This window comes from Schistocerca americana, chromosome 3, assembly GCF_021461395.2.
Source record: "Schistocerca americana isolate TAMUIC-IGC-003095 chromosome 3, iqSchAmer2.1, whole genome shotgun sequence".
Classification (NCBI taxonomy): Eukaryota; Metazoa; Arthropoda; class Insecta; order Orthoptera; family Acrididae; genus Schistocerca; species Schistocerca americana.
In genome coordinates, this window is record NC_060121.1 from 211,158,864 (window position 1) to 211,447,221 (window position 288,358).

Consider the following 288,358-nt stretch of genomic DNA (forward strand, 5'->3'; position numbering starts at 1 on the left):
AAATTTTTGTTATATGAAAAAATCTTTAAAGGTAAATTTGTGACAAAAGGTATTTGATGACCCGGTTAGATATAAAGAAATATGTGTTAGTGGATGAAAGATTGTATGGAAATGTCACCACAAAACTCAAAATGCGTGATTAAAAAATAAGCCTTGGCCTCCGGCTATCAGAATCGCTTTTTGGTCAAAGTACATTCGGAAAAGATCATGAAATCAATTAGCGTGAAACATTTATAAAGTGTTGCAGTTTTCGAAGACGTAAAAATTATATCAAACGAAAACAAAAAATCTGTGCAGACCGTACAGTCTGCAGGAGCAAAGCCACCTGTCACTAAGCTAGCCTTTGTATGTTCTTGCAGAATCTTACACCACGTTCTGAGCTGTATGAGGTGTCTCCAACAGAATGACCGTCTCGATGTCAACCAACGTGGACTCAGAAAACAATCGGTCATGCGAAATTCTCATACTGAAGTCGGCAGCATTTCTGGACTTCCGAAAAGCATTTGACTCAGTACTACCAGAACAATTGTTGACGAAAGTATGACCATACGGTCCAGCAGACGAAGTTTGTGAATGGATTGAGGATTTATAACTAGGAAGGACGTACCATGTATATTGGGTGAAGGAAGTTCAGGTGTGTACCAAGGAAATGTGTTGTACATAATTGTAAACAGTATTTATATTAACAGTAGATGATGAAGGTATCTATGAAGGAGCGCTATCTGGAAAATACGCATTAATATCCAGTGACGTATTGCTAAGATGTGAATCTAGTACCTTGCCTTAGATGTACAGGAATGTAAAATTTGTATACTTCATAAATATCAAAACGTTGTACCATTCTGTCACAATTTCAATGAATCGCAATTGGAATCAGTCAGCTCATGCAAGTACTGGAGTGAAACAATTTGTACAGCCATGAAACACAACGACCACATAGGCTCGTTGTAGCTAAAGCAGGTGTCAGAGTTCGGCTCATTGACAGGATACTGGGAAAATGCAGTCATTCTATAAAGGAGATTGCTAACAAAACAATCGTGAGACACATCCTACATCAGATGTGTGGCACACCTAAGAAACAGGAGTAGTGGGGGATGTTGAACGTACAAAGAATGGCCACAGTCTTATTTGAATCATGTCATGGAGATTCTGAAAAACTGATGAACTGGCACACGCTTGCAGATAGACGCAAATTTCACAGCCCACTTGCAAAGTTTAGAGAACCAGATGTAAGTGACAAATGTAGGATTACATAAGTCCCTACGTATCACTCCTGTAGGGACCACGAAGACAAAGTACACAGCGGCGTTTAAGTAGGCATGTAGATGTACATGTAGATAAAATATTTATCCATTTTGGATGTGGATCATTGCGATATCATCGGATGGTAGATATTTATTGCCTGTTTGCAGCCTTGTGGGCGTCGTGTTGCTGTGGTAAGATGTAAAAACGAAACGTGTAAGCACTAAATATGGCAATAATTATTCACATTTTGACATGGATTTAGTGGCATTACTTACAGTTATTAGTGTCTGCTGTTCCTGGTTCATACTTTATTCTGGAAAACGTAACGTCCGTTTTCGGTAGTGTTAATTATACTTCACAAATTTAGCCACTAGCGTTACAAAATGTAAATAAACGAAGGAGCTTGACTAACGTTGTGTTCAAAGAGTTTATGTTGGGGCAGAGAGCTTCTTTGTTCAGAACTTGTACTACACGTTGGCGACAGCAACTATATGTCTACTTATATTATATTCAAAGTTGCGAAATTAATATGTGTTTACATAGAAGAATTGACATGTACTATTCACAAAATCTGTTAAGCAATGAGTTTGGATCATATTCCATCTACAATTTAGTACTGAAATTACGTTTTATTTATATTATGTTTAATAGAGTTTTTTGATTGCTTATCTTACTTATCTTAGAGCTCCCGATGAAGGTTTTTTTTTTTAAAGTTATGTTGGCGCACACACAATTGCCCCCACCCCTCCCAGCTCGGCCACTCAACTTTAATAATAATAATTAAAAAATACTTTGCACTGTAAGTGTTAAACAAAAAAACTATCTGCACCAACACAAACTCTTTGAACATAACTTTAGTCATACTCTTTAGTTTATTTCCGTTTTGCAAATCACATGCAAGTTTCTACCTGTGGCTAAGTATGTGAAGTGCTATAAAATTAATGTCACTGGAAAACAAACGTTATGTTTTCCAGAGTAATATGTGCACCAGGAACAAACCAAAAAATGCTAATAACACAAATAATGCCGCATTCGGGAGGACGACGGTTCAATCCCGTCTCCAGCCATCCTGATTTAGGTTTTCCGTGATTTCCCTAAATCGTTTCAGGCAAATGCCGGGATGGTTCCTTTGAAAGGGCACGGCCGATTTCCTTCCCAGTCCTTCCCTAACCCGAGCTTGCGCTCCGTCTCTAATGACCTCGTTGTCGACGGGACGTTAAACACTAACCACCACCACCACACACAAATAATGCCAGTAAATCGATCTCATAGTGTGAATAATTGGTGCTACATTCAGCGCTTACAAGTTTCGTTTTTGCTTCTTGATACTGAGATGCAACCCTCGAAACGCTGCAAACATGCAATAAATATGTACCATCTGATGATGAATCGCCAGGCTATTCGAAACTACTAATGGCAAATAAAAAGTGAAGAATAAAAATAGCGACTGGTTGCAGTAATTTTTGGATACCTGTGTGTGTAGAGTCTTCCCACGCTTCGTATGCGACTGGAACAGGAGAATCCATATACATCGTGCAATAAGAAGTACCCTCTACCATGCATTTAACAGTGGTTTGTAGAGTGTGGATGTAGATGTAGATATAAACTGCAGACAGTCCTATGACAGGGATGACTGCCTACTGTAGTCGAGATCGAAATGATAGCGCCAAAATCTAGATATTCGGAATTTCAACCTACGTGTATAAAGATAATTACTCCTTTATGGAAAGTAGTTAACAGGAAGTGTATCTAGGGAAGCGTCCACCGCAAGGAACCATTCTTAGCTCCTTGTAGATAATCCTATTGCGCACATGCAATCCTAAAGACATCCTTTAGTTTAATTAGCCTGTAGCATTCTTCAGTATGATGGCGTTGTGGCATTGCTTACTCGTATGTGCTTCATCTCAGAGTTGAATTTAATGTAACGCGTAATCCAAACTAAAACGGAATGTGCAAAGGTTCCGATACTACATTTATTTTATTGGGAGCTAAGTTATAAGTTAAAATAAATAGACCTTGCCTGCAGATTTTCTGTGCGTGCCAAAGCTGAGAGTGAATGGAAATTTCTTAACATTGTTGCCTGTGTACAGGAGTGGTTTTGGGTCACTTTTGACGGTTAGAGAAGCTTAGCGGTCCTCACTTCATGTTCTTTACTTTGACTGATTCCGATTTCCCACTGACAGTTTTAAGAATAACTGAACTGTCACTCAGCTACGTGTTCTATAATTGTTTCCACAGTATCCTACAAATATACAAGCTGATGATGCTTCCCCCCTCGTGATTTAGTTTGTAAGACCTGATAGCTCCTAACTGCAAATAACACATAAGGATTCAGTGGTAAAATGTTCAGCAAATGTCCATTTAATCCAGTCCTAAGGAGACTGTTTGTATCCTGGACTAATACGTCACAGATATTTTCTACTAGACAGCATCTACCTCTAACGAAAACTGAGACCACTGATAGGACTCACAAGCACACTTGTGACACATAAAAAATAAATACATATAAGTGAGACACAGAAACAGATAAAATATTCACAAGTATTATTTGCGTAAGTGTTACTATTACAATAAATAACTCTAGGTGACCGTTTGCTAATAAAGGTGCCAATGAATGTGGGAAAGCAGTACAACTTTGTTACATCAAAACGTCTTTCATCAAGCTAGTAAACTTGATGGGTATTGGCTTATTAATGTTAACAACTTAGGGTATGTTAGTATTCAGAATGTCCTTGGTGAGAAATTTTAATTACTAAACAGTGCAACCAACCAACAAATAAATGATTCCTGATTCTAATGAAGTTAACGTTAGCACTAAGGAGTGAGTGATGACCTAGCTTGAAATGATGCAGTTGTTAACAGTATCGGTTTCACGTCGTTGTTAACTGATTAGAAATACCTCTACGACTTCAAGAGCTCTCTCTGTAATAACGTGCGCTCACAGTATCAATATGGCAAAATTGTTCAACATTTATCCCCAAAGTGTTCAAAAAAATATCGTTAGTTCATTTATAGCTTTGATATTACCACAAATTAACAAAGTAATAACAACTAGTGTCCTCAGCATAGCTGTTATATCAGCACACTTTGTTACGGTTCAATTTCGTAAATTTCTGACCTCGAAAAAGCGGAATTTTCATATGAGGTGTTATTGAAGAAGAATTAGTTAAATGTAAATCGTATATTGACTTCAACCTATGTATCACTCTTAAATAGTATTTGTCCATAGGAGTTTGTTTGTATTGATGCCCAGCATCAATGAAATATCGGTCGCCGTCGTGATTGCAGATATGTTCATTCTGCAGCTTCAAAGTAATTAGTGGGCAAATAAATCTGTCACTCTTGAATTTAAATCTTCAATTTTCATACGAATAACTTTTCACAGCATAGCATCCATGAGGCACTCAGTCGATCTTCTTTCATGGTGTTTCGTAGGAATACTATAATTCTCCAGAGCACTGAAAAGCACCGCTCAGCTTCTGCTGTCGAGATTTGCAGCGTAATTAGCAGTTTAAAAACTTTAATCGTCTCTTCGAATGTGTCACAAAGCTCATCTTCTAGAATCAGCGAAAGAAATGGTACTATGGTCTAAAACGAAAGTACATGAAATGTCACAACGACACATGAATTATGTGCTTTGTCTTTCATTTCTATGAAAAACCAACACTCACCAGAAATTAGATTCACAACGTAGACAAACATTCTTGAGGAACATAAAAAGAGAGACGCTTTGGAAGTGTGCGATGCCATATATATCACAAATTTTCCATACAAATATCTTGAAGTTACAGACAATATACATTTATGGAAAGAAGAACGTTGAAGAGTGAGCTTCAAGCCTTCTATGCTATGCCTGAGTTGAGAGCAGTTTCTGGCCCAGTACCGTTTCTTTCGCTGATTCTAGAAGATGAGCTTTGTGACACATTCGAAGAGACGGCTAAAGTTTTTAAACTGCTAATTATGATGCAAATCTCGACAGCAGATGCTGAGCGGTGCTTTTTAGTGCTCTGGAGAATTATAATATTCCTACAAAACACCACGAAAGAAGATCGACTGAGTGCCTCATGGATGTTATGCTGTGAAAAGTCATTCGTATGTAAAACTGAAGATTTCAATTCAAGAGTAATAGATTTATTTGCGAACAAGAAGGAGCTACGAATGTATTGCCAATACCGTTCCCACTATTTACTTTGAAGCTGTCTTGCCAAAGTCAAGGAGTTGCTGCTTTTGCTGAGTACAACGCTTTTAGTTTAAATATTGGTGATTTGATTAAATTTGCTCCGCAAAATCCAGATTACAAGTTCGAATAGTTCATACATGCTCTGTTGTTTGCCGTACTGGCACTCATGTTGTAGCCGACACTTTTCTGCCAGTCGGCAGCGAACGTAAAACAAACGAGGAGTTTTCACTGTCGAGGGTAGAAGAACGGAGTGGGGGACAAGCCACGCCTCCTCCCTGTCACAGGACTGGCAGCCTACGTCAGTATTCTGCGCTACTGAGAAGGCAGAGCTGACGTAATAATAGACACAGGGATCGCTGATTCCATCTCGTGTTGTGGGAGTCGTATTCGTACCCCGTGACAGAGCAAGATCGCTCTCTGCACTCCTTTCAAAATAAGAATAGGAAACAACCAGCAAGCGCAACTCAGAACAAAGTGGAGCATACACATCATTCGGTAACTGCTAGAACGCAATTGCTAGCTGAGGTTGGCAGTGTCGTTAACGTGGTAGGTCAGGCTCGATGTCCACCGGTATCTTTACGCAACCATATATCAAAACACTCCCTACTTACGACTGTCACATAAAAGTGTCCGCACATACGCTGTGAGCAGTGAAGAATTGTGCTGTTGATATGTGTGCGCGATTATTCATTTGTATGTGTGCGAGAGAGATTTTCGGAGTTAGTGTTACATTTTATATCTCGTGCAGACATGCGAAAAAGGTAGCTAAAGCTCCGCCCCCCCCCCTCTTCCCCTCTCCCTCTCTCGTATTTCACGTTCTCCGGAATACATCAAACTCTTACTGTGCATAAGAAGGGCGCTGTTGTAATAGCAGTTTATTTCTATTTCCCTATACGTTTTGTTTGAAATTATGAACATATGAATTATTGACAAAATTCTGTAATACGTTCGATGCTACCAAATTAAGTTTTTTTGGCACCGCCAATGGAATGCCTCAGCGGCCGCCACTGGTCTAATGACAGTTTCCACATGCATATTACCCAGTGTCTCAATATTGCTTTGACTAACAACACTCTGAAATAAACTACATTATCACATAAATTTCAAGATCGAAATTCGTTTCGTAATTTCCTTCGAATAAAAGAGGAGATCTTTTGGAACCTATTCACCATCACTGGAAAGGTATTTATTTACCAGGCAGATACAAACTTCAGCCAGTCCATAAACCCAGAGACAGGTAAATACATATCTTATGGGAAGTTTAATAACAATGAAACCTTTCACTGTGTAACTTGTTTTTCCTTTCGGAGATATACTGGCAGTCCCGTTAAGATTTCTAGCCACTGGGGAAACATTCAAATTGTTGCCCTTTGCAACAAGAATTGCAGAAAATTTATTATTTATAATATAGAACATCGAACTTTGAGGTAATACTAATACTAAATCAATAAGGAAGACCTAGAATCTTTCAGAAATCAAAAGGTAAAGAAAATATTAAGATGTAGCTGCGGACCTGTTACCTATCTCATCACTACTGCACGACTGTCGACGCCATCAACGGCGCTACTACTTCAAAAGATGAACAATGCCTCGGCATATGACGCACGCTTCCTAAGTACTGTATCTACAAATGTCATTATTTGATATTCAGTAAGCAAACTGTACCAAAAAGACGCCTATTTGATAGATCATCATTGTTCCGTAACATTGGAAAAATATATGTTCGTAGCACAGAAGTTATAAAACTAAAAACATCAACTACAGGAAGCCTTTACGTACTGATATGTAGTCTGGGCTGTCATTCTATTATAACAAATCGTAGGTAAAATGACGCGTTTTCGAGAGATCCTCAATTTGCTGATGCTTTGAAACAGCTTACATCTATTTCACATTCTCTATGAGAAACGAAACCCAACAAATACGATGTTTAACGCCATAAAATATGGCGGGTCCTATGTAACTTGTGACGTAAGACGATGTCGCATTTAATTTTCCATGTTTCTCTGAAGGTGGCAAACATGTGACATTCAGATTTTTTATTTCAGTTTCCTCAGTGTGGTGGAATGTAGAATTCCACGCTGTGACGTCACCAGCTCCTCATCCACACCCGTTTTCACGTCCCATGAGAGGACGTCTTTACCGGAAGCGCCATGCATGTAGGGCGTAACCCACAAGTTCAGGGCATGTGATTTCATTCCTGTGTTAACTGAACTCCAGCAGGCCGAAGTGGCCGAGCGGTTCTAGGCGCTTCAGTCTGGAACCGCGCGACCGCTACGGTCGCAGGTTCGAATCCTGCCTCGGGCATGGATGTGTGTGATGTCCTTGGGTTAGTTAGGTTTAAGTAGTTCTAAGTTCTAGGGGACTAATGACCTCAGAAGTTAAGTCCCATAGTGCTCAGAGCGCAGTTCCTTACAAAATAGCAAGCTACATAGCTCATGAACACATCAGCGTCCATTGGTGACACATTAGGAGGGTAGCAAGTTACATATCTAGGATTCTGTCTGCCTTTATAGTTTACTTCTTCAGTTAGTCTTGCTCGGATGGTTAGAATGTGTGCATGCTGTGTGTGGTCACAGGAGGAGATGGCCGCAATTCGCAAACACCTGAATGCGCTTTCAGTTACGGTCGGTCAGATTCACGCTGCTGCCTCGGGGTATAGTAGTGGCAGAGAATCTGGCGCGTCGCATGGGGCACCACAGTTGTCGCTTGTTTTGCGCATGGGCTCTCCTTCCGAGGCACCTCCTAGTATATCCAACGCAGTAGATCCGCCCTCACTGCAGCGTGAGTGGTTGGTGGTGATGCGTACATGTTGCTTGAGGCTGAGGGCCAATGTGGAGATTGGCCACCTCAGCTCACCAATTTACCCTATGAGTGGATAAGTGGCCGCTCCTTCAGCAGGGTCCGAGCAGGCACACAAGGGGAGGGGCTTACAAGTCACCAGGAACTCCAATGTTACGCATGTTATGGAGCTCCTTAAACAGGCAGCATTCATGGCTGGGAAGAAAGCCAATATGCACTTGGTATATCTGCTGGGGGGCGTGGTCGCTGAGGGGGAGGGGGGGGGGAGGGGGAAATTGGAGATGGCCTTGCCAGCGGCTGTAGAGCGAGCAGGGCGCAGGGTACAGTCATCTCCAAGTTGTCGCTCATGTCGCTGATGTCGGCACCGACGACTCCTGTTGCATGGCTTCTGAGGCCATCCTCAAATCATATGGGCACTGGCGGGGGTGGTGGAGACTGCTAGCCTTGTGAGTGGGTTGTAGGCAGAGATCGCAATTTGCAGCATTGTTTCCAGAGTTGATCGGCCTTCTTTGGTTTGAAGCCGAGTGGAGGGTCTCAACCAATAGCTTCGTCGACTCTGTGACAGTTTTGGCTGCAGATTTCTAGATCTGCGTTATCATGAGGGGGTTTGTAGGACTCCTCTTGATAGGCTAGTGGTGCACTACACAAAGGAAGCAGTTACTCGGGTAGCAGAGTCTTGTAGTGAGCCCGTGAGGGTTTTTGAGGCTAGACAGTAGTGTGAAGGGTTCTGATGAACACTCACCAATCGATCGCCAGTAAGGGAAGTTAGACAGCATTCGGAATAAAGACACTTCAACTGTCAAAATTTCATCAGTAATCTGTCTTAATAAAGCTCCTGAATTTATTGCCCTTCAGGGAAGTTCTCGCACTCAGATTATTCCTGGGATCAAGAGCTGGCTGAAACCTAAGGTGGAAAGCTCTAAGATATTTAGCGAATCACGTAACGAATATCGTAAAGACAGATTAGAGTCCATATGAGGGAGAGTGTTCAGTGCAGTTGACGAAAATATTGTCTCTATTGAGGTCGATGTTGAGTGCGAGAGTGAAGTTATCTGGTGACGTATAACACATGCAGGTGAAACCAAGTTAATCGTTGGATGTGTTTACCGGCCACCTGATTCCACTGTGGCAGTTCTAGAGCCATTCAATAAAAGTATTCAGATCATGCAACAATTGGAGACAACTTCAACCTATTGAGTATAGACTGGTGGGATGTCTCTGGATCCATTGCGAGAGATACAAACAATTATGCGAAATACTTTTGAACACGTTTTCTGAAAACTGTCTTGAGCAGCTAGCTCGGCAGTTCACACACAATGGAAATATCTCAGACGTTGTAGCGACAAATAGGCCGGACGTTATCGACAATGTCAGAAACGGGGAATAGCGATTATGATGTCATTATAGCAATTATTATTACGAATGTTAATAAATCAGTCAAGAAGGCTAGGAAAGTATTTCTGCTAGACGGAGCAGATAAGCAGCTGTTAGTATGTTACTTAGACAGTGAACTGACATCTCTTTGTACCAGAAAAGATGGCTGTAGAGGAATTATGAGCAAAATTTAAGCAGGTTGTACGTCGTAAGTGTATAAAGGATGGAAAAGATCTACCGTGTTTTAATAACGAAATTCGAAAGATGCTGAGGAAGCAGAGCCTGTTTGCACCCTCAGTTCAAAAGAGAAAGCACAAATGACGACAAGCGAAGATTAGTAGAGATTCGTGCATGCAGTTGATATGAAGCAAATACAAACTAGCCGAAATAAGTATAAGAAATTAACTTGTTGTCAGAATATCCTAAGCTATGAGTACACAATGTGTGATACCAGAATTTGACAAGTGACTGCAGAAAAATTAGAAGAGTGATAAGTTAGTCAAAGCTAACTTAGTGTTTTAGCGTTGTGACCAGATAAATTTACTTTCATCCCTCCACAAATGTGAGTTCTTTGATTGTTCTCAGGGAAGGCTCTTCAAACTAGAGCACATGAAATATGTTCACTTTACTACATAAATGAATAAAATATTTAGGTAACTTTGACACACTTCTTTGCCGTAGGAGTACTGGATAAATTACGATTATTAACTAGCAATGCATCACTTGATGCACTAATTAACAAACTGTTCTCTTGAGTACAACATTCAACATTAAAAACACGATAAGTTCTTAGCTACTCGTTGGTCGTATACGAAGATGCTGACTGCTGAAGCTGAGGTCTGGAACTGGGCAGAGCTCTTGCGTCCTCGACACTACATTGGCATCAGGGTGAGAACGCTGCTGTTGCTGAAAGGGAGGCGTAGTCTGCTGGAGCGCCTCCTGTACATCGTTGTGTTCTGCAGTTTGCCTTCGCTAATGTCTGTGGTATCGATTCACATGGCTAACATTGACGTGACACCGCGATCTTTAGACGATACCACAGTAAGATGAAAAAGTTGCTAAAAAGCGATAGTATAAAAACAGAGAGGCTAAGAAGTCAGGTTTGCCCCATTTGACGATTTCCAGTGTTGGTCAGTGCTTTCTGATGTCAAGGTCGGAATGGAGAGGAAAGTGGAACTGTCGTATTATAACGCCTGTATTGAGGTGACTTCATGCAGTTGCGCACGTTTGTGTTTCAGATGGAGGAGGCTGGGACGGGCGCCGGCTGGTGGTGGTGAGGGGGGCGCGATGGCCGCGGCGGGCTGCCGGACGAGGTGTTGCCCACTGCTGACGCAGCTGTTGCTGCAGCTGCTGCTGCTCGCCGCGCTCTGGGCCCCCACCCCAAAAGGTGTGTGCCAGCCTGCACGTTTACCTGCCCAGCCTGTTCTTTCATCCTAAAATAAAGACTTGAGCTCATTATTTATCAATTAGGCAATTTCGACCCCATGGGCGTCTCTGCATTGCTTGGGCATAAAGCCATTATAGAGGGTTGGACAACAATATAGAAACACCGCCCAAATGTCGCGCTTGAACATAAATGCAGATGTTACGCAATCCTGCAGGTTGCCCTGTTGTATCTGAGCATGAATGTCATGTGTACAATTTCGTCAATACATTGCAAGCATCAGTCGTGGTAAATGGAAATGAGCGTTTGGCGTCATTGGCCGGGAGGCCCCTTGCGGGGCAGGTCAGGCCGCCTTGGTGCAGGTCTCATTACATTCGATGCCACATTGGGCGACCTGCGCGCCTAATGGGAATGAAATGATGAAGAAGACAACACCCAGTCACTGAGCGTAGAAAATCTCCGACCCAGCCGGAAATCGAACCCGGGCCCGTAGGTCGGCTATCTGTCACGCTGACCACTCACAAGGGAACCTTCCCATCGCACCCCCCTCAGATTTAGTTATAAGTTGGCACAGTGGATACGCCTTGGATACGCCTTGAAAAATTGAACACAGATCAATCGAGAAAACAGGAAGAAGTCGTGTGGAACCATGAAAAAAATAAGCAAAATATACAAACTGAGCAGTGCATCCCAACATAGGCAACATCAAGGAAACTACGAGTTCAGGTGTGCCGTGGTCGCGTGGTTAGCGTGAGCAGCTGCGGAACGACAGGTCCTAGGTTCATGTCTTCCCTCGAGTGAAAATTTTCCTTTTTCGCAAAGTTGTGATCTGTCCGTTCGTTCATTGACGTCTCGGTCCACTGTAACAGGTTTAGTGTCTGTGTTTTGCGACCGCACCGCAAAACCGTGCGATTAGTAGACGAAAGGACGTGTGCCTCTCCAATGGGAACCGAAAACATTTGGCCGCAAGGTCATAGATAAACCGATTCCTCCACGGGAAAACACGTCTGACATATTCTATACGACACTGGTGACTGCATGTGCGTCACATGACAGGAATATGTTGTCGACCCACCTAACTTGTACACTTGGCCAATGGGCAAAAAGATTCTTCTACCTTGCCCGATTTAGGTTTTCTTGTGGATGTGATAATCACTCCCAAAAAAGTGATGAAAACATAAGAGTTTGTCACATAAAGTGCAACAAATGAATGCAACAGTTTCACAGTCGCACAGTTTTCCCTGTGCTCTGTCAAAACATATCTTTTTAACGTTTTCAAATTTTTCCGTGTGTAGACCGTCAAATCCTGCATATGTCCAAGCAAATCTGAACATGTCCTGGAATTTTGGAGAGCGAAATTGATTATGAGTGAGTGCTTGAAATTTGATAATTGACACACGATCACGTAAAAAATACTGTTCTGTGTACCTGTGAAGCTTCGCAAAATCATAGAATCTTTTCACAAAATATTTCATTTGCCGAAAACCTCTCATCGGACAGACAGAGAGTAATTGTCTGAAAATAAAAAATTAAACTTTTCACTCCAGGGAAGTCTTGAACCAAGGACCTCTCACACCGCAGCTGCTCACGCTAACCACGGGACCACGGCGCTACTGAGCGCACAGTTTCCCTGACGTTGCCTATGCTGAGCATAGACTGTTCAGTTTGTATATTTTGCTTATTTTTTGCATAGTTCCACACAACTTCTTCCTGTTTTCTCGATTGATCTGTGTTCAGTTTTTCAAGGCCTATCCACCGTGCCAACTTATAACTAAATCTGAGGGGGGTGCGATGGGGAGGTTCCCTTGTCAGCTATAGGGGCGGAGGTCGTGGTGAGAACAGTGTTCTGTGTGGTTGTGAGTGCATCATGTCGGAGCTAAGTGAATTCGACTCTGGGGGAATTGTTGAATCTCGTATGGTGCGTGCTTACGTAAACAAGTAGCCGTGATATTTGATGTTTTAAAACACAACCTAACGAAGAGTTATGCCGCATACAGGGAAAGAAGAAAAACATCATCCGCTAAGTCACAACGCGTAAGAATGTGTGTGTGGGTGATAGTGACAGACGGTCATTGAAGACGATTATGACGATAAATAAGGGAACGACAGGCAGAAAAGTCGCTCCAGAACTGAATGTCGCACTCTCCCACCCTGGCAGCAGCAAAACAACACGAAGTCAGCTCCAGAAGCAGGAAAATGCAGGACGAGCTGGAATTCCAAAACCAGTCACCGAGAAGCAAATTCCCGTACCAGGGAAGAGCAGCGCCAAAGCAATAAACCTGGAATGCGGAGCAATGGAAGAAACTCATTTGCTCGGGTGTGTCTTGTTTAACGTGGCATCCAAATGGGTAAATTTACGTCCCAAGAGTAAAACACGGCGGGGGTGATCTGGGCAACCATATCGTGCTATTCCATGGGCCTCATGGTTACTCGGCAACGTCGCGTTATTGCCAGTGACTATATGACCATTGTGACTGACCAGATCCATTCCATTGTACAATATTTGTTCAGTAATGCTGATGTTGTGTTCCGAGACGGCAGGGCATCTGATCACCGCCCCCTTTGTCAAGCACCAGTTTTAAGAGCACGAGTATGAATTGTCGCATTTCTCCTGGCCACCACAGTATCTAGATCTTAATATTATTAAGCCTTTGGAGGGAAGAGTACATGTTCGCTATCCACCTGCACCACAGTAGCCTGAATTTGGCACTGTTTTGCAGGAACAATGGTACAAGGTTCCCTTGAGAACCATAGAGATGACTACGAGGTGTTTTGAATACCAACGGTTTTCCTACACCGGCAATCGTTTGCGTTTCTGGTGTTTCCATATTTTTATCCAATCCCTGTACGATTGATAGTCAAGTACACTCCTGGAAACTGAAATAAGAACACCGTGAATTCATTGTCCCAGGAAGGGGAAACTTTATTGACACATTCCTGGGGTCAGATACATCACATGATCACACTGACAGAACCACAGGCACATAGACACAGGCAACAGAGCATGCACAATGTCGGCACTAGTACAGTGTATATCCACCTTTCGCAGCAATGCAGGCTGCTATTCTCCCATGGAGACGATCGTAGAGATGCTGGATGTAGTCCTGTGGAACGGCTTGCCATGCCATTTCCACCTGGCGCCTCAGTTGGACCAGCGTTCGTGCTGGACGTGCAGACCGCGTGAGACGACGCTTCATCCAGTCCCAAACATGCTCAATGGGGGACAGATCCGGAGACCTTGCTGGCCAGGGTAGTTGACTTACACCTTCTAGAGCACGTTGGGTGGCACGGGATACATGCGGACGTGCATTGTCCTGTTGGAACAGCAAGTTCCCTTGCCGGTCTAGGAATGGTAGAACGATGGGTTCGATGACGGTTTGGATGTACCGTGCACTATTCAGTGTCCCCTCGACGATCACCAGTGGTGTACGGCCAGTGTAGGAGATCGCTCCCCACACCATGATGCCGGGTGTTGGCCCTGTGTGCCTCGGTCGTATGCAGTCCTGATTGTGGCGCTCACCTGCACGGCGCCAAACACGCATACGACCATCATTGGCACCAAGGCAGAAGCGACTCTCATCTCTGAAGACGACACGTCTCCATTCGTCCCTCCATTCACGCCTGTCACGACACGACTGGAGGCGGGCTGTACGATGTTGGGGCGTGAGCGGAAGACGGCCTAACGGTGTGCGGGACCGTAGCCCAGCTTCATGGAGACGGTTGCGAATGGTCCTCGCCGATACCCCAGGAGCAACAGTGTCCCTAATTTGCTGGGAAGTGGCGGTGCGGTCCCCTACGGCACTGTGTAGGATCCTACGGTCTTGGCGTGCATCCGTGCGTCGCTGCGGCCCGGTCCCAGGTCGACGGGCACGTGCACCTTCCGCCGACCACTGGCGACAACATCGATGTACTGTGGAGACCTCACGCTCCACGTGTTGAGCAATTCGGCGGTACGTCCACCCGGCCTCCCGCATGCCCACTATACGCCCTCGCTCAAAGTCCGTCAACTGCACATACGGTTCACGTCCACGCTGTCGCGGCATGCTACCAGTGTTAAAGACAGCGATGGAGCTCCGTATGCCACGGCAAACTGGCTGACACTGACGGCGGCGGTGCACAAATGCTGCGCAGCTAGCGCCATTCGACGGCCAACACCGCGGTTCCTGGTGTGTCCGCTGTGCCGTGCGTGTGATCATTGCTTGTACAGCCCTCTTGCAGTGTCCGGAGCAAGTATGGTGGGTCTGACACACCGGTGTCAATGTGTTCTTTTTTCCATTTCCAGGAGTGTATTAACCTCTGACCGGCTTTTAAATATAAACAAATTGCTTGTAACTTCGTGGCGCCTTCGTAGTAAGAAGACTTTGAAGGTTATACAGCATTAGCCGACTCTCTGTTTCGATCGTCGGTGTCTAAGCAGCAAGGGATTGAATCTCCCGCCAGTTATATCGGAATAAGTCGCGCCTTCATATAGTAAACTCTGTGAACAATGTTTCAAACCAGGTTACTGTTGTGCCTGATGGATACATAGTGTTATATGTTATTTCACGCCGGTGACGAGGTACAGATAAGTAGAAAACCAAATGAACAGAGGTAACCCGCTTTCATAATGGCCGCCGTTCAACCAGGTTATCGTGTGAGGGATATTCAGACGGGATGAAATGAGTTCCCTGATACAATCGTCGCTAAACGAGACATCATATGCATTCGAATGCTGGTGTATAGAATCCTGCAGGAGACCTTGTCTTCAACAAAACAGTTCATCTCTCTGTGGTACACTGACTGCATCAGAATCGTTTAAGAGAACACTCCCCGGGGATGGTGATGCTCGTATTTTTCCTTCCTCTCTCTAGATCCCTTGAAATTACTCCCTTTGAGCCCATTTAGGACTTCAGAAAGCGAGATGTTCGTAAAATAGGTACTACTCAGATGAACGTCCATGAGTTGTGATCGACAGAGTACCGATATGGCACAGAATTAGGGGTGGTCAACATTTCTGAAAACTATTAAAGTAAGTTACTGAGACGCACCTAACAAGAAAATACGACACTGCACGTGAGATCGCGCAAAGGAAAGCGGGTTATCACTATTACAGAAATTCTGGATAGCAGTGAGAACTATTCGGTTTTCATTACAGTGCTACATACACTGAAGCGCCAAAGAAACTGATATAGGCATGCGTATTCAAATGGTTCAAATGGCTCTGAGCACTATGGGACTCAACTGCTGAGGTCATTAGTCCCCTAGAACTTAGAACTAGTTAAACCTAACTAACCTAAGGACATCACAAACATCCATGCCCTAGGCAGGATTCGAACCTGCGACCGTAGCGGTCTTGCGGTTCCAGACTGCAGCGCCTTTAACCGCACGGCCACTTCGGCCGGCCCATGCGTATTCAAATACAGAGATATGCCAACAGGCAGAATACGGCGCTATGGTTGGAAATGCCTATATATGACTAGTGTCTCGCGCAGATGTTAGACCGGCATCTGCTGCAGTGGGAGGTTATCAAGATTTAAGTGGGTTTGAAAGTGGTCTTATAGTCGGCGCACGAGCGATTGGATACAGTTTATCTTAGGCAGCAATGAAGTGGGGATTTTCCCGTACGACCATTTCACGAATGAACCGTGAATATCAGGAATTCGGTAAAACATCAAATCTCCGACATTGCTGCGGCCGGAAAAAAAGATCCTGCAAGAGCGGGACCAACGACGACTGAAGAGATTCGTTCAACGACACAGAAGCGCAACCTTTCCGCAAATTGCTGCAGATTTCAATGCGGGCCATCAGCAAGTGTCAGCGTGCGAACCATTCAACGGAACATAATCGATATGGGCTTTTGGAGCCGAAGGCCCGCTCGTGTATGCTTGATGACTGCACGATACTAAGCTTTACACCTCACCTGGGTCCGTCAAGGCCAAAATTGGGCTGTTGATGACTGGAAACATGTTGCCTGGTCGGACAAGTCTTGTTTCAAATTGTATCGAGTGGATGGACGTGTAGGGTACTGAGAGAACCTCATGAAACCATGGATACTGCATGTCAGCAGGAGACTTGGGATGGTGGAGGCTCTGTAATGATTTGGAGCGTATGCAGTTGGAGTGATACGGGAACCCTGATATGTCTACATACGACGCTGATAGATGACACATACGTAAACATCTTGTCTAATCACTTGCATCCAGTCATGTCCATTATGCATTCCGACGGACTTGACAAATTCCAGCAGGACAATGCAACACCCCATACATTCAGAATTGCTACAGAGTGGCTCCAGAAACACTCTTTTGAGTTTAAACACTTCCCCTGGCCAACAAACTCTCCAGACATTAACGTTATTGAGCGTATCTGGGATGCCTTCCAACGTGCTGTTCAGAAGAGATCTCCACCCCCTCGTACTCTCACGGATTTATGGGTAGCCCTGCAGGATTCATGGTTGCCTCCAGCACTACATCAGACATTAGTCGAGTCCATGCGATGCCGTGTTGCGGTACTTCTGCGTGCTCGCGGGGGGCCTACACGATATTAGGCAGGTGTACCTGTTTCTTTGGCTGTTCAGTGTTTTCGTTTCTAAAATTTCAATAATTTTAAACAACTCAGTGCCTTTTGTGCCTTGTCACTTGTAAGAGGTGTGTCAGAACTCTCCGTTACATTGAAAACAATATTGAAATCTGGTTTCGCAGAACAGAGTGGGTCAGGTTATAGTTGTGAAAAGGGGCCAAAATCAGCTACTGTCAGTTGCACAAAACATAAAAACTTTATTTTCCTAAAACACTTAATCACACATGCGTTAAAAAACAATACGGCTGAAGGCCTGAACACAACTTATTAAGATTACCTTTGAGGAATACACACGGCTGAAAGCCTTAGTTACAAAATGTTACATAAAAACTCGGCTGACCGTAAAAGCATTCAAAAACAATACGGATGAAAGCCTGAAGTTATTAAGATTGCCTTTGAGGAATAAACACGGCTGAAAGCCTTAGTTACTAAATTTTACATAAAAACTCGGCTTAAGGCCACAAACTGGAGATAGAAGAACTGAGGGCTTAAGGCCAAGAATTTCAGATAGAGAAGAAAATTTTAAAGGGTTTTAAAACAAGTGACTTTTCAAATTTTAATTTAAGATGGCTGAAGGCCTTTTTAAAAATATTTCACGTAAAGGCTGCAGGCCACATACTGGACATAGAACAACTCAAGTCTTAAGGCCTGGATAATAATAAGGATTTCCAATGGGCAAAATCCCACTTTTTTAAAAAAAATTAGTTTAAGCAAGAATCTTCAAAGTTTTAATTTAAGACGGCTGAGTGCCTTATCTTAACATTAAAACAAACTAAATTAATTGACGGCTTAATGTCTCGCACAGTACCTGAGGCTACAAGAAAATCACAATCTAAAACAACTGAACAGTGGTGCTCAGAAGTGCTCAGAAGTGCTCCGAAGTGCTCCAAGTATCGGCCTGACGAGGTAACTAACGTAAGTTTAGGTGAGACAGGCAGCCAAGCGTAATACTAAGAAATCGGATGGCAACCCGACCAAGGGACGGCTGAAGGACCGACCAACAACCTAATCAATTCCTTTCCGACAGCACTAAAATGGAAAAATCAGCAAGGACGAAGATACGAGCGGCACTACGTTTTGAAAATTGGCGTCTAAATACAGTCAAGGCACAATAACCACTCCAAAATATGAGCAACACCAAAGGCTGTTTAACTACACGCCTTGCCTGACAGCATCGACACAGCGAGGAAAAACACACTGCCAGAAAACTACGCCAACAACCAGGGCGGCTAACTGGAAGTTAATGGCCACAAGGCAGCAGATACCGCTGGTGCACTTCACTAATAAGTATCAACCAATTGAATAGTTAAACACCATACAGGAAGACGGCTACAAAATTTCGCCGGCTCCAACACACCATATGTTGCTGCTTGCGAGAACAGATCAGAAAGCAACAAACGGCAATGAACGAAGCGAAGAGATGTGGATGAGATTTCATAACAGGTTATCTGATCACCCACCTTCAGTGTCCAGGTTCGGTGGGCGACGAGCTTAGTAGCTCTCGCAGCTGGCGGCCTTACCCGCGCCGCGGAGACTTCCTCGCTGCTCTGTCCCAACTGACCGACTGCCACACACAGCACACACGGAAATATAAAGATGATACAACAGTACTAGTATCTATAAGCGCTGCTGCTGCCACAGACGGAGGCAAGTCAGCAACTCGTTATGGCAGTAACTCAGGGAGAAATAAGACGCCCAGCGTCCTTTTAGACTTGTCAGAGTACCGGAGGAGCTGCACTCCTGCGTTTGTTTTTACCTCTTTATTTTACGATATTTTAAACCAGCATCCCGACCATGTACCAGTATTTACGGATGGCTCTAAACAGGGGGATTCTGTTGGTTGTGCTGTTGTTTTCCCTGATCGAGTCGTCAAGTTACGGCTTCCTGCGGCGTTTACCATCTTTGATGCCGAATTGTTTGCGATCTTGCGGGCATTGGAGCAGATGAGATGTATTCCCAGTCTTAAGTTTCTCATCTGTTCTGACTCCCTGAGTGCCCTTCATACCATGCAACACTTGTACCCAGGGGATACGGTCGTCCAGAACATCCACGATGCCCTACTCCACCTGCAACGGCAGGGGAAGGAGGTTTCTTTCTGCTGGGTGTCGAGGCACGTGGGTATTAGGGGAAACGAACTGGCGGATGTGGCAGCCAAAGATGCATGTTCCCTCCCTCACGTTGTTGAATGTGCCGTCCCTCTCCATGCTGTTACCTCCCTTTTGCGTTTTCGTGTTATGCGTTAATGGGAAGAGGAGTGGCTGGCAGTCGGTGAAAATAAGCTGCGTCTGGTCAAGGCCACCACGCGGCCATGGCGTACGTCCTACCAGTCATGCAGGCGGGATGAGGTTCCCCTCACTCGCCTCCGCATCAGGCACAGTCCCTTAACGCATGGTTTTTTTACTCCGGCGGGAGGACACCCCAATCTGCAGTGCTTGTGGCGTCCAAATTACTGTCCGCCACATTTTACTTGACTGTCCTTTATTCTCTGACCAGAGGGCGGTCGTTTCCTTGCCACCGGATTTGTCCTCTATTTTGCAAGACGACGCTACGACTTTGGTTAAGGTCTTACGGTTTTGTGTCCTGTCCAATTTGTTGCCTCGGATTTTAGGGAGAGGATTTTAACGTGCTGCTGGGTGACTGGCTCATCCAGGTTTTAGGTAAGAGGTCCGCCAGTCACGATTACCTACTTGTTTCACTTCTATTTCTGTTCTCTTTTCCTTGTGTTTCCTTTCCTTTTTTAGAGCGTTTCTTCTCTTGTTTTGCCTCTGTATGTGAGGATTTGGAACTACGTCCGGTCTGTGTCCTTTAGCCGTTCTCCTTGTTCGCTGTCCGTCTTCGTCCCTTCACCGCATGTGTTCCTGTTTCTATGGGTTTGGGCGCTGATGACCACGCTGTTTAGCGCCCGAAAACCTCAAACCACACACACACACACACTCGATTGTGACTAATGCCAAAGAACAAGGCATCAAAGCGAGTCGGCCACGGCCCGAATATAGTCAGCTTAAAAGCAGTTGCAGGGTTAGGCCCACGATTGTTAGTCCGAGTTTGCAATAAACTCATGTTTTGCTTTTTCGCTACGCTTACGAATTTTACCTTGAATTCCATCTTCAAACGTAGTTAAGCCATGTAGATCTCTCGTGGCTATATAACTGAAATCAGGCCTTGCGTGTAGTAAGATTTGACATCACTGACGTTTCTTTTAAGATGAAATTAAAGTTTCCGATGCAAGATTATCACTTTCACTTACATGAAAATAACTAGCCTATTTGATGACGACTGATACGTGTTCACATCACCGAGGCTGACTGATGACTCGTCCAAGCCTAATACTAGATTCTGACTGTGTAAGCTTTCTATAAAAAAAACTGTCTGTATGTGAGAAGATTGAATCTATTGAGTTCATAAACTTTCTCCCCCTGTAACGTGTACCTTAGGTATCGTATTCGATTGCTGTGGAAATTTGACTCCTGGTTGGCCCTATGTGGCGCATGTGAACAGTGTGTTGAGATAAAACTTTAAACTTCATGATATTAAAAATTTGAAATAATGAAAATGAATTTAATTAAAAGCAAGAGACAGTAATTGTGTGCTCGATGAAAACAATAGAACTCAGTATCAAAATACAATATGAAGTGCAACGTTTGACTTGGAGTATCAACAAATATAAATTACTGCTCTGCTCAGAACAAAATAACTGTTTTAAATTACCAATACTGTTCACTGAAATTTAATCTACATGCTAGCACGACACGTGACAAACCTGACTACGTGAGATCTGCTCTGAAATAAGTGACTTACCTCTTGCTCTACATGATGTTTTTGTGTCTAGGGTACAGACGTTCTCGAAAGCAAATACAGGTCAGCAGGTGCAGCAGCTACTGAAAAATATACTACTCGCTGCTAATATCTTTCTTTTTGCTTGTCAGAAACAAACTGTGACCTTGTGTAGCGTAAGGTGCAATACACGCACGACAAAATTATTCAAAACTTTACTAACAATCATGGACGGGAGTTTTACTTTAAAGAAAATCGTTATTGGGAAATCAGACTGTGATTACTGACAAAAAGTTTACTCAACATCGCAAATCCCTAACAATTACAAAATTTTCTCATTCGAAAATAACAGACATTTCAATTTCGTTATTTGTGATATAAAGAAAAACACAGACATCAGAGTACCACTAATCATGAAAGTTATTAGTTATATGAGGGACAATGGTTTCCTTCAGATTTTCGCGTATGGCTTTGTTACCTTTAAAAGTTTTCCAAAACCTTCTGCATGAAAATAAAGAACGAGAAAGCATTATAAACTAGTTTTCATATCCATAATAAAGTATTCCAGATAACTTCTCACAGATTCACAAAAGACAGATATTATTCTCTGAAAAAATTCAACTGCTCGCTACTAAGCCTCAAGTAAGACTGCCCCAGCGCTTGACAACTAACTAACTAGCAAGTCAACCGCAGCAACACATGAGAACGTTTCCCGTGCAGGGCACACTTTCGTGACAGCTCAGCCATTCTCGCGGCTCTGTTTTGAGAGAATTTTATTCAACGTTCTTTCTTTAGATTGTTTGTTACCATCGTTACAACTAGCTGCCCTACCAACCGGTGATACATAATGCTGCGATAGCCTTTCAAAACCTGAAGAATCCTTAACCATTCGAAACACGTTATTTATAATAAAAATAACTTTGCAACCAAAACTGTCTTTCTATATTACATATATAGGATTAGAAAATCATTTAATTGGTTTAATGCCAAGTCAGTCCGCAGCTCGTGGTCTCGCGGTAGCGTTCTCGCTTCCCGAGCACGGGGCTCTGGGTTCGATTCCCGGCGGGGTCAGGGATTTTCATCTGCCTCGAGATGACTAGACGTTGTTGTGTCGTCATCATCATCATTCATCCACATTACGGTCGGAGGAAGGCAATGGCAAATCACCTCCGCTAGGACCTTGCCTAGTACGGCTGTGCGGGTCTCCCGCATCGTCCCTTACGCTCTGTCAAGTAGTATGGGACTTCTTCATCATCATTGGCAAGTCAAACTTTAAATATTATTGCAGGGTATTATGCTTCTTAGTGCCAATTCTGATACGTGAGTCTCTCAGTGTGCTGTCACAGTTTTCCCAAAGTCCGGGCCAGATGTCATAACCATCTGCCTTTACTTTCATTAGTGGGTAAAGGGCCTTCCATCAGCTTGCAACATTAGTGCAGCAGCGAATACAGTTCTATACTTGCAGTGTGGCATACGCGCCACAGCTGCCTCAGAATTGTCTCACAACGTATTACGCACACATAGAAACGTGTGGTCAGGAGGTTGTTCGTGTGCCTGGAAACGTTACATTCCAGCCAATCATTGAGGCAGTTGTCTTTCAATAACAGGTCCGTCTGTACTGTGTGTTCTTGTGCATCTGCAACGGCTTCACTACCTCGTAATTTTCGTAGGTCTTATGTGCGGCAGCTATGTCTCGTTAACAGCTTTACTCGGCCAAAGCTGCACTCGTCGCTGGAACACGCTCAGGTTATCTCCTAATATGGTGTCGGACAACATTTTGTCCGGCGTAGAGCAGCAAATTCGACGTGCCACATACTCAGCAACTCGTTGAAAGAACGCTGCATAAATAATGAGCCATGTTGTCGCCACGATAGCAGCCCACATTTGCGGTAGTGTTGCCTGTGCAGGATTTTGTCCACGAAATGGTCTCTTGATTATGTTACATAAATGGTCCATGGGATTCATGTCGGGCGATCTGGATGGCCAAATCATTCGCTGGAACTATCCAGAATGTTCTTCAAACCAATCACGACCAATTGTGGCCTGGTGTCATGGCGCATTGTCATCCATAAAAATTCCACCCTTGTTTGGGAACATGAAGTCCACGAATCGCTGCAACTGGTCTGGAAGTAACCGAACGCAACCATTTATAGTCAATGAAGGGGTTCAATTGTGAACCGTGGATTTAATTTCAAACAATATTGTTAAAATTTATTTTATTTACTAGCGATTCATCAAGAACATTAACACATTTAATCACACTATGTGAGCGTGGAAGTAGTTGCCAGGGAGTAACTGATGAAATCAAAATCAAATTGCTTTTAACAAATCGGAATTTTATTCCTAAAAGCCTTTTTTTTAAAGAAACGGATTTAAAATTATAAGCAGAAAGCACCCTCTAAATATCAAGTTACAATTTATTCAGAGGCAGAAAGAAACAAATTTTTGAGTATATGACCTTCCGGGCTGAGAACCTTGCCGCTCCCTTTTGACACGGCCGTAGTCACGACCGCTCACAACAACGTCTGAGAGACTGGTGCAAATCTGCAACACACCAGACTACCTTAAGGTAAAATTTTTAACAATTCACACAAGCACACAAACTATGGACCCCGTAGGAGGGATGGAAATGGTAAAAAACACTAAAATTAAAAGATTAACTTGCCACTGAAGGTGCAACTTGAATTTAACTTCTAAGAAAAGTCTTACGGTGAAAGGGTAGCAACTTGATATACTAAAATGGTCATTTAAATAAAAGCGTTTAAAATGCAATCTTATATAAAATTCTACAAGGTTGGCCAAACAAATTAAGGTGCTCTACAGTACACAGATACCGCCTCTCAAGATGATAGGCAAGATCAAAACATATTTCAGGTTTTAGGCCGTTACACTCCAAGCAATAAATCCGTTAACACACCAAATCCGACAAACATGACAGAGGCAGCTCCGAACGACAGACAGACACTAACTGCCTAAAAAATTCGGACGAGAGACAGACGAGCAAGCTGGGGACGAGAGACTGACCAAGAAAACAAGCAGACTTTAACAAGAGTAAATCACACAACATATCACCAATCACTTATAATAACCTGCGATTTCTCGAGATGACCAGGCGCAGCACCCCCAAATCGCTCTCCCGAACCGTCCGCTGCCAGCCGCTTCAACAGACGTAGGGAGGCTCACCGATCTCCCGTCTTTCCTGGCGCGCACCAACCAACCGACTGCCCGCTGCTCCGTCGCGACTGCCCTGCTGGTGCGTCTCCCACTCACTTCCAGACACACGACGGCGGAAATACTGGCTCGGACCCAACCATGCAGAGGAAACACGCCCACTGGCAAAACGACATCCCTGCACCAGGAAAGGACCTAGCCAAGCTCCACAAGATGGTAACTGAAGGGGCCCAGAAGCGCTCGGAGAACCAGTTACACCACGGCGTCGCAACTCGCACCGTCCAGACTGATGTCGTGGGTTGACTCCTGTTGCTCTCCTGCCGACCGCGAAGCCATTCCCTTCGCTATACGCCGCGGCCCACTGGACTCACGTGGCGACCTCACATGCGGCGACGCTCAAGACGGACAAGTCATCTTATGTCTCAGTGCACAACCGACCAACCGATCGATCCAACTGCCGGCTTTAAAGATTGATCCGAACGAAAGACATACTGGTACTCCGGACGACAGACAGACACTAACTGCCTCACAAATGCGGACGAGAGACAGACTAGCAAGCTGGGGACGAGAGACTGACCCGGACTGCCTCAGACTGACCGACTGACTGCCTCCGACTGACTAACTGGCGAGCTCATAGCGCCCCTTAAATGCACGCGAACAGGCAACCTTCCCCCTTTCCCACCAGAGGGAGACACCAAAGCTGCGATTGCCACAGCGGCGCCACCGCCAGAAACGGAGGGCGACTGCTTGACACTACGCGCTGCGGCGCGCTCTTCAAAACAGCAAATTTTACCACGGCTCACATTGGACCAGAGGACCCCGTCCATTCCATATAAACTCAGCCCAATCCATTACGGAGTCACCACTAGATTGCGCAGTGCATCGTTGACAACTTGGGTCCATGGCTTCGTGGCGTGAGTGTCACACTCGAATCCTGCCATCAGCCCTTACCAACTGAAATCGGGACTCATTTGACCAGGCTGCTGTTTTCCAGTCACCTAGGGTCTAGCCAATACGGTTAGGAGACCATGTGACGCTCTTCAGGCGATGTCGTGCTGATAGCAAAGGCACTCTCGCGTCGCTCGTCAGCTGCCATATCCCATTAACTCCAAATTCCATCACGCTGTCGTAATGGATACGTTCGTCGCACGTACCACTTTTATTTCTGCGGTTATTTCACGTAGTGCTACTTGTCTGTTAGCACTGACAACTCTATGCATCTACATCAAATTAATTCGCAATTGGGAATAAGGACTACCATCAGCTGTAGAACGGAATGGTGACAATGTAAATTTGTGCCCGACCGGGACTCGAACCCGAATTTCCCCCTTATCTCGTGCGGTCGCCTTACCATTTGGCTATCCGTGCACGTCCTACGGTCCAACCCAAACTCTGATATGTCGTCAACCATGCCTTTACGACCTGTACTCGTACATCCATTATGTATATTCCCGCACAGGTCAGGCGTCGTACTTGAAAGTCGGTTGCCCGGTATCGGCAAATATATTCGATGTTGCAGTGCCTGTGATATTCTGACTACGATGCAAAGTTTCTTTTGGCATGCATGCTTGTCCAACGGAACTTTGCACCGTACTCGTGCAAACGCTGCTGCTCTTAGTCGTTGCCGCGCGGGATTAGCCGAACGGTCTGAGGCGCTGCAGTCATGGACTGTGCGGCTGGCCCCGGCGGAGGTTCGAGTCCTCCCTCGGCTATGGGTGTGTGTGTTTGTCCTTAGGATAATTTAGGTTAAGTAGTGTGTAAGCTTAGGGACTGATGACCTTAGCAGTTAAGTCCCATAAGAATCCACACACATTTGAACATTTTTTTCTTAGTCGTTAAGTGATGGCCGTCGGCCAGTTTGTCGTTCGTGGTGACAGGTGATGTCTGAAAGTTGGGTCCGCAGCTCGTGGTCTAGTAGCTAGCGTTGCTACTCGTACCTCTAGATCACGGGATCCTGGGCTCGATTTCCGGCTGGGTTGGGAATTTTCTCTGCCTGGGGACTGGGTGTTTGTGTTGTCCTCATCATTTCATCATAATCCTCGTCATACGTGACAGTGGATAGATTGGACTGCGAACAAAATTTGCCTGTGAAAAAATTGGGACTTTGTACGGGCGCTGATGACCGTGTAGTTAAGCGCTCAACGAACCAAACATCATCATCATCATCCTGAAATTTGGTATTCTAGGGACACTCTTGATACTATTGATCTCTGAGTATTGAAATCCCTAACGATTTCCGAAATGGAATGTCCCAGCGTCCAACTACCATTCCGCGTTCGAAGTCCGTTAATTTTCGTCGTGCGGCTATAACCTCCTCGTATACCTTTCCATATTAATCACCTGAGTACAAATGACAGCCGCGCCAATGTACTTCCTTTTCATAGCTGTGCACGCGATACTACCACCACCTGTGTATACACATATCGCCATCCCACGACTTTAGTCACCTCAGTGCAATCGTCACTTCCGCAACAGTACCACCGTTCAGCGTGTCAATCATGACACGTTTACGCCGTGAAGTATGTTGTACGTTCTTGATTGCACTCCTGTACTCTTTCGTTCGTATAGAATGGGAAAATGAAGCACAGGAAAAAAATTATTGTACAGTGCGATATTTGTGATGAAACATTACGTTTCAAAACAACAGTGAGAACCAGCTGAGAAGTATGTTGTCACAGCTACTTTGCATTCATTCTTTTTAGACGTCCATGTACCTGCAATCAAGCACACATTTCCATCTACAATAAAGAGTCTTCTTTCAACGTACTTTTTGTCTTGTAGTGCATATACCTATTGCTGTGGGTGTTGTTGAATGGTCTATGAATGTATTATTAACGTAATTTAATTTATATTTTCTTTTTATTTTTAGTTTGATTTTGGTTTCACTGTAAACACTTGCGATGACACGGATCGTTCTTAGATTTTGCTGACACAAAAATGTAGCGTCGGATCATGTAGTTACTTAGACGAATCCGTGCTCAAAAACAGTTTATCATTATATGCTATATACTCACACAAAAAAGTATTTCACCATTTTCAATACGCAAGGACCTGCGTGTGATTTAATTACATCTAGTGCAGGCCAAGTCTGAGCCCTATTGCACGTAACATAAATCACCTGAATAAATCGTTAAGTATTTTGAAAATGTCAGTTTCCTATAGGTTATGAATGAAAGAAATAAAATCGCCAATATCCAGCTTCGCGGAAAGCACGGGATAATAATTACGATAATCTGAAATTGCCGCTTAATGGCGGCCAATTGTCGCCGTCCAGCGACGTTCAGCTTGTTTCCGGCTCGGCGTCTGAAATTCTTTTAAAAATGACGGGACAAGCAAACGGGATATGTGGTGCAGGTTACAGTTAAAATTAACAAAAGAAGTACTTTAGGCATATATATATCAAATAATAAAACATGTACATACATTATTATGTAGATTGCGCACAATGGCGTCCTATCCGAACAAGACCAAGCAAATGAGTCTGGCGCTTTTGGTTTCACGCCGATACCAAAAAGAACAAAGATAATAATAATACTTGTGTTACAGATAATAGTTTTACTTTATAATCGCATTAACCCTTGACTTTCAGTAGAATTTCTTTTACATATGACAAATATAGTTCCTTAATATCGTGGAAACTATTTAGGAATTTATAGATCACCTAATCCGGGCCGTGGGACGTCATAGTCTTTTGCTTTCGTGTTTCGCTGCTTTCAGAGTGGTTCACAGTCTATGCGTAACCTGTTAAATCATTGTAGGCTTCTGCAACCTCGTTGGAATTGGAACACTGGAACCTATTACTTGTAATTAATAGTTTAATTTAGTACATCCATAGTCAGAACACTTCCCCGCACTTTTGCCGCCTTGTAGAGTGCGCGACACCCCAGTCGTCAGGGGTGCTGCACGAAGCTGAAAAGGCTACTCCAGTTCATTGCCCAGGGTAAAGATAGGTAGTTTCGATGTTGTAAATCAGACTTGAGGTGGAGGAAAATATCTTTCTTCATGACAGTATTCGCCATCTGTACGGTTGAGTCAGCGCCTGCATTGCCGCCTGTGGAGGCTACACCACGTACTGTTATGGGTGTTTCAGTATACTTGGTACCTCAGAACCGTATGTGCTATTGATGTGTAAGTGTAATTATTTGATCAGCTCCATATGCACTGTTGCAACAATAAATCCTGAGTGAAAGGTACACTAGTTTTTTTAAGGTGCAGTAGTTGCGACATGAAATCTCGTAGAGGCAGGCGATCATTATAATATAGTAATGTACAGGAGCTGAATAGGTCGCTCCAGGAAAGTAATACATCCAGTAAAAAATGTATTTATTACTCAAATTGCTCACTCGTCACATTCCCGATTTACACTACTGGCCATTAAAATTGCTACACCAAGAAGAAACGCAGATGATAAACGGGTATTCATTGGACAAATATATTATACTAGAACTGACATGTGATTACTTTTTCACGCAGTTTGGGTGCATAGATCCCGAGAAATCAGTACCGTTGACCACCACCTCTGCAGTAGTAACGGCATTGATACGTCTGGACATTGAGTCAAACAGAGCTTGGATGGCGTGTACAGGTACATCTGCCCATGCAGCTTCAACACGATACCACAGTTAATCAAGAGTACTGACTGAAGTATTGTGACAAGCCAGTTGCTCCGCCACCATTGACCAGACGTTTTCAGTTGGTGACAGATCTGGAGAATGTGCTGGCCAGGACAGCAGTCGAATATTTTCTGTATCCAGAAGAGCCCGTACAGGACCTGCAACATGCAGTCGTGCATTATCCTGCTGAAATGTAGGGTTCCGAAGGGATCGAATGAAGGGTAGAACCACGGGTCGTAACACATCCGAAATGTAACGTCCACTGTTCAAAGTGCCGTCAATGCGAACAAGAGGTGATCGAGACGTGTAACCAATGGCACACCATACCATCACGCCGGGTGACACGCCAGCATGGAGATGACGAATACACGCTTCCAATGTGCGTTCACGGCGATGTCGCCAAACACGGATGCGACCATCATGAGGCTGTAAACAGAAGCTGGATGCACCCGAAAGAATGACGTTTTGCCATTCGTCCACCCAGATTCGTCGTTGAGTACACCATCGCAGGCGCTCCTGTCTGTGATGCAGCGTCAAGGGTAACCGCAGCCACGGACTCCGAGCTGATAGTCCATGCTGCTGCAAACGTCGTCGAACTATTCGTGCAGATGGTTGTTGTCTTGCAAACAAAAAAAAAATGGTTATAATGTCTCTGAGCACTATGCGACTTAACTTCTGAGGTCATCAGTCGCCTAGAACTTAGAACTAATTAAACCTAACTAACCTAAGGACATCACACACATCCATGCCCGAGGCAGGATTCGAACCTGCGACCGTAGCGGTCGCTCGGTTCCAGACTGTAGCGCCCAGAACCACACGGCCACTCCGGCCGGCGTCTTGCAAACGTCCCCACCTGTCGACTCAGGGATCGAGACGTGGCTGCACGATCCGTTACAGCCATGTGGATAAGATGCCTGTCATCTCGACTGCTAGTGATACGAGGCGTCTGTAGCACGTCGTCTTCGTGGTGTAGCAATTTTAATGGCCAGTAGTGTATTTCTATAGTCAGATATCTGTTACTTAAGCGTTATGCTTGGATTATATGCTAAGCGAGTCTCACTTATAAGTATAAATCTACAAGCTTAACCTTAACTCTGTTTGCAGTCGAAGATAAAGTAACAAATTGATGATGGAAATAAATCTGAAACGCGTCAAGTGAGCAATTTGAGTAAGAAACTACTTTTTCACGTACTGTATGACTTTCTTGAATCGACCTATTCAGCTCCGGTACACTACTACATTGTAAGACGTAAGTTAGATATCACCACTGGAGGGGAAAAAATATTTAGCAACTGGCATCATAGCAGCTGTGTTGGTTCAGCCGGAATGTAAGCACCACATTCGTACATCTTGTCGTTAATGGAATACACACATCATCGTTGAAGACAAGTTCTGTTGATAATGAACTTGTGGACCTCCAAATCAGGATTCGATTTTGGGAAGATGGTGGTTCAGCTCCCATTCCAGCCATTCAGAGGTAGTCCGATACAAGGATGGTTTCTCTGAAGTAGATGGTTCCATTGGGCATGGTATGGCCCATGTGCTTGTCAGTTCTTCCCTGCTGTCTCTGGGACTTCGACGTCAACGGGAAGTAAAATATTAGTTTTCTTCCTATTTCTTGCAAGCCTCAACTACGCAAATAAATATAAGTATTTTCTGCAATTATGCAGTTGTGATTTCGGACACTTGTCCTTTATCAGATTTATGTTTATACAGGTTGTTTGAAATCTCTGCATCAAATGCGTACGTGTGATAGATTACACAAGGGGAAAGAACTTTTGTTGGAGACAAAATGTTCACTGACAACAGAGTGTTGGTTGACGAGTCGCACGAGTCACTTTTCGTTTCGTCGTATCCCAAATGTGCTCCATTGGAGACAAGTCTGGAGATCGTGCAGGCCAGGGAAATTGCTGAACGTCTTGCCGAGTGCGCTGAAGTTTGTGGGCAGTGTGTGGCCCAGCACAATTCTGTTGGAACAACACATCACCTTCTGTAGCAAGAACGGCAAAAGAACGGATCTAACAACATTCTACACGACCGAGCTCTGATGACAAACACAGAAGTAAACATTGCTGGAACACCAAACATGAGGGAGAACTGTAGCTTACAGCTCCGCACACAACAAGACCTGAGGTGAAGCCAGTGTGTTGTAGTCAAATACACTCAACGAGAGAGCGCTCACCAGCTGTACATCGCACGCGCAAACGACCATTGTATTGTCAATAAAATTCTTCTGTGTTTGAGGCCGCATTGTCATCTGTATAATTCCGACGTTTCGGGGACTGTTGTAAGGCGCCTTCCTCAAGGTGTATTGCTTACTGCTGAGTGAGCACTAGTTTGAATACTTATATACTATGGAGGAGTTCTATCATTGGATGTGAGGGTAAAGAGGAAGGGTATTAGGAGTTCATTTTATTGGTCTTTGCTATCCGTGTAGTCATTGGCGGAAATGGGCGTTTTCCGTTCCTTTACTGCTTTGAAAGTGAGTATCAAAGATTACATGCAGAAATACGAAAAGAAATACGGCGAGCAAAAGAAGAATGGTACAAGGAACAATGCTCTGAAATTGAGAGTTACGAAACAAGACATGATAGTTTCAACTTACACAAAAAAGTTAAAGATTTAGCTGGACTTAATAAAAAGAAAAGTACAAGTTTATTGTTAGATAAAAATGACAAAATAATTCCTGATGTTAAAGGTAAACTGGACAGGTGGACAGAATATGTCAAAGAACTATTTGAAGATACAAGAAAAGATCAAAAATTTTATGATAACATGATCGGAGAACGAGGACCAAGCATATCGAAAGAAGAAATATTACATGTTATCAACAAATCAAAGACAGGAAAAGCCCCTGGACCGGATAAGATACCAAATGACATCCTGAAACTCATAGGAATAGACCATATAGATATATTTGTACAATTGTTTAATGATATTTATAATTCGGGAATTATTCCTAGGGATTGGTTGACATCTACCTTTGTTACATTACCCAAAAAGGCTACTGCCAAAACTTGTAATGATCACCGTACAATAAGCTTAATGAGTCACACCTTAAAGATATTTCTAAAAGTTATACACCAACGAATATACAAAAAAGTAGAAGAAGGTATAAGTGAAACACAATTCGGTTTTAGAAGTTCCCTCGGTACAAGAGAAGCATTGTTTGCTTTTAACATATTAGCGCAACGATGTATGGAGGTTAACCAGCCACTATATGTGTGCTTCCTGGATTATAATAAAGCATTTGACAAAGTTCGTCATGATCATCTCATAGAATTGTTAGAAAAGAAAACACTTGATAAGAAAGACATCCGCATTATATATAACCTCTACTACAATCAAACCGCAACCGTGAAGGTAGAAAATGAGTTATCGAATGATATAGAAATAAAGAGGGGTGTGAGACAAGGTTGCGTTCTCTCACCCTTATTGTTTAATATGTATTCAGAAGACATAATCCAGGCAGCTCTATCAGATGAAATAGCTGGCATTAAAGTGAATGGGCTAAACATTAACAATGTTAGGTTTGCTGATGACACTGCACTACTAGCTGGAAACCTCAAAGATCTACAATTACTTCTTGACAAAGTCGCAGAAAAAAGTGAAGAATTTGGCTTGACTTTTAACGTAAGCAAGACTAAGTTCATGGTGATATCTAAAACACACCAACAAGAAAATCTTACAATCAATAGGGAAAGAGTCGATCAAGTACGTAAATTTAAATATCTCGGAACAATTGTAAATGAGGAGATTGAAAGCTCAGAAGAAATTAAATCGAGAATAGGACAGGCCAGAAGTATCTTTAATAAGATGAAAAATGCATTCTGTTCGAGAGACATTTGTTTAAACACAAAAATGAGGTTGCTAAGATGCTATGTATTCTCAAAATTATTATACGGAATGGAAGCGTGGACATTGAAAAAGAAGGACATGAACAGTTTAGAAGCTTTTGAAATGTGGGCATATAGAAGAATACTTAGAATTAGTTGGGTGTCGAGGATTACTAATCAAGATGTCCTAAGAAGAATGGGAAAGGAAAAAGAATTAATTAAAATTATTAAAGTAAGGAAGCTACAATATTTAGGCCATGTTATTAGGGGCGTAAATTACAAAATATTGCAAATAATACTAGAAGGGAAAATTTGTGGGAAGAGAACGAGGGGTAGAAGACGGACATCCTGGATTGACAATTTAAAAAATTGGTACAACTGTTCAACGTCAGAACTCCTTAGATCAGCCAAATCAAGATCAGAAATTGCCATGATGACAGCCAACCTTCTTAGAGGAGACGGCACATGAAGAAGAAGACTGCTTGCCATTGGTGGATATAATTGACAAGTTTCATGCCACCGGAGTTTATGAAATCGGGTGCGAATGTAGACTGGTGTATGTAGGTGAGACTGGGCGTCCAATAAGCACAAGGTTAACTGAACACGAGAGATATATCCTCTCAAACAATACAACAAATCAGCGGTGGCAGAACACCAGAAACAGTGCAGGATGAAGATCGAATTTCGAGAGGCTCGTGTACTGGCTGTTTAGTTTGATGAGGCAGATTGGAGAGGCCGTAGAAATAGCCAAGCGACCCGACAATATGAATAGAGAAGACTTGTACCAACTTCCAGCGTCTTGGTTGCCAGCTGTGACAGCTTTGCGGAAGGACAGCTCTCGTAGAGCAACAGGCGCGCGGTAGGCCACAGGGGTGGAGGGTACACAGAGCGCTGACGCGGCCTAGTCGTTACCAGGCAGTTAGTAAACAACTCTATCCTGTAGTCGCCGCTCAGTCTCCTATTCGCCGATTTCCACCAATGGCAAGCAGTAAAGGAAACTCCAATGGAAAACGCCCATTTCCGCCAATGACAACACGGATTGCAAAGACCAATAAGATGAACTCCTGATACCCTTCCTCTTCACCCTCACATCCAATGATAGCACTCCTCCATAGTATATAAGTATACAAACTAATGCTCATTAGCAGTAAGCAACACCCCTTGAGGAAGGCGACTTGCAACAGTCGCCGAAACGTCGGAATTTTACAGATGACAATGCGGCCTCAAACCCAGAAGAATTTTACTGACTGCGACAAGGGCTGCGGAATCCTACGATTACATCGACCATTGTATTGTAGGTAACTAGGGACCTAGAAACGACGGAGGGGCTTCGTCCCTGCCGTAGCCCTCAGTGGTTCACAACCCCACAACAGGCTACAGCAGTCAACTCACCCCACCGTCGCCCCACACAGAACCCAGCGTTATTGTGCGGTTCGGCCTCCATTGGAACCCCCCACCCCCCTGGAACGTCTCACACCAGACGAGTGTAACCCCAAATGATCGCATGGAAGAGTAATCATGGTGTACGCGTACGTGGAGAAAGTGTTTGCGCAGCAAACGCCGACATAGTGTAACTGAGGAGGAATAGGGGGAGCCAGCCCTCATTCGCCGAGGCAGATGGGAAACCGCCTTAGAAAGCATCCACAGACTGGCCGGCACACCGGACCTCGACACTAATCCTCTGGGCGGATTCCTATCGGGGACCGGCACGCCTTCCCGCCCGGAAAGCAGTGCGTTAGACCGCACGGCTAGCCGGGCGGGCTCAAACGCCAATGGCTTGCGTTCAGGTAGAATCTGCTTACATAGCTGAAGATCACAGACCGCCATTCCATCTTCCAAGTGGTCCTCTGACGGCACGAGTCGAGTCGTGCACTTCAATGCTGTGGCATGAGTGGAAGATGGGCTAGAGATGCACGTGCCTGTAGTCCCGATGCTAATGACCAGTTGGCAACAGTCTAACACGTCTGGACTCGCAAGCCCCCACATCTGTGCTGTGGTAGCTGTACAGTCTGCCACACCTTGCAGTACTACGATGCTGGTGGGCGTCTGGGCTGTGAGAACGTCCAGAACCTCGCCTAGGAGTGTGGCACTGTTCACGCGACCACTGAAACCAGCGTGGTTGTACAACTGACGTTCACGTCCAGTCTGTGTGGAAATTCTCCAAAATGACTATCCAGCCACTTGGAAAGCCATAATTTGACCCATTTCAAACTCGCTCAGTCATAGGAAGCTTGAGTGCTCCTCTGTGGCTTGGTTGTCTGCTCGCTTCACACTGCTGCGTCGGACTAAGCCTTCAAACTGTGAACACGACCTATTAAAGGGTATACACAGAGGATGCTCTGGTAGCTATACCACTACGCTATCTGTTGACGGACGATGCTGAAACCATTATCAGTATATCTACTACCATCCAGCAACTGCCTTGACGCAGTGGATACACCGGTTCCAGTGAGATCAACGAAGTTAAGCGTAATCGGGCGTGCCCGGCACTCGGATGGGTGACCATCCAGGCCGCCAGTTTTCGGGGTGCACTCAGTCTCGTGATTGAGGAGCTAGTCAACCGAATAGTAGCGGCTCTGGTCACAGAAAACCATCTTAACGACCGGGAGAGCGGTGTGCTGACCACACGCCCCTCCTATTCTCCCAACTGGGGATGACAGCCGCGCGGAATTAGCCGAGCGGTCTGAGGCGCTGCAGTTCTGGACTGTGAGGCTGGTTCCAGCGGAGGTTCGAGTCCTCCCTCGGGCATGGGTGTGTGTGTTTGTCCTTAGGATAGTTTAGGTTAAGTAGTGTGTACGCTTAGGGACTGATGACCTTAGCAGTTAAGTTCCATAAGATTTCACACACATTTGAACATTTGAGGATGACACGGCGGTCGGATGGTCCCGATGGGCTACTTGTGGCCTGCAGACGGAGTGCTCCTACCATCCAGGTGGCATTTACCACCGTCGGATCGAATCGACGTCGTCTTTCCAGATGTACTAATTTTTTTCCGGCTGTGTAAATTGCTTTATGTCAAGCTGGGCTATTAGGGAGTCTAAAGTACTGTATGTCTTTCGAAGAAAAGTGCTAGCAAGTCAAACTGGAATTATGTTTAATAAGAGGTGTTTAGTAAATCGTGTGGTTTCTGATTACGCCAAGTATGAGCTTAAATCTTTAGCATCGAGTGCAAACAGTGATACGGTCAAGTGTGAACGCTTATAAGCTGCGTAAAAAGTGAAATTCGGTTGGTATGTAAATCCAAGCATTACGCTGACGTAACAGATATCTGATGATGGAAATAAATTTGAAACGTGTAAAATGAGTAATCTGAGTAGTAAAGTCATTTTGAACCGTTGTACGACTTTTGGAAGCGACCTACTCAGTTCTAAGACAGGGCTACATTATAATATAATCACCGGTCTGCTATGAGCGTTTATTTCTCAGTTATACTAACTTACGTCTGTTTGGAGGGATCTCACCCTCAATTCAGTGTGTCTAAACCCTTTTTGTTTAAAATAACTAATAACTACATCATAATACACAACTGAATAGATACTTCAAGTTATTTCCTTGTTGGTTGACGGCCAGACTCAGACATTCATAAACACGTTACAAATTTAAATGGAGTTCCTTGCTAAATAGCAGTTCTTTCGATTCACTATTTCTAATTATTTAACCGAAATGAGTTTTATGCAGGTAAATACCGCTTGTGACGCGGAAATTTTCGTGTGATAATTTTTCATGATAGAATTAATAATTTAATATAGCTATATTAATTTGTTTCGGAATAATTAAAACACAGATCTTTTAATTGCATCCGGATGCACGTAACGAGGTTCTTTGATTCCATGCAACCTCCGCAATAGCCAACCTCTGTGATAAATGGTACAACGAAAGTGATTCGATTAAAAGTATGGAAATCACCGAATACGGGATATGATGTTGTAGCTTAATAAAGTAGTCTCCTAACAAGACTATTATGTCGTCAAGAAAAACGTGTATCCCTCTCCCTCTTTTCGCAAATACCAGCATAATTGGATACGAACACAAAACAGAGAATGAAAAGTGTATACTGGGTTTACTTAAAATATCCACAAGTATAAATGGTCCAAACGGCTCTGAGCACTATGGGCCTTAACATCTGAGGTCATCAGTCCCCTAGAACTTAGAACTACTTAAACCTAACTAACCTAAGGACAGCACACATATCCATGCCCGAGGCAGAATTCGAACCTGCGACAATAGCGGTCGCGCGGTTCAAGACTGAAGCGCCTAGAAACGCTCGGCCATACCAGCCGGCCTCCACAAGTATAAATGAGTTTAGTGATTTCAAAAAAGTCAGCAAAATATGGGAAAAATTATGGTTTCGTCAGAACTACATGTTGTGTACAATCTAAATTCGGTCTAAATTCAAATGGAGGTTGTGACCCAAAAGCAGTTCAATCTGTTGCAGTCTGTAAGTTACAGTCCTCAGAACTGCAGTCGATCTTTTGTAAGCGAAATTCAACAGGTAACTGGAATTGTGTCACTGTCTAAACACAAAAACTGAAGGAGTGATAGCTAGTAAAATTTCTACGAAGATTAACAGAGAGACAGTTAACTGACAGCCATATAACGAAGCCAGTAGAGCGCGTAACTAAAACACGGGAATGTTCGCCACAGACCTTCAAGTAGGAGTGAGAGTTATGGCTTCCCAATGAAACACAAGGTAACTAAAGGTAATGAATGAGGAACTCACTGGCACATTAAAGCCGCGTGTCTGACAGGGATTCGAACCTTGGACTTCTACCTTTAATGGGAAAAGTCCCTAATTTCGAATACCAGACCGCCAGCCGCTGTGACCGAGCGGTTCTAGGCGCTTCAGTCCGGAACCGTGCTGCTGCTACGGTTGCAGGTTCGAATCCTGCCTCTGGCATGAATGTGTGTGATGTCCTTGGGTTAGTTAGGTTTAAGTAGTTCTAAGTCTAAGGGACTGATGACGTCAGATGTTAAGTCCCATAGTGCTTAGAGCCATTTGAACCATTTTTTGAATACCAGACTGACCCACAAGTTTAATCTGCCAGGACGTTTCAGATCAGCGTACACACTGGTGTAGAGTGAGAGCTCAGCATGGAATCGATTGGGGAGTTTCTGGACTGTGGATATCCTGTACGAAGATGAGTAGACGACAAATCGTTGCGGATAAGTAGGCTGGCAACAGGAAGCGTTTCCATCTAACTGGCTTTAAACGGCATATCAGAATGCAACATTCAGTTCCTATAAGAAGATGGGTCCATCACATCTCTGGGTATGAGACCTATATTTGAATTCTAAATAAAATTCATAGAATGAGAGCTGTTGTATATGATGATGATGATGATGATGAGAGGGTGGAGGAGGAGGATGATGATAATATGTTGGTGTGGGTGCACAACAGCAAGGTCTATAACTCCTGTACTAAAATTCTATGAAATGAGTGTGGAGAAAAATAGCAGAATAATAAATTTCAGCGATAGTTAAAATGTATAAATATTTTAAACACACACCCACACACACACGCAAACAGAAAAATTATGCATACCTAAAGTCTAGGCCATATTTCGGATACTACACAAAATTTAGAAATCTGTTCCACAACCATCTCACCACTGGCTATAACAGAGATCAGATGCCACCTAATTTGCTTCTGCTCCCCCATCGCTGGATAGAGTAGAGTAAATTAAAATTGTGTGTATAGTGGCTTGTAGACTACAGTTATCACAGACTGTGGAAGTGGGGTGGGGGGGGGGGGGGTGCGCTCACTGAAGAGGAAGTCATGAGTTAAGCGACAGCAACATGTTAGAAAGACGAGTAGGAGCTATTTTATCCTGTCGAAGTGAACATTATGACGAATGCCTTGTCGGGAATCTGTCTCACTGACTGCAGCTTATTGCCACCGACGACCAGTCACTCTCCCATGCAAAGCTGTGTGAGTCTCTGCCTCTACAGTAAATGGAGAGCATGCAGGAGAATTGCACATTGCATCATGTTATGTAGCGTGCACACCACCCCGTCTGTCTGGTTTGTTTGTTTGTTTCCTTGTTTCTCCAGATTAGTAAGTGCATAGTACCCAGCAGAATGATTCCTCCTTCCCCCGCAGTCGAAGAAAGAGCAGTTTGTGTTGTATTAAGTGGATCATTTTCTACGTTGGATACCTTTTTTGAAGTGCTAATTGGCCATTAAGGGTCTCAGAGGAGATAAATTTTCTGCTCTGAAGACAAATCATCCGGTGCATTGCCATTAGGATCCCGTGGAGCTCTACAGTAAATGCAGTGTGTTCGCTGCCTGAAGGCAAATCCTGAAGATACTGAGGAACGCGACTGAACAGATATGGGGACAACCTTATTTTAAAATAGTGCTCATAAAACACAGACTGAAAGGTAAAATATAGACTGTGGTCTTCCTTAATATATGTTAAATCTTTAGGAACGTGTTGAAGATCTGCTGTAATCTTACTTTAAAACTTTAAAATCGGCTACAATCATTCCTAAACAGTAGTCCATTGTGCAGATCCCATAGGCCCTCGTTGCTCCCTGTCAATTATTAAAAAAGTTTTTCCACTGGGGCGTCGATCAGCCATCTGACATGCTAGTTCCTGTGGCGTGGATGATGTCTTTTAGGCCTGCTGCACAACGAGGAGTCGCCGCTTTATGTGAGGTTCCGACTCACCAGCGTCAACACAAAAACTCTCAATGAGGCCTGTTCGAAAGGCACTGGCGGCTAGCGTTATTCACGCGTGGTGTACCACGCGCAACATTTTTAAACAGGAAGGTATGAAGGGCCATACACCGCGTACCTATAGTCAAGCCGACATCGCGTGAAGACTCAGTAAAAAAGGAGCAGGTCCACATGAACGATCGCTAACACATTCAAATATATTTTGTGCTTCTAGGGACTGGGCTTCCAGATCCCTAAGATGTAACCACGTAAGCTTAAAATCAAATGTGGAGTGCAGAACCTACATAGTTTCTTTAAAATTCAGAGCGATGTCTCACATCCTCAGGAAATTTTAAAACAGGTGAACGAATATACACTGACTTCTTGATTGAGAAACTAAACCTCTCCTCTCTGACCATTCCTTAAACCTTCTGATAGCCAGCCGAAACTGAAGAGTTGTCGGTACAAGACTAAAGGCGGGAAAAAAGAGGGAGCAGTAGTCCAGAACAAAGAACATGGAAAGCAACTTTTAACTGTCGATAGCTTTGGCAGAGACAGTCACACTTAAAACGCTACCTTGAGGGATATCATTCTCTAGTTCTAAGTGGTGAGAGAGAACGTCACTGACTCGACAATTAAAACAATGTGGCTAGGAGAAAGACAGTATGAAGATGGGAAAATATCTTCAAAAGCCCTTCTCAGGGAGCTGTCTAGGGATTTGTGGCTCCAAGCAGTATCATGGGCCTTCTCGATGTGAAAAAATATACCTATTAAAAACAATTTGCTGCGTTTGAACTCTGTGACAGTGTACAGAAATGGGTGGATCATATTACAAAAATGACCCGTCACGCTGCTGAAGCATCCATCCTTAGTCCTCAAGTCAGCTAAAAAGGAAGCCAGCCTGCTCCTTAGTGGAGCGACGGATTTGCAGTCAGGCCAGGCCAGGCGGTTGGCTGCGTAGGTTCAAGAGTCGGACAAATGCAGAGAACTTCGCTTGGGTTGGTCATTTTTGTAATATGATTCACCCATTTCTGTATACTGACACAGAGTTCAAACGCAGCAAACTGGGTGTAATAGGTCCAGTCTACCCTACTGAGCACCCATCATGGAAGTATTGCTTTCCAGCACCTCTTTCTAATACGTAATGGGATCACGTGAAAGCAAGTCATCGACAACTTCTGAATGAGCAGTGTGTGCGAAGGTACATCGAGACAATGACAGCAGTGAAGGATCCTGTAGAAGTGCTGAGTGCATGGTCTGTCCCACGTTCGCCAGACTGGTGTACGATTTCATTAGGATGCTCCCAACAGCCTACTTCTGGCGTAGGTGCTTGAGGAGCCCCAAAATAAACTGTGTTCATTGAAATCTAGACGTACCAGGAAGGTTTGGTGAGCTACATTATGAGTTAAGTGAGAGCTTTTTCATTTAGACTTGATATGGAGCAGGTAGATGGAATACATTGTCAACCTACTAATCACTTGCGCTGATACAGCGACTGCCTGTAAGCTGGTTGTGAGGGAAAGAGACAAGGAATTGTAGGCGCTGTTTATGAAAGGGGTCACACCTTATTCAGCTGTTTTCCCATCCATGTCGTTTTCCTGTGGGGGATGTATCCGTATAGCTGTCGGGTGTCAGAACGCTCTGAACGTCGATAGTGGAGATGTACACACAATTGTCTTCCCTGACCTAATAGTCACAGTTCCTCTACACATGTCCTGAACTCATTGGTGTTCCACTGTAGGAATGCAGCCATCTTAACGGTGAAGTTTTTCTGTGTAGTGCTCCTCTTGTTTTCCTCCATGGCGGGGAGTCCGCTCCAGAGAGAGAGAGAGAGAGAGAGAGAGAAGGAGGGACGGGGGAGGGAGAGGGGTTACTCGAGGAGCTTGCTGGTTACCTCAGACAGAAATTGACGTCCATACCGTCCTTGCTGTGCTCAACGTCTGATCATCTGACAGTATCAGGGCCACATTGTGTGATGGTTATGGACCGAATTGTTGTAGCCTGTTCTTTTCCGTCCCAAGCTTGGATTCTGGGGGCGGAGGTTAGGCTGTTTTTAACAGAAACTATTTTTGGTTCTTTTATTTCCAGTCTTCCGGACAGCAAGCTCGGCTTTTCGTTCGGTATTGTTTCATCAATGTCGCAGATTTGCAGGTACATTTACAACTGCAGGCCGTCAAGCTCTGTGCAGCTGTCAACGTCTGGATGCCAACACTAGGCATACGTATGGGCTGATTTAATGATTTCGCAGATGGCAATGTGACCTAAACGCCTTCTTCACTTGAAAGTATGACGCACATGTGGTAATTTTTATCTCCTGGATTTTTTCTCTCTTCTCAGAATACAGGACATTCTGTGCTCGAAACTGTTTGGTTTTTGACGAAATTGACACACATGGTGGAGCAGTACATTGATCACCTGGTTCGTGTGCTGGTGAACCATATCTTCCGCACGTAACCTGACCTTAGCAAATCATGGTTGTACGAAAGAAGCATTGACAGTTAAAGCAGTGCGTACAGTTACGCACGTAGGGCCTAAAACCAAACTCAACAAAGTCAGCTGCAATGTGATCTGGTAACTTCGGTAAGTCGAAAGTCGGAATAAACGCTTACATACTTTCAAGCTCTTTTTATGAAATTCCTTACTTAGATGATGCTGTGGCCTTCTCCCCCCCAGACATCACAGCGCCTGGTGTATCAGCAACCAAACTGACAGCCTGCAGCCGCGGGTTGCCCGCTCGCAGGCACACCGAAACACTACACAACCGACAGGCAATATTAATGAACGGCCACAACAGCAACAACAACAACAACAACAACACTGCAAAGACACCAGCGGCCACCAGGGGCCACTACCGGCCCACATAAATATAAGGAAAAGGTCGCTGCAGATCCCGGAACTATTTTCACACGTCAAACCACGTGATGGAAAATAGTTCCGAGGTACTCATCCGCCGAAGCGCTATAAAGGCCGGCGCTCGGCCACACATCGGCAGTTCATCGACCGCCAGCAGACGGGGATAGATGCCGCTACGGCAGCCCGGCTTGGATCTTCTCGCTGATCTCGGGATTAGGCTTGGTATATCGGACAAGTTTCTGGCGGAGACTAGTAAGAAATTATTTCTGTTGTTTTGTATATTGTTTTTGTATGTAGTTGTGATTCGAAGACGGATCACTATTTTGTGTTGGTGTTATACTTGGAGAATTTGTTTTGGTTAATTGAACAGTCCAATAAATTGTTTTCGGACTTTGATCGTTAGTTTCTTCTGCTTACGCAGGCATGTCAGATAATACATTCACTTTCCCGTTCATTTTGCAGTATTTGATATCGACAACCATGATACTCTGACAGGTTAGCACTCCCATGAGCAAATTAGCGCAGTGTGCAGCAATTGTCGACAGCATACTCTGCAAGTGATTCCGTATTTGAAAGTTTGTTTACTTGAGTGTCCATCAGCGTCTCGACCAGTAATGTACTGTTACGTAGCCTCCTACAGAAGTTGATTTTTGCCTTCAACTTCCTCTAAAGTTTCATTTGTACAGAAACATTTTTTAAGTATACATTCCACGTTATCAACTACAGTGAAAAAGTTATCTACCACGGTATGCAGTCTGTTACTATTATTTTATTTTATTTTATTTTTTTTTTTCTTCGTAACCAGAAATCTTGATGTGGCACTTGTGGACCGTAGCTCGTGGTGTACGTTAGGTTGGAAGCTGAAAATTCGGTTATGAGTGGTCGAAGGCAAACAACGTGAATACGACACGAATGTTGTACTAACATACTGGTCTGTAACGTAGCTCAAAGCGAAGCTACGTCGGTGACAACATTTGCTCCATATTTTTGTCTCCCCTATTGCGATGGCATGTGAATGCTGTTTGATAGGTTCAGCCTTATGTTATTCCGGTATGAAGTTTTTGTGTCAATTCACTCCAAACCTGAAGCAATTTTCTTTATACGTATTTAATCATCTATGGTATATTCAGAAATACTGTTTCCGCAATAAACACATCTCCAGTAACGTACGCGTTTGCAGCTACGCACCTTCCCCAAGTTTTATCCTCCCGACATCTTCCAATTAAAAAAATAAAATGGTTCTTATCGACACAGTCTGTTTATTTGTCAACGTCACAATGAAGTAAAAGGGACATCTTTCAGTAATTCTTTTTTGAACTTAGTACACGATATTAAGTGTTCATGGGTGGGAGACGTACGTCTACGGTTGGCTTACTATAGATGCTCGAATGTCAGCCGTGGTAAAGAATGGTGTTTAACTCCTATTGTACATGTGAACCGATGCGTTTGTTTATCCCCTGATTGTCCCATGCGTTTCACTGGCGTGAATTGAAACTGTTCCCTGTTATGGGCACTAAAGTGATCTATTATTTAAATTAAAATTGTTTCAAGTCATGGACACTTACGTAATGTACGAGGCCTGTTCAGAAAGTAAGCTCCGATTGATTGCCAAATTGAAACCACAGTGAACATCAGAAATGTTTAACTTGTAACAATTAGCTACACCTTTCAGCTACTTCTCTACGTAGTCGCCGTTCTGACTTAGACTTTTGTCATAGCGTTGTACCAACTTTTCAATAGCCTCATCATAGAAGGCAGCCGCCAGTGCTTTCCGCCAATTCTCCACGCTGGCCTACACCTCGTTGTCTGTGTCAAAATGTTGTCTCCAAAGACAGCGGTTCATGTGACCAGAGATGAAACTCAGGGGGAGACAATTGCGGACTGTATTGTGGGTAATCTAACATTTCCATTTGAAAACGGTGCAGGAGCATCTTCATTGCCCCTGCAGAATGCGGCTGAGAATTGTCGTGAAGACGAAACAGCACGACAGTTATGTAATGTTAGCTGCATAGCTTCAGGCGAAATTTCTCACCAGGCCTTCGTACTTGGCGGCAGACACTATTTTCTAGACATCTTTACGCACTCACTGCGAGCTCAGAAATGAGAAGAGCGACGTGATGCTAACTGGGGTTATACTAGAGACACTACCCAACACATCTGTGCAAAGCTTTATCGGATTTTCATAGTCGTTTCCATTTCGCGACCGATCGGAGCTTACTTTCTGAACGCCCCTCGTATTAATAAAATTAGAATTTTAGAGCGGCCGTAAGTCGCATGTAATGTTCCTTTACTGACATGTTTCTGTCAACAGATACGAAGATCCCCCCTGCGGGTCCGGGGATTAGAATAGGCCCGCGGTATTCCTGCCTGTCGTAAGAGGCGACTAAAAGGAGTCCATCCCCCTCACGGGGGTAGTTAGCGCCTGCGTCCGGAAACGGACGGTTCCACGACCTATAATCGTGGTCTTTTTAGTTTTTCACTTCTCGTTTCTTCCTTCCTTTTGTTGGTTCCTTTCTTTGCTCTTCTCCACCTCACTGTCTTCCTTACTCTTTCCCTTGACTTCTCCTTGCCTTCTCATTGCCTTCTTCTCCTTGCTTTCTCATTGCCTTCTTCTCCTTGCTTTCTCATTGCCTTCTTCTCCTTGCCTTCTCTGGTCTCCGCCTCGGCGTTTGAGACAGTCTGTCCTCTTTCTCCCTCTCTCTCTTCTTTTTCCTCTTCTTCCTTCCTCCCTGTGCGTGCCTGAAGGCCGATCCACGCGTTCGCACGCGTAGCCGGTGACGGGGTAACGCGTAAGTCCCCGCCCTGGGTAGACATGTAAGGCACGCGCGTACCCCCTGGTAAAGGCCAGGCCCGGGGAGGGGTGATTGCCTGAGCTGATACCTTCTGACCATGCCGATTGGTCCCTCCGTCTGTTTCTCGGGAGGTGTGACCTGAGGTGTAAACATTCACCTAAGGCGGGAGTGCCCTCTGAGAGGGTCCCCACAAGGAAGGAGCGCGCCATCGGAGACGCTGGCAATCATGGGGGATTCCTCCGCAATGGATTCTACTCCATCTCTTTCGACTTCGACCCAAAAACGGAAACGTGACCAGCCAACAGTGACAAAAGTACTACCGCCTGCCCCACAGTTCCTCGTAGTTTCTCGATCTGAGGACAGAAAGGATTTTTCCTCTGTCAACCCTTTCGTTATTCAGAAGGGCGTAGATGCCATAGCCGGATCTGTCAAATCTTGTACCAGGTTGCGTAACGGCACCTTATTACTAGAAACTGAGAGTGCCTTTCAGGCACAAAAACTGCTTCGGGCCACCCTCCTGTACACGTTCCCTGTCCGGGTGGAGGCCCACCGAACTTTGAATTCGTCTCGTGGTGTAGTCTATACTAGCTCCCTCGACGGATTGACTGACGAGGAGCTTCAATCTTTCCTCGCTGAGCAGGGCGTGACGGCTGTCCATAGGGTCATGAAAAAGGTCAACAATGACCTTGTACCGACCCGGACACTTTTCTTGACCTTCGATAGTGTTAAGCTGCCATCGCGCATCAAGGCGGGCTACGAGGTTATTTCTGTTCGCCCCTATGTCCCGACACCTACGCGCTGCTACCAGTGTCAGCGTTTCAATCACACTCGACAGTCTTGTTCCAATGCGGCTAAATGTGTCACTTGTGGCAGGGATGCCCATGAGGGTGACTGTCCACCTCCGTCTCCTCGTTGTGTGAACTGTCAGGGTGACCATGCCGCATCCTCCCGCGACTGTCCTGTCTATAAGGAAGAACGCTGTATCCAAGAAATTCGGGTCAAAGAGAAAGTGTCCACCTCGGCTGCTCGCAAGCTATTGGCTAGTAGGAAGCCCACGCTGCTCCCAGCGGGGAAATACAGTACTGTCCTCGCCTCTCCTCGGACTACCCGGGAGGTAGCAACCCAGACATGCGATCTGACCTTCAGCACCACGGTCGTCCGTTCGGCCAGTGCTAAGATCGCGCGGTCGACGTCTCCTCTTCCTCCCATCACCCCACAGACACCAGCCCTTTCCTCAGCTTCTGCTAAGACGAAGACATCGAAGTCAGATGCACGGGCCTTCAAGAAGGAACCATCCCGTGCAGACTTCCTCCGTACCTCGACCTCCCAGCCTTCGACCGGTACTTCCACTAAACGTCCTTCCAAAAAAGGCGCATAGGAAGCACAGTTCTCCTTCTCCGCCACGGCGCATTTCTTCTCCTGCGCCACCCAGCGGTTGCCGCCCCAGGCCGTCATCCGTTTCGCCTGGCCGCACCGCTGGTAGCCGTACATCTGGCCGTTCACCGGCGGAGGAAGCTCGCCCTCCCGGCCATCCTCCCGAGATGGCCGATGACCCTATAGACCCAATGGACGATGACTGTCCGCCTACTGATAGCGGCGGCAGTGCTCGCTCGAAGCCAGGCCCTAAGCGGCCTTCGAGGTGACCACTTCCCTCATCTTCCTTTTCTTACGATGGCACTTATTCACTGGAATATTCGCAGCATTCGCTCCAACCGAGAGGACTTGAAGTTGCTGCTTCGCTTGCACCGTCCGCTCGTCGTAGCCCTCCAGGAAACGAAGCTACGCCCATGCGATCAAATTGCCTTGGCACATTACACCTCTGTGCGTTTTGACCTACCCCCTGTGGTTGGTATCCCAGCTCATGGAGGGGTTATGTTGCTGGTCCGGGATGATATTTACTACGATCCCATCACGTTGCACACCGGCCTGCAGGCAGTTGCCATCCGCACTACTCTCCCCACTTTTACGTTTTCCTTTTGTACCGTTTACACTCCATCGTCATCTGCCGTTACCAGGGCAGACGTGATGCAACTTATTGCTCAGCTACCTGCACCATTTTTGTTAACTGGAGACTTCAATGCCCACCATCCCCTTTGGGGCTCTCCAGCATCCTGCCCGAGGGGCTCCTTGTTAGCAGACCTTTTCAACCAGCTCGATCTTGTCTGCCTCAATACTGGCGCCCCTACTTTTCTTTCGGACACATCTCACACCTATTCCCATTTAGACCTCTCTATATGTACTCCCCAACTTGCACGCCGGTTTGAGTGGTATGCACTTTCTGATACATATTCGAGCGACCACTTCCCGTGTGTTATCCATCTCCTGCAGCATACCCCCTCTCCGTGCTTCTCTAATTGGACCATCTCCAAGGCAGACTGGGGGCTCTTCTCTTCCAGGGCGACCTTTCACGATCAAACCTTTACAAGCTGCGATCGTCAGGTCGCACACCTCACGGAAGTCATTCTCGCTGCTGCTGAATATTCCATCCCTCACCCTCCTTCTCCACGTCGCGTACCGGTCCCCTGGTGGACCGCAGCATGTAGAGACGCTTTACGTGCTCGTCGACGTGCTTTACGCACATTTAAACGCCACCCTACAGTGGCGAATTGTATCAATTATAAACGATTACGTGCTCAGTGTCGTCGTATTATCAAAGAAAGCAAGAAAGCCAGCTGGGCTGCTTTCACAAGCACCTTCAACAGTTTTACTCCTTCTGTTGTCTGGGGTAGCCTGCGCCGGCTATCTGGCACTAAGGTCCACTCACCAGTTTCTGGCTTGAAGGTCGCGAATGACGTCCTTGTGGCCCCTGAGGCTGTCTCCAATGCCTTCGGCCGCTTTTTCGCAGAGGTTTCGAGCTCCGCTCATTACCACCCTGCCTTCCTCCCCCGCAAACAGGCAGAGGAGGCTAGGCCACCTAACTTCCGCTCCTCGAATTGTGAAAGTTATAATGCCCCATTCACCATGCGGGAACTCGAAAACGCACTTGGCCGATCACGGTCCTCCGCTCCAGGGCCAGATTCTATTCATATTCAGATGCTGAAGAACCTTTCTCCTGCGGGTAAAGGTTTTCTTCTTCGTACATACAATCGCATCTGGATTGAGGGACATGTTCCCGCATGCTGGCGCGAGTCTATTGTTGTCCCGATTCCTAAGCCGGGGAAGGACAAGCACTTGCCTTCCAGTTATCGACCTATCTCGCTTACCAGCTGTGTCTGTAAAGTGATGGAGCGAATGGTTAACTCTCGATTGGTTTGGCTGCTAGAGTCTCGACGCCTACTTACCAATGTACAATGTGGATTTCGTAGGCGCCGCTCTGCTGTTGACCATCTGGTTACCTTGTCGACCTTCATTATGAATAACTTCTTGCGGAAGCGCCCGACCGCGGCTGTGTTCTTTGATTTGGAGAAGGCTTACGACACCTGTTGGAGGGCGGGCATTCTCCGCACCATGCATACATGGGGCCTTCGCGGTCGCCTCCCTCTTTTTATTCGTTCCTTTTTAATGGATCGACAGTTCAGGGTACGTGTGGGTTCTGTCCTGTCCGACACCTTTCGCCAGGAGAATGGGGTGCCACAGGGCTCAGTTTTGAGCGTCGCTCTGTTCGCCATCGCGATCAATCCAATAATGGATTGCCTCCCAGCTGATGTATCAGGCTCCCTTTTCGTGGACGATTTTACCATCTATTGCAGCGCGCAGTGTACACGTGTCCTGGAGCGCTGTCTTCAGCGTTCTCTTGACCGTCTTTACTCCTGGAGTGTCGCCAATGGCTTCCGTTTTTCTGCCGACTAGACGGTCTGTATTAACTTCTGGCGATACAAAGAGTTTCTCCCACCGTCCTTAAGACTCGGTCCCGTTGCTCTCCCAATCGTGGAGACAACCAAATTTTTAGGCCTTACATTTGACAGGAAACTTAGCTGGTCTCCACATGTGTCATATTTGGCCGCCCGTTGTACCCGTTCTTTAAATGTCCTCCGTGTTCTCAGTGGTCTGTCGTGGGGAGCGGATCGAACCGTCCTACTTCGTCTATATCGGTCGATCGTCAGCTCCAAGCTGGATTATGGGAGCTTCGTATACTCCTCTGCACGGCCATCCATCTTACGCCGCCTCAACTCCATACAACATCGGGGTTTACGACTTGCGATCGGAGCATTTTATACCAGTCCCGTAGAGAGTCTTCATGCTGACGCTGGCGAATTGCCACTCACCTACCGGCGCGATATACTGCTTTGTCGGTATGCCTGTCGGCTACTGTCAATGCCCGACCATCCGTCTTATCGTTCCTTTTTTGACGACTCTCTTGACCGTCAATACGGGTTGTATGTCTCTGCCCTGCTACCCCCTGGCGTTCGCTTTCGTCGCCTCCTTCAACACCTTACTTTTTCCCTCCCTGCAACCTTTCGAGTGGGCGAGAGCCGCACGCCACCTTGGCTCCAGGCTCAGGTCCGCGTTCACCTTGACCTCAGCTCGCTCCCAAAAGAGGTCACCCCCGGTTCGGTCTACCACTCCCGTTTTTTGGAACTTCGTTCGAAGTTCATCGACATGACTTTCATTTATACAGATGGCTCTAAGACCAATGACGGGGTCGGGTGTTCCTTTATTGTCGAGGCACAAAGTTTCAAATACCGGCTCCATGGCCATTGTTCGGTCTTCACAGCTGAGCTATTTGCCCTCTACCAGGCTGTTCTTTACATCTGCCGCCACCGACATTCTGCTTATGTCATCTGCTCAGATTCCCTGAGCGCCATCCAGAGCCTCAGTGATCCGTACCCGGTTCACCCTTTCGTACACCGGATCCAACGCTCTCTTCAGCAGCTGGTGGACGTCGGTTCTCCAGTTAGCTTTATGTGGGTTCCGGGCCATGTCGGTATCCCTGGGAACGAAGCTGCAGATGCCGCGGCCAAGGCTGCGGTCCTCCAGCCTCGAACAGCTTCTTGTTCCGTCCCTTCGTCCGATTTTAGCAGGGTGATTTGTCGGCGCATCTTATCTCTGTGGCATGCCGATTGGGCTGCACTTACCGGCGGGAGGAGGTCGTTTTAGCCCGGTTAAGAATTGGACACTGCCGGTTCAGCCATCGCCATCTGCTGACGGCTGCGCCGGCGCCGTTCTGCCCATGTGGGCACTTGCTGACGGTTAGACACATTTTAATGTCCTGTCCAGATCTTAACACACTGCGCCTCGATCTTAACCTGCCAAATACTTTCGATGCCATTTTAGCGGATGACCCAAGAGCAGCTGCTCGTGTTCTTCGTTTTATCAATTTGACAAACCTCGCTAAGGACATTTGATGATGCTGTTTTTTAATCCTATGCCTGTCAGTCTGTCTTTTATCGTGTTTTCCCTTTTAGTTGTTGTGGTCAACTTGTGCCTCGCGGTGCATTCTTAGAGTAGTCAGGGCGCTAATGACCATTGAAGTTGTGCGCCCTAAAACCACAAAAAAAAAAAAAAAAAAAAAAAAAATACGAAGATCTTCATAAATTATGTAGCCAGTCGCTACGCGTCAAATACAATGACGAAAAAAAATCGCAACAAAAAAAAAATGTAGAATAACGAAATTTTGGGAATACGTTTGACTGGGTCACATATTTTAGTGAGTAACTTAACAAGATCACACGTTATTGTAAGCGCAAGATAAGCCATGCAAATGTGAAATGCTGGTACATTGATAACCGGTGTAACCTCCTATGTGTTGAATGCATTGTGTATTACAGGGACAGTTAATGCTGTTTGTAGATCACGCTGGAATTGTTGTCCGATGATCTCCAAATTTTCTCGACTGGAGACAGATCTGGTCATCGAGCAGGCTAAGGTTTCATGTCGACACTCTGTACAGCATATTAGGTTACAACAACATTATTTGGGCGAGCGTTATCCTGTTGGAAAGCACCCCCTGGAAATTGCTGATGAATGACAGCACAGCAGGTCGAATCGCCAGACTGAGTACAAATTTCCAATCAGAGTGCGTGGGACGACCACAAGAGCATTCCTGCTCTCATAAGAAATCGCATCGCTGACAATAACTCCAGGTGTATGTCCAGTGTGTCCAGCATGCAGACCGGTTGTTTGCAGCCCCTCACTTGGCCTCCTCCTAAACAAAACATGGCCATCACTGGCACCGAAACATGAGGAAACTCAACAGCACCCCACCCTGCCCTCCAATGAGCTCTCGCTTGACACTAAAGGAAAGGTGGTTTGGGGACAGTGGAATGCATGCTACAGGACGCCTGATTCGTAGCTGTCCTTGAAGTAACTGTTAAACAATAGTTCGTTGTGTATCTGTGGTACCACCTGTTGCTCGAATAGCTGCTGCAGACGCAGTGCGTTGCACCGGAGCCTTAACGCCGAACACGATTGTCTTCCCACTTGGTAGTGGCACGTGGCCCTACGGAGTCCGGTCTTCTTGCGAACGTACAGGGTGTTTCAAAAATGACCGGTATATTTGAAACGGCAATAAAAACTAAACGAGCAGCGATAGAAATACACCGTTTGTTGCAATATGCTTGGGACAACAGTACATTTTCAGGCGGACAAACTTTCGAAATTACAGTAGTTACAATTTTCAACAGATGGCGCTGCAAGTGATGTGAAAGATATAGAAGACAACGCAGTCTGTGTGTGCGCCATTCTGTACGTCGTCTTTCTGCTGTAAGCGTGTGCTGTTCACAATGTGCAACTGTGCTGTAGACAACATGGTTTATTCCTTAGAACAGAGGATTTTTCTGGTGTTGGAATTCCACCGCCTAGAACACATTGTTGTTGCAACAAGACGAAGTTTTCAACGGAGGTTTAATGTAACCAAAGGACCGAAAAGCGATGCAATAAAGGATCTGTTTGAAAAATTTCAACGGACTGGGAACGTGACGGATGAACGTGCTGGAAAGGTAGGGCGACCGCGTACGGCAACCACAGAGGGCAACGCGCAGCTAGTGCAGCAGGTGATCCAGCAGCGGCCTCGGGTTTCCATTCGCCGTGTTGCAGCTGCGGTCCAATTGACGCCAACGTCCACGTATCGTCTCATGCGCCAGAGTTTACACCTCTATCCATACAAAATTCAAACGCGGCAACCCCTCAGCGCCGCTACCATTGCTGCACGAGAGACATTCGCTAACGATATAGTGCACAGGATTGATGACGGCGATATGCATGTGGGCAGCATTTGGTTTACTGACAAAGCTTATTTTTACCTGGACGGCTTCGTCAATAAACAGAACTGGCGCATATGGGGAACCGAAATGCCCTATGTTGCAGTCCCATCGTCCCTGCATCCTCAAAGTACTGGTCTGGGCCGCCATTTCTTCCAAAGGAATCATTGGCCCATTTTTCAGATCCGAAACGATTACTGCATCACGCTATCTGGACATTCTTCGTGAATTTGTGGCGGTACAAACTGCCTTAGACGACACTGCGAACATCTCGTGGTTTATGCAAGATGGTGCCCGGCCACATCGCACGGCCGACGTCTTTAATTTCCTGAATGAATATTTCGATGATCGTGTGATTGCTTTGGGCTATCCGAAACATACAGGAGGCGGCGTGGATTGGCCTCCCTATTCGCCAGACATGAACCCCTGTGACTTCTTTCTGTGGGGACACTTGAAAGACCAGGTGTACCGCCAGAATCCAGAAACAATTGAACAGCTGAAGCAGTACGTCTCATCTGCATGTGAAGCCATTCCGCCAGACACGTTGTCAAAGGTTTCGGGTAATTTCATTCAGAGGCTACGCCATATTATTGCTACGCATGGTGGATATGTGGAAAATATCGTACTATAGAGTTTCCCAGACCGCAGCGCCATCTGTTGTTGAAAATTGTAACTACTGTAATTTCGAAAGTTTGTCTGCCTGAAAATGTACTGTTGTCCCAAGCATATTGCAACAAACGGTGTATTTCTATCGCTGCTCGTTTAGTTTTTATTGCCGTTTCAAATATACCGGTCATTTTTGAAACACCCTGTACATTCTCGTGGCCAACGTTGCTAGCAATTACGTCCACTGGCTAAGTCCTGCCAAGTCTTTCTCACAATATTGCAGAAGGATCATCCAGCTTCCTGTAGTCATATTACAAGACCCAATTCAAACTCAACGAGGTGCTGATAATGGCGTCTTTGTCACCTCGTCCAATCTCAAAGGTAAATAACGCTCACGACAGTTACAGCGCGTATTTAAAGCAAATCTGATTCGCATCCTCATAGTGGCGCTTCTAGCGCCATTCTTATGCAACTTGGGCGAAATTTAAATAGACATCAGCCTTGAGATGTTAAACTTGCGTGTCAGCTTTCGTCCATTTGCGCAGCTGCTTTTTGGTGCTGAGTTTTCTTTTCGTCAGTGTGTATCTGGCCGTGTATAGCGTCGACGTCATGCATACACAGCCAGACATAGTTAACGTGTATCCCTTGACTATGTAAGTTCTCAAGATGTTCGCTTTGGTCGAGTAAAGCATGTCAGTGCCGCGCGGGATTAGCCGAGCGGTCTTTGGCGCTGCAGTCATGGACTGTGCGGCTGGTCCCGGCGGAGGTTAGTCCTCCCTCGGGTGTGTGTGTGTGTGTGTGTGTGTGTGTGTGTGTGTGTGTGTGTGTGTGTGTGTGTGTGTGTGTGTGTGTGTGTGTCCTTACGATAATTTAGGTTAAGTAGTGTGTACGTTTAGGGACTGATGACCTTAGCAGTTAAGTCCCATAAGATTTCACACACATTCAAACTTTTTGTTTTGGTTGAAAACATGTCAGCAAAGGAATGTTACAGTCATTGTTCACCTACAGGCGATGTCTGCGATGTTTTCAGTACCATATCCCTGGTCAAAGGAAGTCCTGCACTTCAATCATGTGCTACTGCCAACAATGCGACTCATCATTCTTGTTCAGTCCCAGTGCTGTCCGTTATGAAAACTTGTAGCAGAAACGTGTTGCAGGCCTACGCAAGGTGATTTAGTTGTATACAAAAACATGATCGTAGCAAAATTTCATTCGGGACAACAAACACTGAAGGTTAACAGGAAATAATAAATGGTAACACTCAACCATTACAAGCGCCTTTAATCAAACAAGGCAGATACGAGAACGAGAAATCAGCAGTTCACTTTCATCTAGTGACAAATGACAGGGTTTTTCGGAGCCAGCAGCATACGTTCAACGTACGATTTTCCACTCACGTCGGTAGAAACTCTGAGACCATCATTTTTTTTAATCTTCAATCATGTGACTGGTTTGATAGGATCCGCCACGAATTCCTTACCTGTGCCAACCTCTTCGTCCCTGAGCAGCACTTGCAACCAACATTCTCAATTATTTGTGGGATGTATTCAAGTCTGTCTTCCTCTAGTTTTTACCCTCTGCAGCTCCCTCTGGTTAAAATGGCTCTGAGCACTATGGGACTTAACTGCTGTGGTCATCAGTTCCCTAGAACTTAGAACTACGTAAACCTAACTAACCTGAGGACATCACACACATCCATGCCCTAGGCAGGATTCGAACCTGCGACCGTAGCGAGCTCCTCAAGTACCATGGAAGTTATTCCCTGGTGTCTTATCAGATGCCCACCATCCTGTCCCTTTTTCTTGTCAGGGTTCCCATATATTCCTTTCCCTGTTGATCGTGCGGAGAACCTCCTCATTCGTTACTTTATCAGTCCACCAAATGTTAAACATTTTTTTTCTGTAGCATCAAATCTCGAATACTTCTCTTCTGCTCCAGTTTTCCCACAGTCCGTGTTTTACTACAATACACAGATGTATCGAAAAGTATATTCTCAGAAATTTCTTCCTCAAATTAAAGCTTATGTTTGATGTTAGTAGACTTTTCCGTACCAGGAGTGCCCTTTTTGTCAGCGGTAGTCCGCTTTTTATGTCCTTGCTCCGTCCGTCATGCGTTGTTTCACCGCTTAGGTAGCAGAATTCCTAAACTTCATCTCCTTTCTTATCACGAATCCTGATGGTAAGTTTCTCTCTGTTCTCATTACTGCTACTTCTCACTACTTTCTTCGATTCACACTCAGTCCATACTCTGTCGACTCTTCATTCATTTCAGCAGATCCTGTAATTCTTCTTCACTTTCAATCAGGGTAGCAATGTCATCACCGAATCTTTTCTTTGATATCCTTTCGTCATGAGCTTCAATTCGACTCTTGAAACTTCCTTTTATTTTGTCATTGCTTCTTCGATGAACAGATTGAACAGTAAGGGCGAAAGACGATATCCCTGTCCTACAGCTTTTGTAATCCAAGAACTTCGTTCTTGGTCTTCCGCTCCTATTATTCTTTTGTATGTCCATCCTTTTAGCAGGTAGTCTATGGCACGACGGCCGTTTTCTAACGTGACAAAAAATAAAAACACCTACAGCCGTCCTTATGATTTTATTTTGTCGCTACCAGTTTCAACGCGTCATCTTTAGGTGTTGAAACTGGTAGCGACATAATAAAATAAAATCATAAGGAAGGCTGTAGATGTTTTTATTTTTGTGACTCTTATTATTCCTTCTTGGTTCTTGTACATATATTACCCGTTCTTCTCTACAACGTCGCCATATTTTCATCAGGATTTCGAATATTTGCAGCAGTTTACATTGTCGAACGCATTTTCCAGGCCAACGAAACCCACGAGCGTGTCTTGATTTTTTTTTTTTTTTTTTTTCCTGTAATCTTGCTTCTATTATCAACCGCAACGTTACAATTGCTCTCTGGTGCCTATACCTTACCTAAAGCCTAACTGATCGTCATCTAACACATCGTTAGCTTTCTTTTTAATTATTCTGTATATTATTCTTGTCAGCAACTTGGACATTTGAGCTGTTAAGCTGATTGTGCGTTAATTCTCGAACTGATCAGCTCACGCAGTCTCCGGAGTTGTGTGAAAGATATTTTTCCGAAAGTCGGATGGTATGTCGCCAGACTCGTATGTTCTATACATCAACGTGAATAGTCGTTTTGCTGCCACTTCGCCCAATTATTTTAGAAATTCTTATGGAATGTTACATACCCCTTCTGCTTTACTTGATCTTAAGTCCTCCAAAGCTCTTTTAAATTCTGATTCTAATACTGTTTCCTATCTCTTCTAAATCGAGTCCTCTTTCTTCTTCTATCACAAATCTTCCCCCTTAGAGAGGCCTTCAGTGTAGTGTTTGAGCTTATCCGCTACTCGTCTGTGTTAACAGTGGAATCCCATTACATTCTTAATGTTACAACCTTTGCTTTTAATTTCACCGAAGATTGTTTTGATTGTCCTATATGCTGAGTCCTTCCGCCTTCCAAAACTCATTTCTTTTTAGATTTCTTCACATTTTTCATGCAGCCATTTCGTCCTAGCTTCCCTGCACACCCTATTTATTTCATACCTCACATGTATTTCTGTTTTCCTAAATTTTCCTGAACACTTTTGTACTTCCTTCTTTTAACAATCAGCTCAAGTATTTTTTTTCTATGACCTATGGTTTCTTCAGTTACCTTCTTTGTAAGGCGGCCGCTGTGGCCCAGCGGTTCTAGGCGCTTCAGTCCGGAACCGCGCTGCTGCTACGGTCGCAGGTTCGAATCCTATCTCGGGCATGGATGTGTGTGATGTACTTAGGGTAGTTAGGTTTAAGTAGTTCTAATTCTGGGGGATGATCATCTCAGGTGTTAAGTCCCATAGTGCTTAGAGCCATCTTTGTGCCTATGTTTTTGTTTCCAACTTATGTAATTGCCCTTTTTTAGAGATGTCTATTCCTCCTCAACCTTAATGCCTAGGGAGCTATTCCTTATTGTTTTATCTCTAGCTTTAGACAACTTCAAGCTATCTCGCCATTCCTTAGTACTGCCGTACCCCACTTTCCTGCGTATAGATACGTCCTGACTAATCTGTTAAACTTCAGCCTACTCTTGATCACTACTATATTATACTCTGAATCTTAGCTGTTCCGGGGTACGCCTTGCAGTCCAGCATCTGATTTCAAATCTGTCTGGCCATGATGCTAGCTTACTGATATCTTCATATACCACCCGGCCTGTTCAAGGACACCTCCTCCTTTTGTGATTCTTGAACGTAGTATTCGCTATTACTAGCTGAAATTTATTACATAACTCAATTAGTCTTTCTGCTCTCTCATTCCTTGTCCCAAGCCCATATGCTCCGGTAACTGTTTCTTCTACTTCTTCCCCTACAATGTGTTCCAGTCTCCCATGACTATTAGATTTTTTTATCAACATTACGTACTGTATTACACTTTCCATATTCTCATATACTTTCTCTATCTCTTCATCTTCAGCTTGCGACGTCGGCATGTATACCTAAACTATCGTTGTCGGTGTTGGTTTGCTGTCGATTCTGATAAGCACAACCCTATCACTAATGTGTTCACAGTAACACATTATCTGCCCTACCATCCCGTTCATAACGATTCTTCCTCCTGTTATACCATTTTCTGCTGCTGTAGATATTCCTCTATACTCATCTGACTATTAATCGTTGTCTTCTTTCCATTTCACTTTACTTACCCCTACCATATATATATATTGGGTATTTGCATTTCTAGCTTCCCTACCACGTTCGGGCTTCTGACATTCCATGCGAACAATTTTTGTCCTCCTGAAAGTGTAAGACCAACTTAGTAAGACGTAAGTGCCAATTCGATACCGTACTAGGGAAACGTTATTCCGAGAAAATTTAACCTCCGACCCACTGCGCGCCATCTGCCTACTAGAGAACTGTTGATCACTATATACCATGCGCCGATAAAAATAAGAATGGGAATAGGTAAGCAAGGTATGCGCAGTCAGTCAACGTAGAGCAGAATGCGAAATACAACTCGACATTGCGATGTATCCAGATTGATATTTGTTCCCACCAGCTAAATATAGAACTTATAACAGGTTATCAGCACACCGTGTACAGTACGCTGTGACAAGTACTGCACCGGAGGTACATGATTTCTGGTAACATTTAGTGAGATAGCATACCAGCCTAAAAAAAAAAAAAAAAAAAAAAGCGGCAAAAAGGACCATCTATTTGAGAAATATCTTCATGTTTCTTAATCTAAAATAACACACCTATAAGCCTTAGGAACCAATTAATCTCGGAAACATTAATTTAGCAAGCCAGTAGGACTAGCGTCAGTAGTTTGTTGAAGCCGAGAGATCACGAGCGTTATATCTTATGCAGTGTTACTATAGTTTTATACTAACGTGAAAGTAATAGGACATCCAGTAGCATGCCCATTAATGTGTTTCTCGTCCATTCAAAAACCATCCTTTTAGTTCACGTTGCATGTAGAAAATCTTTTGTTTTAGGTGGTATTACATCTTGCCGTCGCTTTCTTTGTAGTTATTTTGCTTCTAAAATTTTGAGTTTGTTTTTTTTAATTACTTTTCTTTTGCAACAAAGGAGAGGGCCATGAAAGTTTTTATTTTCTTTTTTGAAAACGGTTATCTCCTTTCCTACCTATAATTGTCGATACAGTCTTATGGAGGGTTTTTAATTTATTACTTCCCAAAATTCATGTCCAAGAGCTGAATTCTGTTATAGAAGACCCGCTTTTACCATTTCTGCGCTTTTCTATGAGAAATTTCTTGAGGAACTCTCAACACAAATAAAATTATCTTGGTCTGATTAAGCCTAAAATAGCGAGAAGGAAGGGCAGTCAGGAAAGAAAGGAGACCCTGTAGAGATATCACCAAAACGAAAAATAGAAATGGCTTAATGGTTAAGGTGCCTGGTTGCGGTAAGCAAGAAAACTGATTCGACCCCCGGTTTGGCATAATTTTGAATTTTTCGCGACATATCGTTATAAGTTCGGTGGTATAATAAATTCCATCTCGAATATGTTGATTTTTCATCGTAGATACACTTCGTTTTCAGAGAATGTAAATCAGATGGTATCGAAAACACATTTAAAATTAACAGTTCTTCTCTTCGTCTATTACTTATCAGTAGCCAAATCTATGAAAACAAACTGGCACGATACTGAAACACGGCGGCCTGGGTCACGAGATGAGTCGTCCCCTGCATGAGCGTTCGGTTACCTCCCGCCACTCGGCAGTAGCTCAGACCACTTCACGCCCTCTCTCAACAAGTCGCTCCAGTAGATGGATGAAAAAAACGGAGACGGAGGAAGTGGAAATGTTTCCCGCGGCGCAGCCGGTGCTAACGGCTGCAGACCGCGCGCTGTCGCGGGGGTGTCGGGCATGAAAGCAGCGCGGCCGCTCGCGGGTCGAGTCGGCGGCCATCTGTGACAGAGTGCGGCGCAGAATCGCCCCCTAATGACACATTTCTTGCTGCAGACTGTCGATCGAACGGCCGGCGGCAGTACAATAGGGCCGTGCCGGCCGTAAAGCCCTCTCCAGGCGACCATCTCTCCCGCCACAGCCGCTGCGACGGCCGGCAGAGTTACCGGGGCCACGCGTCACAAGCCAGCCAGCCAGCTAGCTGCCCGCCGCCCACATCTGGCAGCTGTCTCCTACCGGTCAACGGCGTAGTTCACCCGTAGTATTGTGCCATTAATGTGGACGAAATGATTGTCGGAAGGACTGAGAGAAAAGTCAAGACGAACTTTGATGAAACAAAAAGCAAAGATGGTAACATTAAAAGAGCAAGGGGAGTTCCATTGTCAAATGCAGAGGAGGGAGCAGTTAGGTTGAAAGATTACGTTGAAGGCGTCTATGAAATGGAAGACTTGTCTGTCCTGATAGAAAACAGGAGTCGGTACAGAAGAGATAGGGGCTCCAGTGTTAGAATCAGAATTTAAAAGAGCTTTGCAAGACTTAAGATCGAATAAGGCAGAAGGAATACACAACATTCCATTAGGGTTTCTAAAATCATTGGAGGAATGGGCAACAAAACTACTATTTAAATTGGTGTGTAGAATGTATGAGACTGGCGACATATCAGATTTTCGAAAAAAAAGAAAGCATATCCACACAATTCCGAAGACTGCAAGAGTTGACAAGTGCTACAATTATCGTACAGCTCATGCATCAAAGTTGCCGACAAGAATAACATATTAAAGAATGGAAAAGAAAATTGACCATATGTTACATGACGATCAGCTTGGCTTTGGGAAAGGACTTTTGCATTTCCTGGTGTCTTTTTCTGTTTAATCTTCAATATAGTTCAGTTGCACATTTCCAATACTCTCAGTTCCATCCTCCATCACTTAAATTTCTTTCTTAACATTTCCCCTTTCTTTGACCTATCCATAATAATGTAATAAGGAGGCTGTCAATATCTCTAACAGAACGTAAAATTTCACTTTCAGTCAATTGGACTACCTCATTTGAGAATTTTAACACTGGTACCTTTTGTGTTTCATATTTCGTGTCTATTCTGAAGTTCTCTTTCGTGTAGTTATTCGACAGTTAAGTTACGGTAAAATAACTCCCTTTACTTGCGTTATGAAAACTACTCCTATGTCTGAGTGCTGATTAGTTACTTTCAGACAGGAAAGGATGTAGCTGACAAAACATTAACTTTTGAGGTGTACAGAGTAGTCCAGATAATACCATGTCATTTGAGCAAATTTTTAAATAAAGAAATCGTAGCTGAACTAGTTTGACATTTTTATGTTTTTAATGTGCCATTCATAGTACAAAACTAATATATATCTTGAAAAGAGATACACTGTTCCTTCAGCGAAGCTTAGAAATACAATTTAAGTGCTTGATAAGCAACGTCCTCAGTACAAAACGAGAACTTTTATCCGTTGCTCTGTACGGACTTGAAATGCACTAAACAGTAATACGATCAAAAAATTTGAATTTAATCAGATATAAGAAAAATTAAGCCCCATAAAAACTTTCAGGTAATAGTGTTGGCTGTAAAAGTCAGCTGTTCTAGATACATCAATTTCTTGCTCATAAATTGAAAGAAAATAGTCATTAACGCGTAATGGAAACATGAAAGGCTATGAAATATCTGTTCACTATATACTGTTACTTAACGCTACTGGTTGTCATTGAACACAAGGTTAACAAACCACCGAGCGAGGTGGTGCAGTGGTTAACAGACTGGGCTCGCATTCGGGAGGATGACGATTCAAACCCGCGTCCGGCCATCCTGATTTAAGTTTTCCGTGGTTCCACTAAATCGCTTTAGGCAAATTCCGGGATGATTCTTTTGAAAGGGCACGGCCGAATTCCTTCTCAATCCTTTCCTCATCCGATGGGACCGATGACCTCGCTGTTTGGTCCCCTCCCCAAATCAACCAGGCAATCAACTGTTAACAAACCAACAGTGTGTTGAGGCGCAAAATCTATCCTGACAAGCAATCGAGTATGATACATACATCCTCATACAGTATAAACTCCGTAGCAGATAAATTCAGATGCTTCGGTTGACTGCCGCTGCCACTACAAATTGTTTCCTTCAGGCGATGAAAACGAAAGAAGCAGTATGTGGGTTCTTTCAGGTGCAGCAGATTTACTCATTCAGAATGTGAACTTTCAACCTTCATGGAGTTATGTCGGCAGTTACTTGCATACGTTCTGCTGTAAAATTTACACGAACGATGATGCAACTTTTCTAACGAAACTGAGTTATCCGTGTGGTTTGTGGTATGCTGAATCCTTATATTCTAACAAAGTACGTATCGCTTACCAGTTTTTACAATTAATGCTCAATACTTGAAAAATGTATTTTAGCAATTTTAATGATGTAACTCGGACAATAATTTCAATCAGTAATAGTATAAACCGGAAATCTTGGTGATAGTGTTTGGCTGGTATCCATGTATTGTAACTACTACTCTTATTTTTGCTCAATATCATCATGTATCCGAGAAAAGAATCCATCTGCTTATTAAGTCTGTCCCAGTGAAACAGTTTGTGGAAGCCTCAATCAAAGACAGAGAACTTTTGAAATATCTGTGTAAGCACGGGTGAAACTGAAAGAAGGCATGTTTTCTGGACACGACCATCGACACGATCCCAGCTTTGAATAATAAATGGCTGTGAGTGATAGAGAGGCTTTAACTATAAGTCAAGGAGTTTCTTCTTAAGTCCGCAGGCAACACAAAGGGCTCGCCTTATATTTCTGTTGTAACTAAAATGCTGGAAAGTTAGCAAATTAATGTTGTTTGATAAACCACAAGATTGACTTTTCAAAAAAAGTCAGCTTGATGTTTTATCTCTGGAAAGTTGGATTACATAATTGAAAACGAGAGAAGCGCTTTCGTTAAGATATCAAAGAGATTGAAAGATTGTGTAAGGGTCGCTGGAATTCCAACATGTTGGGAGACCGTTGTTGGTGATTTCAACGCGGTGTATAACAGGTAGTTCGTCGAAGGCAAGGTTATTTAAGCGGTTAAGAAGGGAGTATATAAATAGATAACGCAACTGACACGTCGCTCTTAGGTTTTCTTATTGGTATCGCCACTTAGCGCTCTGTATGAAAATCACTGGCTGTGCTGTTTGTCTCTGATTTTGTTCCATCGTGTCTAACTTTTGAAGATTTTGTCCCATTTGTTGTATTAATTGTAACAACAATGCACTGGTGTCTGAAACATGTTCCTCAGTGCTTTTCGGCAGCGAATTTGCACCGGCAACATTCACATTTTGACAAGCAGAAAATGTGTCTTGACTTATTTGAGAAAACGGTGAGGACGCAAAACCTGAATCTACAGTATTTGCGAGATTGTGTTCTGTCATTTCGGATTCCTGAGGCGAGCTGTTGCCGACCGATCGATCGATAATGCTTCCCTGTTCACTAATTGTTTTACTGTCCACGCCATTATCTGCCGCCAGCTCCATTTCCCTACGCACAATTACCAAATTACTACTTTGAATGTCTGTTAATTCATTACTCTGCGGCGCTGATAAGCTACACTCGTCGTCACTATTATATCTCAGTGCACTTTGGAGCCTAGTGTTACGTTTTTCACACGCCATTGTCACAATATTTCACACGATAACACACAAAAGCACAATTTGAAGAGCAAAAATAAGAGAACACATTAACATAGCACTGAAAATAATATCTAGTTAATTGCAAGCGCAGCTGCGAAATACTTGGTGCAAATCTACATGCATGCCACAACTGTTTTACTGTACAACAATGAAAGACTGCAACTACAAAGGAGATTCTCTCAACAATTCGCGCTAGCAATAAACAAAAGCTACACTAATTACACAAACAACAAGAAAAAATCAGATGATTCCAGTGAGGTATCCTCGGCTAAGGGTCGACATGTGAAATGTCCCATTAGAAAAATTATACATGACTGTGCTTAAACGGACACACAATATTTTTTAGCGCAACGCGATCTGACTTTCAATAATCCCTACAAAAGAATGGCCCTGACTAACATTAACCTATACCTTACCCAAATCACTTACCTCACAAAAATCTTCGTTACTCGAACTACTGCAATACAGCGCCACAACGGCCAGCTATATGAAAGATTCAAACTACTGAAGGCACTAACTACTGATAGGCATAATTAGCAAATGAAAGACTTTGATAGAGAACAAACAATGTATTTACCTTAATAGTGTTCAAAATCATATATATATATATATATATATATATATATATAAAAAATCAGTTCATGATATCCAGTCTTACAAATTTACTGCCTCTATCCAGATCATCCGCTATCAAAACTCTGCCATCTCACTCCCCACATCCACCACTGCTGGCGGCTCACTTCCATCTGCGCAACGCTACGCGCTGTTAACAGCCAACTCCCAACACTACAATGGCAGAGAACACCGCAAACTAGCCACAGACTGCACACAGCACAGCCAGTGATTTTCATACAGAGCGCTACGTGGCGTTAACAATAAGAAAACCTAAACAGCCTACTTACACGGGCTAGAGCTACACGCAAACAAATCCTTACAACGAAGCAACTCGACATTTTATGTTGTTGGATAAATACGAGACCTATAGAGACACTCATCAAAATGTGATACTCACCATTTTATGAGCAGCGCTGAGGAGCATGGTGTATGCTCGCCAGTGAAAGGGCACACCTTCAGTGATCAGCCACTACATTATGACCACCTACCTAATAGCCGGTGTGTCCACCTTTGGCACTGATAACAGCGGTGACGCATCATGCCATGAAAGGAATTGGCCTTGGTGTGTTGCTAAAAGGAGTTGGCATCACCTAATTCATGGCGATTCCGGGGAGAGGGCGATGAGTCTGACGCCACGTTCAGTCACATCACAGATGTGTTCGATTGGGTTCAGATCTGGCGGGTTGGGGGGGGGGGGGGGGGGCAGCACGTCAGCTGGAGCTCTACTGTGTTCCTTGCGCCACTCAACCACTTCACAACACAACTGACCTTGTGACGCGGCGCATTATGGAGATGAAAATTGCCACTGCCACCAGGGAACATGATAGTCGTGACGAGGTGTACGTGGTCTGCAACCAGTGTACGATACTCAGTTCCGCTGCACCCATGGATACCCACGCGAATGCTCCAGAGCATAATGGAGCCGCCGCCAGCTGACTCCGTCCCGCGGTACAGGTGTAAGAAGCTGTATCCCTGAAAGACGAGATTCGCGCCCTCCCATTGGCATGAGGAAAAAGGTAGCGAGGTATCATCAGACCTTGCAACGGTCTGCCACTGCACCAGCGTTGAGTGCCAATGGTCACGTGTCCATTTCAGTCACAGCTGCCGACGTCATGGTGGTGGTGGTGTGGCGGGAGGGCCGGGAGCCGGGGGCCGGGGGGGGGGGGGGGGGGGGGTGTCCGGGGTGTCCACTGCCTGATTGTCTGGTTCTCACGGTCTCCCGATGTGACTGAGTTTCAGTGCACGGTGGTTTATGTTTACAGAACAACGGTTCGAGATCTGGTAGATTTGAGACAACGCATCTATGCTACAGTAGACGCCATACCACCTATCATGCTTATGGACATGTGGCGAGAAGTGAAGCATTGTTTCAGTGTATGTCGAGCTATAAACGGACCCTAGTTGAACTGTACGAAGGTGCATAAAAATGTTTCAGCTCCTGTGTACAATAATGGGCAAGTAGAGTTATGAAACTTCATATGTAGCGAAATATAAATTTTTTTGTATACTTCTAGTCTGGACACCCTGTATAATGAAATACCCATGCCACAGTACCGCAGCATTCCACTAGGGGAATCAAAATAAAATAGTGGAGCTCATTTATCAGGTGAGCAAGTAAATAAATTCGATATGCTAATAATACAGTGAAATTGGCAGATTCTGAAAAGTACTTGAATTATACACTAAAATTTATTTTCTGACGTCTTGGGTAGCGACAAAATGAAAATAAACAGAAAGAAGACTAAAATAATAGTAATATATATAAGTTGGACAGGCAATAAGGGCAAACATAAATATGGGAAAGAAAATTGTTAATGTTAATGAATTTTGGTGCTTGGAACATACAATAAAAGATGACAACAGAAGTAAGCACACCGGACAAAAATTTAGTCACCCAAAGTGGACATCACGCTAATGCTGGGTAACACCATCTTTCGCCTCGATAACCGACTCAGTTTAACTAGAAAGAGGGACACAAGTTTTTTCATGTCGGCCGAATCCAAATGAAGCGACTTATTGAGACTGGATTCCACAGAGGTACCTGAGTGCTGGGATTTTGAATGCTGTATTTCACTCTGTTCCAAATAGTCGCAGACAGTTTTTATGGGATTAATATGGCATCATATCGTACTGGCCTACTAGGTGATGTAGTAGGCCAGTGACGCTACGATATTGTGCCTGAGACTTCAACACAGGAAGATGTACGTGCAGTGCTGTGAAAATATGGCTGTTGTCATCTTGGAAGATGGGTGAATGTGCACTCTTCGTGAAGCTGTAGAAGAAAGACACTCAGTCATGTCCTGGTTCTTGTTAGTAATAAACTGATTGAGTAGGCCCATGCTAGTAACGAAAAACACGCTATAAACATCAACGAACCGCCTACGGTATGAATCATACTATCCATGCACTGTCGGTTAACACTTTAAGCACTACGTCAGTACGTCTCATAGGCACGCATGTATCGGCTGTGTGAACGTCGTCCGTATCGCATATGGATACATATTTTCCATTCGCTGAAATATGTTTTACCGCATGTTGCATGGCAGTCGGCTGTAGGATAACCACAGTAGTTCATATCTTGTCTGATAGATGCAGCAGAAAACGATTTACAAGCGTGCCTTTACTGAACATTTAGTAGGCACATCAGATACTAGCTGTGGGAACTGTCATGTAGACCAGAAAGGGCCTGCCAAAGGATTTCAAAACCTTTTTTTTGAGGGTCTTGTTGTAGCACTCGAATGGAAAAATAAAAAAGTGATGTATCGTGTCTGTTCGCAAAACGTTAGGGAACCACCAAAGAGGTTTCTATACGTTCAGTAGGAGGTTTTACAAGAACAAATGTCCGCCTCCGCAGCAGAGTGTCAGTGTGACAGTGCGACGGAATGCCATGCGAAGGGCACGGGTTTGATTCCCTGCCAGGTTGGGACATTTTCTCCACTCAGGGACAGGTTGGTGTGCTGTCTTCATCATTACTTCATTCTCCTCGGCACGTAAGTCGCTGAAGTGACGTCAACTAAAAAGATTTGCACCAGATTTGCAGGTGGGGCTGACGGCCTGACCACACGCCCTATTGTTAAAGATGAGTTACGCCAAAGATTATCATAATCTAACATGAACAAGACAGGTTTAAACCACGTCTGTCAGATTTACAGCTGCTACCCAGTCGCAAGTGGAACGAAGTGGTGGAAAAATGCTATTCTTTGGCGTTTTCTAATGTCTGCTGTGAATGGTTTTTTTATACAAGAGTGTAGCCAAGGAAAAAAATATCACTAGTGGAAGTTATAAAAAAAAAAAAAGGTAACATGGACCTGGTTTGGAGGAGGTGGTGTTCGATCAGTGTAACCAACAAAAACCATGAGCCTAGATAGAAATTTTGGCTGCCATTTCCGAGAAAAGGTACAACTTACTGCCAAGAATGTAAATGGCACGTGCTACTGTAAGGTTTGCTCTAACAAAGTAAAGATAGTGACTGGCAAGTGGATGACGAAATAAAGCAGATGGGGGTACAAAAATTGAAGTTTTTGGACTTTGTGTACCATTATATTTTCAAGAGTATTGTTTGGAAGCAAATTATACATAAACTGTTTGTAATCTACTTTTGCCATAAATATGAAATACATTTTGACCTTGTGAAATTAGTTTTTGTTTCCATTTGCGAGAAAATGCAAAATTTTTGCGGGCAGGCAGGCAGGCAAGAGTTTTCATATTCGTGGTAGAGTTAATAGACCAGTGCTGATTTGAACACAAGCATCTGTCTCAATCTACAATGTATAGGGTTGAGAATGAGGCTAGATGTGTTGCTCTAAGCTGCTTTACTATTGTGTAAATATTTATCAAATTTCCTAGGAAATCGTCAGTTCACCTACACATTCGAAGAGGAGAGATGGCAGTGTTGATTATGTTAAAATGCTTCATTGGGTTGTCATTGAACTCGACTCCTACCATCATTTAAAAATCGAACGAAATTATGACTCAAACGCACCATAGTACACTCTTGTTCAGATAAAAAACAGAACACCTTGAACGACGGGAGATAGGACGTTCATATTCAGAGTACATGTACATTAGTATGCTCTGCAGAGAAGATTAGCATCTCGGTGAGCTCAGTTCAGCATGTGTCCTGTTACCTAGTGGGCCCTAATAACTTGTTCTATATGTGATGGCATCGACGCATATAAGGCACGAATGGCGCCCTGTGGTATAACTATCCTTGCTGCATTCACCTGGTTCCAAAGTTCATCTTCAGTGGTTCGCATTGGGTCACAACGCCGCAACTGTCATTTCACCATATCCCACACATTTTCGTTTGGCGGCAAGTCTGGTAACCTGGCGGACCAAGGCAAAAGGCTGACATCCCGTGACACCAAGAAGGCACGTGTTCGTGGGCAAAATGTGGTCATGCATTGTCTTGCTGAAAAATGGCGTCTGGGGTATTGTGAAGTAGCGGTGTGGTTAAGGGTTTCAGGATCTCATTTACCGTTGGTCAAACTGGTGGAAATGCCTTGGACACGCACCTTCTGTGATTTGTGGTATTACCAAGTAACACTCCACAACATAAGGTCTTGCGTTGGCGCTGTATATAATATATTGTGTGAATGCAGTCACCGTGATACCGCTCCCCTGTCTGCGGCGAACCATAATGCAGCTATAATTTTCAAACAAACAGAACCTGGATTCGTCCGAAAACAATGTTTCATGCCTTTCCGATTGCCAGTGACGTCGTTTCAGACATAATTGCTGTCTAGCATGTTTATGCACATTCATCAAAGCTAGGTGGAAAAGTGGACGACACACGCGTAACTCATGACCCATGGCGTAATAAATTGCGACGGACTATCTTCCTGGATTGTGAACGATGTACGAGGTGTTCAAAAAGTCTCTCCGCAGTGCCGTATGATTGTTCGCCTGCCTCGGTTACTTCCCCTCAAGTGGAATCTCCCAACATTCCACTGTTTCGTTTATCTCAACCAGCGTCAGTAGTATCGTTGGTGTGTGTCGTTACGTGTTGACGTGAACGTTTAAGTTTAGTTCCTTTGTCCGATTGTTTCATTTTTGTCACTGTTAAAACGCTAACCATTGAAGAACGTGTGTTTTTAGTCGAACAAGTGTTCAAAGCTGGCGGTAGATATATAGTTCAGTTCGTCAAACATTTAATTCAGTTTTCCCGGAGACAACACTCCTACAACGGGATACTGTGCGAGATTTGACTAACAAATTTCGAAGTACGGGATCAGTGACAGATGCATCGAGAAGTGGTCGTCCTAGCGTTGTGTTGGAGGATAAACTACTCGAAATTTCCGATAAAATGTACGTGCGTCCGGCCAAGTCGGTAAGAAAACTCGCCCAGGAAATCGATGTTAGTGTCGGAACGGCCCACACAGCTGTAAGGAAAAAAATTGGAACTTTTCCTATACAAAGTGACAATCGTGCAAGAAGTGGAAAAATACTGATCATGGCAAGAAACTGCATTATTGCCAATGGTTCAAAAATTTCGTTCAACAAAATGGCAGGGATATTCTTAATGAAGCGTTTTCACTGATGAGTCGTGGTTTCATTTATCCGGGTACATGGACTCGCAAAATTCCCGTATGTGGATTACTGCAACTCCATTGTGTATTCATGAGGAACCACTTCATTCTGTGAAAATAGGAGTTTGGATTGCAAATTCTAGGCGTCGAATTGTGGGTCCCATATTTTTCAAATAATCAATAAACGCACAACGTAAACGCACAACGATACTGCAGTGAAATTCTGTACCCATTCATAGGAGGACTTGTGTTAAGTGAAATACTGAACCGTTATTTTCAACAAGATGGTGCAACAGCTCATACAGCTCGCGTTTCTATGTCACGGCCTGCTGATGGTTTTGGTGATCACGTTAATTTCACAGGGACTGGCCTCCATGATCGCCTGACCTAACACCACCTGACTTTTTCTTCTGGGATGCAGCGAAAGCAACTGTCTATAAAAACCGTTCAAAATCCATCGATGAATTGAAAACTGCAATATCCACTTTCACTGCTTCTCTTACAGAAGAAATGTTACAGCTTGTGTTTGGAAACCTGATTAGACGAATTGAATTGTGTATTCAACAACAGTAGGGACACTTTCAACATTTATTGTAAAAATTTGTAAGTAAAAATGAATATTCAATAAATTAATAACTGTATTTCACTGAGTTTCGTTTCGGTGTATTTACTGCTGCATACGGCACGCGCGGCCAACAATACGGCACTGCGGAGAGACTTTTTGAACGCCCTGTATTACACTGTTCCACTGCTGCGCCAGAGCCGAGGAGAACGCAGGTCTGTCCTCCAACGCCATTCGGATGAGGTATCGATTTTCTCGAAGGATGGGCTAGATGGCGCGAACTGATCCATCTCGTCGTGTTCTGCGGCCTTCCGTGAACCATTCTGCACACAACCTTTGAACTGCCGAAACACTTCGTCCCACACGAGCGACAGTTTTCCAGATCGGTGCATCATATTCTCTCACGCCAATAATGCGCCTTCTTTCAAACTCTCTGATTCGACGGCATGGTTGACGCATACGTCTGGGAGTCATCCTGCACGTCTGCTCAAGTCACTCTGGTCCATTACCTAGCGACAACGAGGTCCGCAGTTACATTCTACCGGTAGATGGTATTGCGCTGCGATGTCGATGAACGTGTCCTGTCTCTAGTGGTTCGAGGTGTTCTGTTTTTTTTTTTTTTTTTTTTTTCCTGAACATGAGTGTACATGACTCATGTTAGCCAAAGTTCCGTTTCTGTGTTATTTGTCTCACTGGGGCCTTCCTCAAGGTACCTGCCCAAATGCCCACTTCCTGCAATTCGCTTCGCAATGGGAACTGATTGAGAAGGATCTGCATTCACAGGCAGCACTAATTACTGTTGGGTTTGAAACCAGTTGTCGTCACTGACAAGCAGTAAAACTTGTCTCCGGCTGCAGTCGGTTAGGATCCTTTTATGACCACTCATTTTAAGCGATTGCGCATGGCCGCGAGTAACTAATCATTCCTTGTAGATTTGTTGACCAGTCTACTTTGAAACTCCAAAAAATTGATGATCTTTACACACGGTGTGACAATGGGCACATAAAAAAACCTTACAGCTCTTCTCTGCCATTCTGTCACGATTGCATTCATGCCCTCACTCCATACCTTATTCAGTGCCATGACTTTTAAATGATATTGTAAAAAACTTCTAAACTTGTGTTTGCGTCTGTCTGGTATCTGATAACTGTTTAAAACTTTATTCTGATATCGAAATCTGTAAATTGCGGTGCAGGGCAACAAAACGGCGTTAAAATTAAATTTTGAACGGAAATATGCGGAGGTCACGGAATAGGATGCGAGATCCATGCTAGCTTTACATAAAACAATTCGCCTGCGAGAGAGCAGTCAGTTTTCAATGTAATATACATATGCTATTTGGCTGTGAAACAAATGTTGGCCCCGAATATTATTAATATTTATCTTTAGCCTTACAGACAATGGCTACCAGAAGTGTTAATTTAAGTACACGGCAAAGGAACCAAAAATTTAATGCATCTGACTTCCTGATAAAATTACTTGAAAACTTAAAAGATAGCACTTTTCTGAAATCTTTTACCTATTTGAAACCACTGAAATGGTATGATGTTTTTACAAACACGATCTGACAGTCACTGCGCCTTACAGGGAACATGAATTTTGATGATAATTGAAGCTGCTGGACTACGTGTGCATACGGAACGCTCGTCTGTCCCGCAACCTGTTGCTATGAGGAATATTGATCTGCCTAACCAAAACCAAATTTCGTTTACCGTACTTGCGATGTGCAATGCAAGACGGTATCTCATAAATTTTCACAAAAATGCTTCTGCAGCACACAATGATAGTATACAAAACACATTCATAAGGGTAGAGAATGAAAAATGAGGGACTAAACTTTACGACGGATAAGTGACAACAAAGATTCGAAGTATAAATAGGCTTCATTAAACCATAAAAACAGTACACTCTTTCATATAAGTTCTCGCAACTAGACAAATCGGCAAAACATTTCTTAATAATTTTCATGTGCACAATTACTTCCCTTAACACTTGTTTCAATTATAAGACAATACCATATACTGCAGTATAAAATTTCTGCACCGAACTTCAATCATACGCAGTGTTCTAACAATAAGAGTCTACCCCCACCCCCACTATATATATATATATATATGAGGGTAAATCAATTATTATCCGCAAAGTATTTATAATATTTTATTGTAATCAAATAGGAAACAAGAACATTTTTTCGTTTTTCAACACAGTCTCCTTGGGTTTCAACGTACTTGATCCATCGCTGTACAAGCTTCCTGATGCCATCATAAAGGGTTCCCAGTTGGGGAGCGATCCAGGAATGCACCGCCTCTTTCACTGCTTCGGCCGAGGCAAATCGACGGCCCCTTAATGCCTGTTTGAGTGGACCAAACAAGGGATAGTCAGAAGGGGCAAGATCAGGACTTCATGGAGGATGATCCAGTACTTCAGATTTGAATTTATGGAGCGTTTCAGCAGTGTGGGCAGCAGTATGCGGACGGGCATTGTCGTGCAACAACACAACACCTTTTAACAGCAATCCTCGGGGTTTATGTCAAAAATGGCTCTGAGCACTATGGGACTTAACATCTCAGGTCATCAGTCCCCTAGAACTTAGAACTTCTTAAACCTAACTAACCTAAGGACATCACACACATCCATGCCCGAGGCCGGATTCGAACCTGCGACCGCAGCGGTTTCAGACTGAAGCGCCTAGAACCGCTCGGCCACCAGCGGCCGGGGGTTTATTTCAAATTGCAGGCTTTAGCCTGGAAGTAAGTTTCTCACTGAACCGTACACAGTTTATTGTTGTGCCCCTTTCCACATAATGCCCCAGTACTGGACCTTGCGCGTCTCAAAAAAATCAGTTTTCCTGCGGACGGTTGGATCTTGAACTTTTTCTTGAACGGCGAATTTGGATCTTTCCATTCCGTACTCTGCCCTTTACTCTCCGGCTCCTAATGATGGCATGTTTCGTCACCAGTAATGATCCTGTCTAAGAGGTTGTCCCCTTCGTTACCATAGCGATCGAAAAGTTTTTTTTGCAGATGTCCAAGCGCGTTTGTTTATGCAACTGTGCGAGTTGTTTTGAGACTCATCTTGAACAAAGTTTATGAAACCCAAGTCTGTTGTGGATGATTTCGTAGGCAGAACCGTGACTAATTTGCAGACGATGTGCCACTTCGTCAATAGTTAATCGTCCGTCTAAGAGAATCATTTCACGTGAACGCTGACTGGTTTCTCCATTTGTATCGGAAAACGGTCGTCCGGCTCCTTCATCGTGCGTAACACCTGTGCAACCACTTCCGAATTTTTCAATCCATTCACAGAGACTCCGTTGTGGCAAAACACTGTTCCCGTACTGTACCGAAGGTCTTCGATGAATTACGGCTCATGATACGCCTTCCGACCACAAAAAACGGATCACTGAACGTTTCTCTTCTTTGGTGCAAAAAGTGGAGCAACCATGATTAACAGCACGACAGCAATAACGAAACTAACGTAGCAGCTTGAAAATTGCAAAGATATAACAACAAATAAACACAGCATGCGTCATCTACGTATGACGACAATACTATAACACTAAACAAAAATATAACTAAATTGTTGATAATGATTGACAGGGTGATTCACGAATACAAGGTGGTCCATTGACCGTGACCAGGCCAAATCTCACTAAATAAGCAGCAAACGAAAAAACTACAAAGAACGAAACTCGTCTAGCTTGAAGGAGGAAACCAGATGGCAGTAAGGTTGTCCCGCTAGATGGCGCTGCAGGGATCGAATGAAGGGTAGAGCCACGGGTCGTAACACATCAGAAATGTAACGTCCACCGTTCAAGGTGCCGTCAATGCGAACAAGAGGTGGCTGAGACGTGTAACCAATGGCACCCCATACCATCACGCCCGGTGATACGCCAGTATGGTGATGACGAATACACGCTTCAAATGTGCGTTCACCGCACGATGTCGCCAAACACGGATGCGACCATTCTGTTGCTGTCAACAGAACTTGGATTCATCTGATAAAAATGACGTTTTGCCATTCGTGCACCCAGGTTCGTCGTTGAGTACACCATCGCAGGCGCTCCTGTCTGTGATGCAGCGTCAAGGGTAACCGCAGCCATGGTCTACGAGCTGATAGTCCATGCTGCTGCAAACATCGTCGAACTGCAGGTGGTTGTTGCCTTGCAAACGTCCACATCTGTTGACTCAGGGATCAAGACATGGCTGCACGATCCGTTACAGCCATGCGGACAAGATGCCTGTCATCTCGACTGCTAGTGATACGAGGCCGCTGGGATCCAGCACGGCGTTCAGTATTAACCTCCTGAACCCACCGATTCCATATTCTGCTAACAGTCATTGGATCTCGACCAACGTGAGCAACAATGTCGCGATACGATAAACCGCAATTGCGATAGGCTACAGTCCGACCTTTATCAAAGTCGGAAACGTGATGGTACGCATTTCTCCTCCTGTAAGTAGGCTGTTTAGGTTTTTATGTTGGTAACACCACGTAGCGCTCTATATGAAAATCACTGGCTGTGCTGGGTGCAGTCTGTGGCTGGTTGGCATTGCTGGAATTTGCTATTGTAGTGTTGGGCAGTTGGCTGTTAACAGCGCGTAGGATTGCGCAGTTGGAGGTGAGCCACCAGCTGTGGTGGATATGGGGAGAGAGATGGCGGAGTTTTGAGAGCGGATGATCTATACGTGTGTCCATCAGAGACAGTAAATTTGTAAGACTGGATGACATGACCAGCTATATAATTATGACTTTTGAACACTATTAAGGTAAATACATTGTTTGTTCTCTATCAAAATCTTTCATTTGCTAATTATGCCTGTCAGTAGTTAGCGCCTTCAGTAGTTAGAATCTTTTATTCATCTGGCAGTATTGTCGCACGGTGTATTGCAGTAGTTTGAGTAACGAAGATTTTTGTCAGGTAAGTGATCCATGAAAGGTATAGGTTATTGTTAGTCAGGGCCATTCTTTTGTAGGGATTTTTGAAAGTCAGATTGCGTTGCGCTAAAAAATATTGTGTCAGTTTAAGCACAGTCATTTATAATTCTTCTAAGGGGACGTTTCACTTCTTACACGAGGCATCACAACAACGTTCCACCAGTCAACGCCGGTCAACTGCTGTTTGTGTGTGAGAAGACCGCTACGGTTGCAGGTTCGAATCCTGCCTCGGGCATGGATGTGTGTGATGTCCTTAGGTTAGTTAGGTTTGAGTAGTTCTAAGTTCTAGGGGACTGCTGACCTCAGAAGTTAAGTCCCTTAGTGCTTAGAGCCATTTGAAACATTTTGTGGATGAGAAATCTGTTGGAAACTTTCCTCATGTCAGCTCGTTGTAGGTGTCGCCACCGACGCCAGCCTTACGTGAATGCTCTGAAAAGCTAATCATTTGCATATCACAGCATCTTCTTTCTGTCGGTTAAATTTCGCGTGTGTCGCACGTCATCTTCGTCGTGTAGAAATTTTAATGGCCAGTAGTGTAAGTTATATTTTTTTTTTCTTTCGAATAACCCATTTGAAGGGTACGATGAATCAACTTTGGCTACTCTTCATTGTATTACATTTCTTCAGTTTCCAAATTTCCTTCATCCTTTTAGAGTGTTGTTCCCTTTCTTCTTGAGTCCACTTTCGTCTAGTTATTTTCTTTCCCTCCTGAAATTCTGCCTTTTGAACCGCCTTTCTGAAATGTGTTTTGTTTTCTATTGTGTCTATTGTCACTCCAGCATTTTCAATGTCCTTTTCAGTCTCTATGAACCATGCTGGCTTGGATTTGTAGCTATCGAGTAATGTGAATATCCGCTTGGTTAGCCTGTTGTTGTCCATTCTGAATATATGTCCAAAAAACTGTAGTCTCCTCTTCCTCATTACATCAGTTAGTTTCTCCGTTTTCAGATATAGCTCTCTGTTTCAAATGGCTCTGAGCACTATGGGACTCAACTGCTGAGGTCATTAGTCCCCTAGAACGTAGAACTAGTTAAACCTAACTAACCTAAGGACATCACACACATCCATGCCCGAGGCAGGATTCGAACCTGCGACCGTAGCGGTCTCGCGGTTCCAGACTGCAGCGCCAGAACCGCGCGGCCACTTCGGCCGGCAGCTCTCTGTTTGGTCTTAACTTATTTTATAAGTGAAACTAAAGAAAGTTCATGTACACATAGGCCCTTAAATGTTTAGTTACGGAGTTACGACTAATAAAAGGTTTTCCTGAAATTTAGCAACTTTGCTAATCTGAAACCATCGTAAAACTGTAAGAGGTTATAATAAGCACGATTTTCATTTATTTTGTTGTTATTGGTTTGGTGAATCTAATAAAAAAAATGTCTCAGACGTGTATCTGCAGTAGTTTTCCAGAACATGCAGAGAAGCAAAGATTTTTATAAAAGTCAATTTGTTTACTTTCATTAGCAATTTGGAAACGTTTCTGTCGTTATTGGCAAACGTCAGGGAATTTTTGCAGTCCTTTCCTAACCTTGAAACAAGTTACTTTTCTGTATCGTTCAGTGAAAGAACATAATAACAGTGTATTTAAGTGAAACAACATAGTAACTCTTGTAGCATTAACAAAAGCAGGTTATTTGACACACCCATACAGTTCCAGTTAACTTTATACCATCACTTTTCCAAAATTAAACTCTCACAACTTCTGTTGAAAACTTTGTGCAACTGCCTGCAATTTAAAAAACAAATTGGGTCAAGCTGTTGATAATTTAAAATTTTTTACCATATTGCGTACACACACACACACACACACACACACACACACAATATATATATATATATATATATAGGGTGTTTCAAAAATGACCGGTATATTTGAAACGGCAATAAAAACTAAACGAGCAGCGATAGAAATACACCGTTTGTTGAATATGCTTGGGACAACAGTACATTTTCAGGCAGACAAACTTTCGAAATTACAGTAGTTACAATTTTCAACAACAGATGGCGCTGCGGTCTGGGAAACTCTATAGTACGATATTTTCCACATATCCACCATGCGTAGCAATAATATGGTGTAGTCTCTGAATGAAATTACCCGAAACCTTTGACAACGTGTCTGGCGGAATGGCTTCACATGCAGATGAGATGTACTGCTTCAGCTGTTCAATTGTTTCTGGATTCTGGCGGTACACCTGGTCTTTCAAGTGTCCCCACAGAAAGAAGTCACAGGGGTTCATGTCTGGCGAATAAGGAGGCCAATCCACGCCGCCTCCTGTATGTTTCGGATAGCCCAAAGCAATCACACGATCATCGAAATATTCATTCAGGAAATTAAAGACGTCGGCCGTGCGATGTGGCCGGGCACCATCTTGCATAAACCACGAGGTGTTCGCAGTGTCGTCTAAGGCAGTTTGTACCGCCACAAATTCACGAAGAATGTCCAGATAGCGTGATGCAGTAATCGTTTCGAATCTGAAAAATGGGCCAATGATTCCTTTGGAAGAAATGGCGGCCCAGACCAGTACTTTTTGAGGATGCAGGGACGATGGGACTGCAACATGGGGCTTTTCGGTTCCCCATATGCGCCAGTTCTGTTTATTAACGAAGCCGTCCAGGTAAAAATAAGCTTCGTCAGTAAACCAAATGCTGCCCACATGCATATCGCCGTCATCAGTCCTGTGCACTATATCGTTAGCGAATGTCTCTCGTGCAGCAATGGTAGCGGCGCTGAGGGGTTGCCGCGTTTGAATTTTGTATGGATAGAGGTGTAAACTCTGGCGCATGAGACGATACGTGGACGTTGACGTCATTTGGACCGCAGCTGCAACACGGGGAACGGAAACCCGAGGCTGCTGTTGGATCACCTGCTGCACTAGCTGCGCGTTGCCCTCTGTGGTTGCCGTATGCGGTCGCCCTACCTTTCCAGCACGTTCATCCGTCATGTTCCCAGTCCGTTGAAATTTTTCAAACAGATCCTTTATTGTATCGCTTTTCGGTCCTTTGGTTGCATTAAACCTCCGTTGAAAACTTCGTCTTGTTGCAACAACACTGTGTTCTAGGCGGTGGAATTCCAACACCAGAAAAATCCTCTGTTCTAAGGAATAAACCATGTTGTCTACAGCACACTTGCACGTTGTGAACAGCACACGCTTACAGCAGAAAGACGACGTACAGAATGGCGCACCCACAGACTGCGTTGTCTTCTATATCTTTCACATCACTTGCAGCGCCATCTGTTGTTGAAAATTGTAACTACTGTAATTTCGAAAGTTTGTCTGCCATATATATATATATATATATATATACATGGTCAACTGAGGTCATCAGTCCCCTAGACTTAAAACTACTTAAACCTAACTAATCTAACGACATCACACCCATCCATGCCCGAGGCAGGATTCGAACCTGCGACCGTAGCGGTCGCGAGGTTCCAGACTGAAGAGCCTAGAACCGCTCGGCTACAAAGGCCGGCGATGAGTTTACAGTACTTCTCTGGCCACCAAACTCCCCGGATTTAAAACCAATCGAGAATCTGTGGGAACACCTCGATCGCGCTATGGAGGCCTCGGCCAAGAAACCTAGCGCTTAAGTCGCCATGGGTCCAGATCCCTGCCGCTATCTCCTAGAACTTCATTCACTTTCTTCCTGCACTTCACGCTTTTGACAGGTGGTCACATTGATGCGGCTGGGCGGTGTGAGAGTAATTTATTGACGACCTTTATATAGAAGTAAAAAGAAATCCATCAAAACATTTATTTCGAACATCTTAAGCTACGTTTGTGAAGGGTGGATCATGGAGAAACAAAAAAACAAAAATTTAATACAACCAACAGATATGTAGGTACGGAGAAGAGCCACAAAAACATCCTCGACTAAAAAAAAAATGAGTGAATACTGAAAGATAAAGTAAAGTAATTGGACCCTGAGTTTAAGGGGAAGTTTACTATCTTTGGCCCGAAAAAAGCAAGTTCTTTGAGAATATTTTTCTCGGGATATGTTATAGATATCAATGTCGCATCTGGTCAAAATGTTTATCGGTATTTCCGCTACAAACTGCAATTTTTTCGACCGGAAATGTCGAAGAGCAAAGGCGGAAGTGCCGTCGGAACGAAACGAAATTTCGATGTAGACCTCCACGCGCGGTGTATCACAGGTCAGCTGGCTCATCTGAAACCAAAATTGTGCTGACTTTAACGAAGTTTATAAGATTCTTTAGGAGCTGTACCTCGCTTAAGTTATTTGGACCATAGGAAACAAAATGGCAGCCATTTGAAAAATAGGGTTTTTTTCATCGATTTTTCGACCTAGTCGGCCAAGTAAAAATATTTATAGTTGATGGATCGTAACAAAAGTGGTACAACTCCTAGACAATTTAGTTAGCTTCGTCGGAAACAAAGAATCATGCCAATCGGTTCAGTAGATTTGAAGTTACCACACGGCGCTACAAAAAAGTCATTTCGAGAAAAAAGTGTTTGAAGTTTTGACTACATATAAATGCAATATTATGCAACTTACGTTCAATCTGCGATTCCAGGGCCATAAACTAGTCCTTTCTCTTCCTCAAAGAGGGCGTTCTGCTTGCTGTGGGCCATCCTGCGTTACCCCAGAGCCGTTCGTACGGCCGGTGACAAGCGGTTTTCAGCCGCTTGAATCCGCTGGTCGTCCGAATGCTTCGCGAACTGCGCCGAATAGAGTCCCAGGGTGACGTCCATCGTTATCATGGTCTTCAGAATTGCTGAATACCCTTCGTTGAAGCTGCTCACTGGCAGGAAAGTCGGAAATCCGCCGTCTTCACACCAGAATGTAAATGCTTGGGGGCTAACTTCCTAACACAGTCGTTCAAACTTTCATTTGAATTTTGTGTGTTTTCTCCCAAGCACCGGTACAATTACTCGTCCTCCGAACGAAAAAACTGGTGCGTGAAAAAGGTCGATTTCAGGCAGGTGCATTTTTTGTTCAACCGCGAATAGCAAACATTTCCGTTTCGTATTTGTAAAAACCGTTTCAGGGGTGGATTCTAAACACTTTTATGGATCCAAAAATGCAATTAAAAATTTTGTTTCTGAACCAAAACATAGTAAACCTCCCCTTAATTCGACGTAACAGCTTCATGAAAATCATTGTTCAAGAAAAAATCCTGGAGAGAAATCTCAAGAGGCAGGTATTGAAGATCTGTATTAAAAAGTGCCTTAAATGAAATTAACAGCAGCAACTACAACCAAATGACACAAACGGCGAGCGACAGTGAAAGGTGGTTACGTCAACGAGACAGTGCCATTTTAGTTTCTTATGAAGGTGACGGATGAAAAGGAGGTGGGCTCTGACATTTTGTTCTGTACTATGACTGCATACATGTACCTGCAAATGAACAAATAGCAAGTTACGTAACTTTGCTTTTTCGATGTGATAATTAGAACCTTGTGATGAATCATTCTATTGCAATTGTACCTTAATTGAAATGAACGTTCAGATCCCCGCTTGAAGCGGCATATGAAAACGTCAGAGAGACATTATTGGTGGAAGTGAATGTGAACTAAACTCTGCCTGAATACTAGACGCCTGTCTTAACCGCTGTGGCAGCTCTTGGATTTCACAGTAATTATTGTCAAATGATAACACTAGACAAACAGAAGACAAAATAGACCACCGAACGCCGCTCGAAAATGATGACGACGCTGCTGAAGCAATGAAAATTGGTAAGGATATTCTCACTGATATTGTTATTGGGCAGTATAAAATGGCACCAATGAATTTGGTAATAACAGTCGAGTGGAATGTCGTGGCAACGAGGAAAGGTATTGACATGGGTTTCCTTATCTTCGTACATATAACGCAATAGCGTAATCCAGTTTTCAACTTCATATACGAAATAGTGTTGTTGATACGACATTTCTGGTCGTGTTCCGTTTGTTGCGTTAAAATAGATGGTCAGGAAGACTGTCACGTTTTGAAATAACTTTGTTTTAAATAGTTTCTCACTGCGGATTCTTATGTAGCTGATACAGGTTTATAAGGAGTCAGCTCCGACTGTTAATAAACGGGCACAGGAACTCCAACAAGCTATGTTTCCATTGAAGGTGTTCCACGTGAATGACACCCTGAAGCGACAGTCACAAATGGAAACGTGGTGGAGTGTGCTATACTGTGTACTGTACCGGACGTTCGGCAGTTAAACGTCTATGAAACAAATCATACAGTAGACCAATGGATCCCAGCCTGGGGGTAATTGCCACTTAAAGGGTAAAATGAAATTGTCTAAGGGGATCAAAAGTTTCGATCGTGTTTTCGGTCACGAACGTAAATTATTTTCAAAAATTCATAAGACTATAATACTGATTATATAAGTTACCAATACTTAATCGTGGATACTCTGGTAACAAAAGTCATGGGATACCGATATAGATGTACACAGATGGCGGTAGCACCGCGTACACAAGGCATAAAAGGGCAGTGCACTGGTGGAGTTGACATTTGTACTCAGGTAATTCATGTGAAAATGTGATTGTCGTCGTACGACGGGAATTAACAGATTTTGATGCGGAATGGTGCTTGGAACTTGATGCATGGGGCACTACATTTCGGAAATTGTTAGAGAGGTCCATAGTGTCAAGAATATGCCAAGAATACCACATTTCTGGAGTAACCTCTCACCACGGACAATGCAGTGGCCGACGGCCTTCGCTTAGCGAGCGACAGCAGCTGCATTGTCAGAGCTAACAGACAAGCAACACTACATGAAACAACCGCAGAAATCAATGTGGGATGAGCGACGAACGTATTCATTAAGACAGCGCGGCGAAATTTTGAGTTAACAGATGATGGCAGCAGACGACACCATCTACAGTGCCTGTCCTGGGCTCGCGACCATACCGACTGGAGCCTAGACGAGTGGAAAACCGTGCTCTGTCAGATGAGTCTCCATTTGAGTTGGTAAGAAGTAATGGTAGGTTTCGAGTGCGGCACAGACCGCATGAAGCTATTGACCCAAGTTGTCAAGAAGGCACTGTACGAGCTGGTTGTTGCTTCATAATAGTAGTAGGGTAGTGGGGGTATCACCCCAATTTTCATGTCAAATTGATATACAAATTAAGTTGATCAATTAATCCCCCCACTGCCCCCGACCACACACAACCCAGCCCCGACCATGCCCACCCCCACCCCCAAGTGGTATGATGTATTTTTCTCACCCTGCACATGGGCCATAGCCCCCTCCTCCTTCCCCACCCTCCCCCTCTCCCAACCAACCCTATTGGTGGAAATTTAGTGTTTTGGTGGGAATTTCTTTGTCCCAGGGCTGTGCTGACATCCTCCCTCCCTCCCCCCCTCCAGTTATAGCAATTATTGGTGGGAAAATTGGAGGTAGTCTTTCTGGGACTCAAACCCTTCTCAATGTAAAGCCCAAGTGCATCCCCCTAACATAATTATATCACCAGAAGCGCTTGGAATTGAGGGAAATTAAAAAAAGGTAGTGCTCTTTCTGGGGCTTGAACCCTGGTTTTACAGGATGGAAAGCCCAAGTGCACCCCCAACTCAGGAAACTGTTCAGATGCGGGAAAGGAAGGTAAGGTTAGTGTACTTTATTTTGGTCAGAAAAATGAAGTAAACATAGGTCCTAATTACGTAATTAATTATAAAGATCAGGCCTAATTACACACAATATGCATAGCGCTACACAAAAACGGCATAAAATAGTAATACAGCTCAAAAACTGACAATACCACACAACTGACGTTATCATGCTGGGAAAAAATTTCGTAGTACCACTCGAAACTAGTGACGGATACACTCAAACTTTACTGTTCACCTACAAGCTGGCGTGAAAAAGGTAGGTGTGTAAGATACTATATTTATTCTGTTTGGCTGGAAATATGTTCAACTGACAAAATGCTGGTGTTGGACAGAGAAGAGTTTAAAAAGTGTATTACCTGTAAGCATACAGTTGAGGGCAGTATCTATCGTTATTTGATGTCAAAATTTGCTACAGATGGCTGCTCAAAAGCCACTCTGCAGCCCAGGTAACCAAAGCCAATACACGCTACCACAACTGATGGAAAAAAATGCATCACAGTTCAGTTTCAAAACTAATGAAAAAAATCAGCACTCATAATGAACGCGTCATTATGCAACACATGAACTGGGGTAAATCGTCATCCCAAAAGACCGCAGGGGAGTGGGGGGTGGTAGTCAAACATGCCTTCTTCTCGAGAGGCGTCCACAAACTGCCGAAAATCCAGGCCCTCTTACCACCCCTCATCCCTCCCCTCCCTCCCTCCCTCCATCCATCCACCTATAGGTAGGACACAGGCTTTTTCAAATGGCCAGCTGCTCCACCGCGCTTTGTGTGGTCGCTAACTGCCTTGCGGCGATGCTCCTTCACTAACACAATAGCATGTATAGTCAACTAAACAATAGGAGATAAAACGACAGCCGCCCCAAGTGCAACTTGTTCATCTAAAATATAGCGACATAGCCCCACACTCCGCAGCTGTGTCTGGCGACCACCCACAGTAGACATGGCCTCCTTCCCCCCAGCAGCCAACCGTTCTAAGACGGAGAACAATTGCATTTCAGAATGAGAATTTAACTCTGCAGCGGAGTGTGCGCTGATATGAAACTTCCTGGCAGATTAAAACTGTGTGCCGGACCGAGACTCGAACGCGGGACCTTTGTCTTTTGCGGGCAAGTGCTCTATCAACTGAGCTACCCAAGCTTGGGTAGCTCAGCGAAAGGCAAAGGTCCTGAGTTAGAGTCTCGATCCGGAACACAGTTTTAACAATTTCATTTATCATCAACACAACTCTATCTTGCAATCTGTTGAATGTATTTCTGAGAAAGACTGGAACCCTTTGGAACAACAACAAAATTCTGGAGAAAGATCCAGATCGCTTTTTCAAATGGGTAACTGCTCCGCCGAGCACTTTTTCTGTGGCCCACTGTCACCCCTCTGCAGTCACTGGTTTCATCAGGCCTTCTGCTGTTCTCCACGGTCGCTCACAGTATGCAGCTTGCATTGAGGGGATGGCCCTTTGCCAACACAAAAGAGAAATTTAGCAGCACCGCCATGCCCCTACTCAGAGCACAGATGTGTCCTTCGACCACTCACAGTAGACTCGCCCACCTGCACCCGCCATTCTGCGATGGAGAACAATTGCATTTAACATCAACGCGTCTCTTACAATCAAGCATCTGTTAAAATAAGAGAACATAATCGCGACGTTGAAAAAATGTCCTTTTCCATGAAAATAGGCGTAGTCCATTTTCTTTCAGGTTTATCAGCAAAATCGGTATTGTTTTTTACGTTCGAATGCAGGATACAATTCGCATCTCATTATTTTGTGATGCCGAACAAAGAGCACCGCCTCCGATCACAATTGATCAGGAGAGTCATGTCCAGCCTGCGTAAAATCAGGAAAAAAAACTTCGACTACTTTGCTGGGAAAATTACCGACCACCGCAGAATGCCCATGTTATCTCGAAGCCATCGTCAGAGTAAAGAAAAAGCGAGAATTTAAACTCCAAAGAAAAAATCCTCTATATTAAGCGAGTTCTCTCAGCTTGATTGATAAGTTAAACGACCTGAGAGCACCTCTCGTGCTCATGGTCTATAAATAAACTGTCGTACACATGTGTGTTACAAACATTTCAGACACATGAAATAACATTAGAGATTACACTCTTTCATGCCATTGGCTCACATGTCGGAAGAAAAACACATTCATTTCACGTTCGACAACAACAAACTATAATTCAAGATGATGTACCTGTTTTGTATACTGTGGCAGGTCCCGTTTTACTAGTGCGCTGCTACATAATACTAGCATTTACGAACCAAATCGTGAGAGCCTCTCTCGACCTGTGTAGGTGGGAGATTGAAATTTTGTTAAAACATATCGCCGCAACTAAAAAAAGAAAATAAATAAACACCTGCCAAGAATCATTCTGTGGTGCCCTGGCCATCTCCACCACCATCAGGCCGTGCGTCATTGATATCAAAATCAATTTGATAGATTGTGTAATTAAATCGATCATGAGAGTCAGTATGCATGGCGAGTAATATATATATATATTTTTTTCTTTTTTTCCTCTTCCTTTCTCCTCCCCTTTCCTTTTCTTTTCTTCCAGTAGTCGCATTACACTCACCAGGTAGATCAAATGGAAATCGGTGGAGGGAAGACAATGTTCTTTTTGGAGGACACTATGGAGAACCGACATTTGAAGCTGATCATTTAAGTCGAACCTGAACGTAAGTTGGGGAGCGCTATATCTAAGACCATCTGCATCTCATGGAGAAACAGGGCGAGCTGAGTTAGTGCGACAGGAGCGCGTTTTGACCATTTGGTGGAAATGGAAACATGTTGTCGTAGCTATGCCAGCCGTGTACAATACGTAAGGCCAGTACCAAACGAAGCTTTTCACTGCAACAGGAGGCAGTAGAAAAGATATTATGAGCAGTTATGATGGTGTTTCTTGTTCAGAAAATCAGGAAGCCTCCATATCTCACAGGGCATGGAGGAAGAATGAGCATTTTGCTACTGCATCGCAACACATCTCCAAACTACATACAGATACTGCAGTCCGAAGGAGATTTGCATCTCTCAGTGTGCGTTCATGTCTATCATCCAAACATTCTCTCCCACCTCGGTAATGTGTACCATCCAACAGAGGAAGTCTCTCTCTCTCTCTCTCTCTCTCTCTCTCTCTGTCTCTCTCTCTCTCTCTATTCGTTTAGTCGGTTCCGACTCTTCGTGACCCCATGAACCAAATCACGCCACTTTTTCCTGTCTTGCCCTTTCTCCCGTAGACCTTCCAGGTTGGAACACATTGCTTCTGTGATGCCATCGATCCATCTCATCCTCTGACGTCCTCTTCTTCTAGTTCCTTCAATCTTCCCCAGCATTAATGTTTTTTCCAGCGAGGCATGCCTTCGCATTGTGTGTCCAAAGTAGGTCAGCTTTTGTTTTAAGATTAGACCTTCCAGGGAGAAATCTGGTTTAATTTGCTCCAATATTGATCTGTTGGTTCTCTTTGCAATCCATAGAACTCTAAGAAGTTTCCTCCAACACCACAATTCGAAGGAGTCAATTCTTCGCCGTTCAGCCTTCCTAATGGTCCAGGTCTCACATCCATACATCACAACTGGAAAGGCCATAGCCCTCACAATACGAATCTTTGTTGCTAGTGTTATATCTCTGGACCTTATAACCTTGTCAAGGTTTGACATCGCCTGTCTACCGAGCAACAGGCGTCTCCGGATTTCATGGCTGCAGTCACCGTCAGCAGAGATCTGGGAACCGAGATAACTGAATGTGGTCACTACCTCCATGGTTTCTCCTGCTATATCCCACGAATTGGTAGGTGTAGTTGCCATAATTTTCGTTTTCTTCACATTCAGCATAAGACCAGCCTTTTCACTTTCGTCTTTCACCTTCAATAAGAGTGTTCTCAATTCTTCTTCACTTTCTGCCAACAGGATCGTATCATCCGCGTACCTGAGGTTGTTTACAATTATTCCAGCTATTTTAATTCCTGTTTCTCCTTCATCTAGCCTCGCATTCCTCATGACATGTTCTGCATACAGATTGAATAAGTACGGTGACAGTATGCAGCCTTGTCGGACTCCTTTCTGAATCTTTATCCATTTCGTTGCTCCATACATAGTTCTCACCGTGGCTTCTTGGTCAAGGTATAAACTCCGTATCAGATGAATGAGGTGATCTGGGACACCCATGTTATTCAGTACGTTCCATAATTTGTTGTGATCGACACAGTCAAAAGCTTTGGCGTAGTCAATAAAGCAGAGGTACACATCTTTCTGGAATTCTCTCGCTTTTTCCATAATCCACCGAATGTTAGCAATTTGATCTCTAGTTCCTCTTCCTTTCCTAAATCCAGCTTGTTCTTCTGGCAGCTCTCGATCTAGATATTGGCGAAGTCTATTTTGTAAGATTTTCAACATAACTTTACTAGCATGTGAAATAAGTGCGATTGTTCGGTAATCAAGTCTAAGAACTATAAAAACTCTGCTAACGTCATCTGTTAGGGAATTCGATAAGATATTACTGTGTCCCTATCTTCTGATATGTCTGAAACAAATACAGTCTGCTTTCTGGCATTAACCATATCTGGCGATCCTATTAAATATACAGGTATTGGTTCACTGGAGCAGGTGGTTCATGATCGAAGTCACGTCCACAGACCGGTGTAATGTTTTGTCACCTGTACTCTAGGACGACCATACCTAACAGGCAGTCTATCGCACGAGAGGGTTCCTGTATTGCTCCTTCATAAGAAGTTTAATACATTGTTCCTTCAGTTGCTACACATCCAATAAGTATACAATGCCATACACTTTGTTTTTTCTATCATGACTTAGAGGTCCATGTCAGCTGCTGCTAAACCGACATTAACACGCTACGATCCTTTGGCTCTCACAGTAAGCAAACATTGCATGGCGTAAACTGTGCAGCTATTACAACATAGACTGGCAGAAATAAAACATAGAGGCGATGCTTCTCATTCAAAAAAATATGGAAGACATCGGAACATATGTAAACTGGAAGAGTTTGCGGTATTGTACAGCGATTCCAAGAGCTATTCGAAGTTGGCGGATATCTTGGTGTTCCACTTCGAAAAGCATTGTTCCTTGTTTCTGCAGTCATGAACATGATTACTGTTCCAGTGTTGCCCATCGCCGGAAGGTGCTGTTCACAACACACATGGGGTAGTGCAAATCAAAAGAGGTACTGTTATTTTATTGGTGAGAAAAAAAAAACCTTGTGGGCGGCATCGCAGCATATGGAAATAGGACGAGTTTGCAACTTTGAGGAACGCTTTCAAACAACTGTATGAAGGTGTTGACATCTACATTTAATCCCATGCTCCACAGTGACAAGTAGCAGATATCCAGTGTGGCAGCAAGGCTCCCTCCATCTTAACCAAGTGGTGTCAGGCAATCACTATGCAGTAGTCAACAGCATATTCAGTGGACGATCGTAATGGGAAAGACCCCATTGATATGGAGCTATGTACTGTAATTTACGTTGTAGTTGATAACGAGATCAATTTTAGGAATATTACCAGTTGTTCCGTAATTTCAACTCCAGCCAGTGACATAGTAGAATGCTTCCCAATTTCTAAATCATCGCTAAATCACCCCTCCACAAGTACCATATAAAAGTTTGCAAATACAGCTAGATGACTGTGCAATACAGCCAATCAAACACATACTCCAAAGTATACCAAACACCGTCCTGTACCTATGCAAAGAGGTTATCTACATATTTCCAGCACATAGACCATAGTGCAGAATTTACGGTTATGACTGGCAATCTTTACCTGGCCGCTTCCGAAGATTGACAGATTCCTCCCATATTGTCCTTGATCAATCCTTCCTGCAACACTAATCATATCCACGGCACTCGTCCAAAAGCACAAGATCTCCTCAGGTGTGTGTGTGTGTGTGTGTGTGTGTGTGTGTGTGTGTGTGTGTGTGTGTGTGTGTGTCGGTGAGGGTCGCACCTTTTATCAGTATATAGTAAGCATGATAGTCTTACTTTCCTATAACAGACGGTTTATACACGATGGGGTTCAAATGGCTCTGAGCACTATGGGACTCAACTGCTGAGGTCATCAGTCCTCTAGAATTTAGAACTAATTAAACCTAACCATCCTAAGGACATGACACACATCCATGCCCGAGGCAGGATTCGATCCAGCGACAGTAACAGCAGCGCGGCTCCAGACTGGAGCGCCTGGAGCCCCACGGCCACCGCGGCCGGCACATGATAGTGGTCTTGACGTATGGAGTGTGAAACATTTCACGTAAATCAACCGTGCAATCAATTCTGAAGTGTTAATCCACTGTCCGGAGTCAGTATCAGGAAGATAGTGGCATGAGAGAAGTGATCATAGAGCATAAACGCACACTCTGAAAATTGCTCGGCTTTGCACCTAAAAATGCTATAAAAAAAAAGCCTCTGAGCACTATGGGGCTTAACTGCTGAGGTCACCAGTCCTCTGGAACTTAGAACTACATAAACCGAACTGACCTAAGGACATCACACTCATCCATGCCCGAGGCAGGATTCGAAACTGCGACCGTAACAGCAGCGCGGCTGCGGACTGGAGCGCCTAGAACCGCACGGCCACCGCGGCCGGCACATGATGGGGGTCTTGACGTATGGAGTTTGCCGAGTCGGCAAGACTCACCGGAGGAGAAACACCCCTCTGAAGATGTCCAGCGAAGCACTGGACGAAACGTTAGGAGCTGAAGAGTTTCATGGACCACGACCTTACATCCCGCAAGGTTTACCAGAAGATAGAACTACTTAAACCTAACTAACCTAATGACACCACACACATCCATGCCCGAGGCAGGATTTGAACCTGCGACTGTAACAGCAGTGCGGCTCTGGACTGGAGCAACTAGAACCGCACGGCCACCGCGGCCGGCACATGATGGGGGTCTTGACGTATGGAGTTTGAAACATATCACGTAAATCAACCATGCAATTAATTCTGAAGTGTTATTCCACTGTCCGGAGTCAGTATCAGGAAGATAGTGGCTCGAGATAAGTGATCATAGAGCATAAACGCACACTCTGATAATTGCACGGCTCTGCACGTAAAAACGCTATTAAAAAAGAAAAGCCTCTGAGCACTATGGGGCTTATCTGCTGAGGTCATCAGTCCTCTAGAACTTAGAACTACTTAAACCTAACTAACCTAAGGACATCACACACACCCATGCCCGATGCAGGATTCGAACCTGCGACTTTAGCGGTCGCGCGGTTCCAGACTGTAGCGCCTAGAACCGCTCGGCCACTCCGGCCTGCAGAAATGCTGTACTGATAAGGCCATACGGGTTCTGAAGTATTAGTCATGCGGAATGAAATACTCTAATGGAGGATATATTTGTCCGACAACCAATCCGCAGGTTGTTACCCCATTCACTACCGTGAAAAATTTTAAAATGATAAAACTACTTCCTTCTACACTATTCCGGCATCCTTGGAAGGCATCGTGAGTGTATATCCACAGCTTGAGCTGCCTATAAACCAACTAGAACGAAGTCTGGAGACAGTTGTTCTGTGTCTTAGGAAGTTGATGGATTTTGTATGTCTTTTTAAGTCTAAAACGTATGTACCCTCAACCACACTTCCCATGTCAGTCCCAAAACTTTATAAAGATTTCTGCATCGGAAACTCGATAAACTGCAATCCTTTAATGTTGCTGACAAGGAAGCTGTAGTTCCTATGCATGTACACAATAAAATTTGCTAATTCAAATTCGGTGAGTGTATTTTGTGCGTCTACTGAAACTGAAGATTCTCTTAAAAATAAATCCATCACAGATTTCGCAGCTTGAAAACATTCATTATAAAAACTGATATCTTCAGTCAAAGAAACCCATGTTATCAGAGACTAGGCTTGAATAGATTTCCTTATAGAGTGACACACGATGCACGGCTTTAACAAACACTTTCTTTCGTATATGAATTTGTTTTATTTACTTCTGGGTAGCTGTCGTGCATTTCTTCAACAATATGTTGCAGTGCGTGGGCCTGACAAATGAAGCTGAGTAATGAGGGTAGAATACTTGTAGGGCAGTTTCAGCATAGTAACCGAAGGCCTTCATTTATATAGTAATTTTGATGCAACATGAGGCACCATGAAAACAAATGGTCATGAATTCCCAAGAAGTACTGTATATCAAACTGTTATGGCGCACACACTCTTTAATATTGAATCTGTGGGTGTCGGTAGTAGTCGGAATAATTCGGGCCACCAGTCTTGTGTTTGTGCCACTGCCAATCTCAACATCACATGAAGCGCACTACTAATCACAGTAATGACTACTTAGATGACACACACAGTAGTATTATAATGTCAACTTTGCTTTTAGGAAATGCAATTACCAATTTTGAAATTAATTAGTGGCACATCTTTTTTAATCCAACTTGAAGTGCAATTAACCACGTTTTATGGCACAAGAATGTGGTTTTTAGAGATAATTTACTTGAGGTCTTCAAGTCTCATGGTAGGTGAGACGCAGACATTTTTCTATTGAGTGGTCTACTGACGGTGTATGGAAATATGAAGAAGGGCAAAACTACAATATAATATAGCATAAAGCTAAAGTATGTGAAAACGTGTGATTACAGTGAGTGTATGTAAAATATATAAGGACAAAATGTAATATATCCTACACTTGCTACATAATTCATGAACATTTACACCTCCCCTATGTGTAGCAGCGAAGGAAAAGAACATGTAAGTACATAAAAATCTGGGTATCAGTCATCTCGCACCATGCCATGTAGTGACTGGTGGTCTCCAAATCTCCGTGGTGTACTTGCAACAAAACAAATATTAAATTAAAATAAAATATGGTAATATAAAAAATTCAATTTATTAGTCTATATGTTACTACATATTTGTATGCAGCAAAGTCATCTGTGATATGCACTATTACAAAAAGTATCACTACAACCTGTGGTCTATGATGACATAGAATGTAAATGACAACATGACTCTTATATCATTTATCATTTAATAATGTGTTATTTTAGGCTGTAAGCTGATTTATTGTGTATTTCAGTGAGTCATAATTAAATGGTGTCCACTCCACTGCAGTGTCCATTCCTGACTTAGTCAAACCATTTTTATTACATTGTGAATGAACCAGGTTGACATGATTGTAGCTCTAGAACATAAAAAAAAATAAAATGAAGGCCACTTGTATGAAAAATAATCCATGTTAATGATAGAATTATATCACATCTATATATATCTATGTTAAGTTTTCATTGATTAATGTTACTTAAAATACAGTTATAACTGAGAAACTAAGTGACTGAACTGAAGTATTTTGACATATGGCTTAAGGGACAAAGCGAAAACAAAGTGATTTAGTGTTATCCTATCAAGTTTACTTTGCTGCAGTTAAAATTGTTTCTATCAATAAATATTAGTAAATTTAAATATTGTTTTTAAAAAAGAAACTGAAGGTGAAACTTTGAATTCTATGTTGACCTCTGTCTGAATAATTATATCTATTGTGTTAGGTATTGCAGAAACAGAAAGTTTGTGTTGTAACCAGAGTTCAGAAGTGAGTGTCATGTCACATCAGAACCAACTTTTAACACGTGAAAATTTTGTTTAAAGAACCAAAAGTATTTTTGTCTGAAAAAGTTTACGCAATTTCAATCTGCTGTTCTCTATTCTTCCATGAATACTGACAGTTGGAGATTTACGTTAGTTGTATCGCACTGTGCATTTTACCTCACAATCTACATTTGTGAATGTGAACTGCTCTGTGTTGTGCCAGTCACCAAATTATGTATTTATTTCTGTTTAATTCATTCAAACTCTATCATTACAAGTCAAAAGGAATCAGCTGCTGAAATACTTCAAAATACGATTCAGTTCATTATAAACTACTTTAATCCACTATGTCTGTTACTATTTATACGCAAGTAGACCTGCAATTGTGGCTTCCAGCCATGAGTACAAATGCATTAACAACTGTTACTCTTACAGATGCCTAAGTGAAAGCAAACAAGGTTCACAGTGTCTTTCAGCAGAAAATGGGATGGAAAAATATTATCCTAAGATAGCAGAGGTCTGAAACTAATTTATGTCAGAATTATGCATACTTTTTCAGGAGTAGATCAACAGAGTAGACAGTTTCTACTACTTTTATTTTCTAGCTTTGGAAGCAACGATCTGATACTATTGTTGCCATAGTCATTAGTCTGAAGACTAATGTTACTCCATCCAGTGCAAGTCTCATTGGCTCTCAGTAACTAATGCATCATCATTTATATGAATCTGCTTAGTCTCCTTGACTCTTGGTCTCCCTATATGACTAACATAGCCCTCTCTCCTCCATTACCAAGTTATATGTTCTTTGATCCTCAGTATGTGTCTATTGAAACTACACCCTCTTTCACGAAAGTTATGCCATAAAGCTTCTTGTCTAATTCGGGTCAGTATATCTTAATTACTTAATGTACCCAACTAATAAGCAAACACCGAAATTAAAAAGCTTCTATTCTGTTCTTGCCTGTACTCCTTATCGTCCATATTTCACTTCCATAACACCATAACATGCTACACTCCAATCAAATACTTAAGAAAAAAAGACTTCCTAAAATTTAAACTTATATTTGAACAGATTTATCTTACTCAGAAAAGCATTTCTTGCTACCGCCAGTGTGAAATTTGTACTCTTTGTAGCCCTTCATCGGTCATGTTTACTTTTAGTGTCTCACATCCCGATTAAGTTCCCTCAAAATCATTTTATTTCATTTGATCACAATACGTACCCATCTATTTATTTCACTCGTATTCTTCTTATAACATACTTTCAAAACGCTAAATGTAGTCATTTCATATCATTATAAATAATAATAAAAAGTACCTATAACGTAACTTAGTGCATCTCATTACATTGCATACATTGTATATTAAGCATTTTTTAAATCGTAGAGTTGTGCATAACAAGTTTTAAGGTCAGCAGTATTATGTCTACCTCCGAGTAGTTTTGGAATCTGTGAGAAAATTGTAACCTGCCTTTCAGAATATATAAACAAATCATTAGCTGGCTACACTCTGAATGCTGTGCTTCATCAGCGCATCGGTGAAGCTAAAAGTCTGTTCCTGTTTGTTCTACGCATATAAAGGCGGAACAAAGAGCTACAGGTTACAGATCAAAAGGCAGCTGCAGCGTACAAAACTCAGTAGACGAAAACATTATACCAAAGTTAACATTGTGGTCATGGTGATGAAGAATAAATGTATGACGTCAAATGGAGATAAGTGAATGTTCAAAATCGCTCTTTGCTTAAATAAAGCTACATAAAACGTTTCAGGATGCTGCATCTCTTCAAAGTAATTCACATAACACTAGCCATTCCCTTTTATGGATCTTTGAGTCTTTCGCTGTCTCTGAAAGAGTTGCTACGGCATTGGCAAACCTTAAACTCTTTATTTTTTATCCTTAAACTTTAACTCTCAGTGCAAATCTGTCTTAGTTACTTTTACCGCTTGCTTTGTGTAGAGATTTAATAATCGGTTGCAGTGCTGTCTCATTTCCTTGTCAATTGTGAGGGTTACTCGAGAGCAAGTCCACAATGTATTTTAAATATCAATTTATTTCCCATATCTTTGATATTTTTACAGTATGTTGTTGCATTCTTGAGAGACAAACTGTTATTTCTCCACATGGTCTCTGTCTCTCTATCCGTCTAAGCGCTGTATATCTGCATGGAAAAGTCTGGAACGGGACGTTTGAAGCACTGTTTAGCCGCTTCAAATCTCGTTCTGCGAAGCGATTCTTTGAGTTTATGAAAGAGTTGGCAGTAACAAGGTGCCACATTAGGGCTGTAGGGTGGTTGTCCAATGCTGTTCATCCAAGCTCTGCGATCGTGGTGGCTGGGCGTTACCATGCAACAGCAAATAATCACATTTTACGTTGCTGTCGAATATGACACACTCAAAAATGAAGTATTTTTCACGGTTGTTACTTACGTGTCAGAAACTGATTGGGGTTGAGCAGGGCATCATTTTCATAAGCAACACTGTTCCTGAATCAAAAAACACAGTAGTCATAACTTTTCCTGCTGAAAGATAGAGTTCTGAATTTCTTCTTCTTCGGCAGTTTTTGGTGATGTTATTTCATCACTCACCTCTTCATCTCCGGTTCAAAGTACTGCAACCATGTTTCATCTCGATCGTAATTCTTACAAAGAAATCAGCTCCAGAATTATCATATTGTTCCAACATTTTACTGCACATTGTCCTCGGTGTATGATAGTGGGCATCCGTCAACATTCTGACACAAACCTTTCAACTCTCTTAATATTCTGCACACATTCACTTCTTATACTCCCACTCGGATTGACAGTTCGTTCACTGTTACACGCTTGTCGACCAAAATCAGATTGCGAATACGCTGCACATTGTGACGAGTCATTGCAGTAATCGGTCTACCGTTGCGTGGGAGGTCGCTTGCCCGAAGACTAGCAGAGCTCCGATCACCGGCGTCATCCCCACACACCTTCTTCCATCTCTTGTCAGTGTTTGTCTCAGAAACTCTATAACAGTACGCTGCTTCAGACGAATGCCAAGTGCAGCTGCCACATGGACGGAGTGCAAAGATAGCGTGACTTGCGGGAACAGGTTGATTTTAATTTGAATGCACGCAGGAAGAATGTTGCTATGACCTCCGTGAATAGCTAAGGTGTAGAAAAAAAAATTGGATTCTTTTTTAAAATGTGCATTTCTTTTAGAATGACCTTTTTCAATTTTCTGCAGTTTGGTTTCTGTACAAGTTACAAATGACCTTTCGTTCCCTCATTTTATCCCTGATAGCTTTAGTCGAAACAAGGCCCAAGATACTCATAGCATTGGGAAAACCAACCATGAACAAACTCTTCCACCTGGTGTGCAAGAGGTATGAGACCCTAGGACTTCAAGAAGAATATAATAATTCCATTTCCAAAGAAATGAGGTGCTGACAAGCGTGAATAGTACCTAACTATCAGTTTAACAAGTCATGGTTGCAAAATACTAGTTCGAATTCTTTACAGAAGCAAGGAAAAACAGGTATAAGGTGACCTTGGAAAAAATCTGTTTGGATTCCAGAGAACTGTAGGAACATGTGAGGCAAAACTGACGCTATGACGTATCATAGGAGATAGGTAAAGGAAACGCAAACATATATTTATAGCATTTGTAGACTTACAGAAAATTTCGGATAATGTTGATTGGAACACTCTCTTTGAAAATGTGAAGGTAAAGAGGTAATATACAGGGAGCGAAAAGGTGCTTACAGCTTGTACAGAAACCAGATGGCAGTTATAAGAGTCGAGGGGCACGAAAGGGAAGCAGTGGTTGGGAAGGGAGTGAGACAGGGTTGTAGTCTCTCCCCGAACGTGTTCAATCTGTATATTGAGCAAGCAGTAAAGGAAACAAAAGAAATATTCGGATTAGGTATTAAAATCTATGGAGAAGAAATAAAAACTTTGAGGTTCGCCGATGATATTGTAATTCTGTCAGACACAGCAAAGGACTTGGAAGAGCAGTTGAACGGAATGGATATGGTCTTGAAAGGAGGATATAAGATGAACATCAACAAAAGCAAAACGAGGATAAGGGAATGTAGTCGAACTAAGTCGGGTGATGCTGAGGGAATTAGATTAGGAAATGAGACACTTAAAGTATTAAAGGAGTTTTGCTATTTGGGGAGCAAAATAACTGATGATGGTCGCAGTAGAGAGAACATAAAATGTAGACTGGCAATGGCAAGGAAAGCGTTTCTGAAGAAGAGAAGTTTAACATCAAGTATAGATTTAACTGTCAGGAAGTCGTTTCTGAAAGTATTTGTATGGAGTGTAGCCATGTATGGAAGTGAAGCATGGACGATAAATACTTTGGACAAGAAGAGAATAGAAGCTTTCGAAATGTGGTGCTACAGACGGATTCTGAAGATTAGATGGGTAGATCACATAACTAATGAGAAGGTATTGAATAGAATTGGGGAGAAGTTTGTGGCACAACTCGACTAGAGGAAGGCATCGGTTGGTAGGACCAATTTAGTATTGGAGGGCAGCGTGGAGGGTAAAAGTCGTAGAGTGATAACAAGAGATGAATACAGTAAGCAGATTCAGAAGGATGTAGGTTGCAGTAGGTACTGGGAGATGAGGCAGCTTGCACAGGATAGAGTAGCGTGGAGAGCTGCATCAAACCAGTCTCAGGACTGAAGACCACAACAACAACAACAATCTCTCATTAATAGGACGCTCATCAGTACGTGCGAGTCTGCTCCACAGCACGCAGCTTTGCACGGCAAATGATTCACCTCAGCTTCACCTGATACGTGTCGTTGCGTCATACTGAGTTGTCGCGTGTGCCGACAGGCGGCGCGCGGGCGCTGCGGCTGGTACGCGTGCGCGTCCCGCCGTTGGTTGCTCGCGGCATGACGGCGCGGCTCGAGTGCCGCTTTGAGCTGCAGCGGGACCGCCTCTACTCGGTCACGTGGTACAAGGACCACGAGGAGTTCTACCGATACGTGCCGCGCGCGCCCACGCCGCAGCACAGCTACCGGCTCGAAGGCGTCCGAGTAGTCGTGAGTAGCTCTTATAATGCAAAACACTACTAGCTCTTCCTTCTTCAGAATTAATATACGGTGATCAAAAAGTAAGTATTAATTTGAAAACTGAATAAATCACGGAATAATGAAGATAGAGAGGCACAAATTGACACACATGCTTGGAATGACATGGGGTTTTATTAGAACCAAAAAAAATACAAAAGTTCAAAAAATGTCCGACAGATGGCGCTTCATCTGCTCAGAATAGCAATAATTACCATAACAAAGTAAGACAAAGCAAAGATGATGTTCTTTGCAGGAAATGCTCAATATGTCCACCATCATTCCTCAACAATAGCTGTAGTAGAGGAATAATGTTGTGAACAGCACTGTGAAACATGTCCGGAGTTGTGGTGAGGCATTGGCGTCGGATGTTGTCTTTCAGCATCTCTGGAGATGTCTGTCGATCACGATACACTTGCGACTTCAGGTAACCCCAAAGCCAATAATCACACGGACTGAGGTCTGGGGACCTAGGAGGCCAAGCATGACGAAAGTGGCGGCTGAGCACACGATCATCATCAAAAGACGCGCGCAAGAGATCCTTCACGAGTCTAGCAATTTTTTTGGTTCTAATAAAACCCCATCTCATCCCAAGCATGTGTGTCAATTTTTACCTCTCTATCTAAATTATTCCGTGGTTTGTTAAGTTTTCAAATTTATACTGACTTTTTGATCACCCGGTAGCTCAAAAAAGTAACCTATACCTGTGCAATAAATCCTACCAATAACACGTTTTTGTGGTCTCTCTCAGGGGAAATTTTATTACCTTTTACAGGCGTAGTACAGGACGACTACAAAATCGCTTTACAGTTGAACTTAACGTTTTACTGTGTAGGATGGTGAGGTATCAAACTTTTGAAGCTTCCATCCTGATCGCCAATGTGGCAGCACTGCTCCTCACGTAATATGCAACGTGACTGCCACGAAACTGCTACGTCACTGTCACGTTACTGCCCGTGAGGGAGAATAAATTCTGTATTTTCAACATTTCACGGCCATGTCAGCAGCTGTATAAATGTTAATTTTAAATTAACAACAGCCTCAATTGCAATGTTTACCTAGATTTACCTAGGTTTCAGTTGGGATAACCCAACCTTCTTCAGAAATAAAAGGAACTACGATTTGCCCCAACTGAAATATAGGTAAATCTAGGTAAACATTGCAACTGAGTCTGTTGTTAACTTATAATTAATAAATTATGTGTTGACCCCTCCAATGTTCGCCTTTCTGTGTTTGGAGAACAAAAGAGGCAGATACCAGTGACTTCACTGTGGAGGAGCGCCTAGTGATGAGTATATGAGTCCATGAATGGAACAGCAACAATAACGAAAATGTGATATATGTGACGGACAGGATTCGTGAACGGTTCAGTAAGGAGCTACCAAGACATCAGACTTTGGACCACATGGCAGAAGGAAGCCTTGCACCTGAGAAGTGTTCTAGATCCCAATCACCACCACGCCACCCCCAAACCCACTCTGGTCGTCTATCAACCCGAATGGAAATATGCGCCGAAGTTAGTGTGTCAGTGATGCGTTCATCCTGCAAGTCGACAAGAAATCGTGCTACAGAACATGAAATTTAAGGAAGCACAAAGCAATGCCACATGAAAACTCACTTTGGCTTGAAAGCATTCCGACCAATGGCAATCGGCAATCAATGAACTAAATAAGGATGACATATACTGCTACAAGTATATCAAGCCGTGGAGGGATAATCATGATACACATACAGATGTTTTTAATAAATAGCTGTAAGTGTTATTGAAGTTACTCTGAAATAACTGCAGGTGTAAAGAGTCTTTCTGGCAGCCCTGTACACAAGAGGACAAAACTAGCGACACTAAAAACACACACACACACACGGGGGGGGGGGGGGGGAGAGAGAGAGAGAGAGAGAGAGAGAGAGAGAGAGAGAGAGAGATTTGCTCGGAGCAACACTTCATGCTATATTATATTCTTAGAGTAAGTCACTAACTATTGCCACCAAGGATAACTCCGAAAGTATGATAGGAGCTGAAACGTTTGTGGGACAAAAGTTGTATGGGATAACGAGGACCTTAATATGAAGTTCCTTTTGTGTTGCTAGGTGGGGTCGCTTCAGAGGTATGAAGGTCAGCTTGGTTTTTTTAAAAAGGGATGCTATAGTTTGGTACTTATTTTCTCATAGGGGCTATCGAGACGAATCCAATGATGTGTAACAGTAATGTCAACTAAGGTCACAAAGGTGGCGTGAAAGTCCATTTACAGAAGGTGTTCGAAGTTATGACTATTGGTAGCAATGCAGTGCTGCAATCTTCTTACCATGGATTGAGTGGTATACCTTATCACATCAGCACTTATCGAAGCACACGCTCTGAAATTCTCTCTCGCATATCTTCAGGTGTAGTTGGAATGTCTTTATAAATAATGCTTTTTACGAAACCCCACAAGAAAAAATTCAGAGGCGTCAAGTCTAGCGAACGAGCCGGCCACGACACGTCTCCTCCGCGTCTGATCGAACGATTTAGGAATTGTCTCTGCAACTCCTTTCTAACCATCAGTGAAAAGCGTGCCGGACACCCATCTTGGTGGTACCACATACTGTTCCTTGTTCCTAAAGGTATTTCTTCCAATAACAGACCTAACATTTCTTGCAGGAATGTGGTGTAGTTCCAACCATAAGATTTCCTTCGATGAAATAGGGACCCATAATTCTGCCCTCCAGAATACCCCACCATACATTCACCGACCACGGGTTTTGGCGTGCAACTTGCCGCAGCCACAATGGAATTTCAGTTGCCCAATAATGCATATTATCCAAATGAACATTTCTATGGTTCGTGAATGTAGCCTCGTCAGTAAAGAAAATCAAATTAATAAATGCGTCATCCCACTGAATCTGAAGTTGAGCCCATTAGTATTGTGATGCGAAACTGTCGAATGGTGTTTACATGTCAATGGCATGTTAGATGGATACGTCTTATTCGACGAAAGTTAACTATTTTCATTTACTACTTTCGCGATATGTGAGAGAGAATTGTCAGCACCACTCAGTCTATGATAACAAGATTGCAGCACTGCATTTGTACAAATGGTCAAAACTTCGAACACATTCTGGAAATGGACGTTCATGCTACCTTTGTGACCTTCGTTGACCTTCAAAGACGTTACTGTTACACTTCATTGGATTCGTGTCGATAGCAGCTAAATAAGCACCAAACTATTTATTTATTTATTTATTTATTTATTTTTTTGTCATCAGTCTTCTGACTGGTTTGATGCAGTCCGCCACGAATTCCTCTCCTGTGCTAACTTCTTCATCTCAGTGTTGCACTTGCAACTTACGTCCTCAATTATTTGCTTGATGTATTCCAATCACTGTCTTCTTCTACAGTTTTTGCCCTCCACAGCTCCCTCTAGTACCATGTAAGTCATTCCCTCATGTCTTAACATATTTCCTATCATCCTGTCCCTTCTTCTTATTAGTGTTTTCCACATATTCCTTTCCTCTCCGATTCTGAGTAGAACCTCCTCATTCCTTACCTTATCAGGCCAGCTAATTTTAACACTCGTCTGTAGCAACATATCTCAAATGCTTCAATTCTCTTCTGTTCCGGTTTTCCGACAGTCCATGTTTCACCACCATACAATGCTGTACTCCAGACGTACATTCTCAGAAATTTCTTCCCCAAATTAAGCCCGATATTTGATATTAGTAGACTTCTCTAGGCCAGGAAACTATAGCATCCCATTAAAAAAAAAGGTTGACCCTCATATCCCTGACGTGACCCCACGTAGCAACAAAATACCAACTCATATTATGGCTCCCGTTGCCCCACGCGATATTTGTCCCACAAACTTTTGAGCTACTATCATACTTTAGGAGTTATTCTAGATGGCAATAGCTAGTGACTCATCCTGCATAATGAGGCAAATCTATGGAGTATCGGCGCTATGCCTACCAACGTCTGAGCGTCATGTGGATATCAAAAATTTCTCTAGATTCCAGGCGTACTTCATGAGGATCTTCACTGTCTGGATACGACACTGCGTGTCATGTTTGCAATAGATGAGAGCATCCTGTTCTTACAGAATAGCGCAAGAGCACTATTTAGCGAGATGAGGGTGTCACTCACACCTTGAATGAAGACTGTTGCTGAACTGACGATAGATTTACTTAATTTGCAGGAAAGTGCCCCACGGAGGTTTAGGAAAATGACTGGCATTATTCTCAAGTCCCCCCAAGACAGCAACAGGAAATAATTTATATAGATCACAGACAGATGCTGTACATATGAACATCACTCCAAACGAAATGCACAATATTCTTTCAAATATCCATCTTTTGTTCTACAGCTTCGCTATTAACGATAGAAATATTCTTCTTGCCTGTATTAAAATTCAGTTCAAAGTGGTTCCGCAAGTGCTACTGTCGTAGCACTCTGTAAAGATGGTTACTGCACTTGATGTTCATCTGAAGCAACGTACTATTATAGAGCACCTGCATTGCGATAACGAGACACTGACGAAAATTGACAAGAGATGTCAGAAAGTGTATGGGGATGACGCTGTAGATCGGAGTACAGTTAGTCGTCGCGGAAGCAGATTATGTGGTGAAGGTGGGCACGACAATGCTCGGAACCTCCCGTGCAACGGCAGACCGAACGCTGCACGGACTGCAGACAATGTGCAGCATATTCACAGCCTCATGTTGGCTGACAAACGCGTAACAGTGAATGAATTGTCGATCAGAGCGGAAGCGGGACAAGCAAGTGAGTGCAAAATATTGAAAGTTGAAACTGAGAAAGTTTGCGCCAGTTGGGTGCCGAGAATGTTGACAAAAAGAAACTCGGAAGACAGCGTGAAGCAAAATGTTGGAACAATACGGGAATTCTGGAGATGATTTCTTCGCAAGAATTATGGTGGAAGACGAAACATTGTTGCATCACTTTCAACTGCAGGTGAAAAGATAATCAGTGGAAAAGCATTATGCAAATTTGTCAAAGAAGAAGAAATTCCAAATTGCGTCTTCAGCAGGACAAATGAGGCTACTGTTTTTTTATTTTTTTATTCAGAGGACTGTTGCTTACGGGCGTATCAATTCTACCATGCGTATGGTAAGCCTTAAAGGCTTTCGTCCTGGAATGTGTTGCATTGGACAACATCGACAAAAATGATGTTTTGTTGTTGCATAATAACGCTCGGCTATATGCCGTGAGAAAACCGCCTTAGAGATCACAAAGCTTGGGTGCGAAACACTGAGACACCTACCCTGCAGCCCTAATCTTGTACCGTATGATTACCACCTCTGCGGTAAACTGAAGGATTTCATTTGCAGAACGAGATTTGAAGATGATGACTCCCTTGTGAAGGCTTCTAAACAGTTGTCCAAGCGTCTTAGTCCTTACTCCTGTCTTAACAGGCGTTACCTGCATGGCGCCTGAGGTAGCGGCAACCCTTCTGCCACTTCGGGCACGCGTGCAGCCTACACGCCCCCTGCAGGCCTCAGCCTCACGAACCCTCCCTGTCGCAGTAAGGGACAAGAGGCGGCGGTACCCGCGCTATTATAGGTCGCCACTTACAAGGATCCTATTCGCGTCCGCGACACACGTTATCAGAAAATAATGCCACGACTATTTCGCCGCCGGTCGCTGTAAAGGTCGTCGCCAGAGATGCACAAGGCTGTTCTTCCGGCTGCGAGAGGCTCTCCCAGCCTCCGGCAGGTGCTGCTCATCCCATCGTCTTAGGACACTCTCGAAGTCCATCGTAGAGATCGACACCGCTGTATTCAGAATTCCTCGTTGTTTCCCTTGGTGCAGTCAGACTATCCAGGACAGACGTTGCTGTTCCTGTGCTGGTGCTATTCAGGATAGCTTCATCGGGCTTGGAATAATTTCGATACAAGGTATTTAGCTATGAAGATCCTAATTGTGTTACTTTGTCGGAGTCTGGAATCACCATAATGTCAAGTCCTCAACATGCGAGCCACTGTAATTGAGATTTTGTTACTATCGTCGAAGCAGACGTTTCTTTCCTTGGACAGTAAACATTTGTAAATTTTTATCACCGTTTTCCCTGTGCCGATGTGAGTATGAAAGGTACTGAAAAGAAACTGGATGTTTAAAAATGTATTTGGAATCTCTTTTGGAGTGACCCTCGTGACATTTCTCCCCTTAAATTGATAAGATATCGTGTCAGCAAGGCAGAAGAAAGGACGGAAGATTAGTGCGCAACGTCCATTTCATTATGGGAGAAAAATCAACGTACGGTTTTCAAAGGAACATTCCTGTCACGTGGCTTAGGTAATCCAGGGAAACAACGAGATGTCAAAATACGGAAAACCGAAGGGTGATTAGAAACAGCGTCCTCCCTTATGAGAGTTGAGTGAATTAACAACCACTATGCTACGTGGCTCGATGCCAACAGGACAGACTTTCGGTACGGAAATAAATTTCTTACCCAAGATTAGACGGGTAGTTTCAATAACTAAGGAAAAGGTATTCATCGAATTAGGGGGAAAAGAAATTTACGGTACATCTTGACAAAAAGGAACCAGGACAAGAAGGAACCAGTTGATAGGACACATTGTGGGACACCAAGGAGTGGTCAGTTTGGTAAGAGAGAAGTGTGTAAGATGGGAAAATTGCAGAGGCAGACGAAAACTTGCATACAGTAAGCGGGCCCAAGTGGGTAATTACTGCAGAGATGGGGAGACTTGCATACGATACACTACCGTGGAGAACTACATAAGACCAGTCATCAGAATGAAGACTACAAAAACAACATCCAGTATGAGCTACATAATGTCAAGTGTGGAATCTACAATAGCGAGGTAATACCAGAATAAAAGAAAATTTATGTAAGTTGAATTCTCACAGGATCAAAATTTTGCCAACAATACTCATCTGGTGAGTACAGGCTGTAGTTGGGAATTAGATGAGAAACTGTTCTGTTTTATGGAATACAAAGCCAAGTGGCGTGTATTAAATAGAAAGACAAGGCTGTGTTTGTAAAATTTGTGCATTTGGGTGAGATCGAGGAGACCGAATGACTGAAACACTGGATTAACATTGGGGAGAGGCTGTAATTGTGTATATGGTCGGAGGCACTGACAGAGGTTTTCCGTAGTTTTGCGAAATTATTTAAGGAGGAAGGCGTGATGGTGCATTTGAATAAGTCACAGACGGTTTCCTTCACGAAACTTGTCTTCGCGAGCTTGTGCTCCATTAGCAGTGACGTCGACGTCGGCTGTACGCTAAATCCTAAATTTCTTACCTTATTGCTATTCAGAAGTATGTCAGAAACTAAATGTCTAGGTAAAACTTGGAGTAAAGAGATCGTAAAACAGGGAGGAGGCGAGGCTTTGGAAGAGAAAAAGGGGCCGATTGTCAGGACCAGTGCTAAACACGTCAAACTTCCTCAAAAGAAAGTATTTTTCGCCAAGGGAGTGTATATTTTCATAAAACAGTGTTTATTCAAACTACTATTGATCAGTGTTTGCTGGTGGCCGATTACAAGTCTAATAAATCACAACGTATTAGGCTGCCCCAAAAGCGACGAGTCATATTCATGAAACTAATTTTCAATATAGAAAACATATATCTTTCACAATCTTGCAGCATGCTTCAGGTTAAAAATAGGTCGGGAACTTGTCTTATACACTGAAGAGCCAAAGAAGCTGGTACACCTGCTAAATATCGTGTAGGGCCATCCCGAACACGCAGAAGTACAGCAAACCAACGAGGCATGGACTCGACTAACGTCTGAAGTAGTGCTGGAGGGAACTGACACCAAGAATCCTGCACGGCTGTCCGTAAATCCGTAAGAGCACGAGGGGGGTTGAAATCTCTTCTAAACAGCACGTTGCAAGGCATCCCAGATATGCTCAATAATGTTCATGTCTGCGAAGTTTGGTGTTTAAACTCAGAATAATGTTCCTGGAGCCACTCTGTAGCAACTCTGGACGTGTGAGCTGTCGCATTGTCCTGCTGGAATTGTCGAAGTATCATGGGTCCCATATAACTCCTACTGCACGCGCCCCACACCATTACAGAGCCTCCACCAGCTTGAACAGTCCCCTACTGACATGCAGAGTCCATGGATTCATGACAGTGTCTCCATACTCTTATACTTCCGACCAGGCAACATGTTTGCAGTCATCAACAGTCCAATGTAGGTGCTGACGGGCCCAGGCGAGGCGTAAAGCTTTGTGTCGTGTAGTTATCAAGGGTACACGAGTGGGCCTTCGCCTCCGAAAGCCTTTATCGAGAATGTTTCATTGAATGGTTCGCACGCTGACGCTTGTTGATGGCACAGCATTGAAATCTGCAGCAACTGGCAGAAGGATTGCACTTCTGTCACATTGAACGATTCTCTTCAGTCGTCGTTGGTCCCGTTCTTGCATTTGGTCATGCGGTTCTAGGCGCTCAAGTCCGGAACCGCGCGACTGCTACGGTCGCAGGTTCGAATCCTGCCTCGGGCATGTATGTGTGTGATGTTCTTAGGTTAGTTAGGTTTAAGTAGTTCTAAGTTCTAGGGGACTGATGACCACAGATGTTAAGTCCCATAGTGCTCAGAGCCGTTCTTGCATTATCTTTTTCCGGTCGCAGTGATGTCGGAGATTTGATGTTTTACCTTATTGCTGAAATTCACGATACAAAAATGGTTCAAATGGCTCTGAGCATTATGGGACTTAACATCTGAGGTCATCAGTCCCGTAGACTTAGAACTACTTAAACCTAACTAACCTAAGGACATCACACACATCCGTGCCCGAGGCAGGATTCGAACCTGGGACCATAGCAGCAACGCGGTTGCGGACTGAAGCTCGACCGGCCGGCAATTCACGACACACTTGCGAAATTGTTCTACGGAAAAACCCCCACTTCATCGCTACCTCGGAATGCTGTGTCCCATCGCTCGTGCGCCGATTATAACACTACGTGCAAACTCACTTAAATCTTGATAACCTGCCATTGTAGTAGTAGTAAGTGATCTAACAACTGCACCAGACACTTGTTGTCTTATAAAGGCGTTGTCTACCGCAGCGCCGTCCTCTGCCTGTTTACATATCTCTGTATTTGAATACGCATGCCTGTACCAGTTTCTTCGGCGCTTCAGTGTAATTGAAATAAATGGTTGTAGCTCCGTCATAAGTTGCATTGAGAAGTATGTATTTTTTTTTCTTGATGGTGACTAGCACTGGACACCTGTGTCTATTTTCAAACCATCCTACAAAGGAGATTACAGTTGACTTGACAATTTGATACAAACGAGGCACATATTCGTAACACAATTATAGTAAACTAATATACGTGTAAGGTATACAAATTTGTCATGGTTCTAATTTACAAGGTGCCTTTCTAGTTGTATACCATGCTGTAAGTGTAACAGTTACAGGCGATAGCCCAGTACAGAAACTGCCCCGGCTGCAATCAAAGCGGTATAAGGCTGACTACACCACATAAGACGGACATCAGGGAACTGGATGCGTAGAGACACCAGTGGTTACCAGGTAAGAATGAGGCCGATGACAGCGGCACGCGTCGAAGAGAACTCTCATTTACAGTACGGTATAACTAATAAGGCAACTTGTAAGATAGAACCATGACCAATTTGCATACCTTGTACGTGTATTAGTATTCTGTAATTGTATTACGAATATGAGTCTTGTTTTTATAAGAAGGGCTTATTTCAATAGTGGTACAAGTCCATTTTTGTTCATCCTGAGATACAGAGTCCTAAAGTTAAATGAGCGCTGAAAAATCTGCAGTTGAGATACCAGAAATATTCATGCATATGGCTTCTTGTTAGAGATGAACCTTTCTATCTGTTTGTTTGGACCATTAATGTCAGAAGCCCTTCATAAAACTGTCATGTCAGCTGTAATCTTTTTTGTAGTGTTGTGGATTGGCAGGATCCAACCCACGGAGTTTGGAGGAAGCCGAAAGGCACGCGTTTTAGCTCACGCAGGCTGGCGTGAGGTCTGGAACTGGACAAGGAAGTTAGACTAGAAAAAAAGGATGTAGCTGGTGGAATACTTAACTTTAATCCATTAATATTGAACGTAGCTCTTGTCTGTACATTATTTACAATATCAATAGCAACTGATAATGGCGCCTTGCTAGGTCGTAGCAAATGACGTAGCTGAAGGCTATGCTAACTATCATCTATGCAAATGAGAGCGTATTTTGTCAGTGAACCATCGCTAGCAAAGTCGGCTGTACAACTGGGGCGAGTGCTAGGAAGTCTCTCTAGACATGCCGTGTGGCGACACGCGGACAGGCGGGTCCGACGTATACTAACGGACCGCGGCCGATTTAAAGGCTACCACCTAGCAAGTATGGTGTCTGGCGGTGACACCACATGTAGAATGGTTTGAAAATGGATACACATGTCCGGAACTAGTCGCCACCAGGACACAAAGAATGGATACTTCTCAATGCAACTTATGACGATGATACAACCATTTATTTCAATTCATAGAGCTTTTAACAAAGGCACATATCAGACGTTAAGATGCAGTTGGCCACTCTGAATGTCAACACATTTCACCATCTTTCAGTTGTGGTTCAGAACACATTCCGTAGTTGATCAGGAGTGATGTTGTTAACTGCCTCCAGAATCTAATCATGCATCTGATGCAGAGTACTAATTTGAACCCTGTAGTCGTAGGATTTTATGTAACCTCTCTCCCCCGCCCCCAAGAGTGCAAAGGAGAAAGTTCAGCTGACTTTGAAGCCCACATACGCTGTGTACCTCTACCGATTCACCGTCCAGAGAACGGGCCACTGACGTAACAACGAACAGTCAGACCAAAATGAGGAGTTCCGTCCTTCTGGTGTATAATGGAATTCAGAACTCCATCATACTCCAACTGCGCTTCCAGGAAAAGTTCAAGCATGTCAAGGAAATTGGTGAAAGGTCCCGATTTCAAGTCTAATTCCTGCACACAATTTTAATCTGCAAGGATGTTTCATATCAGCGCACGTTTCGCTGCAGAGTAAAAATTTCATTCTATCTAAATGGTATGTTTTATGATTTGCTCTGCATAAAAGACTGGTCCATAAATCTTTCTCTAGGTCATCGCTAGCTATATGCCCAGTTTTAATATATTTCTCTCCTATTTTTGCACCTGATGAGAACTATTGTCGGCCCATATCCGATAGTTGTGACTGTTCGCATAACCACATGTGTGACATGTGGCCTCATCTAAGCAGAGGAGATTATCTAACAGGTTTCCATTTTTGAAAAAGTCAGCAAATATTTCCATGCAGTAGGAGTAATCTTCCTCCTTCTACTTTACCTGCATCTCGTACATCGTCTTCTTCGTACTATGGAGCGTGGACTGTTCAACTCACGCCTCAGCCGGCGAGTCGACGAAAGGAAGCGTGTGCCCTCCTCAACGGTCCGGACTAGTTCGACAGATGGTTCTGTTAGTCCGGAATGTTCCTCATTAAATACACGCCCTCTTCGACTGAATTAGTTGACAAGAAGCCTGGTAGCGATTGGTCCTTGTTGGGACAACGCTGACACCTCCGCGAATGTTTTACCACCAAGTTTCCAGGAAACAATGGCTATTTTTCCTTCTGCGTAGAGCATCTCAAAGGCCTCTGCAAGAACAATTGATTACATTAATGTTTCCATGACAGTGAATATTTATTTTTGGGACTCTCTGTACATCAAGTTTTTTAAATACACTGCTGGCCACCGTAAATGCAACACCCTGAAGGAAGCATCCGAATCAAGTGAAATTTACACCATCGGTTTGCACTGATGAGATATGCAACTGATTAGAATTTCAGCGCAGACGCACATCACGCGCGCCTGTGGCGCCACCTCATAGCGCCATTTAAGGCTTGGCGATTTCGACGAGTGTACGTTCGGCACGTGTGTTTACCTTGTGGTTGTTTCACAAGACGATCAGTTATGCCTCGTAGAAAACAGCGAACATCTTTTGATCGAGTATCTGAGTTCGACAGAGGAAGGATAGTGGCTCACCGAGATTGTGGATTATCATACAGAGAAATCGCTAGTCGTGTTGGACGAAATGAAACAACTGTAATGCGGATATGTGACCGTTGGATGCAGGAGGGTACGACGGACCGACGTGGTCGATTGCATTCACCTCAGTGCACCACTGCACGTGCTGATAGGCAAATTGTGCGCATGGCAGTGACGGATCGCTCAGTGACATCCCGAACCATAGCACAGCACATTGCGTCTGTAACGCATCATCCAGTGTCTGCGCGTACCATTCGACGCCGTTTACAGCAGAGTGGTCTGTCCGCAAGACGTCCATTGCTTCGTCTACCATTGACGCAGAACCACAGACGTCTCCGTCGCCAATAGTGTGATGACAGATGGATGTGGACGGCAGAATGGAATGACGTTGTCTTTACTGACGAGGCACGCTTCTGTCTGCAGCACCACGATGGTCGGATTCGAGTGTGGAGACACCGTGGAGAGAGGATGCTGGGCAGCTGCATTATGCACCGCCACACTGGTCTTGCACCGGGTATTATGGTATGGGGCGGTATTGGATATTACTCTCGCACGCCTCTAGTACGCATTGCCGGTACTTTAAATAGCCGGCGCTACATATCCGAGGTGCTGGAGCCAGTTGTCCTTCCTTACCTTCAGGGCTCGGCCACAGCCATATTTCAACAGGATAATGCGCGACCACACATGGCACGCATTGTCCAAAAGTTCTTCGTCAATAACCAGATTGAAGTGCTTCCCTGGCCGGCTCGCTCTCCGGATCTTTCGCCGATAGAAAACATGTGGTCCATGGTTGCGCAACGAGTGACGCAGATTACATCCCCAGCTGCCACACCAGATGATCTTTGGCAACGTGTGGAAGCTGCCTGGGCTGCTGTACTACAGGAACACATCCAACGTCTCTTTGACTCAATGCCGAGACGTGTGGCAGCGGTGATCTCCAACAATGGCGGCTACTCTGGCTACTGATTCTGGCAGGAACCACATGTCACAGATGTCTGTAAACGTAATCATTTGATACTTGGTCAACATGTTATCTACAAAATAAATTTTGTTGTGCTACCTCTTGTCTTTCTTGGTGTTGCATTTGCGGTGGCCAGCAGTGTATATATGCAACATAATTTCGTTTGTGTTGCGCCCATTTAAAAATGACTACTAGCTGTAAATGGACAATTGTGCCTTATATAGTGTTCTATGGAAATTCATTCTCGGCAAAACCGTGTAGTACTTAAGAAATTTCAAGTTATATTTGAACCAAACGTAGAAAAGGTAACTCATTCAGTACTAGTTAATCGTTCATGTAAGGTAGTGACAGAGGGAGGAAATCAACAGTGAACCATAAAATTGACGTATGCATAAAAGGAGAAGAGCATCTATCCAGTTGCAGAAACTGAACATTAAATAGCGAAAGGTGGTGACTTCCAATCGTTCAAGATTCCGTTTCAATTTACTTTACCTATAACGTTTGGACACCAAAGTAAAGTGCAAAGATAGGACATTTGTCTTAACATCTGCTTATTCGTTTCTCTCATAGTGGTCCCAATTCTCACAATAAATCCTTGTTCAGCCATACAAACTCCTAACAGCTTACTGCATGCACTAAACTGAAGCTATCCTGATTTAGAGCAAGAAATTGATTGACAGTTGAGAACAGTCGAGCTTGGAACGGTGCGACATTGTCAGTTCAGCGTTACCATCGAACAAAACATGCTGTCAGCTTTCATACTGAATTCATTCACACCATACTGTGCTAACGTACACTCTTCAAATTTATTTGGAAGACCATAATAACCTTATAAAATTTCTGTACACCATCGCAGCTAGTCTGAGAAATTTCTTGCATTATCCAAAACGCAGGACAGATAAACAAAACAATGGTTCAAATGGCTCTGAGGACTATGGGACTTAACATCTGAGGTCATCAGTCCCCTAGAACTTAGTACTTAAACCTAACTAACCTAGGGACATCACTCACATCCATGCCCTAGGCAGGATTCGAGCCGCTGACCGTAGCGGGCACGCGGTTCTAGACTGAAGCGCCTAGAAGCGCTCGGCTACAGCGGCTGGCCGACAGATAAACAAAGACGATTAGTTGGTATTTTCTAGAAATAATATAGATAGTCATACGTCGGAATAGTACTGACGATATATCGACGACATCGACAGATTTGTCCTATGTAATCAGCTTCCATAATTTTAATAAATTTTGACAACATAGTCCTCGGAGAGCAGCGACCTGATTCTATAATTAAAAATGAACAGTCGAGATCTCAATAATATTTCTTTATTATCCGGTTTCGACTTATCTACAAACCATCTTCAGAATTTTTTGGCTCCCTATAGCTGGTGCTGGCGGCTCCATACACTAGTCTACGATCGAGGTATCACGAAAAATCTGAGGAGCCGCCAGCACTAGCCATAACAGGCCAAAAACTTCTGAAGATGGCTTGTAGATAAGCCGAAACCTGTTAATAAAGAAATATTTTTACGATCACGACTGCTCATTTTTAAATTGCATAATTTCATTTTATAGGACATGATTCAGAAAAAGGAATATGATGAGACATATTAGAAAATAAAACGGTTCAACGGTTAGCTTAACTTTTATGCCAAAACGTTTGGGAACAGACCCTTCACGTACATGGTGACATCAAAAATTGTTCGCACGGAGCATTATCAAACGTATGGGAGCGCCATTGTCCCGTGCTGCGAGCCATGAGCTGGCAGAAATATCTTTTACTCGTCACTAGCTGTAGCTGTCAAATACGCAGTGGATTAGACATATGCAGCAATCTCAATCATATGTAACCAACGCTCTACACTTTAGGAAAGCAGCACCTTAGCGTTGTGAACTGCAATCGTTTTCAGATCGTCAGAATTGTTTTCTCTCCCACAACTGTATTAATATACACTACCAGATCTGAAATATCTGGGCATCTATCAGCGGAGATTAACATGAGGTGTGTCCAGCCCTTTCCCTTATTACGGGCTTAATTCTGCTGGGCACACTTTGAATGAGGTGTAGGAATTACTGTGGATTAGTGGCTACCCAGTGTTCCTCAAGAGGGGAAGCCAGAGGGGGTAGTCATGTCGGACACTGCGGTCTGGAGCGAAGTTGCCTTTTTAACTCATCCCAAATGGGTTCGTTGGGGTTCAGGAATGTCATTATCCTGAAACCGTTGCCCCATAGATTACAGGGTACTGCGTCATGCTGATACTAACAATTATCGTCTTGGAAATGCTGATCTACTGCACGCAGTACACAGCGCTGTAAGATTTGTTCTTATTCCTTCGCAATTACCGTTATGTTAAGCACAATAGGAGACCACACCCAACCACAAAAAAACCCTCATACGTACACTGCGTCTTCCGTAATGCATTGTAACATTCTGCAGTCATTCGCCAAACCCAAACCCTACTGTAGGGTTGCCACAGAGGGTAGCATGATTCATCACTTCAATCAGTCGACTCTATTCTTCCACTGTGCAGTGGCTTCGCTGTTTACACCACCTCAAGCGTCGCTTAGCAGCGACCACAGAAACCTGTGGCTTATGAAGAGCTGCTCAGCCATTGTATCAGACTGTTTTTAAGTTTCCGCTGTTTTCATTGCAGTGGCTAGCGTTGCTGCTTCTAGAGATCGGAGTCTCGGGTTGGATTCCCGGCCGGGTGGGGGATTTTCTCCACCTGGGGACTGAGTGGTTGTGTTGTCCTGCTCATTTTATCATCATTCGGGAACGTGGCGAGACTGGATAGTGACAAAAATTGGTAATTTGTACGGGCCATGATGACGACGCAGTTGAGCGCCCCACAAACCAAATATCATCATCATCCCTGTTTTCATGTGATTTTTTACAACTACCCTTCAGAACGCTCTCGACGGACCTCTCCCTGGATGCATGATGTCTGACTGGTCTTGGTTTAGATGTAGTTGTTCCTTCGCCTTTCACTTCACAACCACACATCAATAGACGATTTGTGCACCTTTAAAAAGGTGGCTTTGTTACTTAAGTGACATCCAATGACTACGTTCGAAATCACTGAGCTCTGCTGACAGTACCCATTCTGCTTTACTGCGTTTTTTCTGACAAAAAAATACTTCCCGCCTCCTTTCACAGTAGCGGGTTCACCTTTTGTTACATCTAGTTATCAAATCCGCATTACTTAAGGGTGTATGTATACGTTCCACCAGATATTACGGGTTAAGAGTAATTTACAAGGTAGAAACTAAGTCGTTAAAAGACTTTTTATGTAACTTAAACTAATTTCTTAACATAAGTTGTGTGTTACACCACGCAGTACTAATGGGGAGTGGGGAGGAGGGGGGGGGGGGTTACTTTATGCCCACTTTTTGACAATATTGTAATCTAATCAGGTACCTTAGACTTTAAAATTTGGAAAAAAAGTATTTGTTGTTTTTAATGAATTCTTCTATCAGATTCGCTATATGTTCGTGAATTTTTCAGTTAAACTTAATCCGTAATTTTAGTCCCTGTAGTGAATATCACGTTCCCCAATGAATGTCATATTCAATATTTGCTGGTTCAGGGCCTGAATTACACTTCATTATATATTTAGAAAGTATTTGTGAGTTAAGGAGACTAACAATGAACGAAATTTGCAATTTTTTTTTTGTCGTGGTCAGAAAGTCAAGTATCATTGAAAGAGCACTGATACGGCGACGAGCGTGCTAAGATATTTTCAGGGTCTGGATCCTACTTACAAACATCAGTACCTCTTCAAAAAGTATATTATTAATAAAATTCAACAACAATTAACGAATTTTCTTTTTTTTTTCTAAACTTTTCTTAGGCTGGACATAAAGTACCCCCGGTCGGTAACGGACGTTTTGGAAAGTGCCTTGGTATCGCTAGAGTTAATTTTAATAATGGCTTTCTTATAGGACAAATGTAAAGAGTAACAATTTCCATTCGGAATCGTCACACTTTCACTCATTTTGACGTATAAAAATCACCAATACATCGCCGGCCGGTGCGGCTGAGCGGTTCTAGGCGCTACAGTCTGGAACCGCGCGACCGCTACGGTCCCAGGTTCGAATCCTGCCTCGGGCATGGATGTGTGTGATGTCCTTAGGTTAGTTAGGTTTAGGTAGTTCTAAGTTCTAGGGGACTGATGACCTCAGAAGTTAAGTCCCATAGTGCTCAGAGCCATTTGAACCATTTGAACCAATACATCGAAACTACCGTTATTGGTAAGGCCGCTTTGTCACCTGTATCGATGTATCAGATGGCTTTGTCGAAAAATCGATATGTGTATCATTTTAACATCTCTACCTGCAGTAGCAGAGCAATATGGTAATGGTGAGTTTAAGCCGAGGTTTACTATCTTTGGGCCGAAAAAAGCATGTTGTTTGAGAATTTTTTCTCTTGATGTGTTATATACACTCCTGGAAATGGAAAAAAGAACACATTGACACCGGTGTGTCAGACCCACCATACTTGCTCCGGACACTGCGAGAGGGCTGTACAAGCAATGATCACACGCACGGCACAGCGGACACACCAGGAACCGCGGTGTTGGCCGTCGAATGGCGCTAGCTGCGCAGCATTTGTGCACCGCCGCCGTCAGTGTCAGCCAGTTTGCCGTTTCATACGGAGCTCCATCGCAGTCTTTAACACTGGTAGCATGCCGCGACAGCGTGGACGTGAACCGTATGTGCAGTTGACGGACTTTGAGCGAGGGCGTATAGTGGGCATGCGGGAGGCCGGGTGGACGTACCGCCGAATTGCTCAACACGTGGGGCGTGAAGTGTCCACAGTACATCGATGTTGTCGACAGTGGTCGGCGGAAGGTGCACGTGCCCGTCGACCTGGGACCGGACCGCAGCGACGCACGGATGCACGCCAAGACCATAGGATCCTACGCAGTGCCGTAGGGGACCGCACCGCCACTTCCCAGCAAATTAGGGACACTGTTGCTCCTGGGGTATCGGCGAGGACCATTCGCAACCGTCTCCATGAAGCTGGGCTACGGTCCCGCACACCGTTAGGCCGTCTTCCGCTCACGCCCCAACATCGTGCAGCCCGCCTCCAGTGGTGTCGCGACAGGCGTGACTGGAGGGACGAATGGAGACGTGTCGTCTTCAGCGATGACAGTCGCTTCTGCCTTGGTGCCAATGATGGTCGTATGCGTGTTTGGCGCCGTGCAGGTGAGCGCCACAATCAGGACTGCATACGACCGAGGCACACAGGGTCAACACCCGGCATCATGGTGTGGGGAGCGATCTCCTACACTGGCCGTACACCACTGGTGATCGTCGAGGGGACACTGAATAGTGCACGGTACATCCAAACCGTTATCGAACCCATCGTTCTACCATTCCTAGACCGGCAAGGGAACTTGTGTTCCAACAGGACAATGCACGTCCGCATGTATCCCGTGCCACCCAACGTGCTCTAGAAGGTGTAATTCAACTACCCTGGCCAGCAAGATCTCCGGATCTGTCTCCCATTGAGCATGTTTGGGACTGGATGAAGCGTCGTCTCACGCGGTCTGCACGTCCAGCACGAACGCTGGTCCAGCTGAGGCGCCAGGTGGAAATGGCATGGCAAGCCGTTCCACAGGACTACATCCAGCATCTCTACGATCGTCTCCATGCGGGAATAGCAGCCTGCATTGCTGCGAAAGGTGGATATACACTGTACTAGTGCCGACATTATGCATGCTCTGTTGCCTGTGTCTATGTGCCTGTGGTTCTGTCAGTGTGATCATGTGATGTATCTGACCCCAGGAATGTGTCAATAAAGTTTCCCCTTCCTGGGACAATGAATTCACGGTGTTCTTATTTCAATTTCCAGGAGTGTAGATATCAATGTCAAATTTTGCCAAAATGTTTATTGATACTTCCTCTACAAATTGGAATTTTTTCGACCGAAAATGTCGAAGAACAAAGGCGGAAGTGCCGTTGGAACGAAACAAAATTTCAATGTAGACCTCCACGCGTGGTATGTCACAGGTCAGCCGACTCGTCTGAAATCAAAATTGGACTGACGTTAGCGAAATACATAAGATTCTCTAGGAGTTGTACCTCGCTTAAGATGTCTGGACCATAGAAAACAAAATGGCGGCCATTTGAAAAAAGTAGGGGTTTCTTCATCGATTTTTCAGCCAAGTAAAAATATTAATAGTTGATGGATCGGAATAAAATTGGTACAACTGCTAGACAATTTAGTTAGCTTCGTTGGAAACAAAGAATCATGCCAATCGGTTCAGTAGATTTGAAGTTACCATACAGTGCGATAAAAAATAAGTCATTTCGACAAAAACGCGTTTGAAGTTTTGACCAGATATAAATACAATATTATGCAACTTATGTTCAATCTGCTATTCCGAGTCCATAAACTAGTCCTTCGCCTTCCTCACAGAGGGCGTTCTGCTCGATCTGGGCCATCCTGCGCTGCTCCAGAGCCGCTCGTACGGCCGGTGACAAGCGGTTTTCGGCCCTTTGAATCCGGTGGTCGTCCGAATGCTTTTCTAACTGCGTCGAATAGAGTCCCAGGGTGACGTCCTCCGTTGTCATGGTCTTCAGAATTGCTGAATACCCTTCGTTGAAGCTGCTCACCGCCAGGAAAGTCACAATCTCCACAGTCTTCGCACCAGAATGCAAAGGCTTGGGGACCAACTTCCAAACACACGCGTTCATTTAAATTTGGTGTGTTTCCTCCCAAGCACCGGTAAAATAACTCGTCCTGCGAAAGAAAAAAAAACTGGTGCTTGAAAAAGGCCGATTTCAGGCAGGAGCATTTTTTTGTTCAACCGCGAATAACAAACATTTCCGTTCCGTATTCGAAAAACAGTTTCAGGGGTGGGTTCTAAACACTTTTATCGATCTAAAAATGCAATTTCAAAAAAATCGATTTTTTGAACCAAAGGATAGTAAACCTTCCCTAACAGGTGGAGGTTTGATCGGATCCGTTCCCACGCTGGTTGTCGCTGCGGTAACTGCATGTACATCTACATTTATACTCCGCAAGCCACCCAACGGTGTGTGGCGGAGGGCACTTTACGTGCCACTGCCATTACCTCCCTTTCCTGTTTCAGTCGCGTATGGTTCGCGGGAAGAATGACTGCCGGAAAGACTCCGTGCGCGCTCGAATCTCTCTAATTTAACATTCATGATCTCCTCGGGAGGTATAAGTAGGGGGAAGCAATATATTCGATACCTCATCCAGAAACGCACCCTCTCGAAACCTGGACAGCAAACTACACCGCGATGCAGATCGCCTCTCCTGCAGAGTCTGCCACTTGAGTTTGCCAAACATCTCCGTAACGCTATCACGCTTACTAAATAACTCTGTGACGAAACGCGCCGCTCTTCTTTGCATCCTCTCCATCTCCTCCGTCAACCCGACCTGGTACGGATCCGAAACTGAAGAGCAATACTTAAGTGTAGGTCGAACGAGTGTTTTGTAAGCCACCTCCTTTGTTGATGGACTACATTTTCTACGGACTCTCCCAATGAATCTCAACCTGGCACCCGCCTTGCCAACAATTAATTTTATATGATCATTCCACTTCAAATCGTTCCATACGCGTACTCCCAGATATTTTACAGAAGTAACTGCTACCGTTGTTTGTTCCGCTATCATATAATCATACAATAAAGGATCCTTCTTTCTATGTATTCGCAATACATTACATTTGTCTATGTTAAGGTGCCTACCCGCTGCAGATCCTCCTACACTTCGCTGCAATCATCCAATGCTGCAACCTCTCTGTATACTACAGCATCATCCGCGAAAAGCCGCATGGAACTTCCGACACTATCTACTAGGTCATTTATATATATTGTGAAAAGCAATAGTCCCATGACAGTCCCGTGTGGCACGCCAGAGGCTACTTTAATGTCTGTAGACGTCTCTCCTTTGAGAACAACATGGTGTGTTCTGTTTGCTAAAACTCTTCAATCCAGCCATACAGCTGGTCTGATATTCCATGGGTTCTTACTTTGTTTATCAGGTGACAGTGCGGAACTGTGTCGAACGCCTTCCGCAAGTCAAGGAAAATGGCGTCTACCTGAGAGCCTGTATCTAATATTTTCTGGGTCTCATGAACAAATAAAGCAAGTTGGATCTCACACGATCGCTGTTTCCGGAATCCATGATGATGCCTACAGAGTAGATTCTGGGTTTCCAGAAATGACATGATACGTGAGCAAAAACATGTTCTAAAATTCTACAACAGATCGATGTCAGAGATATAGGTCTATAGTTTTGCACATCTGCTCGACGAACCTTCTTGAAGACTGGGACTACCTGTGCTCTTTTCCAATCATTTGGAACCTTCCGTTCCTCTAGAGACTTGTGGTACACGACTGTTAGAAGGGGGACAAGTTCTTTCGCGTACTCTGTGTAGAATCGAAATGGTATCCCGTCAGGTCCAGTGGACTTTCCTCTGTTCAGTGATTCAGTGTTAAAAAAGCAGCTGTCAGTCAGGATATTGCTGTTGTGGTACACTTGAAGCGGAGCGTGCGCGGTCGCACTGTGCGCTGTGCTGTGCTGTGTTGCAGGACGAGCTGTCGGACAGCCAGCAGGTGATCCTGCGCAGCGTCAGCCTGCGCGCCACCGGCGTCTACCGCTGCGAGGTGTCGGCCGAGGCGCCCTCCTTCACCTCGGTGCATGGCGAGGGCCACATGCAGGTCGTCTGTGAGTACCAGCACACGCTCTGACACACACACACACTTACCACGCAGAGCGGAAACGCTCTCCTCAGTTCTGTACTTTTATTTACTTAAAGAACATGTTGAATTGTTTTCGTTGGTTGGTTTGTGGGATTGAAGGGACCAGACTGCTAGAGCCATCGGTCCCAATTGTTTTGGTGATCTGGTGTTACAGAGTCATTTAGAAAATCAAATGGACTAATAATATCGCAACTGATGAAGTCTTTAACAGAGCACAAGGGGAGTTTATGGAACAGTGAATGGTCAGCGTGACGGACTGCCATCCTAAGGGCCCGGATTCGATTCCCGGGGATTTTCTCCGCTCAGGGACTGAGTGTTGTGTTGCCGTCATCATCATTTCATCGCGTGCAGGTCGCCCAACGTGGCGTCGAAAGTAATAACACCTACACCAAGGCGGCCGGACCTGCCCCGTAAGGGGCCTCCCAGCCAATGACGCCAAACGCTCATTTCCATTTTCATTGTAAAAGGATGGGTTAAGATTAACGGTCACCTACTCAACCATGAGGGGCTCCTATACCCAACAATAGAGAGATGTGACCGGTAAACGAAGTAGAGGAATAAGAATATTAAAGTACACACTGAAGATTAAATTATAAAAGATATCGATTTTAGCTTCTACAAAGAAATGAAGAAAGCAAGAATGCGTGAGGATGGAGATCTAGTGCCAACCAGGCTGCTGCAAACCAATCCTAATACTAACGATGCACTAACGGAGGACAACTTACACCCTACCTCTCGAGTGACCGAAAATCGCTTACCTCACGGGAAGAATTATTTCCTATAACCAACGGACGAAGCATAAATAACAAAATTCAAAATAGACCAACATTTATTCGGTTATAAAAACTGGCGAGTTTAAGTTCTAGGCCAATGTTTAGACCATAAAACCGGCTAGATTAGACAGGTAAAGAAGTTATACCATACTCTTGGTAAAGTTAAGACTGAAACAACGAGATGAATCACAGCAATCAATGAAGATCTGAAAGATGAACGGACAGCAGAATTTAAACGAAGAGGGGCATTCAATAAATAATGCACTCCGTCTTCAGGCCACAAGTGGCCCATCGGGACCTTCCGACCGCCGTGTCACCCTCAGCTGACGATGCGGATAGGAGGGGAGTGTGGTCAACACACCGCTCTCCCAGTCGTCATGATGATTTTCTGTGACCGGAGCCGCTACTATTCGGTCGAGTAGCTCCTCAATTGGCATCACGAGGCTGAGTGCACCCCGAAAAATGGCAACAGCGCAGACGGCCCGTATGGTCACCCATCCAAGAGCCGGCCAGGCCCAACAGCGCTTAACTTCGGTGCTCTGACGGGAACCGGTGTATCCATTCCAATAAGTAAAACAATACATTTTTTCTCGCCCAATTTCGGCTGAAAAAATGCGGAATTTGTTGGGAAGACCGTGGAATATTCCCGGTTCATCCCTTACAGCTTCATGAAGTTCCAATACGTAGCAGCCGGGTGCAGTTACCTCTGCGTGACTCGTGCAATATTTGAAGTGCAGGTATTCTCATTCGAGATGATCGATGATGAGAATCATACATTTCGGTGCACAACTGAACGTCTCTTTTGGCAGTGCTGACACACTCGTCTGCCAGTTGGCGTACTTAAAGGTCTGGCCGCCTAGCCGCAGATCATAAACGGCATCGAAGGATCATCTGTGCGGAATTACTTGCGCGTTATGAGGATGACTGTATTTTTTGTCGAACATAGGTTCATCACTCCGAACCAGAAGCAAAACAGCAATCCATGGAGTGCCGGCACACCAAGCCTCCACCGATGAAAAAGTTCAAAGCCGCAGTCTGAGCTGGTAAAGTGATGGCGACGGTCTTGTGGGACTCTGAAGTGGTTATTCTGAACGATGTCTCCCGTCATGGTGCACGACTAACTCTGAAATTTATCGTGCTACTCTCAGGAAATTGAAGAATCGACTTCAGCTCCTATGTCACTACAAAAATTTAAACGAATATCGTCTCCTTCATGGTGGTATAAGGCCTCACACAAGTCTGCGCATCCGAGAACAGTTCACAAAATTTCGTTCGACAGTTCTCCCTCATCCGCCATAGAGCCCGGATCTCTTTTCTCCCGACCGGTATGTTCAAAATGGCTCTGAGCACTATGGGACTTAACTGCTACGGTCATCAGTCCCCTAGAACTTAGAACTACTTAAACCTAACTAACCTAAGGACAGCACACAACACCCAGCCATCACGGACCGGTATGTGTTTGGTCCAATGAAAGAGGCAGTCCGAGATTATGAAGGGGAGGTTACTGATGCTGCAAGACGTGGGCTCCGACATCGACCAGTAGAACGGCACCATGCTCTCATAAGGGCCCTCCCAGTAAGGTGGCGTAAAACTGTCGCACTGAACGGAGATTACGTTAAAAAATAAGCCAAAAAAGTCGGGAATACTGTGGTGTATTTCAATCCTGAATGAAACTAACTTGCTTTCAGAAGAAAAATGTGTTGCATTACTTACTGAACACTCCTCGTACGAGGCAGGGAAAACAATAACATCAGACTGACGACTGAATAGTTGAGCACCCAAAAAAGGAAACCAAGAAGATTCTAGGAAAACAAGCCTATTGTGAGGAAAACAAGCCTATTTGGACACAAAGGTTAAAAGTAAATTCTGAAATGCATTTTTTTTGTACATCTAGGAGGCTCAAAATATGAATAAGTTAATAAACATATAAATTTCATCATGCAGATTTCTATGCTGCGGTATAAAATATGTAAGACAGGAGTTAAAGAACAGAGAATGGTCGTCGAACAGTACGTATTATCGGAAAGCTATTCCTTGCCACACACATGAAGGAAGGAAATAAAGCGGGCAGGAAAACAGGCGACTTAAAATTTTTACTACGATTATTTGCAGTCACTAATCCCATTTGCACTTCATTATGAGTACCGGGCCGCGCGGTCTCGGGCATCTTGACACGGTCCGCGCGGCTCCCCCTCGTTGGAGGTACGAGTCCTCCCTCGGGCATGTTTGTGTGTGTTGCCCTTAGCGTAAGTTGGTTTAAGTTAGATTAAGTAGTGGGTACGGCTAGGGACCGATGACCTCAGCAGTTGGGTCCCATAGGAACATACCACCACCCTATGAGTACCGGCTCTGACGTTAGCGACCTTCAGACCACTTTTAACCACTGATCAACACAAAATGTATCTTTTTGTAAGCTTCTATTTAAAGCATGTACGAGTATGCGTCACACTTAAAAGGCGCTCATACAAACTAGCGCATTTGTCTTGCCAGCCGACAGAACTTAATGTTATTGTTCCAGGTCTTTGTAGTTGTGTCTCCATTTCTTTCTTCTATTTTTACTGGATTTGATGTCCACCAACTGAAGAGAGCCTCATTGATTTCAGATTGAGGTATGAAGAGCTCTACTTTCAACGGACACAACTGTCTTAATTTCATCTACAATATGGCCCGTTGTTAGAATCGAATTTACGACCACATTTTAGTTCAGCCACGACTACACCAACGTGCAGTTGCATCCCCGCCCTCTGCTCCCTTCCACCACCATCCACCCTGAACTTCTATAGACTTTCTCGTTACAGATTTTTCATTCGTTTTTACTGCTTTTTTACGTATCTAGTAAGGAGTGAACAATAAACTAATACTGACTCTTTTTTTTTTGGTCATCAGTCTACTGACTGGTTTGATGTTTGATGCGGCCCGCCATGAATTCCTCTCCTGTGCTAACCTCTTCATCTCAGAGTAGCACTTGCAGCCTACGTCCTCAATTGTTTGCTTGACGTATTCCAATCTCTGTCTTCCTCTACAGTTTTTGCCCTCTACAGCTCCCTCTAGTACCATGGAAGTCATTCCCTCATGTCTTAGCAGATGACCTATCATCCTGTCCCTTCTCCTTATGAGTGTTTTCCACATATTCCTTTCCTCTCCGATTCTGCGTAGAACCTCCTCATTCCTTACCTTATCAGTCCACCTAATTTTCAACATTCGTCTATAGCACCACATCTCAGATGCTTCGATTCTCTTCTGTTCCGGTTTTCCCACAGTCCATGTTTCACTACCATGCAATGCTGTACTCCAGACGTACATCCTCAGAAATTTCTTCCTCAAATTAAGGCCGGTATTTGATATTAGTAGACTTCTCTTGGCCAGAAATGCCTTTTTTGCCATAGCGAGTCTGCTTTTGATGTCCTCCTTGCTCCGTCCGTCATTGGTTATTTTACTGCCTAGGTAGCAGAATTCCTTAACTTCATTGACTTCGTGACCTTCAATCCTGATGTTAAGTTTCTCGCTGTTCTCCTTTCTACTACTTCTCATTACCTTCGTCTTTCTCCGGTTTACTCTCAAACCATACTGTGTACTCGTAACAGCGATATAAAAATAAAGGAAAAATAAAGAAAATATTATTTTGTATGATATTCACTGTTGAGGAGCAGTTTAAAAATACCCGAGGCCGTTTCTGCATTTTATTGTATAGCTATGTGTGTACTCTATGATCGGATAGTATCGATAATCTGCGAGACTAGTATAACTTTTCTTGTTGTTAGAACAGTATGTAGTGTACGTACCGTTATCATTTCTAGACAGGGGATCTGCTGTGGATACAAAATATCTGCACTAATGTAAACGATTTCCGAATATCTCGTTATGCCCGGTTTGTTGACTCCAACATGAAATTTTTTGTTCATTAAGTCGCGGTAAATGCTTCTGTACAGCATGTTCCAACTTACAACGAGTACGCTGTGGTGCATAGTAGCGTTTTGTTTCATGTGCTTCACAAAATGTAAGAGTATCAGCATTTCGCAAAATTTCGCTTGCCACAGAGGCACATTAAACAACTACCTGGTGCGACGGTGGATCAAAAAGCAATGCCTCCTGTGTCATAAAAATTAAAAAATAAATATATAAACGCACTAGAACGAGTCATATCCTAAACTGTCGCCTACACAACACTACCGTTCAACTAATTTCCAGGGTTTTGGACGGTATGACGTCAGCAACTGTATGGTTTACCAAATTACGCAATAAACTGTATAAACGCGTAGAAGCTGAAATATGAATTTTCTTATTGATGATTAGTTTCGAGCCCTTAGTGGAACAGTGTTTACTTAACACTTGCTTTGTTTAACCTTCAGATCTATAGGGGGTGGAAGGGCTGACCCAGTAAAATGAACATTTCAGTTCCAATGTGTTTATTAACTACCAAAAACAATCTCACATAAAAATTGACAGACGCCACTCAGGCAAGATTATTTTCGAAAGACTCATTACAGAACATCATACGCGAGTTAATAAATCATTAGCCAACGATCTCCCACAAACAGTGAGAAACGCCACACAGACAAAATATTTAAGAAACTCTCTTATTGCACATAACCATTAATAAACTAATAAGCCACTAGCAACGATCTCATATAAATATTGACAGAAGCCACTATGGCTGAATTTGACCATAACTTTAACAAAACAACTCTAGTTAAGACACGTTACTTAAGACTCCTTCAATTCCAATACTTCAACATTATATGTAAAATAATAGTGGACACACAGCCTCAGTTTTAACACAAATACTTATAACATATTTATTAAAACGTAACTTGGGCGATCTTGAAAATTACTAGACTAGAGAACCTTGCAGAGCGAACCACGAAATTATTCAAATGCCCATTGGCTTGTAAGATGGGCTTTTAGGGCATAGAAAATTACAACTTTGTACAATCATGAATGAGTAATAACAGAAGTAAGGTCCAAGCTTGTAAGGCCGAAGCTTAACCACGAACGGTGGAAACGACTTAGGGAAGTAATACTTGACTCCAAAGCAAGACGTGGCTGCGTCTACAACCCCACGCCGAGTAGGCCACCGAAATCTGAACCCAGAAAACGCTACCGAAGACGAACACACGAGCTCAGGCGAAGCCCACCGCCCGTAAGCCGAACTTGTAATCCAAACGGAAACTCTGCGCTTCGGTTGCCCGCTGCCTCAGCTCACTGAAACATAGACCACACTCGACAACAGGAGGCCAACAAACTTCTCTTGACGTTAACATTCAAGATTGGCCAGTAAATTAACATTATAAAATCAATGCTCAACAACACTAATTTCATATCTTCTGGTAAACCTTCCGGGATGTAAGGTCGTGGTCCATGAAACTCTTCAGCTCCTAACGTTTCGTCCAGAGCTGCGCTGGACATCTTCAGAGGGGTGTTTCTCCTCCGGCAAGACTCACCGGAGGAGAAACACCCCTCTGAAGATGTACAGCGCAGCTCTGGACGAAACGTTAGGAGCTGAAGAGTTTCATGGACCACGACCTTACATCCCGGAAGGTTTCCCAGAAGATATGTCATCCGGTCGTGAAAGCCTTCATACTATGAACACTAATTTCACTCACAAGTCCTTTCTTAAACTGAAACAGTACCTGATAGACAAACGCTAAGAGTGGGAAATGAACTGGGTCACGAGAACCGACACTGACTAGAACTTAATGACTCACATATTGACCAGCAAAGCTCAACACGGTAACCTTTAGAAATAAAAACTCAGATCGCCCGCAGAGGATATACTGACATGGATTAACCAATATCGTAAGCAAATTAAACACTTGCTTACAATAGCTAATGAACTAACATTCTGCAGATACATCAATATTATGCGGAAGCAGAGCACACGCTTAGTAAGATGCATCAAATGAAATGGAACACCCGTAACATCACGCGTCCGGCAACATCTTACTATACCAAGAGCGAGCATAATCACATTTAACTAAGCGCCTTTAGTAATTAGAGTACTTAACTTGGTGTCTTGATGCTGGGGCGACTTTGCGAAGATGTCAGACCATCACTTCGCAAGACCTTAAGCGCGTGTTCCTCCAAGGAAGCAAGAACATCCACAGCTCACGAGGTTGCCGGAGAATCCAAAGCCCTGGCCAACTCTAGCCTCCTCCAGTACAACCGCGTGATAAGCGCAGCCCGGCCTCAGGCACGCCGTCTTCGCTTCTGCCCGCCAGCCAATCGCCGACACGCGCACCGCCGCCTTCCATTCTCAGAGCGTTGTTTTCTTACTCGTGGTCGGCACTCGCTTATATCTCGAGCCAGCCCAAGCCCCCAAGACAAACCTCTGTTCTAGGAAATCGATCGTACTCGTGTCAGAGGTACAACTGGCGCCGGCCCGCCACGGCTCACTTACCGCGTTACGCAATCCTGCATTAAGCCATGCAATACCATCCATTACGGCAGCCGTATGCTTGCTCGTTTTATTTAAACACATGTATAGCAGTGGAGGATTGAACCTCATTCTCGTAACAATGAGGTTCACTCCTGCACTACTCTACATGTGACTAACTAAAACGAACAAGCATATGGCTACTGTAATGAATAGTATTGCACATTTTAATGGGTGATTTCGTAATGAGCTAAGGGCTCGAAACAAGTCATGAGGACAGAAAATTAATATTGGAACTTCGACGGTTTACTGCAATTTATTGCATAATTTGGTACTACTGTTCTTGAAAGGTGAACTTCATTTTTAAGTGAATGACATTCAGTCCTCCACTGCTGTACATGCTTATAACTACGAGCAAAACGAACAAGCTCATTGCAGCCGTAATGGATGATATTGCTTGGATGATTTGGTAATACGCTAAGGGCTCGATACTATCATCAATAAAAAAAATTCATATTTCAACTTCGACGTGTTTTTGCAATTTATTGCCTCATGCCTTTGAACACATTTGCAGCATCTTTGAATCCAAGCATGAAAACGAGTTTGGAAATGTTCAGGGTCTTGCTTCTTGACCCATGATTTTAAAAACTCAGTTTCCCTTGATAAGTGGGAACTTCAACTCCTCGAATCATTTCATCAGCACGTCTCCGATTGGCGATTGTCGGCCGGCCGCTGCGTTGTTTATCTGCAGTATCCGTATCCGCTTCTCCGTTACCAAACGCCTTCACTCAACGCTCTTCATTACCGATGTCAGTTACAGCGTCGATAGGCACTTTTTTCATGGGTTAAGGAGCAAACTGGTTTTCATCCCTGAGTTGAATGATGGGGCAAATGTGAACAAATTTATGGCGATTATGTTGAACGATAACGTTGGTATAGAGAATAGTTCAGGTTACGTTCTATACTAATTCTGCTGTTATATCAAAACGTTACGGGATTTCTGAGTCGCTGCTCTGTAGTTGATATTTCTGTGTGACACTACTGGAGTAACAACATAATCTGATTCTGTGTGTTATCACTTTTATCGATTTTTGTTTTTGTTCTTATTCTCCCGAATGAAAACATTGTACCGGTCGCGGTGGCCGAGAGGTTGAAGGCGCTGCAGTCCGGAACCACGTGGCTGCTACGGTCGCAGGTTCGAATCCTGCCTCGGGCATGGATGTGTGTGATGTCCTTAGGTTGGTTAGGTTTATGTAGTCTAAGTTCTAGGGGACTGATGACCTCAGCAGTTAAGTCCCATAGTGCTCAGAGCCATTTGAACCTTCAGTCTTAGCTTTCGTCCCATTTAAAGCCTATATCTACAAGTCCAACCAATTTCTTTGATATGCCAAATTCTGTCATGGTTTTAATCGGACACGGTCTATGTATACTATCGTAAGCCTTCTTGCAGTCAGCGAAGAGGAGATGCAATTCTTGGTAGTTTTCATACATTTTATCATGAACTATTTCAAGAGAAATATCTCGTCCTTGGTTGAGCGTCCATTTTAGAAACCTCGTTGATATTCTCCACTTTTTTCTGTTATCAGAAATTTCACCCTTTCTGGTGGACAGCTGTACAAGATCTTGCAGCGAATGTCGAGCAGTACTTTGCTCTTACAGTTGTCACATACTGATTTATCTTCGGTTGTATGTATGGGGCATATCACAGCTACCTTCCATTCCTCTCGTAATGCCTGCTTTGTCCACATTTGGTCAGTTAAAAATTGTTCAAATGGCTCCGAGCACTGTAGGACTTAACATCTGTGGTCATCAGTCCCCTAGGACTTAGAACTAGAAGGCCCGTACAGGACCTGCAACATGCGGTGGTGCATTATCCTGTTGAAATGTAGGGTTTCTACGGTTTGGACGGTCTAATATCATAATATCAGATATGTTAGAATCAGGACATGTCAGTATTAAAGTTCAATTACAATATGTTGTCACCGTTTTATTGGAATTTCTCTCTCTCTCTCTCTCTCTCTCTCTCTCTCTCCCTCTCTTCGGATCGAAATTTCATACTCCGGACTCTATACGTATGTGTCACAGGTCAACAGCGATCTCTTAAACGACATTTCTTAGAAAAGCTTCGGAAGCCGGACGGGAAAGCCGCCCCTCGGTAATAAGAAAAAATGGAATACGGCTGCAGGCGGGGTACAAAAAGGCTGGCAGCGGACATGCGAGTAATGTGACCGCGGGCAAAGCGCGCCCGCCATGATTAATGCTGCTGACCTCTACGGGCGGTTTTAATAGTACCGGCGCTGGCCGCCAGGAGCGCGTTCATATTTCACCCAGATCTGTTAAAAAGAGCGCGTAAGGAGGGGCGACACACAGGAAATTAACGGCGAGGTAGTCGGCCGCCGGCGGGCCGCGCACGCACGGACCTGCGCGCTTGTCTGCTGACGACAGCGCACGTACGCGGCCGACTGCAGTACTCGGGCACCTCTGCCTCTCGTTCTGCTCGGAAACTTGATTTTCGTGATATGTCGCGAGCGCCTACGTCGACGCTTTAGCCGTACAATCAAATCTGTTTCTTGTCTTTCCTGTTCGTACTTTTTGTGTCTATAGAGATACGCAGGAAATACTGAAAGTAAGTAATACACATCGTCCCTCGCTAACACCATTGCGCGACAAGAGTGCTGCGTGGTCGGAAGAGAGAATACGCTCCAGGTTCCCGCAGACGCAGTTCTGCTGCTGTGTGCGTAGCTGGTGCATCACCTAGTGGGAATGAATTGGCGTGGCCACTGGAAACATACACCAAAGTTAAAGTACGCGGGACAGTACGATGTTTGTGGACACAATGTGTTAATTACAGAGTTTCACTGTGAAATTCTTTCACCGTTAAATTCTGGTGGTGTATCGACTAAAAAAAGTACTGCGTCCAGTCACAGTCATACTGTGTCATCATTTCCACCAATTCCACACAGACGTGGGTGGTGTGGGAAGAAAGGCCAGCGGCATCGACCACAGACGGCTTGAAATAACAAGGAGAGGGGAGAGAGAGAGGTTCTAGAATGGTTGAGCAGATATCTATCGTCGAGGAACTGATAGAAAGTTCCGACCATTATTTGCGCGGACCTGGTGACTATATTAAAAAAAGTGTCTCTCATCTCTGTCACTTTGAAGAGTAGTGTACCATTCGGTAAAAGTTACTCTGCCTGCCATAATACTTTCTAACTTACTTTTGAAGTCTCCTCGTACATCAACACAAATAGAAATGTAAAAGAAAAGTAAGCAAACTGTTAATTATTTCAAAAGTAATCGGGATAATTCTTAATACATTCACTGTGAGACAAGAGGGTCAGTGCCTGTATGGAAAACTGTTTGCAGTTGCCTAGTGACCATGATTGTACCCACGCGTGCACATCTTTATCCGTAGCAAATCGACTATCACGAATGCCTTTCTTCAGGACTCCAAAAATACGGAAATCGCACGGGGAGAGACCTGGAGTGTATGGAGGATGTGCATGCTCTTTCCAGCGAAACTTCTGCAGTGGAGTCGAAACAACGTTGGCAACATGTGGGCGGGCTTACATGTGTCATTGATAACTGCGACGTCTCATTTCTTCCAGAACTTCCTCTAGTACTTCTGTACTATTAACTAACAGTTTCGCTTCAAACATACACTCCTGGAAATGGAAAAAAGAACACATTGACACCGGTGTGTCAGACCCACCATACTTGCTCCGGACACTGCGAGAGGGCTGTACAAGCAATGATCACACGCACGGCACAGCGGACACACCAGGAACCGCGGTGTTGGCCGTCGAATGGCGCTAGCTGCGCAGCATTTGTGCACCGCCGCCGTCAGTGTCAGCCAGTTTGCCGTGGCATACGGAGCTCCATCGCAGTCTTTAACACTGGTAGCATGCCGCGACAGCGTGGACGTGAACCGTATGTGCAGTTGACGGACTTTGAGCGAGGGCGTATAGTGGGCATGCGGGAGGCCGGGTGGACGTACCACCGAATTGCTCAACACGTGGGGCGTGAGGTCTCCACAGTACATCGATGTTGTCGCCAGTGGTCGGCGGAAGGTGCACGTGCCCGTCGACCTGGGACCGGACCGCAGCGACGCACGGATGCACGCCAAGACCGTAGGATCCTACGCAGTGCCGTACGGGACCGCACCGCCACTTCCCAGCAAATTAGGGACACTGTTGCTCCTGGGGTATCGGCGAGGACCATTCGCAACCGTCTCCATGAAGCTGGGCTACGGTCCCGCACACCGTTAGGCCGTCTTCCGCTCACGCCCCAACATCGTGCAGCCCGCCTCCAGTGCTGTCGCGACAGGCGTGAATGGAGGGACGAATGGAGACGTGTCGTCTTCAGCGATGAGAGTCGCTTCTGCCTTGGTGCCAATGATGGTCGTATGCGTGTTTGGCGCCGTGCAGTTGAGCGCCACAATCAGGACTGCATACGACCGAGGCACACAGGGCCAACACCCGGCATCATGGTGTGGGGAGCGATCTCCTACACTGGCCGTACACCACTGGTGATCGTCGAGGGGACACTGAATAGTGCACGGTACATCCAAACCGTCATCGAACCCATCGTTCTACCATTCCTAGACCGGCAAGGGAACTTGCTGTTCCAACAGGACAATGCACGTCCGCATGTATCCCGTGCCACCCAACGTGCTCTAGAAGGTGTAAGTCAACTACCCTGGCCAGCAAGATCTCCGGATCTGTCCCCCATTGAGCATGTTTGGGACTGGATGAAGCGTCGTGTCAAGCGGTCTGCACGTCCAGCACGAACGCTGGTCCAACTGAGGCGCCAGGTGGAAGTGGCATGGCAAGCCGTTCCACAGGACTACATCCAGCATCTCTACGATCGTCTCCATGGGAGAATAGCAGCCTGCATTGCTGCGAAAGGTGGATATACACTGTACTAGTGCCGACATTGTGCATGCTGTGTTGCCTGTGTCTATGTGCCTGTGGTTCTGTCAGTGTGATCATGTGATGTATCTGACCCCAGGAATGTGTCAATAAAGTTTCCCCTTCCTGGGACAATGAATTCACGGTGTTCTTATTTCAATTTCCAGGAGTGTATAAAATTAAAATAGTTTGTTTTCCTATTGTAAGAAATATTTTAGACACAGCTTTTTTGAGATCTTATAACTTCCTCATTTTGTGTGTTAATTCTGGTCTTCTTCACTTTTTTGGCTCTTGTCAACCTCTTCGAGTATTCACAACGATTCGGATTAACCCCTTTGTACACATTTCTTTCCTCAGTAAGTGGAACAAACTGATCGTCATAAATACAGCTGCACCCAAATGGACAAGGTGGATCTGGATCATTATTGGCATGCAGGCAAATGGTAGCGCGCACACGAAGTGATTACACTGCCCAGTCTAAAGGACGACATTTATTGCGCTACAATGCTGCAGAGTGTATGTGTTAGCATTGTGTCGGGCCCCAATGGTCGTGAATACGAAGGTCCAGACGTCACAGCACGGAGTTGCACAGGTGTTGGATGTATTCCTGTGACACCCCACCGCATGCCGCTTGCACCTGAGCGCGCAGTTTCCGCAAACTGGTGAGTGCTGGTGGAGTCCTGATCACACGCTCCATGGCACTTCCGTACCGGGAAGAAATCGGTCGTTGCGGCTGGCCATGGAAGAGTATCTAAAGGTGCGAGGCACGCTCGGAAGGCGGCAGCAGTATGGAGACGAGCATTGTCCTGTTGAAATAGGACATGGGGTGTGGGCTTTACGAACAGCGGGGAGCAACCGGGTCCTGGACCTCCACCACGTACGAGTACTGTCCAGCTGTCACGGAGTTCGTTAGCAACACTGACGGCGAGAGGGAACCATACGATATGCTGTTCATATCATCACACCTGGCTGGCGGGACGTGTGATGGGAGACCACAAACCATTCCTTGTGAAACTCTCCACTGCTACCCCAGGCACGGACCTAGTAGTCTTCTTTTTTTGTGAATAAAACCGTATAGACTGCTATTAATTTTTTTCTTTATTCGCTACGCCCCTTTGGCTACTGTCATCGTGATATTTCTGCGATTAAGATTAGAGGAACCTAAAGAACGACTGGCATTTTGTATACCATAACAAACTACAAAAGATTAAAAATTACAAAATTGAAAAAGTTAAACATATTTTTAAAAGTACTCTCACTAAAAAGCTTTGAACTTGCAGAAGGAGGTTCAGTGTCAGTACTGAAATCAGTGCCTAATTTGGTTGTCAACTATCAGTTGGTTCAAAAATCTGTGCAAAGATGTAAGTTCTGTTCACAAGGTGACACTACAGTGGAAGACATCGCCTTCAAATTTTATTTCATTGTTTTTTTATCTCTCTTAATCCTCGTAAAAAGACAAAGTTGTTACATCGTGACCTTCAAAGTCAAATTATAAAACACAATTTAAATGAGTATAGTTCCTTACTTATCAAATTAATGTCAGTTAGCCCATGTAGAGCTCATTAACCTAACAAATATTCACTGAATCTGGTACACAATAATACCTGTATAACAGCTGCAAGAACGTCAAAATTAAACTTTGCTTTAACAAGATATTGCGATAACAAAAACAGAAGCTGTTGTTATAATTACGTGTGTCTGTGGCATGAGATCTGGCTGTAGCGTGGTCTCCTACAGTTGTGTGGTGTAACATCGCATCTTAATATTTGCTCCACTTGTGAGGTACTTAGGTTTACAATACAATGAACGAAATGGCTGAGGCACAGTGTGAAAGTTATGACAGCGTGTGAGCACATGATGACGCGAGAATCGCGCAAACCTTAACCAAAAAATGCTACGTAAGGGATAATTCCTGATTTGGATTTGTGAGTGAGAAAGAGAAGCTATGCACTCTGCGGCGGCCAGCGTTTATCTCTGGACTTGAAAAATAAGCAATTAATGAAATGAAATAACTCATTCTGGTGTTAATTGCTCGACGGGGAATTTCATACGAAGCTAATTGCATGTATTATTGAAAGTCGGTTATCTTAAGAATTTTCGAATTCTAGAAGTTGATGAATTGATACGGTCGAAATAAGTTAAATATGAATGCTCGCTCCTGCTGTATAAGAACGGTATAGAAAAATGCGTAATTGTTTGATTTGAAAACGTAACTGCGATTTTATTTCAAATGTATATAAATCCCGATGTGTAGTACATTGGAATAGACGTTCGGACAGATAGAGTTTGGTACAAATTGTCGAGTCCTCTCACGGTCATAACTTTTCTGGAAGAAGTTTTATTGACCGTATAAGTGTTTTCCTCCGTTTTGAGGCTTTGCTTGAGCGGATAACGCTTACCAGGTTCCAGTGTAGAGTAGAGTAAGTGCTTAGACAACTTTCGAACGTTCTATTACGAGAAGTCTAATTTCTTTTAGAGTTGTAACTTATGACGAAATTAGCAACAGGACGTCGGGCCTCAGTAGACTAGTTTCACGGAGCTTCAGAATGCAAGTACTAGAAACAAGTGCCACTTAACAAGCGCACATTATCTTTGACATTGCAAGCACCACTTAACAAGCACACATTATCTTTGACATTTTAACAAAATACCAGATAACAGATAATGTCAAATAACAAGTAGATAAAAATATTTTTTTTGTATGTGATTTATATTTAACTGGGACCACCTCACCTCACCTCGCGTCTGCTAGGCTGGCTGATGATCCGTTGCTGGTTCTTCTGCAAGATGGGGCGGTTTTCCATTCTTCTGCAAGATGGAGCGGTCTTCCAAGCTATTTTAATTTAATAAACTGCTTTTTCTTTATATCACGTTTTAGGAGTGTATAATTTCGATATGTTGTTTCGCTATGTTTTCGTTCATAAGGTACGGGTTTCTCATTTATCAACCATGCATAATTACAACAGCTGGAAAGCTAATTTGATGAGTAAGCAACAATTCTCTTTTAAAATGTGGTTTTATCATTTGACATTGGATGTTTTTATTTTAAAGACTATCTGTGTTTTCAAGGTATGAAGATAGAGCAAATATATCCACACATGTTATACAAATATGTGTGTGTGTGTGTGTGTGTGTGTGTGTGTGTGTGTGTGTGTGTGTGTGTGTGTGTGTGTGTTCCACATTTCCTTATAAACTATTTGAAAGATTTCAACCAAACTAGGTACACATACCGCTTACTGCCAGGCAGCAATCTTTGTGGGGGTAACAACCCCCTAACTATCGTAGTTCAAGAGATACTGACGTCATAAACAGTGAGATGAGTAAAAAAAGCCTCATAAAGCATTAAGTTTTAATGCATTTATTCTGTGGTGCTGAGACAGTTGAGACAACGTAAGAATACCCCTGCCACTTGGTAGCACTTTGACAGTTTTGCCGCTCGCGATTAGCCGAGCGGCCTAAGGCGCTGCAGTCATAGACTGTGCGGCTGGTCCCAGCGGAGGTTCGAGTCCTCCCTCGGGCATGGGTGTGTGTGTTTGTCCTTAGGATAATTTAGGTTAAGTAGTGTGTAAGCTTAGGGACTGATGACCTTAGCAGTTAAGTCCCATAAGATTTCACACACATTTGAACATTTTTTTTTTTTTGACAGCTTTCAAATGTGAAGCACAAACGGCTGCAGATGAAAAAGAACACCTCTACATCACTGCGGTTCTTTCCTATTTTGGTGCTTCATGGTCGTGCCCTGGCGCTAATATAACAGCCCTTGTATGCTACACCCACCCACTTATAAAAAAATTTTTTTAGAAATGGAGAAGTAGGACAAACTGAAATAGTAGATCTCCGGACTCTAGCCTCATCACATAAATGTATCTCATTCCATAAGAAAATTTGCAAACAAAATGAAATATTAGAGGTGGGATGCTCTTTAACTGGCACAGTGGTTAATATATTCATGGATCACACTGAAAACCTATTTTAGTGGACATTATTAAATGTCTGATCTAGGTATAAGCACAGGGTGTTCAGCGAGGGAGTGCGCCTGAATTCAAAATTTATTATCTCGAAAACTAAGATCGGTAGGTGAGTGCACGAAAAGGTAATATACCGTATTATGAAAGCTTGTTGTTGTTGTTGGTTGGTTGGTTTGGGGAAGGAGACCAGACAGCGTGGTCATCGGTCTCATCGGATTAGGGAAGGAAGTCGGCCGTGCCCTTTCAGAGGAACCATCCCGGCATTTGCCTGGAGTGATTTAGGGAAATCACGGAAAACCTAAATCAGGATGGCCGGACGCGGGATTGAATCGTCGTCCTTCCGCATGCGAGTCCAGTGTGTTACCACTGCGCCACCTCGCTCGGTTTATGAAAGCTATAAGAATTCCATACACAGGTTATACAGATGTTTCTTAATAGTTCGAGAAGCTGTTAACAGAGGGCTCTATACGCTGTGCAGCTCGCACAGAATCAGCGCGCATAATTAAACTCGTCCTCTGCAAGCAGTAATTGCAGTCATATCACAGTCTATTCGAAATGTCTACCACTCGTAGTATGGAGTTGGAGCAAACGAACAATGAAATTTTCAGTGACATCCTGTAGTGTCTCAACGGAAATTCAGATGCCACACAGACAACCGACTGAAGTTCGACCAGCATGCTCCCGGATGGTTCCGGTAGACAGTGTCTTTCATTCTGCCTCACAAAAAGTAGTCACAAGATCGGCCGCGAATATGGAGCCGTCCATCACGGCTCCAGTAAGTTTGCAATAATCCAACAAAATTACTCTGTTCCAGAAGTATTCATCAAGAAACAGCTCTTCGGCGCGATGTGGTCTGGCCACATCTTGCATGGACCCCTCGGTGCCTGGTCCATCCTCCAATGGTAGCTGCGTGGCGAGGGTTGTTTCCAAAATTGCAACGTAAAGTTCAATAGTGATCGATTGTCGCATGGAAAAGGCCAATAGTGACTCTGCTGCATACCGCAGCTCGAACACTAACTTTGAGGCAATACAGTGCTTTCACTTCACATAAATGGGGATTTTCGCAACCCCCCAAACTCCCGTTTTGCTTACCACGACTCCGTTTAGGAGTAAGTGTGCTTCATCTGTGACCCAGATGCAGCGAACATCAAATGGTTCATTATCATTAAGTGGTTCGTAAAGTCAGCTCTCTGACGAACAGTTTGTACAGGTATTTTTTTCATTTATTTTTAAATTTTTACCGAATTGACATTCAGTACTATTTTTATTCAATTAATTGATTTAAATGTAATTTTTTATTTCCATTCCTTTGTCGCCTCATTTTAATCGTATAAACTCCTTCATTTGATCTCACTTTTCTTCCTATTATTATTCTCCCACTTGAAGTCTTTGCTTATGTATTTTTAATTAATTTTATGTATTAATTTCGGCTTAATTTCTTTTTTTTATCACCCTATTTTTTCTTCCACATTATTGCGTTCTTTATATCTATTTCTCATTTTGTTTGAATTTCGTTACGCTTATAAACTCTTCTTTCATTTAAATCTTCATCTGCGTTATTTTGTCCATAGTGTAATAGGTATTTAGGTTATGCTTTAAATGTTTCTATGACGTTTACCGTGTAAAAAAAAATGGCAACGGAAAATATTTTTCACAGCACTGTACAGTTAACATAAACAGATTATTTCGTCTTTTGTTTTTTAATCGATGTCGCGGAATTTTCAAATAACTCAATATCATGACAGATAAATCTAATAAAAATTCATATTCACAAAAATTCGGATTGTTAAAAGAAAGAAATAAATAAAAAATGGAACAAATAAGAAAAATTTCTTAGCGTGGTTAAAATAATGTGACAAAAGAGTAGAAATAAAAATTACATTTAAACCAATTAATTGAACAAAAATAATGATCAAAGTCATTTCGATAAAAATTTGAAAATAAAAGATGCACTGTCCCTGTGGGTGCAGGGTGTAATACCTGTGATCTTAACCTCCATGATTTCAAAAAATCGATCTCACCGTTGAGGACGTCTCCTTGTAAGACATGTTGTGTAATGGTTTCGAGTATTACCGATTAGTGCCCGACATCTTCGTTGTCAGAATTGAAAATTTGATGTCATGTACTCATATACTTGCAACATGCATCCTGTCAATCTTGCTACGAAAAAATATTTCCCTATCTTTCTTAGCATTGCTTGCGACGTTTCTAGTCACTGATGCTATCTTAGCCTAATGGACACTCCTCTAGCTAAACTGATTCTAAAAGTTTGGACCGAGCGAGGTGGCGCAGTGGTCAGTATACTGGACTCGCATTCGGGAGCACTACAATTGAAACCCGCGTCTTGCTATCCAGATTTAAGTTTTCCATGATTTCCCTAATTCGCCCCAGGCAAATTCCTGGATCGTTCCTTTGAAAGGGCACAGCCAAGTTCCTTCCCCATCTTTGACACAATTCGAGCTTGTGTCTGTCCCTAATGATTTCGATGACGACGGGACTTTAAACCCAATCCTCTTTCCTTTCGTCCTTCCTTCTTCTAAAAGTTTGGGTCTCTTAGTTACTAGGTAGTCCTCACTTGTCAGTTCTCTATTATCTGGAAGTAACTTTTAGACAAGACATTCAAAACAATTCCACACTAATCTCCAACTTCAGTCACGTGATCATCGGATTCTGTAACTGGAATGGTAGTGAACGACCTGTTATTTTAAAGTTTACATACCGGCTGGGCTTTCGTCGATAGTAATATGTAACGCAGTAAGCAACGCTAAGAGATTTACCGGTAACAAGTTACACTTAAGTGTCATATCTAGAATATTGTTGAATTTATTGTGACTTGGAAAATTACGCATTACTCATTTAACTTTGCAGCAGGAGTGTGAACTTTTACGGATATTCGTACAGGGTGTGGTGCCGAACAAATGCGATGTTCCATAATCAATATATATCAATCATACCTGTCCATTTGTTGTCATACGCAGGCAAGCTGCAAAAACCAACAGAGCTGACGCCGAACAGTAAAGGAGAGGGAACTGTTTGTGGTAGCTACTGCCTAACGAAGTGCCAAATAACTATTTTCTAAATACAACTCCTGTGCAAATAGTTCGCTCGGCAGATTTCGTCCGGTGTATCGTAGATCATGCTGTAAGAATGTCACGAAACTACATCACTTCATTTGCGAGACTATTGCATTAGTAACGTCTTTTACTCCGGTGTCAAAGCTGAATATTTGATGCGCACTACTCATATACCCTACAATATGCATCCCGTCACTCGCACTGCGAAAAAATATTTTCCTATTTTTCTTAATATTGGTTGTAACGCCCCAAGTTACTGATGCTATCATAGTATTATGACCACGAACTGAGAAGCTTCTGTCCACGAATAAGCATGGTTTTAAAAAGCATCGCTCGTGCGAAGCTCACCTTGCCCTTTTCTCACCTGATGTACTGCGAACAATGGATAAAGTGCACCAGGTGGATTCCATATTTATAGATTTCCGGAAAGCATTTCACACGGTGCCCGATTACAGGCTGTTAACGAAGATAGGAGCGTACGGAATAAGTTTGCAGATATGTGAGTGGCTCAAAGACTTCTTCCGTAATAGAACCCAGTATACTGTCCTCGACGGCGATTGTTCATCAGAGAAAGGGTATCATTAGGAGTGCCACTGGGAAGTGTGATAGCATTGCTGTTGTTCTCTATATATCTAAATGATTTGGCGCACGGAATGAGCGGCAATCTGCGGTTGTTTGATGATGATGCCGTGCTGTGAAGTAAGGTGTCGAAATTGAGTGAGTCTAGGAAGATACAAGACAACTTAGAAAAAATTTCCAGTTGGTGAGATAAATACGAACGTGATCTAAATGTGGAAAAACGTAAGTTAATGCGGATGAGTAGGAAGAACAACCAGTAATGTTCGGATACAGTATTCCTAGTGTAGTCGTTTAAATATCGGGGCGTAAACTTACAGTGCGATACGAAATGCAACGAGCATGTGACAACTGTGGTAGGGAAGGTGAATGGTCGACTTCTGTTTATTAGGAGAATCGTAGGAAAGAGTGATTCACCTGTAGTGGAGATCGCATATAGGACGCTAGTGCGACCCATTCTTGAGTACTTGTAGAGTGTATGGGATACGTACCTGGTCGGGTTGAAGGAAGGCATTGAAGCAATTCATAGGTGGGCTGCTAGATTTGTTACCGGTAGGTTCCAACAACATGTAAGTGTTACGGAGATACTTCGGGAACTCAAATGGGAACCCCTGGAGGCAAATTTAGAGAACTGTCATTTGAAGCTGACTGCCAAACGTTTCTACTGCCGCTGACATACATTGCGCGTAGGGACCACCAACATACGACAAATTAGGGCTCGTACATGGGCATGTGGATAGTCGCTTTTCCCTCGCTCTATTTGCGAGTGGAACAGGAAAGGAAATGACTAGTAGTGGTACAGGGTACCGGCCGAAACCCACCGTACAGTGGCGTACGGACTACTTGCACTACTGGCCATTAAAATTGCTACACCAAGAAGAAATGCAGATGATAAACGGGTATTCATTGGACAAATATATTATACTAGAACTGACATGTCATTACATATTCACACAATTTGGGTGCACAAATCCTGAGAACCCAGTACCCATCTCTGGCCGTAATAATGCCCTTGATACGACTGGGCATTGAGTCAAATAGAGCTTGGGTGGCGTGTACAGGTACAGCTGCCCATGCAGCTTCAACACGATACCACAGTTCATCAAGAGTAGTGACTGGCGTATTGTGACGAGCCAGTTGCTCGGTCACCATTGACCAGACGTTTTCAGTTGGTGAGAGATCTGGAGAATGTGCTGGCCAGGGCAGCAGTCGAACATTTTCTGTATCCAGAAAGGCCCGTACAGGACACGCAAAATGCGGTCGTGCATTATCCTGATGAAACGTAGGGTTTCGAAGGGATAGAATGAAGGGTAGAGCCACGGGTCGTAACACATCTGAAATGTAACGTCCACCGTTCAAAGTGCCGTCAGTGCGAACAAGAGGTGACCGAGACGTGTAACCAATGGCACCCCATACCATTCCACCGCGTGACACGCCAGTATGGCGACGACAAATACACGCTTCTAATGTGCGTTCATTACGATGTCGCCAAACATGGATACGACCCTCGTGATGCTCTAAACAGAACCTCGATTCATCCGAAAAAATGACGTTTTGCCATTCGTGCACCCAGGTTCGTCGTTGAGTACACGATAGCAGGCGCCCCTGTCTGTGATGCAGCGTCAAGGGTAACCGCAGCCATGGTCTCCGAGCTGATAGTCCATGCTGTTGCAAACGTCGTCGAACCGTTCGTGCAGACTGTTGTTGTCTTGTTAAAGTCCCCATCTGTTGACTCAGGGATCGAGACGTGGCTGCACGATCAGTTACAGCCATGTGGATAAGATGCCTGTCATCTCGACTGCTAGTGATACGAGGCCGTTGGGACCCAGCACGGCGTCCCGTATTATCCTCCTGAACCCATCGATTCCATATTCTACTGTCATTGGATCTCGACCAACGCTAGCAGCAATGTCGTGATACGATAAACCGCAATCGTGACAGGCTACAATCCGGCATTTATCAAAGTCGGAAACGTGATGGTACGCATTTCTCCTCCTTACACGAGGCATCACAACAACGTTTCACCAGGCAATGCGGGTCAACTGCTGTTTGTGTATGAGAAATCGGTTGGAAACTTTCCTCATGTCAGCACGTTGTAGTTGTTGCCACCGGCGCCAACCTTGTGTTAATGCTCTGAAAAGCTAATCATTTGCATAGCAGAGCATCTTCTTCCTGTCGGTTAAATTTCGCGTCTGTAGCTCGTCATCTTCGTGGTGTAGCAATTTTAATGGCCAGTAGTGTATATAGATGTAGATGTAAATGTAGTTGTAGAACCAACTCCACGAATCATGTAAAAGGGGCAGACCGAAGGTCATACTGTTTTGACGGGTGAGGGAGCAACTACATCCTGCTACTGAGAAAAAAAAGCAAGTTCTGGTACCGTTTATTCAGGACTAATATTTAGGGAAAGAGTGAGGGGGGTTGGAGAGCAAAGTTCAGATTGCAGCATGGATTCACCCTTGTGGAGATTCACTTAATTAAACTAGGTATGTGCCTGCATATTTATTTAAGTAAAATGTGGCGTATTACCTCCATCAGAAATCTCTCTAGCTAACAGTTTAATACACGCATCTTTTTCATTTCCTCCGAAATCATAGCTTCGTTACTAATGTTACACAACCTGTGCGTTTTCTAAGGCATTAGAGAAGACTTACACCCGTATGAAGCTCGTTTTCACCGGTCAGTCGTAGATCTACGATTGTAACATTAAGAAATACAATACTAGAAGGATAAATGGTTTACACTATAACGCAGCCAACTTTAGCATTGGAAGAAGTAAGTGGTATTCGGCGATAACATTCTTTGATTATTTTCCCAGGACTATAAAGAATGTAATAGATAGTAAAACTAACTTGAAACCCAATCTGAAATATCTACTTACTTGGCACCCACTTCGTGTGTGTGTGTGTGTGTGTGTGTGTGTGTGTGTGTGTGTGTGTGTGTGTGTGTGTGTGTGAAAAGAGAGAGAGAGAGAGAGAGAGAGACAGAGAGCAATCGTAAACTGATAGTACTATACGTACTATGTGTGTGGGTTTGTGTAGTTTTGACATTCGAACGTGAAGTTGCCTTTTCCCTTTTCCATATCATTCAGTTTTAGAAACGAACCATAGTATCGTCACTGCTTCATTAACAGTAGTACTGTAATAAACTTAGATTCTATCCTCTTCTTTAAAATGTTACCACTGCTTTATAAATATCTTGGGCAGGGGCCTTCATCCTTTGTATATAATCTTGTCACCCTGCTCATGAACGTCATCTTAGGTATGTCTTGATTTCGAGCTGGATTCTACTTTCAGTCCGTAAAGTTTCATGGTCTTCTACTATCTTAGAATTTCTTTTATTTTTCTCTTTTTTGTAAAGTTAGAATCAAATGAAACTTTTTGTGCTGTTCTCGGGTCTCCATCCGGGTGCAGTCGTTTTCAAACCACGATATTTCGACAGCGTTCCTTGCCGTCATCTTCAGGTGATACCTGCAGACTGAGCGTCTCCACTCGCTCACTCACACACTATATTGACGGGCCTGCCTTTGCCCGAGGTGTAGGAGTTTAGGCTGGTTGATCTGTTCCTCCTGGAATCCTCTCTGGTGGGAATATTTTTCTTCGCGTTTCGGTCTGGCCGCTGGTTTCTGTGGAATAAGGAATTTATCTGCCGGGTGATTCCGGCGGTTTCTTGTTCTTCTTTTTCTTGCTGCTTCCTGGCTGACCTCCTTCAGGCAGGAGAAGTCCACTGGCGGCGTCTGTTGCTGGATGTACAGGACTGCTTGGTCAGTCATGTACCGCCAGTCCTCGTCGGTGAAGATCGGGTGCTTGTTTATGAGCTCCAGATCTCCACGCCTGACGAGTTCCCTCCCGTGCAGCTTCTGGTTCAAGGGTTCGCACCCCCAGTGGAATGGATAAGGTTTATGAGGTAGGGGAGGGATGTTGTCTACCGTGAAAGGGTAAGGATGATGATGATGGGGTAGCTACCGTCGCGCAGGGAATCTGCGATCTTGGTGAGGACCTCCCTCACACCTTGTTGGGGAGGGGGCGGCACTCGAACGACTTGTCTCCTTCTTCTCCCTCGGTTTCCACCGGCACTTCCTGTGAGGAATCGTTAGCGCCAGGATTTCACCCGGAACAAGTCCCGCCCACTCACCCCCGGTTTTCCCGGTCTTTGTTCGGCGCCTGGGCTTGGTTTCAGTTGACCCACGTGGTTTACCGCGTTTGGCTGCACTTGGAATGAATGTTAAATTAATATCTTGCTAGGTCCTAAGTTTTGCCACATACTTAAAAGACACGTTACAAAAAACGTGCACAATTGGCCTGAGCTGAGTCAGGTACTTCCACAGCAAACATAAGAGAAAACAATTTAGCACTGAATTCTTTAAATACGAGAACTCAGTATTCAGATGAATAGCCTATGAAGAAACATACTTCTATGTGAGAAAAAGCACCCAAAGCTAAAACAGGAAAAACCTACCCTCAAAGAATAATTTGCTTGGAGAAAGAGGAACCACGGTTTTTAGAACTCAGACAGTATATGCCAAACAAGGACCAGTGTTCACTATAATTCCAGAGGGCATCAAGATTACTTTGTTCTTGCTAGATCAATCCAGGCTGTTTTTGCGTGTTATTCACTGAATAGTTTTGCTGAAAAGTTTTAGGGGTGGAAGAAGCGCTGGCACAGAATGAAGGACGTTTTACAGCCGTGAAACACTGCAGCATTTATTTCCTTCTTAACTGCTCTGTGACAAACATACACATCATCATTATTATTTTTAAAAATGGTTTGAATGACATGAAATTAATTTATCTTTTGGTTAAAAATAGACAGAACAAAGAATAACGACAGATTATTGTCCTGAGACGTTTACAACAGCATATAGGACACTAATTACACAGAACCGCCACAATTCTTTATAACCTCGTTTATAATGCGCAAGTATGGCATTGGAAGAATTTAAAAGTTAAAAATCACCCATTACCCCTGCAAATACTAACGAAATATGTCATATAAGCAAATATCTTACTGCTTTCATTAGGCAGTTCTACTTCATGGCATTCTTATATTCTTTAATTTTCGTGAGCTACTATGAGGGTCTACATAAACAAAACGACTTTCACTTATTTCTGTATAACGTTGATTTTAGACAACAGAGTTAGTCGACTGCATCCGCGGCTTAACTACCGACATGAGAGATTCAAAACCATTGTTTTCGCATTGTATGTTTGCTCTGCTGTTTCTCTCAAATAAACGTACTATAATAAGTGAATTAGTTAATGAAAATTTGTCCGTATTGCCTTTCAATAACATCACGTTATTTTTTGTTTTCTACTGCTGGCGATGCTTTCAATCCTCTATAAATATTTTTATTTCTTTAATAATACACATTCGTATTATATTACTATCCAGAAAGACTTAAATTTCTTATCATTACTAAATTTCATCACAGTGTAACATGTGTTGGACTGTGACGATAACAGCTTTGATGTAACTTCCAGTTTGCTGAACTGGCGGCTGTTTAGGGGAGGGCCTTCTACTTTGGATAGGCGTGGAGGGGGATGAATGGGCGGGACTTGTTCCGGGTGAAATCCTAGCGCTAAGGGCACGTCTTCCTGTGTCGTCTGCGTTTCCGCAGAGACAGGAGTGACGACTGCTTCCGAGGGGGCCGCCTCCTTGTTGTCGGCGGTTTTCCTCGACTGTATGACCACCTCCCTAGCAACCTGCGTTGCTGCGTCGGCCAGGGAGGCGGTCGTTTGTGTTGCCGCGTCTACCCCCGTACTGGTGGGGGCCGGTACCACGTCCGGCGTCGTCCGAGACGCGAGGTACATGGCGACCCTCAGTTGAGTCACCTCCCGACGCGTTTCTTCTAGTTCCGCTCTCAGGGCGCACTCTCCTCCGCCATGGCGGATTTGAGCTCGGTGATTGCGTCCTCGTTGGCTTCCCGCAGTGCTTGGAGGAAGGCGTCCACGTCGTCTTTGTGGCGCAAGCCCGCTTCCCCTACTAAGGTAGGAGGGCGAGGTGTCCACCTTTTCTTCTTGTTGGGCCACCTCATCGTGTGTAGTGGCCAACTTCCACTGCTTCCAAGTCTTCAGATAGCTGCAGCTGCGCGCGTTTGTGGCGTGCAGGCCACCGCAATCTACGCACAGCGCTGCAGTACCCCTTGGTTTCGTGCAGTTGCGTGTGTCGTGCGGTTTCCCGCACTTAACACACGCAACCACGCCGTCGCATTCCCTGGCTATGTGTCCCAGCTTTTGACACTTATAGCACTGTGATTGTGCTACAGGCTTCCGCTTCTTCTTGTTGCCGCAACCGTTGCTCCCGACTGCGTTTAGCAGTAGCTCAACAGCAGTAGCAATCTTGCCTCTTCCTCCATTCCTACTTCTCGGCATGGCATTGGCTAGTGGCGTTGGTGTGCGCGAGCGACGGTAACGAAGTGAGCAGCGAGTCGAGCAGCGGAGTGCGTGCGTGGGTGCGTCTGAGCGTGTCCGCTGAATCTCCTCCCCTTTATACTCTGATCGCTCTCCACCCCTTGCCCCGCGTCCTGCCGCACGTGGCGCAGCGTGGAGTGGCGGGGGAGGGGCGGGCTGCTGGCTGCTGGCTGCGAACTGTGGATCATCATATGTCCTGTGGCCTTCGTCGGGCTCGGAAGTCGCTTTGGGTCGGCGCTGTGCCTTTAGTTGGCTGAGTGCTCGGTCCCAGGCTTTGCGGAGATTGAGCCCGGCGTCTCTGTTGATCAGCCCATCAGCTACACGTATTTCAGTCACCTTATTCAGAACACAGTCCCAAAAAGACCTGCCGTAAAACTTCCGTTTTCGCGTGCTCCATAGTATCTCCAGTATCCATGTAATGCTCCGCAACCGCAGATTTTGTAGGCTGTATCAGTTCAGTGTGCCTTCTGTATTCCTGGCATCTTTCTTCGATTGTCCGTACAGTTTGCCCAATGTATGCCTTACCGTATTTACACGGAATACGGTAAACACCCGGTTTGCGGAACCCCAGGTCATCTTTTACTGTACCTAGCAGGGCACGCGTTTTCGGAGGTGGGCGCAAGACACATTTGATGTTACGCCGAGCCAGAATTCTGCCGATTTTGTTGGATACTTTGCCGGCGTAAGGCAGGTGCGCCATTGTCTTCTCGTCCTTTTCTTTTTCTCTCTGCTGTGCTTGTGCATTCTGCATGAAATCACGTAGAATTTGACTCTCTTTATATCCGTTCTTCTTGAAAATGTCCTCAAGGTGGTTAAGTTCTCCTTGTAGGCTTTCCTCATCCGAGTTTGCGCGGGCCCTGTGTACCAGTGTTCGCAGTACACACTCACGCTGTGAAAGATGATGACAGCTGGTAGCGTGGAGATACAGATCAGTGTGGGTTTCTTTCCTGTATACACTGTGTCCCTATGATTTTCTGTGCACGACAACTACAGGAGAAGTGCAGAGAACAGCAAAAGCCTTTACTACTTGTTTTCTACGATCTAGAAAAGGCCTTTGATACAGTTCCCAGAGAAGCCATGTGGATGGTCTTAAAACGCTTCGGCTGCCCTGAACATTTTGTTGACTTGATTGAAGCTCTCCACGATGATATGACTGGACAGATCCTCTGCCAGAATGAAGCAACTGGTGAATTCCCAATAACAAGTGGGCTTAAACAAGGATGCGTTCTTGCTCCAACATTATTTGCATTGTATCTGGCAGCTATGCTTTACGAGACATCCGTAAACAACGCAGGAATAGAACTAAAGTACAGGTTCGATGGAGGATTATTCAGCCAGTCCAGATAAAGGTTCACCAGCACCACTCGTGTGACAGAGCTGCAGTATGCTGATGACAAAGCTTCTCCAGCTCATTCACCTGCAGAGTTGCAGCTGTCAGTTGATTCCTTCAGCAGGGCGTACGAACGATTTGGTCTCTCCATCAATATTCCAAAGACAAAGGTGATGGTGCAGCCAACTCCTGGCTCCTCCGTTCCTGATTTCAGCATATCCATTTATGATACACCCTTGGAACAAGTGGACCATTTCCTCTGCTTAGGAAGCATACTGTCATCTAACTGCTCATCTGGAAAAGATGTGGAGAATAGATTACGTGCTGCCCATCTAGCATTTGGACGTCTTACAAAGCGTGTCTTCCTGAATAAAGACCTAACACTGTACACCAAACTGATGGTGTACAAAGCAGTAGTCATTTCCACCTTGCTGTATGGTTGCGAAACCTGGACGTTATATTGCTGTGATCTGAAGAAACTAGAACGCTTCAACCAACAGAAGCTAAGATATATCATGAACCTGAAATGGGATGACTTCATATCCAACAAGGCTGTTCTTGAGAAAGCAAAAATGTATAGCGTGGAAGCTCTTATCATTGGGCATCAACTCAGATGGGTCGGACATGTCCAGCGGATGAAAAATGACAGACTTCCACGCCAAATACTGTACAGCGAAGTGAGCACAGGTAAAAGGCCACGAGGTGCCCCTCTCAAGCGTTATAAGGATCAGTACAAAAAAAATCTGAAAAACTTGAACATCGATCCGAGTAACTGGTTCACAATAGCAGAAGATCGAAGTCGCTGGCGCTCAGTTACCTCAAATGCTTTTCAAAACTTTGCGCTGGAACGTCGAAGAATGGAGAATGAAAAACGCCGGAGACATAAACTCCTCCAGGCTCAGCCACGTCCTCCACCTTCCATCAGCTGTAATGTCTGTGGCCGCCTGTTCCACGCTAGGATTGGATTGCTAAGCCATCAGCGACACTTCCACGCCTGAACCGTGATAAAGGAAGTCTCAGGAGAGAAATGACAACTCGGATACGAGCATCAGCCGACGACGACGACACTGTGTCCCAAGGTTCCATCCGCTTTGCGCTTGACTACGACGTCCAGAAACGGGAGTTCACCACTCTCTTCCACCTCCATGGTGAATTTGATGTTAGGATGCCGAGAATTCAGATGTTGGAGAAACTCTTGAAGTTTTTCTGTTCTATGTGCGGCAGGACGCAGGGGAAGTGGTGGGGAGGGATCAGAGTATAAAGGGGAGGGAATTCAGCAGACTCAGTGTGCAGGTATGAGCTGAAGGTGACGACAAGGAACGCTGTCGAAATATCGTGGTTTGAAAACGACTGCACCTGGTTAATTCGCCGGGAAAGCCTAAGAACACACATCAAATGAAACTTGCCGGTTATATATCTCTCTCAAACAAATATACAGTAGAACCCCTCTAATCCGACCTTGGATGGTCCGTTACTCCAATTAGTCCGACCATGCTCGGGCTCGCGAGCCTGTGCCGACTTGTCACTGACTGGACGCCTGTCGGGCCATTGTTGCGGTGTCTATCGCTGTGCATATTGTTATACTGTACGTTATTGTGCAGTTTTATCCTTTGTGGGGATTAAAAATCGTCGTCGTTTGCTTTATTACGCGTTCTCTACAGTAATTATTACAGTACAGTAATTACTCTACAGTAGTTATTACTGTAGATTCATTGCGTGTACAGTTGTCTGTTTTTCAACATGTCTGGATTCAAACGTACACACGTAACTCTTTAAAATTTAGCAGGGCTACAAAGACTGGACGAAGGAGAATCACTCCAAAAAATTGCAAAGGAACTGAATGTAGGTGCTACGACAATTAAGGATTGGAGGAAGAATCGGAAAGACATTGAATCCTATACAGTTTCGATTGATGGTGAAAACACTCTGAAGAATCGCAAAGCATTAAAAAAAGCCTGAACTTGAAGTGCTTGATAACGCATTGTGGATGTGGTTTTGTCAAGAAAGAAGGAAAGGAAATCCAATATCCGGACCAATTCTCAAAGAAAAAGCGGTAGTTTTGCACAAAAACTGGAAGCCGAAAGTAAATTTGCTGCCAGTGAAGGCTGGATTGATCGTTGGAAAACTCGTCATGTTTTCCCATTTGTTTCTATTTCCGGTGAAAACTATCTGCCGATGCCGCAGCTGCTAAGGAGATTTCTGTTAAGTTTCAAGAAATTGTAGAAGAAAATGAACTGTTGCCCTGCCAAGTGTACAACATCGACGAGACAGGGCTGAACTTTAAAATTTTGCCAACAAAAACGCTCGCAGCTTCAAATGAGTCAGTGGTAGGAACGAAACTTATAAAAGATAGAATAACAGTCATTCGTTGTAGCAACGCAGATGGTACCCACAAGCTCCCCTTGTTCGTCATTGGCAAATCTAAAAAGCCAAGGGCATTCAAAAATATAAACTTATCTTCCTTGCCGATTTATTACCGCAATCAAAAATCTGCTTGGATGGACTGCAAACTTTTTAAATCCTGGTTTTTCGACGAGTTTGTGCTATCGGTCGAAAAAGACCTGAAGCAAAAAAAAAAAAAAAATCTGCCTGTTCGTGCTCTACTGCTGTTGGATAACGCACCATCTTATCCGTCTGTCGAAGATTTAGTGAAAGGGGACATATAAGCTGTCTTCCTGCCTCCTAATGTGACCTCACTCAGCCAACCAATGTATCAGGGCGTTATCGAATGTTTAAAAAGACGATATCGCAGAAAGTATAACAGCTCAATCTTGGAAAAATCTGAAGGAGGCCATAACTTATTCGAGGCAATAAAATCCCTGAACATCAAAGATGCTATCTACACAATCGCTGCAGCATGGGATGAACTGAAACCTGACACACTCCGGAAATCGTGGCGTAAGCTTTGGCCACAAGCTATGACTGAAAATGAGCATACCGAAGATGAGCAAAACAACGACGCACTGCAAATCGTTAAAGATCTACAAACTCTGGAGCCGAACGTCCCTGCCAATGAAACTGGAGAGTGGATCAACGAATGTGACAAAGACTGTGACACTTTTGAAGAGCTCAATGACGACCATATTGTTGCCGCTATTAGTCAGGAGACTGTGAATGAGGACTCGGACGGCGAAGACGAACCCCCTACCCGGATTTCACACAACGATGCAAAAAACGCTTTTGACATCGTCCTTCAATACATCGAGCAGAATCCAACTTTAAATCCAATGGACGTTTTGCGGATAAAAAAATGGAGGGACACAGCTGCTAAATCTAGAATAATACTGCTAAACAAAAATGAATTACTGACTTTTTTTTTCAAGTAATTTGTTTTCGTTTTTACTGTAAAATCAATGCCTACAGTAAAATAATTTCTTAGTTTATACATACAATATTTATTTCTTTGTAAAAAAATTCTTTTTATATACAGTGCTATATATATTTTTTAGTTTACAGTATATAACGTTTACAAAGTACAGACTGTAATTTGTTTGTCGTTTTTCCTTTTAAAACCAGTACATACTATAGTGTGTGTAGATGTTTTTTAGTTAATACACTCCTGGAAATGGAAAAAAGAACACATTGACACCGGTGTGTCAGACCCACCATACTTGCTCCGGACACTGCGAGAGGGCGGTACAAGCGATGATCACACGCACGGCACAGCGGACACACCAGGAACCGCGGTGTTGGCCGTCGAATGGCGCTAGCTGCGAAGCATTTGTGCACCGCCGCCGTCAGTGTCAGCCAGTTTGCCGTGGCATACGGAGCTCCATCGCAGTCTTTAACACTGGTAGCATGCCGCGACAGCGTGGACGTGAACCGTATGTGCAGTTGACGGACTTTGAGCGAGGGCGTATAGTGGGCATGCGGGAGGCTGGGTGGACGTACCGCCGAATTGCTCAACACGTGGGGCGTGAGGTCTCCACAGTACATCGATGTTGTCGCCAGTGGTCGGTGGAAGGTGCACGTGCGCGTCGACCTGGGACCGGACCGCAGCGACGCACGGATGCACGCCGAGACCGTAGGATCCTATGCAGTGCCGTAGGGGACCGCACCGCCACTTCCCAGCAAATTAGGGACACTGTTGCTCCTGGGGTATCGGCAAGGACCATTCGCAACCGTCTCCATGAAGCTGGGCTACGGTCCCGCACACCGTTAGGCTGTCTTCCGCTCACGCCCCAACATCGTGCAGCCCGCCTCTGGTGGTGTCGCGACAGGCGTGAATGGAGGGACGAATGGAGACGTGTCGTCTTCAGCGATGAGGGTCGCTTCTGCCTTGGTGCCAATGATGGTCGTATGCGTGTTTGGCGCCGTGCAGGTGAGTGCCACAATCAGGACTGCATACGACCGTGGCACACAGGGCCAACACCCGGCATCATGGTGTGGGGAGCGATCTCCTACACTGGCCGTACACCACTGGTGATCGTCGAGGGGACACTGAATAGTGCACGGTACATCCAAACCGTCATCGAACCCATCGGTCTACCATTCCTAGACCGGCAAGGGAACTTGCTGTTCCAACAGGACAATGCACGTCCGCATGTATCCCGTGCCACCCAACGTGCTCTAGAAGGTGTAAGTCAACTACCCTGGCCAGCAAGATCTCCGGATCTGTCCCCCCATTGAGCATGTTTGGGACTGGATGAAGCGTCGTCTCACGCGGTCTGCACGTCCAGCACGAACGCTGGTCCAACTGAGGCGCCAGGTGGAAATGGCATGGCAAGCCGTTCCACAGGACTACATCCAGCATCTCTACGATCGTCTCCATGGGAGAATAGCAGCCTGCATTGCTGCGAAAGGTGGATATACACTGTACTAGTGCCGACATTGTGCATGCTCTGTTGGCTGTGTCTATGTGCCTGTGGTTCTGTCAGTTTGATCATGTGATGTATCTGACCCCAGGAATGTGTCAATAAAGTTTCCCCTTCCTGGGACAATGAATTCACGGTGTTCTTATTTCAATTTCCAGGAGTGTATATTGTTTAACACTGTGTAAAAAACATATTTTTATATTACTGTAGACGTATTTTAGTTGTCATATCGGTTAATTTTTTGTACTAAATGTGTTTTTATATTTTTTGCAATAAATATTAGATTTTTCGGGTTATCTGACCTTTTTTTCGTTCCGACCATCGTTCCGGTCCCGAAGGTGACGGATTAGAGGGGTTCTACTGTAATGAAATTATGTTGTGTTTCTTACGTGTTTCTCTTTTTTCACGTAGGTACTCGATCAACGCTAACCAGCCAGATTACCAAGGAAAATCTTCAGAAGGAAGGAAGATTAGTGTTAAATGTTCCGTTAGCAACGAGGTCATTAGAGACAGGGGAAATCTTCAGAAAACCTTGGAGAAAACTGAGGGACTGGAACTTTTTTATTTATGGGACGAACCTGCCCATTTCCCCAATGAAAAAATTAAATAAAAGACCCATTCATTTCCCCAGTAAAAAATAAAGTAACAGAGCCACTTTGAGTCTGTCTCTCTCTCTCTCTCTCTCTCTCTCTCTCTCTCTCTCTCTCTCTCTCTCTCTCTCTGTGTGTGTGTGTGTGTGTGTGTGTGTGTGTGTGTGTGTGTGTGTTTGTGTGTTTGTGTGTGTGTGTTATTTCTACAGCAATACACATTTCTGGCTGTTGCGTTCACCAAAGATTGATGCCCAACATAAAGGCAGCAGGAAGCGAGCCTTTCCCACAGATATCCGTAGCTAAATTGTGTATTTGCACGCTAGCTACACTCTTCGCAGGGCCATATAACTCTAAAACAAAATCACTAGGCAACACATGAGAAACAACAATAATCATTTATCGAAATAAGTTTCATTAAAATATACTCACGTTTGGCTTCCAGATAATGTGTGGCACTAATGTGAAGTTCTGCACATAAGCTAACAAAGTAGGTGATTACTTGCTATCCTAACTGATGTTCAGTTTGGACTGCTGTTTCAAGAGTTTAAGTTCAGTCTCTCATTAGATAAATACTTTGTCTATCACGTTTACCTATGTTCAACATTCGGTGTAAACTGTCCGATGTCCCGGCGGAGGTTCGAGTCCTCCCTCGGGCATGGGTGTGTGTGTTTGTCCTTAGGATAATTTTGGTTTAGTAGTGTGTAAGCGTACGGACTGACGACCTTAGCAGTTAAGTCCCATAAGATTTCACACACATGTGAACAAACTGTCCGATGACTAGAACTGGGCAGCACAGTAGATCGCTTGTAGGCAACTGTATAACTGAAGGTTGGAAGTGACGGATAACGGCTGGAACTGGAGTGGCACTGGGCGATAACTGACAGAGAGTCGGCGTGCGGTCACTTCAGTGGTGCTCTCGGTATATGAATGTCATCCTGGGAATTATTTGGCGGAGGCATCAAAATAGTTCACGATTTCCGCACTCTGTGTGGTAATAGACGTAACAACTGGCGGATGAATGACCTATTTGAATGTCACGTGAAGAAGCATAAAATAGTTCCCGGTACGGGAGCCATCTAGGAGGCGGCTGACCACACTATTAACTTGGGGTCGCCACGTGGAGACTGCCTGTTATGTAGCACCCTCTGATGCTACCGCCATCTACTGTGGCTGGCAGAGACACGACACTGGTAGATAAATTGTATCTGATCTATTTGCTGCGAGAATTGTCTTAAATGTAAATGTGGCAGTTGTTACGCATCTCAACGAAGCAACTTTCAGATATGATTTCCTAATAAAATCATACAACTCTTGTGAGATGTTAAAGTACAGCTCCTAATCCAGGGCTTCACAACATACGTGCTCGCGAAGCAAGCTGTGAGCACGGAGCAGCGCGAGCACGCTACCCCCACTACCGGACCAGAGCGGAGAGTGGGGAGAGTCACGTGGGGCACACAACAGCTGCCGCCAGTCAATGTAAATCCGCGGCCACCTGCAGGGATATCACTCACGAATTATTACTGCGACAAATGAAACAAATAAAGGAGAATGTACACTGCCACATAATTTTATTAGCTTAGTGCATGCCTCTACATTCGTATTAATTTGTGAACTGGTACACTATAAAATATGTCACTGAAGTGTGGGATTCTCGGTTATCTTGTACTTTTTGCCCTATACAATTGCGTCTATGTTCGGAGTAATTGTTCTTGTGCATTGTAGGCGCAGCGTGCAGTTTAAATTTCGATCAAACAATGCGTTTCTCAGACGCGTCTTGTTACATTTCATTGCAGAGAACAGTTGTTCACAAAATACGTGGAACCGAACATTGATATTATTGTAGCCGCCAGCTTGTGCAAACGAGGAAATCTATCCTGAGGGAAGTGTCTGTAGAATTCCAAAATGTTTTTCTTGTTCTGAAATTTGTCTCTGTATTCTGTCACACTGCAGGTCAATAATTTCTAGTTGCACCTCAGGACGAATCTCTTCAATATTCGCTGAATATGGAGAGGAGAACAGATCTAAATCACTGTCTAGTGCTGTCAGATCCTGAAAGCGTTGATCAAATTCTTCCTTAAGGGCAACTAAACTATGTAAATAACGTTCACAGTCTTTGTGAACATCTTGCATGGATGATGATTTAGGAAAATGAGCTAGATTTCCTGTTTCCAGCTGACTCGCCCAAAGTTTCAATTTCATTTTAAAAGCTCTTATTCGATCTATGAAATGAGTAATTAGCAGATCTTTACCTTGTAGTGAAATGTTCAAATCATTCAGATGGCTAGTTAAATCTGCTAAGATCACGAGATCACATTTCCATGAAGGGTCTTTCAATTCAGGAACACACATGTTATTTATTTCCATGAACATATTTATCTCATCTAATAGGCAAAAAAATCGATTTAATAATTCGCCACGACTCAGCCAGCGGACCTCGCTGTAATAACGCAGGCTACCATACTGGCTTTCTACATCCTCAAGAAAGCTTTTAAATTGTCTGTGTTGTAGCCCATGCTTCCTTATATAATTGGTTGTACGAACAACAACACTCATCAAATTTTTTAGAGCGATACTCTTTGCACATAAGTTTTCCTGGTGGATCACACAGTGAACGCCCCTTATTTCATTTGGCACGGTCAGTTTTTGCATTTTCTCCTTCAACAGGGCAACGAAACCTGATTTTTTTCCCTGTCATCGCTGGTGCACCGTCTGTAGACACTGAAACTAAAGAATTCCACGACAATCCTATATTTTCAACACTTTCTTCAACACTACTTAAAATATCACCTCCGGTTGCAGTGTTCTTCATGGATACTACATCGAGGAGCTCCTCCCTCACCTGAAGATCTCTATTAACACCTCTAATAAATGTGGCAAGCTGCGCTGTTCCAGTGATATCAACACTTTCGTCCAGAGCTAGAGAATACGCCATAAAATCTTTACAGATATTTGCAAGCTGGCTCCGGACGTCGTCTGCCATGTCCTGTATGCGACGCATAATGGTCATGTTAGATAATGGCACAATCCGAAACTTGAGATGGACACAAATGTTCCGCTGCAGCTGCCAAACATTCTTTTATTAAATCGCCATCAGTGAAGGGGCGCAGGGATTTTGCTAAAAGCAAGGCAATTTTGTAACTCACTCTGAGAGCTGCCTCAGTTGATTTTTCTTCGTCATTCAGATCTTCTTCGGATTGCTTCCTTTTAAGTTTAATAACTTCTTGTGCTCGATCTGGTCCATCATATTTTCCACTTCCGTAGTCTTTCGCGTGGTACGACATATAAAGTCGCTGCAAATTAAATTTCCTAAAAGAATTCAGCGTTTTGTGATATACTAAACATTTTGCAACACCATCTTTTTCTGTAAACAGATGCAATTCCTCCCAATGGGGGTTGAACTGCGAAAGCATGGTTGGGGTTACACAACGGCGACTTGACATCATTCTTAACCAGCGAAGTGACTGTTAGAGCTGATCGTAGTACTTTAAACGTTACACAGTCGGCGCGAATTCAATAGGCACGCTGCGGCCCTATTCAAACGTGCGCGCGCATTTCCCCTCCCTCCCCACCCTCCCTACTCCGCGACCTTCCACCTGCTCGCGAGCACGTGCCTGAGCAGACGCGAGTACTTGCGCTCAAAACCGGCCAGTTGTTCAGCCCTGTCCTAATCTTTCGGATTTATTCTGCAGTTTCACTTCTTCATTATAATTTTTTCTCAATTTTCTTTTCATATTTCGTTTATTTCACTTCCAAACGTCTTTACCCCAGATATCTCAGCATTATTTTCTTCATGCATAAACATGTACTAAATACACATCGAAAACATTGTAGAATTACTTGTTCTATTTTAGTAAAATATTCACTTTTGGTTTGCTATCTTTCGAAAAAATTGCAAGTGCATACTGATTTTCTACTGCCAGCTTAAAATTTAGTTAGAACCAGGATTCTTAGATGAGTATATCCTGCACCACACCCGTATTGTTATAAGAATTTCATAGAAATTCTGTTGGTTCGGCTATTGAAAGTGGATTTAGAACAGCGTTGATATTTAAAGACACTGTCTCAAAATTCCTGCTGTATCATGGGCCTACCCCCACTCTGCCAGCAACACACGGTACATCCAAGTTGAGTGGGCAGCCAGCTCTCTAGCAGATGGCTCTTGGTGGCTGCCACGCTCCACATGGCTCCCAAAAGGCAACCTAAGCACCGTCAAAGGTCACTGGCCCCACAGACCATTTTCTTACATCGGCCACGTGACAGGAAGTAGGACCAGCTGTATTTTGGCGCTCGGACCCTGAGAGCCCAATTCACTCTGCTTCTTGAACAGCCGCCGAATGCAGTCGCGCTCTATCAATCACGAACTCACCACAGAGCCATCGCTACGCTGCCCTAGCAGTCTGTCTTCACATCCCAGAACGTGGCTGTACTTTGGAGAAGACTTGGACTCCTTCTCCGCTACCAGCCAATGGACTCTGTAATACTTCTCTTGATAATTGAGGTGTCAGGTCAGAGGGGTGTTCTGAACACAATTTCGACCCAAAGCAGCTCAATAGGCTGTGCAGTGGAAGGGGTAGGCTAGCTATAGAACAGTGCATCACCATTGACTAGACACTCATTTATTGACCACATAAGTCAGGTATTACCCAAAAGGAACAATCAGTACAAATTACAGAATAATATTCTTTTCCTTTAAGTCACTCAAACATTTAAACAGGCAAATAACAATCATTTAACTGAAAGCCTTTTAAGAAAGCAAGACTAGAAAATTTGAATGATGAGTTAAAATCATATTTAAATAGGCTCTGACCGAGCACATATTTTAAAACTAAATACTTCCTTTAAGGAACCAGTGATCAAAATTAATTACATAATACTCAACAACCATATTACATCCAAGACATTTAAGATTAAACGGTAATATATAACATCAGAGAGCTGCAATCCCAAGTTTTAAGCAGCACGTTTCAGATGGACTGCACTGCAACAGTACAATACGTCCCTCAGAGGATCTCCCCACACAGGAAGTTATTGCCGAAATCGACAAAATATGAACATCATTCCATGTACAGACCTAAAACAAACTAAAAGCTCTCTTAAGTTTGGTACAGTTAATTCCATTTCAACATAACATACATCACAAGTCCAGCCCTAGGACGGCACCGACACCCCACAATTTAGCACGCGAAAAACTACAGCGATGCACTCATCACGTATCCTTAAAAAATCCAAGGACAGAGAGCCGTCCACCCAATAGCGGAACATTTAACCACACGCAGCGTGCGGGTTTTGCGGGATGCTGATCTCGCCCTTAACCTCAACACCAGTTCAAATACTAGTCAGCCTACAATCTTGAACCACCATACACATTCCTTCAGTTACTGCATAGAAAGCCAATGTGATAGGCAAACAGACCAGCATATGATAAAAGCTTAAGCAATTTCCTTACTAGACAACCCTTATGAATAGTAGCCATAATTTTTTTAATTTTTTTAACGTGAGCACACTCACAATCAAAAGACAAACAAAGCCAATCATAAGGACAGTAGCACATAAGCAAGTCGGAATGGTAACTTCTGCTTAGATTGGCTACAAATCAGCACGTGATTTAACACACCAGAGAACAGTGTTTACAACATAACCATCAATACAATAGCAATTTACCCACACGTGTACTCCCCCACGATTTCGATTCGCAAAGCCATAGACAAAACGTGGAGAACGTATCACTTAGACCAACATAATGGTGCTCCCTCAGTTACCCCAAATAACTGACTCCCTTAGTTGCACAGCAAAGAACGAGACCTAATGCAACCACCACAGTTTTCGCCTCTAAATTGTCACAGTACAACTGAGACTCAAACACAAATGTAATTTTACATCACCAGTTCACATATAGTCAATACAAGCGCCTGATTTTCACCCGTTTATAACGGCAGGCAGTAACATCGTACGGAAAAGAGCGTAGACACAAGCTGTTACCAATTCTCTTCTCCGAAAGCAGCCACCGCAACTCTCGGGAACCACTGGGACATCCAATGCACAATCGTTACTCCTTCACACAAATTACAGGACGCCAGCTTCCCGCTGCTTGCTACGGCGCCTTCCGTTAAGAGCCAACTTGTATATCTCCATGCGATAGGTCCGGTCCCACACTCGCTGCGTCAACCCAACAACCGTCTTCCACCACGTCCCGGAGCACACCCCACGCAGGACCTCGCCTCGTTACTCCTCGCGTAGGCCCCAGAGGGCGCTGCTTACCGGCCTGACCGTGGCACTATCGATATGAGCCGCCACGGCTCACTAATTACTGACAAACGCCGGACTTAAACTGCTCCACATCGTTTCTGCTGCGTAACCTTTGGTAAGTTTTCTCGGGTCCTTGTGTATGTTTCTTACTGCCTGTGGTACTGTAATACTGATAATCAACATTCCTACACACAGAGTTCCAACGTTCCAAGATACTTTTGCAATCTCTATCAGAAAAATATTATTTGTGCTCCTAATTACGCAGCTGAAACTACAACCGTAATTTTCCAGAGGGCATGCAGCTTTACGGTATGGTTAAATGATGATGACGTCCTCTTGGGTAAAATATTCCGGAGGTAAAATAGTCCCCCATTCGGATCTCTGGGCGAGGACTACTCAGGAGGTCGTTATCAGGAGAAACCACATTCATGGACAATTTCGAAAAACAGTTCCTAGAAAATGAACACCTCAGTAATGATATTGAATACTGGTACAGATATGTAGATGATGTATTGTGTATGTGGACAGGTACCAACAGACAACTGAACACATTCCTAGAACATCTAAATTCACAACACAAAAACATACAATTCACCATGGAGCTAGGTGAAAAAGCCATTAACTTTTTAGACCTCAACATAGATATCACCACAAATACACATACTTTCAAAATTTACAGAAAACCCACAACAACAGACACAGCAATACCCTCATGTTCATAACACCCAATAACACACAACATGCAGCCTTCCACTCCATGGTACATCGCATCACATCCATACCAATGTCAAAACAGAATTTCCAAACAGAAGTAGACACCAATAAATATATTGCTTATAACAATGGCTATAACCCTGAGTTAATTGACAAAACTCTGCACAAGAAACAAAGAAGGAAAATCTTGCCCTACATTTATGGACCCTCTGCAATAACAACCACACCACAAACAACTGGTGAACTATACCATATCTGGGTAAGCCATCAGACAAACTAGCCAACACTGAAAGCCCAAAACTATAAGACATCATTTTGTGTAAGAGGTACTACAGCTAAACTCCTATTCAACAGCAAGGACAAAACAGATAAATTAAGCAACAGTGGGGTCTACAAAATAACCTGCACTGACAGCAGTAAATTGTACATTGGTCAAACGAGCCAGGCCATATCAACAAGGCTGACTGAACATGAACGCAGCTGGAGATCAAATAAATCAGATCCCACCTTTGCTGAACACTTGCTCAAAGGAGGACACAAATATCAAACACATACAGAAGTGCTACATATAGCCAACAAGGCAGAAAACTCAGCCTACTAGAAGCACTTGAAATTAACAAACACTTGGCCCTAAATCCCCAGCTGGTCCTAAGTGACCAATTGCAACTGAGCACATCTCCACTCTTAAACTTTACGCAAAGTAAACCTGCTACTAACCACAAAGTGTCCCAATAGTGAACAAATTCACACCCCAATATAATGTAATATCCCTTATGTGTTTGCATTCCTAACTGTGATTCAACTGTAACAATGTAACATTTGGTATATATTAATGTACAATTTCCTAATAACAAAATGTAACCGCCAAAGAAAACATCGCTGTTGTACAACTAATAATTAATGTTCAGTGCAACTGTTCACAACAATTACCAAAAAATTGTGAATTTGTAATAATGTGTATTCTAAATAATTCTAATTGTTGTCATACATGGTACTGACAAACCATAAAATGTTATTTATTATGTTAAAGAACAGTTTTACAGAACAAAAAGTCAAAACACCCGTTTTACAATTCCAAAGATAATACCACAACTAAAGATCGTATGTATGTGTGTTGTATCTTAGTCCAGAATGTTTGGTTCGTAAGAACACAAGCTCCTTGTAAACAATAGCCAGTAGTTATCTTCTGGCATCTCAATAACTTGTTTTCCGATTTTAGCCTCAATTTGACACAAAATTCGGCATAGTTTCTGGTGCATCATCTTCCGACGCTGGCAGTAATATCCTTCTCTCCTTTCCATTAGGCGGTGCTACACCATTTTTGCCTTACTTCCCGCACTCCTCACAACTCCTCTCTCTTACGTACCTTGTTGAACTTGCAATCCTAGGGACGACTTAGCCCATATGAGCTGTTATTTCCACTCGTAATATAATGGAAGACGTGAAAACACATTACATGATAAATACACAGAAGTAATGAGAGAAGGTCTTCTTAGTCATACTGTATGGGACGAGTTTACTGGTTTATTCCTTCACGTAATTTAAAGATGTGCATTTGTCATCGTGACTGGACTAAGAGGCCACAGCATTGAGAGTCACTACATTTAAAAAACGAAAGTAAAGTTGTCTCTAATCAGAAGGTTGATTTGAACACTGCAGTATTCTGACATTGTCGTATTGGGGGCGGTTCAAAAATGTTTCGGATGACTCTAAGCACAATGTGACTTAACAAAATGGCTCTGAGCACTATGGGACTTAACATCTATGGTCTTCAGTACTATGTGACCTAACATCTGAGGTCATCAGACACATAGACTTGCAACTACTTAAACCTGACTAACCTAAGGACATCGTACACACCCACGCCCGAGGCAGGATTCGAACCTGCGACCGTAGGAGCAGCGCGGTTCCGGACTGAAGCGCCTAGAACCGCTCGGCCACAACGTTGGGGGCGGTATGGCGTTACATTCTTGCGACGTTGCAACTGAATTACAGTTTAACGTGGACTGTTATTAACGGGGCAAACCGCCAACTTTCGCATTAACAGGTAATTGGCAGAGGTGAAAGAAAGACTCCTGGGAATCAAAAAATGTTCAAATGTGTGTGAAATCTTATGGGACTTAACTGCTAAGGTCGTCAGTCCCTAAGGTTACACACTACTTAACCTAAATTATCCTAAGGACAATCACGCACACCCATGCCCGAGGGAGGACTCGAACCTCCGCCGGGACCAGCCGCACAGTCCATGACTGCAGCGCCTTAGGCCGCTCAGCTAATTCCGCGCGGCCCTGGCAATCACTAGGAGTACAAACTCAGTTCTATTGATTGGAAGCCTAACTTACAGAGCCACTGAGCTAAAGTGGAAAGACCACTGTTAAATAGTAGTAATACCCTCTAGACAGTTGTTACATGGGAAAGTAACCGTTTTACAGGAAACTCTAAATGCATTAAAAACAAATCAGTTGAAAGCGTTACTAAATTTCCAGAAAAGTAAATCAACAACGAAAAATTCTCAGAAAACCACGAAACCTTACACGAGAAAATATTATTCGAGCTATAAATATTATTATATGATATACAGCGTACTTACAGAATGAGTAACCAAATCACTAAAAGATTAATTTAAAAACTAGTTCAAGGAATGATGGAAATAAATGGCCGGACTTAACAAAGATTGATCATCGGGACTCAGTTCGAAACGGGACTCATCAATGAAGTAATTTTACTCCAATCAACGAGATTCCCGACCAAAGACATATCTGGAGACGCCCCGGACGGCGGTGGGATATCAAATTGACTGTCACCCGCCATACGGCCCGACTGCCAGCAATGATGGTCTAGGATGTCATTTCTTTTCATAACAGGGCCCGTTTGGTTGACATCCGTGGCAATCTTACGCCACAGCGGTGCGGTCGTCGAAATTCTACACCCTGTTTAATTGGTCATCATGGCAAGCCATCTTAGGCTTACATTTCAGCAAGATAATGCCCGCCCGCACAGGGCGAGAGTTTCTCCTGCTTGTCTCCGTGGTTGCCAAATCCTGCCTTGACCAAAAAGGTCGCCGGATCCCTCCCCAATGGAGAACGTTTGGAGCATTATGGGCAGGATCCTCCAATCAGCTCGGTATTTTGACAACCTAACGCATCAGTTGGACATAATTGGGCACTGTTCCTCAGGACGACATCCAATAATTCTGTTACTCAGTGCCAACATGTGTTCATGAAAGCTCTGAACACGGCTTCCCCTGAAAGTTACGCCAAAGTTATCAAATACGGGCCTTTGGAAGCGCAATCTGAATGGAGCAACAACATTTAGAATGTGGCAGAACTCTGCCAAACGCAGCTATCGGCTGTTATGAAGTAACTGTGAGGATTTAGATTCGAACACTGACTACAAACATTGTACAACAACGTTTCGTCATAAGTGTGGTTGAAAAGAGTTACTAATCTATAAACTGATGGTGTGGAGAAACTGCACTCCGCTGACGCAGTTTCTACAAGTGTGTGGCTCACAGAACTGTATCACGTAGACTTAAAACATTAAGAAAAAGAACAGCAAACGCATTGCGTAATTAATTGATATGGCCGACAAAGAACATGCAACGTAAGTGAAAGGAGCACGTTTCCTTAACGCAACTCAAACCTTTTGGGTCATATTGAAAGAGGTGATATTGTTTCCACAAGCGATTATATTGACTTAGGCAGCCAATTCTCGGAAATGCATATTTATTGTGTTATGGACATACACAGTGTACATCGTATAACAACAACGTAGCTCTCTGGCTCTGAGCACTATGCGACTTAACTTCTGAGGTCATCAGTCGCCTAGAACTTAGAACTAATTAAACCTAACTAACCTAAGGACATCACACACATTCATGCCCGAGGCAGGAATCGAATCTGTGACCGTAGCGGTCTCTCGGCTCCAGACTGCAGCGCCTAGAACCGCACGGCCACTCCGGCCGGCCAACAACGTAGCTCATAGTAACTGTTCAAAGTGACGACCCGCAGTTTCATTGCACTTATTTCAAGGCGCGTGAAGTTCTGCCGCACTCTCTCAGAAACGAAGCGCGCGCACACTGTAATCTTTGTCAAATGATTTTACAGAAACTATTCAGCAAGAATATTTCATTTTTACCTTGCTTGTAGCGCTATATGTCAGCCTCGTGGTGAAGTGCCCAACATCTCTCTAATGGTTATACTTATTGTGGTATGTACATTTTAGTAAGATGCTACGCAAAAATCGAAAAGCTTGCAATGAAAAATGCGGGTCGCTATGATTTTGCGTTTGGTGCGTATCACAGCACATGAAATTTAGCTAAAATGTTGAAATTTTGTTTCGACTTGCGAGGAGGCTTATCTGCCTCCGATCTCGAGAAAATGGATTCTATATAGCGCGCTCACTTCCGACCTCACGCCCACAAGGATGAAATACTCACATCATCTCTCATATCTCCGAAACTGCTCGAGTCATCGAAACGAACGTTTGGCGAACGATAGCACATAAGGAGGAGAGTATTTTGCCAATTCGTAAACAAACGGAACGTTCTTATCTACGGCGACATATCAGTAGTTATACTTCCTTTTTTATTTTATTCACTCCAGTGACTAATTTTTTAAGAGTTGTCGTCAGTTAGCGAAACAAGAGTCTCCTAGTATGAAAATAAACATGAAATTTCTTCTATTATCTTCCTGCAAACCGACACTACGAGGTTTTTTGTAAGCTATTGAGCTCTCTGATTGCCAATTACTAGTTTAATGAGGCACTCTGTTTTAGAATTCTGTCGCAATAGCTGCTGCAAGATGAGTTTGTGCAAATTACACAGTGTTTTGACAAAGGAAGTGCAATTAAACCTGTCAACAAGAGAAATGTAGCCGTTACTCATAAATGGTGACGCTTCTTCGAATGAGAAAAGGTTAACAAAAATACTGCCAATTCTGTTGGAATTTTGGTTGAATCCCCGTAACCCATCGTATTTTTAACACTGAGCGACTAGAATGGGAACATACCAAAGGATTTTATTCCATTTCTTGATCTGCGCAGTATTAAAATAATGACGAGCGCTCCCTTCAAGCGGAATGATAATGTGAGATACTGGTTACTCAACTACGGTTTGCCAAACTGACAACGTCTGATTCGCGAATAAAATAGTTGTTACTGAGAAAAGTAAAACGATTGATCTGTCGCACAACACAATGGTCAATGTATTGTCAGCAACGGATAATAATGCGCGCCACAGGAGTGCGGAATCTAGTCATGTGTGCCTTGTGAGCTGGAGTTCGAAAAACTTTGTCATGAAAGTAGATCTGCCTTTTTCAGCAGTACATTTCAACAAATTAAATGTATCTAATCACCACACCTATGCAGGATATTACCAAATTCGTAATAATACCTACCACTTTTCTCCATTTTTGTAGTCGGTTGTATAATTAGTTTATTAATGCTGATAATGTGCATGCAACAATTGAAATGCTTTTTCTAATCACGGAGAGCCAATTAAAATATTGTCATTTGTGACTACTTTTTGACTGTTTCTAGCTTGCAGTGGAAATGTAATGTCCACATGTACATAGTATAATGTCTCTTATTTCATCCATATCCAAGTAACGATAGTGAAACTTACGTACTTCATGTCTTGGACGCTTTTTACCATAAGCACAAAGGGGTCATATCTGTGGAAATTATGCCTTTTTGCAACAGATCGTAGAGATACGTCAGGATAACAGGCAGCAAGAAGATAACCTTGTTTTACTTTCCTGCCTTGCTCCTAAATCATGTACAAGGGCCTCTCAGCGCATCTTCTGCCGCGTAGTCCATCTGGCATCAAGTACACCCTCGTGCATGTTTTCTGACATTTGATGAATGCATTAACAGTAATAGCGATTACATTTGAAATAATAAACAGTTTACTGACTTTTTCCCATATTTCTCGTTTTGATTTGACTGTCCTTTATATTTAAAATTTTATGCTAGACCTTATGCCAGTCAAGGGTACTCCTAAATCTCGAGTAGTTTTTGAACTCCTGTTTCAGGCAGTATGATAAGTAGCTCATCACAATCGGTTTAGTCATAGAACTTTCTAAAAGCTACGAAGATAGGTACATACTGTGTTCCTACTATTCTTCTTCCTCTTCTCGGTTGAGACAAATAAGACGACGTGCCAACTCTAATTCCTTATTCGTTGCTCTTTCCTTTTCTTCCGTTATTCTTCCATCTGTTCACTATGTTTTCCTTCGTATTTTCCGAGCACTTCAGATCAAATTTCACCACTCACTTATCTTGGAATCAGTTCGTATTCAACACCTTTTTCCTGAACATTTATCCATCAGTTCCTTCTCCAGCCTCCGTATTGTTTTCCTTTGTCCTATTTTACGTCGTGGTTGCAAATACTCGTTGACGTTTTATTCCACAAATATTTGAAGATCTTTTTGTTTATTCTACTTCCTTACAGTTGATATAAACGTACAAAAAGTCGTACTCTCCTCTTATTATTACTTTGTAAGGGTTTTCTATGTATCGATAAATTGCATAGTTGCTTCGTAATTTTCAGACTTTCATAGTTTTCTTGGACCTAATGTTTTCCTGGTGATTTGCCTTTTTAGTATTTTTTATTTATCTAAATTGCAGTTCAGTGCTAACCATTCGCTCACATGTAGACATTCCAACTTCATTGTTGCATTGTAATACCTTAGTCTTGCTTAAGAGACACTCATTATTTACTCCAGAGATCTTTAGTTAAACCAAATGAACTTCCAATGTTATGTATCCATTCCTCCACAGCAGCTTCCTCCAAACGGTTTCCTTGGAGTACCTCTCCAAGATATTTAAATTCCTTAGCCTTCTCTGTTTGCTCAGTACTTTTTTTCACTATACGTTAAAAAATTTGTGTTTTCTGCAGAAATTCTTAAGCCAGTCATAATGACTACTTCTTGTATTACAGCACATTTTCAGAATGTGTAGCAAAGTCATCTACAAATGCGAGACGATTTATTCCAATATATTTGCTTCCTCTTCCTAGTCATATGTCAAGAATTGTACTACTTCAAATTCCCAGTGTTTGTTTCTAGAACACAAATAAAAACAATTGAGGATAGTCCATTGCCTTGCAGTACACCTGTGTTTAGTTCGAAGGTCTGACATACTTCTCCCATACACATAGCTTTAGCTACTGTGTGTGTAAGTGTTTGCCGAACTATATTTGCTAATTTACACTTTTCACTGAATTCTGAGGTTATTTCATCTATAGCTATAATAATATTAATAATAAATGTTCAGATGTGTGTGAAATCTTATGGGACTTAACAGCTAAGGTCTTCAGTCCCTAAGCTTACACACTACTTAAACTAAATTACCCTAAGGACAAACACACACACCCGTGCCCGAGGGAGGACTCCAACCTCCGCCGGGACCAACCGCACAGTCCATGACCGCAGTGCCTTAGACCATATTAATAACAAATATTTTAATATTATTATTATTATTATTATTATTATTATTATTATTATTATTATTATTATTATTATTATTGCCGGCCTCTATGGCGAAGTGGTTCTAGTCGCTTCAGTCCTGAACCGCGCTGCTGCAACGGTCGCAGGTTAGAATCCTGCCTCGGGCATGGATGTGTGTGATGTCCTTAGGTTAGTTAGGTTTATTTAGTTCTAAGTCTAGGGGACTGATGACAACAGGTGTTAAGCCCCATAGTGCTTAGAGCCATTTGAACCATTTGAACTATTATTATAAGACTGGGGTGGTAAGGACTCAGTGACGAGGGTGACAAAACGCATTTGTGCTCTGGCCTAGTTCCGGTCGGTGTCGTGTTGGGACGATGCGAAGTTCCATCTGCGCTAGAGACTGGGCTGTCGGCAGCTGCCCGGCTTACTGTGCCCCATGTTGCAGCGCTGCCGCACGAGGGCCCGGAGATCTCCGGAGAGGTGGGCGGTGTGTTCCGGCAGGGCGACGTGCTCGCCCTCAACTGCACCTCCGGGCGGTCCTCTCCGCCGGCCAGGATCCGCTGGTTCGTCAACGACCGCCAGGTGGGTCTCTTCTGCAGCTTTCTGTAGAGCACTGCCTCGTACTGGTAGCTGGTTGTAGCACGCTGAGGTGGTAAAACACATAGGGCAGCGACGTGCTCATACACATCGCGTACGCAAGGTACGAAAGGGCAGTGCATTATCAGAGCTGTCATTTACACTACTGGCCATTAAAATTGCCACATCACGAATATGGCGTGCTACAGACGCGAAATTTAACCGACAGGAAGAAGATGCTGTGATATGCAAATGATTAGCTTTTCAGAGCATTCACACAAGGTTGGCGCCGATGGCGACACCTGCAACGTGATGGCATGAGGAAAGTTTCCAACCGATTTCTCATACACAAACAGCAGTTGACCGGCGTTGCCCGGTGAAACGTTGTTCTGATGCCTCGGGTAAGGATGAGAAATGTGTACCATCACGTTTCCAACTTTGATAAAGGTCGGATTGTAGCCTATCGTGATTGCAGTTTATTGTATCGCGACATTGCTGCTCGCGTTGGTCGCGATCTTATGACTGTTAGCAGGTTATGGAATCGGTGGGTTCAGGGGGGTAATACGGAATGCCGTATCCCAACGGCCTCGTATCACTAGCAGTCGAGATGACAGGCATCTTATCCGAATGACTGTAACGGATCGCGCAGCCACGTCTCGATCCCTGAGTCAACAGATGGGGACGTTTGCAAGACAACAACCATCTGCACGACACTTCCACGACGTTTTCAGCAGCGTGGAATATCAGCTCGGAGACCATGGCTGCGGTTACCCTTGACGCTGCATCACAGACAGGAGCGCCTGCGATGGTGTACTCAACGACGAACAGGGTGCACGAATGGCAAAACGTCATTTTTTCGGATGAATCCAGGTTCTGTTTACAGCTCACAACAACCTCTGAAAGACTACACTGGTGCAAATCTGCAACACACCAGATTACTTTAAACTAAAAATTTTGACAACTCACTCAAACACATAAACTATGCAACCCGCGTGAGGGGTGGAAATGGTACAAAACACTCACACACACAAAAATAAAATTAGTTGCCACCGAAAGTGCAACTTGTTTTTAAAATAAAACTCTTACCGTGGAAGGGTGGCAACTTTATATACTAAAATGACCATTTAAATAAAAACCCATGAAATGCAGTCTTACATAAAATGTACAAACATGCTCTACATTACACATATACCGCCTCTCAAGATGATAGGCAAGATAAAAACATATTTCAGGAATTCGGCCTTTACACCTTAAGCAATAAATTCGTTAACACCGAATCCGACAAACATGACAGAGGCAGCTATTAACGTACGGCAGACCGACATACAGACAAACACTAACTGCCTAACAAATGCGGACGACAGACAGACGAGCAAGCTGGAGACGAGAGACTGACAAAAAAAAATTGGAATTTAACAAGTAAATGAAACTTTTGTGGATTGGCATGAGAACCTACCCACTAATGGTAGAGGAAGCCGAAAGCCACGCGTTTAAGCTCACGCAGGCTGGCGTGAGGTCTGGAACAGGACAAGGAAATGAGAACTTAGAAAAACGGAGGTAACTGGTAGAATACTTAACTTTAATCCATTAATGTTGAACGTAGCTCTTGTCTGTACATTCTTTACATTATCAATAGCAACTGATAATGGCGCCTTGCTAGGTCGTAGCAAATGACGTAGCTGAAGGCTATGCTAACTATCGTCTCGGCAAATGAGAGTGTATTTTGTCAGTGAACCATCGCTAGCAAAGTCGGTTGTACAACTGGGGCGAGTTCTAGGAAGTCTTTCTAGGCCTGCCGTGTGGCGGCGCTCGGTCTGCAATCACTGATAGTGGCGACACACAGGTCCGACGTATACTAATGGACCGCGGCCGATTTAAAGGCTACTACCTAGCAAGTGTGGTGTCTGGCGGTGACACCACAGAAACAACATATCACGAATCACTTCTAGTACTCTGCGATGTCTGGCGAAGACCTGGCGCAGCCGGTCTCCCGTCTCACGGTGTCGCAGCTCGCCCCGGTCAGACCGATGTCGTTGGTTGACTCCTGATGCTCTCGTGTCGGCCGCGAAGCCACTGCCCCTCGCTATACGGCGCGGCCCACTGGACTGACGTGGCGACCTCACATGCGCCGACGCTCAAGACGGGCAAGTCATCTTGTGTCGCAGTGTGCGACCGACCAACCGATCGATCCAACCGCCAATGACCATTGCCTGAACAAATTGGAGCAAACTGGCGGCCTGACACATACTAGCACTCCGGACGGCAGACACACAATCACTGCCCCATACTGACCCGGCTGACCAACTAACTAGACTCGCCGACTCAGACTGACTGACTCACCGACTGCCGAGCTCATAGCGGCCCTTAAATGCACGTGAACAGGCAACTTTTTCCCTTTCGCACCAGAGGGAGACACCAAAGCTGCAATTGCCACAGCGGTGATACCGCCAGAAACGGAAGGCGACTGCTTTACACTACGTGCTGCGCCGCGCTCTTCAAAACAGCAAATTTTACCACGGCTCACACTAGATGTAGACAGCTGAAGTACACTGATTCCATCTTGGGGTGATAGGGTGGCGGCAGGAAGGGCATCGAGCCACCCCTTCAAGTTAACCTTGTCAAATACGTTGTAACCACGCCGACCCTGTGAAAATTGTAGAACAAAGGCGTAAGCGAAAAAAAAAAATCACTTTGATTAACTATAAATTGTGTTGCGGGATGTGGTCTGAGCAAGTATCACTAGGGAGTACAGTGGTGCAGAGAGAGCATGTTTTCTAACAAGAATCTTCGAAAACTCAAGAACGCCCACTCCGACCTACTAAAACTCAAAAAATGTAGAGTCATTAACAAAAACTTCTACACCACGTGAAAGCACATAAAATGTCCCACATGCGGTTGCTGAAACGTTCAGTTTTCTCATAAGAGGGAAGGAAGCAAAGGGAAAAGTGCGAAAAATGTCTTCTGTGCCCTGTAGCCAAACAAAACTTTCTTTACTTCTTGGAGATCTCCCTTCATTCGTCATTATTCCCAAAAAGTCCTATCTATACCTCGTTTCTGTATTCTATTCATATTTCTTTCAAAAATTTCTCATTGTACAATACTCATTTTGTCCCAAATCTTTTTCATATAACTTCTCAATGCATTCTTTCCCTATTCTCCATAGTCAGTTTCTTATATAGTCTACCCCCTACTAAGCTAACTTAAATCTACTGAGCTCAGATACATATATTAAAGGACGAGGTAATGCAGCAGTACAAAACAATTAACATAAACAGCAATGACAAAAAATGCAAATTGGCAAAGCAAGCAGCATTATAGAAATTAGCAAAGCAAATACAACTAATATGAGGCAATGAGCAGCAACAAGAACATAAATCAGTAGTAAAACTAGCTAAATACAATGCCTGGCAAACAGTAGCAGAAAATGCAATAACTTATACCTAAACATGACAAAGCTCATGCAGAAAAAATATTACAGTAAAAATGGCCATGCCTAATACCTGCGTCACAACTTAACACTAGAGTGATGCATCACGAGAACTTACTCTAGCAGACAAGTTACCAAACCGTTAAAAAATTATTTTTGCAATTCCTGTGAAGGGAAATGCCTATCTGTGCTCTCTTTTCGACGAAAGTAAATCATAAAATTATTCTTTACTGGGTCTGTAGACAGAAAATAGTGATATTAGTACATCTATTAAATTTTATTTTAACCAATGCTGCAGTGCAGCTAGAAACTAGATATTAAACGAAATGAGCAAGTATATACAAAGCAATGTGTGAAACGTAATTCACTAGGCAAATGGCGTCTCCCAAGGCAGTAAAAAATTTCTTAACTAGAAAGACAATAGATGTAAAAATGTTTCTCATCATTTCATTAGGCAATTTAGTAAATATCATAAATTAAGAACTCCACAGTGAAATTATATGTTTTCAAGTTTGAGCGTGTCGCATTTGCGATGCTTTCTACAAAGAAATGACAACAATGCAAACTAACCACAGACTGCACACAGCACAGCCAGTGATTTTCATACAGAGCGCTATGTGGCGTTACCAATATAAAAACCTAAACAGCCTACTTACACGGGGTGCCATTGGTTACACGTCTCGGGCACCTCTTGTTCACATTGACGGCGCTTTGAACAGTGGACGTTACGTTTCAGACCTGTTACGACGCGTGCCTCTACCTTTCATTCGATCCCTGCGAAACCCTACATTTCAGCAGGATAATGCACGACCGCATGTTGCATGTCCTGTACGGGCCTTTCCGGATACCGAAAATGTTCGACTGCTGCCCTAGCCAGCACTTTCTCCAGATATCTCACCAACTGAAAACGTCTGGTGAATGGTGGCCGTGCAACTGGCTCGTCGCAATATGCCAGTCACTACTCTTGATGAACTGTGGTATCGTGTTGAAGCTGCATGGGTAGCTGTACCTCTACACGCCATCCAAGTTCTGTTTGACTCAATGCCCAGGGGTATGAAGGCCGTTATTACGGCCAGAGGTGGTTGTTCTGGGTACTAATTTCTCAGGATCTATACACCCAAATTGCGTTAAAATGTAATCACATGTCAGTTGTAGTATAATATATTTGTCCAATGAATACACGTTTATCATCTGCATTTCTTCCTGGTGTAGCAATTTTAATGGCCAGTAGTGTCGTAGAATCGTACGTCACGGCACGGCGGAAAGAAGACGTTAGATGGGAAGTTTATTCCAGTGACTCGTAACGGAACAGGGTTCCCCATTTCATGCATAAGATTCTAAAAGATGTTTCTTTCGTAGAGACATCAGTAGGGTTTCCTTATTGCGTATCGGATATATTTTTGACATTGTAAGTGTTAGATAAGAATACGTCTCCGAAATGTTTGTGCGGACAGTCGAGCTGCAAGTCTGAAAAATTGTAATAAAATTTATTCTTTCGAAATTGATAGCAGTTTCATCCTATTTTAGTACCAGCACTGCTGTCATGAATAATGTACTTCGAATGACAATAACGTTTGGCGGATCATGGATACGGTCTTCTGGACTATTTTGTGACGGATCTACAACACCGGAGGTAAATGACTATCAACATAATGGCGCCCAAAATTTTATCATCAGAGACAAATTTCAAATCTTCACGTTGAAGATGAGTGATTATTGCAGTCAGAAAAGGACAATCTCAAAAAATGAAATTTACACTTTGGAATACGATCTCCACTTTACGGATTTTTTCTTACGTGTTGGAACTGCTGATAAGGCGAAAAATTTCAGTATCTCTAGAATTACCTTTACACGTCTTACTGCATTGTAATAAGGGAAGTACTGAGCTAATTTTCACTAAGGTAAACGTTGAAAAATTAAACATAAAAAAGATTATAAATAAAAGTGTGTAAACCCAACTTCACACAGCATCCAACCACAAAAAATAAAAAAATCACAAGTAATTTAGGTACGTGTCCGACGTGATTATAGCTGCACGACGGAATTAACAGACTTTGAATGCAGAATGGTGCTTAAAGTTAGGCACATGGGTCATCCCATTTCGGAAATCATTGCGGAATTCAATATTCCGAGACCAACAGTGCCAAGAGGTGCCAGGAACACCATATTTCAGGCGTTATCTCCCACCACGGACAGAGCCGATGGCCTTCACTTAGCGACCGAGAGCAGCAAAGTTTGCGTAGAGTTGTCAGTGCTAAGAGACAATCAACAGTGCGTGAAGCAAGTGCAGAAATCGATGAGGGACATACGTGGAACGCATCCGTTACGAAAGCGAGGCGGCATGTGGCGTTAATGGGCTATGGCCGCAGACAACCGGCGCGACTCACTTTATTAACACCATATCTTCCGAAGCACCTCTCTTGGCTCGTGACGATAATTGTGGAACTGTAAACGGAAAATTGGAAATTTGTGGTAAGGTCTTATGGGACCAAACTGCTGAAGTCATCGGTCCCTAAGGTTACAGATTACTTAATCTGAAACTAACTTATCCTAAGGACAACACACACACCCATGCCCGAGGGAGGACTCTAACCCCCGACGTGGGAGGGGAAGGGGGGGGGGGGAGCCCCGGCAACCGTGACACGACGCCCAGACCGCGCGGTGAACTCTAAACGACTGGAAAACCATGGCCTAGTCAGATGAGTCCCGATATCAGTTGGTAAGAGCTGATGGTAGTGTTCGGGTGTGGCGCAGACTCCACGAAGCCATGGACACAACTTATCAACAAGGCACTGTTCAAACTGATGCTGGCTCCATAATGGTGTGGACCGTGTTTACACCAATCATTGACTGGAAATGGTTATGTGCGGCAACTAGGAGCCCATTGGCAGCCGTTCATATACCTCTTGTACCAAAACAACGATGGAATTTTTATGAATGGCAATGCGTCATGTCAGGAGGCTACATTTGTTCGAGGCTGATTTGAACATTCTGGATAATTCGAGCGAATGAGTTGCTACCCAGATCGACCGACACGAATCACATCGAAAATTTATGTGACATAATCGAGTGTCCAGTTCGTGCGCAAAATTCTGCACCTGCAACACTTTTGAAATTGTGGACGGCTATAAACATGGCTCAGTACTTCCGCAGGGAACTTCCCACGACCTGTTGAGTCTACGCCACGTCGAACTGCCGCACTACGCTGCGCGAAACGACGTCCGACACGATATTGGGAGGTGTCCCTTGTCTTTTGTCATCTCAGTATATAATCAGCAGAAATCCTGCTTTGCGGTAGGTGAAATTGTGAATGGGAGGTCTTGTAATTGACACAAAATTTACTCACTTTCAATAAATATGTCCACCCGACGCTCCTGTAATCTCTCATTCGTCGTTACATGCTACTTATAATCAAATCCAATTCAACACTTCCAATCCATCCGCAGACGTATCCCGAGGAATTCGTCCTGAGTCCTCTGCACGATCTGATCAGAAGGATTGCGGAATTGACCACCAGCTGTCATTAGAGGCGGACTCGCCTGTATAAAAGAAGCTAAAAAAAAGCAGTAACAGCAGGATATATAGGGTCTGTCATAATTAATGGCGTAAACGCATACAGTTGAAAATACACGATACTAGAAGCAAAAAAGTCTCAGTAAACATAGGGTCGAAAATGCATACTTTATTAGCTATGAGCAATTTTTCATCTTCGATACTGTGAAACAAATCTCTTTTACTGCAAGTTCTTTGTCTTCCATATTTTGGGAAGTGGTAGTACGGACCAAAACAAGAAAAAAAAATGTCCAGTAAGCATGTGCTCGAAAATGCATTCCTTAAGACCTGTGGCACTTGTTTATCTTTGCTACTTTGAAACACAGCTCTTCTAATGATCGAGCTCTCGTAACTTTTAAGATATGCGTTTTAGATCACACGTTTGCCGGACATTTTTTTCTTATTTTGGTCCATACTACCACTTCCCAAAATATGGAAAGCAAAGAGCTTGCAGTAGAAGAGATTTATTGCACAGTATCGAAGATGAAAAATTGCTCGTAGTTCTTAAGGTATGCATTTTCGCCCCTATGTTTACTCAGACTTTTTTGCTTCTAGTATCGTGTACTTTCAACTGTATGCGTGTACGCCATTAATTATGATGCATCCTGTATACTGTGCGTAAGGACTACGAAGATAAAATACAAGAGATTACGGCTCATACGGAGGCATATATACAGTCGCTTTTCCCTTGCTCTGTTTGCGAGTGTAACAGGGAAGGAAATGACTAGTAACGGTACAGGGCACTCTAGGCCACGCACCGTACGGTGGCTTTCAGAATATCTCCGTAGAAGTAGCTATAGACGAAGGTAGTGCTCTGGAATGTAACGACTAAATGGAAATGAAACGTGAACGATAAACAATTCAGGCAAGAATAGAAGCTTTTGAAAGGCAGTGCTACAGAAGAATGCTGGGTGAATAGAATAACTGTTGAGGAGGTACTGATTGGAACTGTGGAGTAAAGAAATCTATGTTACACCTTGGCTAAATGAACGGATCGGCTGACAGCACAGTTTAGCTGGTTCAAATGGATGTGTATTGCAGCAGTTATACAGAGATGAAGCTTGAGTAGGATAGACAGTCTTCAGGCTGAAGACACCACCAGCAACAACAACAACGTCATTTAGTTCTAGCACACCGAATTTTATTGGCACGAGAATGATTAGATCCGTAAAGGCAACAGAGAAGCTTCTTGCAAGAGAAGTAATGACATTAGTTGAAACAAACCGGCACAGACGGCCGACAGATATGTTTGCTGACCACTAGTCTACACAGTACTCAGATCCCATAACATCGAAACTTACGCAGGCGATGCAATTAAAGTGACTCCATAGTATGACGCATGACGGTCGTGAGCTGCCATTTTTACTCGCCACAATTAAAACTCCTGTTGCCGTGTTTCCGATTTGGCGTCAAATGAGCTCACATTGACGCGTATGACTCTCACCGTACAGTTTATAGCAGAATAGGTGCACCAAAGATTAAATAAGAGGAAGAGAAACCAGATATACCGGATCCCAAAGTGAGCAACATGCAGTAATTTCACGTTTGTATTAAGTACACTGATAAAGGCATAGATCCGTTCGTTATCCTGACAAAATTTTGAGCCTTAACCTCGCTAATTAACTGTTTCATTTAGTATCCAGTAACACATAGCTTTGACGTTTATATTTTCATATTCCAGTTATATAAGTTTTTAACATCTAAATTATTATGCTTCTAGCCTACATAAAGAAGCTTGGTGTCTCCCATTTCCAGATTTTTAAGTGCATTTAGGGCCATATTAAGCTGCCTTTATTAGAACATGAATAAAAGATCACTATTTCAGCAGGAACTGAACACCTGGGTAACTGCAACCAACCTTGTGTTATTAATAAATCAGTTACACTCGTTTATGTCCAATGCGATTTATATACAAACGCCTTACCCACGTATCAGTTGGGTGAAGCTCGTAAAAATTCAGAGCATAAAGCTGATATTATGTTCTAAAAAGAGGCTTGAGAAAATTTGTAACTTCATTAAGTTAGTAAAGCAAATGTTGAAAGACTTGTCATGTTTCTGTTTACAGTCTATTAATTTGTTGTCTTGATGACTGCTCGTTATCATACATGATGTTTATTTTGTTGTATTGGTTGCGAGTATAGTGACAAAGAACTAAATGGTCATCTAACACAAATTACCACAATCGCACTATAATAATTCCGTAATAAACATTAATGAAAAAGAGAGACACTGTCACTTGTGAAAGCGTAGTAAATTATGCGCATAAGTGTACCACCCATAATTTCACGTATCTGATGCACTACCAGACGAAAACGTAAATTGATGAAAGCAGATGTTAAGCGATAATCGATAGCTGGGAACTGTAAATGTCATCAAAGAGTTTAACACGACTTCAGTTTTTATTAGCAGGGCAAAATGTTTCATCACGCCAGTGATACCACGGAATCTCGAAGTTTCCAAATGAAATTTCGAGACTTTTGCTCTAATCGTGAGACAGTGCTTCACTAAGGAAATCTGACTTGAAGCGACTAGTGATTCGTCGCTCAAAATTCTATAGGACGATAACCCCTTCGACCTGTGATTTTTTTTCTTCTCCGCACAAATCTTCCTGTTCAAAACATTATTTCTACTCGACAGTTTTATTTGTCCCGCCGCTAGTGTCAGACCGTCTTTTCTTGTATACAAGTCTGATATAAATCACGTCATGAACATAAATCAAACTCCATATTTCTAAATTGTGATTCAGTGTACCTCCCTGAAGCCAAGTTATACAACGTTTGATCTATTACATGACAGGCGGACAGTGGTTTGGTACTGTTATTTTTGAATAACGGGTATCTGTGTGCTACTTCATCCTTACCAACTTATTGCTTGTGAATATTCAAGTCAGTTAATACGATGTAACTGTACATTATTTCTACTGTATGTTGCAGTCAGATTTCCATGCCTACTCAATATAGTACTGAGCCAGCTACAGAACAGCTACAATAAAAATTAAATGATTGGATTTAGCTTCCAATTGACGTCGGTATCATTGGAAGTGGAGTGCTGACCGCGTATCCTCTATCTCGAACTCAACATTTTAGTCCCACTGACCTGACCCGTGACATTCTATTCAGAGGGCTTTCAGCAATCATTCGATGGGCGCGCTAAATGAGAGTACGTCATTAAAACTTTAATTACAGTGCCAATTTCAAATTTGTAGAGCAATTATACGCATCATTTAAACTTTGCGTCAGTGACTTTCCACTCGCTGAATCCTGTTCATGCGATATAAACATTTGGCATTTAACAGCGTTTTACGGCAGAATAGCTGTTAAACAGTTTTCATTGTTTCGTGGAAAATACGAACACACATCAAAAAATTGACTTAGCCTCGTTTGATTAAATCATCGAGGGCCCTTCGAACGATTTTTAAACATAGCTTACACGGGCTAAAAGTGCACAAAGAACTACGAAATACTTGTTGCTCTTTCGTATTCTGTTTCAGAATGCATGTTTGCATATCCTGACCGCTTTTCTGACTACTAGTCCATTACTTGCTTTTACTGGCGTCCTGCGATAGCGTGCACAGTGAATCAACAGAACAGAATAGCGCTGAATCTTTTACACGGTGCAAGCTGCCTGGGAGGAAATTGGGGAGCCGACGGCGTTCGAAGAATTCGGTATCGGCTTCTGTCATTCCCACTTCAGAGCTGGTGTCGTAGAATCTTACGTCACGGCTCGGCGAAAAGAAGACTTTAGATGGTGGAAGTTTATTCCAGTGACTCGTAACGGAACAGGGTTCCCCATTTCATGCATAAGATTCTAAAAGATGTTTCTTTCGTCGAGACATCAGTAGGGTTTCCTTATTGCGTATCGGATTTATTTTTGACATTGTAAGTGTTAGAAAAGAATATGTCTCCGAAATGTTTGTGCGGACAGTCGAGCTGCAAGTCTGAAAAATTGTAATAAAATTTATTCTTTCGAAATTGATAGCAGTTTCATCTTATTTTAGTACCAGCACTGCTGTCGTGAATAATGTACTTCGAATGACAATAACGTTTGGCGGATCATGTATACGGTCTTCTGGACTATTTTGTGACGGATCTACAACACCGGAGGTAAATGACTATCAACATAATGGCGCCCTAACTTTTATCATCATAGACAAATTTCAAATCTTCACGTTGAAGATGAGTGATTATTGCAGTCAGAAAAGGACAATCTCAAAAAATGAAATTTACACTTTGGAAAACGATCTCCACATCTTCGGATTTTTTCTTACGTGTTGGAACTGCTGATAAGGCGAAAAATTTCAGTATCTCTAGAATTACCTTTACAAGTCTTACTGAATTGTAATAAGGGAAGTACTGAGCTAATTTTGACTAAGGTAAACGTTGAAAAATTAAACATAAAAAAGATTATAAATAAAAGTGTGTAAACCCAACTTCACACAGCATCCAACCACAAAAAAGAAAAAAATCACAAGTAATTTAGGTACGTGCTTCATACGTCAAATCGCTAAAAAATAAAACTGCCCTATGTATTGATAGTATTTCCTCACTGTCTCTTCTGTCACGTGCCTTAGTATAATCTGTAATTAATAGGATGATTAAGCTTGCAGCTGTTGGAACCAATTGTTAAAAATATTTAAATTTATTAAAACTATACTTATAATAATATTCTAATTTAGTTCTTTCTTACAGATGGAATAATATGTACTAAAAAGAATTTTTATATAAAGCGATATGATGATGCATATTTTCCACATGTATGAAAAATTCCTTATATACTATCTGATCAAAAGTATCTGAACATTTATTACGGATTATTACAAGAACGAAGGAGAGAGGAACAATTGGAATAACAATTAGTGGGGAAAGATTGAGGGGCGTGGAGAGTTTCAAGTACCTAGGAAGCCTGATACAGGAAGATGAAAAAAAAAAAAAAGAAGATAGGGAAATAAACGAGTGGGGACGAAAAGCAGAAACATTTCGGAAGAGTGTCAGAAGCCTGGTATGGGGCAAGGGTGTACCCCAAATCAGTAAAAAGGTTATATATCGGTCATACTATGTCCCGATCCTGACATTTGCAGCCGAAACCTGGGTATTGAAAGGAAGAGAGAAATGTAAAGTACGAGCTAGTGAGATGAAATTCTTGAGGAACAGTATTGGAGTGACAAGATCGCCGCGGTCGCGGCTTCAAATCCTGCCTTGGGCATGGATGTGTGTGATGTCCTTAGGTTAGTTAGGTTTAAGTACTTCTAAGTTCTAGGGGACTGATGACCTCAGCTGTTAAGTCCCATAGTGCTCAGAGCCATTTTTTTGGCTACACCTGATGACAGGTAATGCTCTCCAGGCATTCGCCTAACCCGATCTCATCCAGCAGATGTACAGCGTGATTCATCCCTCAAAGGGCTCTGAGCACTATGGGACTTAACTTCTGAGGTCATCAGTCCCCTAGAACTTAGAACTACTCAAACCCAACCAACCCAAGGACATCACACACATCCATGCCCGAGGCAGGATTCGAACCTGCGACCGTAGCGGTCTCGCGGTTCCAAACTGTATCGCTTAGAACCGCTCGGCCACTCCGGCAGGCCGATTCATCCCTCAAATCACTCATTTCCAGACATCCACCTGTCCTGTGGCGTCGCTGTTGACACCACTGAAAGCGTCGGTTAACACTGGCTTCACAAAAGTGTGGCTCTTGAGGGCATGCAGTCTCTCCAAGTAAGGTGGCGTACGGCCGTCGCATTGAACAGATGTTATTTAAAAATTAGGGTTTTGTAGTCTGGGGAATAATTTGGTACATTGGGATCCCGAATTAAACCAACCTGCTTTCAGAAAACGAGATTGTTACATTGCTTGTAGAACGCCCCTCGTACTTCGACATTTGATATGACGCCATACAGCACCGACAATACATCCCACGGCACATGTTTATAGTCGTAGAGGACTTTGTATGGATGCATTGAACTTCTGAACTTACGGGTCAGATGCCATGGGACACACTGAACACTACTGGCCATTAAAAATACTACACCACGAAGATGATGAGGTACAGTTACGAAATTTAACAGACAGGAAGAAGATGCTGTGATATGCAAATGATTAGCTTTTGAAAGCATTCACACAAGGTTGGCGCCGGTGGCGACACCTACAACGTGCTGACATGAGGAAAGTTTCCAACAGATTTCTCATACACAAACAGCACTTGACCAGCACCTGGTGAAACGTTGTTGTGATGCTTCGTGTAAGGAGGAGAAATGCGTACCATCACGTTTCCGACTTTGATAAAGTTCGGATTGTAGCCTATCGCGATAGCGGTTTATCGTATCGCGACATTGCTGCTCGCGTTGGTCGAGACCCAATGACTCTTAGCAGAATATGGAATCGGTGGGTTCAGGAGGGTAATACGGAACGCCGTGTTGGATCCCAACGACACCGTATCACTAGCAGTCGAGATGACAGGCATCTTATCCGCATGACTGTAACGGATCGTGCAGCCACGTCTCGATCCCTGAGTCAACAGATGGGGACGTTTGCAAGACAACAACCATCTGCACGAACAGTTTGATGACGTTTCCAGCAGCATGGACAATCAGCTCGGAGACCATGGCTGCGGTTACCCTTGACGCTGCATCACAGACAGCAGCGCCTGCGACAGTATACTCAACGACGAACCTGGGTGCACGAATGGCAAAACGTCATTTTTTCGGATGAATCCAGGTCTGTTTCCAGCATCATTATGGTCGCATCCGTGTTTGGCGACATTGCGGTGAACGCACATTGAAAACGTATTTGCGCCATCGCCATACTGGTGTATCACACGGCGTGATGGTATGGGGTGCCATTGGTTACACGTCTCGGTCACCTCTTGTTCGCATTGACGGCACTTCGAACAGTGCACGTTATATTTCAGATGTGTTACGACCCGTGGCTCTACCCTTCATTCGATACCTGCGAAACCCTACATTTCAGCAGCTTAATGGACGACCGCATGTTGCAGGTCCTGTACGGGCCTTTCTGGATACAGAAAATGTTCGATTGCTGCCCTGGCCAGCACATTCTCCAGATCTGTCACCAACTGTAAACGTCTGGTCAATGGTGGCCGAGCAACTGGCTCGTCACAATTCGCCAGTCACTACTCATGATGAACTGTGGTATCTTGTTGAAGCTGCATGGGCAGCTGTACCTGTACGCGCCATCCAAGCTCTGTTTGGCTCAATGCCCAGGCGTATGAAGGCCGTTATTACGGCCAGATGTGGTTGTCCTGGTTACTGAATTCTCAGGATCTGTGCACCCAAATTGCGTAAAAATGTAATCACATGTCAGTTCTGGTATAACATATTTGTCCAATGAATACCCGTTTATCATCTGCATTTCTTCTTGGTGTAGCAATTTTAATGGCCAGTAGCGTATATTAAATTAGTGAGTGTCAAATCGCGCAGCACGGTGTCGCTAGCCCCGTGTCGAGCACCCCGCTTCTCCAGCTGCTTCTGGGGAGAGAGTGTTGCTGCGCTGCATCTCGGCAGGTGTTATCAGATGACCCGCGAGGTTTTCAGGCGCCGGCGAGACGCGGCTGAATTCCTGAGGCGCCCGACGAGGTATGCCGGCAAACTTGTCTGCGTTACGGCGCTGTGGCCGTCTCGCCTCGGCAGCGCCGCGGTCGCCGCAGTGGCGCTCGCGTAGCGGCAAAACTAGCTTCCCCCCTGCCGCCTCGTTCCCAGCTTATAATCAGGGCGCCTCCAGAGATGCCGTTGCTTGGACGAGGAGCAGCTACTATGGCGGAATCTCAGATGATTAAGGTGTAAAAGAAATGTTGATTTTCAGGGTTCCGTGCCTCAGTGTGTGTTATCGTCCGTGCATTAGCCCGAGAACCGCGGTTTTAAATTTTCCTGTACATTGACTGTCCGCTGCAGTTTGTCTTGAAAATGGTGGGGTGTTCTCCCGCCGAAATATCGGCGGTCGCTGTTATTGCTACCTGTCTGAATTACCGTAAGTTGTTTGAAAGGAGGTCTATAGTTCTGCCGGCCGCGGTGGTCTCGCGGTTCTAGGCGCTCAGTCCGGAGCCGCGCAACTGCTACGGTCTCAGGTTCGAATCCTGCCTCGGGCATGGATGTGTGTGATGTCCTTAGGTTAGTTAGGTTTAAGTAGTTCTAAGTTCTAGGGGACTGATGACCTCAGATGTTAAGTCCCATAGTGCTCAGAGCCATTTGTCAATAGTTCCTTAGCGGTGTCATAGATGTAAGCTTCTAACTCAATACAATCAAAACATACGGCCATTTGTGTCACATATTTTGACTCTCGCAAACTCAGTCGTCAAAACCTATAGGATACTTCCCGATGGCCTAGAATCATGAAATTTGTAATAAAAGGAAGGCCTTACGGTGCAACCAAAGGAAAAATCCGCATACTCTTAAACTGTAATTATATCACACGAATAAAAACCTTTTTTGACGCTTCTTATCTGCTTGTCTGTTCGTCCGTCTGTTAAGACCCCTTTTTCTCAGAAACGGGAGGACGCATCAAGTGGAAACCTTACGTCAGTTACTGGAGTCTACCAAACCTGTTTTACAATACAAGTAAATTTTTAATGATATCACACGAAAAAATATTTCTTTCGTCATTTGTTATCCGCCATCAAACTTGAAGTTAAAACGATCAGTAGTTCTACACACATCAAAAACAGTTTTGCATCACCTCGGTTACGAGAGTTCCGGAACCTGTACAGAAAACTGGAATAGACATCAACATAAAAATCATTTCCGTCCTTTTCATTGCTCATGAAAACCGCACATTGCATGTTGTACCACTATACAGTGAGACCTTCAGAGGTGGTGGTCCAGATTCCTGTACACCCTGGTACCTCCAGTACCCAGTAGCACGTCCTTTTGCGTTGATTGCATGCCTGTATTCGTCGTGCCATATTGTCCACAAGTTCATCAAGGCACAGTTAGCCCAGATTGTCCCACTCCCAACGGCGATTCGGCGTAGATCCCTGAGAGTGGTTGGTGGGTCACTTCGTCCATAAACGGCCCTTTTCAATCCATCCCAGGCATATTCGATAGGGTTCATGTCTGGAGAACATGCTGGCCACTCTAGTCGAGCGATGTCGTTATCGTGAAGGACGCCATTCACAGGATGTTCACGATGGGAAAGCGAATTGTCTTCCATGAAGACGAATGCCTTGCCAATGTGCTGCCGATATGGTTGCACTGTCGGTCGGAGGATGGCATTCGTACAGCGCCTTCCATAACCACCAGCGGCGTACGTCAGCCCCACTTAATACCAACCCAAAACAACAGGGAACCTCCACCTTGCTGCACTCGCTGGACAGTGTGTCTAAGGCGTTCGGCCTGTCCGGGTTGCCTCCAAACACGTCTCTGACGACTGTCTGGTTGAAAGCATATGGGACACTCATCGGTGAAGAGAACGTGATGCCAATCCTGAGCGGTCCATTCGGCAAATTGTTGGGCCCATCTATACCGCGCTGAATGGTGTCGTGGTTGCAAAGACAGACCTCGCCATGGACGTTGGAGTGAAGTTGCGCATCATGCAGCCTATTGCGCACAGTTTGAGTCGTAACACGACGTCCTGTGGTTGCACGAAAAGCATTATTCAACATGGTGACGTTGCTGTCAGGGTTCCTCCGAGCCATAATCCGTAGGTAGCAGTCATCCACTGCAGTAATATTCCTTGGGCGACCTGAGCGAGGCATGTCATTGATAGTTCCTGTCTCTCTGTATCTCCTTCACGTCCGAACAACACTGCTTTGGTTCAGTCTGAGACGCCTGGACACTTCCCTTGATGCGAGCCCATCCTGGCACAAAATAACAATGCGGACGCAATCGAACCGCGGTATTGACCGTCTAGGCATGGTTGAACTACGGACAACACGAGCTGTGTGCCTCCTTCCTGGTGGAATGGCTGGAACCGATCGGCTGTCGGACCCCCTTCGTCTAATAGGCCCTGCTCATGCATGGTTGTTCACGTCTTTGGGCGGGTTTAGTGGCATTGTGTCTGTGATACAGTATCCACAGTCAACGTGTATCTTCAGGAGTCCTGGGAAACGAGGTGATGCAAAACTTTTTTTTTGATGTGTGTATACTCAGGCTGACTTGGTCGCAATGGTAAAAGCCAAACATCAGGCAAGGAGTGACTTTTCTGTTCATATGATGATTTTCGGAAATTTATCCAATAGCGATAGTGCACGTAGATATGGCGTTTCAAGTTGTATGTGAAACAAACATTCGCAGATTAGGTTGATGATGGATAAATTCCGAAACGCGTCATATGAACAGAAAAGTCATTTCTAGCCTCATTTTTTTTTTTTAAAATTTTACCATTTACAGCCTTTCAGCCTGAACGGAGAACTGCTTATGATAACGGTCGCCTGCCTCCTGCATGACTTTATGTCACATTTAGATTACTGAAACTCAAACATTCTCGAAAATCTTGGGGAATCGCTGGGACCGATATCTTTCCAGTGTCAATATCGGTAACAGCAAAAAATGGTAGACATTCTCGATTCTCGGATTGGATGGTCTGTCTGCATGTACAGGGTGGTCCATTGATCGTGACCGGGCCAAATATCTCACGAAATAAGCATCAAACGATAAAACTACACAGAACGAAACTCGTCTAGCTTGAAGGGGGAAACCAGATGGTGCCATGGTTGGCCCGCTAGATGGCGCTGCCATAGGTTAAACGGATATCGACTGCGTTTTTTTAAAAATAGGAACCCCCTTTCTTTATTACATATTCGTGTAGTACGTAAAGAAATATGAATGTTTTAGTTTGACCACTTTTTCGCTTTGTGATAGATGGCGCTGTAATCGTCACAAACATATGGCTCACAATTTTAGACAACCAGTTGGCAACAGGTAGGTTTTTTACATTAAAATACAGAACGTAGGTACGTTTGAACATTTTATTTCGGTTATTCCAATGTGGTACATGTACCTTTGTGAACTTATCATTTCTGAGAACACATGCTGTGGATCACGATAGAAAATACCCTTCAGCTTTCCCCACAGAAAGAAATCCGGGGAAGTCAGATCCAGTGAACGTGCGGGCCATCCACCTGTCATGAAATATGCTGTTCAATATCGCTTCAACCGCACGCGAGCTGTGTGCCAGAATCCATCATGTTGAAATGTACATCGCCATTCTGTCATGCAGTGAAACATCTTGTAGTAACATCGGTGGAACATTACGTAGGAAATCAGCATACATTGCACCATTTAGATTGCCATCGATAAAATGGAGGCCAATTATCTTTCCTCTCATAATGCCGCACCATACATTAACCCGCCAAGATCGCAGATGTTCCACTTGTCGCAGCCATCGTGGATTTTCCGTCGCCCAATAGTGCATATTATGCCGTTTTACGTTATCGCTGTTGGTGAATGACGCTTCGTCGATAAATAGAACGCGTGCAAAAAATCTGTCATCGTCCCGTAGTTTCTCTTGTGCTGAGTGGCAGAATCGTACACGACTTTCAAAGTCATCGCCATGCAATTCCTGGTGCATAGAAATATGGTACGGGTGCAATCGATGTTGATGTAGCATTCTTAACACCGACGTTTTTGAGATTCCCGATTCACACGCAATTTGTCTCGCGACAGGAGCTTAAACACCTACTTGGTCATCAATATTTGTTGCAGGTCGTGACTGGCGTCTCACATGTGGCTGAACACTTGCTGTTTCCTTAAATAACGTAACTATCCGGCGAAAGGTCCGGACACTTGGATGATGTCGTCCAGGATACGGAGCAGAATACATAGCACATGCCCGTTAGGCATTTTGATCACAATAGCCATACATAAACACGGTATCGACCTTTTCCGCAATTGGTAAACGGTCCATTTGAACACGCTGATGTATCACGAAGCAAATACCGTCCGGACTGGCGGAATGTTACGTGATACCACGTACATATACGTTTGTGATTATTACAGCGCCATCTATCACAGAGCGAAAAAAGTGGTCCATCTAAAACATTCATATATCTGTACGTAGTACACGAATATGTAATTCAAAGTGGGGGTTCCTGTCAAAAAAAATACGCAGTTGATATCCGTTTGACCTTTGGCAGCGCCATCTAGCGGGCCAACGAAAGCGCCATCTGGTTTCCCCCTTCAAGCTAGACAAGTTTCGTTCTTTGTAGTTTTTTCGTTTGGCGCTTATTTCGTGAGATTTTTGGCCCGGTCACTATCAATGGACCACCCTGTATAATTGTGTACGGAACCCCAGTGCGCTAACCTGCTCTCATTTCTCCAGTTTTATTATATCCTAATACAAATTGTTGTGTAATTCATGTGTAGGTTTGATCTGCACAACAATTTTATTTCTGCAACTTTCTCGTGTTCAGTATGATTTATTGTACTTTATTGATATGTGTCCGTATTGATTGCACATTACTATACAGAGTCTTAAAAGAAAAGTACTCCATATTTTGAGAGGTGGTAGTATGGACCAAAATTAGGCAATACATCCAGTGGATGTAGGCTCTGAAGTGCATGCCTTAAGAGCTCTCAGCATTTGGTAATGTTCAATATTGTGAAATAAATCAATTCAACTACAAGCTCTTTGCTATTGCAGACATTCTACAGAATACAGGAAACAGGTGAGGACAAATTGTTGAGTTATTGTCTGCCGATACAGCATGCAGTAAATACCGTGTTCACAGTTAACGGTAAATGCTGCGCACACATTACTTTTAACCGGTTTGTGGCTTGCCAAGTTTGTGAAATGCTTTGGCACCGCGACTTTATTTTTGCACTTACCAGCATAATGGAATCTTATTACCGAGCGAGATGGCGCAGTGGTTGGCACACTGGACCGGCGGTCGGGAGGACAACGGTTCAAACCTGCGTCTGGTCATCCTGATTTAGGTTTTCCGTGATTTCCCTAAATCACTCCAGGCAAATGCCGGGATGTTTCCTTTAAAAGGGAGTGACCAAGTTTTGCTCCATCGTTAATGACCTTGATGTCGATGGGACTTCAAACCTTTATCGTTAATGACCTTGATGTCGATGGGACTTCAAACCTTACACATCCTTGTTTATAAGCCTGTTATTCCACATGGGAAGTGGCAGACATAATATTCTGTTATGGTTCAGCAAATTGAGGTGATCGTTAAGGCTGTGTCCCGTATGCTTAAAAAAAATCCCAAACGCAGGGTGCCATCTGCGTAATTATTCAGCTGTCTCTGGCTCCACAGCTATAACTGTTGTGGATTGGCAGGAGACTAACCCACTAAATTTAGAGGAAGCCGAAAGGCACGCGTTTTAGCTCACGCAGGCTGGCGTGAGGTCTGGAACAGGACAATGAAATTAGAACTTAGAAAAACGGACGCAGATGGTGGAATACTTAATTTTAATCCATTAATGTTGAACATAGCTCTTGTCTGTATATTATTTACAATATCAATCGCAACTGATAATGGCGCCTTGCTAGGTCGTAGCAAATGACGTAGCTGAAGGCTATACTAACTATCGTCTCGGCAAATGAGAGCGTAATTTGTCAGTGAACCATCGCTAGCAAAGTCGGCTGTACAACTGGGGCGAGTGCTAGGAAGTCTCTCCAGACCTGCCGTGTGGCGGCGCTCGGTCTGCAATCACTGATAGTGTCTGGCGGTGACACCACACTAACAACGGCGGATCGTGGTAGACCTCACCCCGTTCGCACTCCTGTCGTGGAGGAGCGAGTATCGCAACGACAGGAAGAACTACGTAGAATTTCAGCGTCCACCGTGGCTAGTTAACCTCTAGTCCGAGCGATCCTGTATGAACAGCTGTTATGTCAATGTCATGCAAAGCATTTCCAAGACCTTTGAGTACGACATCGGCCTGCCAGAATGCAGTTCTGCCAATGCTGATGCAAAGATGCAGTGAAGATCCAGTTTTTATAGCAACTGGATTCTTCACGGACGAGGCTGATTTCGCACGAGACGGGATTATCAATTTTCGTAACCAACCTGTGTGGGCTGATGCGAATCCACTCGCAGTCGAAGAAGCAACGCATCAGTCTCGATTTTCAGTTAATGTAGAGCTGGAATTTTTGGCGATGGACTAAAGGGGCCTTACATACTACCAGACAGTTGGACTGGTGCAATGACAGTTCGTATCAAAAGACTCGCGCATCTTGCAAGAGGATGTACCATAATAATAACAGCTGGAGAAGTGCTTCATGCATGACACAGGATCGTCCCATTTTCTCCGGTCTGTCCAAGAGGACAGACAGTACGAGGAGGTTCAGTACATTAGCCAAGTCCTTATCCCGACGTTAAGCCCTTGGATTTTTGGTTGTGCGGGCACTTGAAATCTTTGGTGTACGCAAGCACCAGTAACGGTTTACAAACACGAAGGGAACACGTCATCAAAGACTGCCAGTGTATTTGTGACGAACGTGGAGTTTTTCAGAGAGTGCGTGATACTCTGCTTGCTATGAATGGACACCGTGTTGGGCACTTCCTTTGGCGATGGCTCACAAATGCAGGTCGTATGTAATAGCTAGCAGATTACTTTAGAAGCTCTGCTCTTACATACTAACAGAATAAAAATGACGTCACTTTTTTACTACTTTATGTAGATCCTTCACAACAGCAATGTTTCTGCCGTAGAAGACATGCGTTTCACAGTATCAAAGATAAACAAGTGCTCAGAGCTTTCAAGGCATGCATTTTAGAGCCCATGTTTAGTTCACATTTATCTTGTTTTGATGCGCACTACCGTCTGTTCAAATGGCTGTAAGCACTATGGGACTTAACATCTGAGGTCATCTCTCCCCTAGACTTAGAACTACGTAAACCTAACTAACCTAAGGACATCACACACATCCATGACCGAGGCAAGATTCAAATCTGCGACCGTAGCAGCAACGCGGTTCCGGACTGAAGCGCCTAGAACCGCTCGGCCACAGAATAGTCTTTTCTTAACACTCCGTATAGTTCACAATTCGAGCGGTTTCGGATTGCTGGCGTCATAAGATCTCTTAAAACATAATGGGAACAAACACTAATGTAATAATTATCGTTTCAACTGTCTAAAACGAAATCACACAAAAAATCTTAGGGTACATAAGAGGGACAACATGGCTGATTGCCCCAACATACCATTGAGAACATTGTAAAAGGAGTTTCAGCGTCAAATTCTTTAGACACGCAGGTACAAGTGCTAGCGATGGCCTGATGGCATCCTATACCTACGCAGCACGAGCTGTAGGCGGTAGAGGGCGTTAGTGTTAAGATAGCGTGGATGTGCAGCATGATAGATTCAGTTATTCAAGATAGAATATACGATTAATTACAGTGGTGCTGAAAGCGATGTCGACCATCGAGATTTGTAATTTAAATAGCTACTGTTCCGTTTAATCACATGCCACACAACGCCTTGTTTCAATTACTTTGTTGTGCTGAAATATTTTTTATAAGTGTATTGTCTACCAATCTCTCATATTTTAGTCTGTTCTGTGGATTTTATTCTATTATATGTCTTACTGTTGAGCACAATTTAGCCACATGAAAACATTTTAATCAGTGCCTGTGAATATCCCAATTTAAACTACTGAATCTTTAACGGTGGACACTTACGTTAATTCACCACTAGCGCACCAGTTATAGCTGGTATTTGTGTTAGTACAGGATGCGCTCAGTACACCGTTAGCACTTGCTCATGTACCTGCGTACACAAAGCATTTGACGTATCAGAATACTTTTAATGGTACGTTACGGCTGTAGTTTCTGATATTTTCTGTAGACTTGGCCTACAGCCAATTGAACTTCCCTCATGAATGAATCTGTTACTGAAAATTTTATCAGATTCACCAGTGTAGTTCCTGAAATTAGCCTACACATATAGATAGAAGAACACCGGTGGGGCCTTTTAGACCAGTCAACGAGGATCGAAAAAGGTCGATTAGCGGACAAAATTCGTGTAGTTGCAAATTTCCGTACAATGGTAGAAGGGACTGCCATGAACAACATGGGAGAGGGGGGGGGGGCGCCATGGGTTTAAAAGACCACTTTTACTGTTTTTCTTGAATAGCTCACAAACCGCAGCTTCTAGCGAAAATGCTGCCCAGAATTATAATTAAACTTTCAAACCGCTGTAGAAATAACGCTACTGGTCAGGATGAAGTCAAATTGCAACGAAATACTATCGCAGAAGGGGTAAACCGTATGGAAGAAGAAACATAAATAGTTAAAAAATGTAACAATAGATGGCGCTGAAGATTCATAATTTATTAGTGGTCGACTACAAATGACAAATGAATCATACAACAATGCCTAAGGTGTACTTTTGACGTGAAACAAACTGTACTACTCAGTGTGCATGGGTGTACAGGTGTGATACTGCTAGTTACGTAAGCCCATCCACCACGGCAAGGCCGTATCACATCGGACGAGAAAAACCGGTTTTTGATTGTCCTGAGGCCGAAAACAGCATGAAAAGCATCACTCACATCGGTTTTTAATTGTCCTGAGGCCAAAAACCGCATAAAAAGCATCAATCATATCGGTTTTTAATTTCCTGAGGCCTAAAATCGCATAAAAAGCATTAATCACATCATTTTTTGACTGTCATGAGGCCAAAAACCGCATAAAAAGCATCAATCAAAATCAAATCGGATCATTAATTTCCGTGTGACTGGCGAAAAACATGTTCAATATGCTGTCAACCGTTTTCTGCAACAAGTTGAAATCGAGAAACAGCGTGTTCTACAACTGATGGAAGTGTTTCTGGGGTTATGCTCAGAATGTGTTGCACAATGCGTGCCTTCAATGCAGTGAAATTTGCAATGGGAACACTGAACACAACAACTTTCAGATAGTCCCACAGCCGGAAGTCACACGGATTAAGATCACGTGATCGGGACGGCAAGGCTGTAGGGAAATGGCAGCTGATAATTAGCATTTCCGAAATGGCGCTTCAGCAGCTGCTTAACTGGATTTGCAATGTGCGGAGGTGTTCCATCTTGCATAAAAATGATCCCAACCACACGTGCATCGTGTTGGTGAGCTGTAATGACGTAGTTCCGCAAAAGACGCTCATAGCGGTTACCCGTGACGGTACAGGTAACAGGAACGGAAGCGCCTGTCTCTTCGAAAAATTATGGCTCTATGATAAATAATGCCGTAAACCCGCACCACACCGTGACCTTTCCAGGATGAAGTGGTACTGGTTGATTTGCGTGTGGATCTTCCGTTGCCCATATTCGACAATTATGTGTACTGACATATCCTGTCAGATGGAAGTAGGCTTCGTCTGTCCACAAAATCTTCCACGGCCAATCATTGTCCACTTACATGCCAGCAAGAAATTCTAAAGCAAAGGTCTCTCTTGCTGGCAGGTCAACAGCAAGCAACTAGTGCACATGGGCAATTTTGAATGGAAAGCAAAGAAGGATGTTTCGTAGGATTTTACGCACCGTGATCAGAGGTACGTCCAATGTTCGGGCAATTCTCCGTGCACTACATGTTTGCACACCACCGCTCGTCTCCTCCTGCATTGCTGTGGCCACTGCTTCCACTGACGTCGAATCAATTCGTTTCCTCCTTCTACCACGTTTCACACCAAAAGAACCCGACTTTTCGAACTTCCGAACTGTTTTCTCCAGACCCACGGCAGTCATCGGACCAACGCTTTTTTTCAAACCCTTCTGTGTCAGGATCTTCTGCAGAGCGACGTGTGCACAGTCATCATTCTCGTAATACAGCTTTACAAGCAGAGCGCGATCCCGCATTGAGACAGTCATGGCGAACGTCGCAGACGCGAAAGGAGGAAAAGCCGTTTTTTTTTTCTTTATTGTATTTCAATTCCCCATCGGGGCGGGCTGGCAGCAGCATATGCGCTGCTCTTCAGCTGAAAGACATAGAACAAACAATAGAAGACATTTTAAAAAATAACAAAGGAGGGAATATGGTGAACATAGATATAAAAATAGGGGGAACATCATGGAAAGCAATAGACAAAAAATGGGGTGACTGTAAAATGGAGATAAAAAAAACTGGTTAAAAGAAGCCCACACAAAAAGCCACACACTGCGACAAAAGAACACAAGGCACAGTATGACTGGAGCATACAAGGTATCGACGGATGGCGTAGCACATAACAAACACTGACGGCGAACCTCAAGGCAGTATACAATTAAAATCACACCTCTTGATGCACAGGAGAAACAGCACTAAACACAACACTGATGTGGCACACTGACGATGACCAAAACAGAGGATCTGCCAGGCGCAAGGAGATGAGGGAGGCCGGAAGAAGGGAGGGAGGGGAAGAGATGGGGGAGATGAGAGGGGGGTGCGCTGAAGAGGGCCAGGTAGGGAGGGATGTGGGAAGGAAAGAGGCAAGTATGGGGTGCAGGGTCTCAGGGGGGGGGGGGGGGGGGGGAAGGAGGAAAATCCGCTCTGGGAGAAGGAGGGAAGAGGAAAAATGGGGGCCCTGAGAAGGGGGGGGGGGAACAAGGCCAGGTTATAGTTGGAAGGAAGGGTAGATATCACGGCGAAGTTCGTCATCCGGGAGGGGGAGGTGTTGGAAATTGCCCTGATGAAGGAGATGGAGGGTGTGGAGGTGGAGAGAGGGAGGGATACAGCGATAGAGGCGCGGCAATTGGCGGGGGGTAGAGAGGAAGGAGAAAACCAGAGGGTGGGGGGGATGAAGCCTGCAGACAATGTGAGGAAAAGCCGTGCACCAGACATGTTTATACCAACTTCAATAAGTCGTGCGCATGACAGGTGTTTTCATTTACGTATTCTGACACATGCAGCGCCATCTATTAATTAATTTTCACACCATTTTTTTTCTTCTGGCATACGTTTTCCCCCTTCTCCGATAACATTCCGTTGCAATTTACCGTCATTCTGACCAGTGGTGTTATTTCTACAGCGCTTTGAATGTTTAATTATAATCACCATGTACATTAAATTCTGTACCAAAGATATCCACTCTACTAGTTTCTGCGTTACTGGGGATGGAAAAACCGCAGATGATTAAAATGTTCGAACAGTCCACGAATGTACTGCCGGTCCATAGTGTCCAACGGACACAATATTTCGGCGATCAGACATGTCGCCATCGTCAGGTGCGCTGACGAACTGAGATTCTGATGGCGGGCGGCCGTTTTAAATCCCCTCCCCTCGCGAGGCGTTCTCTCCGCAGTCCGCGCCTGCGCGTCAGCCGTCTGTGAGACGCTGGCGTAGGCGTCTGTGGTGACGTCGGTGTAATTGCCTCGTCTGCTCTAATCGCCCGTTCGTTACCTTTGTTGGGTGTTTTTTAATTTGACTAAATGCTGGTTCCCATGCCCTGCAGAGGTTGTAGCCGCAATCTCGGTTGACGTATCCGTCCCTGGTACGAATTTCGAGCCTCTCTAACGACGTTGGTACGTTGGTAGTCCATTTGGTGATTTTCGGACGAACAGTGTTCTGCGACCGCCGACTTGTTGGGGTGCCCAAGTCGAGTGTGCCTCTGATGTTCTCGGCAACGATCTTCGATGGTGCGCACTGTCTGTCCAGTATAAGTCGTCCCACATTGACACGGAATCTGGTATATGCCAGCCTTCCGCAAACCGACATCGTCTTTGACACATCCCAATAATTCTCGCGTTTTATTTAGTGGGCAAATGACAGTTCCTACTCGGTGGTTCCTCAATATTCGTGGTATTTTCACTGATAATGCGCCAGTATAAGGTATATAGGCAGTGGCTATCTTTTTCTCCGTGACTTCTTTCGTCTGTATTCCGGAAAAAGGGTACTCGGAATGGCAGATCAGACGCGCTCTCTGCCCCACCTCTACAGTACAGCGTGTGGAGACGGAAGTAGTCACGGAGGAAGAGATAGCCACTGCCTATATACCGTATATAGGCGAACAATCGGGGAAAATAGGACGAGTATTGAGGAAACACCGAGTAGAAACCTTTTGCCCACCAACACCGAATAGGAACTGTCTTTTGCCCACGAAATAAAACGCGAGCATTATTGGGAAGTGTCAAAGACGATCTCGGTTTGCAGAAGGCCGGCATATACCAGATTCCGTTGGGTAGTCAAAGTCTATCTTGACAGCGAGGGCTTACCTAGGCGAGCATTTCCAACCACTGCGGATGATTGTGGGTGGCGTTGGGTATCTTGGTGGATGGTATGACTCGCGGGGAGGAAGTGGTGGTAGGCAAACTGCGGTGTTGACCTGTGATTAGTCGATCAGGGCAACGAGTCGCCTGTAATGGTTATGAATGTCATTTGGTCGTCCCAGTTTGTTGGACGAGGAGATTGTCAGAAGTGCGGGTGGTGGCATAAAACCGGCGCGCCGCCCGCTGGAAACGCTCCTTAACTAGGGGTTCTTTCACAGCTTCGTGAAGGAGGCGTTGCGGAAAGTCGTTTGGAACGTGGTAGACTCGACGCAGAATCTTGTTTTGCAGTTGTTGGAACTTCTGTATGTGCGTGGGGGCAGCATTGCCCCAGACTTCACACGCATAACCCATGACTGGGCTGATACAAGTGCGGTAGAGGCTCAGACCACTGTCTACAGGGAGCGAGGAGGTTGCGTTGAGCATGGGGTATAACGCCCCGGCCGTCTATGAAGTCTTCTGGCGAATGGCGGCGATGCGAGCCTTCCAGTTCAGCTGGCGGTCGTGGAGGACTCCAAGGTAGGTGGCTGTAGTCGTCCACGCAATGGGCCGCTTAAAAAGATCCAGTGGTTGCGCATCGGGTGGGCGACGTCGGGTAAGGATCATCCCCTGTGTCTTGGTGACGTTGAACCCGACCCTCCGGTCAGCGGCCCAATGCTCGAGATCTTGCAGAGCTGGTTGTAAGCGTCGGAGGACTGCATCAGTATTAAGATGTCGTGAGAGGAGTGCCATGTCATCAGCGTAGATGGCTCGTCCAACTCTCGGGGAAACAGGCAGGTCGGAGGTGTAGACATTGTATAGGATCGGGCCGAGAACACTCCCTTGAGGTACTACAGAGAGGACAGGGCGAATGGAGGACACTGTAGTACCGACCTGGACGACGAAAGTACGTCCCTCGAGGTAGTTGGCAAGAAGGCGTACGAAGCACGATGGGATGCCAAAATGGAACAGCTTGTAGAGAAGTCCACGATGCCAAACGTTGTCAAAGGCTTTCGACACGTCGAGCAGGACAAGTCCACAGAATTCCCGATTGTTGAAAGCCAGTGTCGCCTCTCCAACGACACGGAGCAACTGCGGGATGCTTTAATGATGCTGGCGGAATCCAAACTGCTCCTGTGGAATGATGTTGTCCTGGTGAAGCAGTCGGCCAAATCTAGAGAGTAGGATGTGCTCAGACACTTTACTCAACGTTGGGAGGAGACTGATGGGGCGATAATTGGCTGGTAGAGTGCTGTTTTTGCCCAGCTTGGGGACCGCCTCTTGCCCGGCTTGGGGACCGCCACAACGACAGCCAGCTTCCAAGCATCAGAAAACTGCAGTTGCTCGAAGATCGCGTTGAGAAGGCCCACTGCATGTAGATAGCGAGGTGGTGCAGCATGTGAAGGACTCGTCCATCCACATTGTTGTGTCCTGGGGCCTTCTTCTGGGTCAGCCATCGGATGTATTCAGTGACCTCTTTGTTCAGTCGTCGATAGTATGGTGTCTTCCCCATGATCTCCAGCAAGGAAGGCAACAAGTCTGGTCTCGACGTGGTAGACATTCTCCTGGTCGACTGATGCCTCAGGCAGTTTGAAGTTTGCCTCGAATGTCGTTGCCAAGGCCTCTGCCTTAGCTACAGGTGTGTAGGCAGGTCCATCTGCGGTAGTGAGTGATGGCAGTTGTGGGTGATGCGGGGTGAGTGTATGGATAATCTCCCATGTGGGAGTCCCAGGATCAACCAAGGCAAGCTTCTCCTCCATTGACATATGTGATGGGCAGTGAGCGCAGCTTTGATGGATGGTATGGCAGAGATGGCGGATTCGATGCTTCAGCTGGGGCTGGTGTGTTCCATGCCAGACTCTGCTGAGGCAATTTCGTTCTCACATGAGATCCTGGATGTCTCCAGGGAGAGCTGGAGCTGCCACAGTGGGGTCTGTGGAGGTGGCATGGAGGCAACGACAGCTGTAGTAAGAGCTGCTGTCAGGGTGTCAACAGCAGCGTTGACATCCTTATCTGACAATGGAGGTTCATCTGGGAGGTGGTCCATAACAAGCTGCTGCAAACATGCCCAGTTCTTCTTCCTGGTGTCGAGCTTGGCTGCTGGAGGAAGTGGATTGACGTGGAGCCGGAAGAGGAGGACTGGCATGTGGTCAGAGTCCAAAGTATGGAGCACTTCTGGAGTGACGAACCAGTTGACACCTTTGCTGAGACAGATGTCTAGAAAGTTTGGAGTGTGACTATTCCAAGGACAGTGTGTCGGCTCGTTGTGTCCATAGAGGAAGGTTCGCGCCCTCTCAACAGCATGATACAGTCGCCTCCCACTGATGTTCAGGGTCTGCGAGTTCCACATCTGGCGTTCATGTCCCCAGCAAGGAACAGCTTGTCCCCATCACAGAGGAGGGTGTCAGCATTGTGGACACTGGGGTGGCCTCGTGGTCGTCTGTAGACAAACAGAAAGATGATTGTCCCAAGGGACGTCTCTACTGCAATGGCTGTAGCTTCACAGGAATCCAGTCGCAGTAGTGGGACATGATAGTGTTGGAGCATCCACTTAACATATATGGCAGTCCCACCACCACCTGTCAGCCTCTCGTTGCGATAACAGACGTAGTTGGTGGCGTTTGCTTGAAGACCAAGTTTGAGATGGGTGTCTGTGAGGAGACACGTATAAACGTTGTTGTCATGGAGAAACTGCCGAAATTCAAGAAGTGCAGGAAACAATCCATTTGCGTTCCACGTGGCAGGAGTGAAGTTCTGGAGGCGTCTACGGCTGTAATCCATGTCCAGTGGTGGTGATCGCCGTGGGTGTGGGGAAGCTTTTGAGGGCTGCGTGAACCGCAGCGGTAATTGCGTTTGGCAGCTGGGCCAGAGCGGTGGAGACAGCCACTATGGTGGCCTGAACTTCCTTCAAGATCGCAATGAAGTCGCCGGCAGCAGCAGGAGGAGCAGGTCTGTCTTCAATGTGTCTCTCAGGCTCTGCAGCAGGGGCAGGAGGCGTCGTCCGACCCTGGAGCACATCTTGCGTAGAAGCACTCTCTGCGGTGCACCATCCGTCGATTCTGCGCTGGAGGGGTCAGTAGAATAATCCATCGCGTCGTCCTCTTCATGCGTGGTCGCCGTACAATCTGTGTCCGTCTGGGAATGCCGGGTCGTCATAGGTGGAGCGTCAGATGGGGCATGTGCCGCCAAACGGCGATCCGACAGCTCCGGCGCAGCCGAGGCGGCTGCCTCGGCCGCGCGCGCGTACATACGTCTCCCTTTCTCACCATCTCTAACTCGAATGCGTGCGTGCGTACCAGATTCCGTGTCAATGTGGGAAGACATATTGGACAGACAGTGCGCACCATCGAAGATTGTTGCCGAGAACATCAGAGGCACACTCGACTTGGTTCGGCGGTCAGAGAACACTGTTCGTCCGAAAATCACCAAATGGACTACCAACATACCAGTGTCCTGGCACAGACATCTAAACACTGGGACAGCGTCGTTAGAGAGGCTATCGAAATTCGTACCAAGGACGGACTCATCAACGGAGATTGCGGCTACAACCTCAGCAGGGCATGGGAACCAGCATTTAGTCTCATTAAAAAAATACTCAGCAAAGGAAACGAACGGGCGACTAGGGCAGACGAGGCAATTACACCGACGCCACCACAGACGCCGACGTCAGCGTCTCACCGACCGCTGACGCGCGGGCGCGGACTGCGTAGAGAACGCTTCGCGAGGGAGGGGATTTAACACGACCACCCACCCTCAGGAGCTCATTTCGTCAGCGCACCTGACGATGGCGACATGTCTGATCGCCAAAATATTGTGCCCGTTGCACACTATGGACCGGCAGTACACCCGTGGACTGTTCGGGCAAGAAATGCGCCGGAAGAAACTGAAGAATCACGATGAAAATGTTGTTTTCACTGTGTAAAACCAATGTTTAATTTCAAATCAAATTGGTTAAAACATATATTAAATGTTTGTACCACGTGTAAGTACGTTAGCGGCGTATAAAGGTATGAATTGTGTTCACGAGATGTAACAGGGTGCAAGGGGAGGTGGGGTGGATAGTAATTCTAAGGAAGGTAGGTTGCCGGATTAAGGCGATGCACTTTTCTCCTTCATACGTCTGCAGACTGAAGAGCGAGCAGGTGAGTCCCGACTCTGTCTCCTCCACTACGTCACAGGAAGCAACTACAGGGTGTCTCAGAAAGTTACACCGAACTTCTGCATCGCACTTTATGAATTGCTGGCGACGCAGTGCACAGAGTGCGTTAACACTACATGGTATGCAGCAGTGAGTTACTAATAATACTAACGCAAGAAACGCAATTTGGTCAGAATCTACGTTCATCTCTGTAGACCGTTATACACTGCTAGACGAGAAATCAGTTCTTAGTCGTCTTATACGGCAGCTGTAGCACTCTTCAGGGATAGGCAACTTTCCCTATCGGACGCACTAGTCGCTTTTCATTTTACAGACATATTACGTCTCCCCAACATTTCCTGTGCACTTTTCTTATATACAAACAAACACCGTCCTAACAGACCTTGAAAGTTCAAATGTCCGACCGGCCATCGTGTCATCCTCAGCCCTTAGTTGCCACCAGATGCAGATTCAGAGGGGCATGTGGTCAGCTCACTCCTCTGCCGGCCGTTGTCAGTTTTCGTGGCCGGTGCCGCTACTTCTCAGTCAAGTAGCTCCTCAGTTGGCATCACAAGGGCTGAGTGCACCCCGCTTGCCAACAGAACGTGGCAGAGCCGAACGGTGACCAATCCAGGTGCTAGCCAAGCCCCACAGCGCTTAACTTCAGTGACCTGACAGCAACTGACAGCACTTCGTCTAGGCCGTTGGTAGTTCTCTTACATTAGTAGACAAAATTACTGCATTGACTCATAATTTTATACAGTGGAGTAGTATTTGTTTGTAAAGTGAGCACTATTTGCAGCAGTTAAGTGAGCTATTAAGCAAGAAAGTTCAACAACTCGAACTGTCAACAGCCCACCACATTGAAAAGCTGCCCCATATGTAGCGTGGTGTCACAATATATTCGACAAGGAGATTTAATTGTCTCCGTTATCATTGCCTGGAATATTTTTCGCAGCATGACAAGTATCAAACGCATCACCACAGCCTCAGTGTCTGACAACCAGAAGAGCCCCGGAGACTTAAATAGGCTCCCTCTACAAGTGCCAGAAGTACTTGAATTGAAGATATTTATGCGGTCTACCGGTAACACAGTTAATGGTGAGAGAACTGCAGTAACTTTCTGCGCCATCCATTAATTCATCACCACCTCACTGCAACACAGATGCACAGATTTCAATATGCTGTCAACTATAGACTACAGCAAGGTGTCACATTTGGGATTCCAAACCCTTTCCCCGTAAACCTGCATATGTTACAGATTACAAAATACAAATTAAATACTATTCAGCCATTATTTAGAGGTACATATTTTACATAAAAGCTCTCTTAACAAATCCAAATAAGTACTCATTTAATAAACTGAAAGTAACTCTACTACATAAACCACGTGCTCGTGAAGATATTTTGTCTATTCACGTAAGAGAAATACACTACTGGCCATTAAAGTTGCTACACCACGAAGATGACGTGCTACAGACACGAAATTTAACCGACAGGAAGAAGATGCTGTGATATGCAAACGATTAGCTTTTCAGAGCATTCACACAAGGTTGGCGCTGGTGGCGACACCTGCAACGTGCTGACATGAAGGAAGTTTCCAACCGATTTCTCATACACAAACAGCAGTTGACCGGCGTTGCCTGGTGAAACGTTGTTGTGATGCCTCGTGTAAGGAGGAGAAATGCGTACCATCACGTTTCCGACTTTGATAAAGGTTGGAGTGTAGCCTATCGCGATTGCGGTTTATCGTATCGCGACATTGCTGCTCGCATTGGTCGAGATCCAATGACTGTTAGCAGAATATGGAATCGGTGGGTTCAGGAGGGTAATACGGAACGCCGTGCTGGATCCCAACGGCATCGTGTCACTAGCAGTTGAGATGACAGTCGTTTTATCCGCATGGCTGTAACGGATCGTGCAGCCACGTCTCGATCCCTGAGTCAACAGATGGGGACGTTTGCAAGACAACAACCATCTGCACGAACAGTTCGACGACGTTTGCAGCAGCATGGACTGTCAGCTCGGATACCATGGCTGCAGTTACCCTTGACGCTGCATCACAGACAGGTGCGCTTGCGATGGTATACTAAACGACGAACCTGGGTGCACGAATGGCAAAACGTCATTTTTTTCGATGAATCCAGGTTCTGTTTACAGTATCATGATGGTCGCATCCGTGTTTGGCGACATCGCGGTGAACGCACTTTGGAAGCGTGTATTCGTCATCGCCATACTGTACACGTCTCGGTCACCTCTTGTTCGCATTGACGGCACTCTGAACAGTGGACGTTACATTTCAGATGTGTTACGACCCGTGGCTCTATCCTTCATTCGATCCCTGCGAAACGCTACATTTCAGCAGGATAATGCACGACCGCATGTTGCAGGTCCTGTGCGGGCCTTTCTGTATACAGAAAATGTTCGACTGCTGCCCTGGCCAGCACATTCTCCAGATCTCTCACCAATTGAAACTGTCTGGTCAATGGTGGCCGAGCAGCTGGCTCGTCACAATACGCCAGTCCCTTTTATTGATGAACGGTGGTATCGTGCTGAAGCTGCATGGGCAGCTGTACCTGTACACGCCATCCAAGCTCTGTTTGACTAAATGCCGGGGCGTATCAAGGCCGTTATTACGGTCAGAGGTAGTTGTTCTGGGTACTGATTTCTCAGGATCTATGCACCCAAATTGCGTGAAAATGTAGTCACATATCAGTTATAGTATAATATATCTGCCCAATGAATACCCGTTTATCAGCTGCATTTCTTCTTTGTGTAGCATTTTTAATGGCCAGTAGTGTAAAACTGCTGAGGAAATATAGTCTCTCTGCAAACTGAAAAGCGAGCACCTAATGTGGTGGAGGGGGTAAGGGGGGTTGCCTTTTACGGAAGAACACTACAGCTGCCGTACGGCATCAATAAGAGTAGGTGTGCCATCTAGCAGTGTAGGGCAGCGTGGAGAGATTTACGTGGGTTCGGTATAACTTTGTGAAACACCATATAGTTGCTTTTTGTGATGTACTGGTGTAGATAGAGTGTGAAGTAACCTGCTCATTCTTGAGTTTTCAGAGATATGAAGGAGGAAAGAGCATGACCAGGTGACCTACCTACCCACGTAATACTATCATCAATGATTCCTCCTCCCTCCCTCTTTACTTGCACCTTGTTGCACCTCCAGAACACAATTTATCCCTTAACACGACTGTACTGCACTTCTGTCTACATCTACACCATACTCCGCAAGCCACCTAATGGTGTGTACCGGAGGGTACTTTTGGTACCACTATCTGACCCCTCCACCTCTGTTTCACTCCCGCACTCCCGAATAGTGCGAGGGAAGAATGATTGCCGGCAAGCGTCTGTATTGGCTCTAATTTCTTTAATTTTCTCCTCGGGGTCAGTACGCGAAATGTATGTTGGGGGAAGTAATATGTTTTCCGACTTCTCGAGAAAAGTGCTGTCCCGAAATTCCAGTAGTAAATCTCTCCGTGATGCAAAACGCCTCTCTCATAACGTCTGCCAGTGGAGTTTGTTTAGCATCTCCGTAACGCTCCCTCGCCAAAAACGGTCCCGTGACGAAACGCGCCGATTTTCATTGGATCTTCTCTATCTCCTCTATCAATCCTACCTGACAGGGTTCCCAGGTAGATGAACAACACTCAAAAACGATTCTTCCGATGAATCTGAATTTGGTATCTGCTATTCCCCTCTATCTGTTTTATGTGGTCATTCCACTTAAAATCACTCTGGATAGTTACTGCTAGATATTTTACGGCATACACAGTCTCCAGCTATTTGTCATCAGTAGTGGAGTTGTAGAGTAGTGGATTTCTTTTCCTATGTATGCTCGGGATCAACTCCCATAGCCTGCACCATTCATCAATTCTCTGCAGGCAGTTGTGCAAATTCTTACCATTTTACAACGTTGCTACTTTGGTGTAGACAACTGCATAATCAGTGGATAGCCTCAAAGACCATCCGACTCTTTCTGCTAGATAGTTTATATATATTGTAAACAGCAAGGGTCCTATCACATTTCCGTGTGGTACTCCGGACGTGGTATATACATTTGATATTTGTTTCTAACCGACTTTATTTGAAAACAAGTACTGATTTCACACCGATAAAACAACATTTTTTAACGATCAGCGGTTTTACCATCCTTTGCAACACGGAAACTATTAGTCCTAGAGAAAAAAATAGGACCTTTTCGTAGGAAATTAAATCTAGTTTGATTGTACATCAGGAAACATTTTCGCTAGAAGCCGCGGTTTTCGAATTGTTTAACGGAAATAAAAGTTAAACGCCTCCCTCGCCCCCACGCGTTCCCATCCCACCCCAACCTAACCTAACACTCCATCGGTGAGGACTTTTAATACGTTGTTCATGGCACTCCCTCCGACAACTCTACAAAAATTTGCGACTACACAATTTTTCCTTCAATTTTCCTTCGGTGACTGGACAGTTTAATTTATATGTGTAGATGTGCGAGCAGGGCGGAGAACCATGAATAAAGTGGCAAATACGATCGCGGACTAGTTCGTAGACTTTATGCCTTCAGATCATGAATACCACTGCGTCATAAAATTCTTTCATTTGGACAGTTTATTACCAACGTAAGTTCATCCATTCGGTACTTGGAGAAATTTGAATACCAAATGTGTACTCCACATTCGTAACTCTACCAATTTCTTACACACTCTCGACGAAACGCGGCTCTGGGAGGCAGATATCATGATTAGTTTCTGTTATTTCTCTCTTCACTCGAGTCGCGCTTAAATACCCTTTGGAATAAACTGGAGTCATGTTAGATACAAGACGATTTCGACGTGTTCTCTCGTCAGCATAGTTCGTCTTTGGTAAGAAATATTGTGAAACCACAGGCGGCGTGACCATAGGCAGTCAGTAGTTGCCAAATTACATACGGAACATTTAGAGCCCAGAACATAATAATCTGCCAATCATAAACCAACATTATGCTTTCGGTATGTTGACGATATATTTGCAGTTCATCGACATGGGAAAGACAAACGTCATGAATTCCTACAGCACCTAAAGTCGATCTATCGATGTATATGATTCGAGATGAAAATCGAACGAGAGGGGCAGCTTCCTATTCTCGTCTTTCTGGTAACGGGAAGGGTGGATGGATCTCTGGGACACAGTGTCTACAGAGACTCAATCCGTAGCGACCTCTACTTGCATGTAACGAGCCATCAGCACTCATCACAGGGAAATTCCATGCTTGGAACACTGATCCAAAGAGCACGTACACTGTCTGACGCAGGAAGCCTCGCCGAAGTACTCAGACACTTTAGGAATGGTTTCTAACAGAATCGGTGGTCAGAACACAGGTCGAGCCTCCCGCACAGCGTAAATCGGGGCCGCACGTAGAGGAAACCGATGCCAATGAAAGAATAAGGAGCCAAAATCGTAGATAACACTTCAGAGATAATACTTGAAACTATGGCTTCAAATACACATCGATTCCTCTAGCGAAATAAAAAGGTCTGCTGTAGTATTGAACAAATACGAGAATGTAGTAAACACAAGCGTTCGACCCGACTTGAGTAGCTAATTAGATCAGCTGTCGCGTAACACTGCTTCACCTGTTAGAATGTAATTGTACACGAAGATACTAGCATCGTGGAGAAGGCGACCAATTTATAGGACGCTATAACAAAGAAGAGAGTTGGTATTAGAATGGCGGATAATATAATCGACAGACACAGACTGTAGTGGACTGACAAGGCAGCCAGTCCACAGTGACGGGTAGCCGAAAGAAAGGCACGCGTACACACACGCCGACTGGCGTGAAGTCTGGAACAGGATAAGCATTGAATGCTAATAAGAAAAGTATGCAGCTCCTCGAATACTTAACTTTTATTTATCCTTGTTGTATACATTGTTCTTCTTGTTGAGACATTTCATACGATTACTATCAAACTATGTAAGGCTAATGGCGCCTAGCTAGGTCGTAGCCATGGACTTAGCTGCAGGCTATTCTAACTGTCTCTCGGCAAATGAGAGCAAAGGCTTCGTCCGTATAGTCGCTAGCAATGTCGTCCGTACCACTGGGGCGAGTGCTATCCCGTATCTCGAGACCTGCCTTGTGGTGGCGCTCGGTCTGCGATCACACAGTGGCGACACGCGGGTCCGACATGTACTAAATGGACCGCGGCCGATTTAAGCTACCACCTAGCAAGTGTGGTGTCTGGCGGTGACACCACACAGACCCTTTAGCTATAAGTAAAGCGTGGGTCACCATGCTTGGTTTATGTGTCACGTCGGACAGATCTCTGTTCGTAGAAACTCTCGTATTCGTTATAGCTCAACTTTTTGGTTGATTCTGAATTTCCGTAGACGGCACCGGTAAACAATTTACAGGGTGGCGACCATCTGGCTCTTATCATTTACTTTTGTTCCAATATGTACCATAACAATTACGTACTATCACTGCAGTAACACTTTATAACTGATTGCTTTATTTGTTGATCTTAATTGTAATCAGTTCTTTGTCAATGTAAATAACAAGTAACGTAACATTATCAATTTGTAAATTTATACTGTCACATACATGACCGAGCGAGGTGGCGCAGTGGTTAGCACACTGTACTCGCATTCGGGAGGATGACGGTTCAATCCCGCGTCCGGCTATCCTGATTTAGGTTTTCCATGATTTCCCTAAATTGCTCCAGGCAAATGCCGGTATGGCTCCTTTGAAAGGGAACGGCGACTTCCTTGCACGTCCTTCTCTAATCCGATGAGATCGATGACTTTGCTGTTTGGTCCCTTCCCACAACCAAGCCCCCCCCCCCCCCCCTACCCAACCCCTCACATACATGTACATAATGAAATATCTCTGAGACTGGAAGTCTTTGACATTGTTATGGTTGTAACATCGCCATCTTTGTATATTTTCCTCCATGTGATGAAACTTCTTGGTGTGTGAGTGGCAATTTACATAATGTGGATAAATAAGACAAAAAAGTGAATTATCCAATTTTCGCTGCTACAAGATGATGAACAGCCTGCACTGGAACATAATGGCGCGGATTATTCATCGTAAGTAACCGAAACAACTTCCCGTTAATAATAATAACTTGTTTGCATCATTTAAAATCCTTGTGAGACACAATTACAATTAAAAACACATTGTCTCACATCTTGTTTTGGTTGTAGGACACCACCACCCCAAGGAAATTTCGTCAGGTGGGGAAACAAAAAGCGAAATCTAATGTAAAACGCGAACTAGCCATCTGAAGATAAACCTGTCGGTTCGAAACCGGTAGCGGCGCTGTTTAAATAAATAAATAGCATTGTAAAAAGTGGCTGGCTGCTATAATATTCTCTGCAAGAGTTAACTTATATAGAATGACAAGTACAATCAGGGCTCGACATATGTACAGAAGAATTCCAAGAAACATAATCTCAAAATAAATGAAGCAAAACCGTAGAAATTTCAGTAACAAAAACCGTAGTAATTTCAGTGAAGAGGGAAGGGTGACCAGCGAGCATGAAGACAGGTAGTCACTTCGTGGGAAATGTGGAAAACTTTGCCAACCTGAGAACTACAATTTTTTGAGACAGTCTAGCCATGACAGATGTGCAAACAGAATTCACAAGAGCTCGTGCTTCTACCAATATGTTAGACCGCTTCTGTGGGATCCCCAGATGCAAACGAAAACGAATTCAGCGAAATACAACAGTACCTCAAAGCAGTCCTGACGTACGCTATAGACACGTGCAGCCTCACAAAGGGTGACTCAGTCCGACTACAGACGTCCAAGATGTTCTTGAGGTACAAGGTACAGAAAACAAAACTGGACAATACAAGAACTGAACAGGTGAAGGAGGGTACAAGGTTTATGACAGCACTGCTACAGTAAGGCTCAAGTGGTTTGGCCATACGCGGATAGAATGTACGAGCGCAATTGTAGTAATCTAGGAGAGAGCAGTTGAAGGGACTCGGTGCATAAAAAGATCAGTAATACACTGGGTAGAAATCTTGAAGACGGACATTGAACCGAGAAGAGGAACATTGTATGATGTCATCAACCATAGGATTTATCCGGATAGACGACGTGGAGGAGGCTTGTACACACATCCGGAACTTTGGCTTTTAAATGATAATGGTGTTAATGATGACAGTGGTGATATACTGTCACGAGCATCATCATCATCATCATAACTACAATTTAGAAGCTCAAGCGTCCCGGGTGTTGTGTACAAGCGGCCTCTATATGGTTATATTTTTAATTCACTTTTATTATTGACGTATCATTTCTTCTGCACGTGTTTCTTTACTCTCTGTGTTCTTACTGGTGCCAAGATTTTTCTTACGCTTTTGTATTTCTCCTGGTCTCAGATATAATATAAATTCTCAACTGCAGCTTTGGTTATCGTGTTATAGCGTCTGATATTGATGTTAAACGAGAGAAATTCTTTCTATTGGAGGTATGTTTGGCCAGTTCGCATGACATTTAGATTTTTTTCAATTCTTACTTTACTAACTTTCGCAGCTGCTATAGGGAGGGCCCAAGTTCGATTCCTGCGAATTTTACTTCATGGGGATACTGGAATTGGTTGCAATCAGCCTTAAGATGCCACTTGATGAGATACTTGACCGAGTCGTAAAAACTGTTTACAGCCGGGAGAGTAGTGTGCCAAAACACGTGTCTCCATACCGCATCAAATGGTTCATATGGCTCTGAGCACTATGGGACTTAACTTCTAAGGTCATCAGTCCCCGAGAACTTAGAACTACTTAAACCCAACCAACCTAAGGACATCACACACATCCATGCCCGAGGCAGGATTCGAACTTGCGACCGTAGCGGTCGCGCCGTTCCAGACTGTAGCGCCTAGAGCCGCTCGACCATACCGCATCGAATGACGCCATTAGCAGAGGGTGACACGGCGATCTGTCGGTACTGATGAACATGCCAGGCCCTGCGGTAGGAGTTTTTCAAGTTTTACTTTACTAACTATTTCCACGTGATTTGCATAATGTAAAATGTCTGTTGTATTCTATTAGCAACGATCTGAATAAAGTTCCTGTATTGGTTGTAAATTAGGTTATCCCTGCAAATGTTTGAATTCCAATATCCTCTTGACTTTTCACATATAGTCGTAAATGTAGAACCTCGGCTTTGTTTACATGTATGTACTCTAAGGCTGAAATTGACCAATTGTGCGTACTTAAATAATGTATCTGTGTGACGTGGACTCCTTTCGATGTCTTTCAACAAATATACGGCTGCGGTACCTCACACGAAGAGAATGAGTTTTAAGGATAATTTATTTTGTTTTCACTAAATTTGCACGTATTACACCCACCCCATTAACAATGGCTTTGTAGTTAGTTTGGAATAAAATCGATATTAGTTACTAAGATATTTAATGTAAATAACGCGTTTAATCCTTTTGGGGCATCATCAGATTGTATATAAAAACGAACCCAACCTATTAGAAACAAATACAGAACGTGGAATGGTCGCATCTTGTGCCAACTACGTAGGTAAAATAAACCAAAAGTAATAGAAACATAAGTAAAAGTAGCTGGATATGTAACCCATCAGTCATCAAGCCATTTAAAATGGAAAATGGACGCAAAAGTTACTTTTGCGTCCCTTTTTCATTTTATATTTTATATTTAGTTTATTTTACCTGCGTAGTTCGTACAAAACCGGACCATGCCCCTTCCTCTATTTGTGTCTAGTACATTGGTTACTTGTTTTTAATGTCAATCTTCCCAATAGGTGAAACTCATTATTGATATCAAATACTTTGTAACCAATACGGCTTTTATCCTGAAATAATTCAAAACAGGTGGCTGTAGCACCCTGCCACAACGCAATGCAAACATTTTTACTTTGCAGATGGGCCTAGTGCGACATCATAACAGTCTCTGTTGTCGAAGTTTACCTCTACAGATTCTCATAAATTTCTGGAGGGAAAAATTAAAACAATCGTAAAAAATTGAATCGCCTCACGCTGAATATAAATAATAACTGTTATTGTTACGAGAAGTGTGTGTATACTCCACTGCTGTCTGCTACTAACACGGCTAATATTTGCCTGAAAGGATGAAACCTCTGTCTGTTTTTCATTTACCTAACATATTCGACATTCAGCGTCCCTCGTATGTTTTCCTCTTAGAAAAATGAGTCGTAACTGAGAACAAACACGAAAGACCAGCTTTCGAAACGCGGCCGGGCGATGTCCGACATACGTGTACTGCGTACTCGCAGCTCAGGCCTTTCCGACGGTGAGAGTGCTGGTGCATCTGACTGAGCTTGTAGCTGCTCACCACCCACAGGGCGTACTGCGTATTCTCCTGGCCACCCCGCAAGGGTCTTTCATCGAGAACACGGCACACACTACCTTCCATTCCTTTGTCGAAAGATACAAATATCTGCGAGGCTCTGTAGGAACGCGAACCTCTGTTGGTGTCCAATTACTCATATTGAAGAAGTGCCGCATTTCATTCATTTACAGAAGTAGTCCTCTCTTCCAGTGATACGTAACTTTTAATTACTCAGCGAGTTAACTACACCGTAGATATACTGGCCTTTAGAAGAGGCTAGACCAACAGGATGCTACGGTCGCAGGTTGGAATCCTGTCTCGGGCATGGATGTGTGTGATGTCCTTAGGTTAGTTACGTTTAAGTTGTTCTAAGTCTAGAGGACTGATGAGCTCAATAGGTAAGTCCCATAGTGCTTAGAGCAATTTGAACCAACAGGCAGACGTTGGTGCTATTATTCCATAGTGCGCCAGAATTTGATCCTTCTGAAGTGAATTAAAAAAGTCAGGCTTGTTTTTAGTGATGAAACCCCTCCCCTCACCGCCTCACTGCTCCTGCAGATTTCATTGGAACTGAGCTGTGGCTGTCTGACTTCGAATCCTTCCAGAGGTCATTATTCTGAACCACATAATACAAGAAATTTGTGAAACTTTGTCATCATCGTCGTTAATATCAGCCAGTTTACCCCAGTGGCACGTAGAACCCTCTTCGAGGCTTCACATATATATCGATTTTCAGCGTTAGCTATCAGAGTTAGGCCTTGTCTCCCTAGGTTACCCCTCATTTATCATTAGGATTTTCTATAACTGATGCGTTTTGCAACTAAACAAGTTCTGAAGGTAATAGCAAACTGGAGATTGCAATCTCTGTTAGGCATCTTAGCATACAGCTGACAAAAGTTAAAAATTCACTCTTCTGCAAAAAGTACCCAACAGTACTTTGGACAAGAACAGTAGAAATGTAACTGGAAAGAAACAGTATACAAGAATCTAGAAAATCTTTTGATTATCTCGCTTTCACAGCGTTTGTCTCATCGCCCGAGGACTCCATTCTTCATGATTTTCCACTTTTATTTTATTTTGTTTTAACTTTGTCGCCAGATGCCCTTCTTTTCACCACAGCCGTCTATTACCCTATGGAAGGATGTCGTTTCTGCCAAATGTCTATGAATCGTATAAACATCGTTCTGTAACAGTTTTGAACACGGCTGTCTCTCAGCAACCGTATATAAGTTTTAGCGGGGAAATAAGACAGCCAGTCGTTCGAAAATAATTTTTAATATGTTAATGTAGGTTACGATGCCTCTGAGGATGTCTTCGTCGGAATGAAATTTAACAACTGTAAAGTTACATTACGAGCAGACAATAGTCAAAATTACAAGCACACATGCTCAAAGCCAAAATTATAAAGGGTGGTCCATTGATCGTGACCGGACCAAATATCTCACGAAATAAGCGTCAAACGAAAGAACTACAAAGAACGAAACTTGTCTAGCTTGAAGGAGGAACCAGATGACGATATGGTTGGCCCGCTAGATGGCGCTGCCATAGGTCAAACGGTTATCAACAGCGTTTTTCAAAAATAGGAATCCCCATTTTTTATTACATATTCCTGTAGTACGTAAAGAAATATGAATGTTTCATTTGGACCACTTTTTTCGCTTTGTGATAGATGCCGCTGTAATAGTCACAAACATATGGCTCACAATTTTAGATGAACAGTTGGTAACAGGTAGGTTTTATAAATTAAAATACAGAACGTAGTGGCATTTTTCAGCAAGATAACGCACCATGTCACAAGGCTAGGAGTGTGATGGAGTGGTTCCAGGAACACAGTGGCTATTTCCAACTGATGCACTTTCCCTCGCCTCCCAACTCGACAGTTCTGAACCCGATCGAAAACATCTGGAATGTGATTAGAAGTGCCGTCAGAGCTCATCCTCCCCTTCCCCGGAAGTTGCTTCCATACTCACTGCAGAACTCCTATTTTAGAGGAACTTCAATACACAAAAGAACTGCTAGAAGAAACAATCATTATTTCATCAGACTCAGGCTCAGCATTGATGTTGTTATAATGCTAGGACGTCAGCAATACCAAAACGTGGTATTTCGGATCATAAATGCAGCGCAATAGCTTTCCCACTAAATAAGACGACCGTCATGTTACAGGTGAAAGCTCACAGCGGAGTAAAAGGAAATGAAAAAGTACATACTATGGCCAAGGAAACTGTTTACACCAGTTCAGTGAAATAGGATAAAGTGCCATCCGACAATATCATTCATACCACGAGGACTGTGTCAGGGCCCATTGGAACCGAAATCTCGTACAATCTTACAAAATTAAGCGGAGCCACCATGCCGCAATGCCTAATCTCCCATTATGTCGTTGGTACTAAACTTGCAGATACAGCAAAAGCTTTATAGTGAAAAGGGCAAAAGTTCGCCTCAGTCACGGGAGATACCGTCAACAGCTCTACCACCTCAACATGGTCGCATCTTCTTCATGTGAATGCGGCAGTGAGGAAGACAATAATCATATTTTCCTCGGACGCTGCGTAGGACGTCAAGAAACTAAGAAACTACTACAGCCTCTGATGACCTCTGCGAATGTTTTGCCAACAAACATTAAAACGCTTTTAGTAACAGAAGACACAAAAGTATATCGGCTTCTGTACAGTTTTGTAACAATGGGTCAAATAAGAGTATAGGAAAAAATAATTTATTACATTATAATATAGTAAATATACTTATTTACTTAGATCATTTTCTAACTGCTTCTGCCACCATTTCCAGATCCACAATTCTCAAACCTGTATTTCTGTCGTGGTTTGTTTCTTCTGACACAATCCCTGTCCCAAGTTTTATTTTAGATGCACTTGGAGACAAGGTAATGTTTGCATCTGCAGGCCCGACCCTAACCTCAATGTCAGTTTTTCGATTTATATTGGAAGTATGGGCCTTACTGTATTTTTTAAATACTTTACCAGGCCTAGGCGTTGTAAGAAGCGATCAACAGATTCAACCTTGCACAAAAAATGGCACAATAAATCAAGCGTCACTCGAAATCCACTGAACAGCACAAAACGTGTTTACAACACTCCACAGCCTTCTATACCACACTTATTGAACCAGAAAATGGCTCCACAGTCTTATTTACAACACTGCTGTTATGTATACAAAAAAATCACAGCCTTCTAAAGCTATATTTTCTAGGCTCACAGGCCAAATTCAGCAATAAAATTTTACTTCCATTTGGTACATTGAAAAGCGGGCTTGGCGCATTACACTGCTTAGGGTTTTAATTTTTTTTTGTGCCATTTGTAGTTCGAATTTCGAGGAACAAATTAGGGATAATGATCTCAATTATATTTACTATCAAATAAAAAATAAAAATAATTTGTAAATATTTCATTATTTCTGCCACCTTCTCCCCTTAAGTTCCGTTTACATCTACATCTACATCTACATTTATACTCCGCAAGCCACCCAATGGTGTGTGTCGGAGGGCACTTTACGTACCACTGTCATTACCTCCCTTTCCTGTTCCAGTCGCGTATGGTTTGCGGGAAGAACGACTGCCGGAAAGCCTCCATGCTCCCTCGAATCTCTCTAATTATACATTCGTGATCTCCTCGGGATGTATAAGTAGGGGGAAGCAATATATTCGATACCTCATGCAGAAACGCACCCTCTCGAAACCTGGACAGCAAGCTATACCGCGATGCAAAGCGCCTCTCTTACAGAGTCTGCCACTTGAGTTTGCTAAACATCTCCATAACGCTATCACGCCTACCAAATAACCCTGTGACGAAACGCGCCACTCTTCTTTGGATCTTCTCTACCTCCTCCGTCAACCCGATCTGGTACGAATCCCACACTGATGAGCAATACTCAAGTATAGGTCGAACGAGTGTTTTGTAAGCCACCTTCTTTGTTGATGGACTACATTTTCTAAGAACTCTCCCAATGAGTCTCAACCTGGTACCTGTCTTACCAACAATTAGTTTTATATGATCATTCCACTTCAAATCGTTCCGCACCCATACTCCCAGATATTTTACAGAAGTAACTGCTATCAGTGTTTGTTCCGCTATCACATAATCATACGATAAAGGATCCTTCTTTCTACGTATTCGCAATACATTACATTTGTCTATGTTAAGGGTCAGTTGCCACTCCCTGCACCAAGTGCCTATCCGCTGCAGATCTTCCTGCATTTCACTGCAATTTTCTAATGCTGCAACTTCTCTGCATACTACAGCATCATCCGCGAAAAGCCGCTTGGAACTTCCGACGCTATCTACTCGGTCATTTATATATATTGTGAAAAGCAATGGACCTATAACACTCCACTGTGGCACGCCAGAGGTTACTTTAAAGTCTGTAGACGTCTCTCCATTGAAAACAACATGCTGTGTTCTGTCTGCTAAAAACTCTTCAAACCAGCCACACAGCTGGTTTGATATTCCGTAGTCTGTTACTCTGTTTATCAGGCGACAGTGCGGAACTGTATCGAACGCCTTCCGAAAGTCAAGGAAAATGGCATCTACCATATTTTCTAGGTCTCATGAACAAATAAAGCGAGTTAAATGGGTGTAACAGATTACTTTTGTTTTTTATAGTCTCAGGCTGGTTGACACTTTTTAGCTCTAAAAGCAAGCCCTGGATTTTTTCGTGCTGCTTTTCGTGCCTGCGTTCAATGACGGCGCAAATGTGCACAGATGAGTGGTGACTATGTTGATGGGTAGTGTTGTGTAGAGGTCAGTTCGGGTGATGGTCTGTACTACGTCTGGTCTTACATCTTCGTTATTAAATTTTTTATGACTCAGGAGACATTACTTTTTGACCCACCCTCGTACTTCGCTACAGCGTCTTAGTAGTTCAATGCTCGTACGTGGAATTACTAGCAGCGTTATCCTCGGATGCTGAACGGGAACAAGAGGGATGGCGTGCTGTGGGCAGTGTTCGTCAATTGAAGGCTACGGAGAACACCTCGGGGAGCCGCACTGCGGCTGGCGCCACGTCCCGTGTTCTCCTCACACGCTCCCAGGAGGATCTTCCCAGACACCTCCAGGCCAGCACCGCTGGGAGCGGCAAACGTGCTTCTTGAGCGCCGCTCTGTACCGTCTGACCGAGAGTACTGGCAACAGGCCTACTGGGAGGCGATGAGTAGCCAAGTAGACCGTTGTCACCTACAGTGGCCAACCTATGTGAGATGGAAGACGACACCTTTTAAGCGGGCCGGAGTGGCCGTGCGGCTCTAGGCGCTACAGTCTGGATCCGAGCGACCGCTACGGTCGCAGGTTCGAATCCTGCCTCGGGCATGGATGTGTGTGATGTCCTTATGTTAGTTAGGTTTAATTAGTTCTAAGTTCTAGGGGGCTGATGACCTCAGAAGTTAAGTCGCATAGTGCTCAGAGCCATTTGAACCATTTTTTCGACACCTTTTACAAAAAGCAGATGGCACTGCTGAGATGTTGAGGTGAGCCAATCACAGTGTTGCCGGAAATGTAATTCATTTTATGATTCCACTGCAAACAACATAGAATTCAGACGAGAGTTTCAGAATTTTAACGAGCATGGGACATGAGCAAGGTATGCAGTGATAGGTGGTGATAAGGCGGCAAGTAGCCGTTGAAGCAGGTGGTGAAACGTCTCTGTGGAGTCGTTTCGTAGACGCATGTCTCACTGGATTATGTGCATCCTATTCTGTACACCGCCTGATTGCGGTTTAATTTATTAACTCTCTCAGAAAGACTGATCATTCAAACTAAGGCTTATTAAATGATATTATGTTCGATTTTTTTGTGTTCCATAGGGAATCGTGACCTGTATTTATTACGCTTTTCCCTTCACATTACTCTATGTGTGCGTGAATGTGACTGAATGAGTGTTTTTACGAGTGGTTTCGGGTTTCTTTTGTGGGGGATGCTGAGTTGGTTGTCGTCTGCTTCTCGTTTGGAAGGCAGCACAGGATGACCAACTTAGGATCCCAGAACCTGCAAAGAAAGGTTTATCCCTTTTAGTCTGAGGTTGGTTTGTCTGTCAGGTTGGTGGCGGAAGCCTTCCCCTCTGATAGCTTACGTTGCACCGGTAGTTAGGCGAAGCTCGATGGAGAAAGGACACTCTGCAGCTAGCGATGGGTGAGTTCAGTTCGTAGCTCCTAGAGAGGGTTTCTGCCTTGCCGCGTTAATTTTGTTTCGTGACGGCAAAATCATTCTGCTATTGCACCATTAAAATTTCTTACATTTGTGCCTGGTTTAATGTCTAATTTCTGAACGGTTAACTCGTAATCAAGTTTACCATGTGCTGAAGTTCGGCCGTTCGTAAGCGGCCGGCGCGAATTCCATGTCGTATATCTACTATATAAACCTTGCGAATATGATAAACCTTTTTCCAAGCTAGTGCATGAGCATAATGGTGATAGGTATCTCTCTGAACTATTTCTGTCGTGGGTCTGTAGATGGAATGATTGAATTATTGTGCTCCACTTCCCTTTTGTGTGTTTTTCTTTTTTTAATTGCGCTGTTCTACTATTTTTGGCGAATTATTTAGTTCAATTTTTCATTCAGGCACCAGTCATGTGTAGTCATAGGATGTGCGTCAAATTCAGTAATGAAATAAATGTGAAACGTAAAAGATAAACTCTGCGTCCTTTATCTTTCTCATTGATGCCAGTTTTCAAATTAATTTTCTATTCCTTAATTTTTTTAAGTTAATCTGCTTGCTTGTGATGAACAAAAAGGGGAGAATAAACCAACTTAATTCAACAAGCTCATTGATATACGACATACAATGCTGTTCATCTTGTTAGTGTCTTTAAAAAAAGTTGCATTCTTCTAATTAAATTCTTAATTTAATTGAACTGATAATTTCCAGTTCGGTCTTTTCTTAATTGTTAGGAAGCGCTTGGGCTGGTGGCGACCCTGTAATTTTTAAATTTATAATTGTCCTTGTGAGGCGGCTTAACCAGAAATTGCGCACAAGGGATACATCTCCATTATTCTTGGTACGTAACGTATGTCGAGCCTTGGCTAGGATCCCTTTACAGTTCTACGTATGTACTTTACAGTGGATATGGCTAGGCGTTATTAGTTGCAACAGATGTTACGGTAGTGGAGCGTGGCTGATCATTCCGTTTCCTGATCAATTCCTAATTCACTTGTTTTCGTGGTCCTTACTCGTGATGTTTTCTGATAGCCGTAGAATCGTTCTGCATTCGGTCGTAATGCCGGTTCGTAAACTTTCTCAGTACTGTTCCGCGAAAAGAACATCTTCTTCCTCTCGGGGATTCGCATCTGAGTTCACAGGGCATTCCCGTAGTATTCGCGTGCTGATGAAATACTCGTGTATTTAATATCGCACCTCTGTATTTCTTCTCTGTCTCCCTTTAAATAAAGCTGGTGCGTATACCAAAGACACGATCGGTACTCGAACGGGTCACAGAAGTGTTCCGTAAGCGGTCTCCCTTATATTAGGTTACGTACATTATCCTAATATTCTGCTAATAAACCGAAGTCTACCATTCGCTTTCCCTACAATCAATCTAAGGTGCTCGTTCCATTTCACGTCGCTTTGCAACGTTACGCCTAGATATTTAATCGATGTTACTTTCTAAAGCAGCCAGCTCACCACTTATACCACAGGATGTTTCAAAATGAATATAAGGGTTTTAAAGCTATGTAGCATTTACTACATTCAACGTAAAAGTATATGGCTCTGAGCACTATGCGACTTAACTTCTGAGGTCATCAGTCGCCTAGAACGTAGAACTAATTAAACCTAACTAACCTAAGGACATCACACACATCCATGCCCGAGGCAGGATTCGAACCTGCAACCGTAGCGGTCGCTCAGTTCCAGAATGTAGCGCCTAGAACCGTACGGCCACTCCGGCTGGCTTAAAAGTATAAATAATTCTTCAAATGAAAGAGCATCTCAGACAGTTTTTTATCGCAAGTGTGCAATGTGAGCACCATTTGTCATTCATGGCGTCGATAGGCGAGTTTTTCCCAAACCTTGATCAGTGTGTGTGGAGAAATTGTTACAACAATGCTGTTTCTAAGGTCGCGTGGATCAGCTGGCAGCGGAGAGACATACACATGATCCTCCATTAACTCCCAAAGAGAAAAATCGGATGGCGTAAGATCGTGTGTGAAAATGGAGGTCATGCAAAACAAGCTCTGTCGTCTGGCCACTTGCGGCCAATCAAGCAGTCGCGTACAACGTCGCTTAACCAATCGCGTACTGAGTTATGTCAATGAAGCGACGCACCATCTTGCTGCCGAGTAAAGTTCTGTTGAAGCTTCTTCCAACTGAGGAAACAGCCATAGTTCTAGCGTATTAAAGACAAGAAAGTCCAGTTACAGTTGCTTCATCGACGCCTGGATATGCCACAAAAAACGTTAAATTTTGGGGAGTCTCGTTGCAATTACACCACCTAGTGGGGATTTGCTGACTCGCAGATGCGCACATTGTGTGTGTTCGCATTTTCAATTACGTGAAATGTCGATTCGCCGCTGAAGAAGACACGATGCAGAAAATCTTCATCGCTATGTAGCAACATTTCATTTGCTAAGTTTGCACGTAAATCGTAGTCTGTAGTGTTTGGAGCTCTTAACAAGTGCAAACGATAAGGACGTAATAGTAAGCACACAGATGTCACTGGAACTACTAATTCACGATTAGCATTCCGAACTGATTTCTTGAGGTAAGCGGGAAAGACTCTTACTCGGTCAACAAGTTTTTCGGTCATTCTTTGTCCTTCCTTACCCTTCCCTTTGCGCACAGGTATACAAACAAAACTGTGCTCCTTCATTCGATGTATTATTTGTAAGTTGAATGTAATAAATGTTACAAAGCCATAAAACCTGTATATTCATTTTTAGACAGCCTGTATATTCGAAGAACGGATGATTCTTTTTCCCAACCATTTGCATCAAATTACATTTTTCTGCATTAAGAGCAAGCTATAATTTATCCTACCAAACAGAAATTCTTTCAAAATCGTCATGTATTCGCCTACAGGCATTCAGTGCCGACACTTTTCCTTACACTACAGACACATCAGGGAACAGTCGCTGATTACTGTTCACTCTAACACTCGTATCATTTACGTACCGTCGTCAGTCCAAAACGCTCGCAACTAGATTACTAACAGTAGGGAAAAGTTAAGATGGTTGTTTTAATGCTACAAGTCTCCCGCGTTGAAGTAAAAGGAACAGAATCTTTTTACAACTATGTGAAACACTGAGAAAAGTCCCTATTTGGATGTTGCTTAAGTCGCGTCATATTGGCTTCAATGTTGGATATGTCATCAAATCATTCAGCTTTCATGTGACTTCCTGGACTTTGACGTCATGTGGAAAGTTCGTACTCATAACACCAAGACTCGTCACCAACGATGACATTTTTTGCAGTAAAGAACTGTCCACGTTTTGCAGTTCATTCAAGTTATGGCAGGCGTCCATGCCTCGTTGATTTTATTTGAGAGACGAGATGTGTCGGTTATACTTTGCACCCTCTTCTCTCTTCTTTAAATCATTCTGTAGAATGTGCTGAACATTTGATTTAGAGATGTTGCCTCACTACGATTTGTGACACAACAAAATTTACATATTGCGGCCACACATCCACTACTGAACACCAACGCTCGTAACTGACTGGTCGAATGCACATCTCCTATTTACAACAATTAGTTCAAAGCTGCCATCTTAGTTACTACACTGACCTCTCTTATACGCCATGAATGAAATCAGTCTCGGAACTTTTTGGACGGACGGTCTATAGACAGAACGAGAACTGTCCTGTCACACTTCCCTGGGACGCTCCTAACGTTAGCTTTGTCTCCGGTGAACTCTTATTGCCCAGGAGAAAATACTGGGTTCTAATGGGTGTCCGGTTAGTATGGACGAATTTGAATTTTTGCACCATTTGTCATATGACGGGTGGCAGCCGCGTTTTTTTTTCATGTTTGTTATCTGTGATCCCATTAGTAGCCTAATGGCTTTTGTGTGGTAAGCATTGTTGGTAATGTTTATTTTCATCAAGGGCAAAATGACATGTGAGCAACATATCCAAATAATTTAAAAAATATTATAAAAACATTTAAAGTCCCACTGTAACCGATCGTGAATTGCGTGTGACACTCGGACGTAATGCTTCTCGAAACGGATCGTTTCGGAAGTTGATCCGGAAGTTTGAAACCATGAGGTCCGTTTAAAGTGTATAGAAAATAGGACGACCGCGATCTATTCGAACACAAGAAAACATTGCTGCCGTGCGTGACAATGTCATCCTTTCAAAAGATCTGAAAATGCGTGCGAACAAGATTCAACTTACACAAGAGTTGAAGCCTGCAAATCATGGAAAGAAACATCGATTTGCTCAATGGAATTTGGTTCGACAAGCGGAGAACGAGAACTTCACAAAAAGAATAATTTTCTCGGATGAAGCGCATTTCCACCTAAGTGGGTACGCCAATAAGCAGAACAACAGAATCCGCGAAGACTGTGGAAGATGGCATGCATCCACAACCCACGAATGTGTGGTGTGGGTTCTGTGTGGAGGACTGATTGGCCCGTACTTTTCTGAAAATGATGAGGGAACTGCCGTCACTGTGAACGGCCATCGTTATCGAAATTTACTTTCTGGTTGGTTTTTCCCTTTCATTGATGCAAATGACGATTTTTCGTTTCAACAAGATGGTGCAAACATGTCACACAACCCATGCAGCAATTGCTCTGCTGAATGAAAAGTTTCGACAAAAAATTGTCTCTTTGCGTGGCAACCAGGAATGGTCTGCCAGATCATGCGATCTTACACCTTGTGACTTTCTTAGGGGGGGGGGGGGATTTGTGAAATCAGACGTGTACGTGAACAAACCAGAAATAATACACCAGTTGACGTACGAAATTAAAAGTGTTATTAACGGCATCCCATCAGATGTTTGTGAACACATCATCGAGAACTTCAATGAACGCGTTGCTCGTTGCTGCGCGACTTTGGTGGTCATATGGAGGATATAATTTTTCGTATACAAGATATACAACTTTGCTTCCGCCGTTTGGCGATAGGTGGTGACAACGGCAAGTAGCGGTCGAAAGAAACAGATCGCAGACGTCAGCCAGTTAGCTTGGACCTCGGTCAACATAACCTCATACCAACATTAGTTGATTTGTGTCTGCATCACAAAGTTGTTCCTGATTGAAAATGTCAGTTTACGAGCCTAATTCTTGTCATTTGCGGGAGGTGTCACAGTTTTGTTTCAGTATGAAGATAACAGCGGCTGAGTTTCACGAATGCTCTCAAGTACGTATGATAAGGACGCTATTAGCGAAAGAACGTGTCGTGAGTGGTTTCAACGCTTCAAGAACGGTGATTTTAACGTCGTATACAGGCATAGTGGTGGAAGAGAGAAAGTTTTCTAAGATGCAGAATTGGAGACATTGCTGAGTGAAGACTCGCGTCAAACACAACAAGAATTGGCACGATTAGCGGGAGTGACACAGCAAGCCATTTCAAAACGTCTCAAGGCTATGGACATTATTCAGAAAGAAGGTACTTGGGTCCCGTGTGAGCTGAAATCAAGAGACGTTGAACGGTGTTTGTGTGTTCGTGAACAGCTGCTTCACAGGCAAAAACGGAAGGGATTTCTCCATCGCATTGTGACCGGGGACGAAAAATGGGTTCATTACGATAACCCTAAACGCAAAAAATCATTCGAATATCCCGGCCATGCTTCTAAATCGACGGCCAATCAGAATATTCACGGCTCCAAGATCATGCTCTGCATTTGGTGGGACCAGCTCGGCGTCATGTATTATGAGGTGTTAAAAGGAAGTGAAACAATCACAAGTGCTCGTCATCGAACGCAATTAATGCGTTTGAGCAGAGCATTAAAAGACAAACGGCCGCAGTACAGCGAGAGGCACGATAATGTAATTTTGCAGCACGACAACGCTCGACCCCACCTTGCAAAAGAGGTCAAAACGTACTAGGAAACGTTAAAAACGGAAGTCCTATACCACTCATCGTATTCTCTAGACATTGCTCCCTCTGGCTATCACCTGTTTAGATCAATGGCTCACGGCCTGGCTGACTAACACTTCCGATCTCATGAAGAAGTTACATATTAGATCGATTCGTGGATCGCTTCAAAAGATGAACAGTTTCTTCGATGCGGAATGCGTATTCTGCCCGAAAGATGGGAGAAAGTAGTGGCCAGCGATGTAAAATACTTTGAATGATACATGTGTATGCAGTTTGTTTCATTAAAGCTGTAAGGTAGCAGTAAATGGCACCTTACTGTAATATAATAATTGTGCAAAGACGAGTTAGATATCGGTTGTTATGTTATTTATCAGGCAATCAGCCTACTGAAATTAATATAGGGAGTATCAGACGGCATAAGACGCGTATCAACGTTAAGAAATTCGCATATTTTCACGGAGTTTGGCTGGAGAGGACGAGCGGCACTGCTCAGAGGCAGGGCAGAGGGGTGCGGAAGCTTACAACCGACCATTGCGAGTCGGCATGCGAAAGCGTCTCACTGGGGGAGACGCGCCGCCGGTGCAGGTAGGCACCCATTGCGTGGACAACAGAGGCAGGCCTTCGAGGGACGGCGCCTCGTTGGCGCTGGGCTTTACGCCGATGCCACTATGTTGAGACGAGTGAGCGCCTAAGGGGGCCTTCCCACGAGTCTTAACGTTTTCTGGGGCTTTCTACGAAACGCGGTTAAACTAGGGCAATGACCTTTTCCCGCGCGAGGGCGAACAGAGAGACACGATTGGTGGGTTCAATTTTGAACGGAGTTTCAATTTGTTCCAGAACATTCTAGGCGTAGTAAGGCGCGGAATGTTTTGATGGGCTGGAAGAAGCCAGGAAATAATAGTGGGAGCGAACTGCGCTGGTCTAGAGCCACGGGATTGGCCAGCTCGAAAAATAGCGTGGGGGTCCTGATTTTTGCAGAGGGAAGCTTTTGGGGCTGTAATCGAGGAGAAGCGTCTTAGCTCCTGTAGCGAGTGGACGTCCTGCTTTCGGCTCAGCTGTAGGAGAGTAAATTCTTTTCAGTGTGCTGTGCAGGACTTTGAATAATTCTGCCAGCTGCAACTGAAACGTATTCAGTTAGGGGAACTGTCGTGTTTTACTGTTAGAGACAGGCTGATTCCGCCAATTACGGTTGGGAATACTGTCTCACAGAAAGCAGACAGGAGCAGAGCAATTTCCTTGAGCCACACTTTATTAAAGACATTACTGGATTCCGCCTTTGGGGTGGTGAGTCCCGTCTTAACGAGTGCGATACGATTAGAAAGCCCGCATCTCGTGGTCGTGCGGTAGCGTTCTCGCTTCCCACGCCCGGGTTCACGGGTTCGATTCCCGGTGGGGTCAGGGATTTTCTCTGCCTCGTGATGGCTGGGTGTTGTGTGATGTCCTTAGGTTAGTTAGGTTTAAGTAGTTCTAAGTTCTAGGGGACTGATGACCATAGATGTTAAGTCCCATAGTGCTCAGAGCCATTTGAACCATTTTTTGAACGATTAGAAAGAAAGCAGAATTAGCTTTTGAATAGGATTTTATGAACAGGAAGCATGTTCGCGAAAATAAATTCATTTTTGTTACAATTGAGGCTCCTCGACGACGCAGGCGCCATCGACAGCTTGGTGACCTGTCCACGAAGGTGCATTTGGTAACGTGATGCTCAGCTTCGGCATTTAAACCGATATTACGCACGCCTGTGACTACCAGAGCACAGTTTTCGAGCCACGCTCTTATTGAGAATTTGGTAATTGAAGTAGGTTTGTCTGACGTATTTTATGCCGTCTGACAAGGGGAGGGAGTAGAAAATAACAAGTACAGATGCGTTAACCAACATTAAGATTTAGTTTTGGAATTTAAGGGCCACTGCCATTACTAGCTTGATTTTATCACTTATAAATGTATGTCATTGTTCAGTTTGATGTTAGGAAGATTATTGTTCAATAAATGAGTTCAATGCTATCCTTGTTTGTTTAGTAGTGATCAGTTCCCTGAACACTATTTAGCTACTACATATTAATCAAAATTAGTAAAGGGGCAGTTTTAATTAACAGGTTGGGTCTCATAACAAGCCTTCAGCCAGAGCCAACGAGCCGATCCAGTACGGAAAGAGAACAAGTAAAAGCATTCTTGTTAAAACCCCCCGACATTTTGCGGACCCGCCTAGGATCCCTCATCATCATTTATTGAAATGAACCCCTTCCAAAGCCTCAAACGTTGGGGAGAAAACGGCGGAAACAAAGTTGTGCATCTTGTATAAATGGGAGAAGTTACTTAAAGCATTTGTAAAAAAATAACATTTTCACAAATTTTTGTATGTTCTATAGCTCTTTAGTCCTTACTTCCCGTTCACCATCTGCTACTTAAGAAGTCTTAGTTCCGTTCACACATCTGAGACCCTATTCCGTATGCTTGGACCTTTGTTCAGAATAAGCAATGTGGTACTGTGTCAAACTTTCAACATATCAACTTTTCTTTTTGTCCGACTTTATGTTTTTTACCAATACAGGAACGAAACCAGCAGTGTGGTGTTCGTACTGATGTGCATGTCGCCGCTGTAGGCGGTGACCATGTTAAGAGTGCAGTTTGGCCTGCATAGTGGGCCCCCTGGTGACGCAGTCGTTTCGGCAGGTTCCGCCGGCACTGGAGGCGTCTGTGCAGCAGCACGGGCTGACGGCCACCGTGTCCGGGCTGCGCCTCGTCGTGTCCGAGCGCCACTTCTCCGCTGACGGCCGGCTGCGGGTTCGATGCCAGGCGACGGTCACCGCGGGCGGCGGCCCGGACGCCGAGCCGCTGGTCGAGACAAGGGAGGCCCTCGTCGTTGGTGAGGATCGCTGTCTGAGCAGTCTCCCATCGCTCCACCTGCTTTCTCTTATCCCTGTTTTGAAACTGTGTCCCGTACTCTGCTTATGCGGAGATACAACTCTCTACTTGTAATATCTTGCATAAGCTCTGTAATAACAACACTTGGAGTGCTTATCAGCTATCGGTTGTCTAACGACGCTGTTAGTTGAGTTCATGACTCAGTGCCGAACTCTATTAAGTAATTTTCGTCACTGGTCATGTTTATTTCATAAATAGCAGCAGCTGAATTAGCTTATTGCACTTCTGGGCAATACAACCAATATTTTACTGCTCGGGTATTCTGAACGCCACAATATTACAACCGACCGTATAGTCATAGAAAGCGCTAGAAGTTTCCTCATACTTGCACATTTTAAAGGACAGTACCCCTCAATTCCGTAAATCAATATGAAGCAGTTCCAGAAAGTGACCGAAAAAATCGTCTTTGAAAATCATATGATGTAAGAGTGCTACTATGTAGAATCAAATGCAAAGAATCGCAGGTAGATGAATCCATAGCGTGTAGATGTTGTATGTGTGAGGTCCTTGCTTCTATCCAATCATAAAATCTTTTGTCTTTATTTAAAAAGTATTTATATTATGAAATGGAAATGTTAATTAACAAATATTGAATAATATCACTTCATAAAATACCATTTGTTTTTAAACATTAGTCACATGAAAATAAATTTAAATTTGACGTAGGTGTGCGAAATGCCTTAATGTTAAATGACTAGAGATCATATACATCAGTAGTACCGCTCAATCTCTAGATATAAAGAAATCAATTCACTTACTGTTTGATGTTTCACATTTTGCACTAACTTTTAATATGTCTGAATACTTATATTCTCATTCTGTTAGTGATATTAAAAAGGAAAATATTTTCATTAATAAACTGTAATTCATATATGTGTTCATTATCTTTCTCATTTGTTAATTAAAGTAAATAACATTAGTATTTTCTAAACTTTTTTACACAAATTACAATGAATTTCAGTGTTTAACAAATGATGCATAGCCTAACCATTACCTGTAAAACCTTCAAATTATTTTCATAGGGCAACGAATTAATAATGATAATGACATTACATAACAAAAAAGGCAGACAATAGTAGTGTACATTTTATATTCAGAAGAAAATAATACCATGTCAGTGTTTTGTTGTTTTGAGGAGAAAGAGGGGGGCGGGCATCCTTTAGATGAATAATAGCTTGCTTCCCTGTTTATTGGTCTTCTGTGCGTTCTTATAGCGTTCTTATATCATGCATCTGATTACGATGAAAATTTCTTAAGTTGCTCTGTGGGCAGCCGCGCAGCTTCCTGAGGTAGTACAACCATCTCCCTACTACCTCTCCAGGGTGGGGGTGAGAACCCATGACATGTAAAAAATATTCGAAAGCTACTGGTATTAGTATCGAATCCATAGTTTTCTGGGACGTTAGGGCCATTGGTGACTGATCCGATGACATTCGCCCACTAGGAGGAAAGGGTGGGGGGAATTGGGGGGGGGGGGGGGTGGATATACCGTGGTATAACATGACTGCATATCTCTCTAACTACTGAAGTAATTTTTACAAGGGAGGACCGGAAAGTGAAGCACAATAATCTGTTTCTTCCCTCGTATTGCAGCTGGAATGTTAAAGTTTCATGACGCTATAGTTTTAAATTTGCGCTACTGCAAGTGTCTTGTTTTCTTATGCATCTCTAGCGATATAAGCCTGAACTACGTAACAAACATGGCACTCATGTTACTGTCGACAACCTGTGAAGATCAGCGAAGTGTTATTCGATACTTATGGACCAAAAGGCATAAATCTAGTGAAATTCACACGGACATGGGTGGCATGTATGGAGAGAAGTGTATGTGCCGTAGCAATGTCTCCAAGTGATGTAATTTCTTCCAAGAGGGCTGTGTGAACCTTAATCATTCGCCACGCTCCGGGCGGCCAGTAACAGCTGCAACCTGGCACAATGTCGGAGCCATTGGAGTAGAAATTTTGAACGACCGGCATGTGCAACTGCGAACCTTATCGCAGCACTTTAACGTTTCCTATGGAGCAGTTTACGATACTGTTCACGACACGTTGAAACTTCCTTAAGTTAGTACTCGCTGGGTGCCCAAGAACCTGAAAGACAACCGCAATGGCCATCGCATGATGAGAATCTTGAATCGCTTAAAACGTTACGCCGCGGGGGGCATGACTATCTGAAAGGAATCGTCACTGGTGATGAGTCGTGGGGGTACCACTACACGCCCGAAATCAAGCAAGCTTTTATGGAGTAAAAACACGCTGGTTCCTCAGTACGAAAAGGATCTAAATTGACTCAACCTGTTAGGAAAGTGCTTGTGACAGGGTTGTGGGATATGCGTGGTTTGTTATTTGTGGACTTTGCTGAACACGGGACCACTGTGAATGCTGCAGCCTACCTTAAAATTTTGGTTAGGTTGCGTCGTGCTGTTCGTGTTAAACATTAATCCTGACGGTGTCAAAATTCTTCATGGCTATGCTCACCCCCTGTTGCTGCTCCTGATTCTGAGAAAATTGCGAAATTTTGATTGGAGGATATAGCAGCATCCACCATACTGTCCGGACATTGCACCATCGGACTTTCACCAGTTGGGTCCCAAGAAGAAATTCCTGGCCGGCCAACGCCTTACAATAGGTGCAGAAATGAAAGCTATACTCCAACCAAACGGATTGGTACAAATAGGGCATTGGTTCCAGTATGAAAGAAATGGGCTGAGAATGTTGGTGACTATGTAGAAAAGTAGGTAGAAGGTGTAAGCTTATTTGACTTATTTTATTTTGTTATCTATTAAACTTTTTGATAATAAATTTATTGTGCGTCACTTTCTGATAATCCCTCTCACGAAAGTTGGTACATATTTCACTTGCTGTGTAGGAAAATTTACTGTGAAAGTTAGACATCCCAAGTACCCAAATAGCGGAAGGCTATTTGGGTTATTGTGATTTTCATTTTCGACTGCGTCTCTGTACATTCTATCGTAGTAATAATTGGATCCTGATAAAACTGTAGTAGCTATCGGAGAAACGAATTTGGGGTCCCCTTGTCCCAGTACATGCCTTAGACTATGGGTTAAACCTCATATAACAAAAAGAAAACCTTGGATGAAATTGCTAGGTTTGAAAGTTTGCTTTCTGTTTTAGTTTGTATTGTTACCTACGTTTCGTGTGGACTTCATGCAGTGTTCTCACTTATATGGTACGTTGGGTCAGGACTAACAGAGCACATAAATGATAACAATTCATTGACACACAAATAATGGAAAACAATCCAAGTATTTTAGATTACTGAAGGAAAAGAACGTGATGACTAGCAGCAATACACATAATTGATACGAAATGCAATTGCTACTCTCGTTATACTACGTCTCAAAGATTAAACAATACGTAGATACAGTAGTAATGCCTGACTGTTCATGAGATGGTACATGGGAATACATTCTCAGTTATATGTATAGGTTACAATCTCTTAAAAGGTTCATGACGATACTGTATTCTGTTTGTTGTTGAGTTTTATGATCCGAGAATAGTTGTGTCACAGACATCGTTACTGTTAGTTCCTTGCTGTCGTGGTACCGCTTACACGAGAGGAATGGATGACGTAAATCACCTTTTGACATTAAGCCATGCGAACAAATTTGGGGATCTCTGCCGCTTGACCTGCGAAGATGACTGAGTAACTTGCGGTCATTATAATGTATCTCAGCTGCAATTTAACGCATCTCCAAACCTTAAACTGCGAGTTGCTGGGGAGGATAGGTTCTAGATTGTAGTATTGGCAGCACTGCTTTTTGTCACTCCGTTTCCACGCCTTATACACTGATGGGTACGCGCTTAACAGGGTATTAGTCGACCATCGGAACATAGTACAGCAGAGGTTGGTTCAAATGGTTCAAATGGCTCTGAGCACTATGGGACTCAACTTCTGAGGTCATTAGTCCCCTAGAACTTAGAACTAGTTAAACCTAACTAACCTAAGGACATCACACGCATCCATGCCCGACACAGGATTCGAACCTGCGACCGTAGCGGTCGCGCGTTTCCAGACTGAAGCGCCTAGAACCGCTCGGCCACTCCAGTCGGCCGGGGAAGGCTAACCAAAGACTGCGTTTCATTGGCAGGACACTTAGAAAATGTAACAGACCTACTAAGGAGACTGCATACACTACGCCTGTCCCTCCTCTTTTAAAATACTGTTGCGCGGTGTGGGATCCTTACCAGATAGGACTGACTGAGTACATAGAAAAAGTTCAAATAAAGGCAGCACGTTTTGCATTATCGCGAAATATGGGAGATAGTGTCACAGAAATGATACAGGATTTGGGATGGCATTTTTCGTTGCGACGGAATCTTCTCACGAAATTCCAATCACCAACTTTCTCCTCCGAATGCGAAAATGTTTTGTTGACACCGACTTACATAGGGAAGAACGATCAAAAAGATAAAATAAGGGAAATCAGAGTTCGTACGGAAAGATATAGGTGTTCATTCTTCCCGCGGGCTATACGAGATTGGAATAATAGAGAATTGTGTAGGTGGATCGATGAACCCTCTGCCAGGCACTTAATTGTGATTTCCATGTACATGTAGATGTAGATGTAGATGAACAGCTGTTAGGAACAGACTTACTACCTAACATATTGCTATGCTGGACTGTGACACCAATCCAGATGCCCCGCTTATCGCGAGACATCACCTTAACGACTTCAACTACCCATGAATGCTCCCTGGACCAACCTAGATTTCCACATGTGTAGCAGCGTGCCCGCACAATGCACCACGGCCGTATCCAGAGCCAGCAGCGGCTGAGCGAACCAAATTTGTCACCGTCACCTGTAGTCAATGCCCTGGCTGGCAAATACGAACAATTTATTAAGGTCAGTTCAGGGTTTGTACGCTGCTAATAAAATCAAGATATGCGACGGTTCAGTCAGTAGTACAGGAGCGGGAAGTATCACACAAGAAGTCAGGTACCAGCCAGGCCTCGTCCGCTTGCATCTTCCCTGCCATACACAAACGCTTTCGAGTCGACCTGCTCAGAACCGGTGTTCATTCAGTTGCCAGTGGTAGCACTGTGTACTTGGACAGTGAATAGTTCTGTTAGTATTCCTCTAACCTTGCCACTATTCGGAGTGCAGTTACAAGCCTACGTAAATTCTGTGTATTTAGTGGTTGTCAACAAAGAGTGCAGAAAGAGAAATGCCTCACATTGTCTACATCTATATATTGCAATCCACTAAATTCATCGGCTGACTTTTGAAACATTACTCGGATTCCCGGATAGTCAATGTGGTTAAGTCAACAGCTCACAGTAAGTGGTAAATCTGAGTTCGAGTTCCGGTCCAGCACACATTTTCGCATGTAAGTATTGGACAGTAGATCTAGACCTAATACAGCTGATATCAAGGAATTCAGAGTCAGCGAATTAATTTCGAAGTATTTTGTATAGCTGTGCATCGTCAACCGTGGCTGTTCTTTAAAAACATGCTACTACTGTCTACTAAACATTGCACCCTGTGTAGTCCAAAATGATGTACAAACTGAATCATGTATTCTTACCACTGTACTGTATACGCCCAACAAGTAAAACTTCGTTTTTCTGTTATTCCTCCTTGTGCTGCAATTTCAATGGGTAGCAGCGTACATTCTGATAAATTGAAGATTGACCATCGAACTTTGCAGAGAAGTTTAACTAATGTAATATTAACAATTATTTCCAGTCTTGATTCTTTCCATTATAATTTTTTAACATTATGTAATTGGATATTCCTGATGACAATAAAAAGAAATATTCTGTCAGTGTTTTAGTCGCAGCACACCTGCATGCTGTTTTAATCATTTTTTCATTCATAACAGTTGGTTTGCCATTATCACATTTTTATTGTTATTGCAGTCTCTGCGTTATAAAACGCACTTGGAGTATCACTACTTTGAAATGACATTTCTATAGATCATCATAATCATCATCATCTTTCTTTTCGGGTTAGACAAGTTTCCCTGTTCACCAACCAAGCAATTTAATGTTGGTCGCACAATCTTCTTCTCGGTCTTCTTATTTGCACTCTTATTGTGGCCCGCTTGCTTGATTAGTAACACAAACTTTGCAACATTTAATCATCTGAACAATATAAATGGCTTTTATCGGCGTAAAAGTGTCAATAAATTCACCTGGTGTGCAAGAGGAAGCAGATCAGTCATTAATTATATCCTCACAAGAAAAAAAGAAGGCTCCTTGTCTGAAATGAAGACCTATCAAAGCTAATTAGAAGAAAGATAGATGCTTATTTAAAATATCTCAAAACCAGAAGCGTTCAAGATCACCCTGAAAATAAAAGACAAAGATCACTTGTTAAAAGGAGTGAAAATCCAGGTTTTGCAGGTATTCCTTGGAAATTTAGTATGCTACGTCCACGGAAAAAATAAGAGATCATAAAATAATGAGGGTTTTCTTCATAAAGAGGAGAAAGATACTCTACAGTGAAGTAATATCTCTGATGGAACATGGCTAGACTACTTTCAGAACCTATGGACAGGGAATGAAGAAAAACTTTGTAACAGCGCATAGTCTACATCCAATATCTTTGAAAGAACTGGAGCAATACGAGGAACAAAAAGTGTCCAGGAGAAGATAAAATAAATTAGGAGCTTATTAATTATGCGTATTGAAAAAAGATTATGCTTCTAAATTTTATTAATCCAAGCTGGAAGAATGGTCGCATTCTAGAAGGTTTGCAGAGCCTAGTAGCCTTACCTGTATTTGAAAAAGGAGACCATAATGACTGTAACAGCTATACCAAGCTATAGAAATAAGATATATGCCAACATACTTTCTAAAAATATTAAATGCTTTAACAGATACTTTCCTGACAGAAGGAGTAAGTGATTTTCGTCAAGGAAGATCAAGTATAGACCGTGCTTTCTCTATAAACCAAATATTAGAAAAGCACAGAAAATTTCATCTTCCAACAAATATTGCTTTTGAGGATTATGAAAAGGTCTTCGACCGGGTGGTGAAATCGAAGTTATCGGAAATTTTAGGAGAGTATATCATTCCTCGGCATTTATTAAGGTCAGTTCAGGGTTTGTACGCTGCTAATAAAATCAAGATATGCGACGGTTCAGTCAGTAGTACAGGAGCGGGAAGAATCACACAAGAAGTCAGACAAGTGTGTCCTTTGTCGCCCATACTATTTAATATGCACGAAAGTGACATTGTCAATACATGGAAAAAGAAAATGGAAGATCTTTTTTAAATCACTCCTTTTTGCAGATGAGCAAGCTATAGTCAAGGGCACTGAAGACAGCCTTCAACAAATTGTATGGTCCTTGCATATAATGGCAAAACATATAGTCTTCACATGTTGTTGTTGTGGTCTTCAGTCCTGAGACTGGTTTGATGCAACTCTCCGTGCAAGCTTCTTCATCTCCCAGTACCTACTGCAACTACATCCTTCTGAATCTGTTTAGTGTATTCATCTCTTTGTCTCCCTTTACGATTTTTACCCTCCACGCTGCCCTCCAATACGATGCCTCTGAATATGCCCCACCAACCGATCCCTTCTCCTAGTCAAGTGTGCCACAAATTTCTCTTATCTCCAATTCTATTCAATACCTCCTCATTAGTTGTATGATATACCCATCTAATCTTCAGCATTCTTCTGTAGCACCACATTTCGAAAGCTTCTATTCTCTTCTTGTCTAAACTATTTATCATCCACGTTTCACTTCCATACATGGCTACACTCCATACAAACACTTTCAGAAACGGCTTCCTGACACTTAAATCTATACTCGATGTTAACAAATTTCTCTTCTTCAGAAACGCTTTCCTTGCCATAGCCAGTCTACATTTTATATCCTCTCTACTTCGACCACCATCAGTTACTTTGCTCCCCAAATAGCAAATCTAATTTACTACTTTAAGCCTCTAATTTCCTAATCTAATTTCCTAATTTCCTTATCTACACACATATATATACAGAAAACAAAATGTATGGCCTTTTGTAGAAAATCAAATCTTGCAGCTAAAATCATAATAGAGAGTAATGTTATGGAACTAGTCGATAGTTTCAACTACCTGGGCTGTGATGTCTTCTATACTCGTGATAATGATCCTGAAAAAATGCCTACCGTGGGACTTACATATGTTGGGTACGATTAACATAACGTCCCTGAATAAAACAGGGAAAGTGGCAGTAGATAAATATTATAATACCAGGCTGCACCTATATTTCTCTGTAGAAAAACAATTACAGAGAAATGAAGCCATAGAAATGAGACCTCTAAGACCTTTGGCAGGATACAAATCAGAAAATCACAAGAATATCAGTTTGATAATAGAGTTGTCCCTTGTTGTAGGAATAGGATAAAACATCCAATAATACAGACTGGAGTATATGTAATCAATGACTGACCTGCTTCGTTTAGCACACAAGGTGAATTTATGGATATTTTTATGTCGATAAAAGTCATTTGTTATGCTCAAATTATTAAATGTTACAAATTCCCAATTATTAATTAGTTAACTGATAGATACATATTTTGGGTGATTATAAAACACACTCATGATTTTAACTTGATGCTATCTACATTCGTCTTTCATTTTTTCTATTTCACATTGGAAACGAATAATGACTCACCTGATATTTCCAGAATATTCCAGAATAATTGTAGTTCTCTGCCAGACTATGGACCCAACGTTTCGGATTTTGATCCCTGGCCCTTTCCTAGGACTGTTATCTGTCATTTATATCAGTTGATTCACCTCTGGAATTGTTTGTAATGTGGATAATGCTGAGTGGTACCAGGGATCAGATTCCATGTTAAAGTGTTGGTACTTTAAAACAGGCTGGGTAAGTCAATTCGAAGATCAGAGTACGGCAAAGACATCCCATCTCCAATAGAAGAGCATCTAGTAAAGCATCGTGCTGTTCAAATATTAATTGGGGTTAATGAAAGCTTTGCCTTTTTATAATTCATCTCTCGATTAACTGAAAAGCGAAAATCTGTGTTTTACAATCTTCAATTTGTAACATTCGCAAATGCATGGAATATTTAAGTCACAGCCTTATAATGCAGAAAACGGTACTCCTTTTATTCCGGTGATCCAATTTTTCGGCTACCAGAGATATTTCTTCCATTACAACATACATCGGCTTCAATATGGTAAGACTCCACAACCTGTTGAGTCAAGGACCACTATCATACCATTTTCTATCAGCTATTTCTTTTAATTATTCCTTACACTATTCCCCATTAACTAGAGCTCTGAACACAATGCTCTGGTCTACAGTACTGAATGGGATTTTCATATTCATGGGAAAAGTCGAGTCCACTGCATTTATCTACAAGATGAAAATAAAATTTCCCTGCTTCTCTTCCACCACTTTACTCCCCCCATCAAGGAATGTTCTCGTTGGTAATCGTTATAAAAGTGTAGTAGTTATTCTCTTTATCCAAATTAAACTATTGCACTGTGGTAGTGAAAGAGTTGGGTACTGAAACTGAAACTCCATTAAAGCCTTTAGTCCACTTGAGCAGGTTGATCTGGAAATAAGGTTCCTTTGTTGAATGCTGCTGAACCTTCTCTCGAGATATTAGAGTTATTAACACAGTGCTTACTGCAATAAAGCTTTCATTCCTTGGCACTTAAGAAAGACATTAGTAAAACTTCAGCTCAATAAAAACATTTAAAGTGAACACAATGGATCAAATCACAGTAACATTAACAATACTGTAAAAGGCAATAAAATAATCAAAGAAGCTATATCCTATAGGTACATTTTCCTCTTTTCTTAATAAACAAGGATCATTTCGTTTAACTGCTTCTACATGAAACCACATAAGACTTCTTAACAGTAACCAATTTTTCTGGAACCTCTGTCTGTAATGTGAAATTACTATAAGATAGTCAAGCTATTGACTGGAAATTTTTATTGTTAACAAACATCCAGAGACACCTTGCGAGATAAGCATCAATCATCTTTTAAGCAATACTGTACATTAGAGTTTTGAAAACACAGGAGTAGCAATAACCTACCTCCGTGGGCGGTGTTGCTAATGCACACTTGTATGGCGCTCCTCAACTCGGGAGGTGGAAAACATCAATGCAGTGAATAAAATTTTCGCTGCCAATCTCCCTTCTTTCATCATCATCATCATCATCATCATCATCATCATCATACAACACAAACATTACAGTACACTCTGCGTGCATGCGCACACATTCACACACACACACACACACACACACACACACACACACACACACACTAACACACGCAATACATCCATGTAGAATTACAAATATTGTAATGGAACTTGTTGTAAATAAATAAACAAAAAATTAAAATAAACATAAGTAACAATCTAAGAATCGTATACTAGTATTAGTTCAAATTTCTAATCATTGATAAATAGTTCCAGTAATATTAAAGAAATACAAAGCCTCAAAGAACCTTCTCAGAAAATTTAATCCTGAATAATTCGTGTACTATCATTAAAGAACTGCAGCCAGAAAATGCACCATTCCATTACCTCGACAAGAGGCTGTCTGCAATTAGAAACAATAATAACCAATGCGAAGAGTATAACGAGGCTTCTACAACAAACAGAGAAGTGAAATTAGCTAACTGGAATGACATAAACTTCCATATGTGCACTTATTATCTACTACAATGTGCCCACTGGATAACAATACAGGGAACCAAAACAGTATTATACCTATTTTTACAAATTTAAACTTGGCCTTAAATACACTGAAGCTCCAAAGAAACTGGTATAAGGACGCGTATTCAAATACAGATATGTAAACAGGCAGGATACCGCGCTGCAGTCGGCAACGCCTATATAAGTCAACAAGTGTCTGCCGCAGTTGTTAGATCAGTCACTGCTGCTACAGTGGCAGGTTATCAAGATTTAATTGAGTTTGAACGTGGTAATACAGTCGGCGAACAAGCGATAGGACACAGCATCTCCGAGGTAGCGATGAAGTGGGTATTAGCCAGCATGACCATTTCATGAGTGTACTATGAATATCTGCAGTCCGGTGAAACGTCAAATCTCCGACATCGCTGCAGCCGGAAAAAGATGCTGCAAGAACGACTGAAGAGAATCGTTCAACGTGACAGAAGTGCAACCCTTCCGCAAATTGCTGTAGATTTCAAAGCTGAGCCATAAATAAGTGTCAGAGAGCGAATTATTTAACGAAACAGAAAAGATACGGGCTTCCGGAGCCCAGGGTCCACTCGTGTAACCTTGATGATTGTTCAAGTTGGTGGAGGCTCTGTAATGACGTACGTAGTGTACAACTGGAGAGATATGGGACCCATGGTACGTCTAGATACGACTCTGACTGTTGACGTACGTAATCATAATGTCTGATCATTTGCATCCATTCATGTCGATTGTGCATTCGACGGACTTGGGCAATTCCGGCAGAACAATGCGACACCTCACACGCCCAGGACTGCTACAGAGTGGCTCCAGGAACATTCTTCCGAGTTTGAACACTTCCAATGGCCGCCAAACTCCCCAAACACAAACATTATTCAGCACATCTGGGATGCTTTGCAACGTGCTGTTCAGAAGAGATCTCCAACCTTTCGTACTCTTACCGATTTATGGACGGCCCTAAAGGATTCATGGTGTCAGTTTCCACCAGCAGAATTGCTACAGAGTGGCTCCATGAACACTATTCTGAGTTTAAACACTTCCGCTGGCCACCAAACTCCCCAGACATGAACATTATTCGACACATCCGGGATGCCTTGCAACGTGCTGTTAAGAGGAGATCTCCACCCTTTCGTACTCTTACGGATTTATGGACAGCTCTGCAGGATTCATGGTGGCAATTTCCTCCAGCACTACTTCAGACATTATTCGAGTCCTTACCATGTCGTGCTGCGGCACTTCTGCGTGCTCTCGTGGGCCCTACACGGTATTAGGCAGGTGTACCAGTTTCTTTGGCTCTTCAGTGTACGTGCACGCTGCCAAAACAGCTTCTGAATTTCGGAAATTAGTAAGGAAATGTCCCCCTGACCACTTTAACTTGCCTCAAGACGTGAGTAAAGCTATCAGTTCGATCACTGAAATCTCCAGAAGGAGCACACATTCAAAGTTCAACGGCTGCAGCGAAGACATTGTATAACAATTTTAACAAGCCGGAACCGCAGCACAGCGCCCCACAGTTCGTTATTTCAGCTCACCATATTAATCGTAGTCCAAAGCTGCTACAGAACGACCCGCACCTGACAAGGATATTCGCACACTCCATCTCACCAGACCAAGGCGTTTCATCTTGCCTGCAATGATCGATTAGTGAACCTATATCACACTTCCTCCGCATTGCCACAGAACGACTACTGGCATCATGGTATTCCACGCCACCTCGTGCCTTGTTCGCCAACTTCCCCGCTCTGTCTGTGGCACGCTGCCTCAGCAAAACCTTCTCCACGGGGCAAGCGTCCACAAGTTACCTACCAGCGATCTCGCTGGAACCGTTCGTGGTCACGCAAATTGGACACATTATTTACATAATATAAAAAAAAAAACTCCCAACTTGAATTTGCCTCTCAAATTTACCACCAAAAATAAATTTCTTGCCTCAAGTGACACTCGCCCCATTTTCTCTTTGTGTCCTACAGGGTGTTTCAAAAATGACCGGTATATTTGAACCGGCAATAAAAACTAAACGAGCAGCGATAGAAATACACCGTTTGTTGGAATATGCTTGGGACAACAGTACATTTTCAGGTGGACAAACTTTCGAAATTACAGTAGTTACAATTTTCAACAACAGATGGCGCTGCAAGTGATGTGAAAGATATAGAAGACAACGCAGTCTGTGGGTGCGCCATTCTGTACGTCGTCTTTCTGCTGTAAGCGTGTGCTGTTCACAACGTGCAAGTGTGCTGTAGACAACATGGTTTATTCCTTAGAACAGAGGATTTTTCTGGTGTTGGAATTCCATCGCCTAGAACACAATGTTGTTGCAACGAGACGAAGTTTTCAACGGAGGTTTAATGTAACCAAAGGACCGAAAAGCGATACAATAAAGGATCTGTTTGAAAAATTTCAACAGACTGGGAACGTGACGGATGAACATGCTGGAAAGGTAGGGCGACCGCGTACGGCAACCTCAAAGGGCAACGCGCAGCTAGTGCAGCAGGTGATCCAACAGCAGCCTCAGGTTTCCGTTCGCCGTGTTGCAGCTGCGGTCCAAATGACGCCAACGTCCACGTATCGTCTCATGCGCCAGAGTTTACACCTCTATCCATACAAAATTAAAATGCGGCAACCCCTCAGCGCTGCTACCATTGCTGCACGAGAGACATTCGCTAACGATATAGTGCACAGGACTGATGACGGCGATATGCATGTGGGCAGCATTTATTTTACTGACGAAGCTTATTTTTACCTGGATGGCTTCGTCAATAAACAGAACTGGCGCATATGGGGAACCGAAAAGCCCCATGTTGCAGTCCCATCGTCCCTGCATCCTCAAAAAGTACTGGTCTGGGCCGCCATTTCTTCCAAAGGAATCATTGGCCCATTTTTCAGATCCGAAACGATTACTGCATCACGCTATCTGGACATTCTTCGTGAATTTGTGGCGGTACAAACTGCCTTAGATGACACTGCGAACACCTCGTGGTTTATGCAAGATGGTGCCCAGCCACATCGCACGGCCGACGTCTTTAATTTCCTGAATGAATATGTCGATGATCGTGTGATTGCTTTGGGCTATCCGAAACATACAGGAGGCGGTGTGGATTGGCCTCCCTATTCGCCAGATATGAACCCCTGTGACTTCTTTCTGTGGAGACACTTGAAAGACCAGGTGTACCGCCAGAATCCAGAAACAATTGAACAGCTGAAGCAGTACATCTCATCTGCATGTGAAGCCATTCCGCCAGACACGTTGTCAAAGGTTTCGGGTAATTTCATTCAGAGACTACGCCATATTATTGCTACGCATAGTGGATATGTGGAAAATATCGTACTATAGAGTTTCCCAGACCGCAGCGCCATCTGTTGTTGAAAATTGTAACTACTGTAATTTCGAAAGATTGTCTGCCTGAAAATGTACTGTTGTCCCAAGCATATTGCAACAAACGGTGTATTTCTATCGCTGCTCGTTTAGTTTTTATTGCCGTTTCAAATATACCGGTCATTTTTGAAACACCCTGTATGAAGACTTATAATCACCCATCTTTGTAACCTTGAAGAGTATTGCTCAATACTTGATAACTTTTGAAATAAACGTGATTGTTATATTCTGAAAGCAATATTTTCCAGTTACGTTGCTGTTTCTGACAGATCTCTGCCAAGGCCTTTTTTTAACTTCTTTCGCTATGTTGTTGCAGCCCAGGGATCTGCGGGGTGCGCTCGGCCGCCGCCGCTGCGCGCTGTACTGCTGACGTCACTGCTGGCGGCGTCACTGCTGGTGCGCGGCGTGTCCGGCGCATGCGCATGACGGCGCTATGCGCTCCAGAAACGTGGGGCCTGCGCCGTAGTTCCAGTGACAATAAACTCGTGTTCGGTGGCGAGCGGCACCTGCTGCCGCCCGCTGTGCAAAGACGATCGTGATCTTCCTCGTATTTTCTCGCCGTTATCAACAGTGTGAAACTAACCACTACAGTCTCCACCACTAACATTTCAGTACACATTACGAAATATTGTTGATAGTCCATTTCCAGAGATACTCATTCCTCTATGTGTCTTAAGATTCAAATGTCTTCTGTGAGTGAGAATTTTGTGCCAAGTTTGTTTGATGTGTGCTCCTGATTAGATGGAATACTTCGAATATCGATAAATTGTTAACAAAATTAATTAATTATATATGATATACCTTCTAATATATTGATATGTCGGATTAATAAAGTGTTATTTCGCTAAATTATGATGTAGCTCTTGTTTTTATCAGCACCCCATAAAACTGGTGTGCAACTGATGGCGTCGAAATGGAAATGAAGTCCCTGCTTCTGGACAGAGCATAGGGAAACGATGCAGGAGAGCTGCGCCGCAATTCTAGCCTAGGTCCTAATGGAGGTGATTTGCTGCTGCCTTCCTCCGACCGTAATGGGGATGAATGATGATGATGATGATGAAGACGACAAAAAGAAACTCGGTCGTCTTGGGGCAGGTGAAAATCCTTGACCTCGCCAGAATTCTTACCCGGCACCCCATGCTCAGGAAGCGAGAGCACTACTGCAAGACCACGAGCTGTGGACTGAGGGCTTGGAATTATTTTAAATTGTTTTCTGGTTTTACAGAAATGTACACCCCATGTTGATCAGTCCTTCTGTGTATCCACTAGCAGTATATGTAAGTAAATACCATAAGAGAGATATTGATAATACTATGAGAATTTCAGTGTGCAGAAGTGTGTCCAGAGTGACCTGATAGAATATAACAGCTGTATCTAGACCAAGCTCTGGATCGGGTCCAGGGAAATCTTTCATAATACACGTTAGTCCCACAATCTGTTCCATGTGGTATTCAAAGACTACATGCATAAATATGACAACTTAGCCTTAACAAAACTGATGCACTGTTATATTCTGGGATGACAGATGGTAAATTTTGCTCTTGGATTATTTTTTTCTTGGTTATACTCCACTACTAAATGCAGAGATGATAATACAGACAATCTTTTTTATATTTAGCATTAATTACGTTTTGCAATGATTGATGCTGCGAAACAATTGAGCTAGAATTATTTGTATTGGGAAAATGCAAGAAACTCGGTATGCCTCCATTCTTAAATATTCATTCTGCCACAATGTATAGTGTGTTTTCTTTTTAAGAAAGTGTTACATATTCCTACAGGAGGTAGTATTGGTCAAATGTAGGAAGAAATCTCCCATGATCATACATCTTGAAACAACATATGGCCCACTGAAAATCTGCAATTCATACTGTGTATTTTATTTACAAATGAGGCGAGATTCACAAGAGATAGCATAGTAAACTACCACAATTCGCACATGGGCTGGAACTGTGGCAGACTCACAGGGCCGTAAACTTAACCAAAGCAATTAACAGCATTTAAGAAGGAAATCATATTTATTTCACTATAAAGATTTCGATCTTTGAGCGATTATCAAGTGGTACTGTAAAAGCCAAAAAATACAAAAATTGAGGCACAGGGTGTATATATAACAGCTGTACCCAGTTGAATCCCTGTATTTAGTCCAGGGAGCTTTTTCATTCAAACAGTAGCATATTACACAAGAAATGTGAAAACAACACGTCCCTTATACTTTGATTCAGCCGATGTCAGACTTTGAAGCCTGTATGATATGTGTAAATTTTGATGTTATTCTTAACGCGAGCCGGCCGCCGTGGCCAAGCGGTTCTAGGCGCTTCAGTTTGGAACCGCGCGACCGCTACGGTCGCAGGTTCGAATCCTGCCTCAGGCATGGTTATGTGTGATGTCCTTAGGTTGGTTAGGTTTTAGAAGTTCTAAGTTCTAGGGGACTGATGATCTCAGATGTTAAGTCCCATAGTGCTCTGAGCCATTTGAACCCTTTTATCTTAACATGAAGCATTGTAAATCAATGTTCTACCACACTGTTTACATATTGACTGAAGCCATTGATGCGAAAATATATTCACAAGTAATATTTTCCTGTCCACTTATCAGAAATAGTATGTTCCAGCGATAAAAGTTTTATAACACCATTTTACATACCACTTTCTATGAGGTAATGTAGTTGTAAGGTACAAGAGGACAGGATAAGAAAATTTATCTATAAGTGAGTGGTGTGATAATACACAGCATGTGTCTTGAAGGTCATACAGTGGCTTGAGTGCTCATATAGAACATGGCAGCAGTAATCCTACATATCACTTTGTTTTTGCATACATTGCAAATCCGTTATTTTTGTGTCCCTTGACCTAAGGAAAGCCTATGACCATGTATGGCATTCCAGCCTCCTTTCCAAACTCCAGAATACCAACTCCCATACCGTCCATTCCACTGCAAGAGTGCCCCAAGTCTCCAACCTCTCTTATCTCCTTTGTCTGCTTTACGCCACTGATACGCCTAAACCCCTCCACCAGTCTACTTTCTTCAGTATACTGATGATACCACTTTCCCTGCCCTGTAACTTGCACTTCAGAGATCCCAAAGGTCCCTATTACAGTCCAACAAAAAGCCCACGGCAGACTGAAGCTACTAACAGGCCGAATTCAGGGATTACACCCTTCCGCTATTCTCCATAGCTGCTTCCCTTTCTGCATCTTTTTATCTTCCATACGTAGATCCACTACCATCTCATCAAACTCCCACCCACTTCTGAACCACATTAAACATCTCCGCATCTCCAATACGATCCACAAACTTGATTACATTAAATCCATTGTCTCCCCACCGATCACCAACACTAGCATGCTGCCACACTTTCACAAACATGTTCCACCATCCCTATAGCTACACATACTCTGTATCCTGTTACAACACAACTGCAGCCAGTTTTCACTCCCATAAAACAAGATCTGCTCAATATTCATCCCTCCTAGCAACTTTATCTCTCCACCCCCCGCCCTCCCCCGAATCCCACTCTACATCAGGGTCTTTTCTCCTTTTCCTTTCTCCATCCATCCCCATCCCTTTCCTCTTATTACTACTACCCTACCCCCATACTGAACTCCTCCTCATCTCTATCTACCAAAACTCCTGTCTTCTCACTCTCCACCCCAATATCTACATTAATCTTTGTGGTTTTCCTACCTATCAGATCCTTATGTTTTGTACTTACTCACCTCAATCCTAAGGAACGTATGCTGTCCTCCTCAGGTACTTCTCTCTCAGTGTACATCCTTCAGATTTCAAGTGAAAGTGGAGTGCCCTTCTGATAAGAATTCCACCATTCCACAATGTGTTTCGTGTTTTAGCTGTCCATCTTCGATTTTTAATTTAAATAAGAGGAACAGTCCTAATGCTTTTTTTCCGTATTTCAAAACGGCTCTGAGCACTATGGGACTCAACTTCTGTGGTTATTAGTCCCCTAGAACTTAGAACTACTTAAACCTAACTAACCTAAGGACATCACACACATCCATGCCCGAGGCAGGATTCGAACCTGCGACCGTAGCAGTCGCACGGTTCCGGACTGCGCGCCTAGAACCGCGAGACCACCGCGGCCGGCTTCCGTATTTCGATATGTCGTTAAAAATGCTCTTGGCTGAAGAGCAGAACATTGTACGGCCCACCCGCACCCATATGGGGCGAGGCAGCTGAAATATCAACAAGATAAGAAAGTATACATTGCAACTGATGAAGAAACACAAAAGGCACAAAATATTCGCTCATGAAACAGCCAACAGTGCAGCACGACAAATTGAGAAAATATGTGGAAGACTTCAAGGACAAGTCGTTGGACTCGTGCAAATTTTAAACCAACAGTCTTCTTGAGATACGAGGACGACACATTTGTAGTTTGCCTCACGGGAAAGATGAATTACATCGATGTCTTGAGCGTCTGAATTTTATTTAGGCTAGTATTAAATTGAGTGTGAAAACAGAAAAAAGATGGCTGTCTCTCTTTTTTCGATGTCTTCGTTCATCATAAAGTTGATGGCACAGTAGGGCATGCTGTATATCGTAAACCAGCGCGTATTAATCTGTTGCTTCGTACCAGTAGCTTCCATCACCTGACACACTGTATATCTGAAAATGAAGATTTCCAAGAAGAGCTCACACACTTCAAGGGGATTTTTAAAGTGAATGTATACTCCAAACAACAAATCCGGAGCACATTCAATGTGAATCCAAGAATGCAAGTACGTGATCTGGAAAAAGAATGTAACACCATTAGATCAAGAGCGTTTTTATCTTACGTGGATGCTCGTTCCTCGAAGATAAAGGCATATTATCGATAAACACCGTGTTAATGTGATCTTCCTACCTCCTACGAAGATTGAAAACTTACTCCCTTCCAAGAAGGATGATTTATTGCTTCTAAAGGCGAGTGTGCACAGATTCCTTGCAGAAATTCTGATACGTCATATATAGGTCAGGCAACACTCAACATTTATGAGAGGCGCGTGGAACACCGAAGATACACTCGCTTACTACAGCCAGACAAGTCAGTTGTGGCAGGACATTGTACAGATATAGGTCATTGGATGAATTACAGTGAGGTGAAGATTTTAACATCCACCTCTTCGTTTTGGAAGTCTATTTTCAAGGAAGTCAAAGAAATTATATTAACTGATAGCTTAATAAATAGAGATAATGGTTTTAATTTGACAAAGGCATGTTGTAATTAAATTTCAGAGAAGTCGTCATTGTGTTACCGCCGCCAAATATAAATCGCTAAACGAATCAATTTCTGAATGCTTTTGCCACAATTGGCGCATATACACACATAAAAAAAGTTTTGCCTCACCTGAGTTCCGAGAGTTCCGGGACCTGCACAGAAAATTAGAATAGAGATCAACATAAACATCATTTCCACTCTTTTTATTGCTCATGAAAACCACAAATTGCATATTATACCACCGTACAGCGAGACCTTCAGAGGTGGTGGTCCAGATTGCCGTACACACCGGTACCTCTGATATCCAGTAGCAAGTCCTCTTGCATTGATGAACGCCTGAATTAGTTGTGGCATACTATCCACAAGTTCATCAAGGCACTGTTGGTCTAGACTGTCCCACTCCTCAATGGAGATTCGGGGTAGATCTCTCAGAGTGGTTGGTGGGTCGCGTCGTCCATAAACAGCCCTTTTCAGTCTATCGCAGGCATGTTCTATAGGGTTCATATCTGTAGAACATGCTGGCAACTCTAGTCGAGCGATGTCGTTGTCCTGAAGGAAATCATTCAGAAGATGTGGACGATGGGGGCGCGAATTGTCGTCCATGAAGACGAATGCCTCGCCAATATGCTGCCGATATGGTTGCACTATCGTTTGGAGGATGGCATTCACGTATCGTACAGCCGTTACAGCGCCTTCCACGAACACCAACGGCGTACGTCGGCCCTACATAATGCCATCCTGAAACAGCAGGGAACCTCCAGCTTGTTGCACTCGCTGAACAGTGTGTCCAAGGCGTTCAGTCTGACTGGATTGCCTCCAAACAAGTCTCCGTCGATTGTCTGGTGGAAGGCATATGCGACACTCATCGGTGAAGAGAACGTGATGCCAATCCTGAGGGGTCCATTCGGTATGTTGTTGGGCCCATCTGTATCGCGCTGCATGGTGTTGTGGTTGCAAAGACCATGGACGTTGGGAGTGAAGTTGTGCATCATGCAGCCTATGAAGCACAGTTTGGGTCGTAATACGACGTCCTGTGGCTACACGAAAGGCATTATTCAACATGGTGGCGTTGCTGTCAGCTTCCTCCGAGCCATAATCCGTAGGTAGCGGTCATCCACTGCAGTAGTCGCCCTTGGGCGGCCTGAGCGAGGTATGTCATCGACAGGTCCTGTCTCTCTGTATCTCCTCCACGTCCGAACAACATCGCTTTGGTTCACTCCGAGATGCGTGGAAACTTCGTTGTTGAGCGTCCTTGCTGGCACAAAGTAACAATGTGGTTGCGATCGAACCGCGGTATTGACCGTCTAGGCATGGCTGAACTACGGACAACACGAGCCGCGTACCACCTTCCTGGTGGAACGACTGGAACTGATCGACTGTTCAAATGGTTCAAATGGCTCTGAGCACTATGGGACTTAACATCTATGGTCATCAGTCCCCTATAACTTAGAACTACTTACACTTAACTGACCTAAGGACATCACACAACACCCAGTCATTACGAGGCAGAGAAAATCCCTGACCCCGCCGGGAATCGAACCCGGGAACCCGGGCGTGGGAAGCGAGAACGCTACCGCACGACCACGAGCTGCGGACGATTGGCTGTCGGACCCCTTCCGTCTAATGGGCGCTGTTCATGCATGGCTGCTTACATCTTTGGGCGGGTTTAGTGACATCTCTTAACAGTCAAAGGGACAGTGTCTGTGATAGAGTATCCACAGTCAACGTCCATCTTCAAGAGTTCCGGGAACCGGGGTGAAGCAAAACTTTTTTTGATCTGTGTATAAATGTACCTCTTTGCCCCCACTCAGCATGTGTGACCCGCATGCTCAGTACCGCCGCAGTAAAGTACATAGGACCGCGTTTGTCAGCTTGTTGCGACTCAGTCTTAGGATGGCCGGTATGCACGTGGCTAAAATAATAGTTGCAGAAGTAGTATTTGCGCGGTTGCATGCCTGGAATTTAATGGATTATCCACCATGCCGCGATAAGTTTAAAATCGTAATTTGGCTGTAAGTGATGATTGTTTTCAGATTACCGTTACACAACCAGAGTTTATGTGGGACTAAGCAAGCATCGTTTTGAGGAGGAATTTAACTCAAATAGCATACCATGTGGTCACGAGCTCGGATCCCACTCTGGGCATGGGTGTGTGCTGACGCAGGATACTAAACGATCATCGTAACTGATAAGGTTTGTGTCAAGTAGATACAACGAGCGCCTACATTACTAAACGACTATCCCAGAACCCGCAACCAAGAACCAGTTTGCAGATTGCATACCTAACGACTTTCAGGGGCAACTAAGCTTTAATTTTCAATATGTCGTTATGTCGTGTAATTATTGAGCGAATTTATAAAATTAAAATGCTATCATAATCCACTTATTAAAACGTATAATCTTATGTTAATAGTTTAACACGAAAAGACAAGTACTACCGTTAGACACTGTCTTTGTCTTGAGATAGTGTAACGACGATGCTCAGATACACGGAATTTATTGATCCAGTATTTGTGAATGAAAGTACTGTGCGGCTTCCAACAAACTTTACATAAAATTTCAAACCCACACGAAACTTTTCTCTTGCGCACATCCCATGAAATGATAAAAGGAAAAAATTTCTTGTTTACTCCATTTTCACTGTTCATGGAGCAAAACTTTAGCATCGGTCATGTTATTTTGATTTATTACTACTTTACTACCTACTCTACTCGCAACAGTTTTCCGACAATATATACCACTGAATGTACCTGAAAAATTGTACCATTTTACAATACGTAATTCAGGCATAGACATTTCGATGCGTGAAACAGTAGTTTCTCCTTAAAATGGCGTGTCGTACAAAACATCAGCCATGACTTCAAAATACACTCCTGGAAATGGAAAATAGAACACATTGACACCGGTGTGTCAGACCCACCATACTTGCTCAGGACACTGCGAGAGGGCTGTACAAGCAATGATCACACGCACGGCACAGCGGACACACCAGGAACCGCGGTGTTGGCCGTCGAATGGCGCTAGCTGCGCAGCATTTGTGCACCGCCGCCGTCAGTGTCAGCCAGTTTGCCGTGACATACGGAGCTCCATCGCAGTCTTTAACACTGGTAGCATGCCGCGACAGCGTGGACGTGAACCGTATGTGCAGTTGACGGACTTTGAGCGAGGGCGTATAGTGGGCATGCGGGAGGCCGGGTGGACGTACCGCCGAATTGCTCAACACGTGGGGCGTGAGGTCTCCACAGTACATCGATGTTGTCGCCAGTGGTCGGCGGAAGGTGCACGTGCCCGTCGACCTGGGACCGGACCGCAGCGACGCACGGATGCACGCCAAGACCGTAGGATCCTACGCAGTGCCGTAGGGAACCGCACCGCCACTTCCCAGCAAATTAGGGACACTGTTGCTCCTGGGGTATCGGCGAGGACCATTCGCAACCGTCTCCATGAAGCTGGGCTACGGTCCCGCACACCGTTAAGCCGTCTTCCGCTCACGCCCCAACATCGTGCAGCCCGCCTCCAGTGGTGTCGCGACAGGCGTGAATGGAGGGACGAATGGAGACGTGTCGTCTTCAGCGATGAGAGTCGCTTCTGCCTTGGTGCCAATGATGGTCGTACGCGTGTTTGGCGCCGTGCAGGTGAGCGCCACAATCAGGACTGCATACGACCGAGGCACACAGGGCCAACACCCGGCATCATGGTGTGGGGAGCGATCTCCTACACTGGCCGTACACCACTGGTGATCGTCGAGGGGACACTGAATAGTGCACGGTACATCCAAACCGTCATCGAACCCATCGTTCTACCATTCCTAGACCGGCAAGGGAACTTGCTGTTCCAACAGGACAATGCACGTCCGCATGTATCCCGTGCCACCCAACGTGCTCTAGAAGGTGTAAGTCAACTACCCTGGCCAGCAAGATCTCCGGATCTGTCCCCCATTGAGCATGTTTGGGACTGGATGAAGCGTCGTCTCACGCGGTCTGCACGTCCAGCACGAACGCTGGTCCAACTGAGGCGCCAGGTGGAAATGGCATGGCAAGCCGTTCCACAGGACTACATCCAGCATCTCTACGATCGTCTCCATGGGAGAATAGCAGCCTGCATTGCTGCGAAAGGTGGATATACACTGTACTAGTGCCGACATTGTGCATGCTCTGTTGCCTGTGTCTATGTGCCTGTGGTTCTGTCAGTGTGATCATGTGATGTATCTGACCCCAGGAATGTGTCAATAAAGTTTCCCCTTCCTGGGACAATGAATTCACGGTGTTCTTATTTCAATTTCCAGGAGTGTATAAGTTGTGAGCCTGCAGTATGTATTCATGCTTTTGACATCTGTTGATGTTACGGTGCGTCAGGCAGGCCCAAATTGAATATATGAACTTTCAAATGGTTCAAATGGCTCTGAGCACTATGGGACTTAACATCTTAGGTCATGAGTCCCCTAGAACTTAGAACTACTTAAACCTAACTAACCTAAGGACATTACACAACACACAGCCATCACGAGGTAGAGAAAATCCCTGACCCCGCCGGGAATCGAACCCGGGAACCCGGGCGTGGGAAGCGAGAACGCTACCGCACGACCACGAGATGCGGTTATATATGGACATTCACGTAAACCTGTCTCACTGGTTTCTCTGATATTCACTTAAATGTGGGGTCGACGACGGTGTGCTTTTGGCCCTTATAGTTCACACCGCCTCATTTGTATTCTGGTGAAGTGACCACTTTGGTAGGCAGTACTACTTGAATTTAATCATTTCCACAAAAAGCAGTATATGTTTTACTGTACAGGAATCAGATTACGTGTGTAGTGTGAAAACGAACTCTGTTGAACTTGTATTAAGTCCTAACAGGAAAGAAAATCGCCAGGAAAAGTTAGTCGCAAAGGCACTGCTGCCTTCCAGACCAGATCTGTTGATTGAGAAAGTGACGAAGTCAAATAAGCGTGACTACGATTGACTATTTAACAAAGAAGTGTATAACAACCTTAAGTTGTTGTGTGGATGCAACATAAAAATTTTCAGCCCAGAGGTTAATTAGTTGACTAATACATTTGTTAGGGATCTTGTACATTTGCCCGGAAAAATAAAAGAGCACGAAAACTTCCAATTAACACCAAAATGCGAAACAGAGAGTAGCGAAAGCTTAAACATTATTTCGCTATTGCCGTAAACTGTACGTACTTACGTTCAAAACAACGAAATTCCACAAAAACGATTCTTTCTTCCTTCAGACAAGTTATGCATATTATTACTATTATTATTATTGACAGTGGCTGTAGTTGTATAAATATTTTGATAAGCATAACTGTTACACGGCAGATGCTACTAATTTCACACTCTCATATGTATCTGAATCTAAAAATTTGTGAACATCCAGACTGTATACTCACGAGCCGCCACTGCTCCTATGGCGGCATAACCGAAGTGAGTCCCAAAAACATTCAGCATCACCGTATCCGATGAAGGACGTATCTTCACCTTTTTCTGCAGTGATGAAACCACATAATTCCCCTCCTCGATTTGCTCCTTTCTCTCGGGGTCATTGTCATACATCCAGCACTCATCTACGGTGATTACACGCGTCATCCATGAGTGCACGTTTTCCACTATCACTTCAACTGTGACAGGCCGACTTTGACTACTCTTGCAGTTTACTGTTCTTCACAGATATGCTTCAATGTTTTTTGTCATTCCAACTTGATTCACCACACTCTAAGCCCCTGTGCCACCGAACCATGATGGTACATTGTTGCCGTAAACGGTTACTATATTAACAAGGATGGTTGCTGCTTTGTTCCCCTTCTTTTGCAGAAACCGAATCATCGGACTTAATCAAAGAAGCGCGACATTTTTTTGGATGCTCTATCGACGCACTGTTGTACTGTGGTGCAGGAATTTCAGTGTATTTCAAAACTGGAAACGTATACTTACAACAAAACTAAAAATTACTTACGTAACTTTATTTTCACATTTATCACTTTATTATAACTCTTATCAGACTGTTAACAAAGATACGACTATATGGAATAGGTTCCCATATATGTAAGTCGCTCGAAGACTTCTTAAGAAATAGAACGCAGTATATTGTTTTTGGCGCCAAGTGTTCATGAGAGACAAGGTGTGCTCCTAGGGAAATGTGATAGGACTGATATTATTCTGTATAAACGTAAAAGAACTGGTCGTTCTCTGACGATGCTGTGGTGAACAATAAAACGTTGAAGTTTGTACGACACTATAAGACGACTTAGATACAAATTCTAGTTGGTGTGATAAATGACAAGTAGCTCTAGATGTAAGAAAAGGGTACGTTAATGCAGATGAGTAGGAGAAACAAAACCTTAGTGTTCAGATACAGCGTTGGTAGTGTCCAGCTTGACACAATCATTTAAATGTCTGTGCATAACATTGCAAAGCGATAAGAAATTGGACGAGCATTGAAGGATTGTGGTAGAGAAAGCCGAATTGTCGACTTCGGTTCATTGAGATTGAGAGGAATATGCACTGGGTAAATTAATTCAAGTGTTGTAAGAAAATATTATATGGAAACATAGATGATAAACGTATCATCGAATGACTAGTAGCGTCGCTGCTCAACAGCGATCCCTGATCCAAGGTGTTATGGGTAATGCGTTAGAGTAACTTTAGATCGAGAGATGTATGGAGGACCCTCAAGTGTAATGACGTGTTTTATCTGATATGTGCTGGATATATACTTACTCGCTACGGGCAGTAATGATTTTTTTATTTGCGAGATACTACACTACTGGCCATTAAAATTGCTACACCACGAAGATGATGTGCTACAGACGTGAAATTTAACCGACAGGATGAAGATGCTGTGATAGGCAAACGATTAGCTTTTCAGAGCATTCACACAAGGTTGGCGCCGGTGGCGACACCTACAACGTGCTGACATAAGGAAAGTTTCCGACCGATTTCTCATACACAAACAGCAGTTGCCCGGCGTTGCCTGGTGAAACGTTGTTGTGATGCCTCGTGTAAGGAGTAGAGATGCGTACCATCACATGTCCGACTTTCATAAAGGTCGGATTGTAGCCTATCGCGATTGCGGTTTATCGTATCACGACATTGCTGCTCGCGTTGGTCGAGATCCAATGACTGTTAGCAGAATAGGGAATCGGTGGGTTCAGGAAGGTAATACGGAACACCGTGCTGGATCCCAACTGCCTCGTATCACTAACAGTCGAGATGACAGTCATCTTATCCGCATGGCTGTAACGCATCGTGCAGCCACGTCACGATCCCTGAGTCAACAGATGGGGACGTTTGCAAGACAACAACCATCTGCACGAACAGTTCGACGACGTTTTCAGCAGCGTGGACTATCAGCTCGGAGACCATGGCTGTAGTTACCCTTGACGCTGCATCACAGACAGGAGCGCCTGCGATGGTGTACTCAACGACGAACCTGGGTGCACGAATGGCAAAACGTCATTTTTTCGCATGAATCCAGGTTCTGTTTACAGCATCATGATGATCACATCCGTGTTTGGCGACATCGCGGTGAACGCACATTGGAAGCGTGTATTCGTCATCGCCATACTGGCGTATCACCCGGCGTGATGGTATTTGGTGCCATTGGTTACACATCTCGGTCACCTCTTGTTCGCATTGACGGCACTTTGAACAGTGGACGTTACATTTCAGATGTTTTACGACTCGTGTCTCTACCCTTCATTCGATACCTGCGAAACCCTACATTTCAGCAGGATAATGCACGACCGCATGTTGCAGGTCCTGTACGGGCCTTTCTGGTTACAGAAAATGTTCGACTGCTGCCCTGGCCAGCACCTTCTCCAGATCTCTCACTAACTGAAAACGCCTGATCAATGGTGGCCGAGCAACTGTCTCGTCACAATACGCCAGTCACTATTCTTGATGAACTGTGGTATCGAGTTGAAGCTGCATGGGCAGCTGTACCTGTACACGCCATCCAAGTTCTGTTTGACTCAATGCCCAGACGTATCAAGGCCGATATTACGGCCAGAGGTGGTTGTTCTGGGTACTGATTTCTCAGGATCTATGCACCCAAATCGCGTGAAAATGTAATCACACGTCAGTTGTAGTATAATATATTTGTCCAATGAATACCCGTTTATCATCTGCATTTCTTCTTTGTGTAGCACCTTTAATGGCCAGTAGTGTATTAAGTTTGCTAACTGTACTCTCAGCAGAAGTTGGAAATAATTAAAGTAAAGAAACTTCTTTTCTTACTAATTCATGTGTGTTGATTGAGACAATGTATAGCTGTCACATCCAATGATTTTGTAAAGCTATTGTTCATGTATAATCAGTTTATTGAGTGTGTTAATTCTGAGCATTATTAATTTTCAAGGAGTCAAAATACAAGTTTTGAAGTTAGTACCGTATCGTTACTTACCCCAAGGCAACACCAGTCCCCAGAGCTATGTCATTTTTGATTAACTATTTTTCTCAAGAAGTTATTGTCTCAGTCATTTTCGATTTAATTAAAATGTATGCTAAGCAACAGCCTTGAACAATAAGTGTTTGCTAACTATACATTTTAAACTACTAACAGAGAGCAGTGCGAAGATCTTTACCATTGTGCAGATGATGTAAGAAATTTTATTATTTCAGGGATAGCGTTCATTAAGCACCAGAGACCATTATTTTCGAATTCATCAAGATTTGTTTTAGGCCTATAACCAGGTCCAATTTCAAATCACTAGTGTTGCATCAGGGTCAGTATTTATGTTACGTAAATTCATGCAGTTTTGGTTTGGTTTAAAGTTATTGACAGTTTACATTCTCGCAACTAAATTAAAGTTATATTCTCGCCGTCAGAAGAGTTCAGTGCAGAGCAAAGCGCACAAGCGGCGAGATAAAATATACGTTCACATGTCATTCCCATTGTAAGAGTTGGGTTTCAGACAAATGTCAGTTTACGTAATTTCAATCATATTTCAAACGTATATGTTTCAAGAGAATTTTTGGCAGGTGGGGTTCATCTGTAACGGAAATCGCATACAGGTTGCTAGTGCGACCTATTCTCGGTTACTGTTCGAGTTTCTGGGATCCGTACCAGATCGGATTAAAGAAAGATATCGAAGCAGTTCAAAGACGGGCTGCTAGGTTTGTTACCGGTGGGTTTGAAGAACACGCAAATGTTACGGATGTGTTTCGAAAATTCAAATGGGAATACCTGGAGGGAAGGCGACGTTCTTTTCGAAGAATGCTATTGAGAAAAATTAGAGAACAAGCATTTGAAGCTGATTGCAGAACGATTCTACTGTTGCTAACATATCTTTCGCATAAGGACCACGAAGAAATGATACGAGTAATTAGGGCTCATACGGAAGCACACAGATATATTTCCCTCGCTTTCTTTGCTGGTGGAACAGGAAAGGAAATGACTACTAGTGGCTTCCGGGCTATTTATATAGATGTAGATTTTTTTGGAGGTGGTAATTTAAACTTTATGACTACCTCTCGTACAGGACCTGAAAATTGTAGGACTTAGAAATACAGTGCATCAATAAATTGCAATGCTTGTGACGTGTTAAGCAATACGTCAGTTAATGACTCTGTCCTGGACTCGTCATAAATTCATGTTCCGCTATTACGTTTGGGAGAAGCGAACGATCGTAATGTTTTGTCAGAGCTGAGTGGCGGCGTGGCGTGGCTGTGATAGGCGGCAGCTGTCATACCGCTGTTGTTTAGATGCTCCGGACCTCGTGTCAAACGCACTGGCCCACGCCGCTGACCTGCATAGATGTGTACGTAACGCCGCCTGTTTCTAGAACAAACGCAAAACTACCGTCGCTGTTTTACGAGGTCAGTCAGTTACGCTTAGGTTATGGTGTCGTCTCTCTCAGGTGATTACCAACGTAACAGGTAAAGTGCAAATTGCTGAACTTAACGATCCGTAAGTGGAGCATTCGTACGCCACGTTATTACCCCGGCAAAGCGAACTGAACACTTGACCGCGTGGCAGAACCGTCCCGTTTACGCCCGTCAGACACAGACGGGCGGTAGTAACAATGCTCACTCCAGTGTCCTTATTGCCGGCCGCCGTGACCGTGCGGTTCCATGCGCTCCAGTCCGGAGCCGCGCTGCTGCTACGGTCGCAGGTTCGAATCCTGCCTCGGGCATGGGTGTGTGTGATGTACTTAGGTTAGTTAGGTTTAAGTAGTTCTAAGTTCTAGGGGACTGATGACCACAGCAGTTGAGTCCCATAGTGCTCAGAGTCATTTGAACCATTTTTGAACCAGTGTCCTTATTAGCCTCGTACACACCTAGCGCCAGAATCACGGAACACAAGTCGCGGGACACGTTCCAGGGTTATTCCACGACATTTTTCTCATGCTCTAAGAGTGTTGCGGTACAAAGTCGCCCGTATCGTCTTCCCCTCCGAAACGGGGGACATGCAACAATGTTACGTAATTTTTTGTAGTATGTACGTTTGCTGAGTCAGTTTCTACTTGCCTGCCATGGAGGTAACATGGAAAACAAGTGAAGATTTTCAGATCCTCGTCTTTGGAATGTGACATCCGAAGACTACAAAAACAGAAGCGAAAGGGGACATGCTATGGAGAACTTGGCCGAAACATACGAAATATCTCAACACGACACGGGAAAACAAAAATACATAATTTACACTCACAATTCAGTGGAGAACAAAATAAGGTGAGCGAGTTAAAAAGATCGGTTCTTCTCTGAAACAGTCAAACTACTCATACTTTGGTTACCATCCATTTTAATTTTTACTATTAGGCATGGAATACAGGGCATGTCGGCGTGCAGATGGCGAAGAAAGAGATGAAGACAGATTTACAACGAAGTAAGTACGTTTCATTTTATTTCGAAATTTATGCGGTATGGTACATTGACCTTTACGTGTACTATAATGAGAAATATTAATTATATATGTATGCATATGTGTTATTTCCAATTTTGACTCAAAATTATATTGTTCGATTCTGACTAAATGTTATACATAATTTGCCGTGCAACTGACTCCGAAGGTATGTACAGTCTACTTTGTATAGAGACTGTCACCATACAATGACACGTCTATGCAGGCAACTGAATGAAGAACTATTTAAAACAAGAATAGACGAAACCATTGCCCCCACAACGCTTCGCTGGCAGCATCCGTCAAACTACCGTCACCAGTGATGTCACTATTTTTTACAGCTGTAGCTGCTGATATGTAGTCTATTGATAATGCCGACCCCTTCTTCGAATTCTTGCCGACTAGTTACTATATTTCCAGTTTCCTTGTCCATTGAAATACCTCTCACCTTGTCGTCACACACTGTTTGATGCAGTATCTGTATACGGCCTTTCTGGTCTTCTCACGCCCCAGCAACAAAAGCTTATGCCACAGCAACAAACAATACGACGCGTATGGTAATACAAGGGGCAATTGTGGGAAATAAATGGCATTTCCTGAACCTATCCGAAACATTTAGGATCGTAAAAATTTGTGTTTTCTACAAAATATACAACGTCTGACAGTTCTCTCTGGCTTCAAAAATGCAAAGTAACGGGATTGTATTGTACTGGGGACCTAGAAACGACGGAGAGGCTTCGTCCCCATGGCAGCCTCGGTGGTACACAACCTCACAACAGGCTACAGCAGTCCACTCACCCCTCCGTCGCCCCACACCGAAACCAGGGTTATTGTGCTGTTCGGCCCCCAGTGGAACGTCTCACACCAGACGAGTGTAACCCAGACGTGGCGTGGTAGAGTAATTATGGTGCACGCGTACGTGGAGAAAGTGCGCAGCAATCTCGACATAATGTAGCTGAGGCGGAATGAGGGGAACAAGCCCGCATTCGCCGAGGCAGATGGAAAACCGCCTAAAAACCATCCACAGACTGGCCGGTCGGATTCGTGACGGGAACCAGGCGCTCCTTCCCACTCCAGAAAGCCGTGTGTTAGACCACACGTCTAACCGGCGGGCTACTTGGAAGTTACTCAACTACGTAATTAGTATGAGTGGGGATGATAACTTTACCAACTTCACTACCAACAAGTACATGGAAATGGTCTACTGGAAAACAAAAGGATTCGGTAGATTAAAAAGAATCATTCGGCACCATACTTGAAATGACATTTGAAAACTTGAAAACTCCTCCGTTGGAGGACCGAAGCAGGACAGGGATGATAAGACTGTAGAGCCGGCCAAGGTGTGCCGAACCTCACGAGTGCAGTGTGTGTGAGCTGCGAACAGGCACGCCACGGTCTGTCTCGCCTTTGATCCTTCCTTCCCGGAAGTACCCTCTACAGTGCAACATTTCATTTAGTATTGCGGTGTAGTATTTTTCGGTCGGAAGAGCACTCTTCACTTCGGCAGGATCGTGGTGTCAGCGGTGTTACCATTCGTTATTTGTTAGACATATGAAGGACATGCCCAGGCCCAGTGGCTGTTTGCACAAAAAGACCCAGTCTAGCGATCTATCGTCATAAGCCTTTATAAATGAATGGCAATGACAGAAGGAAGGGATGAGAATTCTCGATATATATTATGCACCCGCATAAGCGATGAGTGCTTAAAATTTGCTATCAAACACATTACAGTACTATACAGAAATGTCCGCCCCCGGTAGCTGAGTGGTCAGCGCGACAGACTGTCAATCCTAAGGGCACGGGTTCCATTCCCGCCTGGGTCGGAGATTTTCTTCGCTCAGGGACTGGGTGTTGTGTTGTCCTAATCATCATCATTTCATCCCCATCGACGCGCAAGTCGCCGAAGTGGCGTCAAATCGAAAGACTTGCACCAGGCGAACGGTCTACCCGACGGGAGGCCCTAGCCACACGACATTTCATTTCACTATACAGAAATAATGTAAATATTTAGTTGGCAATGGCTTACAACAGTCGGCAGGTGTGATTCATTGTTCTGTGTACCAAAAGCAGTTTGTGCTAAATTTGTAGGCATGGAGCAAGTGAAGAAATTGATGGCGCGAATAGTAAAGTTCCTGTAGTCGCACGCAGGATGTAAGCTGCAGCAGTTTTCACTGGAACTTAACGAAGAGCATGGAGAATTTACAGACTGTTTCAAAAAGGACTTTGAAATTTCATATAGATTAATACATAGTACCTACAGAGGTGACTGTAGTGTCAATTTTTAGGGAAATACATCAAGTTTTTTCTCGCGTAGTTCGCTAGTGCCGAATGGCACCGGAAGGAGCGCTAGCGGCAGTTGCGTCAAAGATGTTTGCGTTCAATGGACACGAACCAGCACAGCAGTGTGTTTTGGTTTGAAGAATCGAAGTCGGCGACAACAGCTCAGCGTAATTTCCGTACCAAGTACGCTAAGGATCTTCCTAGCAGGCGTACTATTTATGAGTGGCATAAACGTTTTGTAGAAACAGGGTGCTGTGTAAAATGAGAAATAATCTGGTAGTCCAAGCACATCTGACGACGCCGTTGAGCGAGTGAGACAACGTTTTGTCAACAGCCCTACGAAATAGACCCAGCGTGCATCTCGCCAAATGCATATCCCACATACGACTGTTTGGCGTGTGTTAAGAAATCGTCTGCATCTGAAAACGTATAGATTGACGATCGTACAAGCAATTAAAGACACTGATAAAATTGCTCGCAACAACTTCTGTGCGAATATGTTAAATCGATTATATGAGGATGAACATTTCTTGGACAAAATCATCTTTCCTCACGTAAGTGGCAAGGTTAACGCACATAACTGTAAGATTTGGTGCAGTGAAAATCCACATCAAACGTTGCAACATGTTCGTGATAGCCCTAAACTGAACGTTTTTAGTGCACTGAGCAAGAACAAAGTATATGGCCCCTTTTTTTGTGAGAGAACCATCAACGAGATAGTGTACCTGGATATGTTACAACAATTTTTGATACCACAGATAGATGAGGGTGACCAAGAACAAAATCTTTACTTCATGCAAGATGGTGCACCACCGCACTAACTGGCAGACGTCTGATATTTTCTCAGTGACCGTTTTCCAGGTCTATGGATTGGCCTTGATGCGCCAATTGCATGGCCCCCGCGTTCCCCAGACCTGCCACCGATCGATTTTTTTATGGGGATTCATCAAGGATATCGTGTTTGTACCACCTGTGCCGACTTCTCTACTTGAACTTAGAGCAGTAATTTACGCCGTCATTGAGCAAGTTACATACACAAATGGCTCTGAGCACTATGCGACTTAACTTCTGAGGTCATCAGTCGCCTAGAACTTAGAACTAATTAAACCTAACTAACCTAAGGACATCACACACATCCATGCCCGAAGCAGGATTTGAACCTGCGACCGTAGCGGCCACGTGGTTCCAGACTGAAGCGCCTTTAACCGCACGGCCACACCGGCCGGCTAGTTACATACACCTGCAGCGCAACAGCGAGTTTGGGAAGAAATTGACTTCCCATGGTATCTGTGCAGGATAACCAACTGAAGCCACATAAACATCTTTAAGGGAGACAAACTTAATGTATTTCCCTACAAAATAACACTAAACCCAACTCTACATCTTCTTACAATACATTTATATGAATTTTTAAAGTTGTGAAGTCTTTTTTGAAAAAAAAAAAATGGTTCAAATGGCTCTGAGCACTATGTGACTTAACTTCTGAGGGTATCAGTCGCCTAGAACTTAGAACTAATTAAACCTAACTAACCTAAGGACATCACACACATCCATGCTCGAGGCAGAATTCGAACCTGCGACCGTAGCGGTCGCCGGGTTCCAGACTGTAGCGCCTAGAACCGCACGGCCACTCTGGCCGGCTCTTTTTTGAAACACCCTGTATATATTACTGCAAAGTACGTTGCTTCAGTCAAGGCGCTTGCCTTGAACAATTTTTCGATTTAAAACTCGTTGAATGTATGAAGGAAAAAGAAGCGCAGGAACGAAAATGAGAGCATCCAGACTGAACTGCAGACCTCACATTTGAAGTGGAATTGACCAGACACTGCCCACAGTAAGATATTGCCCGGTGTTCTAATTGGTTTCCTTAGGTAGTTTCCATGTCTCCACAATGAGGTTGCAAAGGTGTTGCAATATTTCGACCAACATATGTGTGTGTGGAAGGATTTTTTTCCGGTTATGAGACCGAGCAAGATAATGCAGTGGTTAGCATGTTCGGCACGCATTCGGGAGGACGACGATTCAAACCAGCGTCTGGCCACCCTGATTTAGGTTTTCCCCTGATTTCCCTAAACCGCTTAAGGCAAATGCTGGGATGGTTTCCTTCCCCACCCTGTCCTAATCCCAGTTTGTGCTCCGTCTGTAGTGACCTCTTTGTCGACGGGACGTTAAATACTAATCTCCTCTTCGATAATGTGATTAAATAAGTCACCTTAGTGTGAAAATCTATAAACTGTCTGCGCCTATCTGTATGCCGACAGTTAGACGCAGATAAAAATTATATGCCTTCAGAGACCCAAAATAGTTCAGTAATGTAGTTGAGAAACGTGAAATATAAAACAAAATCATACACAGCGCGACTGCATTTCCATTTAAATGTGATAATTCCGCAGTTTCGTCCTCCTCACGCTCAGACACCATGGTGTGGTGGTGGGGGAAGGGGGCCAGCCAGGCTGCGCACTATTGCCCTCTTGCTAGGGTATGGCTCTCGAGTCGAATTCTTCACCACCCTTGCTTTCGAACAAAATTAAGTCTGAAAACAAAAAAACAAAAAAAAAACAGATCAATGAGGTTCTTTTATTATTTTTATAATTTTTCACTCAAATTATTAGTTTGATTGGCAAAATTTTAACTAATATAGATAAGATTTATACACAAGTTACTTGTGTTCAGGTAGGGGGTTGTGAAGATAAAGGAGCAGTAACAACAAGAATCCTGTTGGTCTATCTTCTTTATGGTGCAAAGTTCTCACATCAGTGGCCAGTACCACAGCATACATAGGCTTATATTACTCAGTCCTTGAAAGCTAGTCTGAGTACATAAAACTTCTACTGATTACTATTTGTTATTTTCAACGCCTAAGCTGCAGTGGAGTGGTGATTTTTTTGAAGTGACTGTGAATGGCATATTGAAGTTCCATAACACGGCAAGATGTCGGCTCACTACCGTGGAATATTTAAATAAAGTAATTATACAGGAAAATATGTTTCTGGTAATTAAATACTTACACACTAATTCAGTGGTTAATATACAATGAAGAGAAAAAGAAACTGGCGCACCTGCCTAATACCGTGCAGGGCCTCCGTGAGCACGCAGAAGTGCCACAGGACGACGTGGCATGGACTCGACTAATGTCTGAAGTAGTGCTGGAGGGAACTGACACCATGAATCCTGCAGGGCTGCTCATAAATCCGTCCGAGGATATGGAGATCTCTTCTGAACGGCAAGTTGCAAGACATCCCAGATGTTCTCGGCAATGTTCATGTCTGGAGAGTTTGGTGGCCAGCGGAAGTGTTTAAACTCAGAAGAGTGTTCTTAGAGCCACTATGTAGCAATTCTGGACGTGTGGGGTGTCGCATTGGATGCAGGTGATCACACAGGATGCTTACTTACATCACTTGTCTGAGTCGTATGTAGATGTATCAGGTAACAAAATGTTCAAATGTGTGTGAAATCTTATGGGACTTAACTGCTAAGGTCATCAGTCCCTAAGCTTACACACTACTTAATCCAAATTATCCTAAGGACAAACACACACACCCATGCCCGAGGGAGGACTCGAACCTCCGCCGGGACCAGCCGCACAGTCCATGACTGCAGCGCCTTAGAGCGCGCGGCTAATCCCGCGCGGCTATCAGGTAACACATATCACTCCAGCTGCACACGCCCCACACTATTACAGAGCCTCCACCAACTTGAACAGTCCGCTACTGACATGGAGTTTCCATGGATTCATGTGGTTGTCTCCATACACGTACACGTCCATCCGAACGACACAATTTCAAACGAGACTCTTCAGACTGGGCAACATCTTTCCAGTCACAACAGTCCACTGTCGGTGTTGACGAACCCAGGTGAGGCGTAAAGCTTTGTGTCATGCAGTCATCAAGGGTACACGAGTGGGCCTTCGGCTCCGAAAGCCCGTATCGATGATGTTTCATTGGATTGTGCGTAACTGACTCTTGTTGATGGGCCAGCACTGAAATCTGCAGCAGTTCGCGGAAGGGTTGCACTTCCGTGACGTTGAAAGATTCTCTTCAGTCGTCGTTGGTCCCGTTCTTGCAGCATCTTTTTCCGGCAGCAACGATGTCGGAGCTTTGATGTTTTACCAGATTGCTGATATTCACGATGCGCTCGTGAAATGTTCGTAGGGGGAAAACCCCCACCGCTTCGCTAACTGGGAGATATTGTGAACCAATGCTCATGCACCAGGTTCAAACTCACTTAAATTTTGATAAGCTGTCATTATAGTAGCTTAATCAATCTAACAACTGCGCTAGACACTTGTTGTCTTACATAGACGTTGTCGAAAGCAGCGACGTATTCTGCCTGTTTACACATCTCTGTATTTGAATACGCACGCCTGTACTAGTTTCTTTATCGCTTCAGTGTATTTGTCTTTAATGACAACTGAAAGAATTTACAACCTTGCAAGGATAATCCAACCTACACTCCTCCTTCGAGACAACCTCATCCTATATGTAATTCAGAATCATAAGTACAAAAGGTTATCTTACATTCCAAGAACATTTAACATCGGAGAATTTAAGACATTACAGAATGAATGAAGTTAAAGTGATGCAGTAACCAGCTTTCAAGTGATTAAGAATTTGCAACCTCTTTGTACATTTCCCATTGTTCTGAAACACGTAACCGAATACGCTGCGAATGCGTGGAGCCACACTAGTACACAATGCCATCTAGCTTCACACGGAGAGCTGCACTGATGTGGCAAAAGTCATAGAATATCTCCTCACATCGTTTCAGACCCCCCTTTTGCCTGGTCTAGTGCACCAAGTCCACGTGGCATGGTCGCTGGAAGTCCCCTGCTGAAATATTGAGCCATTCTGCCTCTATAGCCGCCCGTAATTGCGGAAGTGTTGCCGGTGGAGAATTTTGTGCACAAAATTACCTCTCGACTATGTCCCACAAATGTTCTATGCGACCGATGTCGGGCGATATTGGTGGTCAAATCGATCGCCCGAATTGTCCAGAATGTTCTTCAAATCAGTCGTGAGCAACTGTCGTTGTTCGTTAACATAAAGTCCATGAATGGCTGCAAATGGTCTCCAAGTAGATGAACATTGTCATTTCCAGTAAATGATACATCCATTTCGAACAAAGTACCCAGTCCGTTCCATGTACACGCTGCCCACACCCTTATGGAGCCACCATCAGCTTGCACAGTTGGGTCTGCGCTACACTCGAACTGTAACTGACAATTTGAAAGTTTTTACAACACAACTTTTATTTACGTAAGTCTACATAGAAGACTGAATGACAATGAAAAGTCACAATCACAAAGCCAGTAAGAATTTCCTACTAGAGGCAACAAAAGATAACATCTAAGTTTCCCACAAGAGTCCGAGGTAACACACTTAATTCCAAGTCCTATTCCGATGGCGAGGACGCAGTCTTCCGCGGAGACTTCCTTGAGGTCGGTATTCGGCGTGAACTGACGTCCAGTGCTGGTTCTAGCCTTTAAATAGCATTCGTCAGCCAGTCAGATGTTGGTTTAGCAATACTTTCTGCAGGACATCTCAAACTCCTTCTGCAGGAATTAGTACGCGGAATGTCTGAGTCCCAAACAGCCGATGTTTACCATTGCTTACGCCTTGGGCATAGACAATCTCGGTCCTGTTAGATGTGTTGCCAGCCCACAGGGGCTTCCTTGGCTACGGCGTAACACCTATTATCAGCTACACTGCTGGCCACCGTAAATGCAACACCAAGAAAGACAACAGGTAGCACAACAAGATTTATTTTGTAGATAACATGTTGACCAAGTATCAAATGATTACGTTTACAGACGTCTGTGACATGTGGTTCCTGCCAGAATCAGTAGCCAGAGTAGCCGCCATTGTTGGAGATCACCGCTGCCACACGTCTCGGCATTGAGTCAAAGAGACGTTGGATGTGTTCCTGGGGTACAGCAGCCCAAGCAGCTTCCACACGTTCCAAAGATCATCTGGTGTGGCAGCTGGGGATGTAATCTGGGTCGCTCGTTGAGCAACCATGGACCACATGTTTTCTATCGGCGAAAGATCCGGAGAGCGAGCCGGCCACGGAAGCAATTCAATCTGGTTATTGACGAAGAACCTTTGGACAAAGCGTGCCACGTGTGGTCGCGGATTATCCTGTTGAAATATGGCTGTGGCCGAGCCCTGAAAGTAAGGAAGGACAACTGGCTCCAGCACCTCGGATATGTAGCGCCGGCTATTTAAAGTACCGGCAATGCGTACTAGAGACGTGCGAGAGTAATATCCAATACCGCCCCATACCATAATACCCGGTGCAAGACCAGTGTGGCGGTGCATAATGCAGCGGTCCAGTATCCTCTCTCCACGGTGTCTCCACACTCGAATCCGACCATCGTGGTGCTGCAGACAGAAGCGTGCCTCGTCAGTAAAGACAACGTCATTCCACTCTGCCGTCCACATCCGTCTGTCATCACACCATTGGCGACGGAGACGTCTGTGGTTCTTCGTCAATGGTAGACGAAGCAATGGACGTCTTGCGGACAGACCACTCTGCTGTAAACGGCGTCGAATGGTACGCGCAGACACTATGCTATGGTTCGGGATGTCACTGAGCGATCCGTCACTGCCATGCGCACAATTTGCCTATCAGCACGTGCAGTGGTGCACCGAGGTGAATGCGATCGACCACGTCGGTCCGTCGTACCCTCCTGCATCCAACGGTCACATATCCGCATTACAGTTGTTTGGTGTCGTCCAACACGACTAGCGATTTCTCTGTATGATAATCCACCATCTCGGTAAGCCACTATCCTTCCTCTGTCGAACTCGGATACTTGATCAAAAGATGTTCGCTGTTGTCTACGAGGCATAAGTGATCGTCTTGTGAAACAACCACGTGCCGAACGTACACTCGTCGAAATCGCCAAGCCTTAAATGGCGCTATGAGGTGGCGCCACAGGCGCGCGTGATGTGCGTCTGCGCTGAAATTCTAATCAGTTGCATATCTCATCGCTGCAAACCCATGGTGTAAATTTCACTTGATTCGAATGCTTCCTTCAGGGTGTTGCATTTACGGTGGCCAGCAGTGTATTACCAACTGAAACTGGGACTGATCTGACCAGGCCACGCTTTCCCAGTCGTCTAGGGTCCAATGAACATGGTCACGAGCTAAGGGGAGGCGACAAAGGGGATGATGTGCTGTTAGCAAATGCACTCACGTCGTTCGTCTTCTGCCACAGCCATTAACGCGTAAATTTGCCGCATCATCCTAACGGATGCGATCGTCGTACGATCCACACTGATCTCTGCGGCTATGTCACGCAGTGTTGCTTGTCTGTCAACACTGTCAAATCTACGCAAAGTGTCGTTAAGTGAAGTGTGTCGGCCACTGCGTTGCTCGTGGTGAGATATAATGCTTGTAATTTGATATTCTTGGCACGCTCTTGACACTGTGAATCACGGAATACTGCATTCCGTAACGCTTTCAGAAATGGAATGCCCCACGTGTCTAGCTACAATTACCATTCCGCGTTCAAAGTCTGTCAATTCCCGACATGCGGCCACAATCACGTTTGAAACCATTTCACATGAATCATTTAAGTACAAATGACAGCTGCCCTAATGTACGGACCTTTTATACCTTGTGTACGCGATTCTACTGCCATCTGTATATGTGCATATCGCTTTCCCATTACTTTTCTGTCACTACAGAATAGTCCGTCAATGAATATTAAGTGGACTGATCCAATCAGACATCTTGTGCGTAGTAATGATTGTTCAACTCATAGCTGACCATCAAACGATGGTGACTCCATTCGGAACGCCTGTGACGTCGAAGGTAGCTCTCCAACATACAGCCTGAACCAGACTACACCTAGAATGCAAAAGTAATGACGAAGTGATTTCGAACAAGGAGAAAGGAAGGCTTGAAACCAACCGACGAATGCTACTGGCTGAGAGAACAGACAGACTTGCGAGAGAACATTTTTGTGGTGAAGGTGACTTAGCAAAGAACTTTCGAAAAAGCTTGTGATACAGTAATATAACGGAACTGATTACAGCAAAATTTCAGAGATAGTACTAAAATAAATATTATAACTCACAGAAAGGTAAAATACAGCGAGGAAATGAATACGTATTACAATTCACAAAAAAATATGAGATACGTTTTGAGGGAATGAACAGGCACAAGAAATGAACATATCTACATCTACATTTATACTCCGCAAGCCACCCAACGGTGTGTGGCGGAGGGCACTTTACGTGCCACTGTCATTACCTCCCTTTCCTGTTCCAGTCGCGTGTAGTTCGCGGGAAGAACGACTGTCTGAAAGCCTCCGTGCGCGCTCTAATCTCCCTAATTTTACATTCGTGATCTCCTCGGGAGGTATAAGTAGGGGGAAGCAATATATTCGATACCTCATCCAGAAACGCACCCTGTCGAAACCTGGCGAGCAAGCTACACCGCGATGCAGAGCGCCTCTCTTGCAGAGTCTGCCACTTGAGTTTGTTAAACATCTCCGTAACGCTATCACTGTTACCAAATAACCCTATGCCGAAACGCGCCGCTCTTCTTTGGATCTTCTCTATCTCCTCCGTCAACCCGATCTGGTACGGATCCCACACTGATGAGCAATATTCAAGTATAGGTCGAACGAGTGTTTTGTAAGCCACCTCCTTTGTTGATGGACTACATTTTCTAAGGACTCTCCCAATGAATCTCAACCTGGTACCCGCCTTACCAGCAATTAATTTTATATGATCATTCCACTTCAAATCGTTCCACACGCATACTCCCAGATATTTTACAGAAGTAACTGCTACCAGTGTTTGTTCCGCTATTGTATAATCATACAATACAGTGCCGGCCGGCCGTCATGTCATCCTCGGCCAATGATGTTATTTGGCCACAGAAGTGTGGTAGGGGTTTGGCGAGGGGAGGGGTGGAGGAGAAGGCATGCCACGCTCCCAACTGTTGCCAGTTTCCACATATTGAAACCACTGTCTCTCTCACGTAGGTTCTCATTTGGCATCACGAGAGCAAGTGCCCTTCGTTCGAGTTTTCCCTCCAAAGTAAACTCACCTGCAGTACTGGAAATCATATCCGGGTCGACCAACACGCTGTCCGTTCAGCTGCGGAGGCAGATGCATATACACGACGCTCACTTGACTGACGAGGCAGCAGTGAAATGAGTGGCAAAACGTGTTTACACTGTTCAACTCGTACAGTTTATTGGGCTGGCAGCTAAGGCGAGGTCGGCAGGAGAAAATCGCACACGATAAATGCTGAAATATACGAAAAAATGAAAGAAAGCGAGAGAGTGATTCTGTCAAATGATACTACGGCGATAGTAGAACTTTAACGTTACTACCGTAGTATTTTGCATACGTAAAGAGGAAAATGTAACTAAAAGGTCGAAGGTTTGGATTTTGCTACGAATTGAATCTTGTCTACACCAACTAAAGCATTTCTCGTTGAAGGGAGACAAACTACGATTAACATTGAGACATAAACATTTTAGTCAAAACCTCGTTACGAAACGTGCACTTTTAGGGTCCGGTGCCTTAGTCTGTAAAAATGGACCCTTACGATATCGCTTTGTCGTCTGTCTGTCTGTCCGACAGTTAAGAACCCTTTTTCTCAGAAACGAGCCCACGCATCAAGCTCAAATGTATGTCACATATTAAGGCCAATCGTTCCTTGGCCGTGTAAAAATTTTAAGCTTCTAAGTCAGTGCAATCAACTGTTGTCAGATGTTTTGATACTCGAAAACTCATTCAACATAATTTATAGGGCGCTTTACATTGACCTATAATCATGAAATTTGGCAAGAAGCAAAATTTCACAGCACAAGTGAAGGAATAAATGCGATATCTGTTAATTTGTAATAACATAAAACGAAAAAAATACTTTTTATTCGTTTGGCTGTTTTCTGGGGTAGTTTTGTTCCATCGTTACAACTGCCAAAAAATGTGTTGTTGTTGTTTCTTTGTGACGACGTAACAAAAATACACTAGAAATTGTGAAGGAACTACGGACAATATGGCCACACAAAGGGAGAATTTAATTATCTCTGTGTTTGCCTGTCCGTCATTGTTAAGACGCTTCTCCTCTGGAACAATTTGGAGCATTAAGTTCAAATTTGTGTCCCATACTAAGGTCGATGGTTCCTTGACTGTGTAAAAATTTTAGGTTTTTACGTCAATACAATTAAAAGATATGGCTGTTTATGTTAAATATTTTGACATCCGATAGCTCATTGATCAAAATCTATTGGATACTTCCCGTTGGCCTAGAAGATGAAATTTGGCTAGAGGAAAGGTTTTACAGTAGAAGTACAACGAAAAATACGAACTTGTTAATTTGAAATCATATCACATATATAAAATAATTCATCATTTGAAATTAAAACATTCTGGAAAGTCTTGGAATCCTTGGGACCTACACCTTGCCACTATCAATGTCTATAGTATGAAAAAAGTCTTACTCTAAAGGATTCTTTATCTGTAATATAGCACCTAAAGAAATAACAATATTCTATCAAATTCTAAATAAGCCATTACCTTTCTAAAGAACAACATCGGCGGCAAAATGAATCACCCAGTAGGGCATAGAAGACGTATTGAGAGAGGAAACGAAACTTCAGACAGTCTGGCCAAACAGGCAATACAAGATGACGAACACTTCAAGGTATCGAAAAGCGACCTTCTACAAAAGAAACGAATGGAACAAAGAATGAGCAGAATCAGCGAAAATAAGAGGTCGACCTTACGTCGGTATAGCACCGGTAATACCAAGTAAATCTTGGTACACGACGGTTTGTATGTATGCATGAGCTTCAATCATGCATGCTTCATTCAGCATCCACACAACATTCATTCTGTCGAATCACCGTTTTGTGAACGAGGAATCAAGGAGGATGTGAAACACTTATTATTTGGATTCCAGCAATCCGCAACGATGTTTCGTCGTATAGTGGCGTTAAAGTGGTTACTTCCAAAATATTTTCTGACACTCGTGGCGCCAACAAACTATTATTTGTACACAGAACCCTTCTTGCTGTGCACAGAAAAGTTAAATATGTAACATAGATGAATACAGTCAGAGAGAAATTATGGAAATCAGTGCTAAAATAATGTAGAAGCTAGTTGTAAATTTGAATTTGCCTGTTAATTTAAACGAATTAATACAGTTCCGTGACTGACTCTCCTAGGAGATATACAGCATTTTCATGAAAGGACGTCTATCACTGATGTAAATCTATTAATTATCTTGCTATGTCGTTCGTTACTTGCATTACGGTTCTGTCTGTCACTATTTTACTCTTAAATTTTTTGAACTAACCTTTTCTGAACCTACGTTCTAACTATCTACCTCTCTCCATGTAGTTAAGCATAAATGTTGTATCCGACCAACTCAGACCAACTAAATACGGTAAGAAATTTTAAGAAGTAAGTAGTACCAGTATTTAGTTGGCTGTATAGAGATCTGATAATCAATATAGAAAAAGGACTTTGTTTTTGTTCGTTATTTTACATGGGAGATCAGGAGTTATAAGACAGGATAAGACAGTGGTTGATTTTGGCATACTTAAATAAAAACGTAACTGTTTGATGAATGGTTGTGTTTAGGTACGAACTGGATACTGTATACTGTGAACTATGACATTCCCAGCAGTGTACGGAGTACATAGTTATTTGACTTTTGCTGTGAAGTTATTTATTACTTCCGTGTTCAACACATCTTAATTGTGACCTCTACTTACAATAGGAATAATTCACTAAATTACAGGCCCGTATCATTAACGTCAATATGCCCCAGGATTTTGAAACATACACTGTGTTCGAACATTATGAAATACCTCTAAGAGAATGGTCTATTGACACAGTCAACACGGATTTAGAAAAGATCGTTCTTGGGGAACACAACTAGTTCTTTACATATGAAATGTTGAGCGCTATCGGGATTTCAAATTGATTCCGTATTTCTAGATTTTCCGAAGGCTTTTGACACCATACCTCACAAGAAGCTTGTAATGAAATTGCATGCTTATGTAATATCGTTTCAGTTTTGCGACTGAATTCGTAATTTCCTGTCACAGAGCTAACAGTTCGTAGTAACTGATGACAAGTCATCGAGTAAAACAGAAATGATTTCTGATGTTCCTCAAGGCAGTGTTATAGGACCTTTGCTATTCCTTATCTCCATAAACGGTTTAGGAGACAATTTTTGCAGCCATCGCAGGGTGAGTACTAACATAACTAATCAGGAGCCACCACATCAGCAATTTTGACAGCCATTTCTCCTGACGAAGACTATCGTGGAGATCATCGTAATCAATTACCCTGACCGAGCGAGGTGGCGCAGTGGTTAGACACTGGACTCGCATTCGGGAGGACGACGGTTCAATCCCGCGTCCGGCCATCCTGATTTAGGTTTTCCGTGATTTCCCTAAATCGCTCCAGGCAAATGCCGGGATGGTTCCTTTCAAAGGGCACGGCCGACTTCCTTCCCCGTCCTTCCCTCAACCGATGAGACCGATGACCTCGCTGTCTGGTCTCCTTCCCCAAACCAACCAACCAACCAATTACCCTGAATTGATGCTGCAAGAAGTCCTAGAATGCCTTATACAGCCGTCTTAGGTTCTTTGCAGATGATGTTGTCGTTTATTGCCTAGTAACGCCATCAGATGATCAAAATTAATTGCAAAACGATTTAGATGTCTGTATGGTACGAAAATTGGTAACTGACCCTACATAATGAAAAGTGTGAGGTCATCCACGTGAGTGCTACAAGGAATCCGATAAACTTAGGTTACACGGCAAATCATCCCAATCTAAAGGCTATAAATTCAACTAACTACCTAGGAATTACAGTTACGAACAACTTAAAATGGAAGGGACACATGGAAAATGCTGTGCCGAGGGCAAACAGAAGAGTGCGTTTCATTGCCAGAAGACCCAGAAGATGCAACAAGAGAGGCTGTCTACACTACGCTTGTCACTACTCTTTTGGAATACTGCAGCTGCGTGTGAGATCCTTATCAGATAGTATTAACGGAGTACATCGACAAAGTTCACGGAAGAGCAGAAAGTTTTGAATTATCGAGAAATAGGGGACAAAGCGTCACGTACTTGATACGAGATTCAGGGTGGCAATCATTAAGGCAAAGACGTTTTTCGTTGCGGCAGGAACTTCTCACAAATTTTCAATTACCAAATTTCTCCTCTGAATGCGAAAATATTTTGTTGATGCCGACCTACACAGGGAGAAACGATCACCATAATAAAATAAGGGAAATCAGAGCTCGCACAGAAGATATTAGTGTTAGTTTTTACCGCGCTGTTCGAGAGTGGACCAATAGAGAACTAGTATAAAGGTGGTTCGATGAACCACCCGCCAGGCACTTAAGTGTGATTTGCAGAGTAGCCTCGTAGATATAGATGTAGATTTTGTGGTACCAGGAGGCTATACAATCGTAGTACCGTTTTTCAGTGAAAAAAAAAGGCAAGATACTGACCACTTACATGATTCTCTTAAATTGTACTCTCTCTCTCACACACCCTTTTTCTAATTTTTTCTGACATATAGTGATTTATCTTCACCTACAGTCAGTCTCTTTCTCTCTTGGAGACGTACACACACTATACAGTATTATTACACTCAGAAATTCTTCTATGGAGTAGAAGGAGCTGTCACGGAGACATCATTTCAGTTTCTTTGCATGATTGAGTAGATGCTCGAGGATATTCGTGCCCAAATACCTCACTCCTTTCCGTGCCACGCTAAGGCCGTGTACGTCTTACAGACGAGTGTTTCATGTGAAATGTTGCTTCTAGCTCCTCTTGCTGCAAAAACATAGCTTTCACCTATGCGACTGATAAAATGAAGCACTTTTTGCATAGTGATAACGTTAATTCTAGAAAAGAATGGCAGTACGCATTTACTGATTAATCTAAAATTCATACCGACAAGTGACGATAACTTCTCAGACCACCGCATTCGCATCCGTCACTCCGAAATCGGGTGGTCTTGTGGTAACGCAAGGAGCAACTTCCCGCTAAACATATCGGCATATAATCTACCTCATATCAGAGGTTAATCTAGTCCTCAGTTCGGAAAACGACCCTCAATCCTCCGTGCGAATCGTGGTCTGTCCATCTCTATCTGCGTAATGTGATGTGTGAGCGATGGCCTGTCATCCTACTGTTGATTACTGCTGCCCGGCGATCGATTCCACACCTAATTGTGTTTCCGTGTAATTTACGTATCTGCGATACCGGCGTACACAAAAGACCCATCACGTAAAATATACGGCGGATTCAACTACACGACTGAACTGTATTTTTACTGCGAGTCCCAGACCGTTATCTAAATAGTATCAACGTCCAATATTCATTTCGTATGCACGCTGTTTCTCACCTTGAAAGAAAACACTAAAACTTGCTTTTTATTGTTTAAAACTGTCAGTGGTCGTGTTGTATATTCTGTTTCTTGCCTGCGAGGGTTGTTTCCCTGCTTCAACTATAACAATAGTTTTGTCTCGGGGATGTCATGCTGCAACTAAAATGCAAAGATCACATTCACACTTTAAGCATGAAACAAATGGGAACACTCCTTCTCGCACCATTGACGATGCTCTCTTCAGCTAAATAAAGTGAAACTTGGGTCGTGACGAGAATACGCATTTCAGTAGTTGGATACACGGTACCAGCAATCGTAAACCACACTGACACAAATGATTAGTGTTACACAATGTGTCATCACACCGAACAAAGTTGCAACAATCACAGACCTGCATTTTGAGTGTCTTTCCCATCCACCATACTCACCAGATCTTGCCTCAAGTGATTTCCATATGTTTGGACCACTCACAGGCGCAATGGGAGGAACCGTTCTGATGAAGAGGTACGCCATGGCGGTGCATGAGTGGTTGCGCGGACTACCAAAAGAAATTTTTTCTAAAGGAATTTATGCACTTTGTAAGCGCTGGAGGACTTGCATTGAGCGTGGAGGAGATTATGTTGAAAAGTGATACAGCTTTGTACCACTTCTGCACAGTAAATAATATTTTAAAAAATATTTAAGGTTTTGATTTGGCTCACCCTCGTACTTTTACGAAAACGCTTTTGCTATGTGCCCAGCTCTGACGTCATTCGAGGTACAGCGCATGGAGGCGTTTGACTGACTCGGACAGTTTGATATGTTGGTGCGAAGTGTCTCTTCTCCTGCGTCCCTGGCTGTATTTACATATAGGCAGAGCGGACCTCGAAACGGAACATCTGTTACCAACCGCCTTAGGCACATGTAGGAGCATCTAATTGACTCCTTTCTCGGACACGTATTAATTAATATCTCTGTAGTGCGACAGTTTATAATCCTTTTAATTTTTGTGTAAATAGAGTAAAGTTTGCTTTAGTTACTGAAAAAGTTTTAGCTCCACAGCATTTAAGCTTTGCCGGCTAGAACTTTTAGGACATTACTGACAGCTGAACATGACCTCTGAACTGGCTCTTTAAGATTCCTTGTAACCGTAGTAATGTACACTACGTCTTGAAACTTGGCACAGCTGTACTATTGCACGAATGTAATCGAGTGCTGCAATTAGAACTTCCTAGTACAACTACAAATGATACTTAATATATCATGAATAAGGAACTTTTCTGCCCATATTTATTAATTAAACTGTCATTATATTCGGATCTGCTGTCTATCATCAACAGAAATATGAGTTGTGAGCCCCATGAGCACGAATACATTCTTGTATTCCCTGTGGCATGAAAGTTAACAGTTTTTGGACGTCATCTTCAGCAGTATCGTGCCATGCCTGAAACGCATGGGGTCTCGGATCATGAAGATGCTGGCTAGAAAGAAAGTGTATGTTTCTTCATTACATCCCAGATATGAAAAAGTAGATGTTTTCTTCTATAGTCGCAGTTTGTTTATTTTGTCTACTGGCCACCAGCTTCGGTAGACAGTACCACCTTCGAGGCATTCTATGATCAAACAAATCGATGACATAGCCTGAACAGTAGTGCAATAACAACTTACAAGACTGTTATACTCTATGACAGAACACGTATGACATATAGTCAACCTTAAAACGTGTAGGTAACCTCTTACCCCTGGCACAAAGCCGTCACACTGGCTTCCAAAGTAGTTATGTCAAATACTAAAAGAATATGCCAATATTAAACTTTAAGAAGAGGTAAATTGCGGCCAGTACTGATAAGACTGTTCCTTATTTACAGAGTTTATTTTATTTTATTGTTTTCAGTAGTTTTGGATTTTGTTTACCTTTCAAAAAAGTCACAATATAAAAGATATCTAGAAAAGCGTAACATTTGAAAGTAAGAAATTAAATGACAAAATAGTCCCCACTGTAATAACATACATGCCTGCCGGTGTGGCCGAGCGGTTCTAGGCGCTTCAGTCTGGAACCGTGCGATCGCTACGGTCGCAGGCTCGAATCCTGCCTCGGGCATGGATGTGTGTGATGTGCTTAGGTTAGTTAGGTTTAAGTAGTTCTAAGTTCTAGGGGACTGATGACCTCGGATGTTAAGTCCCGTAGTGCTTAGAGCCATTTGAAAAAAAAAAAAAAAAAATGGCTCTGAGCACTATGGGACTCAACTGCTGAGGTCATTAGTCCCCTAGAACTTAGAACCAGTTAAACCTAACCAACCTAAGGACATCAAACACATCCATGCCCGAGGCAGGACTCGAACCTGCGACCGTAGCGGTCTCGCGGTTCCAGACTGCAGCGCCTAGAACCGCACGGCCACTTCGGCCGGCAGAGACATTTGAACCAATAACACACAGAAAGCAAAATCCCTAATGTGATTAGTCCAGTTTACAATTTACCGTTATATAATAGGTGGGTAATTAAAAGTGGTCCGGAGATCAGAGTACTAGAGTACAGCGAAACACAGCAGAGGAAAGGAAAAACAGTACTAATTTGACAATGGCGGATGTTGAAAGTGAACACCATTCATCTCTTGGCACTTTTGGACCCTAGTCAGCAAGTTGCTGAAGGCGGATCGAAGATGCACCGCTGGAATTGCTGCAATCTCATCCGAAATGCTGTGCTCCAATTCTTGAAGACTGTGAGGCTTGTTTCGATACACCTTAGACTTAAGGGCTCCCCACCGAGAGTAATCACGCGTTGACAGTTGAGGTGCCTTGGGTGGGAGGTAGGGCCGTGAGCAGACTGCAGGTCCAGGTGGAGTATTCGTCTGCATGATCTACGTGATACGCCGGTCTCCTATGACAGGTATTTGGTAGGACTCTGAAGAATTTTCTGGTGATTGCAGCCGTATTTCCTGGTAAAAAAATGAAATGTCGTGTGGCTAGGGGCTCCCGTCGGGTAGACCGTTCGCCTGGTGCAGGTCTTTCGATTTGACGCCACTTCGGCGACCTGCACGTCGATGGGGATGAAATTATGATGATTAAGACAACACAACACCCAGTCCCTGAGCGGAGAAAATCTTCGACCCAGCCGGGAATCGAACCCGGGCCCTTTGGATTGACAGTCTGTCACGCTGACCACTCAGCTGCCAGGGGCGGACGTATTTCATGCTGTGCGGGCATGGTTTGGAATGTTTTTGACTTGTTCAAAACAGATCCTGTCTGATACCATTTTAGGTCTTATGTGTTGCACGGTACTCTTTGCTGCCACTTTGACACCACTAGACTTCTCAGCAACGACTGACCACACCGTTTCCACAACTTTGTTGTCACGTAACTTCCCACAACAAACACTTGCTGCTCTACTGTCACTAACATCGTCCACTTTGCAATGCTCCACTGACACTGACACAGCTCGAACTACGCTCTGAACCGGCGGAGATCACGTGACAGACGTACACGTGTGTGGGCGTCACTGTTCGTAGTACTTCTATACATTCACGTCCAACAGTATCCACTCGCTCTGGCCACTTTTATTTGCCCCACCTTGTACAATTCAGTCCACTATACAACTGCCATGTCAGCATAAATCTTTAGTTAAGGAAGCGTCGTCGCAAAAATAATATTATATTCTGAAAACATAAAATTATTTTTATTGCAAAGGAACCAAACGTACAGAGCGAAAAATATACTGCTTTGCAACTGTCAGTGGACTGGCTTTGGCCGCGTCTACAGTTTGATGTTTGTCCAAGCATTGACCACATGTGCGCTGGAGCTCTCAGCGGCGCTGCATCGTGTCTTCTCGAAGCCATGACGCAGCTCATCAATAGACCGCGGAGGTTACCCACATAGGTAACGTGCAGTTATGAAAGGCTGCATGGGCTTTGATATCAAAGAACCATAAACAAACGTGTCTCACTGTGAAAATTGTCCTACTGTGGCACTGTAATGCATTAATTATGTTCTGAACATGGCGGTGGTGTACATTATAAATTATATGTTGTTGTGTTGTCCGCCCCCGGTAGCTGAGTGGTCAGCGCGACAGACTGTCAATCCAAAGGGCCCGGGTAAAATTCCCGGCTGGGTCGGAGATTTTCTCCGCTCAGGGACTGGGTGTTGTGTTGTCCTAATCATCATCATTTCATCCCCATCGACGCGCAAGTCTCCGAAGTGGCGTCAAATCGAAAGACTTGCACCAGGCGAACGGTCTACCCGACGGGAGGCCCTCGTCACACGCCATTTCATTTCATTGTTGTTGTGTTGGAAGTCAGATCTGGAAGCTGGAGAGATCTGTAGAGCTTGAATAAGAGTCACTAACCCTTCTTTCCACCAACTTGTCTTGTAAAGTTGTGTCCTCAACGCAGAAGAGAGTTCATTGGTCGTGGGATCTTCTTCGCCGGAGGCTGCTATGCTGTCATCTAGAACTTGTGTTTGTGGTTTATTTGTATGATGCCCAGGTTAGTCTCTGTATCTACAGAGGTCAAGATCTGTATGCGACACCTCTCATTTATGTATCCTGTTTGTTTATACTTTAAAATATCAGTTTTTTCACTGTTCTACAATACTCAACATAACTTTCTTAATAGTAAGGTAACTTTTCTGACAACTTCCGATTCTCTGAAGAACACCCGAAACAGAGTTGCGTGACCGGATCTTCAGAACGCCCGAAACAGTCTGACTAGCGCAGCCGAAGATACTTCGTCTGCCAGGCGCACCAAGCTACCCGAAGGTGTCCGAAGCACTTCGGTTGCAATATCATTACTCTTATGTTTCACATAACTAGTAAAATTTAATAAACAAAAACGGCAGACACGTAGGGTAGCCATGAGAGACTGTCATACTGTATACTGGGTTAAATACAAAAAAAAGCTAATGAATAATTGGTAAGAGAAGTTAGGAGTTCTGGCGTCTAACACCCGAATGTGCCGATCAATCAGAAGCAAGTTCAGTACAATTGGCGGACTCTCTTACGGGAGTAGTACATACTGTACCATCTGCTGCTTGTACCTCATCGACTATTGTACCACATGCTACTTCACGTGTATCAAGCTGCATCAAGGCGAGCTTCTAGCAAGATAAAACACTGGCGGCCACAGCCAGGAAACTCCAAACATCTATTAGTGACGAGATGATTTTAAGTACGTAGTTACGTCATGCATCCGCAAGTTAAAACAATAAGTGCCATAAAATATCATGATATCAAAGCCCCTACCATCTTGAAATGCATCTTCTTTTAGTTCTGACACACTTACTCAGGAAGCCAAGGCTAAGAAGTTACCTAAACACTTTGAGTGTCGCTATATACCATGCGTTGGTTACATAGTGTATAATATTTCTGTAAATTGGTCTTGCACCACAGTTCAGACTATATAACAGAAGTTTTTGATCAAAGAATGACCTCAAGATTGTGCTGTGTCCCGAAATAGGTACGCAGTCAGCAAAATAAATAAACTGCAGCTATAGACTAAAATGTATACTTTTTGAGTATTGTGTTGGTCGCTATTCTAGCGACAATATGTCAGGAATATGTAATCCCTGACATGTTTTACGGGTAACGAATCAGGGTCCGGATAGGCCAGTCGAGCGTCCATGCATACCTCAAGGCAGTTGTGGGGTGGCGGCTAAATCATCCAAATGGTCGTTACTTCGTTATGAAAAGACACTTAAACTGTCTGTACGTGCTTTACATCTACCGTCGCCGTTTACAAGACCCTCAAAACCATTTTTACGGTCAGCCAGAAAGCGAAGGAGAACATACTGACCATAATTTCCAGCCTTCTAGTCCACACTACTCTCTCTGCTCACTGAAAGAAAGTGTTCCTACTAGCGGGATCAGGAACTATGATTATTAACAAGTTTTGAGTTTTAACCGACTGATATATTCTGTAAAACTTCACACACACGAAACATAATTCTTAGTATTCTATCAAACACTCGTACACCTATTGGAAATAGCACTTTAACAGTTCTGAGGCGACGTCTGCGGGAAGTTCCTAGTAAAATGATCTATAGCTCTGACTTCTAATCACCAAAAGTTTATTGCTCGCCATATAAGTGGAAAATAATCTCGCCACTTGCCATGGTGTTTTTTCAACATTATGGGCGGCCCGCTAACAGTTACTTCCATGAAATCTAAGCGATCCAGGACGGTGTACAGTCCTCGCGAATTTACTTCCTACGAGGGTGAATCAAATGAAAACCTTAAATTGGTAATAACAAATCGAAATTTCGCGCCGTTATCCTGTAAGTTGGTAAGCATGCTACAAACAGCGTGCAGAATAGCCAGTAGGTGGCAGCATGGTGAAGATGCACACATACCGTCGCAGTATCGGTATAAAGATGGCGGTCTCACTTGCGACTTGCACCAGGGGTAGAACAGCGTTCTGTTTTTCGATTTTTGCGTAGTGAAAGTGTGAAACCTATTGAAATTCATCGACGAATGAAGGTTCAGTACGGTGATGCATGTTTGTCACAGCAGCAAGTCTACGAATGGAGTAGGAAGTTCGCATATGGTGTGACTTCAGTGGAAGATGCTCCTCGTCCCGGTCAGGCACAACGAGTTGTGACTCCACAGAACACTGCAGCAGTTGAAGCCATAGTGAAGGAAAACCGCCGAGTGACACTGAATAACATTGCAGCATGTTTACAAATTAGTCATGGGTCAGCACACCACATTGTGCATGATGTGCTCCAGTTTCGCAAAGTGTCTGCGAGGTGGGTGCCACGGCAGCTGACTACTGAAATGAGAGAACGACGTGCGCTGTGAACGAGAAGGTGATGGCTTCCTCGCAAGAATCGTTACTGGGGCGAAACCTGGGTTCACTTCCACCAACCGGAAACGAAGAGAGCGAGCAAGGAATGGCGCCATTATTCATCACCAAAACCAAAGAAGTTTCGAACAGAACCATCAGCAGGGAAGGTTATGCTGACTCACTTTTGAGACGAAAAAGGCGTAATTTTGGAGCATTACATGCCTAGACGGACCACTGTCATCCGTGCATCATACACAGATCTCCTAAAAAATCATCTGCGGCCTGCAATCAAATCAAAGCGACGTAAATTGCTGTCAGCACGTGTCCTTTTGCAACATGACAATGCAAAGCCCCACACTGCTCGAATAAAGTTGCAACAATCACAGACCTGCATTTTGAGTGTCTTCCCCATCCACCATACTCACCAGACCTCGCCTCAAGTGATTTCCATATGTTTGGACCACTCATAGGCGCAATGGGAGGAACCGTTCTGATGAAGAGGTACGCCATGGCGGTGCATGAGTGGTTGCACGGACTACCTAAAGAATTTTTTTCTAAAGGAATTTATGCTCTTTGTAAACGCTGGAGGAGATTATGTTGAAAAGTCATACAGCTTTGTACCACTTCTGCGCAGTAAATAATATTTTAAAAAATATTTAATGTTTTGATTTGGCTCACCCTCGTACTTTTACGAAAACGCTTTTGCTATGTGCCCAGGTCTGACGTCATTCGAGGTACAGCGCATGGAGGCGTTTGACTGACCCGGACAGTTTGATATGTTGGTGCGAAGTGTCTCTTCTCCTGCCTCCCTGGCTGTATTTACATATAGGCAGAGCGGACCTCGAAACATAACATCTGTTACCAACCGCCTTAGGCACATGTAGGAGCATCTAATTGACTCCTTTCTCGGACACGTATTAATTAATATCTTTGTAGTGCGACAATTTATAACCCTTTTAATTTTTATATAAATAGAGTAAAGTTTGCTTTAGTTACTGAAAAAGTTTTAGCTCCACAGCATTTAAGCTTTGCCGGCTAGAACTTTTATGACATAACTGACAGCTGAACATGACCTCTGAACTGGCTCTTTAAGATTCCTTGTAACCGTAGTAATGTACACTACGTCTTGAAACTTGGCGCAGCTGTACTATTGCACGAATGTAATCGAGTGCTGCAATTATAACTTCCTAGTACAAATACAAATGATACTTAATGTACCATGAATAATGAACTTTTCTGCCCATATTTGGTATTTAGCAAATAAGTTAAAAACTAATAGAGGTAGCTTATTGGTGTCACATAACTAAGGTTTCTAATATTTAAAGCCTTCAATTGTTCATAAGATCGCCGATTGCGACAAAAATATTGCTCTGATAAAGTTCAGACTTGTAACTTTTAATTGAAACATACTTTTACATATTCTGGGCGTTTATTAGCTTTGTAGTATTATTATTCAGCGCCACTTATTTTTTCTTAAAATCTTATATCTCGCCTAACACATTCACTTGATCACTCTGAGACCTCTCAATGTTAACATTAATATATTGAAGCATACACTGACGAAGTTTGCAAAGTTATGTTAATTTTCGATTTCACTCTCAGATTATGATGAAATCCTTAGTACTTCGAGCACAGTCGCGTTATGATGACGTGGCGCTAGTAGCAGTGAACTGGGGTAAGCCTCGGCACACTCGCTCGCCTTTGTGTCTCTTACAATTATACAGCGCTTGTTTCGCTTCGCAATTCTACCGACTGTATATCGGGAATATGTAATCCCTGACATTTTGTACGGCTAACGAATCAGGGTCCGGACAGGCCAGTCCAGTGTCCATACACACCTGAAGGCGTTTGTGGAATTAACAGCAGTGTGGCGTAGAGCTAATTTTATCCAGCTGGAATTGGTCCATTGGTACAGTGGTCATGAATAGTATGACAGCCGATTTTACAGTTCTTGCAAAGTACTGATTACATTCAACCTTCCTTCAACAATTACCAAATTAGTTCTGTTATCGTATCCAATAACTCACCACACTGTGTTTCGAGGAGTCGGAGTGGTATGGATCTTGGGAACAACTGCTCTCTCTGATCTTTCAGCATGTCGTTTACAGACACGTTGGCGTCTATCCGACCACCATCAACGGAAACGAGACTGATCGCTGCAGAGCACACAATGCCACTCGGTGTGACAATTACTCTGGTTCCACGTCATGCTAGCCTCGGCGGTATGGTGTTAGCGACAAGCGACACCCAGCAACTCGAGATATTAGCCAGCTTCAAGTAACCTGTTACTAACGGTTCGTGGTGACGCTCTGCCCGTCTATTCACCAGAAAAAAATGGTTCAAATGGCTCTGAGCACTATGCGACTTAACTTCTAAGGTCATCAGTCGCCTAGAACTTAGAACTAATTAAACCTAATTAACCTAAGGTCATCACACACATCCATGCCCGAGGGCCGGCCACGGTGGTCTAGCGGTTGTAGGCGCTCAGTTCGGAGCCGCGCGACTGCTACGGTCGCAGGTTCGAATCCTGCCTCGGGCATGGATGTGTGTGTTGTCCTTAGGTTAGTTAGGTTGAAGTAGTTCTAAGTTCTAGGGGACTGATGACCAGAGATGTTAAGTCCCATAGTGCTCGGAGCCATTTGAACCATGCCCGAGGCAGGATTCGAACCTGCGACCGTGGCGGTTGCTCGTCTCTACTGTAGCGCCTAGAACCGCACGGCCACTCCGGCCGGCCTATTCGCCAGAGCCAGTAGAACAATCATACGAACTCCCCTTGGTGTAGTCCTTCCATAAGGACCCGTGCCTACAGTTCATGCTACACTGTCGACCTGAATCCATATCGTCGCCACTCGTTCTGCAGTCGTAGAACTACAGCCATGCGTCTGTGTTCTCTGTCGGAATGAAGCACCCATGCTGCTTGTCACAAGTATGGCAATAAACTGGACGTGCACGTCCTCCGGACACAGTGCGCTGTGGTGTGCACCTCAGAAATCAAACTAGCGGCAAACAAACCTAATATCTGACATATGTAGGAATGACTTCTTTTCTGTGCTAAAAATAACTAGCACGAGAATGAATTTTAGTGAAAATACACCATAATTCGCAAACACCAGATCACTAAAAGCCTGCTATGATTTAATATACACTGAGGGTATAAAATCACAACACCAAGAAGAAGTTGTGCGATTTAAACGAAAGTTGGCAGGCATGCTCCTACCGTTCATCTCAAAGATGACGTCTTTTGAAATTTCGCGCCAGTCGCACAAGAGTAGCGTTAGTAGTGCCGCTACGAGGTTGCACAACAGGTTTGCTTTCAAATTGAGCTTATATAGGAATGATGACATCATGCCCGGCCGTCAGTGAACTGACGACGATGGCGGTGATGGTCATCGAAAGCTCGAGGATTCTATTCGAATTGACGCGGCTTGAAAACCGAGAACGTTTTATTCAGTCATGGACGTTAGAAACTTTTGAGATCGGACGTGATGAGTTGATGTTAGTCAAGAATGCCTTTAAAGGAGACAAAGACGCATTATCTGCACCTCGCTGAGTTTGAACAAGGTCGTGTAAGGGGCTACGAGAAGTTGGACGTTCCTTCTGCGCTACTGCAGAAAGACATGGCAGGAATGTAGCCAATGTACATGACTGTTAGCAACAGTGGTCACGAGAATGTGCGGACACTGCTGAGAGGGAAGGCAATCGTGTTCGGCGTACGGCTCTGGCCCATCGCATCGTACTGCATCTGAAGCAGCAATCTGAGCAGCATTTGACACCACAGCGACGAAGCAAACTTTTACGAATCGGAGCCGCGCAGAATTTCACACGGCTGCCCCCTTCCAAGGTTAGAGTCCTCCCTCGGGTGTGTGTGTTGCCCTTGGGGTAAATTAGTTTAAGTTACATTTATTACTGTGTAAGCCTAAGGACAGAGGACCTCATCAGTTCGGTCCCATAGAGCCTGTAACACCTCCGATTTATGTATCCCGCTCGATCGGGATCTGAATAGCAGCCCAAATAAATATTAATTAATGTGATCGTGTGCCTAATGGGGCTGGCAATCGGATTTGACTGCTACGGAGTTGTTACATTCCATTTTGTCCTTCTCAAATGCTGTAATAATGAAATGTCTGGTACCAAGGAGAACAACAACACAGCTTCACTAATCAAGACCTATTTTCGTCTCAAAAACACAAGAAAAAGGAGACAGCCACTGCCTTCGTCATACGTAATTAATTACGGCTAATCTCAGCACAGGCCACTTCGTTATTCATTATTGTCACACGCAAATTCAATCACTGCAATCCAACACTGCAATCCAACACTGCAAATCCAAATGATGCCGGCGCGGTAGACGCGAAACCAAAAATATCGGCACAGAAATATCACTGATCACTCTAGTAATTATACTTCTTCACTTTCCCGTATTATTCTAACACAAAAGGGGTTAAACCGCGGCGATGGCCACTCCCTTTTGTCGGTAAGCCTTGCCTTACAGCAACCGGCCTCCGCACGGCTCGGCCCGCAACCTGGGAACTAACTAAACTCTACACTCGCTCTCGCAACCCTACACACTATCGATTGTTTGCCCTGTCGACCTGTGCCGAGTGCAAAACTTATAGTAAGGGCCTACGGACCCCTTACAAGCCTTACCACAAATTTCGAATTGTTACAAATCGATTACTTCAAGGACTGCTCCCAGCATTCCAATGAACGCAAACTACCACCTTTTGTGACATCACTGGTATCAAATTAGAGCTCATTGGAGGGCGAGTGGCGATCTGTTGTGTTTCCTGATGAAAGCTAGTTCTGCCTAGGTGCCAGTGACGGCCGTGTGTGAGTTAGAAAGAAGCAAGTTCAGGACTTACTTGGTAGAGACTGAAACCTTGAGCTATAGTCTGGGATGCGATTTCGTTATCACAGCAGGAACACTCTCGTGGTTATCCCACACGTCCTGACTGCAAAACTATATGTCAATCTGGTGGTTTGACCTGTTATGCTGCCATTTCTGAACAGCATTCCAGGGGGTGCTTCCCAGCAAGATAACGCTCGCGCACATACTTCTATTGTTACCCAACATGTTCTGCAGTGTGTCGACGTGATGCCTTGGCCTTCTCGATCATCAGAGCCGTCACAAATTGAGCTTTTTTGGGATATCTTCGGACGACAACTCCAGCGTCATTCACAAGCAGTATTAACCGTCCCTGTTGTAATTTTTCCTTCTATCTACGTGATTATATAGCTCTCAATTCGTTCGAGCAATCAATCATGCATGACGGGTGGCTTACAAAACACTCGTTCGACCTATACTTGAGTATTGCTCATCAGTGTGGGATCCGTACCCGATCGGGTTCACGGAGGAGATAGAGAAGATCCAAAGAAGAGCGGCGCGTTTCGTCACAGGGTTATTTTGTAACCGTGATAGCGTTACGGAGATGTTTAACAAACTCAAGTGGCAGACTCTGCAAGAGAGGCGCTCTGCATCGCGGTGTAGCTTGCTCGCCAGGTTTCGAGAGGGTGCGTTTCTGGATGAGGTATCGAATATATTGCTTCCCTCTACTTATACCTCCCGAGGAGATCACGAATGTAAAATTAGAGGGATTAGAGCGCGCACGGAGGCTTTCAGACAGTCGTCCATCCCGCGAACCATACGCGATTGGAACAGGAAAGGGAGGTAATGACAGTGGCACCTAAAGTGCCCTCCGCCACACACCGTTGGGTGGCTTGCGGAGTATAAATGTAGATGTAGATGTAGATAGAAAACACAGTCGTAGCTCAGTCAATCAAAATGATTCTGAAATTTTACTTGTCAGAATGAAATCAGGCGATGATTCTTCTTCTCTGTAGGCTCTGCTAATCTGTACAAATAAAATGCCTCGTAATTTTGGGAGCGTTGTATAATCAGTCGGGAAACCTCAGATCTAGCGGATATTTGGCTTTGATGAAGTTTAACCTTTCGAAGAAGTAATGGAGCTCCTGGATTATTAAATGCAGGTTCGTATCCAGTCTTTTGGAAGTTCCCTTCTGATTAACAACTACGCAATATATCGATAAATATCATTAATTCTCCAATGTCAAATACACACCTTTTGTATGAAGGAGCAATCTATATATATTTCCTTTGTAATCGTACAGTTCGTATCAGTTATCTTCTGTGATAAATCTCAATAATCAGATTACAGTTCTTATAAACAAAGCTCAGGCTAATCGGCACGAAGACCATCTCGGAAGCTTTCCTTCTTTTTTTTCTAACAACCACCAGAGAGAGTACTACAAAGAATAATTATGCGCTCATGGCATAGCTATTGTATGAAACTATGTTGCGCATGGATTCTGCGAGTATGAAGATAGAAAATTTGTAAACGTCATTCAAGGGTAGAATTGTATCAGAATAATTCATCGAATATAAAGAGATATTACACTGTATTGACTGATCAAGTGCAGCAGGCACGGAACTCCGTCCCACAAACTGAAATCCGGTATTAATGTACTAGCACTTTACATTTTCAATGGCTCATTTCGTGCTTACATACCCTGTGTTCTTTCAATGTTAAGCAGTTATGTATATTGCTTGGACAAATGTATTTCTGAAATTTCGTTGTTGTTGTGGTCTTCAGTTCTGAGACTGGTTTCATGCAGCTCTCCATGCTACTCTATCCTGTGCAAGCTTCTTCATCTCCCAGTGCCTACTGCAACCTACATCCTTCTGAATCGCTTATAGTATTCATCTCTTGGTCTCCCTCTACGATTTTTACCCTCCTCGCTGCCCTCCAATACTAAATTGGCGATCCCTTGGTGTCTCAGAATATGTCCTACCAACCGATCACTTCTTCTAGTCAAGTTGTGCCACAAATTTATCTTCTCCCCAATTCTATTCAATACCTCCTCATTAGTTATGTGATCTACCCATCTAATCGCCTGCATTCTTCTGTAGCACCACATTTCGAAAGCTTCAATTCTTTTCTTGTCTAAACTATTTATCGTCCACGTTTCACTTCCATACATGGCGGCACTCCATACAAATACTTTCAGAAACGACTTCCTGACACTTATATCTATACTCGATGTTAACAAATTTCTCTTCTTAAGAAACGCTTTCCTTGCCATTGCCAGTCTACGTTTTATATCCTCTCTACTTCGACCATCATTAGTTATTTTGCTTCCCGACTAGAAACTCATCTACTACTTCAAGTGTCTCATTTACTAACCTATTTCCGTCAGCATCACCTGATTCAATTCGTTTACATTCCATTATCCTTATTTTGCTTCTGTTAATGTAAACTTAATATTCAAGACACTGTCCATTCCGTTCAACGGCTCTTCCAGGTCCTTCGCTGTCTCTGACAGAATTACAATGTCATCGGCGAACCTCAAAGTTTTTATCTCTTCTCCATAGATTTCAATACATACTCCGAATTTTTCTTTTGTTTCCTTTACTGCTTGCTCAATATTCAGATTGAATAACATCAGGGATAGGCTACAACCCTGTCTCACTCCCTTCCCTTCCCTTTCAAGTCCCTCGAGTCTTATAACTGCCATTTGGATTCTGTATAAATTGTAAATAGCCTTTCGCTCCCTGTGTTTTACCCCTTCTACCTTCAGAATTTGAAAGAGAGTATTTCAGTCAACATTGTCAAAAGCTTTCTCTAAGTTTACAAATGCTAGAAACGTAGGTTTGCCTTTCCTTAATCTATCTTCTAAGATAAGTCGTAGGATCAGTATTGCCTCACGTGTTCCAATATTTCTACGGAATCCAAACTGATCTTCCCCGAGGTCGGCTTCTACCAGTTTTTCCATTGGTCTGCAAAGAATTAGCAATAGTATTTTGCAGCCGTGACTCATTAAATTGATAGTTTGCTAATTTACACATCTGTCAACACCTGCTTTCCTTGGGACTGGATTTATTATATTCTTCTTGAAGTCTGAGAGTATTTCGCCTGTCTCATACGTCTTGCTCACCAAATGGTAGAATTTTGTCAGGACTGACTCTCCCAAGGCTGTCAGTAGTTCTACTGGAATGTTGTCTACTTTCGGGGCCTTGTTTAGACTTAGATTTTTCAGTGCTCTGTCAAACTCTTCACGCAGTATCATATCTCCCATTTCATCTTCATCTACATCCTCTTCCATTTCCATAATATTGTCCTCAAGTACATCGACCTTGTATAGACCCTCTATTTACTCCTTCCACTTTTGTGCTTTCCCTTCTTTGCTTAGAACTGGGTTTCCACCTGAGTTCTAGATATTTATACAAGTGGCTCTCTTTTCTCCAAAGGTCTCTTTAATTTTCCTGTACGCAGTATCTATCTTACCCCTAGTGAGATAAGCCTCTAAATCCTTACATTTGCCCTGTAACCATCCGTGCTTAGTCATTTTGCACTTCCTGCCGATATCATTTTTGAGACGTTTGTATTCCTTTTTGCTTGCTTCATTTGCTGCATTTTTATGTTTTCTCCTTTCATCAATTAATTCAATATCTCTTCTGTTACCCAAGAATTTCTACTAGCCCTCGTCTTTTTACCTACTTGATCCTCTGCTGCCTTCACTACTTCATCCCTCAGAGCTACCCATTCTTCTTCTACTGTATTTCTTTCCCCCATTCCTGTCAGTTGTTCCACTATGCTCTCCCTGAAACTCTGTACAACCTCTGGTTTAGTCAGTTTATCCAAGTCCCATCTCCTTAAATTGCCACCTTTTTGCAGGTTCTTCAGTTTCAATCTATAGTTCATAACCAACAGTTTGTGGCCTGAGTCCACATCTGGCCCTGGAAATGTCTTACAATTTAAAACCTGGTTCCTAAATCTCTGTCTTACCATTATAGAATCCATCTGATACCTTCTACACTCCTGGAAATGGAAAAAAGAACACATTGACACCGGTGTGTCAGACCCACCATACTTGCTCCGGACACTGCGAGAGGGCTGTACAAGCAATGATCACACGCACGGCACAGCGGACACACCAGGAACCGCGGTGTTGGCCGTTGAATGGCGCTAGCTGCGCAGCATTTGTGCACCACCGCCGTCAGTGTCAGCCAGTTTGCCGTAGCATATGGAGCTCCATCGCAGTCTTTAACACTGGTAGCATGCCGCGACAGCGTGGACGTGAACCGTATGTGAAGTTGACGGACTTTGAGCGAGGGCGTATAGTGGGCATGCGGGAGGCTGGATGGACGTACCGTCGAATTGCTCAACACGTGGGGCATGAGGTCTCCACAGTACATCGATGTTGTCGCCAGTGGTCGGCGGAAGGTGCACGTGCCCGTCGACCTGGGACCGGACCGCAGCGACGCACGGATGCACGCCAAGACCGTAGGATCCTACGCAGTGCCGTAGGGGACCGCACCGCCACTTCCCAGCAAATTAGGGACACTGTTGCTCCTGGGGTATCGGCGAGGACCATTCGCAACCGTCTCCATGAAGCTGGGCTACGGTCCCGCACACCGTTAGGCCGTCTTCCGCTCACGCCCCAACATCGTGCAGCCCGCCTCCAGTGGTGTCGCAACAGGCGTGAATGGAGGGACGAATGGAGACGTGTCGTCTTCAGCGATGAGAGTCGCTTCTGCCTTGGTACCAATGATGGTCGTATGTGTGTTTGGCGCCGTGCAGGTGAGCGCCACAATCAGGACTGCATACGACCGAGGCACACAGGGCCAACACCCGGCATCATGGTGTGGGGAGCGATCTTCTACACTGGCCGTACACCACTGGTGATCGTCGAGGGGACACTGAATAGTGCACGGTACATCCAAATCGTCATCGAACCCATCGTTCTACCGTTCCTAGACCGGCAAGGGAACTTGCTGTTCCAACAGGACAATGCACGTCCGCATGTATCCCGTGCCACCCAACGTGCTCTAGAAGGTTTAAGTCAACTACCCTGGCCAGCAAGATCTCCGGATCTGTCCCCCATTGAGCATGTTTGGGACTGGATGAAGCGTCGTCTCACGTGGTCTGCACATCCAGCACGAACGCTGGTCCAACTGAGGCGCCAGGTGGAAATGGCATGGCAAGCCGTTCCACAGGACTACATCCAGCATCTCTACGATCGTCTCCATGGGAGAATAGCAGCCTGCATTGCTGCGAAAGGTGGATATACACTGTACTAGTGCCGACATTGTGCATGGTCTGTTGCCTGTGTCTATGTGCCTGTGGTTCTGTCAGTGTGATTATGTGATGTATCTGACCCCAGGAATGTGTCAATAAAGTTTCCCCTTCCTGGGACAATGAATTCACGGTGTTCTTATTTCAATTTCCAGGAGTGTAGTATCTCCAGGATTCTTCCATGTATACAACCTTCTTTTATGGTTCTTGAACGAAGTGTTAGCTATAAGTTACGCTCTATGCAAAATTCTACCAGACGGCTGCCTCTTTCATTTCTTACACCCCAATCCATATTCACCTACTATGTTTCCTTCTCTCCCTTTTCCTACTCTCGAATTCCAGTCACCCATGACTATTAAATTTTCGTCTCCCTTCACTACCTGAATAATTTCTTTTATCTCATCATACATTTCATCAATTTCTTCATCATCTACAGAGCTAGTTGGCATATAAACTTGTACTACTGTAGTAGGCGTGGGCTTTGTGTCTATCTTGGCCACAATAATGCGTTCACTATGCTGTTTGTAGTAGCTTTTATTCATTATTAAACCTACTCCTGCATTATCCCTATTTGATTTCGTATTTATAACCCTGTACTCACCAAAAGTCTTGTTCCTCCTGCCACCGAACTTCACCAGTTCCCACTATATCTAACTTTAACCTATCCATTTCCATTTTTAAATTTTCTAACCTACCTGCCCGTTTAAGGGATCTGACTTTCCACACTCCGATTCGTAGAACACCAGTTGTCTTTCCCCTGGTAGCGACGTCCTCTTGAGTAGTCCTCGCTCGGAGTTACGAATGGGGCACTATTTTACCTCCGGAATATTTTACCCAAGAGGACGCCATCATCATTTAACTATACAGTACAGCTGCATGCCTGCGGGAAAAATTACGGCTGTAGTTTCCCCTTGCTTTTAGCCGTTAGCAGTACCAGCACAGCAAGGCCGTTTTGGTTAGTGTTACAAAGCAGGTCAGTTAGTCATCCAGACTGTTGCCCCTGCAACTACTGAAAAGCCTGCTGCCCCTCTTCAGGAACCAAACGTTCGTCTGACCTCTCAACAGATACCCCTCCGTTGTGGTTGCACCTACACATACAATATGAAAACGTTTGTGGAACAATACGCACTACTCTGCGTTAGTCTGTGATACAGTTCGTAACCGATTCGCTGCCGCACTTCTTTTACGTGTTTTCTTAGCAGTATTGAACAGAATCAGTTGTGGGCGGACCAGTCTGTGTCGAGGGTCCAGTGCCACCTACATTGTGCTGGAGTGGCAGCACATACACGAGTGCGTTGAATTCCGGTATCCAGAACGCATGAAAACCTCAGACTGCCATGAATACCTGAATGCCGTCACTGGCATACATTTTTATTTACTGACCTTTGAGTTTACCCCACACAGCCATCCATGTAATCAGAAATGCATACATCTGGCATAGATGATAAAACCAAGTTCGTAAAACGAACACCAATGATGATCGTATAAAACAAAGGCGAAAAGAACTTGAAATGACATACTGTTAGTTTACGTCGGTTACTAGTGTATGTTGGTAATTTTTACTTTTGGACCGTGTAATTACAACTGAATGAAATACGATTTTCGTGCCATACGCGTTTCACCTTTATTCTTTGCAAGGCATCTTCAGTGTCGTGGAATATGTACATATTTATACTACTCAGTTTACATTTTGGGATAACGTTTATATAGGTTACGAAAATAGTTTCGGTGGTTGGCTTTTCTGTAACGTAGTAATATTTTAAATTTATAAATTTATAGTTCATAGAGCGCAGCAATCGGTCGTCCTTTTTTTTGCAGGTTTTATTTGGCAAATCCGAAAAAAAGGCGAAGTGATTGCTGTGCTCTATAATTTATAAATCATATCACAGTCGCTGAGTGCAACCACTTTTTTAACGGAAGGTAGTCTGATGAATAATTT

General features: G+C 43.9%; 1 protein-coding gene across 1 annotated transcript; it reads left to right on the forward strand.

The window, feature by feature from the left end:
- Positions 1–10,885: 10,885 nt before the first annotated feature.
- Positions 10,886–222,862, forward strand: LOC124605979 (cell adhesion molecule 2-like). The gene is made up of 6 exons (XM_047137943.1): positions 10,886–10,985; positions 96,655–96,863; positions 118,398–118,533; positions 166,243–166,379; positions 222,557–222,749; positions 222,843–222,862. Exons 1-6 carry the CDS (start codon positions 10,886–10,888, stop codon positions 222,860–222,862), a joined length of 795 nt encoding a protein of 264 aa, XP_046993899.1.
- The last annotated feature ends 65,496 nt before the right edge of the window (positions 222,863–288,358 follow it).

Bases quoted from the DNA above. Each gene is read 5' to 3' on its own strand.
- LOC124605979 (XM_047137943.1), top strand. From the start codon at position 10,886: ATGGCCGCGGCGGGCTGCCGGACGAGGTGTTGCCCACTGCTGACGCAG. The intron at 118,534-166,242 runs GTGAGTACCAGC...CCCATGTTGCAG, and splicing joins GGGCCACATGCAGGTCGTCT to CGCTGCCGCACGAGGGCCCG. The intron at 166,380-222,556 runs GTGGGTCTCTTC...TCGTTTCGGCAG, and splicing joins GGTTCGTCAACGACCGCCAG to GTTCCGCCGGCACTGGAGGC.